This window comes from Oncorhynchus keta, chromosome 9 (assembly GCF_023373465.1).
Source record: "Oncorhynchus keta strain PuntledgeMale-10-30-2019 chromosome 9, Oket_V2, whole genome shotgun sequence".
Taxonomy (NCBI): Eukaryota; Metazoa; Chordata; class Actinopteri; order Salmoniformes; family Salmonidae; genus Oncorhynchus; species Oncorhynchus keta.
This window is the reverse complement of record NC_068429.1, coordinates 435001-670000: the sequence shown is the minus strand read 5'-3', so window position 1 is coordinate 670000 and position 235000 is coordinate 435001. Positions and strand designations below refer to the sequence as shown.

Genomic DNA, 235000 nt, shown 5'->3' with positions numbered 1-235000 from the left:
CTGATCTAGTCTGGTGTTCTACAGTAGTCTGATCTAGTCTGGTGTTCTACAGCAGTCTGATCTAGCCTGGTGTTCTACAGTAGTCTGATCTAGCCTGGTGTTCTACAGTAGTCTGATCTAGCCTGGTGTTCTACAGCAGTCTGATCTAGCCTGGTGTTCTACAGCAGTCTGATCTAGCCTGGTGTTCTACAGTAGTCTGATCTAGTCTGGTGTTCTACAGTAGTCTGATCTAGTTTGGTGTTCTACAGTAGTCTGATCTAGTCTGGTGTTCTACAGCAGTCTGATCTAGTCTGGTGTTCTACAGTAGTCTGATCTAGCCTGGTGTTCTACAGCAGTCTGATCTAGTCTGGTGTTCTACAGCAGTCTGATCTAGCCTGGTGTTCTACAGCAGTCTGATCTAGCCTGGTGTTCTACAGTAGTCTGATCTAGCCTGGTGTTCTACAGCAGTCTGATCTAGCCTGGTGTTCTACAGCAGTCTGATCTAGCCTGGTGTTCTACAGCAGTCTGATCTAGCCTGGTGTTCTACAGTAGTCTGATCTAGTCTGGTGTTCTACAGCAGTCTGATCTCGCCTGGTGTTCTACAGCAGTCTGATCTAGTCTGGTGTTCTACAGCAGTCTGATCTAGTCTGGTGTTCTACAGTAGTCTGATCTAGTCTGGTGTTCTACAGCAGTCTGATCTAACCCGGTGTTCTACAGCAGTCTGAACTCACCTGGTGTTCTACAGCAGTCTGATCCAGTTTAGTGTCTGGTAGCTGATTGACCTAGTCTGTACTGGTAGCTGACTGACCTAGTCTCTACTGGTAGCTGACTGACCTAGTCTGGTTGTGTAGTTTATTGCTGGATTGGATGTAGCTGACTGACCTAGTCTGGTTGTGTAGTCTTATTGCTGGATTGGATGTAGCTGACTGACCTAGTCTGGTTGTGTAGTCTTATTGCTGGATTGGATGTAGCTGACTGACCTAGTCTGGTTGTGTAGTCTTATTGCTGGATTGGATGTAGCTGACTGACCTAGTCTGGTTGTGTAGTCTTATTGCTGGATTGGATGTAGCTGACTGACCTAGTCTGGTTGTGTAGTCTTATTGCTGGATTGGATGTAGCTGACTGACCTAGTCTGGTTGTGTAGTCTTATTGCTGGATTGGATGTAGCTGACTGACCTAGTCTGGTTGTGTAGTCTTATTGCTGGATTGGATGTAGCTGACTGACCTAGTCTGGTTGTGTAGTTTATTGCTGGATTGGATGTAGCTGACTGACCTAGTCTGGTTGTGTAGTCTTATTGCTGGATTGGATGTTGCTGACTGACCTAGTCTGGTTGTGTAGTTTATTGCTGGATTGGATGTAGCTGACTGACCTAGTCTGGTTGTGTAGTCTTATTGCTGGATTGGATGTAGCTGACTGACCTAGTCTGGTTGTGTAGTCTTATTGCTGGATTGGATGTTTCTGACTGACCTAGTCTGGTTGTGTAGTCTTATTGCTGGATTGGATGTTTCTGACTGACCTAGTCTGGTTGTGTAGTCTTATTGCTGGATTGGATGTAGCTTGTTCTAAAAGACTAATTTACATTTTCTTTATTTAATTGAACCTTTCTTCAACCTTTATTTAACCAAGTCAGTGAAGAACAAATTATTATTTATAATGACGGCTTACCGGGGAACAGTTGGGGTTAACTGCCTTGTTCAGGGACAGAACGGCAGATTTTACTTAACTAGCTGGCAATACATTTAAATACCAGATGTATGGTCTGGGGACAGGCCAGATGTGTGGTCTGGGGACAGGCCAGAGGTATGGTCTGGGGACAGGCCAGATGTATGGTCTGGGGACAAGCCAGATGTATGGTCTGGGGACAGGCCAGATGTATGGTCTGGGGACAAGCCAGATGTATGGTCTGGGGACAAGCCAGATGTATGGTCTGGGGACAAGCCAGATGTACGGTCTGGGGACAGGCCAGATGTATGGTCTGGGGACAAGCCAGATGTTGGTCTGGGGACAAGCCAGATGGTCTGGGGACAGGCCAGATGTGTGGTCTGGGGACAGGCCAGAGGTATGGTCTGGGGACAGGCCAGATGTATGGTCTGGGGACAAGCCAGATGTATGGTCTGGGGACAAGCCAGATGTATGGTCTGGGGACAGGCCAGATGTATGGTCTGGGGACAGGCCAGAGGTATGGTCTGGGGACAGGCCAGATGTATGGTCTGGGGACAGGTCAGATATACGGTCTGGGGACAGGTCAGAGGAATGGTCTGGGGACAAGCCAGATGTATGGTCTGGGGACAGGTCAGATGTACGGTCTGGGGACAGGTCAGATGTGGGGACAGGTCAGATGTATGGTCTGGGGACAAGCCAGATGTACGGTCTGGGGACAAGCCAGATGTATGGTCTGGGGACAAGCCAGATGTATGGTCTGGGGACAAGCCAGATGTACGGTCTGGGGACAAGCCAGATGTACGGTCTGGGGACAGGTCAGATATACGGTCTGGGGACAGGTCAGAGGAATGGTCTGGGGACAAGCCAGATGTATGGTCTGGGGACAGGTCAGATGTACGGTCTGGGGACAGGTCAGATGTGGGGACAGGTCAGATGTATGGTCTGGGGACAAGCCAGATGTACGGTCTGGGGACAGGTCAGATGTATGGTCTGGGGACAAGCCAATTTTCTGTCAGTTTGGTTAACTTGCCGATAACATTTTACTCAACAGTTAATACTTGTGGGATGGATCGGAGCTTTTTAAATTGTTGACAAGACACTGATGTAACAAATCCCCACCTAGGAACCCATTCGACCACACGACCCTCTTGTTGGCCGGAGATAAAATTGTGCAGTTTTAAAGCTAATTTCTTGCAGATCTACACATTTATCCATGTTTTATGTGTGTTTATATTATACCAGGGGTAGAAGCCCGTCTGAGTACGGATACGAACCGCGGTCCGCCAGTTGAGTATTGGGGGGGGGGTTATAGCTTTGGTTCCCCAATAGAGTAACCCAATACTACAATCTGAATCCATGTTCCCTGTAATTTCAACCATACACAAACAGAACTCATCCTTTAATGAAATTATATGTTTATATATTGTTGAGAGCTTTCTGTCGGTACTACAGTTTCTTCTATTGATTTATCTATCTTCTTCTTCTTCTTCTTCTATCACCGGGAGGGAGAACTAATGTATGTCCCAAATGGCACCCTCTGACCTACCGATGTTGGATCTTAATTTGACCAGTATTGTTGCAGCAAAATAATCCGACAGCAACAGGATTTGATCGTTTAGTCCATAACATTGCTTGATCAGTGGTTAGGTGATTAGCTGGACACAAGAAGGCTACATGAAAAGGGCAATACTCGTAATAGAACAGCGGTTTTCAGTGAATTCACGTAAATCATTTCCATGCAGGAACATTCTAAGAAATAAAATACTGTTCAAATTAATCTCCTACATCTGTATATAGTGCACTACTTTTTTTTACCAGGGCCCATGGGCACAAAGAAGTGCACTATGTAGAGAATAGGATGTCATTTGGGACTCAATATACATACATTCCTACAGCTGCTCAGCAGATCACAAGACTCTCAGTCCAAACCACACATTTTAATATTTGTGGGTTAAGTCATTGCTGACAGTGACTGACAGCCTCAATGTTTTCTTTGAAATGTTTTATTATTTTTCACAGACAATTAAGTTTTGTATTTGGCATATGTATTCATAAGCCATGTTAAGTGAGTGTCTGGGTTAGCTAGCTGTTAGCCATAGCAGAGACTGGGTTAGCTAGCTGTTAACCATAGCAGGAACTGGGTTAGCTAGCTGTTAGCCATAGCAGAGACTGGGTTAGCTAGCTGTTAGCCATAGCAGAGACTGGGTTAGCTAGCTGTTAGCCATAGCAGGGGCTGTGTTAACGAGCTGTTAGCCATAGCAGGAACTGGGTTAGTTAGCTGTTAGCCATAGCAGGAACTGGGTTAGCTAGCTATTAGCCATAGCAGGGGCTGGGTTAGCTAGCTATTAGCCATTGCAGGGGATAGGTTAGGTAGCTATTAGCCATAGCAGGGGCTGTGTTAACGAGCTGTTAGCCGTAGCAAGAGGTGGGTTAGCTATCTGTTAGCCGTAGCAGGGGCTGGGTTAGCTAGCCATTATCCATTACAGGGACTGGATTAGCCTATACCCCTAGCAGGGGATAAATACAATACTTACATGTAGTAATCATATATAGAGAGTCCCTTGACTTGTCAGTGTGTAACAGTGCTATAGACCTGTAGTAAGGAAAGGGATAGCAGTGATATAGTCCTGTAGTGGTAGAAGTGGTATAGTCATGTAGATATGTAGTGGTAACAGTGATATAGTCCTGTAGTGGTAACAGTGATATAGTCCTGTAGATATGTAGTGGTAACAGTGATATAGTCCTGTAGATATGTAGTGGTATCAGTGATATAGTCCTGTAGTGGTAACAGTGATATAGTCCTGTAGTGGTAACAGTGATATAGTCCTGTAGTGGTATCAGTGATATAGTCATGTAGATATGTAGTGGTATCAGTGATATAGTCCTGTAGTGGTAACAGTGATATAGTCATGTAGATATGTAGTGGTAACAGTGATATAGTCATGTAGATATGTAGTGGTAACAGTGATATGGTCCTGTAGTGGTAACAGTGATATAGTCATGTAGATATGTAGTGGTAACAGTGATATAGTCCTGTAGTGGTATCAGTGATATAGTCATGTAGATATGTAGTGGTAACAGTGATATAGTCATGTAGATATGTAGTGGTAACAGTGATATAGTCATGTAGATATGTAGTGGTAACAGTGATATAGTCCTGTAGATATGTAGTGGTAACAGTGATATAGTCCTGTAGATATGTAGTGGTAGCAGTGATATAGTCCTGTAGATATGTAGTGGTAACAGTGATATAGTCATGAAGTATTAACAGTGATATAGTCATGTAGTATTAACAGTGATATAGTCCTGTCGTATTAACAGTGATATAGTCCTGTAGCATTAACAGTGATATAGTCCTGTAGTGGTAGCAGTGATATAGTCCTGTAGTGGTATCAGTGATATAGTCATGTAGATATGTAGTGGTAGCAGTGATATAGTCCTGTAGTGGTATCAGTGATATAGTCATGTAGATATGTAGTGGTAGCAGTGATATAGTCCTGTAGTGGTATCAGTGATATAGTCATGTAGATATGTAGTGGTAGCAGTGATATAGTCCTGTAGTGGTATCAGTGATATAGTCATGTAGATATGTAGTGGTAGCAGTGATATAGTCCTGTAGTGGTATCAGTGATATAGTCATGTAGATATGTAGTGGTAACAGTGATATAGTCCTGTAGATATGCAGTGGTATCAGTGATATAGTCCTGTAGTGGTAACAGTGATATAGTCCTGTCGTATTAACAGTGATATAGTCCTGTAGCATTAACAGTGATATAGTCCTGTAGTGGTAGCAGTGATATAGTCCTGTAGTGGTAACAGTGATATAGTCCTGTAGCATTAACAGTGATATAGTCCTGTAGCATTAACAGTGATATAGTCATGTAGATATGTAGTGGTATCAGTGATATAGTCCTGTAGTGGTAACAGTGATATAGTCCTGTAGTGGTATCAGTGATATAGTCCTGTAGTGGTATCAGTGATATAGTCCTGTAGCATTAACAGTGATATCGTCCTGTAGTGGTAACAGTGATATAGTCCTGTAGTGGTAACAGTGATATAGTCCTGTAGTATTAACAGTGATATAGTCCTGTAGTGGTATCAGTGATATAGTCCTGTAGTATTAACAGTGATATAGTCATGTTGTATTAACAGTGACATAGTCCTGTAGTATTAACGGTGATATACGGTGCTTTTACACCTGCATTGTTTGCTGTTTGGGGTTTTAGGCTGGGTTTCTGTACAGCACTTTGAGATATCAGCTGATGTACGAAGGGCTATATAAATAAATTTGATTTGATTTGATTTGATATAGTCCTGTAGTATTAACACTGATATAGTCCTGTAGTGGTAGCAGTGATATAGTCCTGTAGTGGTAACAGTGATATAGTCCTGTAGTATTAACAGTGATATAGTCCTGTGGTGGTATCAGTGATATAGTCCTGTAGTATTAACAGTGATATAGTCATGTTGTATTAACAGTGATATAGTCCTGTAGTATTAACAGTGATATAGTCCTGTAGCATTAGCACTGATATAGTCCTGTAGTGGTAGCAGTGATATAGTCCTGTAGTGGTGACAGTGATATAGTCCTGTAGTGGTAGCAGTGATATAGTCCTGTAGTGGTAGCAGTGATATAGTCCTGTAGTGGTAACAGTGATATAGTCCTGTAGTGGTAACAGTGATATAGTCCTGTAGTATTAACACTGATATAGTCCTGTAGTGGTAGCAGTGATATAGTCCTGTAGTGGTAACAGTGATATAGTCCTGTAGTGGTAACAGTGATATAGTCCTGTAGTATTAACAGTGATATAGTCCTGTAGTGGTATCAGTGATATAGTCCTGTAGTATTAACAGTGATATAGTCATGTTGTATTAACAGTGATATAGTCCTGTAGTATTTACATTGATATAGTCCTGTAGCATTAACACTGATATAGCCCTGTAGTGGTAGCAGTGATATAGTCCTGTAGTGGTAACAGTGATATAGTCCTGTAGTATTAACAGTGATACAGTCCTGTAGCATTAACAGTGATATAGTCCTGGAGTGGTAACAGTGATATAGTCCTGTAGATATGTAGTGGTAACAGTGATATAGTCCTGTAGGTATGTAGTGGTATCAGTGATATAGTCCTGTAGTGGTAACAGTGATATAGTCATGTAGATATGTAGTGGTATCAGTGATATAGTCCTGTAGTGGTATCAGTGATATAGTCCTGTAGTGGTATCAGTGATATAGTCATGTAGCATTAACAGTGATATAGTCCTGTAGTGGTATCAGTGATATAGTCCTGTAGTGGTATCAGTGATATAGTCCTGTAGCATTAACAGTGATATAGTCCTGTAGTGGTATCAGTGATATAGTCATGTAGTGGTATCAGTGATATAGTCCTGTAGTGGTATCAGTGATATAGTCATGTAGTGGTATCAGTGATATAGTCATGTAGCATTAACAGTGATATAGTCCTGTAGTGGTATCAGTGATATAGTCCTGTAGTGGTATCAGTGATATAGTCCTGTAGCATTAACAGTGATATAGTCCTGTAGCATTAACAGTGACATAGTCCTGTAGTGGTATCAGTGATATAGTCATGTTGTGGTATCAGTGATATAGTCATGTTGTATTAACAGTGATATAGTCCTGTAGTGGTATCAGTGATATAGTCATGTAGATATGTAGTGGTAACAGTGATATCGTCCTGTAGTGGTAACAGTGATATAGTCCTGTAGTGGTAACAGTGATATAGTCCTGTAGTGGTATCAGTGATATAGTCCTGTAGTGGTAACAGTGATATAGTCCTGTAGTGGTAACAGTGATATAGTCCTGTAGTGGTATCAGTGATATAGTCCTGTAGTGGTAACAGTGATATAGTCCTGTAGTGGTAACAGTGATATAGTCCTTTAGTGGTAACAGTGATATTGTCCTGTAGTGGTAACAGTGATATAGTCCTGTAGTGGTAACAGTGATATAGTCCTTTAGTGGTAACAGTGATATAGTCATGTAGTGGTAACAGTGATATAGTCCTGTAGTGGTATCGGTGATATAGTCCTGTAGTGGTATCAGTGATATAGTCCTGTAGTGGTAACAGTGATATAGTCCTGTAGTGGTAGCAGTGATATAGTCCTGTAGTGGTATCAGTGATATAGTCCTGTAGTGGTAGCAGTGATATAGTCCTGTAGTGGTATCAGTGATATAGTCCTGTAGTGGTAACAGTGATATAGTCCATGTAGTGGTATCAGAGATATAGTCCTGTAGTGGTATCAGTGATATAGTCCTGTAGTGGTAACAGTGATATAGTCCTTAGATAGTGGTAACAGTGATATTGTCCTGTAGTGGTAACAGTGATATAGTCCTGTAGTGGTAACAGTGATATAGTCCTTTAGTGGTAACAGTGATATAGTCATGTAGTGGTAACAGTGATATAGTCCTGTAGTGGTATCGGTGATATAGTCCTGTAGTGGTATCAGTGATATAGTCCTGTAGTGGTAACAGTGATATAGTCCTGTAGTGGTAGCAGTGATATAGTCCTGTAGTGGTATCAGTGATATAGTCCTGTAGTGGTATCAGTGATATAGTCATGCAGATATGGAGTGGTATCAGTGATATAGTCATGTAGTGGTAGCAGTGATATAGTCCTGTAGATATGTAGTGGTATCAGTGATATAGTCCTGTAGTGGTATCAGTGATATAGTCCTGTAGATATGTAGTGGTATCAGTGATATAGTCCTGTAGTGGTAAAAGTGATATAGTCATGTAGTGGTGTCAGTGATATAGTCCTGTAGTGGTAACAGTGATATAGTCCTGTAGTGGTAACAGTGATATAGTCCTGTAGTGGTAATAGTGATATAGTCCTGTAGCATTAACAGTGATATAGTCCTGTAGTGGTAGCAGTGATATAGTCCTGTAGTGGTATCAGTGATATAGTCCTGTAGTGGTAGCAGTGATATAGTCCTGTAGTGGTATCAGTGATAGAGCCATGTAGTGGTATCAGTGATATAGTCCTGTAGTGGTATCAGTGATATAGTCCTGTAGTGGTATCAGTGATATAGTCCTGTAGTGGTAGCAGTGATATAGTCCTGTAGTGGTATCAGTGATATAGTCCTGTAGTGGTATCAGTGATATAGTCCTGTAGTGGTATCAGTGATATAGTCATGTAGTGATATCAGTGATATAGTCCTGTAGTGGTGTCAGTGATATAGTCCTGTAGTGGTAACAGTGATATAGTCATGTAGTGATATCAGTGATATAGTCCTGTAGTGGTGTCAGTGATATAGTCCTGTAGTGGTAACAGTGATATAGTCCTGTAGCATTAACAGTGATATAGTCCTGTAGTGGTATCAGTGATATAGTCCTGTAGTGGTAACAGTGATATAGTCCTGTAGATATGTAGTGGTATCAGTGATATAGTCCTGTAGTGGTATCAGTGATATAGTCCTGTAGTGGTAACAGTGATATAGTCCTGTAGTGGTATCAGTGATATAGTCCTGTAGTGGTAACAGTGATATAGTCCTGTAGTGGTATCAGTGATATAGTCCTGCAGTGGTAACAATGATATAGTCCTGTAGTGGTATCAGTGATATAGTCCTGTAGTGGTATCAGTGATATAGTCCTGTAGTGGTATCAGTGATATAGTCCTGTAGTGGTATCAGTGATATAGTCCTGTGGTGGTATCAGTGATATAGTCCTGTAGTGGTATCAGTGATATAGTCCTGTAGTGGTAACAATGATATAGTCCTGAAATGGTAACAGTGATATAGTCCTGTAGTGGTATCAGTGATATAGTCCTGTAGTGGTATCAGTGATATAGTCATGTAGTGGTAACAGTGATATAGTCCTGTAGTGGTATCAGTGATATAGTCCTGTAGGTATGTAGTGGTAACAGTGATATAGTCCTGTAGTGGTATCAGTGATATAGTCCTGTAGTGGTATCAGTGATATAGTCCTGTAGTGGTATCAGTGATATAGTCCTGTTGTATCAGTGATATAGTCCTGTAGTGGTAACAGTGATATAGTCCTGTTGTATCAGTGATATAGTCCTGTAGTGGTAACAGTGATATAGTCCTGTTGTGTCGTCCTGTAGTCATGGATATGCCATCAAACTATAGAAGGAGAATGATATAGATCCACCTGTGCTCACAGACTCAGACTTCATTGTCTTGGTCTCTGTGTCTCTTTGACTTGCCGTCACGCTCTCACTCACCGTGGTTTCGTTCACTACCCTGGTCTAAGGGAGGGTGTTGTTCACTACCCTGGTCTAAGGGAGGGTGTTGTCACTACCCTGGTCTAAGGGAGGGTGTTGTTACTACCCTGGTCTAAGGGAGGGTGTTGTCACTACCCTGGTCTAAGGGAGGGTGGTGTCACTACCCTGGTCTAAGGGAGGGTGTTGTCACTACCCTGGTCTAGTGTTGTTCACTACCCTGGTCTAAGGGAGGGTGTTGTTCACTACCCTGGTCTAAGGGAGGGTGTTGTTACTACCCTGGTCTAAGGGAGGGTGTTGTCACTACCCTGGTCTAAGGGAGGGTGTTGTTCACTACCCTGGTCTAAGGGAGGGTGTTGTCACTACCCTGGTCTAAGGGAGGGTGTTGTCACTACCCTGGTGTAAGGGAGGGTGTTGTTCACTACCCTGGTCTAAGGGAGGGTGTTGTCACTACCCTGGTCTAGTGTTGTTCACTACCCTGGTCTAAGGGAGGGTGTTGTTCACTACCCTGGTCTAAGGGAGGGTGTTGTTCACTACCCTGGTCTAAGGGAGGGTGTTGTCATTACCCTGGTCTAGTGTTGTTCACTACCCTGGTCTAAGGGAGGGTGTTGTCACTACCCTGGTCTAGTGTTGTTCACTACCCTGGTCTAAGGGAGGGTGTTGTCACTACCCTGGTCTAAGGGAGGGTGTTGTCACTACCCTGGTCTAAGGGAGGGTGTTGTCACTACCCTGGTCTAAGGGAGGGTGTTGTCACTACCCTGGTCTAAGGGAGGGTTTTGTCACTACCCTGGTCTAAGGGAGGGTGTTGTTCACTACCCTGGTCTAAGGGAGGGTGTTGTTCACTACCCTGGTCTAAGGGAGGGTGTTGTTCACTACCCTGGTCTAAGGGAGGGTGTTGTCACTACCCTGGTCTAGTGTTGTTCACTACCCTGGTCTAAGGGAGGGTGTTGTCACTACCCTGGTCTAGTGTTGTTCACTACCCTGGTCTAAGGGAGGGTGTTGTCACTACCCTGGTCTAAGGGAGGGTGTTGTCACTACCCTGGTCTAAGGGAGGGTGTTGTCACTACCCTGGTCTAAGGGAGGGTTTTGTCACTACCCTGGTCTAAGGGAGGGTGTTGTTCACTACCCTGGTCTAAGGGAGGGTGTTGTTCCTACCCTGGTCTAAGGGAGGGTGTTGTTCACTACCCCGGTCTAAGGGAGGGTGTTGTCACTACCCCGGTCTAAGGGAGGGTGTTGTCACTACCCTGGTCTAAGGGAGGGTGTTGTTCACTACCCTGGTCTAAGGGAGGGTGTTGTCACTACCCTGGTCTAAGGGAGGGTGTTGTCACTACCCTGGTCTAAGGGAGGGTGGTGTCACTACCCTGGTCTAAGGGAGGGTGTTGTCGCTACCCTGGTCTAAGGGAGGGTGTTGTCACTACCCTGGTCTAAGGGAGGGTGTTGTTCACTACCCTGGTCTAAGGGAGGGTGTTGTCATTACCCTGGTCTAAGGGAGGGTGTTGTCACTACCCTGGTCTAAGGGAGGGTGTTGTCACTACCCTGGTCTAAGGGAGGGTGGTGTCACTACCCTGGTCTAAGGGAGGGTGTTGTCGCTACCCTGGTCTAAGGGAGGGTGTTGTCACTACCCTGGTCTAAGGGAGGGTGTTGTTCACTACCCTGGTCTAAGGGAGGGTGTTGTTCACTACCCTGTTCTAAGGGAGGGTGTTGTTCACTACCCTGGTCTAAGGGAGGGTGTTGTCACTACCCTGGTCTAAGGGAGGGTGTTGTCACTACCCTGATCTAAGGGAGGGTGTTGTCACTACCCTGGTCTAAGGGAGGGTGTTGTCACTACCCTGGTCTAAGGGAGGGTGTTGTCACTACCCTGGTCTAAGGGAGGGTGTTGTTCACTACCCTGGTCTAAGGGAGGGTGTTGTTACTACCCTGGTCTAAGGGAGGGTGTTGTTCACTACCCTGGTCTAAGGGATGGTGTTGTTCACTACCCTGGTCTAAGGGAGGGTGTTGTCACTACCCTGGTCTAAGGGAGGGTGTTGTCACTACCCTGGTCTAAGGGAGGGTGTTGTCACTACCCTGGTCTAAGGGAGGGTGTTGTCACTACCCTGGTCTAAGGGAGGGTGTTGTTCACTACCCTGGTCTAAGGGAGGGTGTTGTTCCTACCCTGGTCTAAGGGAGAGTGTTGTTCACTACCCTGGTCTAAGGGAGGGTGGTGTCACTACCCTGGTCTAAGGGATGGTGTTGTTCACTACCCTGGTCTAAGGGAGGGTGTTGTTCACTACCCTGGTCTAAGGGAGGGTGTTGTTCACTGCCCTGGTCTAAGGGAGGGTGGTGTCACTACCCTGGTCTAAGGGAGGGTGTTGTTCCTACCCTGGTCTAAGGGAGAGTGTTGTTCACTACCCTGGTCTAAGGGAGGGTGTTGTTCACTACCCTGGTCTAAGGGATGATGTTGTTCACTACCCTGGTCTAAGGGAGGGTGTTGTTCACTACCCTGGTCTAAGGGAGGGTGTTGTTCACTACCCTGGTCTAAGGGAGGGTGTTGTTCCTACCCTGGTCTAAGGGAGAGTGTTGTTCACTACCCTGGTCTAAGGGAGGGTGGTGTCACTACCCTGGTCTAAGGGAGGGTGTTGTTACTACCCTGGTCTAAGGGAGGGTGTTGTTACTACCCTGGTCTAAGGGAGGGGGTTGTTCACTACCCTGGTCTAAGGGAGGGTGTTGTTACTACCCTGGTCTAAGGGAGGGTGTTGTTCCTACCCTGGTCTAAGGGAGGGTGTTGTTCACTACCCTGGTCTAAGGGAGGGTGTTGTTACTACCCTGGTCTAAGGGAGGGGGTTGTTCACTACCCTGGTCTAAGGGAGGGTGTTGTTACTACCCTGGTCTAAGGGAGGGTGTTGTTCCTACCCTGGTCTAAGGGAGGGTGTTGTTCACTACCCTGGTCTAAGGGAGGGTGTTGTTACTACCCTGGTCTAAGGGAGGGTGTTGTTACTACCCTGATCTAAGGGAGGGTGTTGTTCACTACCCTGGTCTAAGGGAGGGGGTTGTTCACTACCCTGGTCTAAGGGAGGGTGTTGTTACTACCCTGGTCTAAGGGAGGGTGTTGTTCCTACCCTGGTCTAAGGGAGGGTGTTGTTACTACCCTGGTCTAAGGGAGGGTGTTGGTCTGGTTTGCAGTATGCTGTTCAGAGTACCGTACACCCTCCCCTGCTTGAGGTCTGGTTTGCTGTACGCTGTTCAGAGTACCGTACACCCTCCCCTGCTTGAGGTCTGGTTTGCAGTACGCTGTTCAGAGTACCGTACACCCTCCCCTGCTTGAGGTCTGGTTTGCAGTACGCTGTTCAGAGTACCGTACACCCTCCCCATCATACAACTACATTATGTAGTAAGAACTTGTTACAAAAAGATTTGAACTCACATGAACTGTCACGTTTGACCCTGAAACCAATGGTCCGTGGTTGGTGCACCTAGAATCAGCCTTTATGTCTCTAACTCTCATTTGGCCGACAAAATACCCCACCACTATGAAAGGAGAGATGACATAACTCATGTTATTTCATATAAATGGCTTATTTCCTTGTCCTGCATTGTGTAGTACCACTGGTATTCATATACGCTTGTTCCTGAGACATGGATTTATTTTTATCCTTTATTTAACCAGGCAAGTCAGTTAAGAACAAATTCTTATTTTCAATGACGGCCTGGGAAGAGTGGGTTAACTGCCTTGTTGAGGGGCAGAACGACAGATTTTTACCTTGTCAGCTCGGGGATTCAATCTGGCAACCTTTCTGTTACAAGTCCAACGCTCTAACCACTAGGCTACCTGCTGCCCCACATGCAGTCGTGTGGATGGGGACTGAGAGGGGGACGAGTTGGTTATCTCTGTTTCTTTCTTTATCTCTGTATGCATTTTTTGTGATTGTTGTTTGTACCTGTAACCTCTTTCTGAAAAAGATAAATGACAAAAGAAGAAGAAGAAGAAGCTGGCAAGAAATCAGACTGGCATCTGTGTGATAGTTGGACAACGAATCAGACTGGCATCTGTGTGATAGTTGGACAACGAATCAGACTGGCATCTGTGTGATAGTTGGACAACGAATCAGACTGGCATCTGTGTGATAGTTGGACAACGAATCAGACTGGCATCTGTGTGATAGTTGGACAACGAATCAGACTGGCATCTGTGTGATAGTTGGACAACGAATCAGACTGGCATCTGTGTGATAGTTGGACAACGAATCAGACTGGCATCTGTGTGATAGTTGGACAACGAATCAGACTGGCATCTGTGTCATAGTTGGACAACGAGTCAGACTGGCATCTGTGTCATAGTTGGACAACGAGTCAGACTGGCATCTGTGTCATAGTTGGACAACGAGTCAGACTGGCATCTGTGTGATAGTTGGACGACGAATCAGACTGGCATCTGTGTGATAGTTGGACAACGAATCAGACTGGCATCTGTGTGATAGTTGGACTAAGACGAATCAGACTGGCATCTGTGTCATAGTTGGACAACGAGTCAGGCTGGCATCTGTGTGATAGTTGGACAACGAATCAGACTGGCATCTGTGTGATAGTTGGACGACGAATCAGACTGGCATCTGTGTGATAGTTGGAGAACGAGTCAGACTGGCATCTGTGTGATAGTTGGACAACAGAATCAGACTGGCATCTATGTGATAGTTGGACAGCGAATCAGACTGGCATCTGTGTGATAGTTGGACAACGAGTCAGACTGGCATCTGTGTCATAGTTGGACAACGATCAGACTGGCATCTGTGTGATAGTTGGACAACGAATCAGACTGGCATCTGTGTGATAGTTGGACAACGAATCAGACTGGCATCTGTGTGATAGTTGGACAACGAATCAGACTGGCATCTGTGTGATAGTTGGACAACGAATCAGACTGGCATCTGTGTGATAGTTGGACAACGAATCAGACTGGCATCTGTGTGATAGTTCAACGAATCAGACTGGCATCTGTGTGATAGTTGGACACGATTCAGACTATGCATCAGTAATAGTTGGACAACAAATCAGACTGGCATCTGTGTGATAGTTGGACAACGAATCAGACTGGCATCTGTGTCAACAACGAGTCAGACTGGCATCTGTGTGATAGTTGGACAACGAGTCAGACTGGCATCTGTGTGATAGTTGGACAACGAATCAGACTGGCATCTGTGTCATAGTTGGGGAATCAACTGGCATCTGTGTGATAGTTGGACAACGAATCAGACTGGCATCTGTGTAATAGTTGGACAAAAATCAGACTGGCATCTGTGTGATAGTTGGACAACGAATCAGACTGGCATCTGTGTGATAGTTGGACTTTAAAATCTATACTGGCATCTGTGTGATAGTTGTTTGACTTGTAACCTTTCAGACTGGCATCTGTGTGATAGTTGGCAACGAAATCAGACTGGCATCTGTGTGATAGTTGGACAACGAATCAGACTGGCATCTGTGTGATAGTTGGACAACGAATCAGACTGGCATCTGTGTGATAGTTGGACAACGAATCAGACTGGCATCTGTGTGATAGTTGGACAACGAATCAGACTGGCATCTGTGTCATAGTTGGACAGCGAATCAGACTGGCATCTGTGTGATAGTTGGACAGCGAATCAGACTGGCATCTGTGTGATAGTTGGACAGCGAATCAGACTGGCATCTGTGTGATAGTTGGACAACGAATCAGACTGGCATCTGTGTCATAGTTGGACAACGAATCAGACTGGCATCTGTGTGATAGTTGGACAACGAATCAGACTGGCATCTGTGTCATAGTTGGACAACGAATCAGACTGGCATCTGTGTCATAGTTGGACAACGAATCAGACTGGCATCTGTGTGATAGTTGGACAACGAATCAGACTGGCATCTGTGTGATAGTTGGACAACGAATCAGACTGGCATCTGTGTCATAGTTGGACAACGAATCAGACTGGCATCTGTGTGATAGTTGGACAACGAATCAGACTGGCATCTGTGTCATAGTTGGACAACGAATCAGACTGGCATCTGTGTGATAGTTGGACAACGAATCAGACTGGCATCTGTGTGATAGTTGGACAACGAATCAGACTGGCATCTGTGTGATAGTTGGACAACGAATCAGACTGGCATCTGTGTGATAGTTGGACAACGAATCAGACTGGCATCTGTGTGATAGTTGGACAACGAATCAGACTGGCATCTGTGTCATAGTTGGACAACGAATCAGACTGGCATCTGTGTGATAGTTGGACAACGAATCAGACTGGCATCTGTGTCATAGTTGGACAACGAATCAGACTGGCATCTGTGTCATAGTTGGACAACGAATCAGACTGGCATCTGTGTGATAGTTGGACAACGAATCAGACTGGCATCTGATTCGGGTCCGTTGTGTGACTGAGGCTGTATCTGAAATGGTACACTATTCCCTATGTGCAGTAGTCGTGAACTATTGTTTTGCACACGGGGCCGAAAAAAGGCTCTGGTCAAAAAGTAGAGAAGTATATAGGGAATATTGTTGCAGACGTTCCCCTCTGACTTGTGTTCTTTAGGGATGTAAATTTGTATTTGTGAGGGTTATTATTGCTTCAGATTGATTGGATTGATAAACAGATGTGATAAAAATCCTACAGGCCACACAGAAACTAGAACTAAATGTTCTCTTAAAATTATATTCAGGGTGTCACGTTCTGACCTTAGTTCCTTTGTTATGTCTTTGTGTTAGGTTGGCCAGGGCCTGAGTTGGGGTGGGTAATCTATGTTCTTTTTTCTATGTTGTTATATTTCTATGTGTTTTGGCTTAGTATGGTTCTCAAACAGAGGCAGGTGTCGTTCGTTGTCTCTGATTGAGAATCATACTTAGGTAGCCTGTTTTCCCCCATTTTGGTTGTGGGGTGTTTAATTTCTGTTTAGTGTCTGGTTCACCTGGCGGAACTGTTACGTTTTCTCTTCGTTGTTATTTTATGTAGTGTTCAGTTTGTTCAATTAAAACAGGACCAACACTTACCACGCTGCATTTTGGTCCTCCTCTCCTTCCACCAACGACAATCGTTACACAGGGTGCAAATCTACACAAAGCAACACCTTTCTTCTAAGGCTTTGATCACGCTGTGCTCCTATGACTAAGAAGTCTCTACTTCCTACAACAAAGTGGTCCATTCATTTCACCAGTCGTGTTTTAATCCACATTTTCTTTCCCCCCTCCGATTGTAACTTCTAACTTTAATTTCCAGTAAGTAGTTCGTTTTCAGACTTTTCCCCGGAAGTGGCCGAACAAACAGTCCTGTCGTCTCAGGCAGACCTTACGCCTTGTGTGGTCTTTCTTTGTGGAGTATTTGATCTGAAACCTGATTTCTCTGGTGTGAAGTGTTTTGCCCCCTCTCCCATCACACCTCTGCATCACAGGGCTTCAAATTCCTCTATTGTTCAACAAGCCTTTTCCCCTCTGCAGTTCCTTATTGCATTGGATGGCTTATGACTCTTTATCGCTCTCTCCCGTATCGGGGACACACATACCTCTCTGCTACCTCTCACCACGGATGACAGGACTGGAAAGAGACTCTGGAATAGGGCCTGTCTCTGCTCTCAGTCTGACACGCGGGGGGGCTTTCATTACCACACAGCCATGTCAACGGTGTGTCATTCACATCACCGGCTGTCTCACCTGTTCAATGGGCTGATAAAGACCTGCCTGTATAGATGATGACTTACAGTTTGACGTCGGAAAATCTGATCAGGCTAAAGCGTTCCACTCGATTCTGTCTGATAGAAGAAAAAAAAACATTTATGCAGATAATGAACAAATTAATTTATGAAGGAGAGAACGTTGTTTATTTAGAAACTTTCTATTATGACTCCAGCTGATGTTACAGTATCTTGTCCTAAATATACAGGACTTGTTACAGTATCTTGTCCTAAATATACAGCACTTGTTACAGTATCTTGTCCTAAACATACAGGACTTGTTACAGTATCTTGTCCTAAATATACAGGACTTGTTACAGTATCTTGTCCTAAATATACAGCACTTGTTACAGTATCTTGTCCTAAATATACAGGACTTGTTACAGTATCTTGTCCTAAATATACAGGACTTGTTACAGTATCCTGTCCTAAATATACAGGACTTGTTACAGTATCTTGTCCTATATATACAGGACTTGTTACAGTATCTTGTCCTAAATATACAGGACTTGTTACAGTATCTTGTCCTATATATACAGGACTTGTTACAGTATCTTGTCCTAAATATACAGGACTTGTTACAGTATCTTGTCCTAAATATACAGCACTTGTTACAGTATCTTGTCCTAAATATACAGCACTTGTTACAGTATCTTGTCCTAAATATACAGGACTTGTTACAGTATCTTGTCCTAAATATACAGGACTTGTTACAGTATCTTGTCCTAAATACAGGACTTGTTACAGCACTTGTTACAGTATCTTGTCCTAAATATACAGGACTTGTTACAGTATCTTGTCCTATATATACAGGACTTGTTACAGTATCTTGTCCTAAATATACAGGACTTGTTACAGTATCTTGTCCTAAATATACAGCACTTGTTACAGTATCTTGTCCTAAATATACAGGACTTGTTACAGTATCTTGTCCTAAATATACAGGACTTGTTACAGTATCTTGTCCTAAATATACAGGACTTGTTACAGTATCTTGTCCTAAATATACAGGACTTGTTACAGTATCTTGTCCTAAATATACAGGACTTGTTACAGTATCTTGTCCTAAATATACAGGACTTGTTACAGTATCTTGTCCTAAATATACAGGACTTGTTACAGTATCTTGTCCTAAATATACAGGACTTGTTACAGTATCTTGTCCTAAATATACAGGACTTGTTACAGTATCTTGTCCTAAATATACAGGACTTGTTACAGTATCTTGTCCTAAATATACAGGACTTGTTACAGTATCTTGTCCTAAATATACAGGACTTGTTACAGTATCTTGTCCTAAATATACAGGACTTGTTACAGTATCTTGTCCTAAATATACAGGACTTGTTACAGTATCTTGTCCTAAACATACAGGACTTGTTACAGTATCTTGTCCTAAATATACAGGACTTGTTACAGTATCTTGTCCTAAATATACAGGACTTGTTACAGTATCTTGTCCTAAATATACAGGACTTGTTACAGAACTCTGCCCGACACTATCTTATCAATCATTTTCTCCCCTAAACTACAAAATCTCTCAGGTTCTGTGTTTGTGTTAGAGAAATTACATCCCAAAAAATACTCATTGACTTCTGAACTTCCCCAGTTTGTGAGGAAGTCATTGGTTTTTAAGTAATTCATTACTACAGACTAGAAACACTACAACAACGTGTTGTGTTTGGCTCAGTCCTGAGCTTCACTCCTTTAGCTGGTCTTTATATAGGATCTCCCCTCACAATTAGCCGAGGAAACAGGCCAGAGACAGTTGGCGTCTTCCATGTGAATTTAGAGAAGAACCCCTGATGAAGGATAAGGGTCAAACCGCTGGTATTACTTTTAGAAGCACTGTCCACTTCCCCTGTCCTCCTTTTCACCTCCGTCAGCTCCTTGGTTGGAGAGCAAGGTTGCAACATATACACTACCCTTTTATATACTCTACCCTATCCTTGCCCTCCCCACCCCACCCTATACTACCCCACCCTATCATTTTCCTACCCCACCCCACACTATCCTAACCCTCCCCACCCTATCCTACCCCTCCCCTCCCCACCCTATCCTACCCCTCCCCACCCTATCCTGTCCCACTCTATCCTGTCCCAACCTACCCCACCCTACCCCACCCTATCCTGTCCTACCCTACCCCACCCTATCCCACCCTATCCTACCCTACCCCACCCTATCCTATCCCACCCTATCCTACCCTATCCCACCCTGTCCTACCCTACCCCACCCTATCCCACCCTATCCTACCCTACCCCACCCTATCCTACCCCACCCTATCCCACCCTATCCTACCCTATCCCACCCTATCCTACCCTACCCCACCCTATCCTACCCCGCCCTACCACTCCCCAACCTATCCCACCCTACCCCTCCCCACCCTATCCTGTCCCACCCTACCCCTCCCCACCCTATCCTGTCCCATTCTGTCCCACCCTACCCCAAACTACCCCACTCTATCCTACCCCCCCACTCTATCCTGTCCCACCCTACCCCAAACTACCCCACCCTATCCCACCCTACCCCAAACTATCCTGCCCCACCCTACCCCACACTACCCCACCCTATCCTACCCTACCCCACTCTATCCTGTCCCACCCTACCCCAAACTACCCCACCCTATCCTACCCTACCCCACTCTATCCTGTCCCACCCTACCCCAAACTACCCCACCCTATCCTACCCTACCCCACTCTATCCTGTCCCACCCTACCCCAAACTACCCCACCCTATCCTACCCTACCCCACTCTATCCTGTCCCACCCTACCCCAAACTACCCCACCCTATCCTACCCTACCCCACTCTATCCTGTCCCACCCTACCCCAAACTACCCCACCCTATCCTACCCTACCCCACTCTATCCTGTCCCACCCTACCCCAAACTACCCCACCCTATCCTACCCCACCCCACTCTATCCTGTCCCACCCTACCCCAAACTACCCCACCCTATCCTACCCTACCCCACTCTATCCTGTCCCACCATACCCCAAACTACCCCACCCTATCCTACCCTACCCCACTCTATCCTGTCCCACCCTACCCCAAACTACCCCACCCTATCCTACCCTACCCCACTCTATCCTGTCCCACCCTACCCCAAACTACCCCACCCTATCCTACCCTACCCCACTCTATCCTGTCCCACCCTACCCCACCCCACTCCCAATCATGGCCGGTTGTGATACATTCTGGATTCGAACCAGGGTGCTTGTTGTGTGGCCACTGAGATGCAGTGCATTAGACTGAGATCAAATCAAATCATCAAATCAAATTTGATTTGTCACATACACATGGTTAGCAGATGTTAATGCGAGTGTAGCGAAATGCTTGTGCTTCTAGTTCCGACAGTGCAGTAATAACCAACAAGTAATCTAACTAACAATTCCAAAACTACTGTCTTATACACAGTGTAAGGGGATAAGGAATATGTACATAACGATATATGAATGAGTGATGGTACAGAGCAGCATAGGCAAGATACAGTAGATGGTATCGAGTGCAGTATATACATATGAGATGAGTATGTAAACAAAGTGTCATAGTTAAAGTGGCTGCTGTGCCTTCTTCACGATGCTGTCTGTGTGAGTGGACCAATTCAGTTTGTCTGTGATGTGTATGCCGTGGAACTTAAAACTTGCTACCCTCTCCACTACTGTTCCATCGATGTGGATAGGGGGGTGTTCACCTCTGCTGTTTCCTGAAGTCCACAATCATCTCCTTAGTTTTGTTGACGTTGAGTGTGAGGTTATTTTCCTGACACCACACTCCGAGGGCCCTCACCTCCTCCCTGTAGGCCGTCTCATCGTTGTTGGTAATCAAACCTACCACTGTTGTGTCGTCCGCAAACTTGATGATTGAGTTGGAGGCGTGTGTGGCCACGCAGTCGTAGGTGAACAGGGAGTACAGGAGAGGGCTCAGGACGCACCCTTGTGGGGCCCCAGTGTTGAGGATCAGCGGGGTGGAGATTACAGAGGAACTCTGGAGCTCTGTCAAATTGACCATCGGGTTCTTGGTCACCTCCCTGACCAAGGCTCTCCACCTCCCTGACCAAGGCCTTCACCTCCCTGACCAAGGCCCTTCACCTCCCTGACCAAGGCCCTTCACCTCCCTGACCAAGGCCCTTCACCTCCCTGACCAAGGCCCTTCTCCTCCCTGACCAAGGCCCTTCTCCTCCCTGACCAAGGCCCTTCTCCTCCCTGACCAAGGCCCTTCACCTCCCTGACCAAGGCCCTTCTCCTCCCTGACCAAGGCCCTTCACCTCCCTGACCAAGGCCCTTCACCTCCCTGACCAAGGCTCTCCTCCCTGACCAAGGCCCTTCTCCTCCCTGACCAAGGCCCTTCACCTCCCTGACCAAGGCCCTTCACCTCCCTGACCAAGGCCCTTCACCTCCCTGACCGAGGCCCTTCTCCTCCCTGACCAAGGCCCTTCTCCTTCCCCAGATCTGTGCCTCGACACAATCCTGTCACAGACCTCATGTCTTGGTTTTTGCTCTGACATGCACTGTCAACTGTGTGTCCTTATATAGACAGGTGTGGCTCCCGGGTGGCTGCCGAGTGGCTCCCGGGTGGCTGCCGAGTGGCTCCCGGGTGGCTGCCGAGTGGCTCCCGAGTGGTGCAGCGGTCTAAGGTACTGTCTCTCAGTGCTACAGGTGTCACTACAGGACCCTGGTTTGATCCCGGGCTGTATCACAACCGGGCCGTGATCGGGAGTCCCATAGGGTGGCGCACAATTGGCCCAGCGTTATACGGGCTAAGGGAGGGTTTGGCTTGGGTAGGCCGTCATTTAAAAAAATAATTTGTTCTTAACGGACTTTCACAGTTAAATAAAGTTTAAATAAATATTTGTATTTAAGTCTATAGCCTTATCCAATGTACTTATTCATGCTTTATACACCACATACTTTTCCTGGCTCTCTGGCTGTGGGAACCATCCCAGTCTGACGACAGCTTCGTAGAGTCTGCACTCTGACCAACACACACACACACACACACACACACACACACACACACACACACACACACACACACACACACACACACACACACACACACACACACACACACACACACACACACACACACACACCCTGCTATTGACAAATAAGGGGACCAGTGGTGGAACGTGTTGCCTTAGGGGTGTTTAGTGGTGTGGAGGGGAGGATAGAGGGAGGGGGGGTTGGGAGGGGAGGATAGAGGGAGAGGGGATTGGGAGGGGAGGATAGAGGGAGAGGGGATTGGGAGGGGAGGATAGGATAGGGGGAGGGGGGTTGGGAGGTGATCCTCCTGGTCACCTTTGACCTATTTCAGCCCCCTGACACACCTCTCTAATGGCTAGTGGCCCTACTGCCTGGCCCTGCCTCCCTGTCTCAGTCTCCCTGTCCCTGTCCCCCTGTCTCAGTCTCCCTGTCCCTGTCTGCCTGTCTCAGTCTCCCTGGCCCTGTCTGCCTGTCTCAGTCTCCCTGTCCCCCTGTCTCAGTCTCCCTGTCCCTGTCTGCCTGTCTCAGTCTCCCTGGCCCCCTGTCTCAGTCTCCCTGTCCCTGTCTGCCTGTCTCAGTCTCCCTGTCCCCCTGTCTCAGTCTCCCTGTCCCCCTGTCTCAGTCTCCCTGTCCCTGTCTGCCTGTCTCAGTCTCCCTGTCCCTGTCTGCCTGTCTCAGTCTCCCTGTCCCTGGCCTGTCTATCTCCCTGTCTCCCCCAGTCTCTGGCCCTGTCTACCTCAGTCTCCCTGGCCCTGTCCCTGTCTCACCTGGTCCCCTGTCTCTCCCTGGCCCTGTCTCAGTCTCCCTGTCCCCCTGTCTCAGTCTCCCTGTCCCTGTCTGCCTGTCTCAGTCTCCCTGTCCCTGTCTTCCTGGCCCTGTCTCAGTCTCCCTGGTCCTGTCTCCCTGGTCCTGTCTCCCTACCCCTGTCTCCCCACCGTTAGAGTTGTTTACTCAGTTGTCAGCAGGCTCCGGGGCGGAGGGAGGACTTATGTTGACATTTTGACCCAGCCAAAGGCGTTATCCCTCGGAAATCAAACCACACCTCGGCCTGGTCTGAGAGAGGGCTGGGCTGGCTCCAGCTGTCTGATGTACCTGGTCTAAATGCCTGCCTAGGATTAGGGCTGTAAGCAGTGTGGGTATGAGCCATAGATATACAATCTATACAAAGTACCAAATTACTGTGTTTTCCATTCTAGTATTCAATTTCTAGGGTTTAACAGCACAAATACCTCACTGTCCAGACAGTGTCCAAACTGGCTGGTGCTACACCATGACATGACAGCACAGCTCCCTGCACCCTGCTCTGCTCTCCACCTAGCTGGCCAGGCTAGTCCCTAGTGGCCTCTCCACCGAGCTGGCCAGGCTAGTCTCTAGTGGCCTCTCCACCTAGCTAGCCAGGCTAGTCTCTAGTGGCCTCTCCACCTAGCTGGCCAGGCTAGTCTCTAGTGGCCTCTCCACCTAGCTGGCCAGGCTAGTCTTTACTGGCCTCTCCACCTAGCTGGCCAGGCTAGTCTCTAGTGGCCTCTCCACCTAGCTGGCCAGGCTAGTCTCTAGTGGCCTCTCCACCTAGCTGGCCAGGCTAGTCTCTAGTGGCCTCTCCACCTCCACCCAGCTGGCCAGGCTAGTCTCTAGTGGCCTCTCCACCTAGCTGGCCAGGCTAGTCTCTAGTGGCCTCTCCACCTAGCTGGCCAGGCTAGTCTTTACTGGCCTCTCCACCTAGCTGGCCAGGCTAGTCTCTAGTGGCCTCTCCACCTAGCTGGCCAGGCTAGTCTCTAGTGGCCTCTCCACCTCCACCCAGCTGGCCAGGCTAGTCTCTAGTGGCCTCTCCACCTCCACCCAGCTGGCCAGGCTAGTCTCTAGTGGCCTCTCCACCTCCACCCAGCTGGCCAGGCTAGTCTCTAGTGGCCTCTCCACCTAGCTGGCCAGGCTAGTCTCTAGTGGCCTCTCCACCTCCACCCAGCTGGCCAGGCTAGTCTCTAGTGGCCTCTCCACCTAGCTGGCCAGGCTAGTCTCTAGTGGCCTCTCCACCTAGCTGGCCAGGCTAGTCTCTAGTGGCCTCTCCACCTCCACCCAGCTGGCCAGGCTAGTCTCTAGTGGCCTCTCCACCTCCACCCAGCTGGCCAGGCTAGTCTCTAGTGGCCTCTCCACCTAGCTGGCCAGGCTAGTCTCTAGTGGCCTCTCCACCTAGCTGGCCAGGCTAGTCTCTAGTGGCCTCCTCTATCTAGCTGGCCAGGCTAGTCTCTAGTGGCCTCTCCACCTAGCTGGCCAGGCTAGTCTTTAGTGGCCTCTCCACCTAGCTGGCCAGGCTAGTCTCTAGTGGCCTCAACACCTCCACCCAGCTGGCCAGGCTAGTCTCTAGTGGCCTCTCCACCTAGCTGGCCTGGCTAGTCTCTAGTGGTCTCTCCACCTAGCTGGCGAGGCTAGTCTCTAGTGGCCTCTCCTCCTAGCTGGCCAGGCTAGTCTCTAGTGGCCTCTCCACCTAGCTGGCCAGGCTAGTCTCTAGTGGCCTCTCCACCTAGCTGGCCAGGCTAGTCCCTAGTGGCCTCTCCACCTAGCTGGCCAGGCTAGTCTCTAGTGGCCTCTCCACCTAGCTGGCCAGGCTAGTCCCTAGTGGCCTCTCCACCTAGCTGGCCAGGCTAGTCTCTAGTGGCCTCTCCACCTAGCTGGCCAGGCTAGTCTCTAGTGGCCTCTCCACCTATCTGGCCAGTCTAGTCTCTAGTGGCCTCTCCACCTAGCTGGCCAGGCTAGTCTCTAGTGGCCTCTCTACCTAGCTGGCCAGGCTAGTCTCTAGTGGCCTCTCCACCTAGCTGGCCAGGCTAGTCTTTAGTGGCCTCTCCACCTAGCTGGCCAGGCTAGTCCCTAGTGGCCTCTCCACCTAGCTGGCCAGGCTAGTCTCTAGTGGCCTCTCCACCTCCACCCAGCTGGCCAGGCTAGTCTCTAGTGGCCTCTCCACCTAGCTGGCCAGGCTAGTCTCTAGTGGCCTCTCCACCTAGCTGGCCAGGCTAGTCTCTAGTGGCCTCTCCACCTAGCTGGCCAGGCTAGTCTCTAGTGGCCTCTCCACCTAGCTGGCCAGGCTAGTCCCTAGTGGCCTCTCCACCTAGCTGGCCAGGCTAGTCTCTAGTGGCCTCTCCACCTAGCTGGCCAGTCTAGTCTCTAATGGCCTCTCCACCTAGCTGGCCAGGCTAGTCTCTAGTGGCCTCTCCACCTCCACCCAGCTGGCCAGGCTAGTCTCTAGTGGCCTCTACACCTAGCTGGCCAGTCTAGTCTCTAGTGGCCTCTCCACCTAGCTGGCCAGGCTAGTCTCTAGTGGCCTCTCCACCTCCACCCAGCTGGCCAGGCTAGTCTCTAGTGGTTCCACCTAAGCTGGCCAGGCTGTCTCTAGTGGCCTCTCCACCTAGCTGGCCAAGTCTAAAGTGGCCTTCCACCTAGCTGGCCAGGCTGATGTTCAGTTTGGCCTATACCTCCATAGCTGGCCAGGCTAGTCATATGTAATTTGTCAGACCCAGATGCTATTTAGTGGCCTCTCCACCTAGCTGGCCAGTCTAGTCTCTAGTGGCCTCTCCACCAGCTGGCCAGGCTGGTCTTTAGTGGCCTCTCCACCTCCACCCAGCTGGCCAGGCTAGTCTCTGTGGCCTCAATATAACCTCCACCCAGCTGTTAAATGTTCCTCTAGTGGTTCTCCACCTCCACCCAGCTGGCCAAGCTGGCCTCTAGTGGCCTCTCCACCTCCACCTAGCTGGCCAAGCTGGCCTCTAGTGTCATCTTCACCTCCACCTAGCTGGCCAGGCTAGTCTATATTGGCCTCTCCACCTCCATCTAGCTGGCCAAGCTGGTCTCTAGTGGCCTCTCCACCTCCACCTAGCTGGCCAAGCTGGTCTCTAGTGGCCTCTCCACCTCCATCTAGCTGGCCAAGTTAACTGTGCAGTTTGCAGTATTTACACATTTTCATTGTATTAATTGTCAGGTATTCTGCCACTGTGTACTCTCTGTTTAGGGACAAATAGCATTCTAGTTTGCTCATCATTTCACAATAATTTCAGGAAGAAACGATCTGTTAAAACATAATTTCTGTTTTTCTGTCTTTCTCTCTGCAGAACATAATTCCAAATTAAAATGTTCTTCTTTGGAACAGACTTGATGTTAATCAGTTTCATATAATTGTTATTTTGGGGGGGAGGTTTGTTTGACCACTTTCTGTACATATGAAGTATATTTGAATTAGACCCAGATGCTATTCATGGTCTTTGGGTTGAGTAGACACGTTTGTGGTTGTCGGCTCAATATAAAATACAAGTACATGTTAAATGTTCCATCGGCGGTTTCACACCTTAGTGATAAGAAGAGAGTCAACTCGTTCAGGTGAATTATAACTATCCTTCAGGTTAATTACATTTCAAAGACTTGGTTTTCAATAAGCAGACAGACTCCAGGAAGAAGCCTTGTCACCAGATCAATTAGACCATTTTCAACTGTAGATTTTCACTACTCATCTCCTCTCTCTCTCTTCACTACTCATCTCCTCTCTCTCTCTCTCTCTCTCTCTCTCTCTCTCTCTCTCTCTCTCTTCACTACTCATCTCCTCTCTCTCTCTTCACTACTCATCTCCTCTCTTTCTCTCTCTCTCTCTCTCTCTCTCTCTCTCTCTCTCTCTTCACTACTCATCTCCTCTCTCTCTCTTCACTACTCATCTCCTCTCTCTCTCTTCACTACTCATCTCCTCTCTCTCTCTTCACTACTCATCTCCTCTCTCTCTCTTCACTACTCATCTCCTCTCTCTCTCTTCACTACTCATCTCCTCTCTCTCTTCACTACTCATCTCCTCTCTTCACTTCACTCATCTCCTCTCTCTCTCTTCACTACTCATCTCCTCTCTCTCTCTTCTCTACTCATCTCTCTTCACTACTCATCTCCTCTCTCTCTCTTCACTACTCATCTCCTCTCTCTCTCTTCTCTACTCATCTCCTCTCTCTCTTCTCTACTCATCTCTCTCTCTCTCTTCACTACTCATCTCCTCTCTCTCTCTTCACTACTCATCTCCTCTCTCTCTCTTCACTACTCATCTCCTCTCTCTCTCTTCACTACTCATCTCCTCTCTCTCTCTTCACTACTCATCTCCTCTCTCTCTCTCTCTTCACTACTCATCTCCTCTCTCTCTCTTCACTACTCATCTCCTCTCTCTCTCTTCACTACTCATCTCCTCTCTCTCTCTCTTCACTACTCATCTCCTCTCTCTCTCTTCACTACTCATCTCCTCTCTCTCTCTTCACTACTCATCTCCTCTCTCTCTTCACTACTCATCTACTCTCTCTCTCTCTCTTCACTACTCATATTCTATTCCCTATGTAGTGACCATGGTGATCTGGTTGATCTGGTTAAAAGTAGTGCACTATAAAGGGAATAGCATGCCGTCTGTGACGCACACTGAGTGACACGGTTAGACTGCTGTCTGTGTCTCGCAGGGAGACTGAAACAGAGACTGAAACAGTGAACTGTGTTTATATTTCAGGTCACTTCCTGGGCAACAACACAGTGATTGATGTGCTGAGGAGTCAGGGCTATGAAGTGGAGCACACTCCTGCAGGGCAGCCCATTAGCAGGTAACGATACACACCTCGCTGTCCTCACCAACACACCACCCGCCTCTCTACCCTCCCCAGGATCTACCCTCGTTTTATACCACCCTCTCGTACTCTTTGACTACACCTCCTTACTCTCGCTCTCAATTCAATTTCATTTCAATTTAAGGGGCTTTATTGTCATGGGAAACATATTGTCATACATTGTCAAAGGAAGTGAAATAGATAATAAACAAGTGAATAAAACTATATAAAATGAAGAGTAAACATTACACTCACAAAAGTTCCAATGGAATAAAGACATTACAAATGTCATATTATGTCCAAATACAGTGTTGTAATAATGAGCAAAAGGTAGAAAATAAATCAACATAAATATGGGTTGTATTTACAATGGTGTGTGTTCTTCACTGGTTGCCCTTTTCTCGTGGCAACAGGTCACAAATCTTGCTGCTGTGATGGCACACTGTGGAATTTCACCCAGTAGATATGGGAGTTTATCAAAATTGGATTTGTTTTCGAATTCTTTCTGGATCTGTGTAATCTGAGGGAAATATGTCTCTCTAATATGGTCATACATTGGGCAGGAGGTTAGGAAGTGCAGCTCAGTTTCCACCTCATTTTGTGGGCAGTGAGCACATAGCCTGTCTTCTCTTGAGAGTCATGTCTGCCTACGGCGACCTTTCTCAATAGCAAGGCTATGCTCACTGAGTCTGTACATAGTCAATGCTTTCCTTAAGTTTGGGTCAGTCACAGTGGTCAGGTATTCTGCCACGGTGTACTCTCGTTTTAGGGCCAGATAGCATTCTAGTTTGCTCTGTTTTTTTGTTAATTCTTTCCAATGTGTTAAGTAATTATCTTTTTGTTTTCTTATGATTTGGTTGGGTCTAATTGTGCTGTTGTCCTGGAGCTCTGTGGGGTGTGTTTGTATTTGTGAACAGAGCTCCAGGACCAGCTTGCTTAGGGGACTCTTCTCCAGGTTCATCTCTCTGTAGGTGAAGGCTTTGTTATGGAAGGTTTGGGAATCGCTTCCTTTTAGGTGGTTGTAGAATTTAGCGGCTCTTTTCTGGGTTTTGATCATTAGTGGGTATCGGCCTAATTCTGCTCTGCATGCATTATTTGGTGTTCTACGTTGTACACGGAGGATATTTTTGCAGAATTCTGCGTGCAGACTCAATTTGGTGTTTGTCCCATTTTGTGAAGTCTTGGTTGGTGAGCGGACCCCAGACCTCACAACCATAAAGGGCAATGGGTTCTATAACTGATTCAAGTATTTTTAACCAAATCCTAATTGGTATGTTGAAATTTATGTTTCTTTTGATGGCATAGAATGCCCTTCTTGACTTGTCTCTCAGATCGTTCACAGCTTTGTGGAAGTGACCTGTGGCGCTGATGTTTAGGCCGAGGTATGTAATTTGTTGATATTTATGTAGAAGAGGGTGGGGCTTAAGCTGCATCCCTGTCTCACCTCAAGGCCCTGTGGGAAGATATGTGTGTTTTGTCCATTTTAACCGCACACTTGTTGTTTGTGTACATGGATTTTATAATGTCGTATGTTTTTCCCCCAACATCACTTTCCATTAATTTGTATAGCAGACCCTCATGCCAAATTGAGTCGAAAGGTTTTTTGAAATCAACAAAGCATGAGAAGACTTTGCCTTTGTTTTGGTTTGTTTGTTTGTCAATTAGGGTGTGCAGGGTGAATACGTGGTCTGTTGTAATTTGTTAAAAATCTAATTTGACATTTGCTCAGTACATTGTTTTCACTGAGGAAATGTACGAGTCTGCTGTTAATGATAATGCTGAGGATTTTCCCAAGGTTGCTGTTGACGCATATCCCACGGTAGTTATTGGGGTCAAATATATCTCCTCTTTTGTGGATTGTGGAAGATTCCAGAGCTGAGGATGATGTGTTTAAGTTTTAGTATAGCCAATTGGAATTTGTTGTTTGTATATTTTATCATTTCATTGAGGATACCATCAACACCACATGACTTTTTGGGCTGGAGGGTTTGTATGTTGTCCTGTAGTTCATCCAAGGTAATTGGAGAATCCAGTGTGTTCTGGTCGTCTTTAATAGTTCATCCAAGGTAATTGGAGAATCCAGTGGGTTCTGGTCGTCTTTAATAGTTCATCAAAGGTAATTGGAGAATCCAGTGGATTCTGGTCGTCTTTAATAGTTGATTCTAAGATCTGTATTTGATCATGTATATGTTTTTGCTGTTTGTTCTTTGTTATAGAGCCAAAAAGATTGGAGAAGTGGTTTACCCATATATCTCTGTTTTGGATAGATAATTCTTCGTGTTGTTGTTTGTTTAGTGTTTTCTAATTTTCACAGAAGTGGTTAGTCTATGGATTCTTCAATTACATTGAGCTGATTTCTGAAGTGCTGTTCTCTCTTTTTCCGTAGTGTATTTCTGTATTGTTTTAGTGATTCACAATAGTGAAGGTGTAGACTCAGCTTTTCCGGGTCTCTATGTTTTTGGTTGGACTGGTTTCTCAATATCTTTCTTAGATTTTTGCATTCTTCATCAAACCATTTGTCATTATTGTTAATTTTCTTCGGTTTTCTATTTGACATTTTTTAGGGTCTCTTTTTTTGTTAGGTTTCTACACTACTTTTCTCCATCTATATAATTTCTTAATATTATTCAGTTTCTCTCAATCTCTATCCTTCTCTACCTCTGACTACCCCTCCACCTACCCTCTCTCTTTCTTTCCTTCGTTCTCTGTCTCTCTCTCTTTCTCTCTCGCTCGATCTTTTTCTCTCTAAATTCAATTTCAATTCAAGGGGCTTTATTGTCATGGGAAAGATATGTTTACATTGTCAAAGCAAGTGAGGTAAATAATAAACAAAAGTTAAATAATCAATATAAAATTAACAGTAAACATTACACTCACAGAACTTCCAAAGGAATATAGTCATTTCAAATGTCATATTATGTCTATATACAGTGTTGTAAAGATGTACAAATAGTTTAAGTACAAAATGGAAAACAAGTAAACCTAAATGTAGGTTGTATTTACAATGGTGTTGTCGTGTTTTCGTCTATGCCGGATAAAGTGATATGACATGCTATTCTATAAAATAATTTCTCCGTAATTAATATTACCTGATTAAGCTAATCATGTAAATGTAATTAACTAGGTAGTCGGGGCACCACGAAGGAATGTTTATAGAGCTGTTATCTTCCGAATAAACTCTTAAAGACCTGGTTATCTTTTACCTCGATAGCAGTCAATATTTAATCGTCACCTTATTTAGTCTCATCTGAAAGTTGTAAATTCCTGGTTATCTTCACGAACCCAGGCTAACAAGTTGAATCAGCAAAAAGGTTCAATTGTTTATTTACTACATACCTAAATAATCACACAGAATTACACATACACAAGATGGATCATACATTGATTACAAATGATGTCATAAAGGAAAACACCCCTAGAGGACAGAACAGATATGACAGCTGGTTACACAAAGAAAGGGGGTGGGGTTTGAGTGAAAGAGCGGGAAAAGAGGCTTATATAAAGAGGCTTATATAGGATTGGGAGAGAGGGCCGTGTTTCTTAGTTTTACAACCAGTGTCTGTTCACATGTTGCGGGGTCACTGAGTTGAGCATAGTTCCCCAAACTAATTCTCTCATTTAGGAGCTAAAATTACATTTCATCTTTTCACAAATAGTTTCATATTTAAACATTTAAATCATACAACAATTCCATGTGAATCTGATAACTAGAATGTGTAGACTTTCCAAGATACAGTTTATGTCGTCCTATCATCAGTAATCATGTCTCAAACGTCAACTGATCTGACATCATATTCATTAAGCACCAATCAACTGGTAGGATTACCCAAATATGGTTCCGTTTCCCACCTTTTGATGTTACCAGACTCTCAATGTTAACAAAGGGATTTTCAATAGTCACATCGGTAGAGAGGAAAACTGAGAAAGGTATTTTATGGGGGTCATAAACCTCCCCCCTCAGGCCAATGCCATGACAGTGTCTGTTCTTCACTGGTTGCCCTTTTCTCGTGGCAACAGGTCATAAATCTTGCTGCTGTGATGGCACACTGTGGTATTTCACCCAGTAGATATGGGAGTTTATCAGAATTGGATTTGTTTTCGAATTATTTGTGGATCTGTGTAATCTGACGGAAATATGTCTCTCTAATATGGTTATACATTTGGCAGGTGGAAGTGCAGCTCAGTTTCCACCTCATTTTGTGGGCAGTGAGCACATAGCCCGTCTTCTCTTGAGAGCCAGGTCTGCCTACTGCAGCCTTTCTCAATAGTACGGCTATGCTCACTGAGTCTGTACATACCCCTCCTTTCTCTCTCTCTCTGACTACCCCTCCTTTCTCTCTCTGACTACCCATCCGTTCTCTCTCTCTCCCTCTGACTACCCCTCCTTTCTCTATCTCTCTCTCTCTGACTACCCCTCCTTTCTCTCTCTGACTACCCCTCCTTTCTCTCTCTCTCTCTCTCCCTCTGACTACCCCTCCTTCCTCTCTCTCTCTGACTACTCCTCCTTTCTCTCTCTCTCTCTCTCCCTCTGACTACCCCTCCTTTCTCTCACTCTCTCTCTCTCTCTCCCTCTGACTACCCCTCCTTCCTCTCTCTCTCTGACTACCCCTCCTTTCTCTCTCTCTCTCTCTGACTACCCCTCCTTCCTCTCTCCCTCTAACTACCCCTCCTCCTCTCTCTCTCTCTCTCTCTCTCTCTCTCTCTCCCTCTGACTACCCCTCCTTTCTCTCTCTCTCTCCCTCTGACTATCCATCTTCTCTCTCTCTGACTACCCCTCCTTCCTCTGTCCCTCTGACTACCCCTCCTTCCTCTGTCCCTCTGACTACCCCTCCCCTCTCTCTCTCCCTCTGACTACCCCTCCTTCCTCTCTCCCTCCGCCTACTCCTCCTTCCTCTCTCCCTCCGACTACTCCTCCTTCCTCTCTCCCTCCGACTACCCCTCCTTCCTCTCTCCCTCTGACTACCCCTCCTTCCTCTCTCCCTCTGACTACCCCTCCTTCCTCTCTCCCTCTGACTACCCCTCCTTCCTCTCTCCTTCTGACTACCCCTCCCTCCTCTCTCTCCCTCTGACTACCCCTCCTTCCTCTCTCCCTCCGACTACCCCTCCTTCCTCTGTCCTTCTGACTACCCCTCCCTCCTTCCTCTGTCTCCTTTCCCTGACTACTACCCCTCCCCTCTCTCTCCCTACCCCTTCCTCTCTCTCCCTCTGACTACCTTCCTCCTCTTTCCCCTCTCTCTGGATATATATACAGATATACAGAGAGATGTACAGAGGCCTGTGTGATTCATACTGCAGCCAACCCACCGAGTCCTGTGTGATTCATACTGCAACCAACCCCCTGAGGCCTGTGTGATTCATACTGCAGCCAACCCCTGAGGCCTGTGTGATTCATACTGCAGCCAACCCCCTGAGGCCTGTGTGATTCATACTGCAGCCAACCCCGAGGCCTGTGTGATTCATACTGCAGCCAACCCCCTGAGGCCTGTGTGATTCATACTGCAGCCAACCCCTGAGGCCTGTGTGATTCATACTGCAGCCAACCCCGAGGCCTGTGTGATTCATACTGCAGCCAACCCCCTGAGGCCTGTGTGATTCATACTGCAGCCAACCCCCGAGGCCTGTGTGATTCATACTGCAGCCAACCCCTGAGGCCTGTGTGATTCATACTGCAGCCAACCCTGAGGCCTGTGTGATTCATACTGCAGCCAACCCCCTGAGGCCTGTGTGATTCATACTGCAGCCAACCCCTGAGGCCTGTGTGATTCATACTGCAGCCAACCCCCTGAGGCCTGTGTGATTCATACTGCAACCAACCCCTGAGGCCTGTGTGATTCATACTGCAGCCAACCCCGAGGCCTGTGTGATTCATACTGCAGCCAACCCCTGAGGCCTGTGTGATTCATACTGCAGCCAACCCCCTGAGGCCTGTGTGATTCATACTGCAGCCAACCCCCTGAGGCCTGTGTGATTCATACTGCAGCCAACCCCGAGGCCTGTGTGATTCATACTGCAGCCAACCCCGAGGCCTGTGTGATTCATACTGCAACCAACCCCGAGGCCTGTGTGATTCATACTGCAGCCAACCCCCTGAGGCCTGTGTGATTCATACTGCAGCCAACCCTGAGGCCTGTGTGATTCATACTGCAGCCAACCCCCTGAGGCCTGTGTGATTCATACTGCAGCCAACCCCCTGAGGCCTGTGTGATTCATACTGCAGCCAACCCCTGAGGCCTGTGTGATTCATACTGCAGCCAACCCCTGAGGCCTGTGTGATTCATACTGCAGCCAACCCCGAGGCCTGTGTGATTCATACTGCAGCCAACCCCCTGAGGCCTGTGTGATTCATACTGCAGCCAACCCCTGAGGCCTGTGTGATTCATACTGCAGCCAACCCCGAGGCCTGTGTGATTCATACTGCAGCCAACCCCTGAGGCCTGTGTGATTCATACTGCAGCCAACCCGCCGAGGCCTGTGTGATTCATACTGCAACCAACCCCGAGGCCTGTGTGATTCATACTGCAGCCAACCCCCCGAGGCCTGTGTGATTCATACTGCAGCCAACCCCCTGAGGCCTGTGTGATTCATACTGCAGCCAACCCCCTGAGGCCTGCGTGGGATTTCTTTATTTTTGTCTCTCTGTTTCACCAACTGGATTTCAATTGGAAATAATTCCCCAGTATGCACACTTCTCCTAGTTGGTGTAATTCCACCCGTGAACCAGAACCAGATGTCTGCTCCGTTCTGCTCGGACTGTTTTGAAAAATGTTGTCTGCAAATCATCTGAAAATTCTGCCGCAATTAACCCTTTTATTTAACTCATTCTCTGCTAAAATATTCATATTTCTACAGCTCATTACTACATTAAAATTAACCCTTATTAATACCCCCTAATATAGACTTATGTAGACATGGGGAACATTAGACTATGTAGGCAGTATATAGACTTATGTAGTAGACATGGGGAACATTAGGCTATGTAGGTAGTACATAGCCTAATATACACCCTTGTACACCTTTACCATCTTATACACCCGTATAAACCTTTTAAACCCTTATACACCCTTACACACCTTATACACCCTTATACACCCTTATACACCCTTATACACCTTTATACACCCTTACACACCTTATACACCTTTATACACCCTTATACACCTTATACACCTTTATACACCCTTATACACCCTTATACACCCTTATACACCTTTATACACCCTTACACACCTTATACACCTTTATACACCCTTATACACCTTTATACACCCTTATACACCTTATACACCCTTATACACCCTTATACACCCTTACACACCTTATACACCTTTATACACCCTTATACACCTTTATACACCCTTATACACCTTATACACCCTTATACACCCTTATACACCTTATGCACCTTTATACACCTTATACACCTTATACACCTTTATACACCCTTATACACCTTATACACCCTTATACACCCTTATACACCTTTACACACCTTATACACCTTTATACACCCTTATACACCTTATACACCCTTATACACCTTATACACCTTATACACCCTTATACACCTTATACACCTTTATACACCCTTATACACCCTTATACACCTTATACACCTTATACACCCTTATACACCCTTATACACCCTTATACACCTTATACACCTTATACACCCTTATACACCTTATACACCTTATACACCTTATACACCCTTATACACCCTTATACACCTTTATACACCTTATACACCTTATACACCTTTATACACCCTTATACACCCTTATACACCCTTATACACCTTTATACACCCTTATACACCTTTAAACACATTTCACACATTTTACACCCTTATATTCCTGTATACACCATACACACCCTTATAGCGTCAGGGATACATAATCCCTGCACATTAATATGCACATTATACATGTTAGTATACACATTATACATGTTAGTGTACACATTATACATGTTAGTATACACATTATATATGTTAGTATACACATTATACATGTTAGTATACACATTATACATGTTAGTATACACATTATATACCCTTATACACACATTATATATGTTAGTATACACATTATATATGTTAGTATACACATTATACATGTTAGTATACACATTATACATGTTAATATACACATTATACATGTTATACACATTATACATGTTATATACACATTATACATGTTAAACACATTTATACATGTTTTACACATTATATTCATGTTAGTATACACATTTAATATTTTAGGATACATAATATATATGTTAATATGCACATTATACATGTTAGTATACACATTATACACTTATGTTATATACACATTATACATGTTAGTATACACATTATATACCTTTATACACATTATACATGTTATATACACATTATATACCTTATACACCATTATATATGTTAGTATACACATTATACATGTTAGTATACACATTATATATGTTAGTATACACATTATACATGTTAAACACATTATACATTTTACACATTATACATGTATAGTATACACATTATAGTGTCAGGGATACATAATTATACATTAGTATACACATTATACATGTTAGTATACACATTATACATGTTAGTATACACATTATATATGTTAGTATACACATTATACATGTTAGTATACACATTATACATGTTAGTATACACATTATAACAAAGGGCAAAAACATGTCATGTGACCTCATTTTTTCATTTAGTATACATTCTTATCCAGAGCGACCTACAGGAGTAATTAGGGTTAAGTGCCATCCTCAAAGGCACACTGACAGTTTTTTAATCTAGTCCCCTCGGAGATTCGAACCAACAAGCTTTCGGGTTGCTGCCCCCAACACTCCGCCTGGCTACCTGCCAGCCCAGTCAATTCCTCATTGGTCACTGTGAAATATTTGACAATTTGTAGTTGTTTTGTTACACTGCGTACAAATTCCTCGTTGCGGGTAAAATGACCAAAAAGCTCTAAAGCCCCGTAGCCTGAACAGGCCTTATCCACATAATCAACTGCAGAACATCCCAAGGGTTCTTGTAAATTCAAACATTTACAAGCTGAATGGACTGTGTGTTCAGAGCAGTAGGTTAGACTACACAGCTCCTCCACTCCACACAGCTCCTCCACTCTACACAGCTCCTCCACTCTACACAGCTCCTCCACTCTACACAGCTCCTCCACTCTACACAGCTCCTCCACTCTACACAGCTCCTCCACTCCACACAGCTCCTCCACTCCACACAGCTCCTCCACTCCACACAGCTCCTCCACTCCACACAGCTCCTCCACTCCACACAGCTCCTCCACTCCACACAGCTCCTCCACTCCACACAGCTCCTCCACTCCACACAGCTCCTCCACTCCACACAGCTCCTCCACTCCACACAGCTCCTCCACTCCACACAGCTCCTCCACTCCACACAGCTCCTCCACTCCACACAGCTCCTCCACTCCACACAGCTCCTCCACTCCACACAGCTCCTCCACTCCACACAGCTCCTCCACTCCACACAGCTCCTCCACTCCACACAGCTCCTCCACTCCACACAGCTCCTCCACTCCACACAGCTCCTCCACTCTACACAGCTCCTCCACTCCACACAGCTCCTCCACTCCACACAGCTGCTCCCACTCTACACAGCTGCTCCCACTCTACACAGCTGCTCCCACTCTACACAGCTGCTCCACTCTACACAGCTGCTCCACTCCACACAGCTGCTCCACACACAGCTGCTCCCACACAGCTCCTCCACTCCACACAGCTCCTCCACTCCACACAGCTCCTCCACTCCACACAGCTCCTCCACTCCACACAGCTCCTCCACTCACAGCTCCTCCACTCCACACAGCTCCTCCACTCCACACAGCTCCTCCACTCACACAGCTCCTCCACTCCACACAGCTCCTCCACTCCACACAGCTCCTCCACTCCACACAGCTCCTCCCTCCACTCCACTCTACACAGCTCCTCCACTCTACACAGCTCCCTCCACACACAGCTGCTCCACTCCACACAGCTCCTCCACTCCACACAGCTCCACTCCACACAGCTGCTCCACTCTACACAGCTACTCCCACTCTACACAGCTACTCCACTCCACACAGCTCCTCCACTCTACACAGCTCCTCCACTCCACACAGCTCCTCCACTCCACACAGCTCCTCCACTCCACACAGCTCCTCCACTCCACACAGCTCCTCCACTCTACACAGCTCCTCCACTCTACACAGCTCCTCCACTCCACACAGCTCCTCCACTCCACACAGCTCCTCCACTCCACACAGCTCCTCCACTCTACACAGCTACTCCCACTCTACACAGCTCCTCCACTCTACACAGCTGCTCCACTCCACACAGCTGCTCCACTCCACACAGCTCCTCCACTCCACACAGCTCCTCCACTCCACACAGCTACTCCACTCTACACAGCTCCTCCACTCTACACAGCTCCTCCACTCCACACAGCTCCTCCACTCCACACAGCTCCTCCACTCTACACAGCTGCTCCCACTCTACACAGCTGCTCCCACTCTACACAGCTCCTCCACTCTACACAGCTCCTCCACTCTACACAGCTCCTCCACTCTCCAGCTCCTCCACTCCACAGCTGCTCCCACAGCTACTCCACTCACAGCTCCTCCACTCTACACAGCTCCTCCACTCTACACAGCTCCTCCACCAGCTCCTCCACTCTACACAGCTCCTCCACTCTACACAGCTCCTCCACTCCACACAGCTCCTCCACTCTACACAGCTCCTCCACTCCACACAGCTCCCTCCACTACTCCACACAGCTCCTCCACTCCACACAGCTCCTCCACTCTACACAGCTCCCCCACTCCACACCACTCCACACAGCTACTCCACTCCACACAGCTCCTCCACTCTACACAGCTCCTCCACTCTACACAGCTGCTCCACTCCACACAGCTGCCACACAGCTCCTCCACTCTACACAGCTACTCCACTCCACTCTCCACACAGCTCCACTCCACAACTCCTCCATGTCTACACAGACTCCACTCTACACAGCTGCTCCACTCCACACAGCTCCTCCACCACACAGCTACTCCACTCCACACAGCTGCTCAACTCCACACAGCTCCTCCACTCCACACAGCTCCTCCACTCCACACAGCTGCTCCCACTCCACACAGCTCTCCACTCCACACAGCTCCTCCACTCCACACAGCTCCTCCACTCCACACAGCTCCTCCACTCCACACACTCCTCCTCGGGCCACACAGCTCCTCCACTCACAGCTCCTGAACATCAGCTCCTCCACTTACACAGCTCCTCCACTCCACACAGCTACTCCACTTCACAGCTCCTCCACTTACACAGCTCCTCCACTCTCAAGCTCCTGACAGCTCCTTACACACAGCTCCTCAACTCCACACAGCTCCTCCATCCACACAGCTCCTGGTCCACACAGCTGACTCCACACAGTCCTCCACTATACACAGCTCCTCCACTCCACACAGCTGCTCCCTCTCTACACAGCTGCTCCCACTCTACACAGCTGCTCCCACTCTACACAGCTCCTCCACTCCACACATGGAGTTGAAATGTTGATTTGCGCTGCTCGTACTCTGTTGTAATTGACTGAAGGTTCTGAATGTTCAGACTGGTGGCAATGCCACATTCAATATAACTGGGAAAAAACGAGGTCCGTCTGGGAAAATATTCATCCAACATCCAAAACGGTCATCCAACTTTGAAGTCGGAAACTCTTTCTCGGGCTCCATCTTTCCGACCTGAACATCAATGATATGATTAGACCTTTTTTTTTAGTTCCCATTTGTCTTCAAATTATGGTTGTGACACGTCTGACTGGTGGTACATAGTGACTGGTGGTACATAGTGACTGATGGTATATAGTGACTGGTGGTACATAGTGACTGGTGGTATATAGTGACTGGTGGTACATAGTGACTGGTGGTACATAGTGACTGGTGGTATATAGTGACTGGTGGTACATAGTGACTGGTGGTATATAGTGACTGGTGGTATATAGTGACTGGTGGTACATAGTGACTGGGGGTATATAGTGACTGGTGGTATATAGTGACTGGTGGTACATAGTGACTGGGGGTATACAGTGACTGGTGGTACATAGTGACTGGTGGTATATAGTGACTGGTGGTATATAGTGACTGGTGGTATATAGTGACTGGTGGTACATAGTGACTGGTGGTATATAGTGACTGGTGGCATATAGTGACTGGTGGTACATAGTGACTGGTGGTATATAGTGACTGGGGGTATACAGTGACTGGTGGTACAAAGTGACTGGTGGTACATAGTGACTGGTGGTGCATAGTGACTGGTGGTATATAGTGACTGGTGGTACATAGTGACTGGTGGTATATAGTGACTGATGGCATATAGTGACTGATGGTACATAGTGACTGGTGGTACATAGTGACTGGTTGTATATAGTGACTGGTGGTACATAGTGACTGGGAGTATACAGTGACTGGGGGTATACAGTGACTGGTGGTACATAGTGACTGGTGGTATATAGTGACTGGTGGTACATAGTGACTGGTGGTACATAGTGACTGGTGGTATATAGTGACTGGTGGTACATAGTGACTGGTGGTACATAGTGACTGGGGTATATAGTGACTGGTGGTATATAGTGACTGGTGGTATATAGTGACTGGTGGTATATAGTGACTGGTGGTACATAGTGACTGTGGTATATAGTGACTGGTGGTATATAGTGACTGGTGGTATATAGTGACTGGTGGTACATAGTGACTGGGGGTATACAGTGACTGGGGGTATACAGTGACTGGTGGTACATAGTGACTGGTGGTATATAGTGACTGGTGGTACATAGTGACTGGTGGTACATAGTGACTGGGGGTATACAGTGACTGGTGGTACATAGTGACTGGTGGTATATGGTGACTGGTGGTACATAGTGACTGGTGGTACATAGTGACTGGTGGTACATAGTGACTGGGGGTATACAGTGACTGGTGGTATATAGTGACTGGTGGTATATAGTGACTGGTGGTATATAGTGACTGGTGGTACATAGTGACTGGTGGTGCATAGTGACTGGTGGTATATAGTGACTGTGGTATATAGTGACTGGTGGTACATAGTGACTGGGGGTATACAGTGACTGGGGGTACATAGTGACTGGTGGTATACAGTGACTGGTGGTACATAGTGACTGGTGGTACATAGTGACTGGTGGTATATAGTGACTGGTGGTATATAGTGACTGGTGGTACATAGTGACTGGTGGTACATAGTGACTGGTGGTATATAGTGACTGGTGGTACATAGTGACTGGTGGTATACAGTGACTGGTGGTACATAGTGACTGGTGGTACATAGTGACTGGTGGTACATAGTGACTGGTGGTGCATAGTGACTGGTGGTATATAGTGACTGTGGTATATAGTGACTGGTGGTACATAGTGACTGGGGGTATACAGTGACTGGTGGTACATAGTGACTGGTGGTACATGGTGACTGGTGGTACATAGTGACTGGTGGTACATAGTGACTGGTGGTGCATAGTGACTGTGGGTATACAGTGACTGGTGCTATATAGTGACTGGTGGTATATAGTGACTGTGGTATATAGTGACTGGTGGTACATAGTGACTGGTGGTACATAGTGACTGGTGGTATACAGTGACTGGTGGTATATAGTGACTGTGGTATACAGTGACTGGTGGTACATAGTGACTGGTGGTATACAGTGACTGGTGGTACATAGTGACTGGTGGTATACAGTGACTGGTGGTACATAGTGACTGGTGGTATACAGTGACTGGTGGTACATAGTGATTGGTGGTAATCATGTCTTTACTGACAATTTGAAAGCACAAAAATCCAGTGATGAGATCCCGAGGCCCATTTTGTGTAAGGTATCTGTGGCCAACAGATGCATATCTGTATTCCCAGTCATTTGAATTGACTGAATTCCTCATGAACTGTAACTCGGTAAAAAATATTTGAAAATATTGCATGTTGTGTTTATACTTTTGTTCAGTGTAGATTGTGTTGAATGATTTGGTGATTTGCTATCAGACCTGAGGTTAAGACCCAGATGCAGACAGTTCAAAGTAACAAATGTTTATTTACAAAACCGCCAGAACTAGAAACAATGAACTAACACGAAGCAGGGGTAGAGGGGGAAAAAACAGCTGGTAAACTTGACGCGACAAGACAAACTGGCAACAGACAAACAGAGAACACAGGTATAAATACACCGGGGATAATGGGGAAGATTAGAGACACCTGGAGGGGGGTGGAGACAAGCACAACGACAGGTGAACTAGATCAGGGTGTGACACCTGCACTATAAACATGACTTTCCAAATTGGTCTGGCAAATCTGGCCACATTAAGATTGTATTATTTTACTGTACAGTAATGTCTACTTGTCCAGTCTCCCTGGGTGACGATCTCTTTCCTATCTTCTCCTGTCTGCTTGTCCAGTCTCCCTGGGTGACGATCTCTTTCCTATCTTCTCTTGTCTACTTGTCCAGTCTCCCTGGGTGACGATCTCTTTCCTATCTTCTCCTGTCTGCTTGTCCAGTCTCCCTGGGTGGCAATCTCTTTTTGGTGATCAGTTGAATCTCTTGCTTCATCTCTCCTGTCAGCTGCATATGGATCTCCGTCCTGTCTCTAACCTCACCACCACCACACAGCTGTATGGATTATATCTCTAACCTTAACTACTCCCCACGACAGGCCCACACAGATCCTAAATCCCAGACACACGTAGAGAGGAGATGAGATGAGATGGTGAAGATAGGGTTTCACCCTAGGAAAAAGAATCCCCTTATCACAAGTTAAAATGTTAGATACTGCATGTCCTCCTGAATCTCATCTGAGCTTTCTCTCTTTCACTCTCTCTCTCTGTTAGTCTCTCTCTCTCTCTGCATATATCTCCCTTTTTTCACACACCACACACACACTGTATGGATTACACACACACACACACACACACACACACACACACACACACACACACACACACACACACATCTCATACACATACACACACACACACACACACACACACACACACACACACACACACACATACACACACACACACATACACACACTTCACACACACACTTCACACACACACATCACACACTTCACACACATCACATTTTTTTCTGAAATGAATAGGACTGGAGATTGGAGGAGAAACTGAATGTCTGGAGGGATCGTAAATATCCCATTGCAAATATGCGACAACAAAGTGGATAGGGTTTTGACCAGTTTATCTCCAACAGATTCATGTACCGTTTGATAAATGATCTGAAGCCGCGTCTGTTTAGCTGTTGTTTGAATGATGGACCAATGATTCATCCGAAGCAGATGTGTCTGAAGAATAATTCCTGTGATTCTCCTGTAAGGCTTCAGAAGGATCACACATGTACGTGGTTTTCACCAGTGGAGGAGCTAACGATCAGGGCCGGGCGACTGCATTTGGGGGCATGAAGCACAGAGAAAATGTTGCCGTTTTTTAAAAATCTAATTTCCTGAAATTCGACACTTTTCTTTTGCCATGGGGCAGGGATAGTGTGTTTTTCTGATTTATAGCTCATCGCTTTTGTTAATATTTTTCCATGATGCTTAGAGAAAATGTTGCTCTTTTCAAGCAAATTTACTCAAATTCTACACATTTTGCTATAATCTCCCCTCTCCCTCCCAAGCAACAACCCTGCCCCTGACTACAATCTCCTGTTTGGTCATAATGTAGTATTTTCCAGGCATTGGAAGCTGGTGTTAGCTGTTCAGATGTTAAATCCAAAAGGCATTTGAATGTTTCTATCTGTTCAGATGTTAAATCCAAAAGGCATTTGAATGTTTCTATCTGTTCAGATGTTAAATCCAAAAGGCATTTGAATGTTTCTATCTGTTCAGATGTTAAATCCAAAAGGCATTTGAATGTTTCTATCTGTTCAGATGTTAACTCCAAAGGCATTTGGATGATCAATTAACATTATTCTCTCCATCACCACAGTCGATCGAAATCCTCTACCGACCAGACGGGTCATTCTCCGGGTCAGAACCTGGATGAGTCCCCTTACCTGGAGCCTTTCCTCCACGAATTCCACGATGAGGAGCAACAGCACCCTCTGCAGGACAACCCACTACCCAACATACCTCGTCACTCCCCCAGTCTGGAGCTGATGGACACGACGGACCGCAAGCTGAAGAAGAAACGACGTAACAAACAGAGGAAACATCAGAGAAACAGACAGTTTAATGACCTCTGGGTTCGCATCGAGGAGAGGTGAGAGAGGAGCCGTTGTTGTGTACTGTTGATAGTTCTACCAGAACAATGTGTACCGGTCCTGTGTGACTCGGTTGATAACAGTGTGACGTTATGTACCCAAAGTTGTGGGTTCAATTCCCACAGAGAACATGTACACATGTTAAATGTATGTACTCACTGTATTGTGGTTGGCAGGTAGTCTAGTGGTTAGAGTGTAGAGGTGGCAGGTAGTCTAGTGGTTAGAGTGTAGAGGTGGCAGGTAGCCTAGAGTGGCGGCAGGGTAGAGTGGTTAGAGTGTAGGAGTCTAGTGGTTAGAGTGTAGAGGAGGTAGGGTCTAGTGGTTGGTTAGAGGAGGCAGGTAGTCTAGTGGTTAGAGGTAGAGGAGGTAGGGTAGCCTAGTGGTTAGAGTGTAGAGGAGGCAGGTAGCCTAGTGGTTAGAGTGGAGAGGTGGCAGGTAGCCTAGTGGTTAGAGTGTAGAGGAGGCAGGTAGCCTAGTGGTTAGAGTGTAGAGGTGGCAGGTAGCCTAGTGGTTAGAGTGTAGAGGTGGCAGGTAGCCTAGCAGGGTAGCCTAGTGGTTAGAGTGTAGGGAGCAGGTAGCCTAGTGGTTAGAGTGTGGTTAGAGTGGTTAGAGTGTAGAGGAGGTAGGGTAGCCTAGTGGTTAGAGTGTAGAGGAGGCAGGTAGTCTAGTGGTTAGAGTGTTGGGCCAGTAACCGAAAGGTTGCTTGATCGAATCCCTGAGCTGACAAGGTAAAAATCTGTCGTTCTGCCGCTGAACAAGGCAGCTAACCCACTGCTCCTAGGTAGGCCGTCATTTTAATTAAGAATTTGTTCTTAACTGACTTGCCCGGTTAAATAAAAATAAATAATTGGAAGTCACTTTGGCTAAGAGCATTAGCTAAATGGTATATATTAAATTACTATGGGTGGTAGCTGGCATTGCCAGTAGTTTATGATGATGTATGTTCCTAAGAATGGGGAAGGGCATGGAGAGAGAAGTATTGAATTCACATGTCAGGTAAATGTCAAGACAGTTCAAGGGGTTAAGCACCAGGTAGGTATCACTTTCGTGCTCAAGTCTGGGCAGTTATAGCTGCTCTGTCTACAGGATCTACCCTCTAACTGACAGAGACCCTGCAGGCACAGCCACCCATCATATCACATCACAGATACCTCCTTCTAGACTGGTTCTCTCCTGGTTCAGTGTTGCGGAGGAAAGGAAATATGTTGTGTAAGGTTGTAGCTACCGGCGAGAGACCTTAGTGACGAAAATATGATCCTCTTTTTTTTTTTTTTTTTTTTTTGAGTTTCGAATATGATCACAAAGAGACTATTGTTGAATTTGCCGTGAAGAATAGCCACACACTTGTTACTTGGTTGATTCTCTGACTGACTGTTTGGTATATTTATAACTAGAAGGCCAGTTTCCTAAACGTGGACTGAAGAGCATGCTCAATGGAAATGTGAATTGAAAGGTCTTTTTAGACCTGAAAAGAAAATAACGTGGATGTTTCTAAATACATTTCCCCCAAAAGCCAACTTCAGACATTTGTATATTATGTCTGAAAAAAATGTTTTAAAATGGTACAGTATGGTTAATATTCAGGAAGGTAGCCTGCTGAGTTTTCCTCTACAGAGCATTGTACACTGTGTCTCCAGTGTTGGGGAGTACAGAGGAAGGTCTCTCTGGTTGATGCGTGGCCACATGCAGACATGTCAGACCTGATTATACTTCACCCTCCTGAGTTCACTGGCTCTGCTTTGTAAACGCAGGTTCAACTAAAATAAACCTGAGATCCATCCCAAATGGCACCCTGTTCCCTATACAGTGCACTACTTTTAACCAGAGTGGGCCTGGAATGACCATAGGGCTCTGGTCAAAAGTAGTGCACTATATTAGGAAATATAGGGTTCTATTTGGGACTCATGCCCGCTTATAGGCTCAGTCAGTATTCCCGGCAATCAAACACAGCAGAAAACAAAATGAATAACCATTCTGAATGTACCTTTCTAAAATAAGCAGCAAATTCAGGGCTAGGTTATATCCAAGAGAGACAGCTGGCTCTTGTAACCAAGGACAATCAATGAAAAGTCAATATTATTAACTACTAACATATGCCCAGTGATGAAAAGAGCCTAATTATATATGCTAGGTAAATTATGCCTCTGGTCAGTTTGTCATTGCCCTCCCCAAATGGCTTCGTATGACTATGGGCCCTGGTGCACTATCGAGGGAATATGGTGCAATTTGGGACTGAATCCTAGTCATCACAGGCCTGCTGACTTCTGGCCCATTATGCCTTCACCATGTCACCAGTTCAGTCCTCAATCACAACCTCAATTGAAACATTGCTCATTAATTTCCTTCCAGTTTAGAATTCAACCGTTTTTTAAAATATTTTCTTTACTAATGGGAGGTAGTTACAGAGCTGAGTTTCTCTCTACCAATAGTGGCAGGCGGAGGAACCTGTCCGTTTGTTGTGATTGGCAGAGTCCCAATAAGCCCGTACTTAGTTCCTGGATCTAACAGGCGTACATCAAAGAGACTGGCTGGCATGCTTTACAATCTTCTGTCATTTGTTTCTGGATTCATCCTGATCAGGCTGATGATTTCCAGAGTTCTGACAAACTAGGTTCTAAAGTTCTGGAATTCTCTATTTGACATCATCATGTAGCATTAGCATTTGCTAAACTAGCAACAGTATCAATGTTTGACATCATTATGTAACAACAGTTAAAATTAGGTCTGACTCCTCTATATCTGACTGGGTAAATAACTCCTCTATATCTGACTGGGTTAATAACGCCTCTATATCTGACTGGGTTAATAACTCCTCTATATCTGACTGGGTTAATAACTCCTCTATATCTGACTGGGTTAATAACACCTCTATATCTGACTGGGTTAATAACTCCTCTATATCTGACTGGGTTAATAACTCCTCTATATCTGACTGGGTAAATAACTCCTCTATATCTGACTGGGTAAATAACTCCTCTATATCTGACTGGGTAAATAACTCCTCTATATCTGACTGGGTAAATAACTCCTCTATATCTGACTGGGTAAATAACTCCTCTATATCTGACTGGGTTAATAACTCCTCTATATCTGACTGGGTTAATAACTCCTCTATATCTGACTGGGTTAATAACTCCTCTGACTGGGTTAATAACTCCTCTATATCTGACTGGGTTAATAACTCCTCTATATCTGACTGGGTAAATAACTCCTCTATATCTGACTGGGTTAATAACTCCTCTATATCTGACTGGGTAAATAACTCCTCTATATCTGACTGGGTTAATAACGCCTCTATATCTGACTGGGTTAATAACTCCTCTATATCTGACTGGGTTAATAACTCCTCTATATCTGACTGGGTTAATAACTCCTCTATATCTGACTGGGTTAATAACTCCTCTATATCTGACTGGGTTAATAACTCCTCTGACTGGGTAAATAACTCCTCTATATCTGACTGGGTTAATAACTCATCTGACTGGGTAAATAACTCCTCTATATCTGACTGGGTTAATAACTCCTCTATATCTGACTGGGTAAATAACTCCTCTATATCTGACTGGGTTAATAACTCCTCTATATCTGACTGGGTTAATAACTCCTATATATCTGACTGGGTTAATAACGCCTCTATATCTGACTGGGTTAATAACTCCTCTATATCTGACTGGGTGAATAACTCCTCTATATCTGACTGGGTTAATAACTCCTCTATATCTGACTGGGTTAATAACTCCTCTATATCTGACTGGGTTAATAACGCCTCTATATCTGACTGGGTAAATAACTCCTCTATATCTGACTGGGTTAATAACTCCTCTATATCTGACTGGGTAAATAACTCCTCTATATCTGACTGGGTTAATAACTCCTCTATATCTGACTCGGTTAATAACTCCTCTATATCTGACTCGGTTAATAACTCCTCTGACTGGATAAATAACCCCTCTGACTGGGCAAATAACTAATAATATAATAATACTAATATCAAATAATAGTTTGTTTTTATCATTTGTTTATTGAGGAAAGTCACGTTGAGATTACATAATATTTGTTTCAAGGGAGAGTCTGAGACCGTGTGTTGGCAGGGAATGTGTGACATCATCTCTCAACCCACAGACGGACATAACACACTGATTACTATCCATGGTGTATCTAATATAACACAACTCCTATACAATCTTAATCTAATATAACACAACTCCTATACAATCTTAATCTAATATAACATTACTCCTATACAATCTTAATCTAAAATAACACAACTCCTATACAATCTTAATCTAATATAACATTACTCCTATACAATCTTAATCTAAAATAACACAACTCCTATCCAATCTTAATCTAATATAACACAACTCCTATCCAATCTTAATCTAACATGACATTACTCCTATACAATCTTAATCTAATATAACATAACTCCTATACAATCTTAATCTAATATAACATAACTCCTATCCAATCTTAATCTAACATGACAACTCCTATCCAATCTTAATCTAATATAACATAACTCCTATACAATCTTAATCTAAAATAACACAACTCCTATCCAATCTTAATCTAACATGACATTACTCCTATACAATCTTAATCTAACATGACAACTCCTATCCAATCTTAATCTAAAATAACACAACTCCTATCCAATCTTAATCTAACATGACATTACTCCTATACAATCTTAATCTAACATGACAACTCCTATCCAATCTTAATCTAAAATAACATAACTCCTATACAATCTTAATCTAACATGACACAACTACTATCCAATCTTAATCTAACATGACATTACTCCTATACAATCTTAATCTAACATGACAACTCCTATCCAATCTTAATCTAAAATAACATAACTCCTATACAATCTTAATCTAACATGACACAACTACTATCCAATCTTAATCTAACATGACACAACTCCTATCCAATCTTAATCTAACATGACAACTCCTATACAATCTTAATCTAAAATAACACAACTCCTATCCAATCTTAATCTAACATGACAACTCCTACCCAATCTTAATCTAACATGACATAACTCCTATACAATCTTAATCTAACATGACATTACTCCTATCCAATCTTAATCTAAAATAACACAACTCCTATCCAATCTTAATCTAACATGACATAACTCCTATCCAATCTTAATCTAACATGCAATCCTCTTGTCTCTGTTGTCCCTCAGCACCACGGTCCAGTCTCCTCCACCTCCGCTGGTACGTATCATCAACGGTTACGTCACCGTAGGGCCTCACCACCACGACCTTGAAAGAGGCCTCGCCCACGGCCACGGCAGAACCAATCACCACAGGTGGTCGTCAGGCTGCTCCGCCTCCACGCCACTGTCTGTCATCTGGTTACGGTTAACAGTATTGGTTCACACCTGGACACTGGTAGTAACTCTAGTCTAAAGTATGAGGTTGTTGGTTAAACTTTTACACACAAACTGGAAGAAAAATCCCTCATCAATCTATTTCAAAAACACTGTAATTATGTATACTGTTAACAGTGTTGGGTGACATCTGGACTGCACATCTAGTACAGGAGGTTCCTGGTTCAAATCCCTCCTGCTCTCATCTGGACTGCAGATCTAATGCAGGAGGTTCCTGGTTCAAAACCCTCCTGCTCTCATCTGGACTGCAGATCTAATGCAGGAGGTTCCTGGTTCAAAACCCTCCTGCTCTCATCTGGACTGCAGATCTAATGCAGGAGGTTCCTGGTTCAAAACCCTCCTGCTCTCATCTGGACTGCAGATCTAATGCAGGAGGTTCCTGGTTCAAAACCCTCCTGCTCTCATCTGGACTGCAGATCTAATGCAGGAGGTTCCTGGTTCAAAACCCTCCTGCTCTCATCTGGACTGTAGATCTAATGCAGGAGGTTCCTGGTTCAAAACCCTCCTGCTCTCATCTGGACTGCAGATCTAATGCAGGAGGTTCCTGGTTCAAAACCCTCCTGCTCTCATCTGGACTGCAGATCTAATGCAGGAGGTTCCTGGTTCAAAACCCTCCTGCTCTTAAACTGGAAGGAAAGGAATCATCTTTTTCAACACACAATGAGGTGAATCCTAATCGGACATAAGTGGAAGTTCGCATTCGCTCAAATCAGTCTAAACTGGATCTTTCTACATTTAATTTAGTACTTAGTACTTTAGTACTTTAATTTAGTACTTTATTTTTGACAAAAAAAACGAATATATTATTAAGAACCCAAACAGCTCTTACTCTTCCTCTTCTTCTGACCCTCTCACTTTATTCTTCACTTTTTGTAGAATGTGTTTTGTATCGTGTAATACTGTGGGAATTGTATATATCTACATATTCTAGATTGTATTTTAGAAATATGACATTTTGAATGGTTGAATGTGTTTAGTTTATTGTTGTTGTTTATAAATAGATACAGTGTATTTTTTGAGACTATAGCTGGTACTAACCACCATATCCTGTATTTGGTATCCTGGTCCCATAGCTTGGTCCCCTGATCTGCTTGTGCTGTCTTGCTAGCTCCTATGGTCATTGTCACCTTAGGAGTTGGCAAGACAACACAACCAGATCTGGATCCAGGCTATGTATTTGCCTTTCTGTGGTTGAATGGTGATGTTGGTGGGGGATCCATCCTTGTTGTTTTTTTTGTCTTTGCTGAGATAATTACATTTTACGTTTTTACATAAGATATTATTTGTTTAATTTATTTAACTATTTCGTTGGTAAGTAATCTAAACATGCGTTGTGACGGTTGTTGTTCAATCCCAATGTGATTTGTTTCGTTCTCTCTCCAGCCTAAGAGTTTTCTGCATAAAGCAGGAGATTTATGAGATGAGTTTATCTTGTTGTAGCTCACTGACATTTCAATGTTGTGGCATGAGATTATTGTAATGTCTTTTGCTGTACCGTTAAACGATAAAATATGTATCTAGTTAAATGTTGGGATCCAGATGTCTTTGTTAGAACGTTCCACACCGTTAACAATTAGTCTTCATGTAAAGTCAGTTTCATAAAGTCATTGATTACAAGTACACACAATATCACATCTTATAAGATGCAAGGGCTCAGACACATAGATGTACTTAGTGCTTCTGCCCAGAGTGTCGGCAGTTCCGCCCCAGAGTGTCGGCAGCAGTTCCTCCCGGAGCGTCTGCAGTTCCTCCCAGAGCGTCTGCAGTTCCTCCCAGAGCGTCTGCAGTTCCTCCCAGAGCGTCTGCAGTTCCTCCCAGAGCGTCTGCAGTTCCTCCCAGAGCGTCTGCAGTTCCTCCCAGAGCGTCGGCAGTTCCGCCCAGAGCGTCGGCAGTTCCGCCCAGAGCGTCGGCAGTTCCTCCCAGAGTGTCGGCAGTTCCGCCCAGTGTCGGCAGTTCCGCCCAGTGTCGGCAGTTCCGCCCAGAGTGTCAGCAGTTCCTCCCAGAGTGTCGGCAGTTCCTCCCAGTGTCGGCAGTTCCGCCCAGTGTCGGCAGTTCCTCCCAGAGTGTCAGCAGTTCCTCCCAGAGTGTCGGCAGTTCCTCCCAGTGTCGGCAGTTCCGCCCAGTGTCGGCAGTTCCTCCCAGAGCGTCGGCAGTTCCTCCCAGAGTGTCGGCAGTTCCTCCCAGTGTCGGCAGTTCCGCCCAGAGTGTCAGCAGTTTAACTCATTGTTGTTCACATAAGCACAGCTCCACCACCGATCTAATAGAATCCTAACACAGACCACAAGGTTGCAGTAGCTTGTTTGGCTTGTGCCTGCTGCAGAAAGCTAATGTCAGCTAGCAAGCTGCGTTAATGTCGTGGCCATCTAGCTATAATTTTGTAGTAAAGCCCTTGTTGATAGTCAGGTTGGTACACAGCAGTACACACATCTTTTACTCTAGCAAAAGAAGGAACGGCCTCTGAATTCAGTATGCTGGCAGTAGTACCTATCGACAGTTAGATGTATCTGTGTCTCACCACTAATAACACGAGCACAATCTGTAATCGCACAGCAAAAAAAAAAATCAGCTTCTCTCTGGAACACAGGACCACCACATTACCTACATTACTGTCTAACACATTATCAGAACCCTCCTGGGCCAGCTTCAGCATGTTATTCTCATGCTGCAGTCTGATTAGCTTCTCTCTGGAACACAGGACCATCACATTAACTACATTACTGTCTAACACATTACCTACATTACTGTCTAACACATTACCTACATTACTGTCTAACACATTACCTACATTACTGTCTAACACATTATCCACATTACTGTCAAACACATTACCTACATTACTGTCTAACACATTACCTACATTACTGTCTAACACATTAACTACATTACTGTCTAATACTGTTAGACTCTAACACATTACCTACATTACTGTCTAACACATTATCAGAACCCCCCAAAAAAACCATTGATTTGATGATTCTGAATTCAAGGATCATGTAAGCCTAATAGAGTATTTAACTCAAAAGTTGGACCATAAATCAGTAGGATTCTTTTAGTATTTGTTGTTGTTGTATGTGACCTTTACTGAACCAGGCCATTGAGGTCAGAAGACTTCTTTGGAAGGCAGTTGATCAAGCACATTCAACAGACTCTCTGTGCGATCCACACCACGTGAGTGGCATGTCGGTTAATCCACAAAGCCATCGTTCTCCCCGGTCTGTTAAGAGTACGATGCGGTCTCAAATGATCCCAGAGACGTCATGTACCTGGCAACTCTCTGCTTCGTAATATTTTATTATTTACTTTTCTGCTCTTTGGAAAACCCAGAGAGAGGTTTTCTTCTTTGGACAGCAGAATGGTTGCAAAAATAGAGGGGTTCAGGTATGTTTGTGTTTTTAGGGTAGAGGGGTTCAGTTATGTTTGTGTTTTTAGGGTAGAGGGGTTCAGGTATGTTTGTACGTGTTTTTAGGGTAGAGGGGTTCAGATATGTTTGTGTTTTTAGGGTAGATGGGTTCAGTTATGTTTGTGTTTTTAGGGTAGAGGGGTTCAGTTATGTTTGTGTTTTTAGGGTAGATGGGTTCAGTTATGTTTGTGTTTTTAGGGTAGAGGGGTTCAGTTATGTTTGTGTTTTTAGGGTAGAGGGGTTCAGTTATGTTTGTGTTTTTAGGGTAGAGGGGTTCAGTTATGTTTGTGTTTTTAGGGTAGAGGGGTTCAGTTATGTTTGTGTTTTTAGGGTAGAGGGGTTCAGTTATGTTTGTGTTTTTAGGGTAGAGGGGTTCAGGTATGTTTGTGTTTTTAGGGTAGAGGGGTTCAGTTATGTTTGTGTTTTTAGGGTAGAGGGGTTCAGTTATGTTTGTGTTTTTAGGGTAGAGGGGTTCAGTTATGTTTGTGTTTTTAGGGTAGAGGGGTTCAGTTATGTTTGTGTTTTTAGGGTAGAGGGGTTCAGTTATGTTTGTGTTTTTAGGGTAGAGGGGTTCAGTTATGTTTGTGTTTTTAGGGTAGAGGGGTTCAGTTATGTTTGTGTTTTTAGGGTAGAGGGGTTCAGTTATGTTTGTGTTTTTAGGGTAGAGGGGTTCAGGTATGTTTGTACGTGTTTTTAGGGTAGAGGGGTTCAGTTATGTTTGTGTTTTTAGGGTAGAGGGGTTCAGTTATGTTTGTGTTTTTAGGGTAGAGGGGTTCAGTTATGTTTGTGTTTTTAGGGTAGAGGGGTTCAGTTATGTTTGTGTTTTTAGGGTAGAGGGGTTCAGTTATGTTTGTGTTTTTAGGGTAGAGGGGTTCAGTTATGTTTGTGTTTTTAGGGTAGAGGGGTTCAGGTATGTTTGTGTTTTTAGGGTAGAGGGGTTCAGTTATGTTTGTGTTTTTAGGGTAGAGGGGTTCAGTTATGTTTGTGTTTTTAGGGTAGAGGGGTTCAGTTATGTTTGTGTTTTTAGGGTAGAGGGGTTCAGTTATGTTTGTGTTTTTAGGGTAGAGGGGTTCAGTTATGTTTGTGTTTTTAGGGTAGAGGGGTTCAGGTATGTTTGTACGTGTTTTTAGGGTAGAGGGGTTCAGTTATGTTTGTGTTTTTAGGGTAGAGGGGTTCAGTTATGTTTGTGTTTTTAGGGTAGAGGGGTTCAGTTATGTTTGTGTTTTTAGGGTAGAGGGGTTCAGTTATGTTTGTGTTTTTAGGGTAGAGGGGTTCAGTTATGTTTGTGTTTTTAGGGTAGAGGGGTTCAGGTATGTTTGTGTTTTTAGGGTAGAGGGTTCAGTTATGTTTGTGTTTTTAGGGTAGAGGGGTTCAGTTATGTTTGTGTTTTTAGTGTAGAGGGGTTCAGTTATGTTTGTGTTTTTAGGGTAGAGGGGTTCAGTTATGTTTGTGTTTTTAGGGTAGAGGGGTTCAGTTATGTTTGTGTTTTTAGGGTAGAGGGGTTCAGTTATGTTTGTGTTTTTAGTGTAGAGGGGTTCAGTTATGTTTGTTCGTGTTTTTAGGGTAGAGGGGTTCAGTTATGTTTGTGTTTTTAGGGTAGAGGGGTTCAGTTATGTTTGTGTTTTTAGGGTAGAGGGGTTCAGTTATGTTTGTGTTTTTAGGGTAGAGGGGTTCAGTTATGTTTGTGTTTTTAGGGTAGAGGGGTTCAGTTATGTTTGTGTTTTTAGGGTAGAGGGGTTCAGATATGTTTGTGTTTTTAGGGTAGAGGGGTTCAGTTAGTGTTTTAGGTTTGTGTTTTTAGGGTAGAGGGGTTCAGTTATGTTTGTGTTTTTAGGGTAGAGGGTTCAGTTATGTTTGTGTTTTTAGGTAGAGGGGTTCAGTTATGTTTGTGTTTTTAGGGTAGAGGGGTTCAGTTATGTTTGTGTTTTTAGGGTAGAGGGTTCAGTTATGTTTGTGTTTTTAGGGTAGAGGGGTTCAGTTATGTTTGTGTTTTTAGGGTAGAGGGGTTCAGTTATGTTTGTGTTTTTAGGGTAGAGGGGTTCAGATATGTTTGTGTTTTTAGGGTAGAGGGGTTCAGTTATGTTTGTGTTTTTAGGGTAGAGGGGTTCAGTTATGTTTGTGTTTTTAGGGTAGAGGGGTTCAGTTATGTTTGTGTTTTTAGGGTAGAGGGGTTCAGTTATGTTTGTGTTTTTAGGGTAGAGGGGTTCAGATATGTTTGTGTTTTTAGGTAGAGGGGTTCAGTTATGTTTGTGTTTTTAGGGTAGAGGGGTTCAGTTATGTTTGTGTTTTTAGGGTAGAGGGGTTCAGTTATGTTTGTGTTTTTAGGGTAGAGGGGTTCAGTTATGTTTGTGTTTTTAGGGTAGAGGGGTTCAGTTATGTTTGTGTTTTTAGGGTAGAGGGGTTCAGGTATGTTTGTGTTTTTAGGGTAGAGGGGTTCAGTTATGTTTGTACGTGTTTTTAGGGTAGAGGGGTTCAGTTATGTTTGTGTTTTTAGGGTAGAGGGGTTCAGTTATGTTTGTGTTTTTAGGGTAGAGGGGTTCAGTTATGTTTGTGTTTTTAGGGTAGAGGGGTTCAGTTATGTTTGTGTTTTTAGGGTAGAGGGGTTCAGTTATGTTTGTGTTTTTAGGGTAGAGGGGTTCAGTTATGTTTGTGTTTTTAGTGTAAGGGTTCAATCAGAAAGTTTAAAGGAAATGTTCCCACGTTGGCGGAGACTGCATTCACGGCAAACGCAGCACAGGCTATGTCAAATCAAATCAAATCAAATGTATTTATATAGCCCTTCGTACATCAGCTGATATCTCAAAGTGCTGTACAGAAACCCAGCCTAAAACCCCAAACAGCAAGCAATGCAGGTGTAGAAGCACGGTGGCTAGGAAAAACTCCCTAGAAAGGCCAAAACCTAGGAAGAAACCTAGAGAGGAACCAGGCTATGAGGGGTGGCCAGTCCTCTTCTGGCTGTGCCGGGTGGAGATTGTAACAGAACATGGCCAAGATGTTCAAATGTTCATAAATGACCAGCATGGTCAAATAATAGTAAGGCAGAACAGTTGAAACTGGAGCAGCAGCACAGTCAGGTGGACTGGGGACAGCAAGGAGTCATCATGTCAGGTAGTCCTGGGGCATGGTCCATGGCTATATACAGGGGGTACCTGTACAGAGTCAATGTGGAGGCTATATACAGGGGATACCTGTACCGAGTCAATGTGGAGACTATATAGAAGGGGTACCGGTACAGAGTCAATGTGGAGGCTATATACAGGGGGTACCGGTACAGAGTCAATGTGGAGGCTATATACAGGGTATTACGGTACAGAGTCAATGTGGAGGCTATAGACAGGGTGTTACGGTACAGAGTCAATATACAGGGAGGTACCGGTACAGAGTCAATGTGGAGGCTATATACAGGGGTACCGGTACAGAGTCAATGTGGAGGCTATATACAGGGTATTACGGTACAGAGTCAATGTGGAAGCTATATACATGGGGTACCGGTACAGAGTCAATGTGGAGGCTATATACAGGGGGTACCAGTACAGAGTCAATGTGGAGGCTATATACAGGGGGTACCGGTACAGAGTCAATGTGCAGGGGCACCGGTTAGTCGGGGTAATTGAGGTAATATGTGCATCTAGGTAGAGTTAAAGTGACTACGCATAGGGAGATGTTGAAAATGTCAGTGACCAGTTGGTCAGCAGCTCGGAGTACACTTCCTGGTAATCCGTCTGGTTGTGATATTGTAATACCATTGTATTGTGGTCGTAGTGGACGATACGATATGTTTTGTCCTCCTAGTTCATGGATACTGAGAGAAATTAAAGTTCACTCCTAGTTTGTTCCCCTAGGTTGAGTCCCAAAAAACAGTTTCCTTGATCTTCTGATCTTGTGTGAAAATAATGTTCTATACACTGATCTTTACAGGAAACCTACTGATCGTAACAGTTTGTTGAGGGCTGACAGTTGTCACCCACTTCCTTTGAGAAATAGTTTGCCCGACAGCCAATTCTGTCGAATCAAAATAATTTGCAAAAAACAATCAGATTTTGACATAAATATGGCTGAGACACAAAGAAAGTTCAAGGAGAGGGGCTACAAGAATGATCAGATTAATATTGCCATTGAGAAAATTCTAAACAAAACGAGACATGACCTTTTTCAAGGTCAGTCTCGCAAAAAGACACATTCTTGCGTTCTAACTAGCTCTCTGAACAAATGAAGGGAATCGTTCACAAACATTGGCACATCCTAAAATCTGATGACAGTCTCGGTAATGTGTTTTCGGACCTTCCCTTGGTGGTATTCTCACGGGGCAGAGACCAATTGGTACACTCTGATTTACCACCCCAAGACATTCCTGAACAACGTCTATTTGCGCCCCTACTGGATGGAAATTACAAATGTAATGGCTGTGCTCAATGCAATGGCACTTATAAATGTAGATCCTTCAAACACCCACAAACAGGGAGATCGATCCCCATCAAAGGTGTTATTACGTGCTCCACTAAGGCAGTTATTTATCTTATAACTTGTCCTTGTGGTAAAAATTATGTAGGTAAAACAAAGCGCAAATTAAAAGTACGTATTTCAGAGCATCGTAGCACCATTAGGTGTAAAAACTTTACTTATCCAGTTGCGGCCCACTTCTTGGAGGCAGGACACTCGATTTCGTCTCTGCGTTATATTGGCATCGAACATGTCACCCTCCCTAGGAGAGGGGGTGACCTTGATAAGTTATTGTTGAAACGAGAGGCAGCCTGGATCTTTAATTTAAAGACCCTTGCTCCCTTCGGTCTCGACGTAGACTTTGATCTGAAGACATTCTTGTGATTATTGTGACTTTGCCATTGCAATTGTTTGTAAGCTTGTGTAGTCTAAAATGAATCTATGATCGTATGCTATCCATTTGTTTGTATGCTGTTCTTTGTCTGGTGGAGACTGGTGTTTCTGGTGGAGACTGGTGTTTCTGGTGGAGACTGGTGACTGGTGTTTCTGGTGGAGACTGGTGACTGGTGTTTCTGGTGGAGACTGGAAACTGGTGTTTCTGGTGGAGACTGGAGAATGGGGTTTCTGGTGGAGACTGGAGACTGGTGTTTCTGGTGGAGACTGGAGAATGGGGTTTCTGGTGGAGACTGGTGTTTCTGGTGGAGACTGGAGAATGGTGTTTCTGGTGGAGACTGGTGTTTCTGGTGGAGACTGGAAACTGGTGTTTCTGGTGGTGACTGGAGACTGGTGTTTCTGGTGGAGACTGGTGTTTCTGGTGGAGACTGGAGAATGGGGTTTCTGGTGGAGACTGGTGTTTCTGGTGGAGACTGGAGAATGGGGTTTCTGGTGGAGACTGGTGTTTCTGGTGGAGACTGGAGACTGGTGTTTCTGGTGGAGACTGGAGACTGGTGTTTCTGGTGGAGACTGGTGTTTCTGGTGGAGACTGGAGAATGGGGTTTCTGGTGGAGACTGGTGTTTCTGGTGGAGACTGGAGAATGGTGTTTCTGGTGGAGACTGGAGACTGGTGTTTCTGGTGGAGACTGGAAACTGGTGTTTCTGGTGGAGACTGGAGAATGGGGTTTCTGGTGGAGACTGGTGTTTCTGATGGAGACTGGAGAATGGTGTTTCTGGTGGAGACTGGAGACTGGTGTTTCTGGTGGAGACTGGTGTTTCTGGTGGAGACTGGTGTTTCTGGTGGAGACTGGAGAATGGGGTTTCTGGTGGAGACTGGAGACTACTCTCTGTTTAGGCCTAATAACGTTCTAGTTTGCTTTGTTTTTTGGTAAATTCTTTCCAATGTGTCAAGTAATTATATTTTTGTTTTCTTATGATTTGTTTGGGTCTAATTGTGTTGCTGTCCTTCCATAACAAAGCCATCACCTACAGAGAGATGAACCTGGAGAAGAGTCCCCTAAGCAAGCTGGTCCTGGGGCTCTGAACACAAACACACCCCACAGAGCCCCAGGACCAGCTTGCTTAGGGGACTCTTCTCCAGGTTCATCTCTCTGTAGGTGATGGCTTTGTTATGGAAGGTTTGGGAATCGCTTCCTTTTAGGTGGTTATGGAATTTAACGGCTCTTTTCTGGATTTGGATAATGATAATTAGTGGGTATCGGCCTAATTCTGCTCTGCATGCATTATTTGGTGTTTTACATTGTACACAGAGGATATTTTTGCAAAATTCTCTCTCTCACATAGTGTGTCTCACAGACAGACCTCTCTCTCTCATAATGTGTCTCACAGACAGACCTCTCTCTCATAATGTGTCTCACAGACAGACCTCTCTCTCATAATGTGTCTCACAGACAGACCTCTCTCTCATAATGTGTCTCACAGACAGACCTCTCTCTCATAATGTGTCTCACAGACAGATCTCTCTCTCATAATGTGTCTCACAGACAGACCCTCTCTCTCATAATGTGTCTCACAGACAGACCTCTCTCTCATAATGTGTCTCACAGACAGACCTCTCTCTCATAATGTGTCTCACAGACAGACCTCTCTCTCACATAGTGTGTCTCACAGACAGACCTCTCTCTCTCATAATGTGTCTCACAGACAGACCTCTCTCTCATAATGTGTCTCACAGACAGACCTCTCTCTCATAATGTGTCTCACAGACAGACCTCTCTCTCATAATGTGTCTCACAGACAGACCTCTCTCTCATAATGTGTCTCACAGACAGATCTCTCTCTCTCTCATAATGTCTCACAGACAGACCTCTCTCTCTCTCATAATGTCTCACAGACCTCTCTCTCTCTCTCTCTCTCTCTCTCTCTCACCTTGATGAACAGCTGCTGCTGCCTTCACTGCTCTTCAAAGGAACGATCAAGCATGGGCCGACAGAGAAAGGAGAAGAAGGGGGAGTGGAGTATGGCGCGGAGGGAGGGGAGAGGAGGTCTTATAAAGCATAGCCGGCCAGTAGGGCAGGGGGAGGCAAGGCAGTGGGGAGGACAGAGAGCAGAGCAGGGGGAGAGGGGGAGGACAGAGAGCAGAGCAGGGGGAGAGGGGGAGGGAGATGGGCGGAGGCGATCACACAGCACACCTGCACCCATTCCCTCTCTAATGTCCGACAGGGTCCAGAACCGGCATGATTTGTAGAGAGCCATCTGCTCTGGATCAAACACAGCACTTCTTTATTTTCCACAATCCTCTGGTGTTTGTAGCAGTAGAGTTCAAGAGGGATAGCTACTGACACCACACATCAGTATGTTTAACCGTTAATGTTGGTAGTCAGGCTAATAGATGAATCACTCACTATATCCAAAACCCCAAACTATACATTCAACCTTTCTGTATTTTCATGTGTTAGATGGTCACACATCCTACTCCTTTAAATTCATAGGAAAAAAAGTGAATTGTCTTTGCACGTGTTAAACAACCAAGAACTCTTTCATAGGATTTCTAGAAAGCCAACAAGCTTTCACACGGCATGTTTTTCTTCAATTGTAACTTCCTGTCTATACACACGGCATGTTTTCTTCAATTGTAACTTCCTGTCTATACACACGGCATGGAGTTCTTCAATTGTAACTTCCTGTCTGTGTTACTTAACTAGACGATATTGTGTTACTTATCTAGACGATATTGTGTTACTTAACTAGACGATATTGTGTTACTTATCTAGACGATATTGTGTTACTTATCTAGATGGTATTGTGTTACTTATCTAGATGGTATTGTGTTACTTATCTAGATGGTATTGTGTTACTTATCTAGATGGTAGTGTGTTACTTATCTAGATGATATTGTGTTACTTATCTAGATGATATTGTGTTACTTATCTAGATGATATTGTGTTACTTATCTAGATGATATTGTGTTCCTTATCTAGATGCTATCGTGTTACTTATCTAGATGGTATTGTGTTCCTTATCTAGATGCTATCGTGTTACTTATCTAGATGGTAGTGTGTTACTTATCTAGATGATATTGTGTTACTTATCTAGATGGTAGTGTGTTACTTATCTAGATGATATTGTGTTACTTATCTAGATGATATTGTGTTACTTATCTAGATGGTAGTGTGTTACTTATCTAGATGATATCATGTTTCTTATCTAGATGGTAGTGTGTTACTTATCTAGACGATATTGTGTTACTTATCTAGATGGTATTGTGTTACTTATCTAGATGGTATTGTGTTACTTATCTAGATGGTATTGTGTTACTTATCTAGATGATATCATGTTTCTTATCTAGATGATAGTGTGTTACTTATCTAGATGGTAGTGTGTTACTTATCTAGATGGTAGTGTGTTACTTATCTAGATGGTAGTGTGTTACTTATCTAGATGGTATTGTGTTACTTATCTAGATGCTATCGTGTTACTTATCTAGATGCTATTGTGTTACTTATCTAGATGATATTGTGTTACTTATCTAGATGGTAGTGTGTTACTTATCTAGATGGTAGTGTGTTACTTATCTAGATGATATTGTGTTACTTATCTAGATGGTAGTGTGTTACTTATCTAGATGATATTGTGTTACTTATCTAGATGATATTGTGTTCTCTAGATGGTAGTGTGTTACTTATCTAGATGATATTGTGTTACTTATCTAGATGATATTGTGTTACTTATCTAGATGATAGTGTGTAACTTATCTAGATGATATTGTGTTACTTATCTAGATGCTATCTAGATGATATGTGTTACTTATCTAGATGGTAGTGTGTTACTTATCTAGATGATAGTGTGTTACTTATCTAGATGGTAGTGTGTTACTTATCTAGATGTTAGTGTGTTACTTATCTAGATGATATTGTGTTACTTATCTAGATGCTATCGTGTTACTTATCTAGATGCTATTGTGTTACTTATCTAGATGGTAGTGTGTTACTTATCTAGATGATAGTGTGTTACTTATGTAGATGATATTGTGTTACTTATCTAGATGATATTGTGTTACTTATCTAGATGGCAGTGTGTTACTTATCTAGATGGTAGTGTGTTACTTATCTAGATGGTAGCGTGTTCCTTATCTAGATGGTAGTGTGTTCCTTATCTAGATGGTAGTGTGTTACTTATCTAGATGGTAGCGTGTTACTTATCTAGATGGTAGCGTGTTCTTATCTAGATGGTAGTGTGTTACTTATCTAGATGGTAGCGTGTTCCTTATCTAGATGGTAGTGTGTTACTTATCTAGATGGTAGTGTGTTACTTATCTAGATGATAGTGTGTAACTTATCTAGATGATATTGTGTTACTTATCTAGATGCTATCTAGATGCTATCGTGTTACTTATCTAGGATGGTAGTGTGTTACTTATCTAGATGATAGTGTGTTACTTATCTAGATGGTAGTGTGTTACTTATCTAGATGTTAGTGTGTTACTTATCTAGATGATATTGTGTTACTTATCTAGATGCTATCGTGTTACTTATCTAGATGCTATTGTGTTACTTATCTAGATGGTAGTGTGTTACTTATCTAGATGATAGTGTGTTACTTATGTAGATGATATTGTGTTACTTATCTAGATGATATTGTGTTACTTATCTAGATGGTAGTGTGTTACTTATCTAGATGATATTGTGTTACTTATCTAGATGATATTGTGTTCCTTATCTAGATGCTATCGTGTTACTTATCTAGATGGTAGTGTGTTACTTATCTAGATGATATTGTGTTACTTATCTAGATGGTAGTGTGTTACTTATCTAGATGATATTGTGTTACTTATCTAGATGATATTGTGTTACTTATCTAGATGGTAGTGTGTTACTTATCTAGATGATATTGTGTTACTTATCTAGATGATATTGTGTTACTTATCTAGATGATATTGTGTTCCTTATCTAGATGCTATCGTGTTACTTATCTAGATGGTAGTGTGTTACTTATCTAGATGATAGTGTGTTACTTATCTAGATGTTAGTGTGTTACTTATCTAGATGATAGTGTGTAACTTATCTAGATGCTATCGTGTTACTTATCTAGATGGTAGTGTGTTACTTATGTAGATGGTAGCGTGTTACTTATCTAGATGATATTGTGTTACTTATCTAGATGATATTGTTTTCCTTATCTAGATGCTATCGTGTTACTTATCTAGATGGTAGTGTGTTACTTATCTAGATGATAGTGTGTTACTTATCTAGATGTTAGTGTGTTACTTATCTAGATGATAGTGTGTAACTTATCTAGATGATATTGTGTTACTTATCTAGATGCTATCTAGATGCTATCGTGTTACTTATCTAGATGGTAGTGTGTTACTTATCTAGATGATAGTGTGTTACTTATCTAGATGGTAGTGTGTTACTTATCTAGATGATATTGTGTTACTTATCTAGATGATATTGTGTTCCTTATCTAGATGCTATCGTGTTACTTATCTAGATGGTAGTGTGTTACTTATCTAGATGATAGTGTGTTACTTATCTAGATGTTATGTGTTACTTATCTAGATGATAGTGTGTAACTTATCTAGATGATATTGTGTTACTTATCTAGATGCTATCTAGATGATATCGTGTTACTTATCTAGATGGTAGTGTGTTACTTATCTAGATGATAGTGTGTTACTTATCTAGATGGTAGTGTGTTACTTATCTAGATGTTAGTGTGTTACTTATCTAGATGATATTGTGTTACTTATCTAGATGCTATCGTGTTACTTATCTAGATGCTATTGTGTTACTTATCTAGATGGTAGTGTGTTACTTATCTAGATGATAGTGTGTTACTTATGTAGATGATATTGTGTTACTTATCTAGATGATATTGTGTTACTTATCTAGATGGCAGTGTGTTACTTATCTAGATGGTAGTGTGTTACTTATCTAGATGGTAGCGTGTTCCTTATCTAGATGGTAGCGTGTTCCTTATCTAGATGGTAGCGTGTTACTTATCTAGATGGTAGCGTGTTACTTATCTAGATGGTAGCGTGTTACTTATCTAGATGGTAGTGTGTTACTTATCTAGATGGTAGTGTGTTACTTATCTAGATGGTAGCGTGTTACTTATCTAGATGGTAGTGTGTTACTTATCTAGATGATAGTGTGTAACTTATCTAGATGATATTGTGTTACTTATCTAGATGCTATCTAGATGCTATCGTGTTACTTATCTAGATGGTAGTGTGTTACTTATCTAGATGGTAGTGTGTTACTTATCTAGATGGTAGTGTGTTACTTATCTAGATGGTATTGTGTTACTTATCTAGATGCTATCGTGTTACTTATCTAGATGCTATTGTGTTACTTATCTAGATGATATTGTGTTACTTATCTAGATGGTAGTGTGTTACTTATCTAGATGGTAGTGTGTTACTTATCTAGATGGTAGCGTGTTCCTTATCTAGATGGTAGCGTGTTCCTTATCTAGATGGTAGCGTGTTACTTATCTAGATGGTAGCGTGTTACTTATCTAGATGGTAGCGTGTTACTTATCTAGATGGTAGTGTGTTACTTATCTAGATGGTAGCGTGTTCCTTATCTAGATGGTAGTGTGTTACTTATCTAGATGGTAGTGTGTTACTTATCTAGATGGTAACGTGTTACTTATCTAGATGATATTGTGTTACTTATGTAGATGGTAGCGTGTTACTTATCTAGATGGTAGTGTGTTACTTTTCTAGATGGTAGTGTGTTACTTATCTAGATGGTAGTGTGTTACTTATCTAGATGGTAGTGTGTTACTTATCTAGATGGTAGTGTGTTACTTATCTAGATGGTAGTGTGTTACTTATCTAGATGGTAGTGTGTTACTTATCTAGATGGTAGTGTGTTACTTATCTAGATGGTAGTGTGTTACTTATCTAGATGGTAGTGTGTTACTTATGTAGATGGTAGTGTTACTTATCTAGATGGTAGTGTGTTACTTATCTAGATGGTAGCGTGTTCCTTATCTAGATGGTAGCGTGTTACTTATCTAGATGGTAGCGTGTTACTTATCTAGATGGTAGCGTGTTACTTATCTAGATGGTAGTGTGTTACTTATCTAGATGGTAGTGTGTTACTTATCTAGATGGTAGTGTGTTACTTATCTAGATGGTAGTGTGTTACTTATCTAGATGGTAGTGTGTTACTTATCTAGATGGTAGTGTGTTACTTATCTAGATGGTAGTGTGTTACTTATCTAGATGGTAGTGTGTTACTTATCTAGATGGTAGTGTGTTACTTATCTAGATGGTAGTGTGTTACTTATCTAGATGGTAGTGTGTTACTTATCTAGATGGTAGTGTGTTACTTATCTAGATGGTAGTGTGTTACTTATCTAGATGGTAGTGTGTTACTTATCTAGATGGTAGTGTGTTACTTATCTAGATGGTAGTGTGTTACTTATCTAGATGGTAGTGTGTTACTTATCTAGATGGTAGCGTGTTACTTATCTAGATGGTAGTGTGTTACTTATCTCGATGGTAGGGTGTTACTTATCTAGATGGTAGTGTGTTACTTATCTAGATCGAGCCCAACTCTTCAGGGTATAGATTTGTGAGAATGTTACGACAGAAAACATCTCAGTGGTTTTAAAAAGGTCAGAAACCTTTTTTTTTGTCCGACAACATTTTTGAAGACATGTCTCGGGAAACGTGACTGTGCCTTTGTAGACAAAAAGACTCAGAGAAACAGGCGGTGTTTTATACAAGCTTTATTACAACTTGGTTAACAGCTGTACATGTCAGAGCGTAGGAAGCACATTTTATCAACAGGTTTCAAATGGACAGGTAACTATGACCACTAATGTCCTCCTCCTCTGTTTGTTCGTCCCATACAGTGTGTACATATTATACAAGCAGCAATAGAAAACTTGGCAAATGGAAAGGTTATTTGCTACTTTATTTTTAAATGTAAAATAAGTCTTTCCTATGAATAAAAAATACAGCAACCATAAAACCTGGCGATTAAGTTCTGACTGAAAAGCCTCAGTTCTTAAAGTTTTTTTTAGCCTTGCAAAACCAGATTGAACGCTACGCTCACCATTGTATGAAACATTCAGTCTGGTGTAACTATGCTAGAGGTTTATTGTCCTGTGTAGAACACTAGCCTGGTCCCAGATCACTTGTCAAGACAGCACACACTGATCTGGGACCAGGCTAGGAGACTAACCGATCTGGGACCAGGCCAGGAGACTAACCGATCTGGGACCAGGCCAGGAGACTAACCGATCTGGGACCAGGCTAGGGGACTAACCGATCTGGGACCAGGCTAGGGGACTAACCGATCTGGGACCAGGCTAGGAGACTAACCGATCTGGGACCAGGCTAGGAGGCTAACCGATCTGGGACCAGGCCAGGAGACTAACCGATCTGGGACCAGGCCAGGAGACTAACCGATCTGGGACCAGGCCAGGAGACTAACCGATCTGGGACCAGGCCAGGAGACTAACCGATCTGGGACCAGGCCAGGAGACTAACCGATCTGGGACCAGGCCAGGAGACTAACCGATCTGGGACCAGGCCAGGAGACTAACCGATCTGGGACCAGGCCAGGAGACTAACCGATCTGGGACCAGGCCAGGAGACTAACCGATCTGGGACCAGGCCAGGAGACTAACCGATCTGGGACCAGGCTAGGAGACTAACCGATCTGGGACCAGGCCAGGAGACTAACCGATCTGGGACCAGGCCAGGAGACTAACCGATCTGGGACCAGGGACCATCTGGGACCAGGCCAGGAGACTAACCGATCTGGGACCAGGCCAGGAGACTAACCGATCTGGGACCAGGCCAGGAGACTAACCGATCTGGGACCAGGCTAGGAGACTAACCGATCTGGGACCAGGCCAGGAGACTAACCGATCTGGGACCAGGCCAGGAGACTAACCGATCTGGGACCAGGCCAGGAGACTAACCGATCTGGGACCAGGCCAGGAGACTAACCGATCTGGGACCAGACTAGGAGACTAACCGATCTGGGACCAGGCCAGGAGACTAACCGATCTGGGACCAGGCCAGGAGACTAACCGATCTGGGACACAAGTCGAGACACGTTGCCCAACCAATCATATCACCACATGTCAGGAGACTAGTATTTAACACAAGTAGAGACACGTTGCCCAACCAATCATATCACCACATGTCAGGAGACTAGTATTTAACACAAGTAGAGACACGTTGCCCAACCAATCATGTCAGGAGACTAGTATTTAACACAAGTAGAGACACGTTGCCCAACCAATCATGTCAGGAGACTAGTATTTAACACAAGTAGAGACACGTTGCCCAACCAATCATATCACCACATGTCAGGAGACTAGTATTTAACACAAGTAGAGACACGTTGCCCAACCAATCATATCACCACATGTCAGGAGACTAGTATTTAACACAAGTAGAGACACGTTGCCCAACCAATCATGTCAGGAGACTAGTATTTAACACAAGTAGAGACACGTTGCCCAACCAATCATGTCAGGAGACTAGTATTTAACACAAGTAGAGACACGTTGCCCAACCAATCATGTCAGGAGACTAGTATTTAACACAAGTAGAGACACGTTGCCCAACCCAAATCATACAAGTAGTAAAAGCCATACAAAGTTCATCAGTTACATAATAGTATGGACACATCCTTTTGTTATAAACTGAAATACACACAGTATCACACAGTATCAGCAACAAGTCAACAAGTCAACAAGTCAACAAGTCTACTTTTACTCACACCGGTTTGGTTTTTACCACTCGAGGCGAAAGCACTTTCAACATGTTCATGATATAACATGACAGGAAAGATCCTCTTTGACTTCTACCCGTCTGTCCATTAGTGGTCCATTAGTGGCGCAGCGGGTCTAGAGGCATCACTATAGACCCGGGTTCGATCCCGGGCCCAGCGTCGTCCGGGCTAGGGGAGGGTTTGAACGGGGTAGGCCGTCATTGTAAATAAGAATTTGTTCTTGCTTAGTTAAATAAAGGTTAAATAAAAAAATAAAACGTTTGTTTGTTCTTGTACTAAAATTAGTGTTTTATACTGGACAGGCGGAGGTAGAACATCCCTGTTTCAGTCCGTTTTCTAACGTTTGGTGCCTAATGAACATGACCCGGGACAGGGCAGTCTTACTATGTGAGCCATCTGCTAATGAACCACGACCCGGGACAGGGCAGTCTTACTACGTGAGCCATCTGCTAATGAACCACGACCCGGGACAGGGCAGTCTTACTATGTGAGCCATCAGCTAATGAACCACGACCTGGGACAGGGCAGTCTTACTACGTGAGCCATCTGCTAATGAACCACGACCCGGGACAGGGCAGTCTTACTATGTGAGCCATCAGCTAATGAACCACGACCTGGGACAGGGCAGTCTTACTACGTGAGCCATCTGCTAATGAACCACGACCCGGGACAGGGCAGTCTTACTATGTGAGCCATCTGCTAATGAACCACGACCCGGGACAGGGCAGTCTTACTATGTGAGCCATCTGCTAATGAACCACGACCCGGGACAGGGCAGTCTTACTATGTGAGCCATCAGCTAATGAACCACGACCCGGGACAGGGCAGTCTTACTATGTGAGCCATCTGCTAATGAACCACGACCGGGACAGGGCAGTCTTACTATGTGAGCCATCTGCTAATGAACCACGACCCGGGACAGGGCAGTCTTACTGCGTGGGCCATCTGCTAATGAACCACGACCCGGGACAGGGCAGTCTTGCTGCGTCGGCCATCTGCTAATGAACCACGACCCGGGACAGGGCAGTCTTGCTGCGTCGGCCATCTGCTAATGAACCACGACCCGGGACAGGGCAGTCTTGCTGCGTCGGCCATCTTGCTGTATTTTTCAAAAAGGCTCTGCCATGGCATCCTATCAACAAGCCTACTTGTTTTATAAAACGTTTAGAGAAAGGTTTTACACATTTTATACAATGTAGGAAATGTATGAATCTAAGTCAATACTGCATATGTATGTATGAATCTAAGTCAATATTGCATATGTATGTCAAATAAAAACAGGAATAAATATCAAAGTTATAAAGGCTAGAGCGAAGCATGTGATCTCTTCTAACAATACCCACCACCATTTAGAGAGAAACACATGGAGGTTATTATCAGTGAAATAAAGAAGCAGAGCGCTCCTTACATAGAGGTTAAGTCATCATTTACATTTATCAGAACACTTATAAAGAAATACATGGAAACTAAACATCTAGATCTAGACCGAGTGTACAAAACATTAAGAACACCTGCTCTTTCTGTGATATAGAGCCCTCCAACTCAACTCTGGAACAGTTTCAATCCAGGTCTGATTTAGACATGGGACACCAGGGTCTGATTTAGACATGGGACACCAGGGTCTGATTTAGACATGGGACGCCAGGGCCTGATTTAGACATGGGACACCAGGGTCTGATTTAGACATGGGACACCAGGGCCTGATTTAGACATGGGACACCAGGGCCTGATTTAGACATGGGACACAGGGCCTGATTTAGACATGGGACACCAGGGCCTGATTTAGACATGGGACACCAGGGTCTGATTTAGACATGGGACACCAGGGTCTGATTTAGACATGGGACACCAGGGTCTGATTTAGACATGGGACACCAGGGCCTGATTTAGACATGGGACACCAGGGCCTGATTTAGACATGGGACACCAGGGCCTGATTTAGACATGGGACACCAGGGCCTGATTTAGACATGGGACACCAGGGTCTGATTTAGACATGGGACACCAGGGCCTGATTTAGACATGGGACACCAGGGCCTGATTTAGACATGGGACACCAGGGCCTGATTTAGACATGGGACACCAGGGTCTGATTTAGACATGGGACACCAGGGCCTGATTTAGACATGGGACACCAGGGCCTGATTTAGACATGGGACACCAGGTAGATGAAGGGGAGGAGACAGGTTACAGAAGGATTTTTAAGCCTTGAAACAATGTATTGTGTATGTGTGCCATTCAGAGGGTGAACGGGCCAGACTAAATATTTAAGTCCCTTTGAACAGGGTATGGTAGTAGGTGATAGACGGTTTGTGTCAAGAACTGCAACGCTGCTGGGTTTTTCCACTCTCAACAGTTTCCCGTGTGTATCAAGAATGGTCCACCAACCACAGGACATCCAGCCAACTGACACAACTGTGGGAAGCACTGGAGTCAACATGGGCCAGCATCCCTGTGGAACGCTTTCGACACCTTGTAGAGTCAACATGGGCCAGCATCCCGTGGAACACTTTCGACACCTTGTAGAGTCAACATGGGCCAGCATCCCCGTGGAACACTTTGACACCTTGTAGAGTCAACATGGGCCAGCATCCCCGTGGAACACTTTCGACACCTTGTAGAGTCAACATGGGCCAGCATCCCTGTGGAACGGACACCTTGTAGAGTCAACATGGGCCAGCATCCCTGTGGAACGCTTTAGACACCTTGTAGAGTCAACATGGGCCAGCATCCCTGTGGAACGGACACCTTGTAGAGTCAACATGGGCCAGCATCCCTGTGGAACGCGACACCTTGTAGAGTCAACATGGGCCAGCATCCCTGTGGAACGCTTTAGACACCTTGTAGAGTCAACATGGGCCAGCATCCCTGTGGAACACTTTCGACACCTTGTCGAGTCAACATGGGCCAGCATCCCTGTGGAACACTTTCGACACCTTGTAGAGTCAACATGGGCCAGCATCCCTGTGGAACGCTTTCAACACCTTGTCGAGTCAACATGGGCCAGCATCCCTGTAGAACACTTTCGACACCTTGTAGAGTCAACATGGGCCAGCATCCCCGTGGAACACTTTCGACACCTTGTCGAGTCAACATGGGCCAGCATCCCTGTGGAACGCTTTCCACCAAGTCAACATGGGCCAGCATCCCAGGAACGCTTTCAACACCTTGTAGAGTCAACATGGGCCAGCATCCCTGTGGAACGCTTTCAACACCTTGTAGAGTCAACATGGGCCAGCATCCCTGTGGAACACTTTCGACACCTTGTCGAGTCAACATGGGCCAGCATCCCTGTGGAACACTTTCGACACCTTGTCGAGTCAACATGGGCCAGCATCCCTGTGGAACGCTTTCCACCAGAGTCAACATGGGCCAGCATCCCTGTGGAATCAACACCTTGTAGAGTCAACATGGGCCAGCATCCCTGTGGAACCTTTCAACACCTTGTAGAGTCAACATGGGCCAGCATCCCTGTGGAACGCTTTCAACACCTTGTAGAGTCAACATGGGCCAGCATCCCTGTGGAACGCCCTCAACACCTTGTAGAGTCAACATGGGCCAGCATCCCCGTGGAACGCTTTCGACCACTTGTAGAGTCAACATGGGCCAGCATCCCTGTGGAACACTTTCGACACCTTGTCGAGTCAACATGGGCCAGCATCCCTGTGGAACGCTTTCGACACCTTTAGAGTCCACATGGGCCAGCATCCCCGTGGAACACTTTCGACACCTTGTCGAGTCAACATGGGCCAGCATCCCTGTGGAATCCACCACTTGTCGAGTCAACATGGGCCAGCATCCCTGTGGAACGCTTTCAACACCTTGTAGAGTCAACATGGGCCAGCATCCCTGTGGAACGCTTTCAACACCTTGTAGAGTCAACATGGGCCAGCATCCCTGTGGAACGCTTTCAACACCTTGTAGAGTCAACATGGGCCAGCATCCCTGTGGAACGCCCTCAACACCTTGTAGAGTCAACATGGGCCAGCATCCCTGTGGAACACTTTCGACACCTTGTCGAGTCAACATGGGCCAGCATCCCTGTGGAACGCTTTCGACACCTTGTAGAGTCCACATGGGCCAGCATCCCCGTGGAACACTTTCGACACCTTGTCGAGTCCACATGGGCCAGCATCCCTGTGGAACACTTTCGACACCTTGTAGAGTCAACATGGGCCAGCATCCCCGTGGAACACTTTCAACACCTTGTAGAGTCCACATGGGGCCAGCATCCCTGTGGAACACCGACACCTTGTCGAATCCACATGGGCCAGCATCCCTGTGGAACGCTTTCAACACCTCGTAGAGTCAACATGGGCCAGCATCCCTGTGGAACACTTTCAACACCTTGTAGAGTCAACATGGGCCAACATCCCTGTGGAACGCTTTCAACACCTTGTAGAGTCAACATGGGCCAACATCCCTGTGGAACGCTTTCAACACCTTGTAGAGTCAACATGGGCCAACATCCCTGTGGAACGCTTTCAACACCTTGTAGAGTCCATGCCCTGATGAGGCTAAAGGGGAGGGGGGGGGTTACAACTCAATATTAGGAAGGTGCTCCTAATGTTTTGCACACTCAGTATATACACATTTGATTAGAGGATCAAGTGCAATAAATGATGATATTGCCCTTTTTCTCTCAGACCCAGTGAAACACAAACAACACCCAACAGATACACACCAGGTTTACAGTACAGTGACCATGTGTTGCTGGTCGCTTGATCATCGTCATTGAGAATAACACTGTCTTCCATGTAGTCCTCGCTTTGCACCACACCTTTAGAACAAGAGGTTTCCTTGACCTTGGAGACAGCATGAAGAATCTTTAAAAATGTTTTGTTTTGTTTATCCCCAGCCCTAGCTCCAGCTCTCCCCGTTACCCCATTAGAGACTACTGTTCTTGTCTCAGAGTATGTCATGACGATAGAGGTTCGCAAGCAGATGCAGGTCTGTGAGTGAAGGAGGAGGAGGAGGAGGGGGGGGGTAGGTTAGGGTGGCCTCTGAGAGGGCGGCGCCGTCTGGGTCTGTAGAGAGCCCTTACACCCCCCCAGTCCTGGGCATAGTCTGGGCCCGCCCGCCCGGCCCGTCCTCCGTTAGAGTTGAGGGTTAGTGTTGAATTGATGAAGGGTTATTTTCAGCTCGACTCATTATTAAGCCATGGTCATGCACCCGCCCATCACCCCTGCCTGCGCTGGTCATGTAATGTCATCACTGTGGAGAGGAGGGAAAAGAGAGGAGAGAGAGAGAGAGAGAGAGGAGTGGAGAGAGAGAGATAGAAGAGTGGAGAGAGAGAGGAGTCGAGTGAGAGAGAGATAGAAGAGTGGAGAGAGAGAAGAGTCGAGTGAGAGAGATAGAAGAGTGGAGAGAGAGAGATAGAAGAGTGGAGAGAGAGAGATAGAAGAGTGGAGAGAGAGAGATAGAAGAGTGGAGAGAGAGAGATAGAAGAGTGGAGAGAGAGAGGGGAGTCGAGTGATAGCGAGATAGAAGAGTGGAGAGAGAGAAGAGTCGAGTGAGAGAGATAGAAGAGTGGAGAGAGAGAGATAGAAGAGTGGAGAGAGAGAGAGGGAGGAGTCTCGAGAGAGAGAGAGAGAAGAGAGAGAGAGAGAGAGAGAGAGAGAGAGAGAGAGAGAGAGAGAGAGAGAGAGAGAGAGAGAGAGAGAGAGAGAGAGAGAGAGAGAGAGAGAGTCGAGAGAGAGAGAGAGAGAGAGAGAGAGGGAGAGAGAGAGAGAGAGAGAGAGAGAGAGAGAGAGAGAGAGGAGGCGAGAGAGAGAGAGAGGAGGCGAGAGAGAGAGAGAGAGAGAGGAGGCGAGCGAGAGAGAGAGAGAGAGGAGGCGAGCGAGAGAGAGAGGAGGCGAGAGAGAGACACAGAGAGAGAGAGAAAGAGAGAGAGAAAGAGAGAGAGAAAAGAGAGAGAGAGAGAGAGAGAGAGAGAGAGAGAGAGAGAGAGAGAGAGAGAGAGAGAGAGAGAGAGAGACAACAACAACCAGTAAGAGGTTTGGTTATAATGATACAGCAGATCATGATCAAAACGGTCTGACAGAGAGTGAATGACGGAGGGGATCAAAGCCATGGACAGTTCTCAACTACCACAGATCTTTCACCAGAATATAGACACATTTGCTGTGCCACTAGAAACCACTAAACAGTCATGTTGCCACCCTGTAGGTTTACATCTATCTAGACCAGGGCTCTCCAACCCTGTTCCTGGAGAGATACCATCCTGTAGGTTTACATCTATCTAGTCCAGGGCTCTCCAACCCTGTTCCTGGAGAGATACCATCCTGTAGGTTTACATCTATCTAGACCAGGGCTCTCCAACCCTGTTCCTGGAGAGATACCATCCTGTAGGTTTACATCTATCTAGAACAGGGCTCTCCAACCCTGTTCCTGGAGAGATACCATCCTGTAGGTTTACATCTATCTAGACCAGGGCTCTCCAACCCTGTTCCTGGAGAGGTACCCTCCTGTAGGTTTACATCTATCTAGACCAGGGCTCTCCAACCCTGTTCCTGGAGAGGTACCATCCTGTAGGTTTACATCTATCTAGTCCAGGGCTCTCCAACCCTGTTCCTGGAGAGATACCTACTGTAGGTTTACATCTATCTAGTCCAGGGCTCTCCAACCCTGTTCCTGGAGAGGTACCCTCCTGTAGGTTTACATCTAGTCCAGGGCTCTCCAACCCTGTTCCTGGAGAGATACTCTCCTGTAGGTTTACATCTATCTAGACCAGGGCTCTCCAACCCTGTTCCTGGAGAGATACCAAAGTTTATAATCCACCTCCCTGTAAAGTTTATAATCCACCTCCCTGTAAAGTTTATATCCACCTCTCTGTAAAGTGTATACACCTCCTCCCTGTAAAGTTGATAAACCTCCTCCTTGTAAAGTTGATAAACCTCCTCCCTGTAAAGTTTATAATCCTCCTCCCTGTAAAGTTGATAAACCGCCTCCCTGTAAAGTTTATAAACCGCCTCCCTGTAAAGTTGATAAACCTCCTCCCTGTAAAGTTGATAAACCTCCTCCCTGTAAAGTTTATAATCCTCCTACCTGTATAGTGTATAATTCACCTCCCTGTAAAGTTTATAATCCACCTCCCTGTAAAGTTTATAATCCTCCTCCCTGTAAAATGTATAATCCTCCTCCCTGTAAAGTTTATAATCCTCCTCCCTGTAAAGTTTATAATCCTCCTCCCTGTAAAATGTATAATCCTCCTCCCTGTAAAGTTTATAATCCTCCTCCCTGTAAAATGTATAATCCTCCTCCCTGTAAAATGTATAATCCTCCTCCCTGTAAAGTTTATAATCCTCCTCCCTGTAAAATGTATAATCCTCCTCCCTGTAAAGTTTATAATCCTCCTCCCTGTAAAGTTTATAATCCTCCTAACTGTAAAGTTTATAATCCTCCTCCCTGTAAAGTTTATAATCCTCCTCCCTGTAAAGTTTATAATCCTCCTCCCTGTAAAGTTTATAATCCTCCTCCCTGTAAAGTTTATAATCCTCCTCCCTGTAAAGTTTATAATCCTCCTCCCTGTAAAGTTTATAATATACCTCCTTGTGTGGCAGCAGTGGTTATTTTACGTTTGTATTGCAGGCCACTTCAAATGGCTTTTTGCTATGCTATACAACATCATAGCCACTGTTTGACTAGGTCCAGCGCATAGATAGTGGTTATGGACCGTTAGTATGCAGACGGGTTCATATGGGACAGTTACAGCTGTGCATCGTGTTAGTTACGAGTGTGGATCTAGAGGACAAAAAGAGAGGACAGTTTGGTATTTCCTCATGCAACACAGGATAATAGGGAGAGACACTCACTCGTTCACCATAATCGATAATGACTACTGGTTGATTTGAGAACAGGAGTCTACAGGGGAAGAGGTTTCCCTTCTTCATTTCAGGAGAAACACTTGATCAATATGAATCTTTGTTCTGTTCTGTAAATGCCGTATGTGTATAATTACCTACTCTACTGCTAGGTCCCAGTTTAGCCAACTACAGACTACACCTAAAACAAAGACTGTCTAAAACAGACTGCACGTAAAACAAAGACTGTCTAAAACAGACTGCACGTAAAACAAAGACTGCCTAAAACAGACTGCACGTAAAACAAAGACTCTAAAACAGACTGCACGTAAAACAAAGACTGTCTAAAACAGACTGCACGTAAAACAAAGACTGTCTAAAACAGACTGCACGTAAAACAAAGACTGCCTAAAACAGACTGCACGTAAAACAAAGACTCTAAAACAGACTGCACGTAAAACAAAGACTGTCTAAAACAGACTGCACGTAAAACAAAGACTGCCTCAAACAGACTGCACGTAAAACAAAGACGGCCTCAAACAGACTGCACGTAAAACAAAGACTGTCTAAAACAGACTGCACGTAAAACAAAGACTGTCTAAAACAGACTGCACGTAAAACAAAGACTGCCTAAAACAGACTGCACGTAAAACAAAGACTGCCTAAAACAGACTGCACGTAAAACAAAGACTGTCTAAAACAGACTGCACGTAAAACAAAGACTGTCTAAAACAGACTGCACATAAAACAAAGACTGCCTAAAACAGACTGCACGTAAAACAAAGACTGCCTAAAACAGACTGCACGTAAAACAAAGACTGTCTAAAACAGACTGCACGTAAAACAAAGACTGCCTAAAACAGACTGCACGTAAGTAAAACAAAGACTGTCTAAAACAGACTGCACGTAAGTAAAACAAAGACTGTCTAAGAGACTGAACACACTTAACACATACTATGTACTGTACTGGGTTTAAAGATATCAACTGGTCACTAGCCCTATACGTAGTGGATACACCCTCTACAAAACTAAAGCGCATTCAAGCAATAGATCTGAAAATATTCTCTGTTTCTCTTTTCATAAGGGTTCAAATACTACAACAACAACAACAACAACAACAACAACATGGCATCTCTACTCTTGTGTTACATAGAAACAACAAGTTATTAGATAGGAGGATTCCAAACAGAAGAAGGTGAACAGAACAGGTAACATCGTTTTACAGAAATGTGCATAATAATTATTGCTAATAAATCCAGGTAACCAGATTTAAAAGGGAGACTGAAGGACTGTGGAGGAGGACAGAGAACAAAGGAGCATCAGAGGATTTATTCTGAACCGGTCCAGTGAACACGGGATCACTAAGCTCAGCCGACACCCATACAACTGGACTGTGTGTCCTGATGGACACCTGCAGGGGGTCAGGGGTCAGGGGGGAAAAAAAAGGTTCAGGTAGGGGTCAGGGTGCCATGTCTACCTGGCCGTGGCGGTACCTGGCCTGGAAGGGTCGGAGGTCAAAGGTCGGGTTGAAGAGTCACGGCGCCGTGTCTACCTGGCGGTGGCGGACTGGGGTCCCGGGTATCCGGGGTAAGAGCGGCGTGTGCTGGTAGCCTGTCTCTGGCGGGCCAGGAAGGACTGTCCGGAACCCGTACTGGCCAGTCGGTCCTCTGCTGCCTTCTTCTGGAGAGCCATGCCCTGAGGGGAGGGGGGCAGACATGTTTCATTAAGACACATATTCATTAAAAGATGTTGGTTAAATCCCCTGTGTCTGCTATGTGAGTTTTCTTCTCATTTTTGACTCAAAACACTGAAGCCAGCAACACTAACACTACACTGTTTATATACATGGAGTTTTCATTTCGGGAGGCAGGTAGCCTAGTGGTTAGAGGGGGGAGGCAGGTAGCCTAGTGGTTAGAGGGGGGAGGCAGGTAGCCTAGTGGTTAGAGGGGGGAGGCAGGTAGCCTAGTGGTTAGAGCGTTGCGCCAGTAACCGAAAGGTTGCTGGATCGAATCCTGAGCTGACAAGGTAGAAATCTGTCGTTCTGCCCCTGAACAACGCAGTTAACCCACAGTTCCTAGACCAGTTAACCCACTGTTCCTAGACCAGTTAACCCACTGTTCCTAGACTAGTTAACCCACTGTTCCTAGACCAGTTAACCCACTGTTCCTAGACCAGTTAACCCACTGTTCCTAGACCCCACTGTTCCTAGGCCAGTTAACCCACTGTTCCTAGACCAGTTAACCCACTGTTCCTAGACCAGTTAACCCACTGTTCCTAGGCCAGTTAACCCCCTGTTCCTAGGCCAGTTAACCCACTGTTCCTAGGCCAACATTGTAAATAAGTATTTGTTCTTAACTGACTTGCCTGTTAAAATAAAGGTAAAAAATGTTGTTTTTTTTAAAAGTGGCATAGGAAATCCTACAGTGCCCTCTAGTGTTTGACAGGAGTAACAACATATAATAATTTATTTTTATTTTTATAACTAACCCAAGACAGACTGTCGTTTCTAATGGGAGCAAAGTAATCGTAGTGGGCAGAACAAGCAAGGAGGAGGGCAGAGCCAAGCACGAGCGAGATCCTATTGGCGCGTTCTAGAATATATTTGCATATTTCTGTTTACGGAACACCTACTCTGTGAAGTGCGCGTGTGCAATAACTCAATTCACCCTTGAACATCTTGTAAACAATTAAATTGATTTAAACTTTGGCAAAAGGGTAAAGTCCACAAAACTTAGTCCACTCTGTTCATAACAGATTGAAGTTTTGGGAACAGAAAACTGTATTGAGATTAAATGTTACATGAGAAAATTTGCAGAATGTCAGCGAAAATCCATCAAACTCAATCTTCTCCCATTTCCGGCCACTGGGCTTCCTCTCATCACCATATTTGGTAGTGAGTGGAAATGTCACATAATTTATACATCTGGTGGAACATCTGGTTCTTTGTTCCATCTGTGGTAATACAGTCTGGGGTAAATATGTACCATGTTGTAGCAGGCAGACACTACCGTGCCCCCGAGTATGCGAAACGGATCACGGATGTGGTACTTCTCGGATGGGTACTCCGCTTGTACACCACATTTTGAAGCACGCAACGATGCAAGCTTCAGCGAAATGTATGGACAGAAATACGAGGCAATCACATAAGAAATCAAATGTAAAATGTCTTGAAATCGACGACGGCCATTATTTGAGCAAGAGAAAATACACTCCGACTTCAGAATTAAATGTTGCCTATTTTCATCTCATATGTTGCCTGACTACAATATGTTATCTTGATACTTTAATAAATACATGTTTACCTGCCTACAATGCCCACGTGAGGTATTACAGTAGGGGGAGTGCTGCTCAGCGTGAGGTAATACAGTAGGGGGAGTGCTGCTCAGCGTGAGGTAATACAGTAGGGGGAGTGTGAGGTAATACAGTAGGGGGAGTGTGAGGTAATACAGTAGGGGGAGTGCTGCTCAGCGTGAGGTAATACAGTAGGGGGAGTGCTGCCCAGCATGAGGTAATACAGTAGGGGAGTGCTGCTCAGCGTGAGGTAATACAGTAGGGGGAGTGCTACTCAGCGTGAGGTAATACAGTAGGGGAGTGCTGAGGTAATACAGTAGGGGAGTGCTGAGGTAATACAGTAGGGGGAGTGCTGCTCTGCGTGAGGTGATACAGTAGGGGAGTGCTGCTCAGCATGAGGTAATACAGTAGGGGAGTGCTGCTCAGCATGAGGTAATACAGTAGGGGAGTGCTGCTCAGCGTGAGGTAATACAGTAGGGGAGTGCTGCTCTGCGTGAGGTGATACAGTAGGGGAGTGCTGCTCAGCATGAGGTAATACAGTAGGGGAGTGCTGCTCAGCGTGAGGTAATACAGTAGGGGAGTGCTGCCCAGCATGAGGTAATACAGTAGGGGAGTGCTGCTCAGCGTGAGGTAATACAGTAGGGGGAGTGCTACTCAGCGTGAGGTAATACAGTAGGGGAGTGCTGAGGTAATACAGTAGGGGGAGTGCTGAGGTAATACAGTAGGGGGAGTGCTGCTCTGCGTGAGGTGATACAGTAGGGGGAGTGCTGCTCAGCATGAGGTAATACAGTAGGGGGAGTGCTGCTCAGCATGAGGTAATACAGTAGGGGGAGTGCTGCTCAGCGTGAGGTAATACAGTAGGGGAGTGCTGAGGTAATACAGTAGAGTGCTGGGAGGCTGAGGTAATACAGTAGGGGGAGTGCTGCTCTGCGTGAGGTGATACAGTAGGGGGAGTGCTGCTCAGCATGAGGTAATACAGTAGGGGGAGTGCTGCTCAGCATGAGGTAATACAGTAGGGGGAGTGCTGCTCAGCGTGAGGTAATACAGTAGGGGGAGTGCTGCTCAGCGTGAGGTAATACAGTAGGGGGAGTGCTGAGGTAATACAGTAGGGGGAGTGCTGCTCAGCGTGAGGTAATACAGTAGGGGGAGTGCTGCTCAGCATGAGGTAATACAGTAGGGGGAGTGCTGCTCAGCGTGAGGTAATACAGTAGGGGGAGTGATGAGGTAATACAGTAGGGGGAGTGCTGCTCAGCATGAGGTAATACAGTAGGGGGAGTGCTGAGGTGATACAGTAGGGGGAGTGCTGCTCAGCATGAGGTAATACAGTAGGGGGAGTGCTGCTCAGCATGAGGTAATACAGTAGGGGGAGTGCTGCTCAGCGTGAGGTAATACAGTAGGGGGAGTGCTGAGGTAATACAGTAGGGGGAGTGCTGCTCAGCATGAGGTAATACAGTAGGGGGAGTGCTGAGGTGATACAGTAGGGGAGTGCTGCTCAGCATGAGGTAATACAGTAGGGGAGTGCTGCTCAGCATGAGGTAATACAGTAGGGGAGTGCTGCTCAGCGTGAGGTAATACAGTAGGGGAGTGCTGCTCAGCGTGAGGTAATACAGTAGGGGAGTGCTGCTCAGCGTGAGGTAATACAGTAGGGGAGTGCTGCTCAGCGTGAGGTAATACAGTAGGGGAGTGCTGCTCAGCGTGAGGTAATACAGTAGGGGGAGTGCTGCTCAGCGTGAGGTAATACAGTAGGGGGAGTGCTGCTCAGCGTGAGGTAATACAGTAGGGGAGTGCTGCTCAGCGGTAATACAGTAGGGGAGTGCTGCTCAGCGTGAGGTAATACAGTAGGGGAGTGCTGCTCAGCGTGAGGTAATACAGTAGGGGGAGTGCTGCTCAGCGTGAGGTAATACAGTAGGGGGAGTGCTGCCCAGCATGAGGTAATACAGTAGGGGGAGTGCTGCTCAGCGTGAGGTAATACAGTAGGGGGAGTGCTGCTCAGCGTGAGGTAATACAGTAGGGGGAGTGCTGAGGTAATACAGTAGGGGGAGTGCTGAGGTAATACAGTAGGGGGAGTGCTGCTCTGCGTGAGGTGATACAGTAGGGGGAGTGCTGCTCAGCATGAGGTAATACAGTAGGGGGAGTGCTGCTCAGCATGAGGTAATACAGTAGGGGGAGTGCTGCTCAGCGTGAGGTAATACAGTAGGGGGAGTGCTGCTCAGCGTGAGGTAATACAGTAGGGGGAGTGCTGAGGTAATACAGTAGGGGAGTGCTGCTCAGCGTGAGGTAATACAGTAGGGGGAGTGCTGCTCAGCATGAGGTAATACAGTAGGGGGAGTGCTGAGGTGATACAGTAGGGGGAGTGCTGCTCAGCATGAGGTAATACAGTAGGGGGAGTGCTGCTCAGCATGAGGTAATACAGTAGGGGGAGTGCTGCTCAGCGTGAGGTAATACAGTAGGGGGAGTGCTGCTCAGCGTGAGGTAATACAGTAGGGGGAGTGCTGCTCAGCGTGAGGTAATACAGTCGGGGGAGTGCTGCTCAGCGTGAGGTAATACAGTAGGGGAGTGCTGATCAGCGTGAGGTAATACAGTAGGGGAGTGCTGCTCAGCGTGAGGTAATACAGTCGGGGAGTGCTGCTCAGCGTGAGGTAATACAGTGGGGGAGTGCTGCTCAGCGTGAGGTAATACAGTAGGGGGAGTGCTGCTCAGCGTGAGGTAATACAGTAGGGGGAGTGCTGCTCAGCGTGAGGTAATACAGTAGGGGAGTGATGAGGTAATACAGTAGGGGAGTGCTGCTCAGCATGAGGTAATACAGTAGGGGAGTGCTGAGGTGATACAGTAGGGGAGTGCTGCTCAGCATGAGGTAATACAGTAGGGGGAGTGCTGCTCAGCATGAGGTAATACAGTAGGGGAGTGCTGCTCAGCGTGAGGTAATACAGTAGGGGGAGTGCTGCTCAGCGTGAGGTAATACAGTAGGGGAGTGCTGCTCAGCGTGAGGTAATACAGTCGGGGGGAGTGCTGCTCAGCGTGAGGTAATACAGTAGGGGAGTGCTGATCAGCGTGAGGTAATACAGTAGGGGAGTGCTGCTCAGCGTGAGGTAATACAGTCGGGGGAGTGCTGCTCAGCGTGAGGTAATACAGTCGGGGGAGTGCTGCTCAGCGTGAGGTAATACAGTAGGGGAGTGCTGCTCAGCGTGAGGTAATAGAGTAGGGGGAGTGCTGCTCAGCGTGAGGTAATACAGTAGGGGGAGTGCTGCTCAGCGTGAGGTAATACAGTAGGGGAGTGCTGCTCAGCGTGAGGTAATACAGTAGGGGAGTGCTGCTCAGCGTGAGGTAATACAGTAGGGGAGTGCTGCTCAGCGTGAGGTAATACAGTGGGGGGAGTGTTGCTCAGCGTGAGGTAATACAGTAGGGGGAGTGCTGCTCAGCGTGAGATAATACAGTAGGGGAGTGCTGCTCAGCGTGAGGTAATACAGTAGGGGAGTGCTGCTCAGCGTGAGGTAATACAGTAGGGGAGTGCTGCTCAGCGTGAGGTAATACAGTAGGGGGAGTGCTGCTCAGCGTGAGGTAATACAGTAGGGGAGTGCTGCTCAGCGTGAGGTAATACAGTAGGGGAGTGCTGCTCAGCGTGAGGTAATACAGTATTGGGAGTGCTGCTCAGCGTGAGGTAATACAGTCGGGGGAGTGCTGCTCAGCGTGAGGTAATACAGTAGGGGGAGTGCTGCTCAGCGTGAGGTAATACAGTAGGGGGAGTGCTGCTCAGCGTGAGGTAATACAGTAGGGGGAGTGCTGCTCAGCGTGAGGTAATACAATCGGGGGAGTGCTGCTCAGCGTGAGGTAATACAGTCGGGGGATTGATGCTCAGCGTGAGGTAATACAGTCGGGGGAGTGCTGCTCAGCGTGAGGTAATACAGTCGGGGGAGTGTGAGGTAATACAGTAGGGGGAGTGCTGAGGTAATACAGTCGGGGGAGTGCTTCTCTAATGTAATGTTTAATGCGTTCTCCCGACTCTCGTAATCAAGAGAATGTCCTGGGAGAATGCACTCGTAGCACGAGAGTGTGTAGAACGGTAGTGTGTATATTGAGGAAACAGCAACCCGATGAGTTAAGAGTACGATGACTAACATGTAATACAGTGCTGGTACAATATAACAAAACACACCATGTTGTACCAGGCAGACACTATGAGTTTCTCCTCCTGGTCTCTCTGAGCCTTGGTCTTGTCGTAGTCTTTCTGTAGCGGGAGATCAACAGGAACAGTAGGTTAGTAAACTACTCCCCAACCCCTCCTCCATCCTAACCCCTCCTCCATCCTAACCCCTCCTCCATCCTAACCCCTCCTCCATCCTAACCCCTCCCCCATCCTAACCCCTCCCCGATCTTAACCCCTCCTTCATCCTAACCCCTCCTCCATCCACTCCCCAACCCTAACCCCTCCATCCTAACCCCTCCTCCATCCTAACCCCTCCTCCATCCACTCCCCAACCCTAACCCCTCCTCCATCCTAACCCCTCCCCCATCTTAACCCCTCCTCCATCCTAACCCCTCCTCCATCCACTCCCCAACCCTAACCCCTCCTCCATCCTAACCCCTCCCCCATCTTAACCCCTCCTCCATCCTAACCCCTCCATCCTAACCCCTCCTCCATCCTAACCCCTCCCCAACCCTAAACCCTCCTCCATCCTAACCCCTCCATCCTAACCCCTCCCCCATCTTAACCCCTCCATCCTAACCCCTCCTCCATCCACTCCCCAACCCTAAACCCTCCTCCATCCTAACCCCTCCTTCATCCTAACCCCTCCTCCATCCACTCCCCAACCCTAACCCTTCCTTCATCCTAACCCCTCCTCCATCCACTCCCCAACCCTAACCCCTCCTTCATCCTAACCCCTCCTCCATCCACTCCCCAACCCTAACCCCTCCTCCATCCTAACCCTAATCCCTCCTCCATCCTAACCCCTCCCCCATTTAACCCCTCCTCCATCCTAACCCCTCCTCCATTCTAACCCCTCCTCCATCCGCTCCCCAACCCTAACCCCTCCTCCATCCTAACCCCTCCTCCATCCTAACCCCTCCTCCATCCACTCCCCAACCCTAACCCCTCCTCCATCCTAACCCTTAACCCTCCCCCATCTTAACCCACTCCTCCATCCCCTCCCCAACCCTAACCCCCTCCTCCATCCCCAAACCTTCCTCCTACATCCTAACCCTGAAACCATAACCCAGCCCCTGGTACCTCCTACATCCTAACCCTGAAACCATAACCCAGCCCCTGGTACCTCCTACATCCTAACCCTGAAACCATAACCCAGCCCCTGGTACCTCCTACATCCTAACCCTGAAACCATAACCCAGCCCCTGGTACCTCCTACATCCTAACCCTGAAACCATAACCCAGCCCCTGGTACCTCCAGAGAGTGCAGCATCCTTTCCCTCTCCTGCAGCTGGTTCTTCAGGGTCTGGACCTCTGGTGCCGAGCCCTGGTTCTGCTTAGGGTCCAGGGTCCGGATAACACTCTTCGCTTTCTCCAGGTACTTCTTATATCTGTCCTCCATCTGCTTCATGTCTTCATCCTTCTTCTTTAACGCCTCTTCCAGTTCCTCTACTTTCTGGGCTGGAAAGAGAGAGAAAACAAAACACCAAAGAGTTACACACAGTTCATAGAAATGAAAGGAAAGGAAAAGGGTTGAGAACGTACAGCTAAGTAAACTTGGGATAAAAGCATCTGCGAAAATCCACATTTTTATATATTTGTTCTCACCCACAATCATACATTAGACCTTGTCATCTCTGACCTCACTGAAACCTGATGTTACACCGGGTCCACCTGCTACTGAAACCTGATGTTACACGGGGTCCACCTGCTACTGAAACCTGATGTTACACCAGGTCCACCTGCTACTGAAACCTGATGTTACACCGGGTCCACCTGCTACTCAAACCTGATGTTACACCGGGTCCACCTGCTACTGAAACCTGATGTTACACCGGGTCCACCTGCTACTGAAACCTGATGTTACACCGGGTCCACCTGCTACTGAAACCTGATGTTACACCGGGTCCACCTGCTACTGAAACCTGATGATCCACCAGGTCCACCTACTACTGAAACCTGACGATCCACCAGGTCCACCTACTACTGAAACCTAATCATCCACAGGGTCCACCTGCTACTGAAACCTAATCATCCACAGGGTCCACCTACTACTGAAACCTGATGATCCACAGGGTCCACCTACTACTGAATCCTAACAATCCACAGGGTCCACCTGCTACTGAAACCTGATGATCCACAGGGTCCACCTGCTACTGAAACCTGATGTTACACCAGGTCCACCTGCTACTGAAACCTGATGTTAAACCGGGTCCACCTACTACTGAAACCTGATGTTACACCAGGTCCACCTACTACTGAAACCTAACAATCCACAGGGTCCACCTGCTACTGAAACCTGATGATCCACAGGGTCCACCTGCTACTGAAACCTAACAATCCACAGGGTCCACCTACTACTGAAACCTAACAATCCACAGGGTCCACCTACTACTGAAACCTGATGTTACACCAGGTCCACCTACTACTGAAACCTAACAATCCACAGGGTCCACCTACTACTGAAACCTGATGATCCACAGGGTCCACCTACTACTGAAACCTAACAATCCACAGGGTCCACCTACTACTGAAACCTGATGATCCACAGGGTCCACCTGCTACTGAAACCTAACAATCCACAGGGTCCACCTACTACTGAAACCTGATGTTACACCAGGTCCACCTACTACTGAAACCTGATGTTACACCAGGTCCACCTACTACTGAAACCTGATGTTACACCGGGTCCACCTACTACTGAAACCTGATGTTACACCAGGTCCACCTACTACTGAAACCTAACAATCCACAGGGTTCACCTGCTACTGAAACCTGATGTTACACCAGGTCCACCTACTACTGAAACCTGATGATCCACAGGGTCCACCTGCTACTGAAACCTGATGTTACACTGGGTCCACCTGCTACTGAAACCTGATGTTACACCAGGTCCACCTGCTACTGAAACCTGATGTTACACCAGGTCCACCTGCTACTGAAACCTGATGTTACACCGGGTCCCCCTACTACTGAAACCTGATGTTACACCAGGTCCACCTACTACTGAAACCTAACAATCCACAGGGTCCACCTGCTACTGAAACCTGATGATCCACAGGGTCCACCTGCTACTGAAACCTGATGTTACACCAGGTCCACCTGCTACTGAAACCTAACAATCCACAGGGTCCACCTGCTACTGAAACCTGATGTTACACAGGGTCCACCTGCTACTGAAACCTAGTAGACAACCACCGACGAAACCCATGCTACCTCTTTTCCACCATTAAATACCTACTCAAACCGGCTTGAGTCACCCATCAATGCTGCTACGACAGAGGACTGTGGAAGATTCTCCACATACCTGGAATCGTCACTCCCCACCTCCCACCCAGCCACCACCCCGCCCCCCAAATGTATCGTATCTAACCTTCCATAAACTGCTTTACTCCGACCTCACCTGCTGAGATATTGTCCACAAGCTGTGGCCTTGACTCCATCTCCACAACCCTACTGAAATCTTGTTTCCTCCACTCTCAGACATTTTATAAAGGAACTGATCAACAAGTGAACAAAAAGCTTGTCAAACTTGACCTCCAATGACCTCTGAGACTGTCCAATCCGGTTTCAGGCCTAACCACAGTAGAGAAACAGCCCTCGTCAGAGGTGTAAACCCCTTCCTCATGTCAACTGACAGTGGACTCCCGAACATCCTCGTCCTCAGTTCCGCCATCGCCATCCTCCTGGATCGACAGTACTGTCATTAAACTGGTTCACCAGTTTACCAACAGCACACAATATGTTGCCGTAGGAAATGTCAAGTCAGAACCCACCACAATTACCTGTGGTGTCCCTCAAGGCTCAGTCTTAGGTCCACTCCTACTCATAATCTACACGTTCCCCCTTGGTCTCCTAATCATTTAACACAGCATCCACTTCCACTGCTACGCTGACGACAAACAGATCTACATAAAAACCACCCTGCACTTCCTCTCGTCTATTAACACCCTCACCAGCTGTCTGGATGACATCAAGGCCTGGATGTCAAACAATCTCCAGCAACTCAACAACAGCTTGTGCAGAACAGCGCTGCCAGGGTCCTCACAGGAACCCGGAGGTCTAACCACATCACGCCCCTTCGAGCCTCTCTCCACTGGCTGCCCACCATATTCAGAATCAACTTCCTGTTAGTCTTCAAAACTCTCAACGCCTCTGGTCCCCAATACCTCAGTGAACTCCTCAGGCCGAAACAGTCTTCACTGTCACTCTGGTCAAATGATCAAAGACTGTTTGGGACTCTAAAGACATGCTTAAAAACAATGGGTCCTGGAAGGAACTCAATGCCTTTAAGTCAGAGCTCAATAATCACTTCTTAAAACTGTATTTCACTTAATATGATCTATGATGTGGTGTATGTTGGTATATGTTGCTATAGTTTAGAGTTCTATTGGTCTTCTACTAGAGTTCTATTGGCCTTCTACTATAGTTTATAGAGTTCTATTGGTCTTCTACTAGAGTTCTATTGGTCTTCTACTAGAGTTCTATTGGTCTTCTACTAGAGTTCTATTGGTCTTCTACTAGACTTCTATTGGTCTTCTACTGCCGCGTTCTAATGGTCTTCTACTACCGCGTTCAATTGGTCTTCTACTAGAGTTCTATTGGTCTTCTACTAGAGAGTTCTATTGGTCTTCTACTAGAGTTCTATTGGTCTTAAACTAGAGTTCTATTGGTCTTCTACTAGAGAGTTCTATTGGTCTTCTACTAGAGAGTTCTATTGGACTTCTACTAGAGAGTTCTATTGGTCTTCTACTAGAGAGTTCTATTGGTCGTCTACTAGAGAGTTCTATTGGTCTTCTACTAGAGTTCTATTGGTCTTCTACTAGAGTTCTATTGGTCTTCTACTAGAGTTTAGAGTTCTATTGGTCTTCTACTAGAGTTCTATTGGTCTTCTACTGCCACGTTCTAATGGTCTTCTACTGCCACGTTCAATTGGTCTTCTACTAGAGTTCTATTGGTCTTAAACTAGAGTTATATTGGTCTTAAACTAGAGTTATATTGGTCTTCTACTAGAGAGTTCTATTGGTCTTCTACTAGAGAGTTCTATTGGTATTTTACTAGAGTTCTATTGGTCTTCTGCTAGAGAGTTCTATTGGTCTTCTACTAGAGTTCTATTGGTCTTCTACTAGAGTTTAGAGTTCTATTGGTCTTCTACTAGAGTTCTATTGGTCTTCTACTGCCACGTTCTAATGGTCTTCTACTGCCACGTTCAATTGGTCTTCTACTAGAGTTCTATTGGTCTTAAACTAGAGTTATATTGGTCTTAAACTAGAGTTATATTGGTCTTCTACTAGAGAGTTCTATTGGTCTTCTACTAGAGAGTTCTATTGGTATTTTACTAGAGTTCTATTGGTCTTCTGCTAGAGAGTTCTATTGGTCTTCTACTAGAGTTCTATTGGTCTTCTACTAGAGTTTAGAGTTCTATTGGTCTTCTACTAGAGTTCTATTGGTCTTCTACTGCCACGTTCTAATGGTCTTCTACTGCCACGTTCAATTGGTCTTCTACTAGAGTTCTATTGGTCTTAAACTAGAGTTATATTGGTCTTAAACTAGAGTTATATTGGTCTTCTACTAGAGAGTTCTATTGGTCTTCTACTAGAGAGTTCTATTGGTATTTTACTAGAGTTCTATTGGTCTTCTGCTAGAGAGTTCTATTGGTCTTCTACTAGAGTTCTATTGGTCTTCTACTAGAGAGTTCTATTGGTCTTCTACTAGAGTTCTATTGGTCTTCTACTAGAGTTCTATTGGTCTTCTACTAGAGTTATATTGGTCTTAAACTAGAGTTATATTGGTCTTAAACTAGAGTTATATTGGTCTTCTACTAGAGTTATATTGGTCTTCTACTAGAGAGTTCTATTGGTCTTCTACTAGAGAGTTCTATTGGTATTTTACTAGAGTTCTATTGGTCTTCTGCTAGAGAGTTCTATTGGTCTTCTACTAGAGTTCTATTGGTCTTCTACTAGAGAGTTCTATTGGTCTTCTACTAGAGTTCTATTGGTCTTCTACTAGAGAGTTCTATTGGTCTTCTACTAGAGTTCTATTGGTCTTCTACTAGAGTTCTATTGGTCTTCTACTAGAGTTCTATTGGTCTTCTACTAGAGTTCTATTGGTCTTCTACTGCCACGTTCTAATGGTCTTCCACTACAGCGTTCAATTGGTCTTCTACTAGAGTTCTATTGGTCTTAAACTAGAGTTATATTGGTCTTAAACTAGAGTTATATTGGTCTTCTACTAGAGTTATATTGGTCTTCTACTAGAGAGTTCTATTGGTCTTCTACTAGAGAGTTCTATTGGTATTTTACTAGAGTTCTATTGGTCTTCTGCTAGAGAGTTCTATTGGTCTTCTACTAGAGTTCTATTGGTCTTCTACTAGAGAGTTCTATTGGTCTTCTACTAGAGTTCTATTGGTCTTCTACTAGAGAGTTCTATTGGTCTTCTACTAGAGTTCTATTGGTCTTCTACTAGAGTTCTATTGGTCTTCTACTAGAGTTTAGAGTTCTATTGGTCTTCTACTAGAGTTCTATTGGTCTTCTACTGCCACGTTCTAATGGTCTTCCACTACAGCGTTCAATTGGTCTTCTACTAGAGTTCTATTGGTCTTCTACTAGAGAGTTCTATTGGTCTTAAACTAGAGTTATATTGGTCTTAAACTAGAGTTATATTGGTCTTCTACTAGAGAGTTCTATTGGTCTTCTACTAGAGAGTTCTATTGGTATTTTACTAGAGTTCTATTGGTCTTCTGCTAGAGAGTTCTATTGGTCTTCTACTAGAGTTCTATTGGTCTTCTACTAGAGAGTTCTATTGGTCTTCTACTAGAGTTCTATTGGTCTTCTACTGCCGCGTTCTAATGGTCTTCCACTACAGCGTTCAATTGGTCTTCTACTAGAGTTCTATTGGTCTTCTACTAGAGTTTAGAGTTCTATTGGTCTTCTACTAGAGTTCTATTGGTCTTCTACTAGAGTTCTATTGGTCTTCCACTAGAGTTCTATTGGTCTTCCACTAGAGTTCTATTGGTCTTCCACTAGAGTTCTATTGGTCTTCTACTAGAGTTTAGAGTTCTATTGGTCTTCTACTAGAGTTCTATTGGTCTCCTACTAGAGTTCTATTGGTCTTCTACTGCAGCGTTCAATTGGTCTTCTACTAGAGTTCTATTGGTCTTCTACTAGAGTTCTATTGGTCTTCTACTAGAGTTCTATTGGTCTTCTACTAGAGTTCTATTGGTCTTCTACTCGAGTTCTATTGGTCTTCTACTAGAGAGTTCTATTGGTCTTCTACTAGAGAGTTCTATTGGTCTTCTACTAGAGAGTTCTATTGGTCTTCTACTCGAGTTCTATTGGTCTTAAACTAGAGTTCTATTGGCCTTCTACTAGAGTTCTATTGGTCTTCTACTAGAGTTCTATTGGCCTTCTACTAGAGTTCTATTGGTCTTAAACTAGAGTTCTATTGGCCTTCTACTAGAGTTCTATTGGTCTTCTACTAGAGTTCTATTGGCCTTCTACTAGAGTTCTATTGGTCTTAAACTAGAGTTCTATTGGTCTTCCACTAGAGTTCTATTGGTCTTCTACTAGAGTTTAGAGTTCTATTGGTCTTCTACTAGAGTTTAGAGTTCTATTGGTCTTCTACTAGAGTTCTATTGGTCTCCTACTAGAGTTCTATTGGTCTTCTACTGCAGCGTTCAATTGGTCTTCTACTAGAGTTCTATTGGTCTTCTACTAGAGTTATATTGGTCTTCTACTAGACTTCTATTGGTCTTCTACTAGAGTTCTATTGGTCTTCTACTCGAGTTCTATTGGTCTTCTACTAGAGAGTTCTATTGGTCTTCTACTAGAGAGTTCTATTGGTCTTCTACTAGAGAGTTCTATTGGTCTTCTACTCGAGTTCTATTGGTCTTAAACTAGAGTTCTATTGGCCTTCTACTAGAGTTCTATTGGTCTTCTACTAGAGTTCTATTGGCCTTCTACTAGAGTTCTATTGGTCTTAAACTAGAGTTCTATTGGCCTTCTACTAGAGTTCTATTGGTCTTCTACTAGAGTTCTATTGGCCTTCTACTAGAGTTCTATTGGTCTTAAACTAGAGTTCTATTGGTCTTCTACTAGAGAGTTCTATTGGTCTTCTACTCGAGTTCTATTGGTCTTAAACTAGAGTTCTATTGGTCTTCTACTAGAGTTCTATTGGTCTTCTACTAGAGTTCTATTGGTCTTCTACTAGAGTTCTATTGGTCTTCTACTAGAGTTCTATTGGTCTTCTACTAGAGTTCTATTGGTCTTCTACTAGAGTTCTATTGGCCTTCTACTAGAGTTCTATTGGTCTTCTACTAGAGTTCTATTGGTCTTAAACTAGAGTTCTATTGGTCTTCTACTAGAGTTCTATTGGTCTTCTACTAGAGTTCTATTGGTCTTCTACTCGAGTTCTATTGGTCTTCTACTAGAGAGTTCTATTGGTCTTCTACTAGAGAGTTCTATTGGTCTTCTACTAGAGAGTTCTATTGGTCTTCTACTCGAGTTCTATTGGTCTTAAACTAGAGTTCTATTGGCCTTCTACTAGAGTTCTATTGGTCTTCTACTAGAGTTCTATTGGCCTTCTACTAGAGTTCTATTGGTCTTAAACTAGAGTTCTATTGGCCTTCTACTAGAGTTCTATTGGTCTTCTACTAGAGTTCTATTGGCCTTCTACTAGAGTTCTATTGGTCTTAAACTAGAGTTCTATTGGTCTTCCACTAGAGTTCTATTGGTCTTCTACTAGAGTTTAGAGTTCTATTGGTCTTCTACTAGAGTTCTATTGGTCTCCTACTAGAGTTCTATTGGTCTTCTACTGCAGCGTTCAATTGGTCTTCTACTAGAGTTCTATTGGTCTTCTACTAGAGTTCTATTGGTCTTCTACTAGAGTTCTATTGGTCTTCTACTAGAGTTCTATTGGTCTTCTACTCGAGTTCTATTGGTCTTCTACTAGAGAGTTCTATTGGTCTTCTACTAGAGAGTTCTATTGGTCTTCTACTAGAGAGTTCTATTGGTCTTCTACTCGAGTTCTATTGGTCTTAAACTAGAGTTCTATTGGCCTTCTACTAGAGTTCTATTGGTCTTCTACTAGAGTTCTATTGGCCTTCTACTAGAGTTCTATTGGTCTTAAACTAGAGTTCTATTGGCCTTCTACTAGAGTTCTATTGGTCTTCTACTAGAGTTCTATTGGCCTTCTACTAGAGTTCTATTGGTCTTAAACTAGAGTTCTATTGGTCTTCTACTAGAGAGTTCTATTGGTCTTAAACTAGAGTTCTATTGGCCTTCTACTAGAGTTCTATTGGTCTTCTACTAGAGTTCTATTGGCCTTCTACTAGAGTTCTATTGGTCTTAAACTAGAGTTCTATTGGTCTTCTACTAGAGAGTTCTATTGGTCTTCTACTCGAGTTCTATTGGTCTTAAACTAGAGTTCTATTGGTCTTCTACTAGAGTTCTATTGGTCTTCTACTAGAGTTCTATTGGTCTTCTACTAGAGTTCTATTGGTCTTCTACTAGAGTTCTATTGGTCTTCTACTAGAGTTCTATTGGTCTTCTACTAGAGTTCTATTGGCCTTCTACTAGAGTTCTATTGGTCTTCTACTAGAGTTCTATTGGTCTTAAACTAGAGTTCTATTGGTCTTCTACTAGAGTTCTATTGGTCTTCTACTAGAGTTCTATTGGTCTTCTACTAGAGTTCTATTGGTCTTCTACTAGAGTTCTATTGGTCTTCTACTAGAGTTCTATTGGTCTTAAACTAGAGTTCTATTGGTCTTCTACTAGAGTTCTATTGGTCTTAAACTAGAGTTCTATTGGTCTTAAACTAGAGTTCTATTGGTCTTCTACTATCATTTATTATTATTATATATGTTCAATGAGAAGTAATAAATGAATAACTTACCACTAGAGGTGTATTTGGGCTCCAAGTCATCGATGTGAGCACACTTCTTCTGCAGTTCACTGTTCACTTCCCGTAATTTCTCCCTTTTAGAGACCACAACAACATCAGCAACAGACAGTCAGGAAACGCCACAATCGGTCAGGGCGTCACAAACAAGCATCATCTTCAATCGATCTGACCAAACTTTCAAACGTCCCAATCTTAATTTAACAAAAAAATAATTATAATAATAACATTTCACAATAGATAAAAAAAAAAACGTTACTTACATGTGAGCATCATTTTTCTTCTTCAGAATGATTGACTTTAAAAAAACAAAGAAAAAAAAAACAATGTTGGTTGTAGTAATTTCATCAGAGGGCATTGTAAAGCAGTAATGATATCATGTAGGCCTATGGGTTGGTGACTGTTCCCTTTTCTGATTGAGATAAATTACATCTCATCACATTGGATGGCTTGGAATTACGTTGCGACATATTTGATGTTACCATATTGATTTCCAGGTTTAGATTACCGTGAAGAAAATGAGAGTCCTGGACATTATAATGTATTTTCCTTACATTAAAAAAAATAAATAAAAAAAAAGATCATGAATGTACAGATTAAGCAGTTAAGATTGATATCTCATGTGGTATGACATAAGAGTGTAGCTCGGAAACAAAGCTTCTATAGAGACTAGAGGCACCCTGACCACCAGCAGGGACTGTAGATTGAAAAGGCACTTCTTAAAAAGGGCCGTTATCTACTTCCCCAGAGTCCGATGAACTCCTGGATAACATTCATGTCTCTGCGTGCAGTTTGAAGGAAGTTGCTGACTAGCACTAGAGTAATCGCTTACCAGCATTAGCACAATGACTGGAAGTCTATGGGTCTCTGCTAGCATGATAGTAGATACCTATAAACTTCCAGTCATTGCGCTAACGCTAGTTAGCGTTGGCTCACAAAACTACCTCTAACTTCCTTCTTACTGGACACAGAGACATAAAACGGTACCCACGAGTCCATCAGGGCTTCCCAGTTGCGCCGTGGTCTAAGGCATCTCAGTGCTAGAGGCGTCACTACAGACCCTGGTTCAATTCCAGGCTGTACCACAACCGGGCCGTGATTGTGAGTCCCATAGAGCAGGCGTACAACTGGCTCAGCATTGTCCGGGTTTTGCCGGGGCAGGCCGTCATTGTAAAAAATGATTTGTTCTTTAACTGACTTGGCTAGTTAAATAAAGGTTATATATAAAAAAAAAATCTGACTCTGGGGAAGTAAATAAATATGATCACTGCCAAAATCCTGAAGTATTTAAGCACTAATATAACTATAATAGAATGAAACTATTACACCTTGTCAGCGAGCAGCGAACTGTAGCTCAGTTGGTAGAGCATGGCGCTTGTAACGCCAGGGTAGTGGGTTCGATTCCCGGGACCACCCATACGTAGAATGTATGCACACATGACTGTAAGTCGCTTTGGATAAAAGCGTCTGCTAAATGGCATATATTATTATTATTATTAAACTAGGATCGATCTCCAAGCTATACTTACAATCGCCTGAATGGGGAAGCAGAAATAAAGAGAAAACAGAGACGATTTAATGCAGGACAGACACACAGAGGAGAGGAGAGGAGAGGAGAGGAGAGGAGAGGAGAGGAGAGGAGATGAGATGAGAGGAGATCAGAGGAGATGAGAGACAGAGAGAGAGAGAGAGAAGCATTTCAGTTAGGTTAGTCATGCAGTGAGGAGAGAAAGACAGGACAACGGGCGTTTAACATCGTCACAAACATATCATTCCTCCTGACGATGTCATGGCGGAGAGAGAGACAGGACAACGGGCGTTTAACATCGTCATGACGATGTCATGGCGGAGAGAGACAGGAGCCGCTATACAGATGACCTGACCTTTACCCTCCTAACAGGATAGGCTGGCAGGACAACCAACCAATGACTTCCACACGCTACAACATGAGTAAGACAACAAACAGAACACAACAACAACAACACACAACAACAACAACAACAACAACAACAACAACACACACCACAACAACAACACACACCACAACAACAACACACACCACAACAACAACACACACCACAACAACAACACCACACCACAACAACAACACACACCACAACAACAACACGTACCACAACAACAACACATACCACAACAACAACACCACAACAACAACACACATACCACAACAACAACACATACCACAACAACAACACACACCACAACAACAACACATACCACAACAACAACACACACCACAACAACAACACACACCACAACAACAACACACACCACAACAACAACAACACACACCACAACAACAACACACACCACAACAACAACAACAACAAACACCACAACACACACCACAACAACAACACACATACCACAACAACAACACACACCACAACAACAACACACACCACAACAACACACACCACAACAACAACACACATACCACAACAACAACACACACCACAACAACAACACACACCACAACAACAACACACACCACAACAACAACAACAACAACAACACACACCACAACAACAACAACACACACCACAACAACAACACATACCACAACAACAACAACACACACCACAACGCATACCACAACAACAACACACAACAACAACAACACACACCACAACAACAACAACACACACCACAACAACAACACACACCACAACAACAACAACACACACCACAACAACAACAACACACACCACAACAACAACACACACCACAACAACAACACACACCACAACAGTGTTAGAATGTTAGTGAGAAATGACAACAATATCCAGGCAGTTTACGAGTTGTTCTGACGGGTATGAGGACAATGAAACAGACTCGTATTTGTAACGTGTTGCTTTATGTTGCTGCATCAGTAAAGGTAAAAAAAAAAGCCATGTAATAGAACGACAATGAACCGACGTGACGAAAACAAGCCCTCCTCATCGGGTTCTAAACAACGAGAACAAGCCCTCCTCATCGGGTTCTAAACAACGAGAACAAGCCCTCCTCATCGGGTTCTAAACAACGAGAACAAGCCCTCCTCATCGGGTTCTAAACAACGAGAACAAGCCCTCCTCATCGGGTTCTAAACAACGAGAACAAGCCCTCCTCATTGGGTTCTAAACAACGAGAACAAGCCCTCCTCATCGGGTTCTAAACAACGAGAACAAGCCCTCCTCATCGGGTTCTAAACAACGAGAACAAGCCCTCCTCATCGGGTTCTAAACAACGAGAACAAGCCCTCCTCATCGGGTTCTAAACAACGAGAACAAGCCCTCCTCATCGGGTTCTAAACAACGAGAACAAGCCCTCCTCATCGGGTTCTAAACAACGAGAACAAGCCCTCCTCATCGGGTTCTAAACAACGAGAACAAGCCCTCCTCATCGGGTTCTAAACAACGAGAACAAGCCCTCCTCATCGGGTTCTAAACAACGAGAACAAGCCCTCCTCATCGGGTTCTAAACAACGAGAACAAGCCCTCCTCATCGGGTTCTAAACAACGAGAACAAGCCCTCCTCATCGGGTTCTAAACAACGAGAACAAGCCCTCCTCATCGGGTTCTAAACAACGAGAACAAGCCCTCCTCATCGGGTTCTAAACAACGAGAACAAGCCCTCCTCATCGGGTTCTAAACAACGAGAACAAGCCCTCCTCATCGGGTTCTAAACAATGAGAACAAGCCCTCCTCATCGGGTTCTAAACAACGAGAACAAGCCCTCCTCATCGGGTTCTAAACAACGAGAACAAGCCCTCCTCATCGGGTTCTAAACAACGAGAACAAGCCCTCCTCATTGGGTTCTAAACAACGAGAACAAGCCCTCCTCATCGGGTTCTAAACAACGAGAACAAGCCCTCCTCATCGGGTTCTAAACAACGAGAACAAGCCCTCCTCATCGGGTTCTAAACAACGAGAACAAGCCCTCCTCATCGGGTTCTAAACAACGAGAACAAGCCCTCCTCATCGGGTTCTAAACAACGAGAACAAGCCCTCCTCATCGGGTTCTAAACAACGAGAACAAGCCCTCCTCATCGGGTTCTAAACAACGAGAACAAGCCCTCCTCATCGGGTTCTAAACAACGAGAACAAGCCCTCCTCATCGGGTTCTAAACAACGAGAACAAGCCCTCCTCATCGGGTTCTAAACAACGAGAACAAGCCCTCCTCATCGGGTTCTAAACAACGAGAACAAGCCCTCCTCATCGGGTTCTAAACAACGAGAACAAGCCCTCCTCATCGGGTTCTAAACAACGAGAACAAGCCCTCCTCATCGGGTTCTAAACAACGAGAACAAGCCCTCCTCATTGGGTTCTAAACAACGAGAACAAGCCCTCCTCATCGGGTTCTAAACAACGAGAACAAGCCCTCCTCATCGGGTTCTAAACAACGAGAACAAGCCCTCCTCATCGGGTTCTAAACAACGAGAACAAGCCCTCCTCATCGGGTTCTAAACAACGAGAACAAGCCCTCCTCATCGGGTTCTAAACTTAACAGCCCCATAGCACGACAGGATGTCGTGGGTTCTGTCGTTTCCTGTTTGTTTAATAAGCGCTCTGATAGTCGTAAGATCAGGGAGTTAATCTGATCTGAGATCAGTTTTAGTGGTACTCACATCGTCCGCTTTGGAGCCCTGTTCCTGAAGACTCCTCTGCAGCTCCTCCACCTGACTCTGACCCTCGATCAGTCTCTGGTTCACCAGTCTGGAACACACACAGTCACCATCATTCAGTGTGTGTGTGTGTGTGTGTGTGTGTGTGTGTGTGTGTGTGTGTGTGTGTGTGTGTGTGTGAACCCTCGATCAGTCTCTGGTTCACCAGTCTGGAACACACACAGTCACCATCATTCAGTGTGTGTGTGTGTGTGTGTGTGTGTGTGTGTGTGTGTGTGTGTGTGTGTGTGTGTGTGTGTGTGTGTGTGTGTGTGTGTGTGTGTGTGTGAACCCTCGATCAGTCTCTGGTTCACCAGTCTGGAACACACACAGTCACCATCATTCAGTGTGTGTGTGTGTGTGTGTGTGTGTGTGTGTGTGTGTGTGTGTGTGTGTGTGTGTGTGTGTGTGTGTGTGTGTGAACCCTCGATCAGTCTCTGGTTCACCAGTCTGGAACACACACAGTCACCATCATTCAGTGTGTGTGTGTGTGTGTGTGTGTGTGTGTGTGTGTGTGTGTGTGTGTGTGTGTGTGTGTGTGTGTGTGTGTGTGTGTGTGTGTGTGAACCCTCGATCAGTCTCTGGTTCACCAGTCTGGAACACACACAGTCACCATCATTCAGTGTGTGTGTGTGTGTGTGTGTGTGTGTGTGTGTGTGTGTGTGTGTGTGTGTGTGTGTGTGTGTGTGTGTGTGTGTGTGTGTGTGTGTGTGAACCCTCGATCAGTCTCTGGTTCACCAGTCTGGAACACACACAGTCACCATCATTCAGTGTGTGTGTGTGTGTGTGTGTGTGTGTGTGTGTGTGTGTGTGTGTGTGTGTGTGTGTGTGTGTGTGTGTGTGTGTGTGTGTGTGTGTGTGTGTGTGTGTGTGTGAACCCTCGATCAGTCTCTGGTTCACCAGTCTGGAACACACACAGTCACCATCATTCAGTGTGTGTGTGTGTGTGTGTGTGTGTGTGTGTGTGTGTGTGTGTGTGTGTGTGTGTGTGTGTGTGTGTGTGTGTGTGTGTGTGTGAACCCTCGATCAGTCTCTGGTTCACCAGTCTGGAACACACACAGTCACCATCATTCAGTGTGTGTGTGTGTGTGTGTGTGTGTGTGTGTGTGTGTGTGTGTGTGTGTGTGTGTGTGTGTGTGTGTGTGTGTGTGTGTGTGTGTGTGTGTGAACCCTCGATCAGTCTCTGGTTCACCAGTCTGGAACACACACAGTCACCATCATTCAGTGTGTGTGTGTGTGTGTGTGTGTGTGTGTGTGTGTGTGTGTGTGTGTGTGTGTGTGTGTGTGTGTGTGTGTGTGTGTTGTGTGTGTGTGAACCCTCGATCAGTCTCTGGTTCACCAGTCTGGAACACAGACAGTCACCATCATTCAGTGTGTGTGTGTGTGTGTGTGTGTGTGTGTGTGTGTGTGTGTGTGTGTGTGTGTGTGTGTGTGTGTGTGTGTGTGTGTGTGTGTGTGTGTGTGTGTGTGTGTGTGTGTGTGTGTGTGTGTGTGTGTGTGTGTGAACCCTCGATCAGTCTCTGGTTCACCAGTCTGGAACACACACAGTCACCATGTTTGTTTGTTTGTTTGTTTGTTTGTTTGTTTGTTTGTTTATACTTAACACCAGAACATCCCACTAGAGTAGTAAACAAACAACAATTTGACCAGCTAGGGACATGTTGTTAATCCCCACAAGGTCAAATGCTGTATCTAGGGGGTTTAGGGTTAAGGTTAGAATTAGGTTTAGGGTTAAGGTTAGAATTAGGTTTAGGGTTAAGGTTAGAATTAGGTTTAGGGTTAAGGTTAGAATTAGTGTTGGGGTTAGAATTAGGTTTAGGGTTAAGGTTAGAATTAGGTTTAGGGTTAAGGTTAGAATTAGGTTTAGGGTTAAGGTTAGAATTAGGTTTAGGGTTAAGGTTAGAATTAGGTTTAGGGTTAAGGTTAGAATTAGGTTTAGGGTTAAGGTTAGAATTAGGTTTAGGGTTAAGGTTAGAATTAGGTTTAGGGTTAAGGTTAGAATTAGTGTTGGGGTTAGAATTAGGTTTAGGATTAAGGTTAGAATTAGTGTTAGGGTTAGAATTAGGTTTAGGATTAAGGTTAGAATTAGTGTTAGGGTTAGAATTAGGTTTAGGATTAAGGTTAGAATTAGGTTTAGGATTAAGGTTAGAATTAGTGTTGGGGTTAGAATTAGGTTTAGGATTAAGGTTAGAATTAGGTTTAGGGTTAAGGTTAGAATTAGTGTTGGGGTTAGAATTAGGTTTAGGATTAAGGTTAGAATTAGTGTTAGGGTTAGAATTAGGTTTAGGATTAAGGTTAGAATTAGGTTTAGGATTAAGGTTAGAATTAGTGTTGGGGTTAGAATTAGGTTTAGGATTAAGGTTAGAACTAGTGTTGGGGTTAGATTTAGGATCTAGGGTTCGTTTTAGGGTTAGGTTTAGGGTTTTCAGGTTAAGGTTAGGGTTAGGGAAAATAGGATTTTGTTCTTCCATCCGCGTGGGGACCTGCAATCTACAAAGGTTGGGTTTGGTGTTTAGGAAAAATTTGACTTTTAATGGAATAGAAGAAGTGTGTGTCTGTGTAGCGTGTGTCTGTGTATTGTGTGTCTGTGTGGCGTGTGTCTGTGTATTGTGTGTGTGTGTATTGTGTGTCTGTGTAACGTGTGTCTGTGTAGCGTGTGTGTGTGTAGCGTGTGTCTGTGTAGAGTGTGTCTGTGTAGCGTGTGTCTGTGTAGCGTGTGTCTGTGTAGCGTGTGTGTGTGTATTGTGTGTCTGTGTAGCGTGTGTCTGTGTATTGTGTGTGTGTATTGTGTGTTTGTGTGGCGTGTGTCTGTGTATTGTGTGTGTGTGTGTATTGTGTGTCTGTGTGGCGTGTGTGTCTGTGTAGTGTGTAGTGTGTAGTGTATAGTGTAAAGTGTATAGTGTGTAGTGTATAGTGTGTACTATATAGTGTATAGTGTGTAGTGTATAGTGTGTACTATATAGTGTATAGTGTGTAGTGTATAGTGTGTAGTGTATAGTGTGTATAGTGTGTAGTGTATAGTGTATAGTGTGTAGTGTATAGTGTAGTGTGTACTATATAGTGTGTAGTGTATAGTGTATACTATATAGTGTATAGTGTATAGTGTGTAGTGTATAGTGTATAGTGTGTAGTGTATAGTGTATAGTGTAGTGTATAGTGTGTATAGTGTGTAGTGTATAGTGTGTAGTGTATAGTGTGTATTGTGTGTAGTGTATAGTGTGTAGTGTATAGTGTGTAGTGTATAGTGTGTAGTGTGTAGTGTATAGTGTGTAGTGTGTAGTGTATAGTGTAGTGTGTAGTGTATAGTGTATAGTGTATAGTGTATAGTGTGTAGTGTATAGTGTATAGTGTGTAGTGTATAGTGTGTAGTGTATAGTGTATAGTGTGTAGTGTATAGTGTGTAGTGTGTAGTGTATAGTGTAGTGTGTAGTGTGTATAGTGTGTAGTGTATAGTGTGTATTGTGTGTAGTGTATAGTGTGTAGTGTATAGTGTGTAGTGTATAGTGTGTAGTGTATAGTGTATAGTGTATAGTTTGTAGTGTATAGTGTATAGTGTATAGTGTGTAGTGTATAGTGTGTAGTGTATAGTGTATAGTGTGTAGTGTATAGTGTATAGTGTATAGTGTGTAGTGTATAGTGTATAGTGTATAGTGTATAGTGTGTACTATATAGTGTGTACTATATAGTTTGTAGTGTATAGTGTATAGTGTGTACTATATAGTGTGTACTATATAGTTTGTAGTGTATAGTGTATAGTGTATAGTGTGTACTATATAGTGTGTACTATATAGTTTGTAGTGTATAGTGTATAGTGTGTAGTGTGTAGTGTATAGTGTATAGTGTATAGTGTGTAGTGTATAGTGTGTACTATATAGTTTGTAGTGTGTAGTGTATAGTGTATAGTGTATAGTGTGTAGTGTATAGTGTGTACTATATAGTTTGTAGTATGTAGTGTATAGTGTATAGTGTGTAGTGTATAGTGTATAGTGTGTAGTGTATAGTGTATAGTGTGTAGTGTGTAGTGTGTAGTGTGTCGTGTATAGTGTATAGTGTGTAGTGTATAGTGTGTACTATATAGTTTGTAGTGTGTAGTGTATAGTGTGTAGTGTATAGTGTGTACTATATAGTTTGTAGTGTATAGTGTATAGTGTGTACTATATAGTGTGTACTATATAGTTTGTAGTGTATAGTGTGTAGTGTGTAGTGTATAGTGTGTACTATATAGTTTGTAGTGTATAGTGTGTAGTGTGTACTATATAGTGTGTAGTGTATAGTGTATAGTGTGTAGTGTATAGTGTGTACTATATAGTGTATAGTGTGTAGTGTATAGTGTGTACTATATAGTGTATAGTGTATAGTGTGTAGTGTATAGTGTGTACTATATAGTGTATAGTGTGTAGTGTGTAGTGTATAGTGTGTAGTGTATAGTGTGTAGTGTATAGTGTATAGTGTGTACTATATAGTGTATAGTGTATAGTGTGTAGTGTGTAGTGTATAGTGTATAGTGTATAGTGTGTACTATATAGTGTATAGTGTGTACTATATAGTGTATAGTGTATAGTGTATAGTGTATAGTGTGTAGTGTATAGTGTGTACTATATAGTGTATAGTGTGTAGTGTGCACCTGTTTTCTGTCTCCAGTTCGTTCTTCCTACTGTTAGCGTCCTCCAGTAAACTCTGCAGCAGAGCGATCTTCTCATTATCAGAACCCTCCTGGGCCAGCTTCAGCATGTTATTCTCATGTTGCAGTCTGATCAGCTTCTCTCTGGAACACAGGACCATCACATTATCCACATTACTGTCTAACACATTAACTACATTACTGTCTAACACATTAGCTACATTACTGTCTAACACATTATCAGAACCCTCCTGGGCCAGCTTCAGCATGTTATTCTCATGTTGCAGTCTGATCAGCTTCTCTCTGGAACACAGGACCACCACATTATCCACATTACTGTCTAACACATTACCTACATTACTGTCTAATACATTATCAACATTACTGTCTAACACATTACTGTCTAACACATTACCTACATTACTGTCTAACACATTACCAACATTACTGTCTAACACATTACTGTCTAACACATTACCTACATTACTGTCTAACACATTACCTACATTACTGTCTAACACATTACCTACATTACTGTCTAACACATTATCCACATTATTAGACATTTACATTACATTTAAGTCATTTAGCAGACGCTCTTATCCAGAGCGACTTACAAATTGGTGCATTCACCTTATGACATCCAGTGGAACAGCCACTTTACAATAGTGCATCTAAATCTTAAAGGGGGGTGAGAAGGATTACTTATCCTATCCTAGGTATTCCTTAAAGAGGTGGGGTTTCAGGTGTCTCCGGAAGGTGGTGATTGACTCCACTGACGTGTTAGGCGTGTTAGGTCCTAACTAGATTATATATATATGAGATTATATATATATGATACTAATGTAATATATTCTAACTATTTATAATGTTATATATTATATATATATGATACTAATGTAATATATTCTAACTATTTATAATGTTATATATATTATATATATATGATACTAATGTAATATATTCTAACTATTTATAATGTTATAGATTATATATATATGATACTAATGTAATATATTCTAACTATTTATAATGTTATAGATTATATATATATGATACTAATGTAATATATTCTAACTATTTATAATGTTATAGATTATATATATATGATACTAATGTAATATATTCTAACTATTTATAATGTTATAGATTATATATATATATGATACTAATGTAATATATATATATATAACTAATGTAATACACACAACAACTGAACTATTTGATTAAAGTAAAGTCATGTGAATAAATTCTGATTAATAAGAGATCAGCAGTAATGAACAGTCACGACCATCATGGGACTTTAAGTTCCTTGTTTTATTCTGTGTTGTTACATCATTCAACGCACATACTGCATAGTGCATTTCATGTAAAAAAAATATATATATATATATATAATTTTGAATTCAACCCGAAACGACCTCCAAAAGCTTATGTTATTTAGATTCGCTAGTATTCAGAGGCTGTTTGCAGGCTGCCCAAGGTGGAGCTCCATCAATGCTTTCCAAACCTTTTCAGCGGGGACACCATGTTTTCCACCAGAATTTCTGGCGACCCCCAGATCTAACGACAACAACATTTCCATTCTTTTACATCCAACAAATAACATAAAATTAAATATCAAAATTAAGAGAAACAATAAATACATGTACTCAAAATTATATTTTTCAAATTATCTTTCTGAAAAATGTTTGTTTAATCTACACGAGCAATTGTTGTTTTAAAAAAAAAAAAAAAAAAGCTTTATTTGGCGACCTCACTGCAATTCCACCGCAGCACCGACTTCAAGACCGCTGGGTTACAGGCGTCCAACTACCATTAGAAGGTTTTAGGAGGATGTAGTTACAATGGAAAAGCTTATAGTAGTGTTTAGTGTGGGAGGCTGGATGTCTGTCCAGGGTGTGGCTAGAGGCTAGTAAAACCAACCTGAAGGCTGAGGCCTGTCTAGGCTGAGCTAATCAATCAATAAAATGTATTTATAAAGTATTTTTTTACATCAGCCGATGTGACACAGTGCTATACAGAAACAGTAGATGCTGTTATTGTGAAGTGGAAACGTCTAGGAAGACCCTCACAGCAATGTTCCAACATCTAGTGGAAAGCCTTCTCAGAGGAGTAGAGGCTGTTATAGCAGCAATGTTCCCACATCTAGTGGAAAGCCTTCTCAGAAGAGAGGAGGCTGTTATAGCCAGCAAGGGGGGGGCGGGACCAACTCCATATCAACGCGCACGATTTTGGAATGAGATATTGGATGAGCAGGTGTCCACATACTTTTGGTCACGTTGTGTATCTGGCTGTGTCGAGCAGAGGGGAGAATGTCCAACCGACCAGAGGGGAAGCGGTCAGAGAAGAAGAGGTCTAATTGGTTTAGCGTATTTTAACGGAGACGGAAAGTACTAATCTTTGAAATGTTTAGAAAGTATGACAGCAGATAACACATCAGTGTTATGATAGATTTCTGGGAACTCAACCAATCATACCGGATCTCTGGGGTGACGATCTCTGCCGCCAGCGAATCAGAGCCCTCGTTACTGTCCAGTGGAACCATGCCTGGAGAAACACAAAGACGCTATGTCAGACACAATCACGTACTTAGACTAGAGGCACTGTAGGGACATGAACATACTAAGACTAGAGGCACTGTAGGGACATGAACATACTAAGACTAGAGGCACTGTAGGGACATGAACATACTAAGACTAGAGGCACTGTAGGGACATGAACATACTAAGACTAGAGGCACTGTAGGGACATGAACATACTAAGACGAGAGGCACTGTAGGGACATGAACATACTAAGACTAGAGGCACTGTAGGGACATGAACATACTAAGACTAGAGCCACTGTAGGGACATGAACATACTAAGACTAGAGGCACTGTAGGGACATGAACATACTAAGACTAGAGGCACTGAAGGGACATGAACATACTAAGACTAGAGGCACTGTAGGGACATGAACATACTAAGACTAGAGGCACTGTAGGGACATGAACATACTAAGACGAGAGGCACTGAAGGGACATGGACATACTAAGACGAGAGGCACTGTAGTTGTGTACAGTACTGTAAAGAGCAGGAGTGTCTGTGACTGTTACCTGTAGACAGTTGTCCTTCCTGAGCCTCAACAAAACGCAGCTCCTCAATGGTCTCCTTTAGGGAGTCTCTCTCTGACCTCATCCGCTGGAGGGGGGGTGGATAGATAGAGAGAGAGAGAGATCTTTTGTGACGGATGGCTTCCTGTTAATGCTCTATTTCCGGTATCACAGATGACTGGTTGACAATGGAAAGACCATGTTAACCTGTAGTTCTGTACAGTACTGTAAAGTCAATGTTAACCTGTAGTTCTGTACAGTACTGTAAAGTGAAAGTTAACCTGTAGTTCTGTACAGTACTGTAAAGTCAATGTTAACCTGTAGTTCTGTACAGTACTGTAAAGTGAAAGTCAACCTGTTGTTCTGTACAGTACTGTAAAGCCAATGTTAACCTGTAGTTCTGTACAGGACTGTAAAGTGAAAGTCAACCTGTAGTTCTGTACAGTACTGTAAAGTCGATGTTTACCTGTAGTTCTGTAAATTAGAGTAGTACTGAAGTACAGTACTGTAAAGTGAAAGTCAACCTGTAGTTCTGTACAGGACTGTAAAGTGAAAGTCAACCTGTAGTTCTGTACAGGACTGTAAAGTCAATGTTAACCTGTAGTTCTGTACAGTACTGTAAAGTGAAAGTCAACCTGTAGTTCTGTACAGTACTGTAAAGTGAAAGTCAACCTGTAGTTCTGTACAGTACTGTAAAGTGAAAGTCAACCTGTAGTTCTGTACAGGACTGTAAAGTCAATGTTGTCCTGTAGTTCTGTACAGTACTGTAAAGTGAAAGTCAACCTGTAGTTCTATACAGTACTGTAAATTCAATGTTAACCTGTAGTTCTGTACAGTACTGTACAGTCAATGTTCTGACCTGTAGTTCTGTAAATTAGAGTAGTACTGAAGTACAGTACTGTAAAGATAAAGTCAACCTGTAGTTCTGTACAGTACTGTAAAGTGAAAGTCAACCTGTAGTTCTGTACAGTACTGTAAAGTGAAAGTCAACCTGTAGTTCTATACAGGACTGTAAAGTCAACCTGTAGTTCTGTACAGGACTGTAAAGTGAAAGTTAACCTGTAGTTCTGTACAGTACTGTAAATTCAATGTTAACCTGTAGTTCTGTAAAGTACTGTACAGCCAATGTTGACCTGTAGTTCTGTAAATTAGAGTAGTACTGAAGTACAGTACTGTAAAGTGAAAGTCAACCTGTAGTTCTGTACAGTACTGTAAAGCCAACCTGTAGTTCTGTACAGTACTGTAAAGCCAACCTGTAGTTCTGTACAGGACTGTAAAGCCAACCTGTAGTTCTGTACAGTACTGTAAAGTCAACCTGTAGTTCTGTACAGGACTGTAAAGTAAAGTCAACCTGTAGTTCTGTACAGGACTGTAAAGTAAAGTCAACCTGTAGTTCTGTACAGTACTGTAAAGTCAACCTGTAGTTCTGTACAGGACTGTAAAGTCAACCTGTAGTTCTGTACAGTACTGTAAAGTCAACCTGTAGTTCTGTACAGTACTGTAAAGTCAACCTGTAGTTCTGTACAGGACTGTAAAGTCAACCTGTAGTTCTGTACAGGACTGTAAAGTCAACCTGTAGTTCTGTACAGGACTGTAAAGCCAAATGAACCATTGTACCACCTACATCCTTTTCTTTCTGGAGAGAGTCCACCTTCTCCTTGAGTCTCTTGTATTCAAACTCCATCTTGTCTGTCTTTTTGGACTCCTCAGACAGCTTGTTCTGCAGCTCTACCACCTGGGGACAACGAGGACAGTATGTTAACCTGTCTCTCTCTGTGTGTGTAGTGGTGTTCGGTCTCTATCCATACCTGTCTCTCTGTGTGTGTGTAGTGGTGTTCGGTCTCTATCCATACCTGTCTCTCTGTGTGTGTGTAGTGGTGTTCAGTCTCTATCCATACCTGTCTCTCTGTGTGTGTGTAGTGGTGTTCGGTCTCTATCCATACCTGTCTCTCTGTGTGTGTGTAGTGGTGTTCGGTCTCTATCCATACCTGTCTCTCTGTGTGTTTGTAGTGGTGTTCGGTCTCTATCCATACCTGTCTCTCTGTGTGTTTGTAGTGGTGTTCAGTCTCTATCCATACCTGTCTCTCTGTGTGTTTGTAGTGGTGTTCAGTCTCTATCCATACCTGTCTCTCTGTGTGTTTGTAGTGGTGTTCAGTCTCTATCCATACCTGTCTCTCTGTGTGTGTGTAGTGGTGTTCAGTCTCTATCCATACCGGTCTCTCTGTGTGTTTGTAGTGGTGTTCAGTCTCTATCCATACCCATCTCTCTGTGTGTTTGTAGTGGTGTTCAGTCTCTATCCATACCCATCTCTCTGTGTGTGTAGTGGTGTTCAGTCTCTATCCATACCCATCTCTCTGTGTGTGTAGTGGTGTTCGGTCTCTATCCATACCGGTCTCTGTGTGTTTGTAGTGGTGTTCAGTCTCTATCCATACCCATCTCTGTGTGTGTGTAGTGGTGTTCGGTCTCTATCCACACCGGTCTCTCTGTGTGTTTGTAGTGGTGTGTAGTGGTGTTCGGTCTCTATCCATACCTGTCTCTCTGTGTGTTTGTAGTGGTGTTCAGTCTCTATCCACACCCATCTCTCTGTGTGTGTAGTGGTGTTCAGTCTCTATGCATACCGGTCTCTGTGTGTGTGTAGTGGTGTTCGGTCTCTATACATACCCATCTCTCTGTGTGTGTAGTGGTGTTCGGTCTCTATCCATACCTGTCTCTCTGTGTGTGTGTAGTGGTGTTAAGTCTCTATCCATACCTGTCTCTCTGTGTGTTTGTAGTGGTGTTCAGTCTCTATCCATACCTGTCTCTCTGTGTGTTTGTAGTGGTGTTCAGTCTCTACCCATACCCGTCTCTCTGTGTGTTTGTAGTTGTGTGTAGTGGTGTTCGGTCTCTATCCATACCAGTCTCTCTGTGTGTTTGTAGTTGTGTGTAGTGGTGTTCGGTCTCTATCCATATCTGTCTCTCTGTGTGTTTGTAGTTGTGTTCAGTCTCTATCCATACCTGTCTCTCTGTGTGTTTGTAGTGGTGTTCGGTCTCTATCCATACCTGTCTCTCTCTGTGTGTAGTGGTGTTCGGTCTCTATCCATACCCATCTCTCTGTGTGTGTAGTGGTGTTCGGTCTCTATCCATACCTGTCTCTCTGTGTGTTTGTAGTGGTGTTCGGTCTCTATCCATACCTGTCTCTCTGTGTGTGTAGTGGTGTTCGGTCTCTACCCATACCTGTCTCTCTGTGTGTTTGTAGTGGTGTTCAGTCTCTACCCATACCTGTCTCTCTGTGTGTTTGTAGTGGTGTTCGGTCTCTATCCATACCCGTCTCTCTCTGTGTGTGTGTAGTGGTGTTCGGACTCTATCCATACCCATCTCTCTGTGTCTTTGTAGTGGTGTTCGGTCTCTATCCATACCGGTCTCTCTGTGTGTATGTAGTGGTGTTCAGTCTCTACCCATACCTGTCTCTCTGTGTGTGTAGTGGTGTTCGGTCTCTATCCATACCTGTCTCTCTGTGTGTTTGTAGTGGTGTGTAGTGGTGTTCAGTCTCTATACATACCTGTCTCTCTGTGTTTGTAGTGGTGTTCGGTCTCTACCCATACCTGTCTCTCTGTGTGTTTGTAGTGGTGTGTAGTGGTGTTCAGTCTCTACCCATACCTGTCTCTCTGTGTGTGTAGTGGTGTTCGGTCTCTATCCATACCCGTCTCTCTCTGTGTGTGTTTGTAGTGGTGTTCGGTCTCTATCCATACCCGTCTCTCTGTGTGTTTGTAGTGGTGTTCGGTCTCTATCCATACCTGTCTCTCTCTTTGTGTTTGTAGTGGTGTTCAGTCTCTATCCACACCCATCTCTCTGTGTGTGTAGTGGTGTTCAGTCTCTATGCATACCGGTCTCTGTGTGTGTAGTGGTGTTCGGTCTCTATCCATACCCGTCTCTCTGTGTGTGTAGTGGTGTTCGGTCTCTATCCATACCGGTCTCTGTGTGTGTGTGTAGTGGTGTTCGGTCTCTATCCATACCTGTCTCTCTGTGTGTTTGTAGTGGTGTTCAGTCTCTATCCATACCTGTCTCTCTGTGTGTTTGTAGTGGTGTTCGGTCTCTATTCATACCTGTCTCTCTGTGTGTTTGTAGTTGTGTGTAGTGGTTTTCGGTCTCTATCCATACCAGTCTCTCTGTGTGTTTGTAGTGGTGTTCGGTCTCTATCCATACCTGTCTCTCTGTGTGTTTGTAGTGGTGTTCAGTCTCTATCCATACCTGTCTCTCTGTGTGTTTGTAGTGGTGTTCGGTCTCTATCCATACCTGTCTCTCTGTGTGTGTGTAGTGGTGTTCGGTCTCTATCCATACCCATCTCTCTGTGTGTGTAGTGGTGTTCGGTCTCTATCCATACCTGTCTCTCTGTGTGTTTGTAGTGGTGTTCGGTCTCTATCCATACCTGTCTCTCTGTGTGTGTAGTGGTGTTCGGTCTCTACCCATACCTGTCTCTCTGTGTGTGTAGTGGTGTTCGGTCTCTACCCATACCTGTCTCTCTGTGTGTTTGTAGTGGTGTTCGGTCTCTACCCATACCTGTCTCTCTGTGTGTTTGTAGTGGTGTGTAGTGGTGTTCAGTCTCTACCCATACCTGTCTCTCTGTGTGTGTAGTGGTGTTCGGTCTCTATCCATACCCGTCTCTCTCTGTGTGTTTGTAGTGGTGTTCGGTCTCTATCCATACCTGTCTCTCTCTGTGTGTTTGTAGTGGTGTTCGGTCTCTATCCATACCTGTCTCTCTCTGTGTGTTTGTAGTGGTGTTCGGTCTCTATCCATACCTGTCTCTCTGTGTGTTTGTAGTGGTGTTCGGTCTCTATCCATACCTGTCTCTCTCTGTGTGTTTGTAGTGGTGTTCGGTCTCTATCCATACCTGTCTCTCTCTGTGTGTTTGTAGTGGTGTTCGGTCTCTATCCATACCCGTCTCTCTCTGTGTGTTTGTAGTGGTGTTCGGTCTCTATCCATACCTGTCTCTCTCTGTGTGTTTGTAGTGGTGTTCGGTCTCTATCCATACCTGTCTCTCTGTGTGTTTGTAGTGGTGTTCGGTCTCTATCCATACCTGTCTCTTGTAGGACTCCAGCTGTCCTCTCGTGGTGTTGGCTCTTGCACTTCTTCCTCCAGACTGACAGTGTTCTGCATGTACAGAGTGTTCTTCTCCTCCAATAGCTTGACCTGTCTCCTCAGATCTCCCAGGTCCTCCAGCTTCTTCTTATACGACTCCACCATGACCTCCAGCTTGGACACCTTGTCTGACGAGTGTCTGTGTGACACAAACACAAGCTAAGGGTTAGTGTCTATACAAAACGTTGTAGTGTCATCAGTGGGCTGACAACTATGTCGATGGCAGGCCACTAGTGAACCACGACATGCTTGCTAGCTGGGTCAACTCATTCTTGAGCGTTACTTTGCTTGAGGTCAATTCCAAATTAAAACTGAAATTCCAATTGGATTAGAGTGTAGGGGTTAGGGTGTAGGGGTTAGGGTGTAGGGGGTTAGGGTGTAGGAGGGTTAGGGTGTAGGAGGGTTAGGGTGTAGAAGGGTTAGGGTGTAGGGGGTTAGGGTGTAGGGGGTTAGGGTAAACCAGGGGGTTAGGGTGTGGTTAGGGTGTAGGAGGGTTATCCAGTGTAGGGGTTAGGGTGTAGGGGTTAGGGTGTAGGGGGTTAGGGTGTAGGGGGTTAGGGTGTAGGGGGTTAGTGGTGTAGGGGTTAGGGTGTAGGAGGGTTAGGATGTAGGGGGTTAGGGTGAACCCAGGGGTTAGGGTGTAGGGGGTTAGGGTGTAGGGGTTAGGGTGTAGGAGGGTTAGGGTGTAGGGGGTTAGGGTGTAGGAGGGTTAGAGTGTAGGGGTTAGGGTGTAGGGGGATTAGGGTGTAGGGGTTGGGTGTAGGGGTTAGGGTGTAGGGGTTAGGGTGTAGGAGGGTTAGGGTGTAGGGGGTTAGGGTGTAGGAGGGTTAAGGTGTAGGGGGTTAGGGTGTAGGAGGGTTAGGTGTAGGAGGGTTAGGGTGTAGGAGGGTTAGGGGTGTAGGGGGTTAGGGTGTAGGGGGTTAGGGTGTAGGAGGGTTAGAGTGTAGGGGTTAGGGTGTAGGAGGGTTAGGGTGTAGGGTGGTTAGGGTGTAGGGTGGTTAGGGTGTAGGAGGGTTAGAGTGTAGGGGTTAGGGTGTAGGAGGGTTAGGGTGTAGGGGTTAGGGGTAGGGGGTTAGGGTGTAGGGGGTTAGGGTGTAGGGGGTTAGGGTGTAGGGGTTAGGGTGTAGGAGGGTTAGGGTGTAGAGGTTAGGGTGTAGGGGTTAGGGTGTAGGGGTTAGGGTGTAGAGGTTAGGGTGTAGAGGTTAGGGTGTAGAGGTTAGGGTGTAGGGGTTAGGGGGTTAGGGTGTAGAGGTTAGGGTGTAGGGGTTAGGGTGTAGGAGGGTTAGGGTGTAGGAGGGTTAGGGTGTAGGGGTTAGGGTGTAGGAGGGTTAGAGTGTAGGGGTTAGGGTGTAGGAGGGTTAGGGTGTAGGGGGTTAGGGTGTAGGGTGGGTTAGGGTGTAGGGGTTAGGGTGTAGGAGGTAGGGTGTAGGAGGGTTAGGGTGTAGGGGTTAGGGTGTAGGAGGGTTAGGGTGTAGGGGGTTAGGGTGTAGGGGTTAGGGTGTAGGGGTTAGGGTGTAGGAGGGTTAGGGTGTAGGGGTCAGGGTGTAGGAGGGTTAGGGTGTAGGGGTTAGGGTGTAGGGGTTAGGGTGTAGGGGTTAGGGTGTAGGGGTTAGGGTGTAGGAGGGTTAGGGTGTAGGGGTTAGGGTGTAGGGGGTTAGGGTGTAGGGGTTAGGGTGTAGAGGTTAGGGTGTAGAGGTTAGGGTGTAGAGGTTAGTGTTCCAGAGGTTAGTGTGTAGAGGTTAGGGTGTAGGGGTTAGGGTGTAGGGGTTAGGGTGTAGGGGGTTAGGGTGTAGGGGGTTAGGGTGTAGGGGTTAGGGTGTAGGGGTTAGGGTGTAGGGGTTAGGGTGTAGGGGTTAGGGTGTAGGGGTTAGGGTGTAGGGCGTAGGGCTTAGGGTGTAGGGGTAGGGTGTAGGGGTTAGGGTGTAGGGGTTAGGGTGTAGAGGTTAGGGTGTAGGGGTTAGGGTGTAGGGGTTAGGGTGTAGGGGTTAGGGTGTAGGGGTTAGGGTGTAGGGGGTTAGGGTGTAGGGGGGTTAGGGTGTAGGGGGCCAGGGGTAGGGGTTAGGGTGTAGGGGGTTAGGGTGTAGGGGTTAGGTGTAGGGGTTAGGGTGTAGGAGGGTTAGGGTGTAGGGGTTAGGGTGTAGGAGGGTTACAGGGGTTAGGGTGTAGGAGGGTTAGGGTCAGGGGTTAGGGTGTAGGGGTTAGGGTGCAGGAGGGTTACCCCAGGGGTTAGGGTGTAGGAGGGTTAGGGTGTAGGGTTAGGGTGAGGGGTTAGGGTGTAGGGGTTAGGGTGTAGGAGGGTTAGGGTGTAGGGGGTTAGGGTGTAGGGGGTTAGGGTGTAGGGGGTTAGGGTGTAGGGGGTTAGGGTGTAGGGGTTAGGGTGTAGGAGGTTAGGGTGTAGGAGGGTTAGGGTGTAGGGGTTAGGGTGTAGAGGTTAGAAGGGGGTGTAGAGGTTAGGGTGTAGAGGTTAGGGTGTAGAGGTTAGGGTGTAGGGGTTAGGGTGTAGGGGTTAGGGTGTAGGGGTTAGGGTGTAGGGGTTAGCACCTAAGGGTGGGGTTAGGGTGTAGGGGTTAGGGTGTAGGGGGTTAGGGTGAGGGGTTAGGGTGTAGGGGTAGGGTGTAGGGGGTTAGGGTGTAGGGGTTAGGGTGTAGGGGTAGGGTGTAGGGGTAGGGTGTAGGGGGTAGGGGTTAGGGGTGTAGGGGGGTTAGGGTGTAGGGGGGTTAGGGTGTAGGGTGTAGAGGTTATGGTGTAGGGGTTATGGTGAAGGAGGTTAGAAAGTAGGGGGTAGGGTGGAGGGGTTAGGGTGAAGGGGGTTAAGGTGAAGGGGGTTACGGTGTAGGGAGGTTAGTGTGTAGGGGTTAGGGTCGTTAAGGTGTAGGGTCGTTAAGGTCTAGCGTGTAGGGGTTAGGGTGTAGGGTCGTTAAGGTGTAGGGGTTAGGGTCTAGCGTGTAGGGGTTAGGGTGTAGTTCCTACCTGAGTACATCCATTTCGTCCTTCAGTGTCTGGGCCTCGTCAGCCAGGGACGTAAGCTCTTCATTCTGCCCTCTCAGCTCTGTCAGCTCCTTCTCCAACTCCTCACAGCGGATACGATAGTCATCCTTCGCTGCCTCCAGCCTGCAGACACCCCAGAGAGAGAGAGAGAGAGAGAGAGAGAGAGAGGGAGAGAGAAACATACACCTCAGTCCAAACTGAAACCACAACTGATGACAGATACACAAACTCACAGGTCACTCAGTGCCTCAAAAACTTCAACTTGACATTTCGAGCTGACGAAGTTTACATTTTGAGGTTGTTTGAGGACGTTGTGCTCAGTTGGTTCGTGGGGGTACCAGGAGCCACAGAAAATGCCCCAGACCGACAATGGCCTATTATGGACGAGTGCCCAAACCCATAGTCCAGTGTTTCCCAAACTCGGTCCTGGTTTTTGCCCCTTTCACTACACAGCTGATTGAAATGAGCATCAATCTTTGATCATTTGAATCAGCTGTGTAGGTAAAAATCAAAACGTGCACCCCCCGTTTGGGAAACGATGCCATAGTCACCCAGTGACTCTCTCAGTGATGGCCCAGGGTCCTGTGGTGAACCAGAGACTGTGGTGATGGCCCAAGGTCCTGTGGTGAACCAGACACTGTGGTGATGGCCCAGGGTCCTGTGGTGAACCAGACACTGTGGTGATGGCCCAGGGTCCTGTGGTAAACCAGACACTGTGGTGATGGCCCAGGGTCCTGTGGTGAACCAGACACTGTGGTGATGGCCCAGGGTCCTGTGGTGAACCAGACACTGTGGTGATGGCCCAGGGTCCTGTGGTGAACCAGACACCGTGGTGATGGCCCAGGGTCCTGTGGTGAACCAGACACCGTGGTGATGGCCCAGGGTCCTGTGGTGAACCAGACACTGTGGTGATGGCCCAGGGTCCTGTGGTGAACCAGACACTGTGGTGATGGCCCAGGGTCCTGTGGTGAACCAGACACTGTGGTGATGGCCCAGGGTCCTGTGGTGAACCAGACACTGTGGTGATGGCCCAGGGTCCTGTGGTAAACCAGACACTGTGGTGATGGCCCAAGGTCCTGTGGTGAACCAGACACCGTGGTGATGGCCCAGGGTCCTGTGGTGAACCAGACACCGTGGTGATGGCCCAGGGTCCTGTGGTGAACCAGACACTGTGGTGATGGCCCAGGTCCTGTGGTGAACCAGACACCGTGGTGATGGCCCAGGGTCCTGTGGTGAACCAGACACTGTGGTGATGGCCCAAGGTCCTGTGGTGAACCAGACACCGTGGTGATGGCCCAGGGTCCTGTGGTGAACCAGACACCGTGGTGATGGCCCAGGGTCCTGTGGTGAACCAGACACTGTGGTGATGGCCCAGGGTCCTGTGGTGAACCAGACACCGTGGTGATGGCCCAGGGTCCTGTGGTGAACCAGACACCGTGGTGATGGCCCAGGGTCCTGTGGTGAACCAGACACCGTGGTGATGGCCCAAGGTCCTGTGGTGAACCAGATATTGTGGTGATGGCCCAAGGTCCTGTGGTGAACCAGATATTGTGGTGATGGCCCAAGGTCCTGTGGTGAACCAGATATTGTGGTGATGGCCCAGGGTCCTGTGGTGAACCAAACACCATTGAAGACCCAGTCAGAGTGAGTGAGTCCCTGAGGTTCCGTGGGTGAGATGAACCCAGGCAGTGTGATTTTTTACCAGCAGGGGCAGAGAGGTGGCTGAAGCCACCGCCGGGGGTTGGGGCCAAGGCCAGGGGGCAGGGTGAAAGGGAGGGGCAGGTAGTCCCAGTCCCAACTCAACAGAGACATCTCTGAGTGCCTGCTGTGAGTGCCAAATGGTTAGTGGCTGGTCTAGGATCAGTTGTCTTTTAGATCATGATGAATAACATAATGTGGACAAGGGAGAACTGATCCTAGACCAGTACTCCTACTCCGAGAAGCTTTATTAACATCTATTATCTACAGCTTATTAATACAGGCCCAGGTCTTATTAATACAGGCCCAGGTCTTATTAATACAGGCCCAGGTCTTATTAATACAGGCCCAGGTCTTATTAATACAGGCCCAGGTCTTATTAATACAGGCCCAGGTCTTATTAATACAGGCCCAGGTCTTATTAATACAGGCCCAGGTCTTATTAATACAGGCCCAGGTCTTATTAATACAGGCCCAGGTCTTATTAATACAGGCCCAGGTCTTATTAATACAGGCCCAGGTCCTATTAATACAGGCCCAGGTCTTATTAATACAGGCCCAGGTCTTATTAATACAGGCCCAGGTATTATTAATACAGGCCCAGGTCTTATTAATACAGGCCCGGGTCTTATTTATACAGGCCCGGGTCTTATTAATACAGGCCCATGTCTTATTAATACAGGCCCAGGTATTATTAATACAGGCCCAGGTCTTATTAATACAGGCCTGGGTCTGGAGAATAGAGGACCGCTTATTAATACAGGCCCAGGTCTTATTAATACAGGCCCAGGTATTATTAATACAGGTCTTATTAATACAGGTCCTGGAGAATAGAGGACCGCTTATTAATACAGGCCCAGGTATTATTAATACAGGCCCAGGTTAATACTTTTTAATACAGACCCAGGTCTTATTAATACAGGCCCAGGTCTTATTAATACAGGCCCAGGTGAATACGTTTTAATACAGGCCCAGGTCTGGAGAATAATAGAGAACCGCGTATTAATACCGGCCCAGGTCTTATTAATACAGGCCCAGGTTAATACTTATTAATACAGGCCCAGGTTAATACTTATTAATACAGGCACAGGTTAATACTTATTAATACAGGCCTAGGTCCTATTAATACAGGCCCAGGTCTTATTAATACAGGCCCAGGTTTTATTAATACCGACCCAGGTCTTATTAATACAGGCCCAGGTCTTATTAATACAGACCCAGGTTTTATTAATACCGACCCAGGTCTTATTAATACCGACCCAGGTCTTATTAAGACAGGCCCAGGTATTTTTAATACAGACTCAGGTCTTATTAAGACAGGCCCAGGGCCCAGGTCTTTTTAATACAGGCCCAGGTCTGGACTGGAGAATAATAAGACTGTCTCAGTTGATCCAATACACTAACATCTTTTAAATGAACACATTCCTCACTTAGATGTGTGTGTGTGTGTGTGTGTGTGTGTGTGTGTGTGTGTGTGTGTGTGTGTGTGTGTAAGTCAATCACCACCTTGTGTGTGTGTGTGTAGGTGTGTGTGTGTGTGTGTGTGTGTGTGTGTGGCTGTGTGTTAGGTGTTTGCACCAATTTGTGTGTGTGTTGTGACTTAAATGTAAAAATGCCTTTACTATCATTCACGTGATGATGATTATTTTATCAAATCAATTAACTATATATAATATTTTGATAATAAACCTAATTCTGTAACAATTAACTCATTAGCAATCTTGGGGCACCACGGAGTTTATTTAAACTTAACTCTTAAAGATATCTTCTATTTCAGTCATCAATCAGTCATTAATTAATTTACCTAAAGACTCATTCTGAATGAAGCAAAATCTGTGGATATCTGTACGAACCCTAGCATAAATGATGAATCAGCGATATACAAACTGGCTTAATTATTTATTTACTAACTAACTAAATAATCACACAGAATTACATAAACCCAGAAACAGAATAGCTTACACATTGATGACTACATAATGGTCCTTCTGTAGCTCAGTTGGTAGAGCATGGCGCTTGTAACGCCAGGGTAGTGGGTTCGATTCCCGGGACCACCCATACGTAGAATGTATGCACACATGACTGTAAGTCGCTTTGGATAAAAGCGTCTGCTAAATGGCATATATTATAATGCAATGAAAAGTCCCTAGTGGACTAAATGGCAGACACACTGGTGACACAAAATGGCAGATTCAAAAGGCTGAGGGAGAAATCAAAAAGCTCTTTAACCAATCAATCGCTCAGTGAGTTACAGCCTGTTTAATAACAGAACTACTAACATTAGATCTCAGTCAGCACAGTCGGTTTCTGTGAGACTCGGGAAGTATTCAGACCCCTTCATTTCTTAAACATTTTGTTACGTTACAGCATTACTCTAAAATTTATTCAATAATTTGTTTCTCATCAATCTCAATCAAACACAATATCCCGTAATGACAAAGTGAAAACAGTTTATTTAATTTTTGCTAATAAAAAAATAATAAAAACAATAAAGAAAGATCTTATTTACATAACAAATCCGAGCAAAAACCAAGCAATGAGGTCGAAGGAATTGTCCGTAGAGCTCCGACAGGATTGAGTCGAGGCACAGATCTGGAAAAGGGTACCAAAACATTTCTGCAGCATTGAAGGTCCCCAAGAACACAGTGGCCTCCATCGTTCATAAATGGAAGAAGTTTGGAACCACCAAGAGTCTTCCTAGAGCTGGCAACCTGGCCAAACTGAGCAATCGGGGGAGAAGGGCCTTGGTCTGGGAGCTCCAGAGTTCCTCTGTGGAGATGGGAGAACCTTCCAGAAGGACAACCATCTCTGTAGCACTCCACCAATCAGGCCTTTATGGTACAGTGGCCAGATGGAAGTCACTCCTCAGTAAAAAGGCACATGACAGCCTGCTTGGAGTTTGCCAAATAGCACCTAAAGGACTCTGACCATGAGAAACAAGATTCTCTCGTCTGATGAAACCAAGATTGAACTCTTTGGCCTGAATGCCAAGTCACATCTGGAGGAAACCTGGCACCATCCCTACGGTGAAGCAGCATCATGCTGTGGGGATGTTTTTCAGTGGCAGGGACTGGGAGACTAGTCAGGATCGAGGGAAAGATGAACAGAGCAAAGTACAGAGAGATCCTTGATGAAAACCTACTCCAGAGCGCTCAGGACCTCAGACTGGGGTGAAGGTTCACCTTCCAACAGGACAACGACCCTAAGCACACAGCCAAGACAACACAGGAGAGGCTTCGGTACAAGTCTCTGAATGTCATTGAGAGCCTGGACTTGAACCCGATCAAATATTTCTGGAGAGACTTGAAAATAGCTGTGCAGCAACGCTCCCCATCCAACCTGACAGAGCTTGAGAGGATCTGCAGAGAAGAATGGGAGGAACTCCCCAAATACAGGTGTGCCAAGCTTGTAGCGTCATACCCAAGAAGACTGGAGGCTGTAAGGTGCTTCAACAAAGTACTGAGTAAAGGGTCTGAATACTTATGTAAATGTGATATTTCCATTTGTTTTATATTTAAAAATTTCAACAACTGTTTTTGCGTCGTTATTATGAGGTATTTGTGTGTAGATGTATAAGGACATTTAATAAATTGAAATTTTAGTAACGTAACAAAATGTGTAAAAAGTGAAGGGGTCTGAATACTTTCAAATGCACCGTATTCATCTGAAACACAACTCATCTGAAACACAACTCATCTGAAACACAACTCATCTGAAACACAACTCATCTGAAACACAACTCATCTGAAACACAACTCATCTGAAACAACTCATCTGAAACACAACTCATCTGAAACACAACGCATCTGAAACACAACTCATCTGAAACACAAAATTATTCTGTAGGACTGTAATTGTAGGTGGAACGAGCAAAGCATCTGAAACTCCTTCATACTTTTCTCAAGGTGGGGCTGAGAACCAGGTAGGTCACTACCTCCCTTCTTCACTTCCTGGACCTCCCTCCCCACCCCCATCTCCCTCCCTGCCCAAGACCTCCTCCGCCCCCAGCCTGGACCTAAGGGTGTTACCTGAAGGTCTCCTCCTGGAGATGTTCCAGCTGTGTCTGCAGCTGCAGGTGTCTACGTCCTACAGGGCTGTTCAGGTCTTCTATGGAGTCAGACTGGTTGAGACGCTCCATGAGGATCTGGTTCTCAGCCAGGAGACTACCCCTCTCCTCCTGTAGCGCTGCCACCTGGTGGGGAAGATTTGTCATTACACATACCGACCATCTGCGATTTACTGAAAGTCTTTACAAAACAATTTTGACTTTTCTCTTTCGTAAACATGAAAAGTACAGTAATTTAAAATCTGAATTGTTCTTCAACAGCAAAAGTTTTGTTTTTGTTTTTCATGACCACATTTTATGATCACAAACAATTGATTTCAAATCAGGAAAAAAGCAAGCACACATAAACAACAAAACCAAACCCACAAAGTCTTAGTACAGAGCAAACTAGGCAACATGCTATTATGTGGCCTTCTCAACAACGTGATGGCAGGATCAAACTCACTCCACACAGAAGCCAAGCAGCAGTGGGGTGTTTGAGAAACAGCCAACTACTGTGTATGACTTCATCAAAACAGGCAGTGAAATGTACCTTAACAGCCGATAAAGCGACCTAACCCTATGCCAGAGACCTACTGCACTGTGAAACACCTAACCCTATAACAGAGACCTACTGTACTGTGAAACACCTAACCCTATGACATAGACCTACTGCACTGTGAAACACCTAACCCTATAACAGAGACCTACTGCACTGTTGAAACACCCCCTATAACAGAGACCTATCTGTGAAACACCTAACCCTATGAGAGACCTACTGCATCTGTGAAACACCTAACCCAATAACAGAGACCTCTGTACTGTGAAGGTCCTAACCCTATAACAGAGACCTACTGCACTGTGAAGGTCCACCTAACCATCTATAACAGAGACCTACTGCATCTGTTGAGGACACCTAACCCTATAACAGGACCTCTGTACTGTGAAACACCTAACCCTATGACATAGACCTACTGCACTGTGAAACACCTAACCCTATAACAGAGACCTACTGCACTGTGAAACACCTAACCCTATAACAGAGACCTACTGCACTGTGAAACACCTAACCCTAGAATACAGACCTACTGCACTGTGAAACACCTAACCCTATAACACAGACTTACTGCACTGTGAAACACCTAACCCTAAAACAGAGACCTACTGCACTGTGAAACACCTAACCCTAAAACAGAGAGACCTACTGCACTGTGAAACACCTAACCCTATAACACAGACTTACTGCACTGTGAAACACCTAACCCTAAAACAGAGAGACCTACTGCACTGTGAAACACCTAACCCTAGAATACAGACCTACTGTACTGTGAAACACCTAACCCTATAACAGAGAGACCTACTGCACTGTGAAACACCTAACCCTAGAATACAGACCTACTGCACTGTGAAACACCTAACCCTAGAATACAGACCTACTGCACTGTGAAACACCAGTTCAACAACAAGCATGTCTCTCTGGAGCCAGAAGGAATCACATCTTAAAGTGAAGGAACTCTCTTCTCCAGCCACAATACCTTACTACTCTGTCATAGACTTACTACTCTGTCATAGACTTACTACTCTGTCATAGACTTACTACTCTTTCATAGACTTACTACTCTTTCATAGACTTACTACTCTTTCATAGACTTACTACTCTTTCATAGACTTACTACTCTTTCATAGACTTACTACTCTGTCATAGACTTACTACTCTTTCATAGACTTACTACTCTTTCATAGACTTACTACTCTGTCATAGAAGCAAATGCTAACTAATGCATGGACCTCCACCTAGGTGGATGTGGAACTGCATAGAGGACCAATGAGTCCATTGGCTGTTGCCAAGTAAATTAACTCCCCGTTGGCCATCTGTTGAGGAGGTCCCCCGTTGGCCATCTGTTGAGGAGGTCCCCCGTTGGCCATCTGTTGAGGAGGTCCCCCGTTGGCCATCTGTTGAGGAGGTCCCCCGTTGGCCATCTGTTGAGGAGGTCCCCAGTTGGCCATCTGTTGGGGAGGTCCCCCGTTGGCCATCTGTTGAGGAGGTCCCCCGTTGGCCATCTGTTGAGGAGGTCCCCCGTTGGCCATCTGTTGAGGAGGTCCCCCGTTGGCCATCTGTTGAGGAGGTCCCCCGTTGGCCATCTGTTGAGGAGGTCCCCCGTTGGCCATCTGTTGACGGGAGGTGGTTGGCCATCTGTTGGGGAGGACCCCGTTGGCCATCTGTTGAGGAGGAGGAGGCCATCTGTTGGAGGTCCCCCGTTGGCCATCTGTTGGGGAGGTCCCCCGTTGGCCATCTGTTGGGGAGGTCCCCCGTTGGCCATCTGTTGAGGAGGTCCCCCGTTGGCCATCTGTTGAGGAGGTCCCCCGTTGGCCATCTGTTGAGGAGGTCCCCCGTTGGCCATCTGTTGAGGAGGTCCCCCGTTGGCCATCTGTTGGGGAGGTCCCCCGTTGGCCATCTGTTGAGGAGGTCCCTCGTTGGCCATCTGTTGAGGAGGTCCCTCGTTGGCCATCTGTTGGGGAGGTCCCTCGTTGGCCATCTGTTGAGGAGGTCCCTCGTTGGCCATCTGCATGTTTCTCTACTTCTCTATTCTCTAGGCTAGAGGTTAAGAGCGTTGGGCCAGTAATGAAAAGGTCGCTGGTTTGAATTCCTGAGCAGACTCTGTGAAATATGTTAACGTCCCCTTGAGCAAGGCACTTAACCCTAATTGCTCCTGTAAGTAGCTCTGGATAAGAATGTCGACTAAATGAGTATAATGTTAATGTAAAATGGTGAGACAGAACACTGCCGCCAAGACCAAAAACCAAGCACCCAAGCACTTCCTACCGTTGGGACGTCTTGGTAACACACTAGGAAGTAAACATGGGGAGGGGGAGGAGGATTAGTCTGGACGGGCAGGGTGGGTGGTTCTTGGTAACACACTAGGAAGTAAACATGGGGAGGGGGAGGAGAATTAGTCTGGACGGGCAGGGTGGGTGGTTCTTGGTAACACACTAGGAAGTAAACATGGGGAGGGGGAGGAGAATTAGTCTGGACGGGCAGGGTGGGTGGTTCTTGGTAACACACTAGGAAGTAAACATGGGGAGGGGAGGAGGATTAGTCTGGACGGGCAGGGTGGGTGGTTCTTGGTAACACACTAGGAAGTAAACATGGGGAGGGGGAGGAGGATTAGTCTGGACGGGCAGGGTGGGTGGTTCTTGGTAACACACTAGGAAGTAAATATGGGGAGGGGGAGGAGGATTAGTCTGGACGGGCAGGGTGGGTGGTTCTTGGTGAGACACAGAACTGAGGCGGGCATGACAGGACAGCTGACTAATACGCCACACAAGCTGTGTCCCAAATGGCACACTTCTCCCTAAATAGTGCACTACTTTTGACCAGGGTCCCATAAAGCATCCCATAGAGCTCTGGTCAATAGTAGTGTACTACAGAGTGAATAGGGTGCCATTAAGGGTGCCATTAGGGAGGCAGACACAGTCAAAGGAGCCTGGATTTCAGACAGGAGATGCTGTTACAGAAGCAGAGAGTACACTTCAAAACCAGGGCTTTCAATTCACACGCCAAATGACAAGGACTGAGAGAAATTAGGAATAAAAAGGTTATTTACCCTCTCCTCTAGTTCAATATACTCTAACCTCAGTCTATCTCGCTGCTCCTGTACATGGAAAGCCTTCAAAAAGCAAGGCACAGAGTAAGAGGTTCAGTGCAGACAGGTCAGGAGAATAGAACAGGACAGGAGAACGGGACAGGAGAATAGAACGGGACAGGAGAACGGGACAGGACAGGAGAATAGAACAGGACAGGAGAATAGAACAGGACAGGAGATTAGAACAGGACAGGAGATTAGAACAGGAGAACGGGACAGGACAGGAGAATAGAACAGGACAGGAGAATAGAACAGGAGGATAGAACAGGACAGGAGAATAGAACAGGACAGGAGAATAGAACAGGACAGGAGAATAGGACAGGACAGGAGAATAGAACAGGACAGGAGAATAGAACAGGAGAATAGAACAGGACAGGAGAATAGAACAGGAGAATAGAACAGGACAGGAGAATAGAATAGGACAGGAGAATAGAACAGGACAGGAGAATAGAACAGGACAGGAGAATAGAACAGGACAGGAGAATAGAACAGGACAGGAGAATAGAACAGGAGAATAGAACAGGACAATGTTATCAAATAGAAGAGAGAACAGACATAGTGAACACAGTACTCGGTTGTAGAATAGCAGAATGAAGAAACCCTAGATGACGTTTGGTTTTAGTGGTGGGAGCCTAAATGAAATGCTGTCCTACCACGATTAAGGGGACTGTCACCAAGAAGTCTTCATGGGTCTAACAGACTCCAAATTAAAAATCTAACTTTTGTCTCAGATCTGGGTTGGGTCTGATATAATTGCCAAGGGTCTCGGGTATGTGTAAAAACAAACATTTTTTAAAGGGTATTTACCCGGCCAGACCCGTCCGTCGTCTGTTCATTTAATTTAATGTGCGTGACGTAGTGAGAACTGCGTGAGCTTGTCATCTGTGTCAGCCAATTGCAACTCAATAAAACGTATAGCTCATGTGTCCTGCTGAAAGCGGATCTGGCTGCTCACCTCACGTACACCTGCTGCTGAGGAGAGAGAGCGAAAGGAGTCTTGACCTAGGCTACTGTTGACTGGGAAGATGGAGGCCTTTTTCATTGAAGTAAAACAGAAATTAGAGAAGAAAGAGGACAGTGAAAAGAAGCCCGACAAGCGGAATTGTCCTCGGGGACAAACGTTTTAATATTGTGGTGGACAAACGAGGTGAACGTTGGCCAATGAACGTGTGCAGCTTGTGTTTGGAGGTTTGATGCAATAGTATTTATTATAATTCGTTTTATCATTATTATTATTGTATATCATTATTACTATTTTATGCCTATTTAAAATAACAATCTAGAACAGTTACATTTCTACGAGACGTTTTCATTGGCTAAATTAAGTTGGAACCTTCTGTTTAATGTTGTGCTCCGGATTTAGTTAAAGACGGGTTAAAAGTAGGCCTGTTATAAAATAAATATAATTAGCCTAATTGTCGTCATTTGTTGGGTCGGGCCTACGGTAGGTAGGCACTCACCTCTGTTGGTAATTGCTGCAACATAGTCCAAGTCTGTTCAAAAGTTTTGAAACAAGTTCTTTATTAAAATATGCAACAAATGTTTTTGTTTCATTCTGTTGAGCCATTTTCTTCTTCGGGCCAAATGAAGTTTAAACTGCAATGCTGTGTTTGATGTTTTGAAAGGACGAGTAACTGTGGATCATTTGGCCAATGGTGTTCCTATATCGATGGTGCTGGCAGGACCCAGCCTTCTACCATGGCTGTACAGTATCTAATTGAAGTCCGAGACACCATTGTTGTGAACCCATGACCTTCTACCATGGCTGTACAGTATCTAGTTGAAGTCCGAGACAACATTGTTGTGAACCCATGACCTTCTACCATGGCTGTACAGTATCTAGTTGAAGTCCGAGACAACATTGTTGTGAACCCATGACCTTCTACCATGGCTGTACAGTATCTAATTGAAGTCCGAGACACCATTGTTGTGAACCCATGACCTTCTACCATGGCTGTACAGTATCTAGTTGAAGTCCGAGACAACATTGTTGTGAACCCATGACCTTCTACCATGGCTGTACAGTATCTAGTTGAAGTCCGAGTCAACATTGTTGTGAACCCATGACCTTCTACCATGGCTGTACAGTATCTAATTGAAGTCCGAGACAACATTGTTGTGAACCCATGACCTTCTACCATGGCTGTACAGTATCTAGTTGAAGGCAGAGACAACATTGTTGTGAACCCATGACCTTCTACCATGGCTGTACAGTATCTAGTTGAAGTCCGAGACAACATTGTTGTGAACCCATGACCTTCTACCATGGCTGTACAGTATCTAATTGAAGGCAGAGACAACATTGGTCACATAAAGGAATACACCCAAAACTTAAGGCCCAACCTGCATGTCCAGCTCGTGACATCTCTGTGCGATCTCCTCCTTGGTGGCTAGAGCCTCGTTCAAATCCTCCACCGTCTTCTTCAGCTAAAAATACAACTAGTACGTCGGAATTAACATGGAAAAATACTAAATAAAGGCTGGTAATAGAAATAACACGATTTTAGTGTAAGACACCGTGTAATGTAGCAAGAGAACATTCTCCGTAACGTCTCACCTGTCTATCGATGTCAGCGTACGATTCGTTTCCTCCCATTACAGGGCACTCTTTGCTCATCAACTACAACAGAGAGGATCATACCACAGTGTGATGTCATGGATAAGAGCGTCTGCTAAATGACTTAAATGTAAATGTAAATGTTATAACATATGGTTACTCAATGCAGTGTGATGTCATCTGTTATAACACATGGATACTCTACGCAGTGTGATGTCATCTGTTATAACACATGGATACTCTACACAGTGTGATGTCATCTGTTATAACACATGGATACGCTACACAGTGTGATGTCATCTGTTATAACACATGGATACTCTACACAGTGTGATGTCATCTGTTATAACACATGGATACAGTGTGATGTCATCTGTTATACACAGTGTGATGTCATCTGTTATAACACATGGATACTCTACACAGTGTGATGTCATCTGTTATAACACATGGAGATCATACACAGTGTGATGTCATCTGTTATAACACATGGATACTCTACACAGTGTGATGTCATCTGTTATAACACATGGATACTCTACACAGTGTGATGTCATCTGTTATAACACATGGATACTCTACGCAGTGTGATGTCATCTGTTATAACACATGGAGATCATACACAGTGTGATGTCATCTGTTATAACACATGGATACTCTACACAGTGTGATGTCATCTGTTATAACACATGGATACTCTACACAGTGTGATGTCATCTGTTATTACACATGGATACTCTACGCAGTGTGATGTCATCTGTTATAACACATGGAGATCATACACAGTGTGATGTCATCTGTTATAACACATGGATACTCTACGCAGTGTGATGTCATCTGTTATAACACATGGATACTCTACGCAGTGTGATGTCATCTGTTATAACACATGGATACTCTACACAGTGTGATGTCATCTGTTATAACACATGGATACTCTACACAGTGTGATGTCATCTGTTATAACACATGGATACTCTACACAGTGTGATGTCATCTGTTATAACACATGGATACTCTACGCAGTGTGATGTCATCTGTTATAACACATGGATACTCTACACAGTGTGATGTCATCTGTTATAACACATGGATACTCTACACAGTGTGATGTCATCTGTTATAACACATGGATACTCTACACAGTGTGATGTCATCTGTTATAACACATGGATACTCTACGCAGTGTGATGTCATCTGTTATAACACATGGAGATCATACACAGTGTGATGTCATCTGTTATAACACATGGATACTCTACACAGTGTGATGTCATCTGTTATAACACATGGATACTCTACACAGTGTGATGTAATCTGTTATTACACATGGATACTCTACGCAGTGTGATGTCATCTGTTATAACACATGGAGATCATACACAGTGTGATGTCATCTGTTATAACACATGGATACTCTACACAGTGTGATGTCATCTGTTATAACACATGGAGATCATACGCAGTGTGATGTCATCTGTTATAACACATGGAGATCATACGCAGTGTGATGTCATCTGTTATAACACATGGATACTCTACGCAGTGTGATGTCATCTGTTATAACACATGGATACTCTACGCAGTGTGATGTCATCTGTTATAACACATGGATACTCTACACAGTGTGATGTCATCTGTTATAACACATGGATACTCTACGCAGTGTGATGTCATCTGTTATAACACATGGAGATCATACACAGTGTGATGTCATCTGTTATAACACATGGATACTCTACACAGTGTGATGTCATCTGTTATAACACATGGATACTCTACACAGTGTGATGTCATCTGTTATAACACATGGATACTCTACGCAGTGTGATGTCATCTGTTATAACACATGGAGATCATACACAGTGTGATGTCATCAGTTATAACACATGGATACTCTACACAGTGTGATGTTATCTGTTATAACACATGGATACTCTACGCAGTGTGATGTCATCTGTTATAACACATGGATACTCTACGCAGTGTGATGTCATCTGTTATAACACATGGATACTCTACACAGTGTGATGTTATCTGTTATAACACATGGATACTCTACGCAGTGTGATGTCATCTGTTATAACACATGGATACTCTACACAGTGTGATGTCATCTGTTATAACACATGGATACTCTACACAGTGTGATGTTATCTGTTATAACACATGGATACTCTACGCAGTGTGATGTCATCTGTTATAACACATGGAGATCATACACAGTGTGATGTCATCTGTTATAACACATGGATACTCTACACAGTGTGATGTCATCTGTTATTACACATGGATACTCTACACAGTGTGATGTTATCTGTTATAACACATGGATACTCTACGCAGTGTGATGTCATCAGTTATAACACATGGATACTCTACACAGTGTGATGTCATCTGTTATAACACATGGATACTCTACACAGTGTGATGTTATCTGTTATAACACATGGATACTCTACGCAGTGTGATGTCATCTGTTATAACACATGGATACTCTACACAGTGTGATGTCATCTGTTATTACACATGGATACTCTACACAGTGTGATGTCATCTGTTATAACACATGGATACTCTACACAGTGTGATGTCATCTGTTATAACACATGGATACTCTACACAGTGTGATGTCATCTGTTATAACACATGGATACTCTACGAAGTGTGATGTCATCTGTTATAACACATGGAGATCATACACAGTGTGATGTCATCTGTTATAACACATGGATACTCTACGCAGTGTGATGTCATCTGTTATAACACATGGAGATCATACGCAGTGTGATGTCATCTGTTATAACACATGGATACTCTACACAGTGTGATGTCATCTGTTATAACACATGGATACTCTACACAGTGTGATGTCACCTGTTATAACACATGGAGATCAGACACAGTGTGATGTCATCTGTTATAACACATGGATACTCTACACAGTGTGATGTCATCTGTTATAACACATGGATACTCTACACAGTGTGACGTCATCTGTTATAACACATGGATACTCTACACAGTGTGATGTCATCTGTTATAACACATGGAGATCATACGCAGTGTGATGTCATCTGTTATAACACATGGAGATCAGACACAGTGTGATGTCATCTGTTATAACACATGGATACTCTACACAGTGTGATGTCATCTGTTATAACACATGGATACTCTACACAGTGTGATGTCATCTGTTATAACACATGGATACTCTACGCAGTGTGATGTCATCTGTTATAACACATGGATACTCTACACAGTGTGATGTCATCTGTTATAACACATGGATACTCTACGCAGTGTGATGTCATCTGTTATAACACATGGATACTCTACACAGTGTGATGTCATCTGTTATTACACATGGATACTCTACGCAGTGTGATGTCATCTGTTATTACACATGGATACTCTACACAGTGTGATGTCATCTGTTATAACACATGGATACTCTACACAGTGTGATGTCATCTGTTATAACACATGGATACTCTACACAGTGTGATGTCATCTGTTATAACACATGGAGAATCTACACAGTGTGATGTCATCTGTTATAACACATGGAGATCATACGCAGTGTGATGTCATCTGTTATAACACATGGATACTCTACGCAGTGTGATGTCATCTGTTAACACATGGATACTCTACACAGTGTGATGTCATCTGTTATTACACATGGATACTCTACGCAGTGTGATGTCATATAAGGACACAGGAAATGGATCTCTAGAGTAAAACACACAGCCATTTGAAATGTTTACAAAGGCTTACCTCTTGAATGGCTGTCATGACAACATGTTGAACAGATTCCTCCAGCATCATTATGGTCTGGATGTATTCTACAGGGGCAGAGGAAGACAGCAGGAATGACTACTTGTTCAGTCTAAGAAGCACCTGCAGTGTCACAATGACAAGAACTGAATGTGATGAAGCCGTGAGATAAGCTGGAAGCCTCATCTTACACACTTCCTCAACTGAACTCTGTGTACTGTCTCTAGGATAAGGCTGTGTACTGTCTCTAGGACAGGGCTGTGTACTGTCTCTAGGACAGGGCTGTGTACTGTCTCTAGGACAGGACTGTGTACTGTCTCTAGGATAAGGCTGTGTACTGTCTCTAGGACAAGGCTGTGTACTGTCTCTCGGACAGGGCTGTGTACTGTCTCTCGGACAGGGCTGTGTACTGTCTCTAGGACAGGGCTGTGTACTGTCTGTAGACTCTAGGACAGGGCTGTGTACTGTCTCTAGACTCTAGGACAGGGCTGTGTACTGTCTCTAGGATAAGGCTGTGTACTGTCTCTAGGACAAGGCTGTGTACTGTTTCTAGGATAAAGCTGTGTACTGTCTCTAGGATAAGGCTGTGTACTGTCTCTAGGATAAGGCTGTGTACTGTCTCTAGGACAGGGCTGTGTACTGTCTCTAGGATAAGGCTGTGTACTGTCTCTAGGACAAGGCTGTGTACTGTTTCTAGGACAAGGCTGTGTACTGTCTCTAGGACAAGGCTGTGTACTGTCTCTAGGACAAGGCTGTGTACTGTTTCTAGGATAAGGCTGTGTACTGTCTCTAGGACAGGGCTGTGTACTGTCTCTAGGACAAGGCTGTGTACTGTTTCTAGGACAGGGCTGTGTACTGTCTCTAGGACAGGGCTGTGTACTGTCTCTAGGACAGGGCTGTGTACTGTCTCTAGGACAAGGCTGTGTACTGTCTCTCTAGGACAGGGCTGTGTACTGTCTCTACTGTCTCTAGGACAGGGCTGGACTGTCTCTAGGGGCTGTGTACTGTCTCTAGGACTAGGGCTGTGTACTGTCTCTAGGACAGGGCTGTGTACTGTCTCTAGGACAGGGCTGTGTACTGTCTCTAGGACAGGGCTGTGTACTGTCTCTAGGATAAGGCTGTGTACTGTCTCTAGGACAGGGCTGTGTACTGTCTCTAGGATAAGGCTGTGTACTGTCTCTAGGATAAGGCTGTGTACTGTCTCTAGGATAAGGCTGTGTACTGTCTCTAGGACAAGGCTGTGTACTGTCTCTAGGATAAGGCTGTGTACTGTCTCTAGGACAAGGCTGTGTACTGTCTCTAGGACAAGGCTGTGTACTGTCTCTAGGATAAGGCTGTGTACTGTCTCTAGGACAGGGCTGTGTACTGTCTCTCGGACAGGGCTGTGTACTGTCTCTCGGAAAGGGCTGTGTACTGTCTCTAGGACAAGGCTGTGTACTGTCTCTAGGATAAGGCTGTGTACTGTCTCTAGGACAGGGCTGTGTACTGTCTCTAGGATAAGGCTGTGTACTGTCTCTAGGATCAGGCTGTGTACTGTCTCTAGGACAGGGCTGTGTACTGTCTCTAGGACCAGGGCTGTGTACTGTCTCTAGGATAAGGCTGTGTACTGTCTCTAGGATAAGGCTGTGTACTGTCTCTAGGACAAGGCTGTGTACTGTCTCTAGGATAAGGCTGTGTACTGTCTCTAGGATAAGGCTGTGTACTGTCTCTAGGACAGGGCTGTACTGTCTAGGACAGGGCTGTGTACTGTCTCTAGGATAAGGCTGTGTACTGTCTCTAGGACAAGGCTGTGTACTGTCTAAGGCTGTGTACTGTCTCTAGGACAGGGCTGTGTACTGTCTCTAGGACAAGGCTGTGTACTGTCTCTAGGACAAGGCTGTGTACTGTCTCTAGGACAAGGGCTGTGTACTGTCTCTAGGACTGTACTGTCTCTAGGATAAGGCTGTGTACTGTCTCTAGGATAAGGCTGTGTACTGTCTCTAGGATAAGGCTGTGTACTGTCTCTAGGACAAGGCTGTGTACTGTCTCTAGGATAAGGCTGTGTACTGTCTCTAGGATAAGGCTGTGTACTGTCTCTAGGACAGGGCTGTGTACTGTCTCTAGGACAAGGCTGTGTACTGTCTCTAGGACAAGGCTGTGTACTGTCTCTAGGACAGGGCTGTGTACTGTCTCTAGGACAGGGCTGTGTACTGTCTCTAGGACAGGGCTGTGTACTGTCTCTAGGACAAGGCTGTGTACTGTCTCTAGGACAAGGCTGTGTACTGTCTCTAGGACAGGGCTGTGTACTGTCTCTAGACTCTAGGACAGGGCTGTGTACTGTCTCTAGGACAAGGCAGTGTACTTTTTTCTAGGACAAGGCTGTGTACTGTCTCTAGGACAAGGCTGTGTACTGTCTCTAGGACAAGGCAGTGTACTTTTTTCTAGGACAAGGCTGTGTACTGTCTCTAGGACAAGGCTGTGTACTGTCTCTAGGACAAGGCTGTGTACTGTCTCTAGGACAAGGCTGTGTACTGTCTCTAGGACAGGGCTGTGTACTGTCTCTAGGACAGGGCTGTGTACAGTCTCTAGGATAAGGCTGTGTCCTGTCTCTAGACTCTAGGACAAGGCTGTGTCCTGTCTCTAGACTCTAGGACAAGGCTGTGTACTGTTTCTAGGACAAGGCTGTGTACTGTCTCTAGGACAAAGCTGTGTACTGTCTCTAGGACAAGGCTGTGTACTGTCTCTAGGACAAGGCTGTGTACTGTCTCTAGGACAAGGCTGTGTACTGTCTCTAGGACAAGGCTGTGTACTGTCTCTAGGACAAGGCTGTGTACTGTCTCTAGGACAAGGCTGTGTACTGTCTCTAGGACAAGGCTGTGTACTGTCTCTAGGACAGGGAAGTGTACTGTATCTAGGACAGGGCTGTGTCCTGTCTCGAGGACAAGGCTGTGTACTGTCTCGAGGACAAGGCTGTGTACTGTCTCGAGGACAAGGCTGTGTCCTGTCTCGAGGACAAGGCTGTGTCCTGTCTCGAGGACAAGGCTGTGTACTGTCTCGAGGACAAGGCTGTGTACTGTCTCTAGGACAAGGCTGTGTACTGTCTCTAGGACAAGGCTGTGTACTGTCTCGAGGACAAGGCTGTGTCCTGTCTCTAGATTCTAGGACAGGGCTGTGTACTGTCTCTAGGACAAGGCTGTGTACTGTCTCTAGGATAAGGCTGTGTACTGTCTCTCGGAAAGGGCTGTGTACTGTCTCTAGGACAAGGCTGTGTACTGTCTCTAGGATAAGGCTGTGTACTGTCTCTAGGATAAGGCTGTGTACTGTCTCTAGGACAGGGCTGTGTACTGTCTCTAGGACAGGGCTGTGTACTGTCTCTAGGATAAGGCTGTGTACTGTCTCTAGGACAAGGCTGTGTACTGTCTCTAGGATAAGGCTGTGTACTGTCTCTCGGACAGGGCTGTGTACTGTCTCTAGGACAGGGCTGTGTACTGTCTCTAGGACAGGGCTGTGTACTGTCTCTAGGATAAGGCTGTGTACTGTCTCTAGGACAGGGCTGTGTACTGTCTCTAGGACAAGGCTGTGTACTGTCTCTAGGACAAGGCTGTGTACTGTCTCTAGGACAAGGCTGTGTACTGTCTCTAGGATAAGGCTGTGTACTGTCTCTAGGACAAGGCTGTGTACTGTCTCTAGGACAAGGCTGTGTACTGTCTCTAGGACAGGGAAGTGTACTGTCTCTAGGACAGGGCTGTGTCCTGTCTCGAGGACAAGGCTGTGTACTGTCTCGAGGACAAGGCTGTGTACTGTCTCGAGGACAAGGCTGTGTCCTGTCTCGAGGACAAGGCTGTGTCCTGTCTCTAGATTCTAGGACAGGGCTGTGTACTGTCTCTAGGACAAGGCTGTGTACTGTCTCTAGGATAAGGCTGTGTACTGTCTCTAGGATAAGGCTGTGTACTGTCTCTAGGACAGGGCTGTGTACTGTCTCTAGGATAAGGCTGTGTACTGTCTCTCGGACAGGGCTGTGTACTGTCTCTCGGACAGGGCTGTGTACTGTCTCTCGGACAAGGCTGTGTACTGTCTCTAGGACAAGGCTGTGTACTGTCTCTAGGACAAGGCTGTGTACTGTCTCTAGGATAAGGCTGTGTACTGTCTCTAGGATAAGGCTGTGTACTGTCTCTAGGATAAGGCTGTGTACTGTCTCTAGGACAAGGCTGTGTACTGTCTCTAGGACAAGGCTGTGTACTGTCTCTAGGACAAGGCTGTGTACTGTCTCTAGGATAAGGCTGTGTACTGTCTCTAGGACAGGGCTGTGTACTGTCTCTAGGATAAGGCTGTGTACTGTCTCTAGGACAAGGCTGTGTACTGTCTCTAGGACAGGGCTGTGTACTGTCTCTAGGACAGGGCTGTGTACTGTCTCTAGGACAAGGCTGTGTACTGTCTCTAGGACAGGGCTGTGTACTGTCTCCAGGACAGGGCTGTGTACTGTCTCTAGGATAAGGCTGTGTACTGTCTCTAGGACAAGACGGACAGACAGACAGACAGAAATGGATAAGAACACGACAAACAAACAGACAGACAGACAGACAGACAGACAGACAGACCTTGTTTCTGCTCACAGTTGACAGCACAGCCTAATATGAGTTGCAGCATCCTGCCCAGCTCTGCAGCGTCTGAGTGTTCTCCTATCAGGTTGATGTCTGGCAGAGTGAAGTCATTGATCTGCTGTTGAAGGACCTCCTGGTTGTAGTCCAGTATACCTTTCAACACCTTCTTCAGATTACTGATCTGAAAAGGACGAGGGAAGAGGTGACATTGGGACTGTGGCACTGAAAAGACTTGGAAGCAGATGGCACCAAAACAAAAAAAGACAATGTATTAAAACCACCATCATCATCATCATCATCATCATCATCACCATCATCATCATCACCATCATCATCATCATCACCATCACCATCATCACCATCACCATCATCATCACCATCATCATCATCATACCTTTAGCCGCCAGTTATCTCCCACCTCGGCCTTGATCCTACCGATCCAGTTGTCAGTGAAATACACAATGTCTCTGGAGGAGAGAAAGGTAAGTGGTCACATATGGAAGAGAGAAGACACAACGCCTAGCCACAACGCCTAGACACAACGCCTAGCTACAACGCCTAGCCACAACGCCTAGCCACAACGCCTAGCCACAAAGCCTAGCCACAAAGCCTAGCCACAAAGCCTAGCCACAACGCCTAGCCACAACGCCTAGCCACAACGCCTAGCCACAACGCCTAGCCACAACGCCTAGCCACAAAGCCTAGCCACAAAGCCTAGCCACAACGCCAAGCCACAACGCCTAGCCACAACGCCTAGCCACAACGCCTTGCCACAACGCCTTGCCACAACACCTTGCCACAACGCCTAGCCACAACGCCTAGCCACAACGCCTAGCCACAACGCCTAGCCACAACACCTAGCCACAACGCCTAGCCACAACGCCTAGCCACAACGCCTTGCCACAACGCCTTGCCACAACGCCTAGCCAAAACACCTAGCCACAACACCTAGCCACAGCACCTAGCCACAGCACCTAGCCACCAGGTCTAGAAAGAACGCTTAGACACAACCCATAGCCACCAGGCCTAGCCACAACGCCTAGACACAACGCCTAGCCACAACGCCTAGCCACAACGCCTAGACACAACGCCTAGACACAACGCCTAGACACAACGCCTAGCCACAACGCCTAGACACAACGCCTAGACACAACGCCTAGACACAACGCCTAGACACAACGCCTAGCCACAACGCCTAGACACAACGCCTAGACACAACGCCTAGCCACAACGCCTAGACACAACGCCTAGACACAACGCCTAGCCACAACGCCTAGACACAACGCCTAGACACAACCCTAAGCCACAACGCCTAGACACAACGCCTAGACACAACGCCTAGCCACAACGCCTAGCCACAACGCCTAGCCACAACGCCTAGCCACAACGCCTAGCCACAACGCCTAGACACAACGCCTAGACACAACGCCTAGCCACAACGCCTAGCCACAACGCCTAGACACAACGCCTAGACACAACGCCTAGACACAACGCCTAGACACAACGCCTAGACACAACGCCTAGACACAACCCTTAGCCACAACCCTTAGCCACAACCCTAAGCCACAACGCCTAGCCACAACCCTTAGCCACAACCCTTAGCCACAACCCTTAGCCACAACCCTAGCCACAACGCCTAGACACAACCCTTAGCCACAACCCTTAGCCACAACGCCTAGCCACAACCCTTAGCCACAACCCTTAGCCACAATGCCTAGCCACAACCCTTAGCCACAACCCTTAGCCACAACCCTAGCCACAACCCTTAGCCACAACCCTTAGCCACAACCCTTAGCCACAACCCTTAGCCACAACCCTTAGCCACAACGCCTAGACACAACGCCTAGACACAACGCCTAGCCACAACCCTTAGCCACAACCCTTAGCCACAACCCTTAGCCACAACCCCTAGACACAACCCCTAGACACAACCCCTAGACACAACCCCTAGACACAACCCCTAGCCACAACCCCTACCCACAACCCTTAGCCACAACCCTTAGCCACAACCCTTAGCCACAACCCTTAGCCACAACCCTTAGCCACAACCCTTAGCCACAACCCCTAGCCACAACCCCTAGCCACAACCCCTAGACACAACCCCGAGACACAACCCTTAAAAATCTACCCACTGACACTCACATTTTCTGTAGGGCCTGGGCCATGACGATCCCACTTGTGAGATCGTCCACCGTCCTGCATGGTGCCTCCAATCCAAACGTCTGGATCTAGATTAAAACATTTAAAAAACACAATCATTTCCTGCTATGAAATATGACAGAGATACCCACCCGAACCTTACATTACATGCATCATTACTTGACACCTGGACATCTCCCCTCTTCACAAAGTCTCAAAACATGGCCATTGTACGTTCCCAACTTCTTTTGGGGAAAAATGGAGCGGAGCTCTACAGCGATTAGGTTGAGCCTTGAGGCTACTCTGTCTTCTACTTGTCGGTTTTGGGGACTTTGCAGGAAATTAGTAAAAGACAGAGCACTTTTGTCCACTCCAGGGATGACCTCTCTCTATGTTGATAACATGTTAATACTCCAGGGATGACCTCTCTCTCTATGTTGATAACATGTTAATACTCCAGGGATGACCTCTCTCTCTATGTTGATAACAGGTTAATACTCCAGGGATGACCTCTCTCTCTATGTTGATAACATGTTAATACTCCAGGGATGACCTCTCTCTATATTGATAACATGTTAATTCTCCAGGGATGACCTCTCTCTCTATGTTGATAACATGTTAATACTCCAGGGATGACCTCTCTCTCTCTATGTTGATAACATGTTAATACTCCAGGGATGACCTCTCTCTATGTTGATAACATGTTAATTATCCAGGGATGACCTCTCTCTATGTTGATAACATGTTAATTCTCCAGGGACGACCTCTCTCTATGTTGATAACATGTTAATTCTCCAGGGATGACCTCTCTCTCTCTATGTTGATAACATGTTAATACTCCAAGGATGACCTCTCTCTATGTTGATAACATGTTAATTCTCCAGGGATGACCTCTCTCTCTATGTTGATAACATGTTAATACTCCAGGGATGACCTCTCTCTATGTTGATAACATGTTAATACTCCAGGGATGACCTCTCTCTCTCTATGTTGATAACATGTTAATACTCCAGGGATGACCTCTCTCTATGTTGATAACATGTTAATACTCCAGGGATGACCTCTCTCTATGTTGATAACATGTTAATACTCCAGGGATGACCTCTCTCTATGTTGATAACATGTTAATACTCCAGGGATGACCTCTCTCTCTATGTTGATAACATGTTAATACTCCAGGGATGACCTCTCTCTCTCTCTCTATGTTGATAACAGGTTAATACTCCTGGGATGACCTCTCTCTATATTGATAACATGTTAATACTCCTGGGATGACCTCTCTCTATATTGATAACATGTTAATACTCCAGGGATGACCTCTCTCTATGTTGATAACATGTTAATTCTCCAGGGATGACCTCTCTCTATGTTGATAACATGTTAATTCTCCAGGGATGACCTCTCTCTCTCTCTATGTTGATAACATGTTAATTCTCCAGGGATGACCTCTCTCTCTCTATGTTGATAACATGTTAATACTCCAGGGATGACCTCTCTCTATGTTGATAACATGTTTGTAGTGGCTTCCTTTCGTCTTTACCATAGCCACTGCCCAAGCCTGAAGCGGGGTTGTTTGGTACGCATACAGTCCACACTCAAGGTTTCCAAACGGTCAAACATTCCATGACATCCAGGGATATGGTGCAACAAAAATGTTTATTCTTCTTATATCTAACAAATAAATGATTCTCCAATCAACTTAAAGCACAAAATACTTGATATGGAAAATACATATTATTGTATGTCTGTATGTCTGTATGTCTGTATGTCTGTATGGTCAAAAAACTATACCGCTCCCGCATCTTGCAAGGACTCCCCCTCCCGAAGGCCCAACTTCCTGCCTTTATCCTAACACACTTACCACAATACAATGAACAGGCAAGAGGGGGGGCCAAATGGCCGAGTTACACTAACAACAAATTAATATATCTCAATCGGGTAAATATAAATCATAAAGGTACGTAACTAATATTTCATCATTTACATTAATATTTAATATATTTACACAAATATACATGGAGCTCCATATGTTCGGTCTTTTATACAAATATGTCCAAATCGGCTCTAACATACCGGCCCCTAATTGTTGACTGCACTGAATGCACAACAATTACTTTAAATTCAAACGTAGAGCCAATACACAAAACATTCTATACCAGAGCACTATTACAGTTCGTAGCTATATACAAATATACAAGGTACCATATAGGAAAATAGTCCATAGATCTCAGTCTGAGTTGAAGTGTAAAGGTGTTCAACTTCGAAAAATGTCAAGAGTTTGACGTCCAAAAATGTATGACATCAAAGAATGTAAGAGTACGACATCAACGAATCAGAGGTGCACGTGATTCTAAGATGGAGCACTGTGTGTGTGTGTGTGTGTGTGTGTGTGTGTGTCACTCCGTCGCCTCAAGGAGCAGACAGAGTTTATTGATAGGTCTCTGTAAGATATTGGTCTTAGTCTTAACCATGACGCTCCGGACAAGACCTTTGGCCCCTGGCAAAGCCTCCACCACACGCCCCATTAGCCAAGAGTTCCTTGGGGCGGTGTCATCGACGATGACCACGAGGTCACCAGGACTGAAGTTTCTCTTAGTTTTGTTCCACTTGTTCCGCTCCTGCATAAGTGGAAGATACTCCCTGATCCATCTCTTCCAGAAGAGGTCAGTGATATATTGTACTTGCTTCCATCGCCTTCGTGAGTATAGGTCGCTTCTCTGGAATAGTCCTGGTGGCAGGACTGGCTTAGCCTTCAGATGAAGCAGATGGTTGAGTCAGGGGTTCTAGATCATTAGGGTCATTTGTTACAGTAGTGATTGGTCTGTCATTCATAATCGCCTCAACTTCACACAAGGCTGTCTGCAAAGCCTCATCATCCAGTACTTGCTCTTTAAGGACTGAATAGAGAATCTTTTTCACCAGTCGGATCAACCTCTCCCATACCCCCCCATGGTGGGCTCCAGAGGGAGGGTTGAATGACCATGTCACTCCTTTCTTCAGTAATTCTTTTTGAATCTTGTTGTGATCCAGCTCTTTCATAGCTTCTCCTAGCTCTCTGTGTGTTCCAACAAAGTTGGTGCCATTGTCTGTTCTGATACTTGTTACTGGGCCCCTTCGACAGATGAACCTGCGCAGGGCATTGATGCAGGAATCAGTATCCAGATAACTAGCAACTTCTAGATGGACAGCTCGACTCACAAGGCAAGTAAAGATCACACCATAACGCTTCACATGAACGCGGCCTCGCTTCACCTCTATAGGGCCGAAGTAATCTATGCCCACATGGGTGAAAGGCGGCAAATCAGGTGACACCCGATCTTGTGGAAGGTCGGCCATCTTCTGTTCTCCAGCTCTAGCTTGCATCCGCCTGCAAAAGACACAGCTCTTAAGGATCTTCCTTGCTAAAGAGTTGGCACAGGGTATCCAATATCGCTGGCGAAGTCTAGAAAGCATGTGACCTCTCCCAGAGTGGCCAACCTGCTCATGGATGTGGAGTAAGATCAGTCTAGAGATGTAGGAGTCTTTGGGCAGGATCATAGGATTCTTTAGTTCCGTAGGCATAGCAGCTTTGCTTAACCTTCCTCCTACTCTCAGAATGCCATTGTCAACAATTGGATCAAGCTTACAGATTGAGCCACTTCTCTTGGCACATTGTTTTCCTTTCACAACTAGTGCAATTTCTTGTTTAAAGTGCTGCCGTTGTTCAAATCGAATGATGACCTTTTCTGCTTCATCTAGGTCATCCACAGACAGACTTTCTTTTCCAAACGTCAGTTTGAACTTGTCAATTTGTTCCTTCAGTGAGTTTGTCAGACTCTGATCTGATCTTGGATCAGTTTGAGAGATAATTTTCCTTTTCTGGCTTAACTGTAGAAGACGTTTCTTCAGTTTCAGCATCCAGGCAACTGCTTTCTTCAAGCTGTTCCATGTTGAATAGTACTCGATCAGTTTGCTGGTTGGACTCTTTTCTTCCACACTTGTATGGTTTACGATTACGTCTTTTCTCACCTCTGGATCATCCGGAGGGATGGAGCTAAGCTCCTCTGGGACTTTCGGCCATTGAGTTTCTGGTTTCTCCAGGAATTCTGGTCCTTTACGCCATCTCTTTGAGTTCAGGAACATTTCAACGTATAATCCTCTTGAGGCATCATCGGCTGGGTTGTGTTTTGAGTTCAAATACCTCCACTGTTTTGCTTTCGATAGGTCACGGATCATAGCAACCCTATTAGCCACAAAGGTATGGAATCTCTTGGTATCATTGCGGATGTATTTTAGCACAGACTGGCTGTCCGTCCAAAAAGTTGACTCCTCAAGTTCAATCTGGAGCTCCAATTTTAACATCCTGTCCACTCGCACTGCCAATGTTGCTGCAGCAAGTTCCAATCTGGGGATTGTCATCTGCTTGAGTGGAGTCACCCTTGATTTCCCCAGTATGAATGCAATGTGAACCTTTTCCATACCGTTTGTGAACCTAAGGTAACTTGCTGTGCCATAACCTTGTTCACTTGCATCACCGAAGTGATGCAGCTGTGCCGTCTTGACTTGACCAAAGTTCTCAGGCATCATACACCTGTCTATCTGGAATCTGGAGAGCTGGTCCAGCTCTGAGAGCCATCTCTGCCATGAAATAGAGTGTTCTTCAGGGATGACTTCGTCCCATCCACACTTTAGCTTGCAAAGCACTTGAAGAATTTGCTTTGCCTTTAATACAAATGGGGCGAGGAAACCTAATGGATCATAAATAGAGCTGACAGTTGAGAGAATACCTCTTCTTGTAAGGGGTCTGTTCTTGACAGTGACTCGGAAGGTAAATGCATCACTTTCAATGTTCCATCGGATTCCAAGTGCTCTTTCAACAGGCAGCTTTTCTCTGTCCAGGTCCAGTTCTTTTATCTGCTTGGCTTTGTGTTCATCAGGGATAGAAGCCAGCACAGTGCGGCTGTTGCTGACCCACTTGGTCAATTTGAACCCACCCTGAGAGCACACATCCCTGAGGTTTTTCGTGAGAGCTATGGCTTGTTCTTCTGTGGCCACTGACTTGAGGCAGTCATCAACATAGAAGTTGGACTTGACTGTTTGAATTACCGCTTCATCGTACCTCTCACAGTTGTCTTCTGCAGTCTTTCGCAGTGCAAAGTTTGCACAACTTGGAGAGGATATAGCACCGAAAAGATGTACAGTCATTCTGTACTCCTCCAATCTTTTGTTAGTATCACCATCCGGCCACCATAGGAATCGCAGGAAGTCTAAGTAATCTTCATGGACACGTACTTGATGGAACATTCCTTCGATGTCTGCCATCATGGCAATGTGCTCTTGCCTAAATCTTAGCAAGACTCCTATAAGCGTGTTTGCCAGGTCAGGGCCTTGAAGGAGTTCACTGTTAAGAGATGTACCTTTATAGGATGATGAACAGTCAAACACTACTCGTATCGTTCCTTTGCGCTTATGGTGAACGCCATGGTGTGGTATGTACCATACCTTGCCTTTCTCTCCGAGGAGCTGTTCTTGTGGTACCTTCTCGGCGTAACCTTTTGTTATCATCTCTTCCATGAAGCCTTTGTACTCTGCAGCGTAACCTTTGTCCTTCTTGAACTTCCTGATAATATTTAGAGCCCGCTGCTTTGCCATGTCACGATTGTTTGGCAGGACAACATCCTTTTTGCGAAAGGGCAACGGTAAGTAGTAGTGATGGTCTTTGAGGGTTATGGAACTTGATACGATCTCCATAAACCTATGATCCTCAGCTGACATCTCACTTTTCTCTTCATACCCTCTCTCAGGGAAGTCATGGTTGTACTGATTTACAAGAAGAACCCCCAGGTCGGCAATTGAGATACGATTGGCCATCACCGTAGTGTGCCCAGATTCTTCTGCCATGGTACAATTGTTAAGAGGACCGTTCATCACCCATCCAAAGAGGGTTTTCACTGCATACGGTCCGTTGCCTTGACTATTTATGATTTTCCAGGGTTCCATTGCCTTTGGAGCATTTACGCCAATCAGGAGTTCGACGTCGGCGTCAATTTCCTTCAACTGAACTTCTTTCAGGTATGGCCACCTTTTGAGATCTTTCTGAGTGGGAATGTTCTCTCTTGTCACTGGGATCTTATTTTGGGTGTAGACCTTTGGTAATGCAAGAAATGTGTCACCTTCCACATTGCCAATCTCTAATCCAGATATCTCAAAGCTCTTGGTAGGACTCTCCTGCCCCATTGTGCGTAGCAGAATTTCAGTCTCACTGCCTTTAGCTTGCAACTGCCTCATGAGTCTCTCCGTACAAAATGTTGCTGAGCTACCAGAATCGAGAAATGCATAGGTTAACGTAGACTTGCTTCCATTTGCCATCTTTACTTGAACTGGCACAATCGCAAGTGCACAATCTGTACCGGCCCCGGTATCTTCACCAGCTTCCAGTGAAACAAGAGCACTGCTGACAGTCTCCTCCCGCTTTACTGCTACACCCCTCGTATCTGCCTTCAGAGATCTAAATCTCGCTCTTCCTTCAATGTGCAGGATAGTGGGGTGCCTTCTTTGACATTTCTGACAGGTCATCCTTCTTTTACATTCTTTGCTTAAGTGTCCTCTCATCAAACAGCCAAAACAAAGGCCTTTTGATCTCAGAAACTCAATCTTGGCTTCATGTGGCTGTGCCTTCACCTGTTGGCAGTCGACCAGGAAATGCTCACCAGTGCAAAATACACATGAGATACTGGGAGCATCAGAAGGGTAGGTGCCTGGTTTCTTGATTTTGAATGTTTGTTCTTTTAGAGGTTTTTCCGAGTTACAATCTGCCAGTACATCTACTGCAGTGGCAAAGCTGCTTCCCCTACTCTTGGACTTGAACTGCTGTTTAAAGTCAGCTTCTGTTTTGGTTTTAAAAAACCTTTTGTTGGTCAGGGGATCTTGGATATCTCCGTACAACGGATCCTGCAGTATTTTTGCCTGTTTTTCCATGAACGTCACAAGGTCACTGAACTGGGCCCTCAGGTGGCTTCTCTCTAAAATATCACATGCCGTAGACCTCCATTTTTCCCTTAGTTTGTAGGGAAGTTTTGACATGATCAACTTTATGTTGGAGGGAAGATTAAGCTCTTCCATGTTCTGTAGGTCTTGCATAGCGTTACAGCATCCTCTAAGATAGAGTGCATAGCCACCCAGTCCCTTTCCATCATCCGGTTTGATGTTTATCCAGTTCCAAGCTTTTTCCATGTAAGCAGTGGTGACTTTGATTTCATTGCCAAAGTGTTCCTTTAACAACCTCTTAGCCTCTGCATAGCCTCTTCTGGCTTCCATATGCAGACAACTACGGACTAGATCCTTGGGCTGACCAGAGGTGTACTGTTCCAGGTAATAGAGCCTATCCTGGTGGCTGCTTGTCTTATCTTCTATTCCATGCTCAAATGCACGCATAAATGGCTTAAAGTTTAGAGGATCACCGTCAAACATAGGTATCTCCCGAACAGGGAGTGTGGCCTGTTTGTGCTGTAGTACAAGGAGGTCAGCAATTTCATTCTGCCTTTGCATGACAGTAGTGAGGTTACCATGGCTGGTATTATGGCTGACAGTGTTGATTCTGTGTTGATTGCTAGACCTTGATGTTGGCTGCTGAAGGGTGTGGTTTATGACTGTTTTCTGAATAGGTTTTGATGGCTTTGTGGTCGGTTGTTGTAAAACTCTTTGTAGTGGGGTCTTTGGAACTGCACCTAATGCAGCAAATGCAACAGGTGATGGTTCAGGTTCCTTATAGACCTCGGGTTCCTGATTCTCAAAATAAGAGTTCATTCCATCTTCTTGGCTTAGAAAATGGGCTGCCACAGAATGGGATTGAGAAGTTGACTCAACACTCTCCAGAACCTTCAGTTTGGCATTATATGCTGCTATGTCCGTTTCCAGTGCCATTTTTTCCATCCTAACATTCAGTTGAGCTTTCTGTTGTTCCAGTTGAGCTTTCTCCAGTTCCAATGCATGCTTGTCCTGTAATGATGCTTGGCGAGCTAGTAGAGCTGCTCGTTCTGCCTCAGCTTTTAGGCGTGCAGAGGACACTGAGGAAGCAGTTTTAGAAGACTTCGTTTTACTTGATGTTTTTGACACATTGGAAATGCTGTCGTGTGGTTCAATGAGCGTTTGTGGCTCGATTTCAGCTTTTTTCCATATTTCCACCTCTTTCAGGAAATGTTCATAAGTTCTCATTCTTGGTTGATAATAGTTCATGCTCTCCTGTTCGTGTTCCTCCTCTGTGACCAGCTCTAGCACAGAATTGTGAGCATTCTTAAAGTCATTGAGAACAGCATGGAATGCTTCGAGACTCTCATCCACAGTTTCAATGTTTCCTCCATCAACAAGAAGGGCTTTTATTTCATTCATTTTGCGTGTACATACTCCAAGTTTGCCTCTCCGGGCTGCATAGAGTAAATTTAGATGCTCCTCTGCCCTCTCCAGTGGAGTCTTATTTGGGATTTCATCCTCCATCATTCACTTTTAGTTCACTCAATTTACAATGATACAGTTGTTGGTTTTTGATTGTTAAACGTAATGCCCCTTTAGAACTCCTTTAATGCTTTAAAACACAGTCCTCCATTTCAGCATATTGACCCATTTGAATTGAACATGTGCAAGTTCGGCATTTTAGATGCGTTTTAAACATTTCATCCCATTATAAGTTGTCCCTTTAATGAAGTGTAAACACGCAGTATCTTTAGATCGCATTCGTTGCGTTGATGCATTGCATTTCAACGTTAGGCCAAATATTAGACATACGATTAGGCTACATTGTGCGTAGGATCTCAGTGTTTCCCAAACTTAAACTTCTTAATTGTTTTCACAACGCTGTGTTTTGAATTCCATTCCCAAGTTTATCAAACATTCCAATTAAAAGCACATTTGCGCTTCCATAATATGCATGATCAAATGATCGCATTGAACAGGGCAGCTCATTCATTCGCAGTGGTTACTCACGGCTGGCGAATTCTAGGAGTTCAAATCCTTCCAAGCGAGCTGTCCTTACGATCCGAATGCAATTACAAATAGAACAATATCCAGCGTGTGTCCGAACCGGAGATTTCCTTCCGATAGTAATCCTTCGCGGAGTTTTTTGACTTGAATGTAGTGGCTTCCTTTCGTCTTTACCATAGCCACTGCCCAAGCCTGAAGCGGGGTTGTTTGGTACGCATACAGTCCACACTCAAGGTTTCCAAACGGTCAAACATTCCATGACATCCAGGGATATGGTGCAACAAAAATGTTTATTCTTCTTATATCTAACAAATAAATGATTCTCCAATCAACTTAAAGCACAAAATACTTGATATGGAAAATACATATTATTGTATGTCTGTATGTCTGTATGTCTGTATGTCTGTATGGTCAAAAAACTATACCGCTCCCGCATCTTGCAAGGACTCCCCCTCCCGAAGGCCCAACTTCCTGCCTTTATCCTAACACACTTACCACAATACAATGAACAGGGAAGAGGGGGGGCCAAATGGCCGAGTTACACTAACAACAAATTAATATATCTCAATCGGGTAAATATAAATCATAAAGGTACGTAACTAATATTTCATCATTTACATTAATATTTAATATATTTACACAAATATACATGGAGCTCCATATGTTCGGTCTTTTATACAAATATGTCCAAATCGGCTCTAACATGTTAATACTCCAGGGATGACCTCTCTCTCTATGTTGATAACATGTTAATTCTCCAGGGATGACCTCTCTCTATGTTGATAACATGTTAATTCTCCAGGGATGACCTCTCTCTATGTTGATAACATGTTAATTCTCCAGGGATGACCTCTCTCTATGTTGATAACATGTTAATTCTCCAGGGATGACCTCTCTCTATGTTGATAACATGTTAATTCTCCAGGGATGACCTCTCTCTATGTTGATAACATGTTAATACTCCAGGGATGACCTCTCTCTATGTTGATAACATGTTAATTCTCCAGGGATGACCTCTCTCTCTCTATGTTGATAACATGTTAATACTCCAGGGATGACCTCTCTCTATGTTGATAACATGTTAATACTCCAGGGATGACCTCTCTCTCTCTATGTTGATAACATGTTAATACTCCAGGGATGACCTCTCTCTATGTTGATAACATGTTAATTCTCCAGGGATGACTCTCTCTCTCTATGTTGATAACATGTTAATACTCCAGGGATGACCTCTCTCTCTATGTTGATAACATGTTAATTCTCCAGGGATGACCTCTCTCTATGTTGATAACATGTTAATTCTCCAGGGATGACTCTCTCTCTCTATGTTGATAACATGTTAATACTCCAGGGATGACCTCTCTCTATGTTGATAACATGTTAATTCTCCAGGGATGACCTCTCTCTATGTTGATAACATGTTAATTCTCCAGGGATGACCTCTCTCTATGTTGATAACATGTTAATACTCCAGGGATGACCTCTCTCTCTCTATGTTGATAACATGTTAATACTCCAGGGATGACCTCTCTCTATGTTGATAACATGTTAATTCTCCAGGGATGACCTCTCTCTCTCTATGTTGATAACATGTTAATACTCCAGGGATGACCTCTCTCTCTATGTTGATAACATGTTAATTCTCCAGGGATGACCTCTCTCTATGTTGATAACATGTTAATTCTCCAGGGATGACCTCTCTCTCTCTATGTTGATAACATGTTAATACTCCAGGGATGACCTCTCTCTATGTTGATAACATGTTAATTCTCCAGGGATGACCTCTCTCTATGTTGATAACATGTTAATTCTCCAGGGATGACCTCTCTCTATGTTGATAACATGTTAATTCTCCAGGGATGACCTCTCTCTATATTGATAACATGTTAATACTCCAGGGATGACCTCTCTCTCTATGTTGATAACATGTTAATTCTCCAGGGATGACCTCTCTCTATGTTGATAACATGTTAATTCTCCAGGGATGACCTCTCTCTATGTTGATAACATGTTAATTCTCCAGGGATGACCTCTCTCTATGTTGATAACATGTTAATTCTCCAGGGATGACCTCTCTCTATGTTGATAACATGTTAATTCTCCAGGGATGACCTCTCTCTCTCTATGTTGATAACATGTTAATACTCCAGGGATGACCTCTCTCTATGTTGATAACATGTTAATACTCCAGGGATGACCTCTCTCTATGTTGATAACATGTTAATTCTCCAGGGATGACCTCTCTCTATGTTGATAACATGTTAATTCTCCAGGGATGACCTCTCTCTATGTTGATAACATGTTAATTCTCCAGGGATGACCTCTCTCTCTCTATGTTGATAACATGTTAATACTCCAGGGATGACCTCTCTCTATGTTGATAACATGTTAATACTCCAGGGATGACCTCTCTCTATGTTGATAACATGTTAATACTCCAGGGATGACTCTCTCTCTATGTTGATAACATGTTAATACTCCAGGGATGACCTCTCTCTATGTTGATAACATGTTAATACTCCAGGGATGACCTCTCTCTCTATGTTGATAACAGGTTAATACTCCAGGGATGACCTCTCTCTATATTGATAACATGTTAATACTCCTGGGATGACCTCTCTCTATATTGATAACATGTTAATACTCCAGGGATGACCTCTCTCTATGTTGATAACATGTTAATTCTCCAGGGATGACCTCTCTCTATGTTGATAACATGTTAATTCTCCAGGGATGACCTCTCTCTCTCTATGTTGATAACATGTTAATTCTCCAGGGATGACCTCTCTCTCTCTATGTTGATAACATGTTAATACTCCAGGGATGACCTCTCTCTATGTTGATAACATGTTAATACTCCAGGGATGACCTCTCTCTCTATGTTGATAACATGTTAATTCTCCAGGGATGACCTCTCTCTATGTTGATAACATGTTAATTCTCCAGGGATGACCTCTCTCTATGTTGATAACATGTTAATTCTCCAGGGATGACCTCTCTCTATGTTGATAACATGTTAATTCTCCAGGGATGACCTCTCTCTATGTTGATAACATGTTAATACTCCAGGGATGACCTCTCTATGTTGATAACATGTTAATTCTCCAGGGATGACCTCTCTCTATGTTGATAACATGTTAATTCTCCAGGGATGATCTCTCTCTCTCTATGTTGATAACATGTTAATACTCCAGGGATGACCTCTCTCTATGTTGATAACATGTTAATTCTCCAGGGATGACCTCTCTCTATGTTGATAACATGTTAATACTCCAGGGATGACCTCTCTCTATGTTGATAACATGTTAATACTCCAGGGATGACTCTCTCTCTATGTTGATAACATGTTAATACTCCAGGGATGACCTCTCTCTCTCTATGTTGATAACATGTTAATACTCCAGGGATGACCTCTCTCTATGTTGATAACATGTTAATTCTCCAGGGATGACCTCTCTCTCTATGTTGATAACATGTTAATACTCCAGGGATGACCTCTCTCTCTATGTTGATAACATGTTAATTCTCCAGGGATGACCTCTCTCTATGTTGATAACATGTTAATTCTCCAGGGATGACTCTCTCTCTCTATGTTGATAACATGTTAATACTCCAGGGATGACCTCTCTCTATGTTGATAACATGTTAATTCTCCAGGGATGACTCTCTCTATGTTGATAACATGTTAATTCTCCAGGGATGACTCTCTCTATGTTGATAACATGTTAATACTCCAGGGATGACCTCTCTCTCTCTATGTTGATAACATGTTAATACTCCAGGGATGACCTCTCTCTATGTTGATAACATGTTAATTCTCCAGGGATGACCTCTCTCTCTCTATGTTGATAACATGTTAATACTCCAGGGATGACCTCTCTCTCTATGTTGATAACATGTTAATTCTCCAGGGATGACCTCTCTCTATGTTGATAACATGTTAATTCTCCAGGGATGACCTCTCTCTATGTTGATAACATGTTAATACTCCAGGGATGACCTCTCTCTATGTTGATAACATGTTAATTCTCCAGGGATGACCTCTCTCTATGTTGATAACATGTTAATTCTCCAGGGATGACCTCTCTCTATGTTGATAACATGTTAATTCTCCAGGGATGACCTCTCTCTATGTTGATAACATGTTAATACTCCAGGGATGACCTCTATGTTGATAACATGTTAATTCTCCAGGGATGACCTCTCTCTATGTTGATAACATGTTAATTCTCCAGGGATGACCTCTCTCTATGTTGATAACATGTTAATTCTCCAGGGATGACCTCTCTCTCTATGTTGATAACATGTTAATACTCCAGGGATGACTCTCTCTATGTTGATAACATGATTCTCCAGGGATGACCTCTCTCTCTCTATGTTGATAACATGTTAATTCTCCAGGGATGACCTCTCTCTATGTTGATAACATGTTAATACTCCAGGGATGACCTCTCTCTATGTTGATAACATGTTAATTCTCCAGGGATGACCTCTGTCTATGTTGATAACATGTTAATTCTCCAGGGATGACCTCTCTCTATGTTGATAACATGTTAATACTCCAGGGATGACCTCTCTCTATGTTGATAACATGTTAATACTCCAGGGATGACCTCCTCTATGTTGATAACATGTTAATTCTCCAGGGATGACTCCTCTCTCTATGTTGATAACATGTTAATACTCCAGGGATGACTCTCTCTATGTTGATAACATGTTAATTCTCCAGGGATGACCTCTCTCTATGTTGATAACATGTTAATTCTCCAGGGATGACCTCTCTCTATGTTGATAACATGTTAATTCTCCAGGGATGACCTCTCTCTATGTTGATAACATGTTAATACATGGATCCTCTCTCTCTCTATGTTGATAACATGTTAATTCTCCAGGGATGACTCTCTCTCTATGTTGATAACATGTTAATTCTCCAGGGATGACCTCTCTCTATGTTGATAACATGTTAATTCTCCAGGGATGACTCTCTCTCTATGTTGATAACATGTTAATACTCCAGGGATGACCTCTCTCTCTATGTTGATAACATGTTAATACTCCAGGGATGACTCTCTCTATGTTGATAACATGTTAATTCTCCAGGGATGACTCTCTCTATGTTGATAACATGTTAATTCTCCAGGGATGACCTCTCTCTATGTTGATAACATGTTAATTCTCCAGGGATGACCTCTCTCTATGTTGATAACATGTTAATACTCCAGGGATGACCTCTATGTTGATAACATGTTAATTCTCCAGGGATGACCTCTCTCTATGTTGATAACATGTTAATTCTCCAGGGATGACCTCTCTCTATGTTGATGTCTCTATGTTGATAACATGTTAATTCTCCAGGGATGACTCTCTATGTTGATAACATGTTAATACTCCAGGGATGACCTCTATGTTGATAACATGTTAATACTCCAGGGATGACCTCTCTCTATGTTGATAACATGTTAATTCTCCAGGGATGACCTCTCTATGTTGATAACAGTTATTGATAACATGTTCAGCATAACATGTTACAAGACTCCATGGGATGACTAGCAGTCATCCATGTTGATGAACATGTTGTCACTCTAACTACTCCAGGGATGGATGGTGCCCAATCACAGTGATCTCATGTCCCTACAAGACAACATGTCACACATAAAGACAGAACCTCCGTCCTACTACAAGACATGGATGGGATCTCACAGTCACACATCACCTCCGTCCTGAACTGGTACAAGACATGGATGGTGCCATGGTCAACGCCACAATCACAGTCACACATAAAGACAGATGACCGTCCTCTACAAGACATGGATGGTATGGTTGAAACATAAAGACAGACTCACCTCCGTCCTGAACTTCTGCCATGGGCCACAATACAATAAAGACAGACTACCTCCGTCCTGAACTGGTTGGATGGTGCCATGGTCAACGCCACAATCACAGTCACACATAAAGACAGACTCACCTCCGTCCTGAACTGGTACAAGACATGGATGGTGCCATGGTCAACGCCACAATCACAGTTGACTCACCTCCGTCCTTAAGACAGACTGAACGCCACAATCAAGTACAAGAGTCACACATCACAAAGACAGACTCACCTCCGTCCTGAACTGGTACAAGACATGGATGGTGCCATGGTCAACGCCACAATCACAGTCACTCACTGAATAAAGACAGACTCACGCCACAATCACAGTCCTAAAGACAGAACTGGTACAAGACATGGATGGTGCCATGGTCAACGCCACAATCACAGTCACACATAAAGACAGACTCACCTCCGTCCTGAACTGGTACAAGACATGGATGGTGCCATGGTCAACGCCACAATCACAGTCACACATAAAGACAGACTCACCTCCGTCCTGAACTGGTACAAGACATGGATGGTGCCATGGTCAACGCCACAATCACAGTCACACATAAAGACAGACTCACCTCCGTCCTGAACTGGTACAAGACATGGATGGTGCCATGGTCAACGCCACAATCACAGTCACACATAAATGTTTCCACACGGGGAGGTTATTTCCTACAGGACTGACCTCCAGGACTGACCTCCAGGAGACCCCTAACCCTAACCCTTTTGGGACCGAGACCATTGACCAGCCTACATGTACTTCTGTTCAGTTGAGTGTTTTTGAGATGATCTGTATAATGAAAAGGGCTATATAAACTACATATATTATTATTACTACCTAGTAAAAGGGTAGGTTGGCCTTTGAGGCTAATATGTAATGTCATAGGCTATGTTAAAGCTGTTTTACATTCAAATACCAAGCGTATATCACTGAATCCTGCTGTACAGGCACACTAAGGTTAAGAGCTATAAATAGTCTACAGACTTACCTCACCAACAAGGATGTGTGGTGACCTACAGCTGCAACCCTGATCTGAGTAGGACTACTGCTGCAACCCCGATCAGAGTAGAGGTCTATAGCTGCAACCCTGATCAGAGTAGAGGTCTATAGCTGCAACCCTGATCAGAGTAGAGGTCTACAGCTGCAACCCTGATCAGAGTAGAGGTCTACTACTGCAACCCTGATCAGAGTAGAGGTCTACTGCTGCAACCCTGATCAGAGTAGAGGTCTACTGCTGCAACCCTGATCAGAGTAGAGGTCTAGCTGCAACCCTGATCAGAGTAGAGGTCTACTACTGCAACCCTGATCAGAGTAGAGGTCTACTAGCTGCAACCCTGATCAGAGTAGAGGTCTATAGCTGCAACCCTGATCAGAGTAGAGGTCTATAGCTGCAACCCTGATCAGAGTAGAGGTCTATAGCTGCAACCCTGATCAGAGTAGAGGTCTACTAGCTGCAACCCTGATCAGAGTAGAGGTCTACTACTGCAACCCTGATCAGAGTAGAGGTCTACTGCTGCAACCCTGATCAGAGTAGAGGTCTATCTGCTGCAACCCTGATCAGAGTAGAGCAACCCTGTCTAGAGGTCTATAGCTGCAACCCTGATCAGAGTAGAGGTCTACAGCTGCAACCCTGATCAGAGTAGAGGCTGCAACCCTGATCAGAGTAGAGCTGCAACCCTGATCAGGCTGCAACCCTGATCAGAGTAGAGGTCTACAGCTGCAACCCTGATCAGAGTAGAGGTCTATAGCTGCAACCCTGATCAGAGTAGAGGTCTATAGCTGCAACCCTGATCAGAGTAGAGGTCTACTGCTGCAACCCTGATCAGAGTAGAGGTCTACAGCTGAACCCTGATCAGAGTAGAGGTCTACTGCTGCAACCCTGATCAGAGTAGAGGTCTACTGCTGCAACCCTGATCAGAGTAGAGGTCTACAGCTGAACCCTGATCAGAGTGTCACTGCAGGCTGGTGTTCACATAAATATTGGTTGTTTATATTTGAGAAGAAAATACCTGCAGACATTTAGACAAATTCTCTACTTTCTGCATCCTTCTCTGGTCGTTTTCATGTCCCAGAGCACGGGTTGTCATTTTACCACTACCTTCGCACGGGTTGTCATTTTACCACAACCTTCTCTGGTCGTTTTCATGTCCCAGAGCACGGGTTGTCATTTTACCACTACCTTCCTTTGACAATTAGACAGTTTTCTTTTCAGTCGGCAGCCCTTTTCATAGTTTCCCACAAATGAAATAAATCAAGGTGATTTGTCATCAACTAAGGTTCCATTAAACTGCAGGTACAACAGTCATTGAAAAAGACAGGGAAGATACAGTAAACAGATCAGAGAAGATAATCGACTACCGTGTGAACATCTCTTACATTTCATGTGTGTACTGTGCAGATGATGTGATTTTGAGAGAAGATAATCGACTACCGTGTGAACATCTCTTACATTTCATGTGTGTACTGTGCAGATGATGTGCTTCTGAGAGATGTGTTAAGGCCCTAATCCTGATCTGTCAGATGTGACAATCGTCAGGGCTATTAGCTAGGCTGTTCACACACACACACACACACACACACACACACACACACACACACACACACACACACACACACACACACACCTCTCTCTGTACTGCTACTTATGAAAAATGGCTTTGCGTGAGGAGGGAGAACAATTAACTAAATGTCAAACTCAAACTGCCACTTTCAAACCTTCCACAGCTACTGAATGAAATTCTGGCGACTTTGGCAAATAAATATGACTGAACTAAACCAGCTTATGAACCGTAATCGTTTTATGTGATAAAGAAGATAATTTGCTTGCTTATGGTTTTGGTGGTCAGTGATTAGTTGAATAATACTGTGTATTTGAATACATAACGGTCTCTGTGGAGTAGCATAGAGGCGATGAGTGACCGCCAGCTGGCCTGGCTAGAAGACCCGTCAGTCACAGTTGATGTTGACAAAGCTGCTGTTGGGTTTTTAAATGTAGCCCTCACATGCTTAGTTAGGAAACCCTACCCTGCCCGTGACTCTGTGTACTAAGAGAGGCAAAGGTTGCGCCTGGAACACTGGTCAGCAGAGCAGGATCCCCACCGTCGCCTCATAAACAATGTCCACTCCGAGAAACATGAACTGGTACGAGGTCCATCGACCTTCTTATGAAATAAAGCCAACTCCAATGGATCAAATCCTAATTCATCTTCTAATCTTTAAAAATAAAATAAACATGTCTGTGATGGAAATACCCACCGAAGCCCCTGGGGACTCGAGGAGACTATTTTTACCACCTGTTTGTGATGGAAATACCCACCGAAGCCCCTGGGGACTCGAGGAGACTATTTTTACCACCTGTTTGTGATGGAAATAGACACGGTTTTTCATTACCGTCAAAAACAATTTATTTCAAGTTAAAAAAATAAATAAAAATACATTGGAATATTTGTAGCTACTTTTCAGTACCTTTCAGTTAACGTGTGCAATATCCTTCCTGTTTGGCCCTGTCCGGGGGTGTCCTCGGATGGGGCCACAGTGTCTCCTGACCCCTCCTGTCTCAGCCTCCAGTATTTATGCTGCAGTAGTTTATGTGTTGGGGGGCTAGGGTCAGTTTGTTATATCTGGAGTACTTCTCCTGTCCTATTCGGTGTCCTGTGTGAATCTAAGTGTGCGTTCTCTAATTCTCTCCTTCTCTCTTTCTTTCTCTCTCTCGGAGGACCTGAGCCCTAGGACCATGCCCCAGGACTACCTGACATGATGACTCCTTGCTGTCCCCAGTCCACCTGGCCATGCTGCTGCTCCAGTTTCAACTGGCCTGGGCCCTAGGACCATGTCCCAGGACTACCTGACATGAGGACTCCTTGCTGTCCCCAGTCCACCTGGCCATGCTCCTGCTCCAGTTTCAACTGTTCTGCCTTACTATTATTCAACCATGCTGGGTCATTTATGAACATTTGAACATCTTGGCCACGTTCTGTTATAATCTCCACCCGGCACAGCCAAAAGAGGACTGGCCACCCCACATATGCTCTCTCTAATTCTCTCTTTCTTTCTCTCTCTCTCGGAGGACCTGAGCCCTAGGACAGTGCCCCAGGACTACCTGACATGATGGCTCCTTGCTGTCCCCATTCCACCTGACTGCTGCTGCTCCAGTTTCAACTGTTCTGCCTTATTATTATTCGACCATGCTGGTCATTTATGAACATTTGAACATCTTGGTCATGTTCTGTTATAATCTCTACCCGGCACAGCCAGAAGAGGACTGGCCACCCCACATAGCCCGGTTCCTCTCTAGGTTTCTTCCTAGGTTTTGGCCTTTCTAGGGAGTTTTTCCTAGCCACCGTGCTTTTACACCTGCATTGTTTGCTGTTTGGGGTTTTAGGCTGGGTTTCTGTACAGCACTTTGAGATATCAGCTGATGTACGAAGGGCTATATAAATAAATTTGATTTTGATTTGATTTGATTTGCAATACTTTTAGGAGATAAAGCAGATTGCATTCTTCATATCACCTGTCACGTTAAGCTTACAGGTAAGATCCCAGTCACGCGGCGTTTGTTTACAAGCTCACAACCAGAGAAGAGCCCGGTGAGCCTTGTGAGTCACTCACTGTTGTGCAGCACGGACCAATGAATCTCGTTACAGTATGGAATTCACAACTCAATGTTGGCCAGCTAGATATCTCATAACTATTAAGTTAACTGTCTAAAATGTGCTAAATGCTGCATTTGGTTTGCTCATTTTGTAGCTCGTTATCTAGCTAGCTAAGTGGTTAGTTATCTAGCTAGCTAGCTAAGTGGTTAGTTATCTAGCTAGCTAGCTAAGTGGCTAGTTATCTAGCTAGCTAGCTAAGTGGCTAGTTATCTAGCTAGCTAGCTAAGTGGCTAGTTATCTAGCTAGCTAGCTAAGTGGTTAGTTATCCAGCTAGCTAAGTGGTTAGTTATCCAGCTAGCGAAGTGGTTAGTTATCCAGCTAGCGAAGTGGTTAGTTATCCAGCTAGCTAAGTGGTTAGCGTCTATTGGTAACAGCAGAGAATGCCCTCATGGATCACAACACGTTTCCTGCAGTGGAAGAGGATGTTTTGCGAAGTTATGATTTGACCTTGTTTTTCGACCCCCCGAGAAAGCACCACCAGCTGTCTAGAAAGCACCACCAGCTGTCTAGAAAGCACCACCAGCTGTCTAGAAAGCACCACCAGCTGTCTAGAAAGCACCACCAGCTGCCTAGAAAGCACCACCAGCTGCCTAGAAAGCACCACCAGCTGCCTAGAAAGCACCACCAGCTGTCTAGAAAGCACCACCAGCTGTCTAGAAAGCGCCACCAGCTGCCTAGAAAGCGCCACCAGCTGCCTAGAAAGCGCCACCAGCTGCCTAGAAAGCGCCACCAGCGGTCTAGAAAGCGCCACCAGCGGTCTAGAAAGCGCCACCAGCTGTCTAGAAAGCGCCACCAGCTGTCTAGAAAGCGCCACCAGCTGTCTAGAAAGCGCCACCAGCTGTCTAGAAAGCGCCACCAGCTGTCTAGAAAGCGCCACCAGCTGTCTAGAAAGCGCCACCAGCTGTCTAGAAAGCGCCACCAGCTGCCTAGAAAGCGCCACCAGCTGTCTAGAAAGCGCCACCAGCTGTCTAGAAAGCGCCACCAGCTGCCTAGAAAGCACCACCAGCTGTCTAGAAAGCACCACCAGCTGTCTAGAAAGCACCACCAGCGGTCTAGAAAGCACCACCAGCGGTCTAGAAAGCACCACCAGCGGTCTAGAAAGCACCACCAGCTGTCTAGAAAGCACCACCAGCTGTCTAGAAAGCACCGCCAGCTGTCTAGAAAGCACCGCCAGCTGTCTAGAAAGCGCCACCAGCTGTCTAGAAAGCACCGCCAGCTGCCTAGAAAGCACCACCAGCTGTCTAGAAAGCTCCACCAGCTGTCTAGAAAGCACCACCAGCTGTCTAGAAAGCGCCACCAGCTGTCTAGAAAGCGCCACCAGCTGTCTAGAAAGCGCCACCAGCTGTCTAGAAAGCGCCACCAGCTGTCTAGAAAGCGCCACCAGCTGTCTAGAAAGCGCCACCAGCTGCCTAGAAAGCACCACCAGCTGCCTAGAAAGCACCACCAGCTGTCTAGAAAGCGCCACCAGCTGTCTAGAAAGCGCCACCAGCTGTCTAGAAAGCGCCACTCAAGAGAGATGAGATGACGTAGTAAACGATTGGACGTTACACAGGGCGAATCGCCTTTAACAAAGCAAATACCATCATATTAGGTAAATTAAAAACCCAAACCGGTCCGTGCATCAATACTGGTATATCATAAAATACGGTATACCACCCAGCCCTAAACGCTATCACTATGTACTGGTTTTAATATGGATGGTAAATTAGGTGAAAAGGAGACTGGAGTGCCACTAAGGTAAGAGTTAGGGTTATGGTTAAGGTAAGGATTATGGTTATGGTTAAGGTAAGGATTATGGTTAAGGTTAGGGACGTCCCAAGGATCCCTGATAGCATCACCAACCACAACGCTTGTTTACGGAAGACAGAGGTGAATACTGTGCTAATTATGTATCGGAGTCTCTGAACACCTGTGTGTAACCGAAGGCAATACACCAGAAAAGTGCTCTAATTGAAGAATACTTTCGGCTGCAACTGTGTTAATCCCGGTAAAAAAAAATGTAAACAATTATTTTTTTAACAGTGTACAGTAAGTGTTTTTTTTTTTTTTCCATTGTGAAATTATTTTTTGATTTGATGTGAACGCAGATGGATTTCTGTTTCTAAACCCATATCACAAGCGATGATTTATTAACGTTTCTAAACGTTAAGACAGAGCTCACATGGAGCCATCTGGCCGCAGTACCATCATCAACTGAGAACCCCAAAGGGACCCGCTGTAGAGCCGCCTTGGGCTCCTGGAAACTCGGGTTGGGCTTCGCTAGACGACTTACGTTTGGCATTTTTACAACGCAATCCAGTCAGTTCAATTTCGTCTCACAAGTGTTCATCAAATCCGAGTTGAATTATTATCGGCGACCAAAGATAATGCATTGTGATTTTACTACGTACCCATGTTAAAAGGCTGTCGCACAGTTCAACTCGATCCACAGAGTTCATGGTACTCGTCGTATTTTGTTGTTCAATTTAATCCACAGAGATCGCTCTTATTTATCAGAAGAAGAAAAGAAAAAGAAAAAGACTAGACAGTCGGCTCGGCGAGATGAAATCAACAAACACGTCTGATCAACTGGATTAAAAACAAAACGAGGATTTATTTCGACGAAAAACGTTACTCGGTTTCCCGACGGGATTAAGATACGGTCCCACCGTCTCTTTTTCACGTATAGAAACACATACAGCGTCGAATATAAAAAAAAAATATGTTATTTTATCAGTAAACAGTCACGTTGAGACAACATCCACCGGTCTATCCTCTTCCAACCAGCTGGGGGAAAAGATGCCACCCTTTTTTGGACCGAAGCTCCGAGCCTGAATAAAATCAACCGTCTTTTTATCAAAGTTAGTAAATTGTGAATCCCTCTCAAACATTAAATAATCATAATCATATATAGAAAAAAAAATTACAAATAAATGTCAAATAACTTATTCCATGAACATTTTAATAAATACATTGGGTTGAATTTAGTGCAGGCAGTACTTGGGACGCCAAAAGCTACGTAGGCTAGAAAAAAGGACCCCTGTAAGAACATGAAAGTGGAGCAACTAATTAAAAGGGTGAGACTTTTAGCTTGTAACGGATGTATTTTACCCTATTTGCAGTCTTATTGTCCATAGTTAAAACATGCGACAGATATAAGTGACATGTAACTATATACCTCTCTGTTGTATGGTCTGGAGCTAGTTATATTTAGATATATAACTATATACCTCTCTGTTGTATGGTCTGGAGCTAGTTATATTTAGATATATAACTATATACCTCTCTGTTGTATGGTCTGGAGCTAGTTATATTTAGATATATAACTATATACCTCTCTGTTGTATGGTCTGGAGCTAGTTATATTTAGATATGTAACTACACCTCTCTGTTGTATGGTCTGGAGCTAGTTATATTTAGATATGTAACTATACCTCTCTGTTGTATGGTCTGGAGCTAGTTATATTTAGATATATAACTATACCTCTCTGTTGTATGGTCTGTAGCTAGTTATATTTAGATATGTAACTACACCTCTCTGTTGTATGGTCTGTAGCTAGTTATATTTAGATATTTAACTATACCTCTCTGTTGTATGGTCTGTAGCTAGTTATATTTAGATATGTAACTATACCTCTCTGTTGTATGGTCTGTAACTAGTTATATTTAGATATGTAACTACACCTCTCTGTTGTATGGTCTGGAGCTAGTTATATTTAGATATGTAACTACACCTCTCTGTTGTATGGTCTGGAGCTAGTTATATATGTAACTACACCTCTCTGTTGTATGGTCTGTAGCTAGTTATATTTAGATATGTAACTACAACTCTGTTGTATGGTCTGGAGCTAGTTATATTTAGATATGTAACTATACCTCTCTGTTGTATGGTCTGTAACTAGTTATATTTAGATATGTAACTACAACTCTGTTGTATGGTCTGGAGCTAGTTATATTTAGATATGTAACTATACCTCTCTGTTGTATGGTCTGTAACTAGTTATATTTAGATATGTAACTACAACTCTGTTGTATGGTCTGTAGCTAGTTATATTTAGATATGTAACTATACCTCTCTGTTGTATGGTCTGTAGCTAGTTATATTTAGATATGTAACTATACCTCTCTGTTGTATGGTCTGTAGCTAGTTATATTTAGATATGTAACTATACCTCTCTGTTGTATGGTCTGTAGCTAGTTATATTTAGATATGTAACTATACCTCTCTGTTGTATGGTCTGTAGCTAGTTATATTTAGATATGTAACTATACCTCTCTGTTGTATGGTCTGTAACTAGTTATATTTAGATATGTAACTACACCTCTCTGTTGTATGGTCTGTAGCTAGTTATATTTAGATATGTAACTATACCTCTCTGTTGTATGGTCTGTAGCTAGTTATATTTAGATATGTAACTATACCTCTCTGTTGTATGGTCTGGAGCTAGTTATATTTAGATATGTAACTATACCTCTGTTGTATGGTCTGTAACTAGCCCTTGAGTTCTCAACTGAAGGACCACAGTTCAATCAATGAACTACAATATCCAATTAACTATATCTATACTATATCTACTATAAATATCCACGCTCTATTTCAGGGTGTAGAACATGTATTAATCCTCGCTAGCGATATGTCATTTTTCTGGGGCGACCAGACCAAATTCATATAGACATGTAAGTTATTGATCAGGTCTAAGAAGCGGTTGATATGATATATGTGATATATATATGATATATGATATATGTGCGCTATTTCTATGGTTCACGTTACTTTTCTGGGTATTTTTACTTTTGGTTTTTGTACACCCGCTGAAAATACTTTTTTCTTTAATTTTATTTTAAAGGACAGTGTTTTAAATGGTTCTCTACACTGTCTAGCTTGTCACAGGCAAAATATTTAGATTTTCTTTGCAACCAGGAAATGGCGCAGCGATTTCTGCGTTATGCACCTTTTCACTTTCATATTTATTTGACCTTTATTTAACCTTTATTTAACCTTTCAAATACAAAAGATACAAAGTTGCGACCTGGGAAATGAGATCCTCTCACTTTGCACTCGCTTTTCATTGGACTATTCCTTATTCCTTATTGGGAAATGAGATCCTCTCACTTTACACTCGCTTTTCATTGGACTATTCCTTATTGGGAAATGAGATCCTCTCACTTTACACTCGCTTTTCATTGGACTATTCCTTATTGGGAAATGAGATCCTCTCACTTTACACTCGCTTTTCATTAGACTATTCCTTATTGGGAAATGAGATCCTCTCACTTTGCACTCGCTTTTCATTGGACTATTCCTTATTCCTTATTGGGAAATGAGATCCTCTCACTTTGCACTCGCTTTTCATTAGACTATTCCTTATTGGGAAATGAGATCCTCTCACTTTGCACTCGCTTTTCATTGGACTATTCCTTATTCCTTATTGGGAAATGAGATCCTCTCACTTTACACTCGCTTTTCATTGGACTATTCCTTATTGGGAAATGAGATCCTCTCACTTTACACTCGCTTTTCATTGGACTATTCCTTATTGGGAAATGAGATCCTCTCACTTTGCACTCGCTTTTCATTGGACTGTTTCTTATTGGGAAATGAGATCCTCTCACTTTACACTCGCTTTTCATTGGACTATTCCTTATTGGGAAATGAGATCCTCTCACTTTGCACTCGCTTTTCATTAGACTGTTCCTTATTTCTTATTGGGAAATGAGATCCTCTCACTTTACACTCGCTTTTCATTGGACTATTCCTTATTGGGAAATGAGATCCTCTCACTTTACACTCACTTTTCATTGGACTGTTCCTTATTTCTTATTGGGAAATGAGATCCTCTCACTTTACACTCGCTTTTCATTGGACTATTCCTTATTGGGAAATGAGATCCTCTCACTTTACACTCGCTTTTCATTGGACTATTCCTTATTGGGAAATGAGATCCTCTCACTTTCCACTCGCTTTTCATTGGACTATTCCTTATTTCTTATTGGGAAATGAGATCCTCTCACTTACACTCGCTTTTCATTGGACTATTCCTTATTGGGAAATGAGATCCTCTCACTTTACACTCGCTTTTCATTGACTATTCCTTATTTCTTATTGGGAAATGAGATCCTCTCACTTTACACTCGCTTTTCATTGGACTATTCCTTATTGGGAAATGAGATCCTCTCACTTTACACTCGCTTTTCATTGGACTATTCCTTATTCCTTATTGGGAAATGAGATCCTCTCACTTTACACTCGCTTTTCATTGACTATTCCTTATTTCTTATTGGGAAATGAGATCCTCTCACTTTACACTCGCTTTTCATTGGACTATTCCTTATTGGGAAATGAGATCCTCTCACTTTACACTCGCTTTTCATTAGACTATTCCTTATTGGGAAATGAGATCCTCTCACTTTGCACTCGCTTTTCATTGGACTATTCCTTATTCCTTATTGGGAAATGAGATCCTCTCACTTTACACTCGCTTTTCATTGGACTATTCCTTATTGGGAAATGAGATCCTCTCACTTTACACTCGCTTTTCATTGGACTATTCCTTATTGGGAAATGAGATCCTCTCACTTTGCACTCGCTTTTCATTGGACTATTCCTTATTGGGAAATGAGATCCTCTCACTTTACACTCGCTTTTCATTAGACTGTTCCTTATTCCTTATTGGGAAATGAGATCCTCTCACTTTGCACTCGCTTTTCATTGGACTGTTCCTTATTCCTTATTGGGAAATGAGATCCTCTCACTTTGCACTCGCTTTTCATTGGACTATTCCTTATTCCTTATTGGGAAATGAGATCCTCTCACTTTGCACTCGCTTTTCATTAGACTATTCCTTATTGGGAAATGAGATCCTCTCACTTTACACTCGCTTTTCATTAGACTATTCCTTATTGGGAAATGAGATCCTCTCACTTTGCACTCGCTTTTCATTGGACTATTCCTTATTCCTTATTGGGAAATGAGATCCTCTCACTTTACACTCGCTTTTCATTGGACTATTCCTTATTGGGAAATGAGATCCTCTCACTTTGCACTCGCTTTTCATTGACTATTCCTTATTCCTTATTGGGAAATGAGATCCTCTCACTTTACACTCGCTTTTCATTGGACTATTCCTTATTGGGAAATGAGATCCTCTCACTTTGCACTCGCTTTTCATTAGACTGTTCCTTATTTCTTATTGGGAAATGAGATCCTCTCACTTTACACTCGCTTTTCATTGGACTATTCCTTATTGGGAAATGAGATCCTCTCACTTTACACTCACTTTTCATTGGACTGTTCCTTATTTCCTCAGTTTCTCAAAAATACAACCGACTGCAACTTTCCTAAACTACCTACACTAAGTATATATTTTGTGTTTGATAAATTTCTCATAAGTGAGATATTTTTAAGTTTCAAATGTTTCCAAAACAGTATCGCGTGTGACCGGTGCACGTTTTAGAAGAGACATTTCCCCTCAGAAAGATAAAGGGATGTCCAATGACAGAATGGCCGACATCTCTGTTCTAACCCAGGTCTGGATTTGAGTCATCAATAAGGGCTTTGTGACTGACATGTACTCTCTGTTCTAACCCAGGTCTGGATTTGAGTCATCAATAAGGGCTTTGTGACTGACATGTACTCTGTTCTAACCCAGGTCTGGATTTGAGTCATCAATAAGGGCTTTGTGACTGACATGTACTCTCTGTTCTAACCCAGGTCTGGATTTGAGTCATCAATAAGGGCTTTGTGACTGACATGTACTCTCTGTTCTAACCCAGGTCTGGATTTGAGTCATCAATAAGGGCTTTGTGACTGACATGTACTCTCTGTTCTAACCCAGGTCTGGATTTGAGTCATCAATAAGGGCTTTGTGACTGACATGTACTCTCTGTTCTAACCCAGGTCTGGATTTGAGTCATCAATAAGGGCTTTGTGACTGACATGTACTCTGTTCTAACCCAGGTCTGTAGGATATGATTAAGTGGCATGGATTTGAGTCATCATGGATGAAAACAATGGAAATGGGGAGGTGGACTATTTGCTGCAAGTTGAAGACTCAATCATAGAAGGAGTCAGCAACCCGGTCTTGTTTGTGGTCGTTCTCAGTGTCACGTTCCTGTGTGGACTGGTAACTCTGCTCTGCAGGTAGGCCTATTCTACTTCTATTCTCAGTGTCACGTTCCTGTGTGGACTGGTAACTCTGCTCTGCAGGTAGGCCTATTCTACTTCTATTCTCAGTGTCACGTTCCTGTGTGGACTGGTAACTCTGCTCTGCAGGTAGGCCTATTCGACTTCTATTCTCAGTGTCACGTTCCTGTGTGGACTGGTAACTCTGCTCTGCAGGTGGGCCTATTCTACTTCTATTCTCAGTGTCACGTTCCTGTGTGGACTGGTAACTCTGCTCTGCAGGTAGGCCTATTCGACTTCTATTCACAGTGTCACGTTCCTGTGTGGACTGGTAACTCTGCTCTGCAGGTAGGCCTATTCGACTTCTATTCTCAGTGTCACGTTCCTGTGTGGACTGGTAACTCTGCTCTGCAGGTAGGCCTATTCTACCTTCTATTCACAGTGTCACGTTCCTGTGTGGACTGGTAACTCTGCTCTGCAGGTAGGCCTATTCGACTTCTATTCTCAGTGTCACGTTCCTGTGTGGACTGGTAACTCTGCTCTGCAGGTAGGCCTATTCTACTTCTATTCTCAGTGTCACGTTCCTGTGTGGACTGGTAACTCTGCTCTGCAGGTAGGCCTATTCGACTTCTATTCTCAGTGTCACGTTCCTGTGTGGACTGGTAACTCTGCTCTGCAGGTAGGCCTATTCGACTTCTATTCTCAGTGTCACGTTCCTGTGTGGACTGGTAACTCTGCTCTGCAGGTAGGCCTATTCGACTTCTATTCTCAGTGTCACGTTCCTGTGTGGACTGGTAACTCTGCTCTGCAGGTAGGCCTATTCTACTTCTATTCTCAGTGTCACGTTCCTGTGTGGACTGGTAACTCTGCTCTGCAGGTAGGCCTATTCTACTTCTATTCTCAGTGTCACGTTCCTGTGTGGACTGGTAACTCTGCTCTGCAGGTAGGCCTATTCGACTTCTATTCTCAGTGTCACGTTCCTGTGTGGACTGGTAACTCTGCTCTGCAGGTAGGCCTATTCGACTTCTATTCTCAGTGTCACGTTCCTGTGTGGACTGGTAACTCTGCTCTGCAGGTAGGCCTATTCTACTTCTATTCTCAGTGTCACGTTCCTGTGTGGACTGGTAACTCTGCTCTGCAGGTAGGCCTATTCTACTTCTATTCTCAGTGTCACGTTCCTGTGTGGACTGGTAACTCTGCTCTGCAGGTAGGCCTATTCTACTTCTATTCACAGCCCATGGGAATGGTGATGTTTTTGAAACCAGTTAATTTTTTATGTTTGTGTTTCCTGTTTTGTTTTTAACTGATATGCCAGTGAATGTTCTTGTTAGTAAGTTGTTTTCTAATATCCTGAAAGAAAGTGTTTGTTTTTTTCTCTTCATTCTACTCACGTGGACCTGCAGAAATGAGCAGCAGAACATCCACCCAGAGAACCAGGAACATGTTCGTGCCGTCCGACAGCAGCTGCAGTCTGACTCGCAGGTGAGAAGACAATGGCTGCTCCCGTATCCAGCATGTTGTCACTTCCTTCTCCTTGGAAGTATCACACAACACCCTTTAAAATAATAAATAATCATCATCTCAAATCAAAGTTTATTGCGTTACGTTTTACAGGATACAGGGTGTAAACGGTGCTGTGAAATGTACTAGCTCTCCCTCAAAAGTGCAATACTCTCTCTCTCTTACTCTCTCTCTCTCTCTCTCTCTCTCTCTCTTACTCTCTTACGTCACTTCTCTCTCTCTCTCTCTCTCTCTCTCTCTCTTCTCTCTCTCTCTCTCTTACTCTCTCTCTCTCTCTCTTACTCTCTCTCTCTCTCTTACTCTCTCTCTCTTCTCTCTCTTTCTCTCTTACTCTCTTACGTCACTTCTCTCTCTCTCTCTCTTACTCTCTTACGTCACTTCTCTCTCTCTCTCTCTCTCTCTCTCTCTCTTACTCTCTTACGTCACTTCTCTCTCTCTCTCTCTCTCTCTTACTCTCTTACGTCACTTCTCTCTCTCTCTTACTCTCTTACGTCACTTCTCTCTCTCTCTTACTCTCTTACGTCACTTCTCTCTCTCTCTCTCTCTTACTCTCTTCGTCACTCTCTCTCTCTCTCTCTCTCTCTCTTACTCTCTTACCTCTCTGCCCCCCCCTCTCTCTCTCTTTCTCTCTCTCTCTCTCTCTCTCTCTCTTACTCTCTTACCTCTCTGCCCCCCCCTCTCTCTCTCTCTCTTCCCTCTCTCTCTCTCTTTATCTCTCTCTCTCCTCCCTCAGGAAGGTGAACCAACAGAGCCCAGGCAGCAGTTCTATACAGACATGTCCTGTCCAGTGTGTCTACAGCAGGCCGTGCTGCCTGTGGAAACCAACTGTGGACATCTCTTCTGTGGTTAGTGTGTGTTTTAAATACGTCATTAGGGTCTGTCGTGCTCTGTCTTTTCAACTAAGAAGAAGGAATCTGAACTAGCTACAATAAAACTGATATAACCGTTGGATAGATACATTCAGTGGATATTAACACATTTTTGTTGTATTTTCAAGGTTCTTGTATAATTGCATATTGGCGATATGGGACATGGCTTGGTGCAATCAACTGTCCCATCTGCAGACAGATGGTAAGACGTCTTCAAATACCCATTGTACCATTATACCTTGTGTTTACTGTCAATACATGTATCATCATGCACATAGTAATACTAGTCGTACATAGTGCTGAAGTTGCTACTATAGTCTTGCTATGTTCTCATTTTGATTCTTAAATAAAAGGAAAATAACATTTTCAAGACAGTTATTGCACAGTACTGCAGTTGTTCTTTGTGCACTGACCCCTCTACCCTGACCTCTCTACCCTCACCCCTGACCCCTCTACCCTGACCTCTCTACCCTGACCACTCTACCCTGACCCCTGACCCCTCTACCCTGACCTCTCTACCCTGACCTCTCTACCCTGAGCCCTCTACCCTGACCTCTCTACCCTGACCTCTCTACCCTCTCTACCCCCTCTACCCTGACCTCTCTACCTCCCTCACCCCTCTACCCTGACCTCTCTACCCTGACCTCTCTACCCTGACCTCTCTACCCTGACCTCTCTACCTGACCCTCTACCCTGACCCCTCTACCCTGACCTCTCTACCCTGACCTCTCTACCCTGACCTCTCTACCCTGACCTCTCTACCCTGACCTCTCTACCCTGACCTCTCTACCCTGACCTCTCTACCCTGACCTCTCTACCCTGACCTCTCTACCCTGACCTCTCTACCCTGACCCCTCTACCCTGACCTCTCTACCCTGACCTCTCTACCCTGACCCCCTCTACCCTGACCTCTCTACCCTGACCCTCTACCCTGACCTCTCTACCCTGACCTCTCTACCCTCACCCCTCTACCCTGACCCTCTACCCTGACCCCTCTACCCTCACCCCTCTACCCTCACCCTCTACCCTGACCCCTCTACCCTGACCTCTCTACCCTGACCCCTCTACCCTGACCCTCTACCCTCACCCCTCTACCCTGACCCTCTACCCTGACCTCTCTACCCTGACCTCTACCCTGACCTCTCTACCCTGACCTCTCTACCCTGACCTCTCTACCCTGACCTCTCTACCCTCACCTCTCTACCCTGACCTCTCTACCCTGACCTCTCTACCCTGACCTCTCTACCCTGACCTCTCTACCCTCACCCCTCTACCCTGACCCCTGACCTCTCTACCCTGACCACTCTACCCTGACCACTCTACCCTGACCTCTCTACCCTGACCTCTCTACCCTGACCACTCTACCCTGACCACTCTACCCTGACCTCTCTACCTTGACCTCTCTACCCTCACCCCTCTACCCTGACCTCTCTACCCTCACCCCTCTACCCTGACCTGACCCTCTACCCTGACCTCTCTAACCTGACCCCTCTTCCTGACCCCTCTACCCTCACCCCTCTACCCTCACCCCTCTACCCTCACCCCTCTACCCTCACCCTCTACCCTGACCCTCTACCCTGACCCCTCTACCCTGACCCCACTCCCTGACCCCTCTAACCTGACCTCTCTACCCTGACCCCTCTTCCCTGACCCCTCTTCCCTGACCCCTCTACCCTGACCCCTCTACCCTGACCCCTCTACCCTGACCCCTCTTCCCTGACCCCTCTACCCTGACCCCTCTCCCCTGACCCTTCTACCCTGACCCCTCTTCCCTGACCCCTCTACCCTGACCCCTCTACCCTAACCTCTCTTCCCTGACCCCTCTTCCCTGACCCCTCCTCCCTGACCCCTCTTCCCTGACCCCACTTCTCTAACCTGACCCCTCTTCCCTGACCCCTCTACCCTGACCCCTCTACCCTGACCCCTCTTCCCTGACCCCTCTTCCCTGACCCCTCTTCCCTGACCCCTCTTCCCTGACCCTCTTCCCTGACCCTCTTCCCTGACCCCTCTTCCCTGACCCCTCTTCCCTGACCCTCTTCCCTGACCCCTCTTCCCTGACCCCTCTTCCCTGACCCCTCTTCCCTGACCCCTCCTCCCTGACCTCTCTACCCTGACCCCTCCACCCTGACCCCTCCACCCTGACCCCTCCTCCCTGACCCCTCCTCCCTGACCCCTCCTCCCTGACCCCTCCTCCCTGACCCCTCTACCCTGACCCCTCTACCCTGACCCCTCTACCCTGACCCCTCTACCCTGACCTCTCTACCCTGACCTCTCTACCCTGACCTCTCTACCCTGACCCCACCCTCCTGACCCCTCTAACCTGACCCTCTTCCCTGACCCCTCTACCCTGACCCCTCTACCCTGACCCCTCTTCCCTCACCCCTCTACCCTGACCCTCTATCCTGACCCCTCTACCCTGACCCCTCTACCCTGACCTCTCTACCCTGACCCCTCTACCCTGACCTCTCTACCCTGACCTCTCTACCCTGACCTCTCTACCCTGACCACTCTACCCTGACCTCTCTACCCTGACCTCTCTACCCTGACCCCTCTACCCTGACCTCTCTACCCTGACCTCTCTACCCTGACCCCTCTACCCTGACCCTCTACCCTGACCCCTCTACCCTGACCCCTCTACCCTGACCTCTCTACCCTGACCCCTCTACCCTGACCTCTCTACCCTGACCCTCTACCCTCACCCCTCTACCCTGACCCCTCTACCCTCACCCCTCTACCCTGACCTCTCTACCCTGACCCCTCTACCCTGACCTCTCTACCCTGACCTCTCTACCCTGACCCCTCTACCCTGACCTCTCTACCCTGACCTCTCTACCCTGACCTCTCTACCCTGACCTCTCTACCCTGACCTCTCTACCTGACCTCTCTACCCTGACCTCTCTACCCTGACCTCTCTACCCTGACCTCTCTACCCTGACCTCTCTACCCTGACCTCTCTACCCTGACCACTCTACCCTGACCTCTCTACCCTGACCTCTCTACCCTGACCACTCTACCCTGACCTCTCTACCCTGACCTCTCTACCCTGACCCCTCTACCCTGACCTCTCTACCCTGACCCCTCTACCCTGACCCCTCTACCCTGACCTCTCTACCCTGACCTCTCTAACCTGACCCCTCTTCCCTGACCCCTCTACCCTCACCCCTCTACCCTCACCCCTCTACCCTCACCCCTCTACCCTGACCCCTCTACCCTGACCCCTCTCCCCTGACCCCTCTACCCTGACCTCTCTACCCTGACCCCTCTACCCTGACCCCTCTACCCTGACCCCTCTACCCTGACCCCTCTACCCTGACCCCTCTACCCTGACCCCTCTTCCCTGACCCCTCTACCCTGACCCCTCTTCCCTGACCCTTCTACCCTGACCCCTCTTCCCTGACCCCTCTACCCTGACCCTCTACCCTAACCTCTCTTCCCTGACCCCTCTTCCCTGACCCCTCTACCCTAACCTCTCTTCCCTGACCCCACTTCCCTGACCCCACCCTCCTGACCCCTCTAACCTGACCCTCTTCCCTGACCCCTCTACCCTGACCCCTCTACCCTGACCCCTCTTCCCTGACCCCTCTTCCCTGACCCCTCTTCCCTGACCCCTCTTCCCTGACCCCTCTACCCTGACCCCTCTTCCCTGACCCCTCTTCCCTGACCCTCTTCCCTGACCCCTCTTCCCTGACCTCTCTACCCTGACCCCTCCACCCTGACCCCTCCTTCCTGACCCCTCCTCCTGACCCCTCCTCCCTGACCCCTCCTCCCTGACCCCTCTACCCTGACCCCTCTACCCTGACCCCCTACCCTGACCCCTCTACCCTGACCCCTCTACCCTGACCTCTCTACCCTGACCTCTCTACCCTGACCTCTCTACCCTGACCCCACCCTCCTGACCCCTCTAACCTGACCCCTCTTCCTGACCCCTCTACCCTGACCCCTCTACCCTGACCCCTCTTCCCTCACCCCTCTACCCTGACCTCTCTACCCTGACCCCTCTACCCTGACCTCTCTTCCCTGACCTCTCTACCCTGACCCCTCTACCCTGACCCCTCTACCCTGACCCCTCTACCCACACCCCTCTATCCTGCCCCCTCTACCCTGACCCCTCTACCCTATGTGAACAGGTGACCCTGCTGTTCCCGCTCTTCCATGAGCATGCCGCCCCTCAGCAGGTACAGGATGGAACAGTTGAACCGCTCCTCATCCTCCGGGATCTCGACGACTACAACCGCAGGTTCTCAGGACAACCCAGATCGGTATGTATTTCAAATCCAATGTTTATTTGTCACATGCGCAGAATACAATTATTATTAGTGAAATGCTTACTTTGTCTTATGCAGTCAGAGACAGGTTGTCTGAGTGATTGATACATGTGTATGTGAGGGTCAATTCTCTCCCTGCGGAATAGTTAAATCGATATTTATTGAAAGCAGAGTTGGCCGCAGAGGCAGATACTCCTCACATTGAAATGCTTTGGGCTTGTTTCTCAGACCCTGAATCCCATCTCAATAGCCTATTAATGGATGATGGGCTTTAGTGAAGTTGTGAGACGTTGCAAGTCAAGAAATTGAGATCCATTGTGAGATTTAGATTGCAGATAGATGGGCCTAGTGCACGGTTCTGACTCGGTCTGAATGTTGGCTGACCTGCCTGTACAGGGTCCCTCTCTCTCTCCGTCCCTCGCTAGCTCCATGACTCGGTCTGCATGTTGGCTGACCTGCCTGTACAGGGTCCCTCTCTCTCCGTCCCTCGCTAGCTCCATGACTCGGTCTGCATGTTGGCTGACCTGCCTGTACAGGGTCCCTCTCTCTCTCCGTCCCTCGCTAGCTCCATGACTCGGTCTGCATGTTGGCTGACCTGCCTGTACAGGGTCCCTCTCTCTCCGTCCCTCGCTAGCTCCATGACTCGGTCTGCATGTTGGCTGACCTGCCTGTACAGGGTCCCTCTCTCGCTAGCTCCATGTGTTTGTGTTCCCGGAAGTACGGAAAACTAACCAGTCTCCTCCGTTCCAAAAACACTGAATCTTTAGGAGTCCATTCCTAGCCGACTCGAATCTTGACACTCAGAAATGGGAGTCGACACCAGGAGTCGAGGAATCAATGATTTTTGGAGTCGATTCTCCACAACTACGAAATCGTCGTTAACAGTTAGGAAAATGTCCGAGAAAGGCAAGCGACGGCCGTGAAGTCCTGTAATGACAATACTTTGAGAAGTTACATGCTACCTTTTTTGAGATGGAATTCACATACAGTAATGGTAGTACTGGTGCAATGCTTGACCATCTGAAAGAGACCGACTCTAAACGTTGTTGGCAGTAGCACAGCTGCATTGTGATCACATGGAATTTTAGGATTTTTTTTTTTGGTATAACTTTAATGGGAAACCGATAATATAAGAAAATGGCAGTTTTTAAAACGTGAAGAGAAATTGTCCGTTTGTCACATCCTTACACTAAATCCTTTGTCTCTCCCTGCTCTCCCTGCTCTCAGCTGATGGACCGGCTGCGTGACGTCCCCACGTTGCTACGCCACCTCTTCAGGGAGATGTTCTCCGTAGGGGGCCTGTTCTGGATGTTCCGGATCCGTGTCCTGCTGTGTCTGATCGGGGCTCTGACCTACCTGATCTCCCCTCTGGACTTCATCCCCGAGGCTCTGTTCGGTCTGCTCGGCTTCCTGGATGACTTCTTCATCATTCTGCTTCTGTTCATCTATATCTCTATCATGTATAGAGAGGTGGTGACCCAGAGACTGGCAGCGTGATGAAGAGAGGTGGTGACCCAGAGACTGGCAGCGTGATGGAGAGAGGTGGTGACCCAGAGACTGGCAGAGTGATGGAGAGAGGTGGTGACCCAGAGACTGGCAGGGTGATGGGAGAGGTGGTGACCCAGAGACTGGCAGTGTGATGGAGAGAGGTGGTGACCCAGAGACTGGCAGTGTGATGGAGAGAGGTGGTGACCCAGAGACTGGCAGTGTGATGGAGAGAGGTGGTGACCCAGAGACTGGCAGGGTGATGGAGAGGTGGTGACCCAGAGACTGGCAGCGTGATGGAGAGGTGGTGACCCAGAGACTGGCAGCGTGATGGAGAGAGGTGGTGACCCAGAGACTGGCAGCGTGATGGAGAGAGGTGGTGACCCAGAGACTGGCAGCGTGATGGAGAGAGGTGGTGACCCAGAGACTGGCAGCGTGATGGAGAGAGGTGGTGACCCAGAGACTGGCAGCGTGATGGAGAGAGGTGGTGACCCAGAGACTGGCAGCGTGATGGAGAGAGGTGGTGACCCAGAGACTGGCAGAGTGATGGAGAGAGGTGGTGACCCAGAGACTGGCAGCGTGATGGAGAGAGGTGGTGACCCAGAGACTGGCAGCGTGATGGAGAGAGGTGGTGACCCAGAGACTGGCAGCGTGATGGAGAGAGGTGGTGACCCAGAGACTGGCAGCGTGATGGAGAGAGGTGGTGACCCAGAGACTGGCAGCGTGATGGAGAGAGGTGGTGACCCAGAGACTGGCAGCGTGATGGAGAGAGGTGGTGACCCAGAGACTGGCAGCGTGATGACACCCGTTCAGTTCGGCTGCGGGGAAATGTGATTGTGATGCAGGAGCCAGGAGGACAATATATGCCATGGACATAGTTACTGATGATCTCTTAGCTTCGGGTCAAAGACACAGTGAGAGAGCTCTGTGGCTTTGGACTGGAGTTCCATCATGCTGAAGTGTGGGGACTAGTTAACGGGTCTGTTGGCAAAATGTTTGTTATTGGCAGGTTGTTATTTCATCAGTTGATGTAATCCTATTGAATATGCTAATCTTGAGTGTGTGAGTGTGTGAGTGTGTGAGTGTGTGAGTGTGTGAGTGTGTGAGTGAGTGTGTGAGTGTGTGAGTGAGTGAGACTCTGGGCTGGGACAATAAACTGATAATTACTGACATTGCATTGCTCTTATGTTGTTGGACATGTTTTGTTATTTTGCTACACATTCCTGTCGAATTAGTTCTAAAAACCATTTATTTGGTCAACGGTAATAGCCTATGAATTTAGTTTTATTCCTCTGCTATCAAAGTATCGCTGCATAGGGAGGAGGGAGCCACACATTCTGAAGCACAAGCGTATGACCGTTGGGGGGGGGTAAAAATAAAATTGCAAGAGGGAAAGAAATCCAGTTTTCAAAGCAACTACTCTTCTAGTTACAGAGAGGAGTCACTGCTTTTTTTTGTGAGTATATTTATTTTTCACCTCTTAATGTTGAGTTCATGGCACCACTTTACAACCTGAGTAGGCTTTAGTATGGTTTTGATGCGCCTCGGAGGAGAGCGCTCCAATTCTGTAGTGAATAATAACTTTAAGTAACTTAGGCGTAGTGCGTGAAACTGAATGTGCGAACCACTGAATCTAAGGAAAATGTAGAGTTGTTCTTTGTGCCCTGACCTCTCTACCCTGACCTCTCTACCCTGACCTCTCTACCCTCACCCCTCTACCCTCACCTTTTACCAATGACCTCAATTTACCCTCACCCCTCTACCCTGACCTTTAATCTGACTTTTGTACCCTGGCTCTACTGCCATGACCCTCTACCCTGACCTCTCTACCCTCACCCCTCTACCCTGACCTCTCTACCCTCACCCCTCTACCCTGAACCTCTCTACCCTGACCTCTCTAATGAGGATAACCCTGAATTCTAACCCTGAGGATTACCTGAATAATCTCTACCCTGACCTCTCTACCCTGAGGTGTCTACCCTCACCCCTCTACCCTGACAGGTGTACCCTAGACCCCTCTACAGTGAAATGATGAATACCAGGTGACCCCTCACCCTGAAATGCTCTACCCTGAGGTCTAGTACCCTCACAGTGACCCTGATGAATAAAATCAGGTTTTAGAGTCACAATGTCCTCCAATTTTCCTTAATTTTCCTTCCTACGCCTGAAGTTACTTAAAGGTTATTATTCACTCACAGTGAAATGCTGAATACTCCAGGTGCATAAACCATACTAAAGCCTACTCAGGTTGTAAAGTGGTGCCATGAACTCAACATTAAGAGGTGAAAAATAAATATACTCACAAAAAAAAGCAGTGACAGGAATCTTGGAGGACATTGGACTTTAGTCAATTAGCCAACATATCAACAATATCATATTTAGAGTTAGCAATCTAAGGATTTTAAGTTCCAACTTCCTCACGTGGGGTAAATAATACAAGATGGCTGAACATTTTCTGAAGAGACAAAAAAATGTATGTGATAATTCAGTTTTGTTTTCTCTTTTGACCGGTCGCACATCAACATGTCGAATGTCCCGTTCGTTACCAGAGTCCTGTCGGCTGCCCATAAACAAATATATATGTTTATCGTTGTGTTTTATTATCGGAACAAAAATAGTTTAATGTATTGACAATATGGATTGGTTGGTGTGTGTTTTTTGAGAAATTAGCATGTTACCAAAATAATGGCAGCTGAATTTAATCGTGTCTTTTGTACACATGGCTGTACTGCAGCATGACTGGTTAACTAATTTATTCATTTAACTAATTGACTAGTTAACTAATTTATTAATTTGACTTAACTGGTTAACTAATTTATTAATTTAACTAATTGGTTAACTCATTTATTAATTTGACTTAACTGGTTAACTAATTTATTAATTTAACTAATTGGTTAACTCATTTATTTATTTAACTAATTGACTAGTTAACTAATTTATTCATTTAACTAATTGACTGGTTAACTAATTTATTCATTTAACTAATTGACTAGTTAACTAATTTATTAATTTGACTTAACTGGTTAACTAATTTATTCATTTAACTAATTGACTAGTTAACTAATTTATTAATTTGACTTAACTGGTTAACTAATTTATTAATTTAACTAATTGGTTAACTCATTTATTTATTTAACTAATTGGTTAACTTAATCTAACAAAAAGTAGGAAAAATGTTCGAGGCTGTAATCTAATTCTAATGTGTGAGGATTACGGTGGAATAATATCAACGAGGAAAGAATACAACAGGTGTAGTAGACATAACAGTGAAATACCGAATACAGCAGGTGTAGTAGACCTTACAGTGAAATGCTGAATACAACAGGTGTAGTAGACCTCACAGTGAAATGCTGAATACAACAGGTGTAGTAGACTTTACAGTGAAATGCTGAATACAACAGGTGTTAGACCTTACAGTGAAATGCTGAATACAACAGGTGTAGTAGACCTCACAGTGAAATACTGAATACAACAGGTGTAGTAGACCTCACAGTGAAATGCTGAATACAACAGGTGTAGTAGACCTTACAGTGAAATGCTGAATACAACAGGTGTAGTAGACTTTACAGTGAAATGCTGAATACAACAGATGTAGTAGACTTTACAGTGAAATGCTGAATACAACAGGTGTAGTAGACCTCACAGTGAAATGCTGAATACAACAGGTGTAGTAGACCTTACAGTGAAATGCTGAATACAACACGTGTAGTAGACCTTACAGTGAAATGCTGAATACAACAGGTGTAGTAGACCTCACAGTGAAATGCTGAATACAACAGGTGTAGTAGACCTCACAGTGAAATGCTGAATACAACAGGTGTAGTAGACTTTACAGTGAAATGCTGAATACAACAGGTGTAGTAGACCACAGTGAAATGCTGAATACAACAGGTGTAGTAGACCTTACAGTGAAATGCTGAATACAACAGGTGTAGTAGACCTTACAGTGAAATGCTGAATACAACAGGTGTAGTAGACCTTACAGTGAAATGCTGAATACAACAGGTGTAGTAGACCTTACAGTGAAATGCTGAATACAACAGGTGTAGTAGACCTTACAGTGAAATGCTGAATACAACAGGTGTAGTAGACCTTACAGTGAAATGCTGAATACAACAGGTGTAGTAGACCTCACAGTGAAATGCTGAATACAACAGGTGTAGTAGACTTTACAGTGAAATGCTGAATACAACAGGTGTAGTAGACTTTACAGTGAAATGCTGAATACAACAGGTGTAGTAGACCTCACAGTGAAATGCTGAATACAACAGGTGTAGTAGACCTCACAGTGAAATGCTGAATACAACAGGTGTAGTAGACCTCACAGTGAAATGCTGAATACAACAGGTGTAGTAGACCTCACAGTGAAATGCTGAATACAACAGGTGTAGTAGACCTCACAGTGAAATGCTGAATACAACAGGTGTAGTAGACCTTACAGTGAAATGCTGAATACAACAGGTGTAGTAGACCTTACAGTGAAATGTTGAATACAACAGGTGTAGTAGACCTTACAGTGAAATGCTGAATACAACAGGTGTAGTAGACCTTACAGTGAAATGCTGAATACAACAGGTGTAGTAGACCTTACAGTGAAATGCTGAATACAACAGGTGTAGTAGACCTTACAGTGAAATGCTGAATACAACAGGTGTAGTAGACCTCACAGTGAAATGCTGAATACAACAGGTGTAGTAGACCTCACAGTGAAATGCTGAATACAACAGGTGTAGTAGACCTTACAGTGAAATGCTGAATACAACAGGTGTAGTAGACCTTACAGTGAAATGCTGAATACAACAGGTGTAGTAGACCTCACAGTGAAATGCTGAATACAACAGGTGTAGTAGACCTTACAGTGAAATGCTGAATACAACAGGTGTAGTAGACCTTACAGTGAAATGCTGAATACAACAGGTGTAGTAGACCTTACAGTGAAATGCTGAATACAACAGGTGTAGTAGACCTTACAGTGAAATGCTGAATACAACAGGTGTAGTAGACCTCACAGTGAAATGATGAATACAACAGGTGTAGTAGACCTCACAGTGAAATGCTGAATACAACAGGTGTAGTAGACCTTACAGTGAAATGCTGAATACAACAGGTGTAGTAGACCTTACAGTGAAATGCTGAATACAACAGGTGTAGTAGACCTTACAGTGAAATGCTGAATACAACAGGTGTAGTAGACCTCACAGTGAAATGCTGATTACAACAGGTGTAGTAGACCTCACAGTGAAATGATGAATACAACAGGTGTAGTAGACCTTACAGTGAAATGCTGAATACAACAGGTGTAGTAGACCTTACAGTGAAATGCTGAATACAGCAGGTGTTACTTACAATCCCTTATTAACCAACAATGCAGTTTTAAGAAAAGATAAAGTGAAGTGACTGCATAGATAATAAACAGAGAGTAGCAGCAGTGTAAAAAGGGGGGGGGGGCAGCAATACAAATAGTTTGGGGAGCCATTTGATTAGCTGTTCAGGAGACTTATGGCTTCGGGGTAGAAGCTGTTAAGAAGCCTTTTGGTGCTCCGGTACCGCTTGCCGTGCGGTAGCAGAGAGAACAGTCTATGACTGGGGTGGCTGGAGTCTTTGACAATTTTTAGGGCCTTCCTCTGACGCAGCATGTCCCCAGTGATGTACTGGGCCGTACACACTACCCTCTGTAGTGGCTTACGGTCGGAGGCCGAGCAGTTGCCATATCAGGCAGTGATGCAACTAGTCAGGATGCTCTCGATGGCGCAGCTGTAGAACCTTTTGAGCATCTGAGGACCCATGCCAAATCTTTTCAGTCTCCTGAGGGGGAATAGGTTTTGTCGTGCCCTCTTCACAACTGTCTTGGTGTGTTTGCACCATGTTAGTTTGTCGGTGATGTGGACACCAAGGAACTTGAAGCTCTCAACCTGCTCCACTTCAGCCACGTTGATGAGAATGGGGGCGTTCTCGGTCCTCCTTTTCCTGTAGTCCACAATCATCTCCTTTATCTTGATCACGTTGAGGGAGAGGTTGTTGTCCTGGCACCACACGGCCAGGTCTCTGACTTCTTCCCTACAGGCTGTCTCATTGTTGATCAGGCCTACCACGGTTGTGTCATCGGTAAACTGAATGATGGTGTTGGAGTATCTTTGAAAACATTCTTAGAGAAACTTACTTTTTAACTTACTCTCTAAACGTGGATTCTACATGTAAAATTGTTAGTGACAGCTATCAGTTTGAAATGATAAGACTTTTATTATTTCATGATTCATGACTTATATTTGGGGCGGCAGCGAACAGGCATTTAACCCACTGTTCCGTCATTGAAAATGAGAATTTGTTCTTAACTGACTTGCCTAGTTCGGGGGCAGAACGACAGATTTGTACCTTGTCAGTTCGGGGATTTGAACTTGCAACCTTTCGGTTACTAGTCCAACGCTCTAACCACTAGGCTACCCTGCCGCCCCGAGCACAATTTATTTTGGGGGAGAATTTTTTTTTTTTTTTTTTATATAAACAAAAAATCAATTATAATCAAGACATGGGAGGAATAAATCATGTTTATCTTTAACAAATATAAATGAAATTAGGTTTTCACCACTATTGATGTTTACTGCTTTGAAGGACACATTTTACATAGTCTTTTTTTGGGGAAATGATAAATGAGCGTTGTCCGGGTTTGGCCGGGGTAGGCCGAGGTAGGCCGAGGTAGGCCGGGGTAGGCCGAGGTAGGCCGGGGTAGGCCGAGGTAGGCCGAGGTAGGCCGAGGTAGGCCGAGGTAGGCCGGGGTAGGCCGGGGTAGGCCGAGGTAGGCCGAGGTAGGCCGGGGTAGGCCGAGGTAGGCCGGGGTAGGCCGAGGTAGGCCGAGGTAGGCCGGGGTAGGCCGAGGTAGGCCGGGGTAGGCCGAGGTAGGCCGAGGTAGGCCGGGGTAGGCCGAGGTAGGCTGTCATTGTAAATAAGAATTTGTTTTTAAATGACTTGCCTAGTTAAATAAAGGTAAGGTAAAAATGTAATGAAAAAACTACAAGCCACTCTCATATAATATGAAGGAACCTGATTTAGTTGGGGCCAAAATTATTCACAAAACATTTCTTTGGTGTAAAATAGTCTGAAATAATTTAAAATGTATAAATTGATGGTTCGGATTACGTGACGCCAAGGTCATATTTTTCCATATTCTGTTCCAGTGTGGTTCAGATTCAAATAGATCTGCGGTTCCATACTTTTTTTTTAATGGCTAGCTTTAGAAAATGAGCTTTCCAAAGGTTGTTTATATATATCAAAGAGGTCAGTCCTTTTCAGCCCGGTTCATTTATTTATAAATCCCATCATTGTCTGTTTCGGTGGTTGGGTTTGGTTGAGTCCAGAGGCCGGCATGGCTGACCTCAGGTGTAAATATAAAAGAAGCTGCCTTGTATTGTGGAATATTCTCAAACCATTACTGTCCATGATATCGGTACAGATTCCACATTTGGACCAGTGTGGGGATGCAACAGTCCGTCCCCCATATCGCAAAGCATTATTTTAAAATAAGGGATTATGGGTAACATTGAATTAAAATTTTGAGCCCAATAGAAATTGTGTGAGTAATAATAGGACCAAAGCCTAGTTTACGTTGCCTGTGGGATATATGAGTGAATACCGCCTCTTCTAGGGCAATAGGAGAAGCCATAGTTCTTTCTCTACTCAGCCAGGGGGGCAGAAGAATCATGTTGAAAACCATTTAGGACGGGGCGAAATGCTAGAGCCTGGAAATACAATTTAAAGTTTGGAACGGATAGTGATTTTCTTTGTAAGTTTGTTCATTTAATCTGGAGTCGTTTACCTTGGCGTATACATTTTGAATTTTTTATTATTATTATTATTTATTATTATTATTTATTATTATATTATATTTATATTATTATATTCTGCTTGTTAGTCCATCTATTGAGGTCGGATTGAATTGATTTAAGCGTTCAGTTCGTTTCTGGCTTTTTTGAAAGAAAGGAAATATATCTTCTCCCAAATATTAAAATGGGAAACCACAGGAATTCCAGAAGTAGAGATGGAGTTCTCCATCAGGGCCTTGAGGCAGTAGACATGGACGCCAGGTGGCAGTATAGTCCAGTTTAACATGGACACCAGGTGGCAGTATAGTCCAGTTTAACATGGACACCAGGTGGCAGTATAGTCCAGTTTAACATGGACACCAGGTGGCAGTATAGTCCAAATTAACATGGACACAAGGTGGCAGTATAGTCCAGTTTAACATGGACACAAGGTGGCAGTATAGTCCAGTTTAACATGGACACAAGGTGGCAGTATAGTCCAGTTTAACATGGACACCAGGTGGCAGTATAGTCCAGTTTAACATGGACGCCAGGTGGCAGTATAGTCCAGTTTAACATGGACGCCAGGTGGCAGTATAGTCCAGTTTAATATGGACGCCAGGTGGCAGTATAGTCCAGTTTAACATGGACACAAGGTGGCAGTATAGTCCAGTTTAACATGGACACCAGGTGGCAGTATAGTCCAGTTTAATATGGGAAGACACCAGGTGGCAGTATAGTCCAGTTTAATATGGACACCAGGTGGCAGTATAGTCCAAATTAACATGGACACCAGGTGGCAGTATAGTCCAGTTTAACATGGACACAAGGTGGCAGTATAGTCCAGTTTAACATGGACACCAGGTGGCAGTATAGTCCAGTTTAACATGGACACCAGGTGGCAGTATAGTCCAGTTTGATATGAGAAGACACCAGGTGGCAGTATAGTCCAGTTTAATATGAGAAGACACCAGGTGGCAGTATAGTCCAGTTTGATATGAGAAGACACCAGGTGGCAGTATAGTCCAGTTTAATATGAGAAGACACCAGGTGGCAGTATAGTCCAGTTTAATATGAGAAGACACCAGGTGGCAGTATAGTCCAGTTTAATACGAGAAGACACCAGGTGGCAGTATAGTCCAGTTTAATACGAGAGGACACCCGGTGGCAGTATAGTCCAGTTTAATACGAGAAGACACCAGGTGGCAGTATAGTCCAGTTTGATATGAGAAGACACCAGGTGGCAGTATAGTCCAGTTTAATATGAGAAGACACCAGGTGGCAGTATAGTCCAGTTTAATATGAGAAGACACCAGGTGGCAGTATAGTCCAGTTTAATACGAGAAGACACCAGGTGGCAGTATAGTCCAGTTTAATATGAGAAGACACCAGGTGGCAGTATAGTCCAGTTTAATATGGACGCCAGGTGGCAGTATAGTCCAGTTTAACATGGACACCAGGTGGCAGTATAGTCCAGTTTAATATGGGAAGACACCAGGTGGCAGTATAGTCCAGTTTAATATGGACACCAGGTGGCAGTATAGTCCAGTTTAACATGGACACCAGGTGGCAGTATAGTCCAGTTTAATATGGGAAGACACCAGGTGGCAGTATAGTCCAGTTTAATATGGGAAGACACCAGGTGGCAGTATAGTCCAGTTTAATACGAGAAGACACCAGGTGGCAGTATAGTCCAGTTTAATATGAGAAGACACCAGGTGGCAGTATAGTCCAGTTTAATACGAGAAGACACCAGGTGGCAGTATACATTTACATTTACATTTACATTTAAGTCATTTAGAGACGCTCTTATCCAGAGCGACTTACAAATTGGTGCATACAGTTATGACAACCAGTGGAACAGCCACTTGCATCTAAATCTTGTTGGGGGGGAGAAGGGGGGGGTGAGAAGGATTACTTACCCTTACTTACCCTAATATCCTAGGTATTCCTTGAAGAGGTGGGGTTTCAGGTGTCTCCGGAAGGTGGTGATTGACTCCGCTGTCCTGGCGTCGTGAGGGAGTTTGTTCCACCATTGGGGGAAGACACGAACAGTTTTGACTGGGCTGAGCGGGAACTGTACTTCCTCAGTGGTAGGGAGGCGAGCAGGCCAGAGGTGGATGAACGCAGTGCCCTTGTTTAAGGGCCTGATCAGAGCCTGGAGGTACTGAGGTGCCGTTCCCCTCACAGCTCCGTAGCGCCATGGTTTAGCGGATATGCTTCAACTGGAAGCCAGTGGGCAGCGGGGTACGTGAGAGAACTTGGGAAGGTTGAACATGGACGGGCTGCGGCGTTCTGGATGAGTTGTAGGGGTTTAATGGCACAGGGGGAGCCCAGCCAACAGCGAGTTGCAGTAATCAAGACGGAGATGACAAGTGCCTGGATTAGGACCTGCGCCGCTTCCTGTGTGAGGCAGTATAGTCCGGATGTTGTAAGCATGAACCTACAGGAACGGGACACCGCCTTGATGTTAGTTGAGAACGTCAGGGTGTTGTCCAGGATCACGCCAGGTTTTAGCGCTCTGGGAGGACACAATGGGTGTCACCGTGATGGCGAGATCATCGGGCAGTTTCCCCGGGAGGAAGAGGAGCTCCGTCTTGCTGAGGTTCAGTGGTGGTGATCCGTCATCCCACTGATATGTCTGCCAGACATGCAGAGAAGCCACCTGGTCATCAGAAGGGGGAAAGGAGAAGATTAATAGTCGTCTGTTTAAATGATAGGAGAGACCATGTGAGGTGACAGAGCAGTGACTTAGTAGCCAGAATTAAGGGCCTAGAACAGAGCCCTGGGGGACACCAGTGGTGAGAGCGCGTGGTGAGGAGACAGATTCTCGCCACGCCACCTGGTAGGATAGTCCAGTCTATAGTCCACAATCTACGAAGTGGCCTAATTTTTCAGTTAAATCCACTTCAATCAATGTAGATGAAGGGGAGGAGACAGGTTAAAAAATATATTTTTAAGCCTCTAGACAACATAATATATTGTGTATGTTTGCCACTCAGAGGGTGAATGGGCAAGAAAGATTTATGTGTCTTTAAACGGTGTTTGGTAGTAGGTGACAGGGGCACTGGTTTGTGTGTGTCAAGAACTGCAATGCTGCTGGGTTTTACACACTCAACAGTTTCCCGTGTGGATCAAGAATGGTCCACCACCCAAAGGACATCCAGCCAACTGGACACAACTGTGGGAAGCATTGGAGTCAACACGGGCCAGCATCCCTGTGGAACTCTTTGGACACCTTGTAGAGTCCATGACCCGATGAATTGAGGCTGTTCTGATGGGGGGGGGGCTGCAACTCAATATTAGGAAGGTGTTCTTAAGGTTTTTGTACACTCCTTGCCTATTGGCTGGAGCACAACAAGTACTAAACATTGACCATCATTTCTCCCTACAGAATGGCTTCAGAGACCGGACAGTAATAATGTGTTCTATTTGGTCCATAACTATTGAAAAGACGCTTTCACGCCGGAAGCCCTCTAGAGGATCTATTCTAACACTATACAACACAGTTCTAAAAGGCCACGTCCCTCTCGAGGATCTAATCTAACACTGTACCTCACAGTTCTAAAAGGCCACGTCCCTCTAGAGGATCTAATCTAACACTGTACCTCACAGTTCTAAAAGGCCACGTCCCTCTAGAGGATCTAATCTAACACTGTACAACACAGTTCTAAAAGGCCACGTCCCTCTAGAGGATCTATTCTAACACTGTACAACACAGTACTAAAAGGCCACGTCCCTCTAGAGGATCTAATCTAACACTGTACAACACAGTTCTAAAAGGCCACGTCCCTCTAGAGGATCTATTCTAACACTGTACAACACAGTACTAAAAGGCCACGTCCCTCTAGAGGATCTAATCTAACACTATAAAACGCAGTTCTAAAAGGCCACGTTCCTCTAGAGGATCTAATCTAACACTACAACACAGTACTAAAAGGCCACGTCCCTCTAGAGGATCTAATCTAACACTGTACAACACAGTACTAAAAGGCCACGTCCCTCTAGAGGATCTAATCTAACACGAGAAGAACCCCGTGCCGTGAAGAAACACTGCGGCCAGAGAGGTGAGTGGCGTCTAGATGCTGTCAATGACAATGTTTGGATGTTTACACGGCAACCATGATAAAATCTTCCTATGCAGGTGGCAGAACACCAGGCGGTTAATAAAACAACGAATTCTAAATGTGTGTCCGCTTCATTATGTCATTGTTTGAGGAGGCGGCATGATGAGGCTTCCATGAGTTTCCAGTCAATAACCAATTGACCTCCAACCACTGTATGAACTCATCACTTAATCACCATGTTAACCACTGCTGTGGATAATGAATTATTATGCTCAATTTAACTCTGAACGGGGGCAGAGGCAGGGGAAGAAGGGGGAGGCAGGGGAGAGGGGGAGGAAGAAGAGGGGGAAGGGGGAGAGGGGGAGGCAGGGGAGGGGAGGAAGAAGAGGGGGAGGCAGGGGAGGGGGAGGAAGAAGAGGGGGAGGCAGGGGAGGGGGAGGAAGAAGAGGGGGAGGCAGAAGAGGGGGAGGAAGAAGAGGGGGAAGCAGGGGAGGGGGAGGGGGAGGAAGAAGAGGGGGAGGAAGAAGAGGGGGCATACTGTTATTATAACAGCAGGGAAGAAGCCCAAGCCTCTGCTAAATGACATACTGTATATTATAACAGCAGGGAAGAAGCCCAAGCCTCTGCTAAATGACATACTGTATATTATAACAGCAGGGAAGAAGCCCAAGCCTCTGCTAAATGACATACTGTATATTATAACAGCAGGGAAGAAGCCTCTGCTAAATGACATACTGTATATTATAAGAGCAGGGAAGAAGCCTCTGCTAAATGACATACTGTATATTATAACAACAGGGAAGACATACTGTATATTATAACAGCAGGGAAGAAGCCTCTGCTAAATGACATACTGTATATTATAACAGCAGGGAAGAAGCCCAAGCCTCTGCTAAATGACATACTGTATATTATAACAGCAGGGAAGAAGCCTCTGCTAAATGACATACTGTATATTATAACAGCAGGGACGAAGCCTCTGCTAAATGACATACTGTATATTATAACAGCAGGGAAGAAGCCTCTGCTAAATGACATACTGTATATTATAACAACAGGGAAGAAGCCCAAGCCTCTGCTAAATGACATACTGTATATTATAACAGCAGGGAAGAAGCCCAAGCCTCTGCTAAATGACATACTGTATATTATAACAGCAGGGAAGAAGCCTCTGCTAAATGACATACTGTATATTATAACAGCAGGGAAGAAGCCTCTGCTAAATGACATACTGTATATTATAACAACAGGGAAGAAGCCTCTGCTAAATGACATACTGTATATTATTACAACAGGGAAGAAGCCTCTGCTAAATGACATACTGTATATTATAACAGCAGGAAGAAGCCCAAGCCTCTGCTAAATGACATACTGTATATTATAACAGCAGGGAAGAAGCCTCTGCTAAATGACATACTGTATATTATAACAGCAGGGAAGAAGCCCAAGCCTCTGCTAAATGACATACTGTATATTATAACAGCAGGGAAGAAGCCTCTGCTAAATGACATACTGTATATTATAACAGCAGGGAAGAAGCCCCAGCCTCTGCTAAATGACATACTGTATATTATAACAACAGGGAAGAAGCCTCTGCTAAATGACATACTGTATATTATAACAGCAGGGAAGAAGCCTCTGCTAAATGACATACTGTATATTATAACAGCAGGGAAGAAGCCCAAGCCTCTGCTAAATGACATACTGTATATTATACCAGCAGGGAAGAAGCCTCTGCTAAATGACATACTGTATATTATAACAGCAGGGAAGAAGCCTCTGCTAAATGACATACTGTATATTATAACAGCAGGGAAGAAGCCTCTGCTAAATGACATACTGTATATTATAACAGCAGGGAAGAAGCCTCTGCTAAATGACATACTGTATATTATAACAGCAGGGAAGAAGCCTCTGCTAAATGACATACTGTATATTATAACAGCAGGGAAGAAGCCTCTGCTAAATGACATACTGTATATTATAACAGCAGGGAAGAAGCCCAAAGCTCTGCTGAATGACATACTGTATATTATAACAGCAGGGAAGAAGCCTCTGCTAAATGACATACTGTATATTATAACAGCAGGGAAGAAGCCTCTGCTAAATGACATACTGTATATTATAACAGCAGGGAAGAAGCCTCTGCTAAATGACATACTGTATATTATAACAGCAGGGAAGAAGCCTCTGCTAAATGACATACTGTATATTATAACAGCAGGGAAGAAGCCTCTGCTAAATGACATACTGTATATTATAACAGCAGGGAAGAAGCCTCTGCTAAATGACATACTGTATATTATAACAGCAGGGAAGAAGCCCAAGCCTCTGCTAAATGACATACTGTATATTATAACAGCAGGGAAGAAGCCTCTGCTAAATGACATACTGTATATTATAACAGCAGGGAAGAAGCCTCTGCTAAATGACATACTGTATATTATAACAGCAGGGAAGAAGCCCAAGCCTCTGCTAAATGACATACTGTATATTATAACAGCAGGGAAGAAGCCCAAGCCTCTGCTAAATGACATACTGTATATTATAACAACAGGGAAGAAGCCCAAGCCTCTGCTAAATGACATACTGTATATTATAACAGCAGGGAAGAAGCCCAAGCCTCTGCTAAATGACATACTGTATATTATAACAGCAGGGAAGAAGCCCAAGCCTCTGCTAAATGACATACTGTATATTATAACAGCAGGGAAGAAGCCCAAGCCTCTGCTAAATGACATACTGTATATTATAACAGCAGGGAAGAAGCCTCTGCTAAATGACATACTGTATATTATAACAGCAGGGAAGAAGCCTCTGCTAAATGACATACTGTATATTATAACAGCAGGGAAGAAGCCTCTGCTAAATGACATACTGTATATTATAACAACAGGGAAGAAGCCCAAGCCTCTGCTAAATGACATACTGTATATTATAACAACAGGAAGAAGAAGCCTCTGCTAAATGACATACTGTATATTATAACAGCAGGGAAGAAGCCTCTGCTAAATGACATACTGTATATTATAACAGCAGGGAAGAAGCCTCTGCTAAATGACATACTGTATATTATAACAGCAGGGAAGAAGCCCAAGCCTCTGCTAAATGACATACTGTATATTATAAGAGCAGGGAAGAAGCCTCTGCTAAATGACATACTGTATATTATAACAGCAGGGAAGAAGCCTCTGCTAAATGACATACTGTATATTATAACAGCAGGGACGAAGCCTCTGCTAAATGACATACTGTATATTATAACAGCAGGGAAGAAGCCCAAGCCTCTGCTAAATGACATACTGTATATTATAACAGCAGGGAAGAAGCCTCTGCTAAATGACATACTGTATATTATAACAGCAGGGAAGAAGCCTCTGCTAAATGACATACTGTATATTATAACAACAGGAAGAAGCCCAAGCCTCTGCTAAATGACATACTGTATATTATAACAACAGGGAAGAAGCCTCTGCTAAATGACATACTGTATATTATAACAGCAGGGAAGAAGCCTCTGCTAAATGACATACTGTATATTATAACAGCAGGGAAGAAGCCCAAGCCTCTGCTAAATGACATACTGTATATTATACCAGCAGGGAAGAAGCCTCTGCTAAATGACATACTGTATATTATAACAGCAGGGAAGAAGCCTCTGCTAAATGACATACTGTATATTATAACAGCAGGGAAGAAGCCTCTGCTAAATGACATACTGTATATTATAACAGCAGGGAAGAAGCCTCTGCTAAATGACATACTGTATATTATAACAGCAGGGAAGAAGCCTCTGCTAAATGACATACTGTATATTATAACAGCAGGGAAGAAGCCTCTACTAAATGACATACTGTATATTATAACAGCAGGCAAGAAGCCTCTGCTAAATGACATACTGTATATTATAACAACAGGGAAGAAGAAGCCTCTGCTAAATGACATACTGTATATTATAAGAGCAGGGAAGAAGCCTCTGCTAAATGACATACTGTATATTATAACAGCAGGGAAGAAGCCTCTGCTAAATGACATACTGTATATTATAACAACAGGGAAGAAGCCCAAGCCTCTGCTAAATGACATACTGAAACAAAATGTTTCTACTGTAGAGTGATGGAGCAGCAACCTGCTGTGTGTGACCTGCTGTGGCAAGCTCACGAAGCCTCTCCTAAATGCCACCTGTATATCCTCCTCCTCCTCCTCCTTCTGCTAAATCCACCTGTATCCTCCTATCCCCCAGGGAAGAAGCCTCCTAAATGACATACTGTATATTATCCTCCTCCTCCTCCTCCTCCTCCTCCACAGTCCACTGTATAATATAACACAGTCCACTCCGTCCACATAATCCACACAGTATATTATCCGTCCAATAAGCCACACAGTCTGACATACCACATAAACAGACGTCCACACAGTCCACACCGTACTCCCTTACTCCGTCCACACAGGGAAGAAGTCCCACCTCTGCTAAAGTCCACACAGTATACTCATCCACAACGTCCACACAGGAAGAAGTCCACACTGTCCACACTGTATATTATAACACAGTCCTCCGTCCCCACAGTCCACACTGTCCATTAAAGAAGCCTCCACAATGACATACAGTATATTATAACACAGGCTCCTGTCCAAATGTCCCACCCGTCCACACCGTCCACACAGTCCAAATGACACACTGTATACCGTCCACACAGTCCACTCCGTCCCACAGTCCAGGTCCATTATAACCGTCCACACAGTCATACTCCGTCCACACAGTAACCACACAGTCTCTCCGTCCACACTGTATATTATCCACACAGTCCCTCCGTCCTACCGTCCACAGGGAAGTCCACACAGTTATCCACACAGTCCAGGGAAGTCCACACAGTCCACTCCGTCCACTAAACACAGACTCCGTACTAAATCCACACAGTCCATATTATAACACAGTCCACTCCGTCCACACCGTCCACACAGTCCACTCAGTAACACAGTCCCTCCGTCCAAATGACATACTGTATATCCACACCGGGAAGAAGTCCATTGCTAAATCCACACAGTCCCACATCCACACCGTCCACTGTCCATACTGTATAACCACAGGGAAGTCCCTCCGTCCACACCGTCCCATACAGTCCACTCCGTCCACACAGTCCACAGTCCACAATGTATACTCCGTCCATAATCCAGCCGTCCACAAGTCCACTCCGTCCACACAGTCCACACCGTCCCTCTGTCCCTCTAAATCCACACAGTCCACTCCGTCCACACAGTCATACTCCGTCCACACAGTCCACACCGTCCACACCGGAAGAACCTCCACACTGTCCACACAGTCCACACAGTCCACACCGGGAACAGTCCACTCTAAATGACATACTGTATACATAGTCAACCGGAAGACAGTCCACTCCGTAAACACAGTCTGTATATTATCCACACCGTCCACAGTCCACTCCGTAAATGACATACTGTATCACACAGTACTCCGTCCACACAGTCCCTCCGTCTAAATGACAGTATAACTCCGTCCCACCGCCCACACAGTCCACTCCGTATAGTCCACACAGGAAGACAGTCCACCAGTCCACACAGTATAACACAGTCCACTCCGTACTGTATACACAGTCCACACAGTCATACTCCGTCCACACAGTCCACACAGTCCACACCGTCCCACAGTCCACTCCGTCCACACAGTCCACTCCGTCCCACCGTCCAACATCCACACAGTCCACTCCGTCCACACAGTCCAAGCCTCGTCACACAGTCCACTAACAGCAGGGAAGAAGCCGTCCACACAGAACACAGTCTCCGTCCATACAGTATACTCCGTCCAGGGAACAGTCCTAAATGACTGTCCACACCAGGAAGTCCACACAGTCCACTCCGTCCACAGTCCACACCGTCCACACAGTCCACACAGTCCACTCCGTCCACAGTCCACTCCGTCCAAAGTCCCACAGTATATTATAACACAGGGAACTCCGTCCACACAGTCTCTGTCCATACAGTATATTATAACACAGTCCAGCCCAAGTCCACACAGACACACTGTCACATTATAACCACACAGTCCCTCCGTCCACACAGTCCACTCCGTCCACAGTCCACACATGTCCATACTCCGTCCACACAGTCCACTCCGTCCACAATGACACTACCGTCCACACCGTCCCACAGTCCACTCCGTCCACACAGTCCACTCCGTACATAATCCACACAGTCCACAAGCCCGTCCACATAATAACACAGGAACACCTCCTACAATGTCCACACCGTCCACACAGTCCACACAGTCCACTCCGTCCACACAGTCCACTCCGTCCACACAGACATACAGTCCACACCGTCCACACAGTCCACTCCGTCCACACAGTCCACTCCGTCCACACCTCCACAGTCCCTCCGTCCACACAGTCCAATCCGTCCAAAGTCCTCCGTCCACACAGTCAGGGAAGAAGTCCACACAGTCCCTCCGTCCACACAGTCCACAGTATACTCAGGGTCCACACCGTCCACACAGTCATACTCCGTCCACACAGTCCACACCGTCCACACCTCCACGCAGTCCACACAGTCCATCCCACAGTCCACGAAGTCCACACAGTCACACCGTCCACTCCGTCCCACAGTCCACACCGTCCACACAGTCCACTCCGTCCCACAGTCCAGCCTCCGTCCCACAGTCCACTCCGTCCACACCGTCCACACCGTCCACACCGTCCACACAGTCCACACAGTCCACTCCGTCCACACAGTCCACTCCGTCCACACAGTCCACACAGTCCACTCCGTCCACACAGTCCACTCCGTCCACACAGTCCACTCCGTCCACACAGTCCACACCGTCCACACCGTCCACACAGTCCACACCGTCCACACCGTCCACACAGTCCACTCCGTCCACACAGTCCACTCCGTCCACACCGTCCACACCGTCCACACCGTCCACACAGTCCACACAGTCCACTCCGTCCACACAGTCCACTCCGTCCACACAGTCCACACAGTCCTCCGTCATCCACACAGTCCACTCGTCCACACAGTCCCTCCTCCACAGTCCACTCCGTCCACCAGTCCACTCCGTCCACACCGTCCACTCAGTCCAGTCCACACAGTCCACACCGTCCCACTCCTCACACAGTCCACACTGTCCACCAGTCCCCCACACATCCACACAGTCCACACCGTCCACTCCGTCCACACAGTCCACTCCGTCCACACCGTCCACACCGTCCACACCGTCCACACAGTCCACACAGTCCACTCCGTCCACACAGTCCACTCCGTCCACACAGTCCACACAGTCCACTCCGTCCACACAGTCCACTCCGTCCACACAGTCCACTCCGTCCACACAGTCCACTCCGTCCACACAGTCCACTCCGTCCACACAGTCCACTCCGTCCACACCGTCCACACAGTCCACACAGTCCACTCCGTCCACACAGTCCACACCGTCCACCGTCCACACAGTCCACACAGTCCACTCCGTCCACACAGTCCACACAGTCCACACAGTCCACACAGTCCACACCGTCCACACAGTCCACACAGTCCACACCGTCCACACCGTCCACACAGTCCACACAGTCCACTCCGTCCACTCCGTCCACACAGTCCACACCGTCCACACAGTCCACTCCGTCCACAGTCCACACAGTCCACACCGTCCACACAGTCCACACAGTCCACACAGTCCACACAGTCCACTCCGTCCACACAGTCCACACAGTCCACTCCGTCCACACCGTCCACACAGTCCACTCCGTCCACACAGTCCACTCCGTCCACACAGTCCACTCCGTCCACATAATCCACACAGTCCACTCCGTCCACATAATCCACACAGTCCACTCCGTCCACACTGTCCACACCGTCCACTCCCTCCACTCCGTCCACTCCGTCCACACAGTCCACTCCGTCCACACTGTCCACTCCGTCCACACAGTCCACTCCATCCACATCCGTCCACTCCGTCCACACAGTCCACATAATCCACACTGTCCACTCCGTCCACTCCGTCCACACAGTCCACTCCGTCCACATAATCCACACAGTCCACATAATCCACACAGTCCACATAATCCACACTGTCCACTCCGTCCACTCCGTCCACACAGTCCACTCCGTCCACATAATCCACACAGTCCACATAATCCACACAGTCCACATAACCCACTCCGTCCACTCCGTCCACTCCCTCCACATCGTCCACTCCGTCCACATAATCCACACAGTCCACTCCGTCCACATAATCCACACCGTCCACTCCCTCCACATCGTCCACTCCGTCCACATAATCCACACAGTCCACATAATCCACACAGTCCACTCCGTCCACATAATCCACACAGTCCACTCCGTCCACACAGTCCACTCCGTCCACACTGTCCACTCCGTCCACACAGTCCACACCGTCCACCCCGTCCACACAGTCCACACAGTCCACTCCGTCCCCTCCGTCCACTCCGTCCCCTCCGTCCACACAGTCCACTCCGTCCTCCATGATTCACCAGTCCTTCCACAATTCACCAGTCCTTCCACGATTCACCAGTCCTTCCACGATTCACCAGTCCTTCCACGATTCACCATTCCTTCCACGATTCACCAGTCCTTCCACGATTCACCAGTCCTTCCACGATTCACCAGTCCTTCCACGATTCACCAGTCCTTCCAGGATTCACCAGTCCTTCCATGATTCACCAGTCCTTCCACGATTCACCAGTCCTTCCACGATTCCGCACCTTTTGTTTGCTGAAACCAACAATTCCCTGCACATTTTTACCCGAGGGCTTGCAAATGTGTCCAGTTGTCGCACTATTTCCGCATAAAACAGTCAAATCATAGCAATATTATTATGGCAAAAAAAACGGATCACCTCAGATCAGAGACCCACGAGAGCAGCACCGCCCCCTCAAGAGTCTGAGCCTGCCTGGCAGGGTTGGTCCTGCAAAGCCAAAGCCCCCTGATGATCATAATATAACAAGGAAATTCTTAAAGCTGCTAATGAGAACCTTGATGACCTTGTCCCTAGCCGGTGGGGATTCCGGTGGGGTGCCCCCACCCAGGAAGTGGCAGTGCTGGCAACACTCGCTGCAGTAACCCATTGGATAGGGGTCACTCTGACATTCAGAGAGGGGGCCAATTATTGTGGCCCTGGGTGACTGCTCAGAGATGCTTTGGGAAAATATTCTCAACGGGGAACCAGCGTGTGTTTGTTTCAGGGGACAGGGGTGTATCTACGACTTGACATTGGTTAATCTCCCCATTCTTGCTCAGCTTGGCATGCCTTCTCAAACAGCTACAACTGTATATGTGTTCACACATCAAGTCTTCTCTTGGATGGAACAACTGTTTTATTTTTATTTATTTTTTACATTTTTTATTTCACCTTTATTTAACCAGGTAGGCTAGTTGAGAACAAGTTCTCATTTGCAACTTGCGACCTGGCCAAGATAAAGCATAGCAGTATGAACAGACAACACAGAGTTACACATGGAGTAAACAATTAACAAGTCAATAACACAGTAGAAAAAAAGGGGGAGTCTATATACATTGTGTGCAAAAGGCATGAGGAGGTAGGCGAATAATTACAATTTTGCAGATTAACACTGGAGTGATAAATGATCAGATGGTCATGTACAGGTAGATATATTGATGTGAAAAAGAGCATAAAAGTAAATAAATAAAAACAGTATGGGGATGAGGTAGGTAAAAATTGGTGGGCTATTTACCAATAGACTATGTACAGCTGCAGAGATCGGTTAGCTGCTCAGATAGCAGATGTTTGAAGTTGGTGAGGGAGATAAAAGTCTCCAACTTCAGCGATTTTTGCAATTCGTTCCAGTCACAGGCAGCAGAGAACTGGAACGAAAGGCGGCCAAATGAGGTGTTGGCTTTAGGGATGATCAGTGAGATGCACCTGCTGGAGCGCGTGCTACGGATGGATGTTGCCATCGTGACCAGTGAACTGAGATAAGGCGGAGCTTTACCTAGCATGGACTTGTAGATGACCTGGAGCCAGTGGGTCTGGCGACGAATATGTAGCGAGGGCCAGCCGACTAGAGCATACAAGTCGCAGTGGTGGGTGGTATAAGGTGCTTTAGTGACAAAACGGATGGCACTGTGATAAACTGCATCCCGTTTGCTGAGTAGAGTGTTGGAAGCAATTTTGTAGATGACATCGCCGAAGTCGAGGATCGGTAGGATAGTCAGTTTTACTAGGGTACGTTTGGTAAGTTTGTTGAACATCTGTGCGTGTGCGTGTGGATGTTTGTGGGGAAGGGTGGTGAGTGAGTGTGTGTGTGTTTTACAACTGTTGCTATGGGGTAATGATGTTAGGGACAATATAGAGTGTATCCTACATCTGTTGCTATGGGGTAATGATGTTAGGGACAGTATAGAATGTATCCTACATCTGTTGCTATGGGGTAATGATGTTAGGGACAGTATAGAATGTATTCTACATCTGTTGCTATGGGGTAATGATGTTAGGGACAGTATAGAATGTATCCTACATCTGTTGCTATGGGGGTAATGATGTTAGGGACAGTATAGAATGTATTCTACATCTGTTGCTATGGGGTAATGATGTTAGGGACAGTATAGAATGTATTCTACATCTGTTGCTATGGGGTAATGATGTTAGGGACAGTATAGAATGTATTCTACATCTGTTGCTATGGGGTAATGATGTTAGGGACAGTATAGAATGTATTCTACATCTGTTGCTATGGGGTAATGATGTTAGGGACAGTATAGAATGTATTCTACATCTGTTGCTATGGGGTAATGATGTTAGGGACAGTATAGAATGTATCCTACATCTGTTGCTATGGGGTAATGATGTTAGGGACAGTATAGAATGTGTTCTACATCTGTTGCTATGGGGTAATGATGTCCGGGACAGTATAGAATGTATTCTACATCTGTTGCTATGGGGTAATGATGTTAGGGACAGTATAGAATGTATTCTACATCTGTTGCTATGGGGTAATGATGTTAGGGACAGTATAGAATGTATTCCACATCTGTTGCTATGGGGTAATGATGTTAGGGACAGTATATAATGTATTCTACATCTGTTGCTATGGGGTAATGATGTTAGGGACAGTATAGAATGTATTCTACATCTGTTGTTATGGGGTAATGATGTTAGGGACAGTATAGAATGTGTTCTACATCTGTTGCTATGGGGTAATGATGTTAGGGACAGTATATAATGTATTCTACATCTGTTGCTATGGGGTAATGATGTTAGGGACAGTATATAATGTATTCTACATCTGTTGCTATGGGGTAATGATGTTAGGGACAGTATATAATGTATTCTACATCTGTTGCTATGGGGTAATGATGTTAGGGACAGTATAGAATGTATTCTACATCTGTTGCTATGGGGTAATGATGTTAGGGACAGTATATAATGTATTCTACATCTGTTGCTATGGGGTAATGATGTTAGGGACAGTATAGAATGTATTCCACATCTGTTGCTATGGGGTAATGATGTTAGGTACAGTATAGAATGTATTCTACATCTGTTGCTATGGGGTAATGATGATAGGTACAGTATAAAATGTATTCTACATCTGTTGCTATGGGGTAATGATGATAGGTACAGTGTAGTATGAATCACAATAATCACAATATTTTTGTAATCCCAGTCCTGGTTACAGGTACAGTATCAATCCTTTGTGTGATGTGTCTACAGTATTACACATATTATAATTTAATTGTGGAAATCAATTAAGATATATATATATATATATATTTATATATATGTATATACTGTATATAACTCAGCAAAAAAAATACATCCTCTCACTGTCAAATGCGTTTATTTTCAGCAAACTTAACATGTGTAAATATTTGTATGAACATAACAATATTCCACAACTGAGACATAAACTGAACAAGTTCCACAGACATGTGACTAACAGAAATGGAATAATGTGTTCCTGAAGAAAGGGGGGGTCAAAATCAAAAGTAACAGTCAGTATCTGGTGTGGCCACCAGCTGCATTAAATCCTGCAGTGCATCTCCTTCCTCATGGACTGCTCTCGACTGCACCAGATTTGCCCGTTCTTGCTGCTTACTCTTCCACCAAGGCATGTGCATTTTCCCAGACATTTCTGGGGGGAATGGCCCTAGCCCTCACCCTCCGATCCAACAGGTCCCAGACGTGCCCTAGCCCTCACCCTCCGATCCAACAGGTCCCAGACGTGCCCTAGCCCTCACCCTCCGATCCAACAGGTCCCAGACGTGCCCTAGCCCTCACCCTCCGATCCAACAGGTCCCAGACGTGCCCTAGCCCTCACCCTCCGATCCAACAGGTCCCAGACGTGCCCTAGCCCTCACCCTCCGATCCAACAGGTCCCAGACGTGCTCAATGTGATTGAGATCCGGGCCTGATCCACGAAGTCTCCTCTGAACAGTTGACTTTGAGATATATTTACCAAATAAGCTATCTTCTGTATACCACCCCTACCTTGTCACAACACAACTGATTTGCTCAAATGTATTAAGGAAAGAAATTTCACAAATTAACTTTTAACAATGCACACCTGTTAATTGAAATGCATTCCAGGTGACTTCCTCAAGAAGCTTGTTGAGAGAATTCCAAGAGTGTGCAAAGTTGTCATCAAGGCAAAGGGTGGCTACTTTGAAGAATATCAAATATAAAATATATTTTGATTTGTTTAACACTTTTTTGATTACTACATGATTCCATATGTGTTATTTCATAGTTTTGATGTCTTCACTATTATTCTACAATGTTGAAAATAGTACAAATAAAGAAAAATCCTGGAATTAGTAGGTGTGGTAGGTAAACAAGATGGGAGAAACTTCCAGAAGGAAAACAACCTTTGCGGCACTCCACCAATCAGGCCTTTATGGTAGAGTGGCCAGACGGAAGCCACTCCTCAGTAAAAGGCACATGACAGTCCACGAATCAGGCCTTTATGGTAGAGTGGCCAGACAGAAGCCACTCCTCAGTAAAAGGCACATGACAGTCCACGAATCAGGCCTTTATGGTAGAGTGGCCAGACAGAAGACACTCCTCAGTAAAAGGCACATGACACTCCACCAATCAGGTCTTTATGGTAGAGTGGCCAGACAGAAGACACTCCTCAGTAAAAGGCACATGACACTCTACCAATCAGGCCTTTATGGTAGAGTGGCCAGACAATCAGGCCTTTATGGTAAAGGAAGACACTCTACCAATCAGGTCTTTATGGTAGAGTGGCCAGACAGAAGCCACTCCTCAGTAAAAGGACATGACAGCCCACCAATCACCAATCAGGCCACTCCACCAATCAGGTCTTTATGGTAGAGTGGCCAGACAGAAGCCACTCCTCAGTAAAAGGCACATGACAGTCCACCAATCCTTTATGGTAGAGTGGCCAGACAGAAGCCACTCCACCAATCAGGCCTTTATGGTAGTGGCCAGACAGAAGACACTCCTCAGTAAAGGCACATGACAGTCCACCAATCAGGCCTTTATGGTAGAGTGGCCAGACAGAAGACACTCCTCAGTAAAAGGCACATGACAGTCCACCAATCAGGCCTTTATGGTAGAGTGGCCAGACAGAAGACACTCCTCAGCCACTGACAGCTCCACCTCAGTATGGTAAGTGGCCAGGCACTCCTCAGTAAAAGGCACATGACACTCTACCAATCAGGCCTTTATGGTAGAGTGGCCAGACAGAAGACACTCCTCAGTAAAAGGCACATGACAGTCCACCAATCAGGTCTTTATGGTAGAGTGGCCAGACGGAAGCCACTCCTCAGTAAATGCACATGAAAGCCAGATTCTCTGGTCTGATAATACCAAGATTGAACTCTTTGGCTTGATTGCCAAGCGTCACATCTGGAAGAAACCTAACACACAGCTGTGCGGATCTGAGAGGATCTGCAGAGAAGAATGGGAAAAACTCCCCAAATACAGGTGCCAAGCTTTGATATGAGACTCAAAATTGAGCTCAGGTGCAATCCTGTTTCCATTGATCGTCCTACAACTGCAGTGGTCTCTAATCAAGTTGTAAGACAGTTGTAGGACAGTTGTAGGACGATCAATGGAAACAGGATTGCACCTGAGCTCAATTTTGAGTCTCATATCAAAGTGTCTGAATAATTATGTAAATAAGGTGTGTTTAAAAAAAAAAAAAATCATATTTAAAAACAGTTTTCGCTTTGTCATTATGGGGTATTGGGTGTAGATTGATGAGAGGGGGAAAAATAACACTTAAATCCATTTTAGAACAAGGCTGTAACGTAACAAAATATGGATCAGGGGAAATGGATCTGAGTACTTTCCAAATGAACTGTGTCTATTTATTATGGCTACAAAAATGTTAGCTTTTAAAATCTGATCCAACAATTAACATCAAGAGTCTAGAAATCCAGAGTTTAAAAACAAACGTGACATTGTATGCTGCTGATTCATCCTGATTAACTCTCTAGTCATATCCCAGTTGGCTTATGGCCCTGCGACCCAACGACCCAAAAATATTCCATTTTATTTGAGCCAGACAAAATTACACGGGCCTATTTATATAATGAAAATGTACCACCAGGCCTCCAGTGCGCCTCCGGGGTCCAGCATGCCCTGTTCCTCCTCCCCGCACTCGCCCTGAGGTGCGTGTCCCCAGCCCGGTACCACCAGTGCCGGCACCAGGCACCAGGCCTACATTGCGCCTCGGCAGTCCAGTACTGCCGGCCGGTAGTCCGCACTTTTTGGGGGGAGGGGGGTACTGTCACACCCTGACCTCGTTATCTTTGTTTTCTTTATTATTTTCGTTAGGTCAGGGTGTGACGAGGGTGGGTATGTTAGTTTTTGAATTGTCTAGGGGTTTTTCTAGATCTAGGAGATTTCGTTAGTCTAGGTAATTTTATGTATTTGGTGGCCTGAATTGGTTCCCAATCAGAGGCAGCTGTTTATCGTTGTCTCTGATTGGGGACCATTTTTAGGTAGCCATTTTGCATTTTTGCTGGGCTGATGGGCTACTGGGCTGACTGGCTACTGGGCTGACTGACAACTGGGCTGACTGGCAACTGGGCTGACTGGCTACTGGGCTGACTGGCTACTGGGCTGACTGACAACTGTGCTGACTGGCTACTGGGCTGACTGGCTACTGGGCTGACTGGCTACTGGGCTGACGGGTTGCTGGGCTAATGGGCTGACTGGCTGCTGGGCTGACTGGCTACTGGAGTGATGGGCTGACTGGCTACTGGGCTGATGGGTTGCTGGGCTACTGGCTATTGGGGTGACGGGCTGTTGGGCTGACGGGCTACTGGGCTGATGGGCTGCCTGGCTACTGGGCTGACTGACTACTGGGCTGACTGGCTACTGGGCTGACTGGCTGCTGGGATGATGGGCTACTGGGCTGACTGGTTACTGGGATGACTGGCTACTGGGCTGACTGGCTATTGGGCTGACGGGCTGCTGGGCTGATGGGCTACTGGGCTGACTGACTACTGGGCTGACTGGCTATTGGGCTGACTGGCTATTGGGAGGACAGGCTACTGGGCTGACTGACTACTGGGCTGACTGGCTATTGGGCTGACTGGCTATTGGGCTGACGGGCTGCTGGGCTGATGGGCTACTGGGCTGACTGACTACTGGGCTGACTGGCTATTGGGCTGACTGGCTATTGGGAGGACAGGCTACTGGGCTGACTGACTACTGGGCTGACTGGCTATTGGGCTGACTGGCTATTGGGCTGACGGGCTGCTGGGCTGATGGGCTACTGGGCTGACTGGCTACTGGGCTGACTGGCTACTGGGCTGACTGGCTACTGGGATGACTGGCTACTGGGTTGACTGAGTACTGTGCTGCCTGACTACTGGGCTACCTGGCTACTGGGCTGACTGAGTACTGGGCTGACTGAGTACTGGGCTGACTGACTACTGGGCTGATGTGCTACTGGGCTGACTGACTACTGGGCTGACTGACTACTGGACTGACTGACTACTGGGCTGACTGGCTATTGGGAGGACAGGCTACTGGGCTGACTGGCTACTGGGCTGACTGACTACTGGGCTGACTGGCTACTGGGCTGACTGGCTACTGGGCTGACTGGCTACTGGGTTGACTGAGTACTGGGCTGACTGACTACTGGGCTGACTGAGTACTGGGCTGACTGAGTACTGGGCTGACTGAGTACTGGGCTGACTGACTACTGGGCTGATGTGCTACTGGGCTGACTGACTACTGGGCTGACTGACTACTGGACTGACTGACTACTGGGCTGACTGGCTATTGGGAGGACAGGCTACTGGGCTGACTGACTACTGGGCTGACTGGCTATTGGGCTGACGGGCTGCTGGGCTGATGGGCTACTGGGCTGACTGACTACTGGGCTGACTGGCTATTGGGCTGACGGGATGCTGGGCTGATGGGCTACTGGGCTGACTGAAAACTGTGCTGACTGGCTATTGGGAGGACAGGCTACTGGGCTGACTGACTACTGGGCTGACTGGCTATTGGGCTGACGGGCTGCTGGGCTGATGGGCTACTGGGCTGACTGACTACTGGGCTGACTGGCTATTGGGCTGACGGGATGCTGGGCTGATGGGCTACTGGGCTGACTGACTACTGGGCTGACTGGCTACTGGGCTGACTGGCTATTGGGTTGACTGACTACTGGGCTGACTGGCTATTGGGCTGACGGGATGCTGGGCTGATGGGCTACTGGGCTGACGGGCTACTGGGCTGACTGACTACTGGGCTGACTGGCAATTGGGCTGACTGGCTATTGGGCTGACTGAGTACTGGGCTGACTGAGTACTGGGCTGACTGAGTACTGGGCTGACTGGCTACTGGGCTGACTGACTACTGGGCTGACTGACTACTGGGCTGACTGGCTGCCTGGCTACTGGGCTGACTGGCTATTGGGCTGACGGGCTGCTGGGCTGATGGGCTACTGGGCTGACTGGCTACTGGGCTGACTAACAACTGGGCTGACTGGCTGCTGGGCTGACTGGCTACTGGGCTGACTGGCTACTGGGCTGACTGGCTACTGGGCTGACTGACAACTGGGCTGACTGGCTGCTGGGCTGACTGGCTACTGGGCTGACTGAAAACTGTGCTGACTGGCTACTGGGGTGACTGGCTACTGGGCTGACTGGCTACTGGGCTGACGGGTTGCTGGGCTAATGGGCTGACTGGCTGCTGGGCTGACTGGCTACTGGAGTGATGAGCTGACTGGCTACTGGGCTGATGGGTTGCTGAGCTCCTGGCTATTGGGGTGACTGGCTATTGGGAGGACAGGCTACTGGGTTGACTGACTACTGGGCTGACTGGCTATTGGGCTGACGGGCTGCTGGGCTGATGGGCTACTAGGCTGACTGACTACTGGGCTGACTGGCTACTGGGATGATGTGCTACTGGGCTGACTGACTACTGGGCTGACTGACTACTGGGCTGACTGGCTATTGGGAGGACAGGCTACTGGGCTGACTGGCTACTGGGCTGACTGACTACTGGGCTGACTGGCTACTGGGCTGACTGGCTACTGGGCTGACTGGCTACTGGGCTGACTGGCTACTGGGTTGACTGAGTACTGGGCTGACTGACTACTGGGCTGACTGAGTACTGGGCTGACTGAGTACTGGGCTGACTGAGTACTGGGCTGACTGACTACTGGGCTGACGTGCTACTGGGCTGACTGACTACTGGGCTGACTGACTACTGGACTGACTGACTACTGGGCTGACTGGCTATTGGGAGGACAGGCTACTGGGCTGACTGACTACTGGGCTGACTGGCTATTGGGCTGACGGGCTGCTGGGCTGATGGGCTACTGGGCTGACTGACTACTGGGCTGACTGGCTATTGGGCTGACGGGATGCTGGGCTGATGGGCTACTGGGCTGACTGAAAACTGTGCTGACTGGCTATTGGGAGGACAGGCTACTGGGCTGACTGACTACTGGGCTGACTGGCTATTGGGCTGACGGGCTGCTGGGCTGATGGGCTACTGGGCTGACTGACTACTGGGCTGACTGGCTATTGGGCTGACGGGATGCTGGGCTGATGGGCTACTGGGCTGACTGACTACTGGGCTGACTGGCTACTGGGCTGACTGGCTATTGGGTTGACTGACTACTGGGCTGACTGGCTATTGGGCTGACGGGATGCTGGGCTGATGGGCTACTGGGCTGACGGGCTACTGGGCTGACTGACTACTGGGCTGACTGGCTATTGGGCTGACTGAGTACTGGGCTGACTGAGTACTGGGCTGACTGAGTACTGGGCTGACTGAGTACTGGGCTGACTGGCTACTGGGCTGACTGACTACTGGGCTGACTGACTACTGGGCTGACTGGCTGCCTGGCTACTGGGCTGACTGGCTATTGGGCTGACGGGCTGCTGGGCTGATGGGCTACTGGGCTGACTGGCTACTGGGCTGACTAACTACTGGGCTGACTGGCTGCTGGGCTGACTGGCTACTGGGCTGACTGGCTACTGGGCTGACTGGCTACTGGGCTGACTGACAACTGGGCTGACTGGCTGCTGGGCTGACTGGCTACTGGGCTGACTGAAAACTGTGCTGACTGGCTACTGGGGTGACTGGCTACTGGGCTGACTGGCTACTGGGCTGACGGGTTGCTGGGCTAATGGGCTGACTGGCTGCTGGGCTGACTGGCTACTGGAGTGATGAGCTGACTGGCTACTGGGCTGATGGGTTGCTGAGCTCCTGGCTATTGGGGTGACTGGCTATTGGGAGGACAGGCTACTGGGTTGACTGACTACTGGGCTGACTGGCTATTGGGCTGACGGGCTGCTGGGCTGATGGGCTACTAGGCTGACTGACTACTGGGCTGACTGGCTACTGGGATGACTGGCTACTGGGCTGACTGGCTACTGGGTTGACTGACTACTGGGCTGACTGAGTACTGGGCTGACTGACTATTGGGCTGACTGACTACTGGGCTGGTGCTAAAGAGGGAGGCTCTCGGCTGGTGCTAAAGAGGAAGGCTCTAGGCTGGTGCTAAAGAGGGAGGCTCTAGGCTGGTGCTAAAGAGGGAGGCTCTCGGCTGGTGCTAAAGAGGGAGGCTCTAGGCTGGTGCTAAAGAGGGAGGCTCTAGGCTGGTGCTAAAGAGGGAGGCTCTCGGCTGGTGCTAAAGAGGGAGGCTCTCGGCTGGTGCTAAAGAGGGAGGCTCTAGGCTGGTGCTAAAGAGGGAGGCTCTAGGATGGTGCTAAAGAGGAGGCTCTCGGCTGGTGCTAAAGAGGGAGGCTCTAGGCTGGTACTAAAGAGGGAGGCTCTAGGATGGTGCTAAAGAGGGAGGCTCTCGGCTGGTGCTAAAGAGGGAGGCTCTCGGCTGGTGCTAAAGAGGGAGGCTCTCGGCTGGTGCTAAATACACCGCTGGAACGCCGATGAAGGTGTTTACATGTCCTAACAGTTCTAAAGATCGCTCAGAAAACCAGGTGTTTTAATTGGCATATGCTTACTTCGATTCTGAGCTCACACCTATTAACATGCGTAGATTAAGGTGTTTACATGACTATTGCATAATCTGCCTACCGACAACATCAGTTTAACACGGGATTATTCGTGTGCATGTAACCATTGTTACTGAGATTTGAGTGCCTCAGTGCAGGAGCGTGAATCAAAATCTGAAACGCCTTTCTGCTTGAAGACATTGGCTACTAATCCTCCAGAGGCCACCGACTGTACCAGAGCGAGAGAGAGAGAGAAGCACCCGAAGCTACGCTGCTGGCAAATACAACTCAACTAGGGGGAAGGAAGACGGCGTGTCTTGAGCGGACAGGGTCCGAGCCAGGGGCGAGGCCTCGAATGGGCCATGCCAGTTGAAGGGGTTGGAAGGGTTAGGGCCTTAGCTAAATCACCATCTCCCTCGTCTTCCCTCCACTGAACTCTGAGCACCACCAGAGGGGGTTTTCATTTTTCTAAAGTGTGCAACGAAAATGCTCCAAATTGTTCAAACAAATTTGGTGGAAGTAAGTCTCTAGCACTGTGTGAGTACATTACACACAGCATTACACTACACTACACACAGCACTACACTACACACAGCACTACATTACACACAGCACTACACTACACACAGCATTACACTACACTACACACAGCACTACACTACACACAGCACTACACTACACACAGCACTACACTACACACAGCACTACACTACACACAGCACTACATTACACACAGCACTACACTACACACAGCACTACACTACACACAGCACTACACTACACACAGCACTACACTACACACAGCATTACACTACACACAGCATTACACTACACTACACACAGCACTACATTACACACAGCATTACACTACACACAGCATTACACTACACACAGCATTACACTACACACAACACTACATTACACACAGCATTACACTACACACAGCATTACACTACACACAGCACTACACTACACACAGCATTACACTACACACAGCATTACACTACACACAGCATTACACTACACACAGCACTACATTACACACAGCATTACACACACACAGCATTACATTACACACAACACTACATTACACACAGCACTACATTACACACAGCATTACACTACACACAGCATTACATTACACACAGCACTACATTACACACAGCATTACACTACACACAGCATTACACTACACACAGCATTACATTACACACAGCATTACACTACACACAGCACTACACTACACACAGCATTACATTACACACAGCATTACACTACACACAGCACTACACTACACACAGCATTACATTACACACAGCATTACACTACACACAGCACTACACTACACACAGCACTACATTACACACAGCACTACACTACACACAGCACTACATTACACACAGCATTACACTACACACAGCATTACACTACACACAGCATTACACTACACACAGCATTACACTACACACAGCACTACACTACACACAGCACTACATTACACACAGCATTACACTACACACAGCATTACACTACACACAGCATTACACTACACACAGCATTACACTACACACAGCATTACACTACACACAGCATTACACTACACACAGCACTACACTACACACAGCACTACATTACACACAGCATTACACTACACACAGCATTACACTACACACAGCATTACACTACACACAGCACTACATTACACACAGCATTACACTACACACAGCACTACATTACACACAGCATTACACTACACACAGCACTACATTACACACAGCATTACACTACACACAGCATTACACTACACACAGCACTACACTACACACAGCACTACATTACACACAGCACTACATTACACACAGCATTACACTACACACAGCATTACACTACACACAGCACTACACTACACACAGCATTACACTACACACAGCATTACACTACACACAGCATTACACTACACACAGCATTACACTACACACAGTATTACAGCACTACACTACACACAGCATTACACTACACACAGCATTACACTACACACAGCATTACACTACACACAGCATTACAGCACTACACTACACACAGCATTACACTACACACAGCACTACACTACACACAGCATTACACTACACACAGCATTACACTACACACAGCACTACACTACACACAGCATTACACTACACACAGCATTACACTACACACAGCACTACACTACACACAGCATTACACTACACATAGCATTACACTAAACACAGCATTACACTACACACAGTATTACAGCACTACACTACACACAGCACTACACTACACACAGCATTACACTACACACAGCATTACACTACACACAGCATTACAATACACACAGCATTACACTACACACAGCATTACATTACACACAGCACTACACTACACACAGCATTACACTACACACAGCACTACATTACACACAGCATTACACTACACTACACACAGCACTACACTACACACAGCATTACACTACACACAGCACTACATTACACACAGCATTACACTACACACAGCACTACACTACACACAGCACTACACTACACACAGCATTACACTACACACAGCATTACACTACACACAGCACTACACTACACACAGCATTACACTACACACAGCATTACACTACACACAGCACTACACTACACACAGCACTACATTACACACAGCACTACACTACACACAGCACTACATTACACACAGCATTACACTACACACAGCATTACACTACACACAGCATTACACTACACACAGCATTACACTACACACAGCACTACACTACACACACCACTACATTACACACAGCATTACACTACACACAGCATTACACTACACACAGCATTACACTACACACAGCATTACACTACACACAGCACTACATTACACACAGCATTACACTACACACAGCACTACACTACACACAGCACTACACTACACACAGAACTACATTACACACAGCATTACACTACACACAGCATTACACTACACACAGCATTACACTACACACAGCATTACACTACACACAGCACTACACTACACACAGCATTACACTACACACAGCACTACACTACACACAGCACTACACTACACACAGCATTACACTACACACAGCATTACACTACACACAGCATTACACTACACACAGCATTACACTACACACAGCATTACACTACACACAGCATTACACTACACACAGCATTACACTACACACAGCATTACACTACACACAGCATTACACTACACACAGCATTACACTACACACAGCACTACACTACACACAGCATTACATTACACACAGCATTACACTACACACAGCACTACATTACACACAGCATTACACTACACACAGCATTACACTACACACAGCATTACACTACACACAGCATTACATTACACACAGCATTACACTACACACAGCACTACACTACACACAGCATTACATTACACACAGCATTACACTACACACAGCATTACACTACACACAGCACTACACTACACACAGCACTACACTACACACAGCATTACATTACACACAGCATTACATTACACACAGCATTACACTACACACAGCACTACACTACACACAGCACTACACTACACACAGCATTACATTACACACAGCATTACACTACACACAGCACTACACTACACACAGCACTACACTACACACAGCATTACATTACACACAGCATTACACTACACACAGCACTACATTACACACAGCATTACACTACACACAGCATTACACTACACACAGCATTACACTACACACAGCATTACAATACACACAGCATTACACTACACACAGCATTACACTACACACAGCATTACATTACACACAGCATTACACTACACACAGCATTACACTACACACAGCACTACATTACACACAGCACTACACTACACACAGCATTACACTACACATAGCATTACATTACACACAGCATTACACTACACACAGCACTACACTACACACAGCATTACACTACACACAGCATTACACTACACACAGCACTACACTACACACTGCATTACATTACACACAGCATTACACTACACACAGCACTACATTACACACAGCACTACATTACACACAGCATTACACTACACACAGCATTACACTACACACAGCACTACATTACACACAGCATTACAGCACTACACTACACACAGCATTACAGCACTACACTACACATAGCATTACATTACACACAGCATTACACTACACACAGCATTACACTACACACAGCATTACACTACACACGGCATTACATTACACACAGCACTACACTACACACAGCATTACACTACACACAGCATTACAGCACTACACTACACACAGCATTACAGCACTACACTACACATAGCATTACATTACACACAGCATTACACTACACACAGCATTACACTACACACAGCATTACACTACACACGGCATTACATTACACACAGCACTACACTACACACAGCATTACACTACACACAGCACTACAATACACACAGCATTACAGCATTACACTACACACAGCATTACACTACACACAGCATTACACTACATACAGCATTACAGCATTACATTACACACAGCATTACACTACACACAGTATTACAGCACTACACTACACACAGCATTACACTGCACACAGCATTACACTGCACACAGCATTACATTACACAGCATTACACTACACACAGCATTACACTACACACAGCACTACAATACACACAGCATTACAGCATTACACTACACACAGCATTACACTACACACAGCATTACACTACACACAGCATTACACTACACACAGCATTACACTACACACAGCACTACAATACACACAGCATTACAGCATTACACTACACACAGCATTACACTACACACAGCATTACACTACACACAGCATTACAGCATTACACTACACACAGCATTACATTACACACAGCATTACACTACACAGCATTACACTACACACAGTATTACAGCACTACACTACACACAGCATTACACTGCACACAGCATTACAATACACACAGCATTACACTACACACAGCATTACACTACACACAGCATTACACTACACACAGCATTACACTACACACAGCATTACACTACACACAGCATTACACCACACACAGCACTACATTACACACAGCATTACACTACACACAGCACTACACTACACACAGCATAACAATACACACAGTATTACACTACACACAGCATTACACTACACACAGTATTACAGTATTGTAGTATTACAGTATTACAGTATTGCACTATTGCAGTATTACAGTATTACAGTATTGCACTACACACAGTATTACAGTATTACAGCATTACACTACACACATTATTACAGTATTACAGTATTACATTATTGCAGTATTGCAGTATTACAGTATTACAGCATTATGGTATCACAGTATTACAGTATTACAGTATTGCAGTATTACAGTATCACAATATTACAGTATTACAGTATTACAGTATTACAGTATTACAGTATTACAGTAAGGCACTACACACAGTATTACAGTATTACAGCATTACACTACACACAGTATTACAGTATCACAGTATTACAGTATTACAGTATTACATTATTGCAGTATTACAGTATTACAGTATTACAGCATTACACTACACACAGTATTACAGTATTACAGTATTGCAGTATTACAGTATCACAATATTACAGTATTACAGTACAACAGTATTTGTTTACTGCTTCAGTGGAATATTGATGTATAAATCTTGTTTGGTGTAGTTCTGCCCTTGAGCCGTTTTTGTCTATGAATGTCATGTACTATGTCATGTACTATGTAATGTATTATGTCCTGTACTATGTCATGTACTATGTCCTGTACTATGTCATGTACTATGTCCTGTACTATGTCCTGTACTATGTCATGTACTATGTCATGTACTATGTCATGTACTATGTCATGTACTATGTCCTGTACTATGTCCTGTACTATGTCCTGTATTATGTCCTGTATTATGTCATGTACTATGTCATGTACTATGTCATGTACTATGTCCTGTACTATGTCATGTACTATGTCATGTATTATGTCATGTACTATGTCATGTACTATGTCATGTACTATGTCCTGTACTATGTCCTGTACTATGTCCTGTACTATGTCCTGTACTATGTCATGTACTATGTCCTGTACTATGTCATGTACTATGTCCTGTACTATGTCCTGTACTATGTCCTGTACTATGTCCTGTACTATGTCCTGTACTATGTCATGTACTATGTCCTGTACTATGTCCTGTACTATGTCCTGTACTATGTCCAGTACTATGTCATGCTAGCAAAAGACATATGTCTTTGATCAATCGCTCTCTCTCTCTAATGTTGTTCCGTGTTAATCGAGCCGTTTCTAAGGAGATGACGTCACACCGATGAAAGGGGGCTCTGCGGTGAATTGAAAGCGACACCACATTAAGACAACGTGTTAAAGGCCTGCATTCCAAATGTGTCTCTGTTCCCTACATAGTTCCCTTTCCTGGTCAATAGCAGTGCACTCGGTAGGGAGCAGGGTGCCCTTTGGAACACCGCCCGCGCGCCTGTTGTGAATTAAAACGACACCGCTGAGACAACATTACACGGCTGATAAACATATAGAAACACCCCCTTTTTTTTAAACGATTGGGTTTCTTAATTATGTGGTGACACTGTGATTGATTTACATTGTGAAAGAGATTATTTTTGTGAAATGCGGTGAATATTATAGGACCCAACCATGGTTTCAAAGTAATGATCACATGTCAAGGTTACTTTCTCCAAGTAGAAATGATAACTTCATGTAGAAAAAGTAAGGAAGAATCCATCCTCAAGTCTGGCAATTTCATCACTGCAGTAAAATAAGACTCTCCCCACAAGATAGAGGACATCTCCACCTCTCTCTCTCTCCACAGGATAGAGGACATCTCCACCTCTATCTCTCTCCACAAAATAGAGGACATCTCCACCTCTCTCTCTCTCCACAGGATAGAGGACATCTCCACCTCTCTCTCTCTCTCTCTCTCTCCACAGGATAGAGGACATCTCCACCTCTCTCTCTCTACACAGTACAGAGAGGGATATATTTCTCTCTCTCTCTCTCTCTCTCTCTCACAGGACAGAGGACATCTCTCTCTCTCTCTCTCTCCACAGGACAGAGGACATCTCCACCTCTCTCTCTCTTTCTACAGTACAGAGGGACATCTTTCTCTCTCTCTCTCTCTCCACAGGACAGAGGACATCTCCACCTCTCTCTCTCTCTCCACAGGACAGAGGACATCTCCACCTCTCTCTCTCTTTCTACAGTACAGAGGGACATCTTTCTCTCTCTCTCTCTCTCCACAGGACAGAGGACATTTCCATCTCTCTCTCTCCACAGTACAGAGGGACATCTCTCTCTCTCTCTCCACAGGACAGAGGACATATCCATCTCTCTCTCCACAGTACAGAGAAGGACATCTCCATCTCTCTCTCTCTCTTAACAGCAGATGACATTACCAAAAGAGGGTAAATCTTCAGAATGAGTCACCCAGGGAGGGAAAACGGTTTTGACGTCTGTCAAAAGAACAAGTTATTCCAAATGAGCGATATTAACCCAATGAGCCCCACCATGTTTTGGGGATTTCTACCATTAGTCTATTTCTTCTGCATCCTCCGTAGACACCAACCATTAGTCTGAATCACGAGGCTGTGCTAAAGTGGTGTTTGTGAGACATGTAGAGTCCGAATGGTTTGCACTACAAAGTTATCTATGAAGCTCGCTACGAAAAAGATGACTCTAATGAACACGCATAATGAACACGCATAATGAACACGCACATGTAGCATGTTTTGCTCTATGACTCTCACACGCTACAGAATAGTCCGTAGAAGAGTCAGTAGAAGGTACGCGGTTCTCCTATGTAGACAATCCTAGGAAATACAAGGACATAGTGTCTATAATGCTGTAATAATGACCCAGTTTAACATTTTCTGCAGCATTGAAGATCCACAAGAACACAGTGGCTTCCGTCATTCTTCAATGGAAGAAGTTTGGAACCACCAAGACTCTTCCTAGCGCTGGCCACCCGGCCAATCAGGGGAGAAGGGCCTTGGTCAGGGAGGTGACCAAGAACCCGAAGATCACTCTGACAGAGCTCCAGACTTCCTCTAAGGAGATGGGAGAACCTTCTAGAAGGACAACCATCTCTGCAGCACTCCACCAAATCAGGCCTTTGCAGTGCCCTGCAAAGGTTTTTCCTATTTTGTTGCATTTCAACCTGTAATTTAAATTTAAATGTATTTTTATTATTATTATTTCATGCAATGGACATAAACACAAAATGTCCATATTGTTGAAGTGTTTCATAAAATTAAAACAAATTTAAAACAGAAAAGTGGTGTGTGCATATGTATTCACCCCCTTTGTTATGGAGCCCCTAAATAAGATCTGAAGTCACATCAATAGTTAAATAAAGTCCACCTGTGTCAATCTAAGTGTCACATGATCTGTCACATGATCTGTCACATGATCTCAGATCTTCTTTAAGCTATGTTTTTTTCTGGCCACTCTTCCATAAAGCCCAGCTCTGTGGTGTGTACGGTGTAAAGGGGTCCTATGGACAGATACTCCAATCTCCGCTGTGTATATAGCTGTTCTGAAAGGCCCCAGAGTTGGTAAACCCCACTAAGCAAAGGGCACCACCAAGCAAGCAGCATCATGAAGACCAAGGAGCTCTCCAAACAACAGGTCAGGGACAAAGTTGTGGAGAAGTACAGATCAGGGTTGGGATATAAAAAAATATCAGAAACTTGAGCATCTCACGGAGCTCCAATAGATCCATTATCAAAGATAATCCTGAAGGAGCTGCAAAGCTCCACAGAGGAGATTGGAAACCTGTTTCAGTCTTCCAGAGATTTGAGTCTGGGACGGAGGTTCACCTTCCAGCAGGACAATGACTCTAAGCATACTGCTACAGCAACACTCGAGTGGTTTAAGAGGAAACATTTAAATGTCTTGGAATGGCCTAGTCAAAGCCCACACCTCAAACCAATTGAGAGCAGTTAACATATAACATCTGCTAAATATGTGACACGAATACAATTTTACTCGATTTTGATTTGGTAGTTGACGTCACACACACAGAGTCCTAAAACTAACATTTTCATTGGTTGCACGGATGCTCCCAAATTTGAAAAAAAAATGTGGGAGCACTACATGAAATTTACGAGCACCAGAAAATATATATATTTTAAATTGATACAGCCTATATTGGGCCTAAATGGCTGTGTTTAGACAGGCATCCCAATTCAGATTTTATTTCTCACTAATTGGTATTTTGATCAAATCAGGTCAGCTCACAAAATATCTGATTTGAAAAGATCCGATCAAATCAAATGTTATGCAGGTTAGTCGAGGTGGTTATGGTTGGGCTCCTGGGTGGCGCAGCGGTCTAAGACACTGCATCAGTGCTAGAGGCGTCACTACAGACCCTGGTTCAGTGGTCTAAGACACTGCATCAGTGCTAGAGGCGTCACTACAGACCCTGGTTCAGTGGTCTAAGACACTGCATCAGTGCTAGAGGCGTCACTACAGACCCTGGTTCAGCGGTCTAAGGCACTGCGTCTCAGTTCTAGAGGTGTCACTACAGACCCTGGTTCAGTGGTCTAAGGCACTGCATCTCAGTGCTAGACACGTCACTACAGACCCTGGTTCAATTCCAGGCTGTATCACAACCGGCCATGAGTGGGAGTCCCATAGGGAGTTGCACAATCAGCCCAGCGTCGTCCAGGTTTGGCCAGGGTTGTTATCCGTCATTGTAAATGAGATTTTGTTCTAAACGGACTTGCCTAGTTAAATGAAGGTTAAATAAACAAATAAATAAATAAATAAATAGTCATTTGTAAAGTGACTATGCAAAGATCCAAATTGGGCTGCTTTAACGCAGCCTAACATTTCTAGCTGCTTTTGAAAGGACATGTTGTCCCCTAGAAACTAACATGTAACACTGTAATTACATTAATTTATTATAAAACCTAAAATGTTGTTACGGATACAGTTATCCTGTGTGTGTGTTTCTTTTCTCTCCTTCTCCCCTCACAGGTGAAAATCATCACTCCCCAATCAATCATCAATCAGAAGACACACCTCCTCCTATTTCCTGACCTATCACAGTTCCTTCCCCATGGTTTAAAAACCCCATCATTTGTTTGTTCTAGAGCTCAGCTCAGCTCAATCTCTCTGTAATGCCATGTCTGTGGGTCTCTCTGTTTCACTCTCGCTTTGTGTCTTAACCTCTCTTTTGTTTAAAGCACTTCATAGCACTTTGTCATCACCTGTGAGTATTATTTTTGGTTATGGTATTTGTTTGTTGCTGGTGGGAAAAGGGGGAAACCAAGACAAGTCGCCCATGGGCATACACTACCTGTAGGTAGACTTTGTTAAATACACTATTTAGAACTGGGCGGACCACCCACTGTATTTTTGGTTAGTTAGTTAGCTCTTGTTAAAGTAGGCTAGTCTAGCTTAGGGGTGTGTTTTTGTATACTTATTGTTTCTTTCCTTGGGTCCAGCTCAGCCCCTTTTCCTGCTCCCCCCATTACCGTGTGTTTATAAATAAACCTAGAGTTTGACGATAGATTTCTGTTGTCGTGGTTATTTTGTTCACACTTTTACTTTGTCACAATAATAATTTGCATTGAGTTATGTTACGGGTCTCATTACCATCCCCCCTAGACCGTCGGGCCAAAAGGGATTCGTAACAAATGTTGATAGGAATACCAAAGTAATTTCTGGAAGGTTTCTACATTGTGTAAAAGGACTATCTTTTTCCACTTTAGATGCATTACATTGAAAATTGTACACCATTTATAATGAAGACATGCAAGAGCTCAGTCAAAGTGTAAACAAATGGTTGACAATGTGCTAGTCGTACGGCCCGTGACGTGGTTTATGAATTTAAAATGCATAAAGCAAGCCGTTTTCGTACATACTTCCCAGCCAAAACAGTTCAGTAGAGTTGTCTATCTTCCGCGTGCTTCCCAGCCAAAACAGTTCAGTAGAGTTGTCTGTCTTCCGCGTGCTTCCCAGCCAAAACAGTTCAGTAGAGTTGTCTTTCTTCCGCGTGCTTCCCAGCCAAAACAGTTCAGTAGAGTTGTCTTTCTTCCGCGTGCTTCCCAGCCAAAACAGTTCAGTAGAGTTGTCTTTCTTCCGCGTGCTTCCCAGCCAAAACAGTTCAGTAGAGTTGTCTTTCTTCCGCGTGCTTCCCAGCCAAAACAGTTCAGTAGAGTTGTCTTTCTTCCGCGTGCTTCCCAGCCAAAACAGTTCAGTAGAGTTGTCTTTCTTCCGCGTACTTCCCAGCCAAAACAGTTCAGTAGAGTTGTCTTTCTTCCACGTGCTTCCAGGCCAAAACATATTTTTTTTCACGTTTTTGAAGCATCGGTCATAGGTCTTTTAAGGGAGCACACTCGTTCGCATGAGGTCGCACTGTGGGTGTGTGTATGTGTGTGTGTGTGTGTGGTGTGTGTGTATATATGTGTGTGTGTGTGTTTAGGCGTACACTTATCCACACTTGGACTATCGGAATACATTACAGTACTTGATGACCTTTCTCGTGTAGTTTATTTCAGCCAATGCATCATACAGTCAGTCACTGCTTGGCTGGGTGACCATAGTACCTTATTAGTGACCATGGAAAAGAGCTGCTGATTGATGGTGGAGCCAGAGGCTGGTTCCCAAATGGCCCATTGGGCCCTGGTCAAACGTAGTGCACTATGTAGGGGATAGGGTGCCATTGGGCCCTGGTCAAACGTAGTGCACTATGTAGGGGATAGGGTGCCATTGGGCCCTGGTCAAAAGTAGTGCACTATGTAGGGGATAGGGTGCCATTGGGCCCTGGTCAAACGTAGTGCACTATGTAGGGAATAGGGTGCCATTGGGCCCTGGTCAAAAGTAGTGCACTATGTAGGGGATAGGGTGCCATTGGGCCCTGGTCAAACGTAGTGCACTATGTAGGGGATAGGGTGCCATTGGGCCCTGGTCAAAAGTAGTGCACTATGTAGGGGATAGGGTGCCATTGGGCCCTGGTCAAAAGTAGTGCACTATGTAGGGGATAGGGTGCCATTGGGCCCTGGTCAAAAGTAGTGCACTATGTAGGGGATAGGGTGCCATTTGGTCAAAAGTTGACTGTAGTGCACTATGTAGGGAATAGGGTGCCATTTGGGGAAAAGTTGACTGTAGTGCACTATGTAGGGGATAGGGTGCCATTTGGGGAAAAGTTGACTGTAGTGCACTATGTAGGGAATAGGGTGCCATTTGGGGAAAAGTTGACTGTAGTGTTCCAGACTCTCAGTCGGCAGGCAGCTGTGTTCAGACGTGTCTTACTGCCCTGTTAACAGAGCTTTAGACTAGAGGGTGAATGAATGGATGGACATCTGCCATTTGGTTAAATGCTTCAATACTTACTTCTTGTGGGAACCAGGCACTGGGCCTCGAATTCCCAAAAGCCTCTCAGAGTAGGAGGGCTGATGTAGGATCAGTTTAACCTTTTAAATCAATAACACATTTAAAAAAGGAGGTACCTGATCCTGATCCTACTCTGGGCGGCTTTATGAACACAAGCCCAGGACCCACAAACCCCGACTGCGCCCCCAAATGACACCCTTTTAAGGGCACAACTTTTCACCAGGGCCCTTAGGGACACAGACCCTGGCTGTTGGTCAGAAGGGCCAAGAGGAGCCACACCAAGATGAACAGCAGGGCGTGGGAACAGCTGATTTATGTGCATTTGGAGTTGACATTTTACCCAGGGAGAAAGCAAACCAACCATGAGACGGGACAGAGGAGTGGTACTGTTGCTCAAACGTCTTTATTGGTTTAGAAGCAGGTTTTTTTGGCACTGATGTTAATACTCCTGGTTGTTGACGTAACTTAGCCTGGTTAAACCAGGCTGAACACTGTGCTCACCCAGGCTATATGTAACATACCTCAAGGTATTATTCAGTACCTCTGCATGGTGGAAGAGACCAAGGCAGAATGTAGACTGTATTCAGCACCTCGGCATGGTGGAAGAGACCAAGGCAGAATGTAGACTGACAGTGGTGTGTTCTCTCTCTCTCTCTCACCTTTAAATATCACTGGGTTAGAAGACCAATGAGACATGTTACTCTTATTCAAATATGTCCCATTGTCTGTCTACTATCTCCCTCCGTTAGCCTGATCAAAGCACGAAGAACTGCTCTGTTACACACACACACACACAGTGAATGTCTGGGTCTCAGAGGAACAGAGATGGACAAGTCACTTCAGATTCCCAGTCATAATCTCGGATCCAGCCCACAGCCTTGGGAACAAATAAATAGTTCTGGCTTTGGCAACAGAAGAAGAAAATGCATGTCAGGGCCTTGTCACGACGGGAATGCTTCCTCAAATGATTTTAAAATGCTACCGAATTTCACATGATACGTTTTGGCCTGACATGCATCTATCATCTTCATACTATCTATTAGTTTTATCATCTGGAACAAACATATGGCGTTTATTGATTCTCAAAATCGGACGTTTTGTTTGGCTCAAAAAAAAACAAATGACAGATTGTGGCTTTTTTTAAGATTCGCTTGGAAAATCAACATAGGATGAGTTTCATCAAGGTTTTACATGTGGTGGTTTCCTATAGAGACGTGGAAACAGGTGGATCTGGGATAACAGCCAATGGAAAGACGGCAAATTGTGTTCTATTTTATGTATAGGTGCACACGCCGTTGGGTTGGCCAGGAGTCAGTCAAGCTGACATTCAGTGGCTGTGTGCGCGCTAGCTCTATGACAATGACTAATTGACGGTGACTCATTGCCCGTGCTCTTGGAGCACGAGGACGGTATACTACTGAGGCATGGTTAAACTATGGCAGTTATGTCTGTTCCAACCAGCACATTCCTAAGTAAATATTCATAGCCAATATAAGATATACACAGAGTGATTTCCTCTGTCTCCATATGAGTAAACTGGCGTGCCACGTTCCGACTGGGAACAATGAGACAGCCAAGCCTGTCGCCACGTTCTACCGGGAACAATGAGACAGCCAAGCCTATCGCCACGTTCCGACTGGGAACAATGAGACAGCCAAGCCTATCGCCACGTTCCGACTGGGAACAATGAGACAGCCAAGCCTATCGCCACGTTCTACTGGGAACAATGAGACAGCCAAGCCTATCGCCACGTTCTACTGGGAATAATGAGACAGCCAAGCCTGTCGCCACGTTCTACTGGGAACAATGAGACAGCCAAGCCTATCGCCACGTTCTACTGGGAACAATGAGACAGCCAAGCCTGTCGCCACGTTCTACTGGGAACAATGAGACAGCCAAGCCTATCGCCACGTTCTACTGGGAACAATGAGACAGCCAAGCCTGTCGCCACGTTCTACTGGGAACAATGAGACAGCCAAGCCTATCGCTTCGTTCTACTGGGAACAATGAGACAGCCAAGCCTGTCGCCACGTTCTACTGGGAACAATGAGACAGCCAAGCCTATCGCCTCGTTCTACTGGGAACAATGAGACAGCCAAGCCTGTCGCCACGTTCTACTGGGAACAATGAGACAGCCAAGCCTGTCGCCACGTTCTACTGGGAACAATGAGACAGCCAAGCCTATCGCCTCGTTCTACTGGGAACAATGAGACAGCCAAGCCTATCGCCTCGTTCTACTGGGAACAATGAGACAGCCAAGCCTATCGCCTCGTTCTACTGGGAACAATGAGACAGCCAAGCCTGTCGCCACGTTCTACTGGGAACAATGAGACAGCCAAGCCTATCGCCTCGTTCTACTGGGAATAATGAGACAGCCAAGCCTATCGCCTCGTTCTACTGGGAACAATGAGACAGCCAAGCCTATCGCCTCGTTCTACTGGGAACAATGAGACAGCCAAGCCTGGGAACAATCAGCCAAGCCTGTCGCCACGTTCTACTGGGAACTGGGAACAATGAGACAGCCAAGCCAATCGCCACGTCTCTACTGGGAAACAATGAGACAGCCAAGCCTGTCGCCTCGTTCTACTGGGAACAATGAGACAGCCAAGCCTATCGCCTCGTTCTACTGGGAACAATGAGACAGCCAAGCCTATCGCCACGTTCTACTGGGAACAATGAGACAGCCAAGCCTGAACAATGAGACAGCCACGTTCTACTGGGAACAATGAGACAGCCAAGCCTATCGCCTATCGCCACGTTCTACTGGGAACAATGAGACAGCCAAGCCTATCGCCACGTTCTACTGGGAACAATGAGACAGCCAAGCCTGTCGCCTGTCGAACCACGTTCTACTGGGAACAATGAGACAGCCAAGCCTATCGCCTCGTTCTACTGGGAACAATGAGACAGCCAAGCCTATGGGAACAATGAGACAGCCAAGCCGCCTCGTTCTACTGGGAACAATGAGACAGCCAAGCCTGTCGCCACGTTCTACTGGGAATAATGAGACAGCAAAGCCTGTCGCCACGTTCTACTGGGAACAATGAGACAGCCAAGCCTATCGCCACGTTCTACTGGGAACAATGAGACAGCAGAGCCTGTCGCCACGTTCTACTGGGAACAATGAGACAGCCAAGCCTGTCGCCTCGTTCTACTGGGAACAATGAGACAGCCAAGCCTATCGCCACATTCTACTGGGAACAATGAGACAGCCAAGCCTATCGCCACGTTCTACTGGGAATAATGAGACAGCCACGCCTAATCGCCTTCGTTCTACTGGGAACAATGAGACAGCCAAGCCTGGTTCTACTGGGAACAATGAGACAGCCAAGCCTATCGCCACGTTCTACTGGGAACAATGAGACAGCCAAGCCTATCGCCACGTTCTACTGGGAATAATGAGACAGCCAAGCCTGTCGCCACGTTCCTACTGGGAACAATGAGACAGCCAAGCCAATGAGACACTGGGCCTGAGACAGCCACGTTCTACTGGGAACAATGAGACAGCCAAGCCTGTCGCCTCGTTCTACTGGGAATAATGAGACAGCCAAGCCTATCGCCTCGTTCTACTGGGAACAATGAGACAGCCAAGCCTATCGCCACGTTCTACTGGGAATAATGAGACAGCCAAGCCTGTCGCCACGTTCTACTGGGAACAATGAGACAGCCAAGCCTGTCGCCTCGTTCTACTGGGAACAATGAGACAGCCAAGCCTATCGCCTCGTTCTACTGGGAACAATGAGACAGCCAAGCCTATCGCCACGTTCTACTGGGAACAATGAGACAGCCAAGCCTATCGCCACGTTCTACTGGGAACAATGAGACAGCAGAGCCTGGGAACAATGAATGACTGGGAACAGCCAAGCCACGTTCTACTGGGAACAATGAGACAGCCAAGCCTATCGCCACGTTCTACTGGGAACAATGAGACAGCCAAGCCTATCGCCTCGTTCTACTGGGAACAATGAGACAGCCAAGCCTATCGCCTCGTTCTACTGGGAACAATGAGACAGCCAAGCCTATCGCCTCGTTCTACTGGGAACAATGAGACAGCCAAGCCTATCGCCTCGTTCTACTGGGAACAATGAGACAGCCAAGCCTGTCGCCTCGTTCTACTGGGAACAATGAGACAGCCAAGCCACGTTCTACTGGGGGAAGCCAATGAGACAGCCAAGCCTGTCGCCACGTTCTACTGGGAACAATGAGACAGCCAAGCCTATCGCCTCGTTCTACTGGGAACAATGAGACAGCCAAATCGCCTCGCCTGGGAACAATCAAGCCACGTTCTGGGAACTGAGACAGCCAAGCCTGTCGCCCACGTTCTACTGGGAACAATGAGACAGCCAAGCCTATCGCCACGTTCTACTGGGAACAATGAGACAGCCAAGCCTGTCACCACGTTCTACTGGGAACAATGAGACAGCCAAGCCTGTCGCCTCGTTCTACTGGGAACAATGAGACAGCCAAGCCTGTCGCCTCGTTCTACTGGGAACAATGAGACAGCCAGAGCCTGAGACAGCCAAGCCTATCGCCACGTTCTACTGGGAACAATGAGACAGCCAAGCCTATCGCCACGTTCTACTGGGTTCTCGTTCTACTGGGAACAATGAGACAGCCAAGCCTATCGCTTCGTTCTACTCGGAACAATGAGACAGCCAAGCCTGTCGCCACGTTCTACTGGGAATAATGACACAGTCAAGCCTATCGCCTGCTTCCCAATCAAAACCATTCATGCTTATAATACAGCATTTTGTGATGTTTTTGTTCTTCTCAGCTGTTCACGCACACAGTTTTTTTTTCGAGAGGCAAGTCGATGTTCGGTAGCCGAACCCTAGGCCCCTTCGTTGGTAAATGGTCAACAGTACTACTAATAGGAGTGGGAATTACGGACGGGATTCTTCAAGTGTTTCTTGTCATTCGACGAGAGACAACTAGCTTTCACACGTATTTATCTTCCCTTATTCATAATCTTAAAATGGTACACATTATTTGAATGACGACATTAACAAGTGACATCAATAAGGGATCATCTCTTTCACCTGGATTCACCTGGTCAGGTCTTTGTCATGGAAAGAGCAGGTTGTTCTTAATGTTTTGTACACTCAGTGTGATTTCATCAAGACACATTACAGTATAGTGCTGAATAGTGCTCTACCTTTTCCTCCCCTTTCCTCCCTTCCCCACAGGAAGTGTGTCAGTGATGAGGCAGGAGACTGGGGAGGTGAGGAATTCTGTTAGCTGAGTTCTTCTCCTCCACCACCAACCCTGTCTCTGACGCAGGCGTCCATTTCCTGTGATTGGTGGACTGGTGGAGCAACCTGGCGAGCGGAACGGCGTGTGGGAGACTGACTCATCTCTAGGTGGGTAGAGAGAGAGAGAGAGAGAGAGAGAGAGAGAGAGAGAGAGAAATTAACAAAAAAACTGAGCAAACTAGAATGCTATTTGGCCCTACACAGAGAGTACACAGTGGCAGAATACCTGACCACAGTGGCTAACCAAAACTTAAGGAAAGCTTTGACTGTGTACAGACTCAGTGAGCATAGCCTTGCTATTGAGAAAGGCCGCCGTAGACAGACATGACTCTCAAGAGAAGACAGGCTATGTGCACACTGCCCACAAAATGAGGTGGAAACTGAGCTGCACTTCCTAACCTCCTGCCCAATGTATGACCACATTAGAGAGACATATTTCCCTCAGATTACACAGATCCACAAAGAATTCGAAAACAATTTTGAAAATCTCACATATCTACACAGTGTGCCATCACAGCAGCAAGATTTGTGACCTGTTGCCATGAGAAAAGGGCAACCAGTGAAGAACAAACACCATTGTAAATACAACCCATATATATGCTTATTTATTTTATATTGTGTCCTTTAACCCATATTTATGTTTTCCATTTTTGTACTTTAACACTTTATATACTTTATATATATATAATATGACATTTGAACTGTCTCTATTATTTTTGGAACTTTTAATGTTTTGTTTATTTCTCTTTTGTATATTATCTATTTCACTTGCTTTGGCAACGTTAACACATGTTTACCATGGCAATAGAGCCCTTCCATTGAATTGAAATTGAATTGAAGAGACAGAGAGAGAGAGAGAAAGAGAGAGAGACAGAGAGACAGAGAGAGAGACAGAGAGAGAGACAGAGAGAGAGACAGAGAGAGAGACAGAGAGAGAGACAGAGAGAGAGAGAGAGAGAGAGACAGAGAGAGAGACAGAGAGACTGGGAATAATGAGAGAGAGAGAGAGAGAGAGAGAGAGAGGAAGGGGGTGGGGGTGGAGAAGAGAAGAGAAAGACAGGAGAGGGAGAGAGAGAAGGTGGAGAAGAGAGAGAGGCACTGAGTCATCAGTGGGACGGCCTGGTTGGTGCCAAACTCCAACTGAGCCCCGAGTCTCACCACAAAACACTGGAGGAGCGGAGAGTACAGGAGAAGAGGGGGTGGAGAGGAAATTAAAGGAGAGGAGGGAAAAGGAGCGAAGCGGAGAAAATCACACTGCTGCAGGATGTAGAAGAGGAGGACATACCTCACTGAATAACTTCTCCTGACTCGTCATACATTATGATGCTTGACATTTAAACGCCTGTCCAGATAAAGTGTTGTTATATGGTTCCTGTGGAAAGAAAGAAAGAAGGAAATCTGTTAATGAGATATCTCTATTATGTATTCAGAACCTCTTTGATGTGTTTCTCTAAGCCCTAAGCACTTAACATCTTAACATAACATTTCAGCTAAGACTCTCTCTCTCTCTCTCTCTCTCTCTCTGTCTCTCTCTCTCTCTCTCTCTCTCTCTCTCTCTCTCTCTCTCTCTCTCCCTCTCTCTCTCTCTCTCTCTCTCTCTCTCTCTCTCTCTCTCTCTGTCTCTGTCTCTGTCTCTGTCTCTCTCTCTGTCTCTCTCTCTGTCTCTCAATTCAATTAAATTCAATACAAGGGGCTTTATTGGCATGGGAAACGTGTTAAGATTGCCAAAGCAAGTGAGGCAGATAATATATAAAGTGAATCTTAGTCTCTCTGTCTGTCTCTCTCTCTGTCTCTCTCTGTCTCTCTGTATCTCTCTCTCTCAATTAAATTCAATTCAATTCAATTCAAGGGCTTTATTGGCATGAGAAACATGTGTTAACATTGCCAAAGCAAGTGAGGTAGACAACATACAAAGTGAATGTATAAAGTGAAAAACAACAAAAATTAACAGTAAACATTACACATACAACAGTTTCAAAACAGTAAAGACATTACAAATGTCATATTATATATATATATATATATACAATGTACAAATAATTAAAGGACACAAGATAAAATAAATAAGCATAAATATGGGTTGTATTTACAATGGTGTTTGTTCTTCACTGGTTGCCCTTTTCTCGTGGCAACAGGTCACAAATCTTGCTGCTGTGATGGTCACACTGTGGAATTTCACCCAGTAGGTATGGGAGTTTTTCAAAATTGGATATGTTTTCGAATTCTTTGTGGATCTGTGTGATCTGGGGAAATATGTCTCTCTAATGTGGTCATACATTGGGCAGGAGGTCGCTCTCTCTCTCTCTCTCTCTCTCTCTCTCTCTCTCTGTCTCTCTGTCTCTCTGTCTCTCTGTCTCTCTGTCTCTCTGTCTCTGTCTCTGTCTCTGTCTCTGTCTCTGTCTCTGTCTCTGTCTGTCTCTCTCTCTGTCTCTCTCTCTGTAGCCTCTCTCTCTCTCAATTCAATTCAATTCAAGGGGCTTTATTGGCATGGGAAACATATGTTAACATTGCCAAAGCAAGTGGGGTAGATAATATATAAAGTGAATATATAAAGTGAAATAAACAATACAAATGAACAGTAAACATTACACATACAGAAGTTTCAAAACAATAAAGACATTACAAATGTCATATTATATATATACAGTGTTGTAATAATGTACAGATGGTTAAAGGACACAAGATAAAATAAATAAGCATAAATATGGGTTGTATTTACAATGGTGTTTGTTCTTCACTGGTTGACCTTTTCTCGTGGCAACAGGACACAAATCTTGCTGCTGTGATGGCACACTGTGGAATTTCACCCAGTAGATATGGGAGGTTTTCAAAATTGGATTTGTCTTTCAAATTCTTTGTGGATCTGTGTGATCTGAGGGAAATGTGTCTCTCTAATGTGGTCATACATTGGGCAGGAGGTTAGGAAGTGCATCTCAGTTTCCACCTCATTTTGTGGGCAGTGTGCACATAGCCTGTCTTCTCTTGAGAGCCATGTCTGCCTACGGCGGCCTTTCTCAATAGCAAGGCTATGCTCACTGAGTCTGTACATAGTCAAAGCTTTCCTTAATTTTATTCTTATTCTGCCGCTGTGTCCTCTCTGTGTAGGGTCAAATAGCGTTCTAGTTTGCTCTGTTTTTTTTGTTAATTCTTTCCAATGTGTCAAGTAATTATCTTTTTTGTCAAGTAATTATCTTTTTTGTCTGTCTGTCTGTCTGTCTGTCTGTCTGTCTGTCTGTCTGTCTGTCTCTGTCTGTCTGTCTCTCTGTGTAGATGGCTTACCTCTGGTGATGGCAGTAACACCTTATAGTTCTTCACGAATAAACCTTTCTTTCTCACGAGTTTAACATGTTTTCACAAAGCCAAAGCACATCCTGCCTCGGAGCTTAGTGATGAGTATTGGCCTCTGTGCCAGCATGTCACTGTGACCTACCAAGGGAACTACCCAGATACCATTTCCGCTCTCTGCCTCTCTTACAATGTCAACTCTAGTGACTGAAAATAAGGACAAAAATAGTTGTAATTACGGTAAAGGATATCATGTCTAATGTCTACCTATTGATTGTTATCATTGCTCTTTGTAGTACAAAGTATACTTGATAACGTTGTGCAACTGATTGACATCATCTCTTCATCTCATCATCTCCCCATCTCCTCATCTCCTCATCTCATATCCTCATCTCATCTCCTCATCTCATCTCATCTCCTCATCTCATCTCATCCCTACTCCCCAGAGGTCAGCTGACAAATTCTCAAAAAATGTGATGTTTTTGTTGTTGATGTACACTAAAACCATAACCAGCACCACTAAAACCATAACCAGCACCACTAAAACCATAACCAGCACCACTAAAACCATAACCAGCACCACTAAAACCATAACCAGCACCACTAAAACCCTAACCAGCACCACTAAAACCCTAACCAGCACCACTAAAACCATAACCAGCACCACTAAAACCCTAACCAGCACCACTAAAACCATAACCAGCACCACTAAAACCATAACCAGCACCACTAAAACCATAACCAGCACCACTAAAACCATAACCAGCACCACTAAAACCCTAACCAGCACCACTAAAACCCTAACCAGCACCACTAAAACCCTAACCAGCACCACTAAAACCCTAACCAGCACCACTAAAACCCTAACCAGCACCACTAAAACCATAACCAGCACCACTAAAACCATAACCAGCACCACTAAAACCATAACCAGCTAGCACATGTTGTTCCTTGGAAGTTATGGTACCGTAGGTTTCTGGTTTCTGGGAACGAAGTCATATTTACGTTTCCAGACCGGTAAAACATGTAAAAAAATAATTAAAAAAAATAATAATAATAAAAATAAAAGTTCTCAGAACAGAAGTGAACATTTTGCCTGTTCTGAGAACGTTTTATTTGTAAGTTGCAGGGAGGTTCTGAGAACGTTTTATTTGTAAGTTGCAGGGAGGTTCTGAGAACGTTTTATTTATAAGTTGCAGGGAGGTTCTGGGAACGTTTTATTTGTAAGTTGCAGGGAGGTTCTGAGAACGTTTTATTTGTAAGTTGCAGGGAGGTTCTGGGAACGTTTTATTTGTAAGTTGCAGGGAGGTTCTGAGAACGTTTTATTTGTAAGTTGCAGGGAGGTTCTGAGAACGTTTTATTTGTAAGTTGCAGGGAGGTTCTGGGAACGTTTTATTTGTAAGTTGCAGGGAGGTTCTGAGAACGTTTTATTTATAAGTTGCAGGGAGGTTCTGAGAACGTTTTATTGATAAGTTTCAGGGAGGTTCTGAGAACGTTTTATTTATACGTTTCAGGGAGGTTCTGAGAACGTTTTATTTATAAGTTGCAGGGAGGTTCTGGGAACGTTTTATTTATAAGTTGCAGGGAGGTTCTGGGAACGTTTTATTTATAAGTTGCAGGGAGGTTCTGGGAACGTTTTATTTATAAGTTGCAGGGAGGTTCTGGGAACGTTTTATTTGTAAGTTGCAGGGAGGTTCTGGGAACGTTTTATTTGTAAGTTGCAGGGAGGTTCTGGGAACGTTTTATTTATAAGTTGCAGGGAGGTTCTGAGAACGTTTTATTTATAAGTTGCAGGGAGGTTCTGAGAACGTTTTATTTGTAAGTTGCAGGGAGGTTCTGAGAACGTTTTATTAGTAAGTTGCAGGGAGGTTCTGAGAACGTTTTATTTGTAAGTTGCAGGGAGGTTCTGGGATCGTTTTATTTCTACGTTGCAGGGAGGTTCTGGGAACGTTTTATTTGTAAGTTGCAGGGAGGTTCTGAGAACGTTTTATTAGTTTTTAAAATATGTAAGGGAGGTTCTAAATCCTTTATTTAATGTTTCAATAAGGTTCTGGGAACTGTTTTATTTGTAACCTTGAGGGAGGTTCTGGGATCGTTTTATTTGTAAGTTGCAGGGAGGTTCTGAGAATTAATTTATTTGTAAGTTGCAGGGAGGTTCTAAAGATCTTATTTATTTGTCCAGTTGCAGGGAGGTTCTGAGAACAGTTTCATTTGTAAGTTTCAGGGAGGTTCTGAGAACGTTTTATTTATAAGTTGCAGGGAGGTTCTGAGAACGTTTTTTATTGATAAGCTCAGGAGGTTCTGAAACGTTTTATTTATAAGTTTCAGGGAGGTTCTGAGAACGCTTTTATTTATAAGTTGCAGGGAGGTTCTGGGAACGTTTTATTTGTAAGTTGCAGGGAGGTTCTGAGAACGTTTTATTTATAAGTTGCAGGGAGGTTCTGAGAACGTTTTATTTATAAGTTGCAGGGAGGTTCTGGGAACCTTTATTTGTAAGTTGCAGGAGGTTCTGGGAACGTTTTATTTGTAAGTTGCAGGGAGGTTCTGGGAACGTTTTTTGTAAGTTGCAGGGAGGTTCTGAGATCGTTTTATTTCTACACGTTTAACCACAGGGAGGTTCTGGGAACGTTTTATTTGTAAGTTGCAGGGAGGTTCTGAGAACGTTTTATTAGTAAGTTGCAGGGAGGTTCTGAGAACGCTTTATTTGTAAGTTGCAGGGAGGTTCTGGGATCCTACCTTTCAGGGAGGTTCTGGGAACGTTTTATTTGTAAGTTGCAGGGAGGTTCTGAGAACGTTTTATTAGTAAGTTGCAGGGAGGTTCTGGGATCGTTTTATTTCACGTTAACCAGGGAGGTTCTGGGAACGTTTTATTTGTAAGTTTCAGGGAGGTTCTGGGATCGTTTTATTTGTAAGTTGCAGGGAGGTTCTGAGAACGTTTTATTTGTAAGTTGCAGGGAGGTTCTGGGATCGTTTTATTTGTAAGTTGCAGGGAGGTTCTGAGAACGTTTTATTTGTAAGTTAACCAGGGAGGTTCTGGGAACATTTTATTTGTAAGTTTCAGGGAGGTTCTGAGAACGTTTTATTTATAAGTTGCAGGGAGGTTCTGGGAACGTTTTATTTATAAGTTGCAGGGAGGTTCTGAGAACGTTTTATTTATAAGTTGCAGGGAGGTTCTGAGAACGTTTTATTTGTAAGTTGCAGGGAGGTTCTGAGAACGTTTTATTTGTAAGTTGCAGGGAGGTTCTGAGAACGTTTTATTATGGTTCCTTGGAAATTGTATTAACGTTCTGAGAACGGAAGTTAAAGGTTAATTGGAGTTTTTAAAATATGTAATATAAATATATAAATCCTTTAAAACGTACACTTAATGTTTCAATAAGACTTGTAATAACACTGCTTAGCTGTTTGGAACCTTGAGTACAGATTGGACCAATGGAAACGTGTTTCCTCCTTTCATTAATTATGCAAAAGCAATCCTTTTTTTTATTGTGACATAGCTAAAGTCTTATTTCCATGGATTTAGTCCACTGCACCACCAGGAGCAGGCAGTTGTCAGTTAATTAAGAACAAATTCTTATGTACAATGACGGCCTACCGGGGAACCTGCCCTGTTAAGGAGTAGAACGACAGATTTTTACCTTGTCAGCTCAAGGATTCGATCTGGCAAACTTTCGGTTACTGGCCCAACACTCTAACCACTAGGCTTCCTGCCTCCTCTACACTCTAACCACTAGGCTTCCTGCCACCTCTACACTCTAACCACTAGGTGACCTGCCACCTCTACACTCTAACCACTAGGCTTCCTGCCACCTCTACACTCTAACCACTAGGTGACCTGCCACCTCTACACTCTAACCACTAGGTGACCTGCCACCTCTACACTCTAACCACTAGGCTACCTGCCACCTCCACCTCTACACTCTAACCACTAGGCTATCCTGCCACCTCTACACTCTAACCACTAGGCTACCTGCCACCTCTATACTCTAACCACTACGCTACCTGCCACCTCTATACTCTAACCACTAGGCTACCTGCCACCTCTACACTCTAACCACTAGGCTACCTGCCACCTCCACACTCTAACCACTAGGCTACCTGCCACCTCCACACTCTAACCACTAGGCTACCTACCACCTCTACACTCTAACCACTAGGCTACCTGCCACCTCTATACTCTAACCTCTAGGCTACCTGCCTCCTCTACACTCTAACCACTAGGCTTCCTGCCACCTCTACACTCTAACCACTAGGCTTCCTGCCACCTCTACACTCTAACCACTAGGCTTCCTGCCACCTCTACACTCTAACCACTAGGCTACCTGCCACCTCTACACTCTAACCACTAGGCTTCCTGCCACCTCTACACTCTAACCACTAGGCTTCCTGCCACCTCTACACTCTAACCACTAGGCTTCCTGCCTCCTCTACACTCTAACCACTAGGCTACCTGCCACCTCTACACTCTAACCACTAGGCTACCTGCCACTTTACTACACTCTAACCACTAGGCTACCTGCCACCTCTACACTCTAACCACTAGGCTACCTGCCACCTCTACACTCTAACCACTAGGCTACCTGCCACCTCTATACTCTAACCACTAGGCTTCCTGCCACCTCTACACTCTAACCACTAGGCTACCTGCCACCTCTACACTCTAACCACTAGGCTTCCTGCCACCTCTACACTCTAACCACTAGGCTACCTGCCACCTCTACACTCTAACCACTAGGCTTCCTGCCACCTCTACACTCTAACCACTAGACTTCCTGCCACCTCTATACCCAAAGGAGGATGGAGCTGTATACAAAGCTGTTCCTTTTAGTCTATTCAAACAGACCCCATTTCAAAGGAAACTTTCCCTCATTAACCTGTTGCGTCGAGCAATCCCGTATCCGGGAGCGTAATCATAGCCTCAAGCTCATTACCATAACGCAACGTTAACTATTCATGAAAATCACAAATGAAATGAAATAAATATATTGGCTCATCTCAGATTTTCAAAATATGCTACACAAGCATTTGTGTAAGAGTATTGATAGCTAGCATAGCATTACGCCTAGCATTCAGCAGGCAACATTTTCACAAAAACAATAAAAGCATTCAAATAAAATAATTTACCTTGAAGAACTTTGGATGTTTTCAATGACGAGACTCTTAGTTAGATAGCAAATGTTCATTTCAAAATTCAGTCATTGCAACGCCAAACTTTTTTCCAAATTAACTCCATAATATCGACAGAAACATGTCAAACGTTGTTTAGAAACAATCCCCAACTCTTCACATATCTATTCGATAATAAGTCATTCGTGGCAGTTTGGTTTCTCCTCTGAAGTAAATGGTAAAATAGACGCAGCTGGAGATTACGCAATAACGGAGGACACCAACCGGAGCACCTGGTAAATGTAGTCTCTTATCTTTTCGTGACAAAATATCTTGTTTAAAACGGGAACGTTTTTTTATCCATATATAAGTTAAGATCAGTTAAGGCCAATTGCTTATCTGAACTGAACAATATAGAGGAGTTTTGTTGATGCTGAGAACAAATTTTAGTTTTTTTGAAAAAACATTCTCTGAACGTTACTAACGTTTATATGGAATGTTTTCTGAACGTTCTCTGAACAATTTGAGAACATTGGACTTTAAATAGAACATGAGGATATCTGCAGGAAATGTTAAGCATACTGGAATTCCCACAGAATAACGTTATTTCATAACATGAACTATTTGAGAACTTTCCGAAACGCAAACCAGTTGGACAACGTTCCTAGAACATTACCAACATTTAACGTTCTGAGAACGGAAGTTAAAGGTTAACGATTAAAACATTCCCAAACCAGAAACCGTGGATTGATGGCAGCATTCGCGTGAAACTGAAAGCGCGAACCACTGCTTTTAATCAGGGCAAGGTGTCTGGCAACATGACCGAATACAAACAGTGTAGCTATTCCCTCCGCAAGGCAATCAAACAAGCTAAGTGTCGGTATAGAGACAAAGTAGAATCTCCTTCTCCGTGGCCAACGTGAGTAAAACATTTAAACATGTTAACCCTCACATGGCTGCAGGCCCAGACGGCATCCCCAGCCACGCTCTCAGAGCATGCGCAGACCAGTTGGCTGGTGTGTTTACAGACATATTCAATCAAACCTTATCCCAGTCTGCTGTTCCCACATGCTTCAAGAGGGCAACCATTGTTCCTGTTCCCAAGAAAGCTAAGGTAACTGAGATAAACCACTACCGCCCCATAGCACTCACTTCCGTCATCGTGAAGTGCTTTGAGAGACTAGTCAAGGACCATATCACCTCCACCCTACCTGACACCCTAGACCCACTCCAATATGCTTACCGCCCCAATAGGTCCACAGACGACGCAATCACAACCACACTGCACACTTCACACTGCCCTAACTCATCTGGACACGAGGAATACCTATGTGAGAATGCTGTTCATCGAAAACAGCTCAGCATTTAACACCATAGTACCCTCCAAACTCGTCATTAAGCTCGAGACCCTGGGTCTCAACCCCTCCCTGTGCAACTGGGTACTGGACTTCCTGACGGGCCGCCCCCAGGTGGTGAGGGTAGGTAACAACATCTCCACCCCGCTGACCCGCTGATCCTCAACACTGGGGCCCCACAAGGGTGCATTCTCAGCCCTCTCCTGTACTCCCTGTTCACCCACGACTGTGTGGCCATGCACGCCTCCAACTCAATCATCAAGTTTGCGGACAACACTACTGTGATAGGCTTGATTACCAACAACGATGAGACAGACTACAGGGAGGAGGTGAGGGCCCTCGGAGTGTGGTGTCAGGAAAATAACCTCACACTCAACGTGAACAAAACAAAGGAGATGATTGTGGACTTCAGGAAACAGCAGAGGGAGCACCCCCCTATCCACATTGACGGGACGGTAGTGGAGAGGGTAGTAAGTTAAGTTCCTCGGCGTACACATCACGGACAAACTGAATTGGCCCACCCACACAGACAGCGTTGTGAAGAATGCGCAGCAGCGCCTCTTCAACCTCAGGAGGCTGAAGAATTTTGGCTTGTCACCAAAAGCACTCACAAACTTTTACAGATGCACAATCGAGATAATCCTGTTGGGCTGTATCACCGCCTGGTACGGCAACTGCTTCGACAAAAACTGTAAGGCTCTCCAGGGGGTAGTGAGGTCTGCACAACGCATCACCGTGGGCAAACTACCTGCCCTCCAGGACACCTACACCACCCGATGTTACAGGAAGGCCATAAAGATCATCAAGGACAACAACCACCCGAGCAACTGCCTGTTCACCCCGCTATCATCCAGAAGGTGAGGTCAGTACAGGTGCATCAAAGCAGGGACCGAGAGACTGAAAAACAGCTTCTATCTCAAGGCCATCAGACTGTTAAACAGCCACCACTTACATTGAGTGGCTGCTGCCAACACACTGACTCAACTCCAGCCACTTCAATAATGGAAATTGATGGAAATTGATGTAAAAAATGTATCACTAGCAACTTTAAACAATGCCACTTAATATAATGTTTACATACCCTAAATTATTCATCTCATATGTATATGTATATACTGTACTCTATATCATCTACTGCATCTTGCCATCTTTATGTAAAACATGGCGGATCCATTATACAATGGGGAGAACAAGTATTTGACACAATGCCGATTTTGCAGGTTTTCCTACTTACAAAGCATGTAGAGGTCTGTAATTTTTTATCACTTCAACTGTGAGAGACGGAATCTAAATAAAAAATCCAGAAGATCACATCGTATGATTTTTAAGTAATTAATTAGCATTTTATGATACATGTATTCAACCCATTTGTTATGGTAAATAAATAAATACGTTTGTTATGGTAAGCCTAAATAAGTGTAGGAGTTCAAATGTGCTTTACAAGTCACATAATAAGTTTCATGAACTCTGTGTGCAATACGTGTGTTTAACATAATTTTTTTAAATGACTACCTCATCTCCGTACCCCACACATAGAGTATGTAAGGTCCCTCAGTCGAGCACTGCATTTCAAACACAGATTCAACCACAAAGACCAGAGAAGTTTTCCAATGCTTTGCACAAAAACAAGCAGCCATGGAATATACCTTTGAGCAACATGGTGAAGTTATTAATTACACTTTGCATGGTATCAATACACCCAGTCACTACAAAGACAGAGGTATCCTTCCTAACTCAGTTGCCGGAGAGGAAAGAAACCTCTCAGGAATTTCATAATGAGCAATGGATGGATTAACTACTCCATTGTAGTTACTCCACAATACTAACCTAATCGGCAGATCCTGGCTGACTGGCAGTTCCGGCAGATCCTGGCTGACTGGCGGATCCTGGCAGACTGGCGGATCCTGGCAGACTGGCGGATCCTGGCTGACTGGCGGCTCCTGGCTGACTGGCGGCTCCTGGCTGACTGGCGGATCCTGGCTGACTGGCGGATCCTGGCTGACTGGCGGCACTGGCGGCGCCTTGCAGACTGGCGGCACTGGCTGCGCTGGGCAGACTGGCGGCACTGGAGGCTCCTGGCAGGCTGGCGGTTCTGGCAGACTGGCGGATCCTGGCTGACTGGCAGATCCTGGCTGACTGGCGGTTCCAGCAGATCCTGGCTGACTGGCGGCACTGGCGGCGCTGGGCAGACTGGCGGCACTGGCGGCGCTGGGCAGACGGGTGTCACTGGCGGCGCTGGGCAGACGGGTAGCTCAGACGGCGCTGGGCAGACGGGTAGCTCAGACGGCGCAGGAGAGGAAAGCTCTGGCGCCTCTGGAATGAGGGGCTCTGGCGCCTCTAGAATGAGGGGCGGGAGCTCTGGCAGCGCCGGACAGGCGGGAGACTCCGGCTGCGCTGGAGAGGAGGAAGGCTCTGGCTGCGCTGGACAGAGAAGCTCTGGCGCCTCTGGACTGAGGGGCTCTGGCGCCTCTGGACTGAGGGGCTCTGGTGCATCTGGACTGAGGGGCGGGAGCTCTGGTAGCGCCGGACAGGCGGGGAACACCTGTGTTGATGGGACGGAGAGACAGCCTGGTGCGGGGTGCCGGCACTGGTGCTACCGGGCTGGGGACACACACCTCAGGGCGAATGCTTTGCATACTACGCCAAATCAACTGCTCTCGCTCTTCACACTCCCCCAATTCTATTAACACCTCCTCGAGTGTCTCCTCATCTCCCATCCATTCACTCTCCTCCATTCTGTCCAATAACGCCTCGACCCTCTCAGACTCAGGCCTCAGCTTCGCCGATAGCTCTGATAACATCCATGGCTCCTTACGGTAAACAGGGGGAGTTGGCTCAGGTCTGGCTCCTGACTCTGCCACACTGTCCCTGTGCCTCCCCCAATACATTTTTGGGGGTGCCTCTCGGGCTTCCAGCCGCTCTGCCGTGCTAGCTCCTCATAATGCCGCCTCTCTGCCTTCGCTGCCTCCAGCTCGGTTTTGGGGCGACAATATTCCCCTGGCTCTGCCCAGGGTCCCTTTCCGTCAAGGATCTCCTCCCAAGTCCATTTCTCCAAATAGTGCAGCCTCTCCCACTGCTGCTGCTGCTGCTGCTGCTGCTGCCTCTGTTACTTCTCCTGCTGCTGCCTTTGCTGCTGCTGCTGTTGCTCCTGCTGCACCTGTCGCTTCTCCTGCTGCTGCTGTTGCTGCTGCCTCTGTTTACCACGTCGCTTGGTCCTTGGTTGGTGGGTGATTCTGTAATGGTTTTCTTCTGGGGAAAGAGAGGCGGACCAAAATGCAGCGTGGTTAGTTTTGTGCATCTTTAATAAAGATGAAAGTACAACAATCTACAAAACAAGAACCGTGAAAAAACCGAAACAGTCCTATCTGGTGCCACAAACACAAAGACAGGAACAATCACCCACAAAACCCAACACAAAACAGGCTACCTAAATATGGTTCCCAATCAGTGACTAACACCTGCCTCTGATTGAGAACCATATCAGGCCAAACATAGCAATAGACAAACCAGACACACAACATAGAATGCCCACCCAGCTCACGTCCTGACCAACACTAAAACAAGGAAAACACACACGAACGATGGTCAGAACGTGACACAGAGTGAAAAGAAGGAAGCCTGTACAGAATACAAATATTCCAAAACATGCATCCTGTTTACAAGGCACTAAAGTAATACTGCAAATAATTTCGCAAATCAATTAACTTTTTGTCCTGAATACAAAGTGTTGTTTGCGGCAAATCGAATCCAATACATTACTGAGTACCACTCTCCATATTTTCAAGCATAGTGGTGGCTGCATCATGTTATGGGTCTGCTTGTAATCGTTAAGGACTGGGGAGTTTTTCAGGATAAAAAAAATAAATGGAATGGAGCTAAGCACAGGAAAAATCCTAGAGGAAAACCTGGTTCAGTCTGCTTTCCACCGGACACTGGGAGATTAACAATATCCTGAAACACACAAGGCCAAATCTATAGTTTCTTACCAAGAAGGCGGTGAATGTTCCTGAGTGGCCAAGTTACAGTTTTGACTTAATCTATGGCAAGGCATGAAAATGGTTGTCAAGCAATGATCAACAGCTAACTTGACAGAGCTTGAAGATTTTGTAAAATAATAATAGGCAAATATTGTACAATCCAGGTGTGAAAAGCTCTTTAGAGTCTTACCCAGAAACACTCACAGCTGCAATAGCTGCCAAAGGTGATTCCAACATGTATTGACTCAGGGGTGTGAATACTTATATAAATTAGATATTTCTGTATTTCATTGTCAGTTAATTAGCAAAAAATGTCTAAAAACAAATCACTTTGTCTTTATGGGGTACTATAGCTGGTATAAATGGGTTCGAAATGTCATTAAAATCTCCAGTCAGAACATCTAGTCGTGATTGTCGTGATTGTTGAGGCTGAAAGGAAAATGGTGTATTAAAGACCATTAATACTCATACCTACTATATTGGAATTGCATTAAAAATCATTCATTAAAAATCATTAATTAAAAATCCTACAATGTGATTTTCTGGATTTTTTCTTTTCTCACTTTGTCTGTCATAGTTGAAGTGTACCTATGATGACAATTACAGGCCTCTCTCATCTTTTTAAGTGGGAGAACTTTTGTGAAACGGCTAGCTT

General features: G+C 45.2%; 4 protein-coding genes and 4 long non-coding RNA genes across 87 annotated transcripts in view; 4 read left to right on the top strand and 4 right to left on the bottom strand.

Annotated features, from left to right (window-relative positions):
• The window catches only part of LOC127931871 (metalloprotease TIKI1-like), a 127571-nt gene extending 76726 nt beyond the window's left edge, over positions 1 to 50845 (top strand). Inside the window, exons 4-6 of the mRNA XM_052526009.1 lie at positions 27997 to 28087; positions 44123 to 44395; positions 49603 to 50845. Coding sequence (XP_052381969.1) covers positions 27997 to 28087; positions 44123 to 44395; positions 49603 to 49828 — 590 coding nt within the window. The 3' untranslated portion in view covers positions 49829 to 50845. The remainder of the gene's footprint in view (positions 1 to 27996; positions 28088 to 44122; positions 44396 to 49602) is intronic.
• Positions 50846 to 69696: 18851 nt separating this feature from the next.
• LOC127931618 (uncharacterized) lies at positions 69697 to 73399 on the bottom strand. 28 transcript variants are annotated; one of them, XM_052524758.1, is made up of 7 exons: positions 72112 to 73385; positions 71634 to 71873; positions 71246 to 71495; positions 71028 to 71161; positions 70653 to 70892; positions 70379 to 70426; positions 69697 to 70284 (listed from the first exon to the last, which is right to left on the bottom strand). In XM_052524758.1, the coding sequence occupies exons 1-7, from the start codon at positions 72269 to 72271 to the stop codon at positions 69959 to 69961; spliced, it is 1398 nt and encodes a 465-aa protein (XP_052380718.1). In that variant the 5' UTR covers positions 72272 to 73385; the 3' UTR covers positions 69697 to 69958. The 28 variants fall into 28 exon arrangements, with proteins under 28 accessions (XP_052380718.1, XP_052380730.1, XP_052380737.1 ...); XM_052524770.1 differs by having other exon boundaries at positions 71634 to 71729; positions 72160 to 73385; XM_052524777.1 differs by having other exon boundaries at positions 71634 to 71681; positions 72160 to 73385.
• Positions 73400 to 74301: 902 nt separating this feature from the next.
• LOC118381963 (protein Hook homolog 3-like) lies at positions 74302 to 158151 on the bottom strand. The gene is given in 21 exon segments (XM_052524756.1): positions 74302 to 77309; positions 83059 to 83130; positions 84305 to 84510; positions 92941 to 93023; positions 93210 to 93244; positions 97578 to 97665; positions 102238 to 102378; positions 104715 to 104784; positions 105333 to 105417; positions 106954 to 107064; positions 110383 to 110429; positions 110432 to 110583; positions 113415 to 113555; positions 119159 to 119322; positions 125163 to 125246; positions 125377 to 125439; positions 129160 to 129227; positions 133737 to 133920; positions 134134 to 134206; positions 135882 to 135967; positions 157740 to 158151. Coding segments are annotated over 21 exon segments (2148 nt in total). The 5' UTR covers positions 157788 to 158151; the 3' UTR covers positions 74302 to 77162.
• LOC127931622 (uncharacterized) lies at positions 79849 to 82766 on the top strand. 4 transcript variants are annotated; one of them, XR_008141948.1, is made up of 5 exons: positions 80840 to 80904; positions 81057 to 81124; positions 81310 to 81445; positions 81995 to 82062; positions 82564 to 82766. It is a non-coding gene; the product is annotated as an uncharacterized LOC127931622 (long non-coding RNA). The 4 variants fall into 4 exon arrangements; XR_008141949.1 differs by lacking the exons at positions 80840 to 80904; positions 81057 to 81124 and adding an exon at positions 79849 to 80036 and having other exon boundaries at positions 81344 to 81445; XR_008141950.1 differs by having other exon boundaries at positions 80855 to 81124; positions 81344 to 81445.
• Positions 113661 to 114942, top strand: LOC127931623 (uncharacterized). Of its 2 annotated transcripts, XR_008141952.1 has the most exons (4): positions 113661 to 114011; positions 114050 to 114315; positions 114506 to 114581; positions 114619 to 114942. It is a non-coding gene; the product is annotated as an uncharacterized LOC127931623 (long non-coding RNA). The 2 variants fall into 2 exon arrangements; XR_008141951.1 differs by having other exon boundaries at positions 113661 to 114315.
• Positions 158152 to 158240: 89 nt separating the features above from the next.
• LOC118379304 (E3 ubiquitin-protein ligase RNF170-like) lies at positions 158241 to 172760 on the top strand. 46 transcript variants are annotated; one of them, XM_052524801.1, is made up of 11 exons: positions 158241 to 158405; positions 163286 to 163600; positions 164262 to 164393; positions 164526 to 164591; positions 164854 to 164932; positions 165705 to 165816; positions 165969 to 166042; positions 169968 to 170099; positions 171333 to 171575; positions 172003 to 172110; positions 172147 to 172760. In XM_052524801.1, exons 6-10 carry the CDS (start codon positions 165747 to 165749, stop codon positions 172027 to 172029), a joined length of 546 nt encoding a protein of 181 aa, XP_052380761.1. In that variant the 5' UTR covers positions 158241 to 158405; positions 163286 to 163600; positions 164262 to 164393; positions 164526 to 164591; positions 164854 to 164932; positions 165705 to 165746; the 3' UTR covers positions 172030 to 172110; positions 172147 to 172760. The 46 variants fall into 46 exon arrangements, with proteins under 46 accessions (XP_052380761.1, XP_052380751.1, XP_052380758.1 ...); XM_052524830.1 differs by lacking the exons at positions 158241 to 158405; positions 163286 to 163600 and adding exons at positions 163938 to 164063; positions 171648 to 171683 and having other exon boundaries at positions 172219 to 172760; XM_052524817.1 differs by lacking the exons at positions 158241 to 158405; positions 163286 to 163600 and adding exons at positions 163938 to 164063; positions 171648 to 171683.
• Positions 158412 to 160002, bottom strand: LOC127931620 (uncharacterized). Of its 3 annotated transcripts, none has more exons than XR_008141943.1 (3): positions 158813 to 160002; positions 158663 to 158762; positions 158412 to 158506 (listed from the first exon to the last, which is right to left on the bottom strand). It is a non-coding gene; the product is annotated as an uncharacterized LOC127931620 (long non-coding RNA). The 3 variants fall into 3 exon arrangements; XR_008141942.1 differs by having other exon boundaries at positions 158418 to 158506; positions 158663 to 158712; XR_008141944.1 differs by having other exon boundaries at positions 158418 to 158610; positions 158663 to 159062; positions 159107 to 160002.
• Positions 166532 to 169248, bottom strand: LOC127931621 (uncharacterized). 2 transcript variants are annotated; one of them, XR_008141946.1, is made up of 5 exons: positions 168917 to 169248; positions 168785 to 168874; positions 168596 to 168715; positions 168262 to 168331; positions 166532 to 166720 (listed from the first exon to the last, which is right to left on the bottom strand). It is a non-coding gene; the product is annotated as an uncharacterized LOC127931621 (long non-coding RNA). The 2 variants fall into 2 exon arrangements; XR_008141945.1 differs by lacking the exon at positions 168596 to 168715 and having other exon boundaries at positions 168262 to 168373; positions 168791 to 169248.
• Positions 172761 to 235000: the final 62240 nt, after the last annotated feature.

Excerpts from the sequence above, each read along its gene's own strand:
- LOC127931618 (XM_052524757.1), bottom strand. The coding sequence starts at position 72,033 with ATGTGGACTCTACAAGGTGTTGAAAGTGTTCCACGGGGATGCTGGCCC. Across the intron at positions 71,496-71,633 it reads GCCCATGTTGACTCTACAAG|GTGTCGAAAGCGTTCCACAG; the intron begins GTGTTGAAAGCG and ends TGGACTCTAAAG. Across the intron at positions 71,162-71,245 it reads ACTCTACAAGGTGTTGAAAG|CGTTCCACAGGGATGCTGGC; the intron begins GTTCCACAGGGA and ends TCTGGTGGAAAG.
- LOC118379304 (XM_052524798.1), top strand. The coding sequence starts at position 165,747 with ATGTCCTGTCCAGTGTGTCTACAGCAGGCCGTGCTGCCTGTGGAAACC. Across the intron at positions 165,817-165,968 it reads CTGTGGACATCTCTTCTGTG|GTTCTTGTATAATTGCATAT; the intron begins GTTAGTGTGTGT and ends TGTATTTTCAAG. Across the intron at positions 166,043-169,967 it reads GTCCCATCTGCAGACAGATG|GTGACCCTGCTGTTCCCGCT; the intron begins GTAAGACGTCTT and ends CTATGTGAACAG.